The following is a 288,358-nucleotide window of genomic DNA, read 5'->3' on the forward strand; positions in this document are numbered from 1 at the left end:
CAGAGATTCCATTAAAGAACTTGAAAGCGTTTCAGTAAATATCTAGGAACAAATATGATCTTGGTGTTGGTGTTATTAGATAAGATTAATATGAAAGACCAAAGTCCTGTGCTCTCTGCAATTCTGAATGTTAATGTGAGACAAATGGTTTCATAACGGAACAAACCTGCAGAAAACTATTCAGGGAAGACATTTACATCTTCAGCACAAGTAATTACAATCGGATTTAGACTTGAAGAAACATTCCCTTTTCTATTTATCAAGTTTGTAAATTTTTTTTAGATGCAAATCTAAAAAACACTGCCCTCTGGAGCACAGGGGGATTCAAAGCAACAACAGCAAAAAAACACAGTGTACCATTGATTTCATATTTATTGTGTCCTGGAACAGAAACATCTCTGCATTATAATTTCACCATATTTGTCCAAACACTCATTTCGACAGTGAAGCCATCGGTGCCTATTAAAAACCCTAGAAACGACTCCAGTCGAGGTACCATTTTTATGAGACACGGATAATGCATGACAAAGGGTCATGAAACAGACTGGACTGAAGCAGCGTTCCTGACATGACTAAACAGATAAAAAATATGGCCCTCCCTCTCCAGGAGGAATTATAAATACAAAAATAATCCATTGATTCTTACAATGCACCACTTTATATAGATATGTATGCTTACATATAAACACAGACCATTTACTTGTCCTAAAACTAGGCTTCTCCGAATGCAGGTGTATAAAGACATCTGCACCAAACTGAAATATGAGATATGAAGGAAAAAAAAACCCACCATAAAAGAATTAGTCTTTGTTGGCTGTGCAAAAGAAGCCAATTTGACCTTTTCAGCGAGGTATTTCAGAGATGGACAAATTGCTACCCAGGGCTCCTTGAAAATATTTTTTATTACATTTACATGCTGTTTTTTTTTTACATCAAGTTTTTTTTCTTTCATAGTGGCCATTAGCATTTTTTCCCCCTCCTTTTCCTCAACAACTAGTGATTTGGTCGGTTTGGAACAGTGAAGCAATGCTGCAACTACAGCGTGGTCTCGAATAGGTCTCGAATCCCACTACTTGCTACACTCATCTTGTAGCCAAACGTCGACCAATGATTTGTTGACCACGGGCAAAAATGTATTATCATGCCAGCTACCGAGTTTTAGCCCTTGACAATCAAGGCTCCAGCCAATTAAAACATATAACTGGTCGTCACATTAGAGCTTTGAGAAGGATTTGTCCACCACTGGATTCAGAAATGAAAGGCTTGTGCAAAAATATATCATATGACAAACTGTGACAAGAAATAATGCCATACTTCATTGACACTATGTTCAGCCACCCACTATGAGGATCTACTGCATTGCAGTAGGAGGCTGAAAAAAAAACCTGTATGCACAAAATAATAAGAAACGGTAATAAATTGCATTACTCAGGAGCTTTCTATTAGAATTCCGCAACGGACAGGACAAGTGCTAAAGTGCCCGTGTGATCGTCCATGTCTAGGACAGTTTGACCTTTATGAATTAAAGAGGAAATGGCTGAAGGTTATCTATTAGTGGCAGATCTGGCATTCATGGCATTTACATCTGGATGGCAAGACAATGATCATCGGAAAGATCAACTCATTCAGCTGCTAGTGATACCACCTATGTGCTTGTGTAGAAAAAATAAAAAAAAGAAATGCAGTGGTAAACATCTATATGGCATCATTTCAAAAGAAGCCATTCCAAACACACACAGAAGTCAGTCACAGCATTACCAAACAAACAAAACACACACACACACACACACACACACACACACACACACACACACACACACACACACACACACACACACACACACACACACACACACACACACACACACACACACACACACACACACAAGCAACAGTTTTTCCTTTTCTTCGTGTGGACGGATATTTGGTGGCGCGTGTCCGTTTCGTTCATCTCTATACGATTCGATAAAAGTGTGACACAATAAGCAGCACTTGAAAAGATCCTTAAATGGAGCCACAGATCTTTTGACTTCAGAAGCTCCACATCATCATCTGTCATTCAGACGTTTCTCTTACAGTAAAGTGCACTTAATCAATCGTTTTCTGAAGTTTAGATATCCGAAACATGAAATAAAGTTAAAATAATACAGGCTAAAACATTTTTTGCAGCCAGAGACCCCATTAAATGTAAAATATATTTCACAGAACACAGACAATTCTAAATCATTTGTGTGGTATTAATTGAAATGATTAAGCATTTATCTTCTTTGCCACCAGCATGACACGTTAGGTTTTCGCTAACATTATTCTACAGGCCTATTTGTTTGAGTAGTTCTTGAGAATGGAGTAAAACCTATCACACACTCCGCCATATTAGTGTGCTGCGATTTCCACCACAAAATAAAACCTTAACGGCCCCCCTGGCTTCGCTTTTCACAACTCACGTCACAGCCACTGGGCTGCAGGACTCAAATTACTGACCTTTCAACAGGTTGTAAAGCTTAAATTAAAAAATATATATACACAACAATTCGCTACCATTACTGTATACGCAGAAGAAAATGTGCACTTTTTTGATTTGTTCTCAAAATACAATGTAAAAAAACATGTTGAGGTTAAGGGTTGCATCATCTATCTCATCAAATCAAGACTGCATACGGACACAACCCCACCAAAACACAAACTTGTAACGTTATGAACTAAATTAGAAAATGTTCTCATGTGCAAATGTCAATATGTTGTTCTCTTAGATTGTCCCTGACACCAATCCTCAACACAAGGTGCCTCGCGCAGAAAACAGTGGGATGATCCGAGAGACCCATATCCCGTAAACATCGTTCCCAGGAGCTCCTTATCCTGTACCCTGGAGTTCATTTTAGTGTTCTCATCCTTGTTCGCTTCAAATGTTACGGGCTACCTGATGCGGCCGTTGCTTTTGACCGCACCGAGTTCGGATTTGGGATCTGAGGACAAAGAGCTCCAGCTAGTCTTGGTGCAGGGCTGTACGCTGGGACAAAGGGAGCTCTGAGTGGAACACATGTCTCCAGTTACCCAGAAGGCACCCACTAAGCTGTCCACCCAACCCTCCAGAGCCTTGCCCACTAGAGAGGCCTTCTTCTTAGACTCCTCCAGAGCAGGCTCCATGGGAGGCAGCTTCAGAACCTGAGCAAGTTGCTGGAAGCCCTGCTCCAGGTAAAAGTTGCCTGCAGGACCTGCGTGCAACCAGCTGTGCTCTTCTGAAACAGACAGAACAGGAGGTCATTTGAAGTTGTGGGGTGGAGAAACTAAATTAAAGCACAGAAATAAAAAGGAACACATCTTGAAATTACATAAAACAGCTATCAGTTTATACACCGATTAGGCATAACATTATGACCACCTGCCTAATATTGTGTTGGTCCCCTTTAGGTGCTAAAACAGTTCTGAGCATTAACTTCTTCAGCAATTTGAGCTATAGGAGCTCGTCTGTTGGATCGAAGCACACGGGCCAGCCTTCGATCCCCACGTGCATCAATTGAGCCTTTGGATGCACATGACTCTGTCGCTGGTTCACCACTGTCGCTTCATTGAAGCACTTTTGATAGATAATGACCACTGCAGACCAGGAACAGCCCACAAGAGCTGCAGTTTAGCCTTCACAACTTGGTCCTTGTCAAACTCGATCGGATTCTTACGCTTGCCCGTTTCTCCCGTTTTTAACACGTCAACTTTAAGGAAAAAATGTTTTACTTGCTGTCTAATTTATCCCACCCTCTAACAGGTGCAATGATGACGAGATAATCAGTCATAATGTTATAAGGTTGTTAAGCTTTGCCTGATCGGTGTATGCGGTGACCCAAGAAACACTGAATGAATCTGAAAACTTCAATGCATTTCAAACACAAGCAAAATCTATTTAAAGGATAGGATTTAGGCCAAAAATTTAATGGGGATATAATTTTTTAATAATAATATAAATGGGAAATTCACTTTCACTGCAATCTACTTGCTAAAAAACAACAAAAATTGGAAAGAATTCCATTTTAACAAATGGGAAATAAATAAATCATTTGCATCATCATTATGTCTCTCACACAACCCTCAAGCCTCCGTCTTTGTTTATACATGATTATAATCAAAATTTATTATGGCGTAGATCTGTTCAACAACTGGGACTAATTAGACATTGACTGGCAGAGAAGAGCGCACAGAGCCAGCAAGATTTTAGAACTCTTTGTGCCTGAAGTGGCTGCTTGGTAAACGTAGCCAACATCTTTGCGGGCAGGCAGTCAAGGATTCAAAGTAGACTAAAGTCTAAAATTAGCCACGCCGTCTTGTCTTAAAGTAGAGATGTCAAAGTATATTAGGCTACGTTCGCATAACGGCTTCGTTACACAAATCTGATTTTGTGCTCTGATCAGATCTGCCTTCCTTGACAACACACTTGTAACTGTCCATTCGCAGCACACACAACAAAACAAAACGTTTCAGATAATCCTTGTAAGTAATATCAAAGCAACGATGCATGCGATACGAGCCCAAGTCCAGCTCAAGTTTGCGTTGCAAGTTGCTTTGGAATTGAGCAAACGGCGAGCACTTGATCAGGTCAAGAAGGCGAAAAAAGGCCCAGATGGCTAGCTTTTGCTGTTTTTGCACTGCCGCACCGAGTGTTGTGTGGGTTCAGGACAGCAGAATTTCAATAGCATTAAAACTGCATTTGGCAACACATTTGGCCATTTGCTTTAACCAGTATGGATTTTCTGTAGCAAACAATTCTTTTCACAACTCATTTTAAATTCATATAGTGGCTGATTTTGCTGTATCTTGCCTTTATTGTCAGTTTGTCATCGTTCAGTGTCAGAAGCACAGCTGAGGTGACATGCGTATTATGCTGTATTTAACTGAAGGTAGAAACTCTGCATTTTCGACAAGATAGAAAAAGTAGTAGTAGAAGAAAAAAAAATCCTCTCCAACTCAGAACTACTCGAAACCTAGACGGTCTCCTCAACCCCGAGATCAGCAAGTGATGCTGGATTGATATGGCTGCTCAAAGCATGAACAGCAGTACCACTTCCAAACCACTTAAACAGCACAGTTTACTAATATTATCTTTAGATCAATCAACATACATTCATTCCTGCTTATCAAATATGTATATCCACATGCAGAAGATGCTGTTTGAGGAGATAAGGCCTTAGGTTCCACATAGTCATGAAAGAAAAATCAGTTTTATGCCACATTAAGGCAGATGTTCAGATCTAGGTTATTTTGATCTGCATTATTGCCTCATTGGAGTTAAAAAAGCTGATTTCCCAGACCACCATACATGCACTATATGGCAAATTTTTATTGACATTTTATGAAGGGGCCCAACAGTGTCAACAGTGTTCTTGTTGGGTGTGAGTGCTGCCATCACCAAAGACAATGTGGGCTAGAATTGTGGCACACCAAATGGAAATATATACTGGTATGCAAGTTACATGACTAACCTGATAAGTAGTATGATCAGCTCTCACCTTTATGAAATGGCTCCTTTCCTTTAAAAACTAGAGGTATGACCAGAAAGCGAGCTTCGGCCACACGCTCCCACAGCCTCAGCACACGGACCGTCCACACTCCGGGCCTGAGAGGACGCTGAAGCGGTGGCTTGTACTGTGTAAACTCCGCCTCTACATCCACGCTGATGTCATAAGATGCCGCTACCACCTGGGCCGGATCGATCCACACTATGGTGGCTGTGAGGTTGGGGCCACGTGCCCATTTCTGCACCGCTACGGGCTCGTCCAATGGGCCCATCACTCCACCAAAGTTCCGGAAGATTCTCTCCTTGGGGTCCCACTCTGTTCCCACCTGAGAGAACACAAGATACACAGCGGAGTTAATTTTTCCACCTGCAAAAAAAATTCCTAAATAGGAATAGCATGTTTTATTGAACATTTAAATGTAATGGCTCGGTACGTATTCGTCTTATTCGTATTATGTATTCCATTAAAGCATGCAGTCAGATGACATGAGGACCCAACATTGCTCATCAGATTTTTACCCAGTTTATAATCACCAAATACTATGGAATTCTGAAACTCGTGTAAAGATTTCTCTTCTTTTCACGCACACTGTGGAAAACATTTGTTTTACATTGAAAATGAATGACGAACAGAAGCATTTGCACTAGTTCTCTTTTGTACAGCCTTTTGCAAAGCATTTATTTTTTTTCTTTCAGGTCATGCACAATAAAAAAGATTTGTCAAGTCAAGGAAACTTTCCCATTCAGCAAACAAAATTATGGGATTGCTCTGGTTCTGGAGCAGGATCTAATTTGATCCTACCTTTCCAAAATAACATTTAGAAACTGCAGTGTTCTAAACAGAGCAGCCTGTTTCTCAGAAAATTATGTCAAACAGCTGACCACCAAATGCAATAGTAACGATATTTCGAAAATACCACAGTAACAATGTTTATGTGCCAATTTAAGTCAGACTGGCCCTGTAGTTGACACCCACAGATGTTTCTGGTCTGTACACGTGCAGTGGGAATACAAATGTACCTCATATATTTGGCTCTGAACTTGGATCGAATAATAATAATACAAAAATATATATATACAGTGAGGAAAATAAGTATTTGAACACCCTGCTATTTTGCAAGTTCTCCCACTTAGAAATCATGGAGGGGTCTAAAATTTTCATTGTAGGTACATGTCCACTGTGAGAGACATAATCTTGAGATATCATGTGGTCAGATGAGACCAAAATAGAACTTTTGGGTCAGAATTCCACTAAACGTGTTTGGAGGAAGAAGAATAATGAGTACCATCCCAAGACCACCATCCCTACTGTGAAGCATGGGGGTGGTAGCATCATGCTTTGGGGGTGTTTTTTTGCACATGGGACAGGGCGACTACACTGTATTAAGGAGAGGATGACCGGGGGGACGTATTGCGAGATTTTGGGGAACAACCTCCTTCCCTCAGTTAGAGCATTGAAGATGGGTCGAGGCTGGGTCTTCCAACATGACAATGACCCGAAGCACACAGCCAGGATAACCAAGGAGTGGCTCTGTAAGAAGCATATCAAGGTTCTGGCGTGGCCTAGCCAGTCTCCAGACCTAAACCCAATAGAGAATCTTTGGGGGGAGCTCAAACTCCGTGTTTCTCAGCGACAGGCCTGAAACCTGACTGATCTAGAGAAGATCTATGTGAAGGAGTGGGCCAAAATCCCTCCTGCAGTGTGTGCAAACCTGGTGAAAAACTACAGGAAACGTTTGACCTCTGTAATTGTAAACAAAGGCTAGTGTACCAAATATTAACATTGACTTTCTCAGGTGTTCAAATACTTATTTGCAGCTGTATCATATAATAAACTATAAATAAATAGTTTAAAAATCATATATTGTGATTTCGGGATTTATTTTTTTAGATTATGTCTCTCACAGTGGACATGCACCTACGATGACAATTTCAGACCCCTCCATGATTTCTAAGTGGGAGAACTTGCAAAATAGCAGGGTGTTCAAATACTTATTTTCCTCACTGTATATATATATATATATATATATATATATATATATATATATATATATATATATATATATATATATATATATATATATGTATATATATTCCTTCAACCACAGCACTGTAGAATTTCCCAAATCTGATTGGCCAAAAGTTTCTATAATAGCATTACTAAATGCCAATGTCATCATTTCACATGGGCTTGTATAGCAAACACTACATATAAAATGGATTTAATCAATGTCCAATTGTTAATTTAGGCAAAATCTTTAGTTTACTAAGTTAAAGCTGTTCTATCTGTACAGGAATGTCTAAGGATCGGAATATGTTGATATCAAGGGTACTGCTAAGTAACCGATAGTTCGGCATTTGGAAAAGTAACCATAGCACAATATTATAAAAATAAAATAAAAAAGTGCTATAAAAGTTTGTTTACTCCCATGCATGAAGAATCACTGGTTTGCTCTCACCTCAAGGTTCTTCAACCTCTCAAACTCGTTCAGGTTGCTCTCTAACTGAAGAGTGGCCTGAGGAACAACCCAAACCTCCAGCATTTCATTCTTCCCAGGTGCCATGCTCTTCACCTCCTGGCGCACCAGGTAGCCCTGGAAACGGTCGTCGTAGAAATAGAGATGGACAGATATAGGGTAGGCAACAGGCGCAAACCTTTGTGAAGGGAAAAAAAATAAAGGAGCCTACTAGGTCATCTTGGGAATAGAAATGAATGTCAAATCAATAAATAAGGCTGATTTCAAAAAGCTGCACCCACTTCGCCACTGTAGGAGAGGTGCAAGTTCAGCCCACTAAACCACACCGCAGACTTTGAAACATGCAAAATAATGTTGTCATTGAGTCAGCAGTAGCAACCCATGATGCGTCAGAGAATGCAGTATGTCTTGGTCAGAGACCGGAGGCTTCAATATTGCATTCTCTGACTCATACTGACATTACAGACTCAACCACAAGGAAACACTGGCATTAAGATTTTATTAGCAAATACTTATACAGTAATCCCCGTTTATAAACGAAAAATAACAAAAAACAAAAACATGATAAATACAAATCAAAACCAAAAAAATATATATTAGCAGTGAAATGCATGATGTTTTGCTAAGGCTCAGTGTTATAAATGCCTCAGGTGGCACCAATGCCAGTACATGCTAAGTCTCATACATCAGTATTACCTAGAATTTGTTCTACATTGATTCAATAAGATCTCAAGTTTTAGACAAAAACTATGTCGACATAGTTACTTCTGAAACCGGGTGCCAGAATGGCCTTGCTTTGAACCGCTTGTCTGACTTTTATAGCAACCTGTCAGTTCTTTAGAAACCTGCCTACAAGGCCAGAGGTGGGATGTAAAAACTTCGTTACTGTACAAATTTTTCTAGTATCGCTATTTTAACTTTTTACTTTCACTTAGTACATTTTTCACACAAATATCTGTACTTTATACTTCTTAGATTTTCAAACCAGGCTTGTTACTTTAGTTTGAATCTAATTGGTGCAACGTCAATATTTTTCTTCTCACTGAGTGCCAGCCAACCGATTTTACTATCATTGCACAGATTTTTTTATCTACCACTGGCGTATCATTTCCTGGCTATCACGCAACACGCAGGCTAGTTTACGAAGTTAACAACACGCAAGGCAGAAGGCAACAAGTATTCTGTTTGACCATTTTTATAAAAATTATATATAAATATAAAAGAGGCAAAATTAAAGCCTTCAACGCAACATATGTTTATTCACGATGTCCTTTATTTACTCGGATATATAAAAATAATAATATTAAACTCCACCGAAAATTCAATTTTAATCAGCAACATTTGGTTGTTATTGATGTGCTAAGTCTGATCAGCCATAATGCACACAATTACCAAACGTTAATTGTATCGACAAACGTGCCGGTGCGTTTTGTGGCATTTTTTCCTCATAACGGCATAATAAACTTAAATTACTCTGACTTTTTTGATCGTACACAAGAGAAATACATCATTCCGATCTGTTAAGGGTCTACTTTTATTTGTATACACTCATAATAACAACAAAACGCTCTACCGCCTCTGTCATCTCTCTTCACAAACAAAAATAAAACAACCTGAATCTCAGAAAATATTTGCCTCACAGACATATTACATATATGTATAGAAAGCTTGAAATGTATTTAGCTTTAAATAAATTTACATCGAAAACAAATATTCTCTGATAATGTAATCCGTGTAAATGTTATAAAAAGGTACAGTTTCCGGTATCACCTCAATAACGGTCCGTGTGGAAACATAGCAAAGGTTCCGTTTGGTGTCCTGATGATTTACGTAATTTAAAACACCATCATTACTTTAAAACCTTTACAAGAATATTGTCTTTATGCTCTATGTTGAGCATAATTTCACTAATAATAAACATACATTTGCATAAAGCATCCATATTTGTCCATGCTTATGTTGATTAAAGTATTAAAAACTTAAACTAATACTTTAAGTAAAAGGTACATTCAGAACAGATGAAAATGTGCGATTAAGTTGTGATTAGCTGTGAGTTAACTCACGGCAATCGTGCGACTCGATATTTTAATTGATTGACAGCCCAAATATTAATATGATGTGAGGTCCAGTTACCAGCGCGACACTAAAACAGGTAGTGGTAATGGCAAATTTTAACTTAAATACACATCAGAGCCCAAACTTCTTTACTTTAACTTGAGTGAAAAAGTGTAGTCAGTACTTTAACTTTTACCAGAGTCATTTAAAACATAAAAACTTTGCCAGCTCTGCCAAGAAGTAATAAAAAAATGACCATGAAATAGCAAAAAGGTCACTGTCTGGAGACTTACCTGCAAGCCTCATGCATGGTTTTCTGACTAGAGAGACCAAGTCTGAAGAAGGACATGTAGGCTGTAAGTGCCACATCGGTGAGAGTCCCCACTCCATCCTCCCGCTCAAACAGACTTTCCCAGTAGGCCTTGAGCGCCACAGTGCCTGGTGGGTATTGCCCGTATAGGTGGGTATCAAGAATATAAATGGCCTCCTGATTGACAGTGGATTCGAACTTTCGGGCGAAGAATGTGGGCCGTGTCAGCTGCTGTTGGGGGGAAATAACAGAAGGATTAACAACATCTCAGTATAAATGGAATCTGAGGAGATAAACATAACAGGAGTTAAGCAATTCAATTCATGATTCTGACTTCAAAGTTCAATTCGGATTCTTAGAATACTTTGAACAGAATGTGAATCAAGAAAAATGATTAAAATGCACGTCCCTGGTAATTAATCACTGATCATCAAAAACATAATGTACTACAGCTCCACCATGTCTTAAAAATAACTCAAATTCAAAACTCATTTGAAAGTCACTGAGGAGGATCTGTTTTTTTTACATTTGGAATGTGGATGTCTAACCATATAATGTATAATGCCTGTTTTATTGCCGTGATTCGGAACTATTAGTGTCCAATGTATGTATTTGGAAACTGTTGTTTTTGCATACTGGAATCTCTGGGACTTTTGCATTAGTTGCATAAATAATAGAATGCTGATTCCCACAACACGAATCACATCACATTTTTACATTTGCAACTCAACCCTATTAAATAATATGCATAGCTAAGAAACAGTTATGCATACCCAAAATCATACTTGCACTTCAACTTCTGCTTGTTATGCCCTTTTCCATAATGTTAAATGCGATGCCGTGATTGAAGATCGCGATCGCTTTAGAATCATTGTGATTGAAGTGCAAAGACGGTACTTTTAATATTGATCATCGGTTTCCACCTTTCTTCAAATGGCATTTACATTTTGCACACTTACACATTAAACTTCAAATGGCTCTCGATTTACACTTTCTACATTGCTCTCGATAAGGACATCTGCTAAATGCTATACATGTAAATGCTTTCACCACAAGGTATAACATAACAGAACTTAACCACAAAAATAAATAGGCACAACTATTTTGTTTTGGTTTAATGTCATCCGACAAAGTTTGCAGACATTCGATTTAAAAAAAAAAAAAAGATCAAATTATTGGCACGCCTGGTTTCCTTTGGGCCGCTTGCTGCCAGTAAAACTGTCACATCATCAATAGTGCATGCTGTGAGAGAGACACATGGTGATTATAGGAGGCTTGAGTGGAGGGAGGAAATAGGAGTACTAGAGTGTGATGGAGAGATTTGCTGGCTGGTGTAACGATTATCACGTCCAGCGAAATGTCCGTTAGACGAAAGAACTTAAAAAAAAAAAAAAAGGCATCACCAGCACCAACTGTTTCTATCTGGAGAAGAGATGTGAAGTGCATGTACATGACATAATTCAGCTAGAGTGCCGTCAAGATGAAATAATATGGCGAGACTAAACGTCCACTCACTGGAGATGCTAATGGACTAAAGGACGATGGACGGGACCTAATTCTTGCTAACGTCACTCTACTAAACATTTCGCTAGAGCAGCTCAGGAGCACTTTCCAGCCAACAGTTTATCAGTCCAACTGTGAACATTTTTCGAAAGCTTTATCTTTTTTTTTTTTTTTTACAGGTCAGCTATTTTTTTTTATTTATATTATTGCTTATAAGCCCAATATTTTATATTTCAATTTTTAACAGCAGCATGTTATTTTACCTGTCATACTACCACATTTTTGTATTCGTTTTATTTATTCAAAAAGCAGCAAAGAAGCAACTTTGGTACTTTTCAGTGCATTGACCTGAATTCGGATGAGATCAGCAGGTTTGAAGTCATTGGGAGAGCATCCGCACCAGTCCACTATGTGCTTGTACTGGCACTTGCAGCCCAGCTTGCGATTCCAGTTAGTAACTCGCAGGTTGTTGTCCACTAGCGTGTCACACATGTGGCTGTTGCCCAGGACTGTGTGAAAGAAAGACTGGAAAAACCGAAGCGGTAAGTTAGTTTTGGGGAGTTTCCCCCTGCATCTATCCTTTAAAATAAAAATCCAGACATTTGAGAACTAAAAACATGGATTGCATAATATGCTATAAGGATGAATACATATTTTCTAAATATAAGCACATGAAGCAACTTATCGAATCTGTGTCGAATCAGATTTCTCTTTCTTTAAAACCAACCGAAAAGCAGGTTTAATCTATTGCTTGCTGTCACATTACTGCATGTAAATGCTACACCTTGAAGCTGCACCTTATTGAATTACTAAACAATAAATACTGATGCATTTAAAGACTATACTGAAGAGCCATGCTGCTGCAGCTTGTACAAAAATAGCTGTGGTGCAACAGGAATGACATGTACTACTTTAACAACAACAAAAAAAAGTCTAACCACTGCATGTAAAATCCAAACTAAAATGAAAAACGTTGCACTGCATTTCTCATCTAGTTCTACAGACGGTACATTTAAACCAAAACCAGAGTTCATTTTTTTAACTAGCTAAAAGTGGCTGATGGAATAAAGCACCTCAGCAGGGAGCAGGGCATAGGTGTAGAACTGCTTCAGTCCGGTCACCAGCTCATCCTTAGTGCTGACTACGTACTCCACAAAGCGGCGCGTGAGTGAAAACCAGTCAGAGCCTCCGGACACGTCCAGGCCCCCGGGGATGGTGCGCTCACCCAGCCGCCACATGTGGTTATCACACTCATGGAAGAGTCTGTCCAAACCTTGTTTCTTAATGAACCTGGTTAAGAGCAGAGGTGATGAATATGATGATATGGCTTCATCAAAACCATAAGCAGAATAATAATTCCAAACAAAGACTGATGGATCTGTTCACTGTTATCTGGGTGCTTTACCTGAACATATTTCTGTGTTCTGAGATAAGAACTTCGAACTCGCAATAAATAACAGAAGTTTAAAAACTGTTATTGAACTCAACAACTGGTTAAAATAAGGCAACAGGAATTCTAAAACAATACAACTGTTATACACCCATTCACTCAATCACATGGCAGCAGTGCACAGAAGCAAGCAGACCATGATGCTTTCTAATCTTTAACAATGAGGTTTTATTGAGTCAGTCTCCAATGTAGTCTCAAATTCCTCAAAGAAAGCTGGTGTGCTCTTCTGCTGTTGTAGCTCTGCCTCAGTGTTTGATGTGCATTTAGAGATGCTTTTCTGCTTACCACAGATATAAAGAGTACCGTAATTTCTGGACTATTAAGCGCACCCAAATATAAGCCTGAATTTAACAACGATTTTTATTTTGAACATAAATACGCCGCACCTGTCTATAATGCCTACATTAATACTAATGAACTTTACACAGGCTTTAATGAAAGACAGTGCCTGTTACACGACTTGTATCTAAACAGTAGCCTACCAAGAAAGTCATTGTTCACTGTCTTCCTTCTTCCTTTCACAACAAGTTTTTCTTTTGGCATTGTTGTGTGTTTAAAAATAACCATCAGTGGAATCTTTTCTCCCTAAGCCGTGCAGCTCAGAACACAGGTGAAGTTTGTTTTTTCATGCCCGGTTGTTTTCAGCGTGACGAATGATTCGCATTTCCTGTAGACAGTCCGAGTGAGTGGCAGGTCAAACGTCAGAGGAACCTTATCCATATTTATGATGTGGTGCGGCCCGATTCAGTGGGAGCGCATCTGATTTAATATAAAGAATTTTACTGGTTCACCTGAACCCGTTCCGCAATTTCATTGGTCTAATGTTATGGGGCCCAGTTTTATTTGGCATGAAGCTTGTAAAAACAGGAAAAACCCCGGAAAAATCCATAAATTAGCCGCTTCATTGTTTAAGTCGCAAGGTTCAAAGAGTGGGGAAAAAATAGCGGCTTATAGTCCGGAAAATACAGTAGTTATTTAAGTGATTTAAGAGGCTTTTTTATTTTTTAAGCAAAAGACTCAACATTGTAGAGAAAAGTGGAACAATACAGAATAAGGTAATTGGATTATTTACGCAGTATGAGAGGTTTTCTGGTGTTAACACACTAACACTTTAGTATCACATAACAATTAAAACATTTCTAAAAGAAATGCCTATAGACCATTGGACCATCAACTTCCCTTAGAGACTCCTTTCCTTTCAATTTCAAGTACATTGGTTCTCCTTTGGTTGTTTTTTAATTCCTGTTTTTCTGACAGGAGAATTTTTTCAGAAATGCTGATTCTTGACTATGGTCATTGAGAATATTATAGGCACGGATTAGGTCATAAAATACAGATGTTTAAAAACAGTATTTGGCAATCATGAATCATGAAATATTTTTTTATTTTCTGATGATATATATGCTATCGCTGTGATGCAAAAAAAAATAAATTAGAAATCATGGAGGCGTCTGAAATTGTCATCGTAGGTGCATGTCCACTGTGAGAGACATAATCTAAAAGAAAATCCAGAAATCACAATGTATGATTTTTAAACTATTTATTTGTATGATACAGCTGCAAATAAGTATTTGAACACCTGAGAAAGTCAATATATATATATATATATATATATATATATATATATATATATATATATATATATATATATATATATATATATATATATATATTGACTATCTCAGGTGTTCAAATACTTATTTGCAGCTGTATCATACAAATAAATAGTTTAATGTATATATATATATATATATATATATATATATATATATATATATATAATATATATATAGTTTAATATATGTATATATATATATTTATTTTATAAGAATTATTTAGGTGTACTGATTAGATCAAGTAAATAAATAATAAATTGTAGCCATATCGAAGGCAATCAGCTCAAACGTTCCTAACGCTAATATAATGAAAAGGCTGTTTGTTGTATTATTGCAAGTCTAACCTTGATTTGCATTTGTGAGCCAAAACAGCAAAATGGCAATGCTGTCAAGGAGGGAGGTTGCGTCTTTCTCTCTCCCCAACAATTACAGTGACACTTGCCAATTGTGGGCATCTGTGTGCTCATGCATGCAGAAATGTGCCTCATCCAGATGTTGCATGCGCAAGAAGATGCAACCAAGAAAGCAATTCTATCTTCTAACAGAATGCAGGTTTATAACGAATCTGCATTTCAGTAAATTCAGTAGGAAGGAAATAAATACAAATAAATAAACAGCAGCTACCTGGCATTCTCTCTGCCATGAGACTTCAGGAAGTTCTTGTCACGGTTCTGTGAGAGGAAAGCCACCAGCTCATCGTTGGTCCTGTTTCAGAGAAATATGGGAATATAAAAAGAGATGGAATGTAAGAGAGCTGACTAGAAGGTGGTATAGTTTAACACAAGGACTTTCACTAACTAAAACTTTTGCTGACTAGATTTGGTGGTCATCATTCTCTCTCTGAATCGAGCTAGAAATGTCTATATTTTTTTTTTAAACACCATTCAACTGCAGGGATTAAGCCATGCTCCGGAAAGCTTCTGATGTTACTCCGTAACTGAAAGAAATAGTGAGAAATCTGCCAGCTTCACTGCACAACAGCACAAAGAGAGCTTTCACACCAATGCGTCTCAGAGCCAAGAGCTTCAGCCATAAACCGCCCCTGTGCTTCCTGTTCAGAAATATGTCTCACCTGTCCACAGATAATGTCCACTCAATTTCCCAGGAGTCAGTAAGGACTGTCTACACTATTTTAAGTCCTACTATATTATCTTCTATATATATAAAGCTCAAATACCACTGACTGACTCACTCACTCATCACGAAATCTCAAAAACCACTGAACGGATTGCAATGAAATTTGGAACATACCTTCCTCTTGGGTCTTAGGTGCTCACTAAGAAAGGGTTTTGAAAAATTCACCCTGGATCGCGGCTAACTCGCGAAAAACGCGATTTCTCACGCATTGTAAATTCTTCGAAATAACATTACGGATCCTAATGAAACTTAGTACATAGTTAACCGCAAATAAATCCTATTGAACTGCTCTGAGTGAACCGGATTACGCGGTCAGAAAGAAATCTCCGACCTTTGAACCGCCAAAGTTGTACAAGAGGCATTCCAAAGTATATTAGTTGAATGTTTGGATAAATTAACAGCTTTTATTTATAGCTTTTTATTTATTGATTTATTTAAAGGAGATTTTTTTTTTTTATGAAAAGTCTATAGTATCTGTACATCTGTTTGGTCAAAGTAAATTATCAGACCGTTACATTTCAGTAAGTGTTCCTCATGGATGTGGAGTTCCAAAAACCCTGCGCAAGTCATTCATACAGACCTCACCTATAAGATATAAGATGCTTTTTTTGGGATATTTTTAGCTTGTATACTAAATATTGAAAGGAATGTTTGGTCACAAAGTAAAGCATGTTAACTTTAAACATTTCTGCAAAATGTTTGGCTAAAATTGAAGAAGAAAAAAAAAAAAGAAACAGCAAAAACAGCTCGTTATATAAAGTAAAATAACAAATCAGACACTAGCAAGCAGCTTAACAAAAAGCTCGTGATAACTCTAATGTTGATGATTACCTTCTTGAAGCAATAATTTGTATTACCTGTGTTAAAGATTTAACCAAAGACTGTGTATATCACATGGATTTGAATGTAGGGAAGGTGGACTTCACACTGAGAAGTCATGTTGAGTAATTGAAGACTCTGAAAATGCTAGATGTGTAAACTGACCCAAGTGGATGAGTTGAAAGTTCTCTGGTTTTTTTATTTTTTATAAACCTGGTTATATGGGGGGAGGCTGCAACTTTCTGCACATCTTACAAACATCTGCTTCATTACATTTGTTCTGTATGTGAGAAAAACTATTTTTCTGATTGGGAAAATCTGCTTATAAAGCTGCCAACCCCTGAGGTGGAAGTAAAAGTCAAGGTTCTGAGAGCTCTCCAATGGCCATAAATTCTCTGAATATTTGTATGAATAGAAACATTTCAGTTTATAATGTATTAAAAAAAAGAAATTATAGTACCTGCTTCAATTGAGAAATTAAAGATGTGTTAATGTTACAAAAAACTGTTTACTAGTGCAAGATAATAATGTAAAAAAAAAAAAAAAAAATTCATTTGGAAGATTTCTGGTAATAGAAGATGCTAATTCATGACCTTGGCGAGTGTTTTCTTTTCCTGACTGACTGGATGAAAACCAAAGTTTTATCTCTGAGCCTCTCCAACAGATTGATAGATGGAGTGAGGATTACAAATTTGTTCAGGTTGGGGGGAAAAAAACAAAAACAAAACAGATTATACCTTTTAAAAATCTAAACCTCAAAACCATTGTGCAGTGTGTGCTTGGTGACTGACCTAGTGGGGAAATCTGTGGCACTCAGGTTAATAAAGAAATCCCATTTCCAGTCGAGCATAGAGAGCAGGTCCTGCATGCAGTGCAGGTAGGCTTTCAGCAGACTGGCCCCACCCCAGATAGTGACCATGCGCCAGGGTGTGGCCCTCACATTCGGGTACAGATCAGCCAGGTGCAGGACTTCACGATGCAGGTAGTTGGAGCGCTACAGGAGACACAAGGCTCAGACATGTTTGCATAATGGACACCTGTGACTACTTTTCTACTCTTTTTAGATGGCTGTCTAAGAGGAGATGTACTTGGATTAAATACTGTATAGCTAAAGCTCTATAGTAATAAACCCAAATTTACACTATAAAATACAGCTCTTAAATAGAGTCGTCACACTGTTAAAAGTGTAGGAACAGTAGACCTCATTTACCGAGTGTGATACAAACTGAATTATGCTTGATTTACTCATAAAAGCATTTACACATGAAAGAAGGTATCCATGAAAATCCAGTAAATCTGAAAAAAAAAAAAAATAAAAACCATATCCTGCATACACTATACAGACAAAAGTTTGTGACATCTGACCTGAAGATTCGTGTGCTTTTCGAACATGCCACTCCATATTTAGTTCCCATTTGCTGTTATCAAAACGTTTACTCTTCTGAGAAGAGGGTGGTTGTGGAGATTTGTGCTCATTCAGTAAACAAGCGCGTTAGTAAAGTCAGGTAGTGATGCATTGGGAGGAGAACTGGGGTGCAGTCATCCTTCCAATTCAGTGTTCAGTAGGGTTGAGGTCAGAGCTCTATAGCAGGCCATTTAAGCTCTTCCACTTCAATGCATGTAAACCATATCTTTATGGAGTTTGCTATGCTTGTCATGCTGGAACCGGTTTGGATCTCCTAGTTTTAATATTGGGGACATTTTATGCTACAGCATCCAAAGACATTCTATACAATTGTCTCCAAATCGGCAGAAACGATTTGGGAAAGAACCACATATGGTTGAAAAAGTCAGGTGCCATATAGTGTAATATAGAATATATACATAGAAACAAGCAGAATACTTCAAAAACACATCCTATACCATAAAGAATGACTGAAGATTTAGCAATTATTTTAGTTTTGTTAATAATACATATGCTTATTATTATTATTATTATTATTGGCATAAATGAGAGTCAAAATAGCTCTCACAAAATAGTTTTTATTTTAGACTTTTTTCAAATTGATTGTTTTAGAGCTTCCTCAAACCAAGACAAATGATATATCAAAATGCAAAAAAAATAAAAATAAAAATGAGGCAAGAACTCCTATAGCTAAACATCCTGCACATCTGTTTCTCTAGATCAGCAGTCCCTAACCTTTTTTGCGCCACTGACGGGTTTAATTTTAGACAATATTTTCACGGCCAGCCTTTAAGGTGTGTCGGATAAATACAACAAAATAAAATGATACGATCGGCATAAAAACTGGTATTTTCTAAATATAATAATAAACGTAAATCCACTGTGTTGCTTTTGATTCACTTTGCTAGCTTGGGGGTTTGAATTTAGCGGTAATGTATTATGTGTTACCGGCCGGAGCAGCCCCTTTAAGAAGGTAGCGGATGAAGGTAAGACATGTGACCGAGAGAGGCATCTTGACTTGCATCAAGAGTGAGTCATAGACAGATGTGGCAGAGAGAATCCGGTCATTTTCCAAAGTAAAACATTGTTCAGAATCAGATAATAAATAGAACGCAAATAATGTAGGTTATGTATTTTTTCTATACGGCCCGGGACCAACTGCTCTAGATGACAACCGCTGAATTTCTCTGACTCCACCTTCTCAACTAAAAAGTGCTCTAAAAGCCCCTTATAGCCACTCAGGGACATATAAACAGTCTTTAATCTCTAATTCACTAGTTTATTGCCTTGACTTATACAGAAGGATCTCAGCAGCTAAAGATCTCCATTTGTATTATGCTAAAGCTAAAACTAAAACTAAATTAATTAATTAATTAATTAAAATAGAGACTAAAATCTGAGACCTTACCTTATCCACATGAATGTAGTAGAAATGGTCTTTGTGATAAATGGCTTTGAGGAGCCGTTTCAGCTGCCTCACGGCTCGACCGTGAACCATCAGCACGAACGCCACCCTGACTGGGTTCTCCACTTTGGACAAGTCGTTGTCTATAATGTCAGCTTGCTGTCCAGCACTGGACAAAACTACAGGAGACAAAACAAAACAGAGATCCACAACAAGGACAATGTTACTGATGTACCATGTGCTTGTCTATTTTAAAAACAGTCAATAACTTTTTTTCTTATTATTATTATTCTTACTAAGCCACAACTACCATGCTGAGTGCAGTACTGAGGTAAAGACTGTGGCATCAGCTCTCCAGCCTGGTGTTTGCACACGATGTTAGCGATTTCCTGCCGGCACTGACGTGATCCGGCACGGTGCAGGGCAGACAGAGCGTCCTTCCCAACAATCTCACAGCTGGGCACAAAGTCGTTGCTCGGGACCTGAGCAGCGCCATCGACGCTCCCTGGTTCTCCCTGAACACCTGGTGGAAATTTTCCTCCGTCTTGCCCTTTTGTATCGGTGAAGTTACGGCTGCTGGATGGATCGTACGGGGCAATAACATCTCCAGCTCCCGGCACCACTCCGACTTCTTCTATCATAGAGGGCTTCATTCTTCGCTTCCCCCCTTTCCTGAGGGGACGAGTGACAACAGGCCGTTCCATGTCGTGATTCCCCCGGCCATAGTAGCCCCCGGACAGGGCATTCTGCCCCCTGGCTTCTGAGGCTTTCCTCACATCCTGGTTGTTGTGATCAGGCAGCTTAGACCGCCGCTCCCTACGCTGGAGGCAAAGAGAGAACAAAAGCGAATTAATCTATTTATCTAGAACCGTGACGGAAACTAGATTGCCACCCGCATCCTTCATATCCAGAGACCTTTTTTGAACAGAGTGAAATGATTCACCAAAAAAAAATTGTGGGCAGCCATAAGGCACAGCATGTTTACTTTAAAAATTTGTTGGGTTTTTTTGTTTTCTTTTTTAGTGCTCTGAACTAAAATAATTTTAGACACATCAAACTTTTTTTTTCTTTGTGGGAAACAACATGGATAAATTCCTTACCAGAGAAACAAACAAGAACTAAAAATGTAGTTTCACAGATTGACAAGTATTCTCCAGGACCTACACTGACATACACAGCCTTACAATGACAGAGGCTCAAGGCAATGTTCATATGAATGTAAAATGGGGAGGAGAAAAAAAAAAAACAAAAAAAAAACAACCAGCGAGAGAGAGAGCTTAATAAAAGTGGCTGAGATTTTAAAAAGAGGAAAATTAGATGAGCTGGAAGGTTGCCAGACTCAAACTGCCCAAAAGGATCACAGTCAGTGAAGGCCAAGTGGCCTTATCGGCACCTTTCCAGCGGTACCAGTAACATTAGATCTGGGACTCTCTCGGGCTAGATCTGGCCAGTCATTTACAAAATCACTGGTGCAATAAGTCCTGAATGTAGTACTTAAATGTGGGTAGTGGTACAGACAGGAATGTCACAGGTCAAATCCAAGAACCACCGAAACGTCCTCACTGGATTCTAGAGCAACACTCTCAACTACAAACCTGGAGAAGAAGCATCAGTCACATAAACAAAATGTATTATGGAAATAGAAATGGATACACTATATGGACAAATGTATTGGGTGGCCTGACTTTTCTTTACTTAAACTAGGAGGCCCAGAACTGTTCCTGCATTACAGTGCCCCCGCACACAAAGACAGATCTGTAAACATGGTATAAATGGTTTGGAGTGGGTGACCTGCTACAGAGCTCTGATATCAACCTTAATGAACACCTTTGGAATGAACTGAAATGCAGGCTGCACCCCAGGTCTCTTCACTCTACATCAGCGTTTGACTTTACAAACACCCTTGTATCTAAACGAACACAAATCTCCCCAAAAACACTTCAAAACCTAGTGGAATATCTTTCCAGAAGAGTGGAGGTTGGTTTAACAGCAAATGGGGACTAGATGTGGAATGGGATGTTTAAAATGTACAAAGGGATCTTACGGTTCGGTGTCCACAAACTTTTGTCTGTACAGTGTTTGCAAATACAGTTAAAGCTATACAGCACTTTTTGTAACACTGAAGGCCAATAGCAAGAACCAAGTCAGGACAAAGTACCTTTTACCTTTCGGGACCAAGTCACACACTTGCATTTCCTGTCTTTATGCTTATTAGGCGTTACACCTATACAAATAAACAGACAAGCAAAATAAATGTTAGCTCATGTCCCTGAATGCTGCACTTTTTTCCAACTCGCTCTTTCAGTGTTTATAATTGAAGGAGGAATATATATATTTTTTTTGTTGGAAGAAACGTTTTAAAAGTTTCAAACAGCTTTTAAACCGAGAGAATTAAAAGATTGGAATGAGTTACTAACGTAGATTCACAAAAAAAAAAAAAAAAAACAGAACATTGGAAATGGGTCAGAAAGCTCAGAGAACAACATTTTCAAGGCCCTTATAAATTCCCTTGTATCTCTTCCCCCCCCCCCCCCCCAACTACTGCTGAAAGACTTTTTAATGTTCTTTAATATTAACTAGCTGCTGTCAGGTGGGCCAATGATTATATGTTGCCTAAATGAGCAGAAAGATACATTTTGACAGCATGGGAATAACTCCTTCACTCAAAGCATGCAGACAACACAGCCCTCGACTCGGAACTAAGCCTTTGCCGGAGACGAGCTGATCTTATTAGGTTAACCATGTGGAAAATAACCACTGTAAACACTCCTTCCCTCCAGAACAGCTGCATTTCTAGAAAAAAATTTAACTGCATGGTACAATCAATGTATATTTAGCAGTTCAATTCTTTTCATATGTAAATACTTGTGTACTGATGTGATTTGCCTGAAACAATTCGATAAAATTTTTCTTTAAAACACAGTTAAACGTTTACCCATCAATGGGCGCTGATACACCACTAAACATTAGTCCTACTAGCGTCTAACGTCAGCCACCTTTAAATAAACCCGGTTGTCAGAAATATGAGACAGTACGTTTCCAGAAGATTCGCTTGATGTTTAACAAAAGACCCAAACCTTCAGTCTGGATTGTGTTCTGTAGTAACTGGACAAAAGCACTTTTGAAATAATAAGCCAACCAGCATGAACACTGCAACTGCATCAGCCTCCAGCATGAGAAACAGTGACTCATACGTCCATGTGGAGAACGAAAGTGTTACACCCGAACCTTCGAGGAACAAATAACAAATCCTAACTAGCAGCAAAAGTTTGTGCTTGTTTGATCAAAAGGCACTGAACTCCAGGTCAGTTGCAGAAACTGGTGCTCAAAAGCACTGCTGAAAGCATCACACAAGATGATTTTCACTGGCTTGTATTCTCCAGAGGGTTTATAGCCCTCCTATTGGTACATCATCTGCGTGGGCAGAGCAGCGCCCCTGGCCCGGCACACAGACTGCTCAGAATGTAAAAAAAAAAAAAAAACAGAATCTTGTATTTTTATTCAAGTTTTTCGAAAGAACACCTTCATAAAGAAGTCTTCCCACAAAAGGATTGTTGGCAGGCAGGAATGCACAGAGAGAGGGTAGAATAACACAGTCACAGCCCACCACTTACTGCCACAAGGCAAATTTAAGTCTAGATCACTGGCACACACAAGACAATTCAATGCGACGGTCACACGCTCCAAATCAGCATTAGAGCACGAGTGCCTGGACGTTCATCAGCGAAAAAATAGCCACAAATGCCACAAATTTAAAATGGGAAACTGCATGACATCTAGGTGCAATAGTCAAGAATATATTCAGAAATAATTTATAGTTGGCACCCAATAATGGTAAAAAAAAAAAAAACACCCCCCAGAGTCTATTGTGACCTGGGGTTCAGATATACAGTATTGCCATGACCATCACATTCATACGTGCTCGCTGATCAAGCGTCCAATTTATAATTTAGTCCCCCTTTTGCTGTTGTAATAACATCCACTCTTCTATGAAATCTTTCCTTTAGATTTTGAAACAGGCCACTCAAGCTCTTTCCCTCCGATGTCTCCATAAACCTCACTTTGTGCAAAGGTGGAGAAGCTTCAACCATCTAGTTCTAGTTCCACTGACGGAAAATTGTTACAACATTCACTACATACAATTGTGCGTTTTGTGGAAACCCGTTTTTTCCCGTTTTATTCTAACCTGCCTGATTTATCTGAACATAAATGCCTCCTTGGTCCAATTTTTATTTATTTATTTCATTTAACACCGCATCCCCATCTATTAAAGCTAGTTTCTTGCATGGCACACTATATGACAACAAATGTAATTACTGTACTATGTAAAGCAGCCCATTCAACTCAATTTCTCTTTAAAGATTTAATCAGTCGTCAAAATGTTCACTGACCTAAAAATGTGATGACTGGTACTTGAAAGGGACGAGTTTTCTTTCCCCTAACTATAATACGAAAAGCTGATAGTGTTAGTAGGCAAGAACTATTTCGATACAGTAAATACGTTTGCGATTTGAGATGTTTGTTTACACAGTTTTTGGACAGAAGGTCATAAAGCTCTATATGTGATTTAAGTTCATTTCTGAGGACATCCACAACCGACACGCCAGGATCTGCATGAAAGCCATTGTGTATACGTGTAACAGCAAGTATTTCAGCCTTTACTGGATTCCACCAAGTTTTCCGTTCCCAGCGCACTGCAATGTGAAAGGGTTTTAGGGAGTGTCGATAAAAGGCTGATGAAAAAGTGTAAACAAAGTTTCTCAGCTACATAATACATCTGCCCCTGTTGCCATTGCATAAGCAATTTTTTTTCCCCACACTCTCTATATTTTATATGTTTGTCAAAACTGTAAAATTGACTAGTGCACCTTTAAACAAGTGACACATTCATTTATGCTCCTGCATGCATCTTCCAGCACATAGGTAACAAGTGTCACCATGGCGATGTGCAGTATTTCATCCCTTCTGTGTTCTCAAGCTGCGAATCAATGGCCTCTTTCATCACCTCGCCATCACGCTGGGTGTATTTGCCCAGCGAGAGACCGAGTCGTAACCTGCACACTGGTGGGAAACCGTCGCCAGTGCCTCTTGCACAAGCAGAGAAAATGACAGTATATGAAAAACAGCTTTCACCCCCTCATAGGGTGCAACTCCTGTCAGGACGATTACATTCCGCAGCATCCTACTAGCTTGGTCGAGGACAACAGCTTACAGCTGTCACACGGTCCCCCCCTCCTGCAGCTATTCCTCATCGCGGATGACACATCACGTTTCACCGCACGTTCCACCGAGCCACTGCCTTGGCTCAGACTTGCTTAAAACAGCACAATTATTGCCATTAGGGACAGGGCTGTGTCTTGAACTGTGGCTTCACCCTTACATTTGAAATACATCAGAACAGCTTGCGTAAGAGCGCATAAGCAAGATGTGCACGCGCATTTTCCTCGGGGTGTCCAATACGATCGAGCCCCGTACCTTGAGCCACTGCTGCTTTTTGATGAAAGGGATGTGCGACAAGCTTGTGCACCCATGAGAGGTAATTACAAGGAAAGCTGTCGAAAAAGTTTTTTTTTTGGGGGGGGGGGGAATGCAAGCTGCAGACTTTTGGGCTGAATTCTGCTGCCGTAAACAAAACCTGCACGTCATAAAATGATTGTTACTGCTTGTTATTGCTACTGCTTTTATTAAACGACAGTTCTGATAGCCGCCAGAAACAAAAGCCAACAATAGGCGGCCACCGTAGGAGGAAACGGAACAAACAGGCAGGCTACTAATTTTGTAGTTGCACTTGCGAAACATAACAGAAACAGAAAAACCTCACTTTTACCTCAAACTCAAATTTGGGGGCACTGCTGCTGACGTGACCACGGTGCTTTTGCACAAGCCTGGGCTCCTGCTGATTGGCTTGATAAGTAGGTCTAACACTGAGAATACATTATTGCATAGAATCCAAGATTTGACTAAGATCTAAAAAGCTGCACGGTGTAAACCTGCTCTTTTTTGCTTTTGCTTTTTTTTAAGTCTTAATGAAGATCTTTATCTCAATCCAGTTTTTTTTTTATTTTTTTTTTTTAACAAAGCTCACCTGACCACCCACCAGCTCTCATGCAAATATTAGCAATGTCAGCGTTATCTTGGCACCTGGCACTTCGTATAATGCATCAGGCTTCAGCGTACACGCTTTTGGCTTCTCGCTTTTAGCTACACATTCCAGTGTCATCTCAGCAGATCTGTACATGCAAATGTAAACGAGGGTAGTAGAGAAACAGGTTCAGGCATAACTGACGTGAGCTTTCACATTTCCCTCTGCTGTTCGTCAACGTTTTCGAATTCTGTAACCCGCCATGTAATGCATTCGGTATAAAACAGATATGTTTTTAAGTTATGCTGTAAGTGGTGACATGATGGCTCATTCTTTACACTCAGCAATCAACAGCATTATGGGAAAATATTCAGCTTTCATGCCATGGATTTTATATACGTTTCGATTATGGTGAGCCGCACAGATGACAAAGCAGAAGTAAACCCCTTTCACAATCCTACACACAAACACCACATTTTCGCAGTCAAAATACATTTCCGCCACGTTTGGTTCAGACTGGAAGTTCCCCAAAATAAAACATTACTTCAAAAACACAGACATCTTCTCTAGTCTAGTCACTTAGGAATGCTTAAACACAAGAACCACGAAAATGGATCTAGACTGTAATTTTATCATTATTTTGTTACAGTGGCATCAACAGCTTTACATTTAAATCGCCATCACTTGATAAGTATAACAATGATAAAACAATAATAAATAGACCTTCGCCATCACCCAAATGAGGCTGGGTTTCCTTTAGTGATTCCTCTTAAGCTTTCTTTCTCATACCATCTCAGGGAGCTCTCACCATTTGCTCTCTCTTTAGGGATAAACATATAAGGACAATTTTACGACACAAATATATATATATATATATTCGTAATCTATTTCTAGATTCCTGGAAAGCTGCTTTGAGACAATATCCATTGTTAAAGACAAATAAAATGGCATTGAAAGTACAATAATGCAGTCTTTTTCCTTTTGGAATATAAAATTTACTTTTGTACAAAAATGTTGATTTATTTTCCTTTTCACCACCAGCTTGTGTGTCCCATGCATGATGCATACCGATAAAGTAAAATCGTGATATTTATAAACCGGGTTATCATACCGGGAAATTTTCAAATCGTATGACTCAAACCGTATTATGGTGCTGTACATAGTATCTGGTTATATATAAGAATAAACGTGATAGGAACTACAAACAGGGCATACATTTGACAAATAATGGTTAGTATGATTTATAAATTGTTATAATGAAGAGCCAGGTCTCAACCACTTGGCATTTAAAAGCCCGTCTCCATTTCCATACATTCAGTTACATAGACAAATAGGTGTGCAGACCGTTAGCCACCTAGCATAGAAGCTCCTCGGCACGCCTTGTTATTAACAAGCTGTCAATACAATTCACGGTAACAGCACAATAAAACGACCCGCAAAAAGGAGCAAGTTTAATTTTGAGGCTTTTTTTGGCTGCTAAGTTAAGCTAGCTAGCTAACTACAGGATCCGAGTCTCAGTCCGTCCGCTAGCATCGTTTCTGCTTGAGCTAATAATAATAACAATACTAATGCCACTTCTCACCTCAGCCTCTCCTTCCTCTAGACTCCGGAGACTCCATACGACCAAACCCTGGATCAGGAGGATCGTTAAAGCAGCAGCAATTGCAAGTTTATAGCGACGTAGCAGCTTCTGGACCCGAGTGCTCGCCACCATTTTCCTCCCCGTGCTTTACATCCAGCACTGAATCATGTTGTCCGAACGACTCGGATCGCGAAGTGAGCCGAGCACAAACGAATCGGAATCAATTCACTCAGGGGTACAGTACTATGTTACTGCTCTGCCAGAGCACCGACTTCAGTCCAGTGTGGGATCTTTAACAGTGTGCTGCACTACTTAATTTAAAATATAACTTAATTACAAACTAAAACGTAAAATTTTAATACATTCTATTTGCCAACTATGATGAATTCACCAAAATCGCAAAGTACAGTAAATGGTGAAAGTCTAATGATTTCAATTCGAAATGTCCTCCGACCACCATCCATCTTTTTCTATTTATTGATATTGCATTTGCAGTATATGAATGTTTCCTCTAACTGTTTCAATAATGACAGACTTTATTTGAAACTACAGTGATCAAATAAAGCACATCATTTTTCAAAACAAAGGTTGTAGTGTACTGCTTCTTAAAGTAGAATGATATGCATTAGTTGTCAATGATATCCATTTTGTTGTTTTATTCTTTTATTCCTTCATTTCTTAATTGATTGATTGATTTATTGATTCATTCATTAGTTTTTTTTAATTAATTAATTAATTCATCATCAATAACCTCTTTATTCTGGTCAGGGCCATTGATGGATTCAGAGTGTAAGAAAACTGGGCACTAGGTTGGAGAATTCATTTACCAGTCCATTTCAAAACACCTTTGACTTAATGCACACATACAGTGAGGAAAATAAGTATTTGAACACCCTGCTATTTTGCAAGTTCTCCCACTTAGAAATCATGGAGGGGTCTGAAATTGTCATCGTAGGTGCATGTCCACTGTGAGAGACATAATCAAAAAAATAAATAATCCAGAAATCACAATGTATGATTTTTTAACTATTTATTTGTATGATACAGCTGCAAATAAGTATTTGAACACCTGAGAAAGTCAAGGTTAATATTTGGTACAGTAGCCTTTGTTTACAATTACAGAGGTCAAACGTTTCCTGTAGTTTTTCACCAGGTTTGCACACACTGCAGGAGGGATTTTGGCCCACTCCTCCACACAGATCTTCTCTAGATCAGTCAGGTTTCTGGCCTGTCGCTGAGAAACACAGCATTTGAGCTCCCTCCAAAGATTCTCTATTGGGTTTAGGTCTGGAGATTGGCTAGGCCATGCCAGAACCTTGATTTGCTTCTTACAGAGCCACTCCTTGGTTATCCTGGCTGTGTGCTTCGGGTCATTGTCATGTTGGAAGACCCAGCCTCGACCCATCTTCAATGCTCTAACTGAGGAAAGGAAATTGTTTCCCAAAATCTCACAATACATGGCTTTCTCCCATGACTCCTCTGGATCATCCAAATGGTCATTGGCAAACTAAAGACGTGCCTGGACATGTGCTGGTTTAAGCAGGGGAACCTTCCATGCCATGACGTCTTAGTGTATTACCAACAGTAACCTTGGAAACGGTGGTCCCAGCTCTTTTCAGGTCATTGACCAGCTCCTCCCGTGTAGTTCTGGGCTGATTTCTCAACTTCCTTGGGATCATTGATACCCCACGTGGTGATATCTTGCATGGAGCCCCAGTCAGAGGGAGATTGACAGTCATGTTTAGCTTCTTCCATTTTCTAATGATTGCTCCAACAGTAGACCTTTTTTCACCAAGTTGCTTGGCAATTTCCCCGTAGCCCTTTCCAGCCTTGTGGAGGTGTACAATTTTGTCTCTAGTGTCTTTGGACAGCTCTTTCGTCTTGGCCATGTTAGTAGTTGGATTCTTACTGATTGTATGGGGTGGACAGGTGTCTTTATGCAGCTAACGACCTCAAACAGGTGCATCTAATTTAGGATAATAAATGTAGTGGAGGTGGACATTTTAAAGGCAGACTAACAGGTCTTTGAGGGTCAGAATTCTAGGTTATAGACAGGTGTTCACATACTTATTTGCAGCTGTATCATACAAATAAATAGTTTAAAAATCATATATTGTGATTTCTGGATTTTTTTTTTAGATTATGTCTCTCACAGTGGACATGCACCTACGATGACAATTTCAGACCCCTCCACGATTTCTAAGTGGGAGAACTTGCAAAATAGCAGGGTGTTCAAATACTTATTTTCCTCACTGTACATACACACACACACACACACACACACACACACACACACACACACACACACACACACACACACACACACACACACACACACACACACTAACGCTTAGGGAAATTGTACATAGCCAGTATTTTTGGACATGAGTAGTTCATCCAGAATTTAATCCAGCTGTGAGCTGTTGTCCTGTTGTCCAGCAGATCTATTTAGCTGTTTAGTTTATTTATTCATTCATTCATTCATGTTCAATAACCTATTTATCCTGATCATGGTCATGGCAGATTCAGAGTGCAATTCTGGGAAAACTGGGCAAAACTGGGTACAGTAACCTCTCAATAGCAGGACATTTAATGTAATTCACATACATACAAACAAACACACACACACACATACACACACACACACACACACACACACACACACACACACACACACACACACACACACACACACACCAACACCTAGGGCAACTGTACAAAGACAATCCACTTACTTCCATGTTTTTTGCAGACATAGGTAGTTCATCCAAAACTCCACACAGACTGTAACCTGATTTCAGCATAAAACTGGGGACCCTGGAGCTATCAAGTGGTAACCTATTAATCTTGCACTTGTTTTTCCAAAAATAAATGTACAATCCCCAAATATCAGCCCAACAATGGAATACACTAATTAAAACACTGTTTAAATATAATAATATTTTCATGCATATTTTATTTTAATTTGAGTTAATTTAACAAATAAGTGATTACAGTGGTTAAAACCTTAAATTAAAATTGGAACGAATCTGTATTTAAATTTCAATTCCATTTAAAGTACTAAAACAAGCTATAATATAATAATAATATTATTATTATGATATAATTATTCATTAGAAATTACTATTTTTATTATTATTATTATTATTATTATATTAGTGTTTGTGTGTGTGTGTGTGTGTGTGTGTGTGTGTGGGGGGGGGGGGGTGTTGTGTCTAGTATTTATTTTTTAGCATTATTATTATTAAGCCTAATTGAATGGATTATTTCTTGGATTGTTTAAATCTAGGACTCAGTAAGTCATGTCAACAAAAATATAACTGCAGTTTTATTTGGATTAGTAATAATGCTGCTGCATAATGTACAGTATGTAACAGAACCTTACCAGAACTGATGTATTCTGTAGATTAAACAAAAATAAAATTAATAGTAATAAATGTAAATAAGCAAAAAATAAAGCTAACAAATACAGTATCTCCATATCATTTGAATTTCATGATTTTACTTTTACCTCTCCTTTAACCCAGCCATTAGGGGGGGCACAAGCCAGTGCACTCTTAGTGCCGGTCCCAAGCCCGGGTAAATGGGGAGGGTTGCGTTAGGAAGGGCATCCAGCGTAAAACATGTGCCAAATCAAATATGCGGATCACAAATGAGAATTTCATACCGGATCGGTCGAGGCCCGGGTTACCAACGACCGCCACAGGTATCGTTAGCCGACAGGGTACCGGTGGAAATTGGGCTACTGTTGGCCGAAGGAGGAGAAGGAGAGGAGGAAGATGTCTACAGAGACGGCAGGAAAAGGAGCAGTGTAGGAGAGTAGAGGTTCGGGTTGGTACTTTAAATGTTGGTACTATGACGGGTAAAGGGAGAGAGGTAGCTGATATGATGGAGAGGAGAAAGGTAGATATGCTGTGTGTTCAGGAGACCAAGTGGAAAGGGAGTAAGGCCAGGAACATTATAGGTGGGTTTAAACTGTTTTATCATGGTGTGGATGGGAAGAGAAATGGTGTAGGGGTGATTCTAAAGGAAGAGTACAGTAAGAGTGTAGTGGAGGTGAAGAGAGTTTCTGATAGGGTGATGATCGTGAAGGTGGAAGTTGAAGGGATGATGATAAATGTCATCAGTGCCTATGCTCCACAAGTTGGCTGTGAGATGGAGGAGAAGGAAAGATTCTGGAGTGAATTAGATGAAGTGGTAGATGGTGTACCTAGGAAAGAATGATTGGTGATTGGGGCAGACTTTAATGGGCATGTAGGTGAAGGGAACAGAGGTGATGAGGAGGTGATGGGTAGGTATGGTTTTAAGGAGAGGAATGTGGAAGGGCAGATGGTGGTAGATTTTGCTAAAAGGATGGAAATGGCAGTGGTGAACACGTATTTTAAGAAGAAGGAGGATCATAGGGTGACGTATAAGAGTGGAGGAAGGTGCACACAGGTGGATAATGTGGTGTGTGTAGGAGATGCAACCTGAAGGAGATTGGAGACTGTAAGGTGTTGGCGGGGGACAATGTAGCTAGACAGCATCGGATGGTGGTCTGTAGGATGGTTTTGGAGGCGAAGAAGAAGAGGAGGAAAGTAAGGATTGAAAGAAGAATAAGATGGTGGAAACTGAAGGAGGAAGAGTGTAGTGTGAGGTTCAGGGAAGAGGTCAGACAGGGGCTTGGTGGTGGTGAAGAGGTGCCGGATGATTGGGCAACTACTGCAGAAGTGATGAGGGAGGCAGCTAGAAAAGTACTTGGTGTGACATCTGGAAATAGAAAGCAAGACAAGGAGGCGTGGTGGTGGAATGAGGAAGTGCAGGAGAGCATTAGGGGAAAGAGGTTGGCAAAACAGAAGTGGGATCGACAGAGTGATGAGAAAAGTAGGCAGGAGTACAAGGAGATGTGGCAGCAGGTAAAAAGGGATGTGGCGAAAGCCAAGGAAAAGGCATATGAGGAGCTGTATGAGAGGTTGGACACTAAGGAAGGAGAAAAGGATTTATACCGATTGGCCAGGCAGAGGGACCGAGCTGGGAAGGATGTACTGCAAGTTAGAGCAATAAAGGATGGAGAGGGAAATGTGTTGACTAGTGAGGAGAGTGTGTTGAGAAGATGGAGGGAGTATTTTGAGCAGCTGATGAATGAGGAAAATCAGAGAGAGAGAAGGTTGGAGGATGTGGAGTTGGTGAAACAGGATGTAGATAGGATTAGTAAGGAGGAAGTGAGAGCAGCGATTAAGAGGATGAAGAATGTAAAGTCGGTTGGACCAGATGACATACCGGTAGAAGCGTGGAGATGTTTAGGAGAAATGGCAGTGGAGTTTTTAACAAGATTGTTTAACAGGATTCTGGAAGGGGAGAGGATGCCTGAGGAATGGAGAAGGAGTGTGCTGGTACCGATCTTTAAGCATAAGGGAGATGTGCAGACCTGCAGTAACTACAGGAGAATTAAGTTGATCAGTCACACCATGAAGTTATGGGAAAGAGTTGTGTAAGCCAGGCTAAAAGAAGAGGTGACCATCTGTGAGCAACAGTATGGTTTCATGCCGAGGAAGAGCACCACAGATGCCTTATTTGCTTTAAGGATGTTGATGGAGAAGTATAGAGAAGGACAGGAGGAGCTGCATTGTGTATTTGTGGATTTAGAGAAAGCGTTCGACAGGGTGCCGAGAGAGGAGTTGTGGTATTGTATGAGGAAGTCAGGTGTGTCAGAGAAGTATGTGAGGGTGGTGCAGGACATGTATGAGGACAGTGTGACGGCAGTGAAGTGTGCAGTAGGTACGACAGACTGGTTCAGGGTGAAGGTTGGACTGCATCAAGGATCGGCCCTGAGCCCTTTCCTGTTTGCAGTGGTGATGGACAGGTTGACGGACGAGGTCAGACAGGAGTCTCCCTGGACTATGATGTTTGCAGATGATATTGTGATTTGTGGTGAGAGTAGAGAGCAGGTTGAGAAGAGCCTGGAGAGGTGGAGATATGCGCTGGAGAGAAGGGGAATGAAAGTCAGTAGGAGTAAGACAGAGTACATGTGTGTAAATGAGAGGGAGGGCAGTAGAGTGATGCGGTTGCAGGGAGAAGAGGTGGAGAAGGTGGAGGAGTTCAGGTACCTGGGGTCAACAGTGCAAAGTAATGGAGAGTGTGTTAGAGAAGTAAAGAAAAGAGTGCAGGCAGGGTGGAGTGGGTGGAGAAGAGTGACAGGAGTGATTTGTGATAGTAGGGTATCTGCAAGAATGAAAGAGAATGTTTATAGGACTGTGGTGAGACCTGCGATGTTGTATGGATTAGAGACAGTGGCATTGAGTAAAAGACAGGAGGTGGAGCTGGAGGTAGCAGAGCTGAAGATGTTAAGGTTTTCGTTGGGAGTGACGAGGATGGACAAGATTAGAAATTAGTTTATTAGAGGGACAGCACATGTAGGATGTTTTGGTGACAAGGTGAGGGAGGTGAGATTGAGATGGTTTGGACATGTGCAGAGAAGGGACATGAATTATATTGGTAGAAAAAGGCTGAAGATGGAGCCACCAGGTAGGAGGAAAAGAGGAAGGGCAAGGAAGAGGTTCATGGATGTGGTGAGGGAAGACATGCAGGTAGTTGGTGTGAAAGAGGCAAATGTAGAGGACAGGGTGGTATGGAGACGGATGATCCGCTGTGGCGACCCCTAATGGGAGCAGCCGAAAGAAGAAGAAGAAGACTTTTACCTCTCTATATAACCTTTCTATTCTTATTATCTATTGCCCTCTTTTTGCCCTAGGAAACATTCTTAAAGAACTGGAAAATCTGCTCTAGGGTCTGTTCGCGATTCATGTCACCCCTCTCACACTTCTCAAATACTTCAACTTCTCAGATACTTCAACTTCAGCTGGCAATGCTCAAATTTAGACTGGAGTGGTATTTCACTCTCACTCTCCTGCTTGACATTAACTATTCATACCTCTTCCTCACTCACTGCAACCACTACTCATTCCTTCCTCCATACCTTCAATCCATCCAACTATGACTTTCCTGCTTGAATTAGCCAACTTCCACTTGTTACTTTACTCATCCATGGACCTCCTCTGCCCTCTATCTTCTAAACCTAGGAACTTCCTTGGCTGTCAGATGTGTTGCAAAGCAGTTAGAGAGAATTAAGACAAGCTACGTGTAGAAAATCACAATATGACGCTGATCCCTTTTCATACCACCCTCTCCTGTCCAAATTCTCATGCAGTGTAAAAGCTGCTAAGATCTCCTTCTATAAGAATCTAGAAGCTTTTGCCCATGATACTTGCATCTTAGGATCTTAAAATACCTCCTTCACCAACTTCTCTGACTGCTGATTTCAAAATGCATTACCTTCTTCTTAAGACTGTGGCCTTCTTCACAATTTCCTTGGTATTAACATCCATCTCGAGTCATTTTAACAAGTGCACAACCCACACACTACTTCAGACAGCACTGTCTGGTTGCAAAAAAAAGTTGAAGAAGCCTTGCACAGAGAAAAGGATTTCATTTGAGTTCTTTAAATGGTTAAGGATACTTCACTTCCTGAAATAGTGGTACTTTCAACCTTTTTTTAGGAGACGCTCTTAAAACATAGTTATAATCCTATGCTCAAATCCTGCATCGCTGAAACACTGCTAGATGCGTTTTAGATGCATCTACTAACCAAGACATTTATTGTGGTTTAGTGACTGAAATGTACACTAAAATATGTTGAGACCTAACATTCACAATCTCACATGCCTGCTGAGCATCTTCTGACCCCCATGACTGCTAGAATTGCATCTATTCTTCTGAGAGGGCTTTTCTCTAGATTTTGGAGCACAGCTGTTGGGTTAGGCACTAAGGTCGTGCGAGAAAGCGTAGTGCATAGTCAGCATTCTAATTCATTCAAAAAACACTTAGTGGGGTTGAGGTCAGGATTCATGCCAAAACAGGTTTGGTTATAACAGTTCCATTTAGGGGGTATCTAAAACCTAAACCAGACATCATTTCACCGTTTGTGGCACACTTGTGGATGCGATGGTCAGGTGACCACAAACGTTTGCTTACATAGTGGCCGTCCAGTGTAAAGACCTTCAGGGAAAGACAGTAGCATGAAAAGACGAGTGAGCAACAGATATGTATATTCTTGTCAGAGACAAGCTAAAGAAGAACATCAACGCTATAGATTTGTGCAAAATCAGCAAACTGCATATACATAATTATAGCATTTAATAAAATAAAATAAAAATAAAACAAAACAAAATAAAATAAAATAAATCTCGGCACTTAGTAAGGCATAGAATTTGTTTTTGTCTTTTTTTTTTTTTTTTACATACAATCTACTCTACGTATAGAGCCCAAGTTTGGGATAACAAATGAAAGAAGAGATACACTATCTAAAAAAAAAACCAATAGGTATAAAGTCCATGGCATTTCAAAAGCTCACAAAAGTGCTGATGTGTTCTGGAGAACAGAATTTGAGGTTTTGCCCCAGTTATCAAGGTAAAGACGTTAAACTGACTATAGATGACATGAAGCCATCTGAGATCCAGGGTGAACATAACCTGCTTTTTTGCAAACAATGTGGAGAAAAGTGATGTGTGTGCTATCACACCAGCAAAATACATAACAGACTAAGTGGTTAAAGTAATTTATAGACATAAATACATATAAAGTATTATATTGAGTATTTTTATACTGTATAAAGGACGCAGCTTTTTTGTCTTGTTTTGTTTTTTGCTGTTTTTATGTTCTCCCGAGCTTTTGGGTTTCTGACGCAGGAGGACGCGCGTCAGTTGTAAATCATCTTGTAAATCACCTTTACGCAGATGAAAACGTCCTCCCAGGGGAAAAACAGAGAGAGAGAGAGAGAGAGAGAGAGAGAGAGAGAGAGAGAGAGCTTGTGGATAGGTCGGAGGTGATCACCACACACACACACACTTTTTCTACCCCAGCCATAGTAGACTGTCGCCGCGCTTTATTTTGCTGCCTACAGGCGGCTCGAGGTTCCCCTTCATCTCCAGGACAACCAGTAAACGCTAAAGGAATTCATCTCGGCATATACACAGGCCTCCAGTGGATCCAGGCTTCCAGTGGCACCAGCACGCACCCTTGTTTACTGGATCACTGGTTCACTGATCCCTGAGAGAGCATTTTTCTTTCTCCATCCTTCCCAAAGGTTTACATGTTAAGCCATTTCCACTTAGGACTTCTCCCTGAACGCTTTCCTGCTTCCGTTCTCGGGACGTCACGAGTTTTAGGACACAGGAGGTAAATCGTGACTTGACGCGCTGAGGACCTGCTCCAGACTGCGTGCAGATGGATGGAGAGGGACAGAGGGGAGTCTATCAACTTCTCCGCTTTCTCGCAATGAGATCACTTTGAGATCTGAGTTGTAGGTGCTCGCGCTGATCAGAGATGTTCACCCCAGCGTCTCTAAACGACACTTTTATTTCCCCGACCTCTTCCCCGGCTAATACCCCGACAGATCAGCTCACAGCAGTCATGATTTCATGTAAGTAAAAGTTTAGACTGCAATCTATCTATATTTGCTCTAACAATTAGTGTGGATCCATGCAACTGTGTAGCCACATTTATTTTATTCCTTTTTAAATACCAACTCCAAAAAGTACTACTATTGATTTGTCACTGGTTCTCAAAGCATGGATCCTTAAAGAAGCTTATTGATTTGATTGATGTTTATACACTGATAACAACCCCATGTCCCACCATTATCAAGTAAGTATACAGTATTTATTACAGAGGTTTTGTATGAGCACGTGTGACAGCTTGATTAGAAAAGATTGACTAGAAAACTCAATATCTCCAAAACTACTTAAATTGTTAGATAAAAATTATATTTTAAAAACAGTTCAGTCGGTCTGTGGAAAGTTCACGAGTAAAAAAAACCTTATGGCAAATATAAGTCGCCAAAATATGGTTTTACTGGTTAAATAAATTTTGACTTAATAGTCATTTATTAAGTTGATCTCTATAGAATGTGTTTCACATGGAAATGGAAGTATACTGGAGTAAACGTTTTAATAATTGCACCTCAAAGAAAAATTGATGAAAATGTAATTCACGGTAAAAGGTAGACACTGACATAACCACCCAAAAGAGTGTACATATGAATTAAAATGCTGGAGATTGAATGATTATATTTACATTTAAATGCATTTGGCAGATGCCCTTCTCCAGGGCGGCTTGTATTTATCTCTTTAATACATCTGAGCCATTTAAGGTTAAGTGTCTTGTTCACTTGCAAACCCCTTTCACAATTACATATTTAGGACAATGACTTAGTGTAGAAATCTAATAGTTTTGTCCTATAAGTTTTGTTCAAATGAAATGTCTTGGTATTGAAGGATAGTGATTAGCCTCTCTGTGAGCAGATAGGGATAAGGGCCTTGCTAAAGGGCTCAACAGTGTCAGTTTGGTGGTGGTGGGGCCAAAACCTCCAACCTACTTATCAATATAATAATTGGACCTTAAAGACAGCTAAGCCCATTAAAGAAACACCACATTTGTAGGAAATACGTATGAAAAATAGCCTTGAATAAGGTACCTCCTTAAAAAGTATAGTTATGTACCTTTATTTCTGAGAAAGCACAGTCCTTTCAGCTGATTGGTAAAGCAGCTGATGAATGAAGCTTAACATGACTATCAACAGCACATTTAACACCCAAATTGATGATTCTCCTTTCTTTTCTCTTCTCAGTATCTTGTCTGGTGGTTGTTGTCCTGCTTGTTCTGCTGGGGTCTGTCATCTACTGCAAACTCCCGTTCTGCTGTAAATCACGGGCTTATCAAGACTCACATGCTGACTTGGTGAGACTCGTTACGTCCTACTCACACTTCTTAAACCACAGAAAAAAGGCACATCAGCCCAATTGCGTATTTTGGGTGTTTTTTTTTTTGTTTGTTTGTTTTTTTGACAGAAATATTCCACTGGCAGGTTTTTCTAAAGCTTCATTTGCTGCTCTGCTGGACCACATCTTTATTGTAGGTCAACTTCAGAGACATCTCCCTTTTCCGGAGATATCCCCGCTCTAACTTAGAGTTGTTCTTAGGAAGTATTTCCAATACCATCAGATAAGTTCCTCTGAATACTGTAGGTTACTATTATTGTTTAACGATTAATGCTATATAGTTTACAGTCTGTTTAAGTGTGTTAGCAGACTGGAAGCTTTCATTGCCTGGATTTAGTCACATTCTATCTGCAATTCAAATCCAGACTCATTCATTCAACTGCTTAGTAGATGTTTTGCTTCAGTAGATGTTTTTCATATATTTCCGATATTTGGATGGAATTTGTTTGTCCATCATGTGCTTGATCTTCAAGATATTTATTATTATATGTAAAGGAGCATCTTGCAAGCTACCAAATGCACACACAACAAAACTAGCATTTGTGTTCCAAGGGGTGTAAAATTAGTGCGGCAATGTTTATAAGTATGGCATTTTGTGCCAGTGCATTTTTAGTGCAAGCGAAAGTGATATGTGTCATGTGATATCTATACAGATAGAACTTCCACTAAAAAGGACAGAATGGCTTGATTGTTCCCGAAGGCATATTGACTCACAGTGTACTGTATCTTGGCAAACTTTGCACAGTAATCTGATACGTGAGCCTGTGGAGGAGGGAATCTCCCTTTATACTGCTGCTGGGTTCCAAGTTCTGCTCTCTGATATATCATCTGACCTCTCGCACTGTTTCTTTCACACATACTTTACCACAGGAGGACTTTCTGACCTGAAAGCAGCTCCTATCCAGTTCTTTACAACACTTTAATGAAAAATATCCAATGTACAGATATTAGCATTTTGTTCGAAAGAATTTAATAATATTTTTCTTTCTGACTTTTGCTCTTTTGCAATACTAAATATGTAATCTAGTAATGTGATGAGTGTGTTTCTGTATGTTTTCACTATACTTGTGTCTTCCGCATTTATTGATCAAAATCACACGTGTATTAGTGGGTTTACACTTTATTTTTGTAGGAAACAGGTCACAGATCATTTTGAGCTTTTCCCCATGCTATTGTTAGACAGGACACATGCCCCTCTTGCAGCCCATAGCTTAGCAATAACATCTTTAGTGTTTCCTCTTCCTGCTTCATGTTCATCTTGTGCAGGTTCAGGAACAACTTAAGGCTTATCTTAACAGAACAGAGTCTTTTCCCAATCTAACTCTAACCAGAAGGAAACACATGGCTACTTCCCTCTATATTTGGCTCAGGTTTGAGCAGGCAGATGCTAAAGTTACTTGTCAGGAAGAAGTAGAACTTTATCATTATATTATTACATGTTTAGGAAATGGCTCATAACACCTTTTATGACACCAGTATATAACATTTAATAATGCTGCAAGAAGAGCTAAAGATTTGTACCATTCCCTTATTTCTGGAACCATTTATTATACAGATTTTTTATTTTTTTAAAGACTTTCATCTTATTTATTAAGGTTTTTCATCAGGTAGCTGGACCTTCCTGTGGGTGATGGGGAGGATTGTGGAGACAAAAGCTTGGTTTTAGTTTAAGCTCTGAAAAAAGCGCACTGCTGAAGAGATTGTCCCCTGACTTCGCTCTTGATTTTACACGCTTGTGCTTTTTCACACTGCCTGAATCAGGGGTGCCAAACAAAAGGATGTCTCTCTTTTTTTCCCCTCAAAACAGCCAAGACTCTTGAAAGTGTGAACCAATGAGAAAAAGTAACCCCTGACCCTTCCTTTACCAAATGTGTCTCTCTTAGTTCTGGTTGGGGGAGCAGTGGGAAAGGTCAAAGCACGTCATAGCGAATGACGTCACTGTTGAAGGCGGCGATGTGATGCGCCTCATTACGCAGTTTGATGGGCTTGTACGGCAGCGATGGCCACCTCTGAAGCAACAGAGATGACTTTGTAGGCGATATAACTCCACTGCACAACCTCACATGCTCCAATGCTACAAATTGATGACTGTTACTTGAGCGACATACAGAGCTGTATAACAGAGCATGCTCGTTAAGTGGTACCTGCTGGAGAAACAAGCGAAGAACAGAGCTAAGCCTTTAAATGGCTAGTCTGCGGGGTTGGTTACTAAGGGCCCTGGATGACACAGTGTGGTGCTGCATTGTCTTTGGAAACAAAGGCTTCTATTTAGACTTTGGGTAATCACATAATGTCCGGCTGAGACAGAAGAGTCCCCCCCAGCATCATAGAGTGGTGGCCAGCCCTAATCACTTTTGGCATGGGGGCGGGTGGCTGTGAGGAAGTTACTTGGTGGTCCAGTCAATGGCGCTATAATTTATGGCCGACCAAAGGTCCCTAAATGGGGTCTAGGCTTAACTCTGTAGAAGTGAGAATAAGAGAAGACACAGTGACAACATGAAGAGGGAAAGGACATGAATTTATAGCCATGTTCTGTCATTCAGACACAAGATGAATTTAGTAACCTCTTAAACCCACTTACCCCAGGTTTATAATATATGATTTTTTATCTAAATTTGTAAATAATTATAGGTTATAAGTAAAGATTGTGGTTTTAGAGTGCATTATATGATATGTTCACCACTTGCAGTCATTACAACAAAAGATATCTGTGAAGACATCTGTCAGTGTGAGAATATATTTTGATATAAAAAAACGGTGTGACATGCTACGGCGCTCATCCAAAAGCCACCAGTATGATGAACTTTACACACGTGTCATGTGAATGCTATGGATACAGTAGTAACCAAGGCACAAAAATGTAATCAAAATAACAAACAAACAAACAAAACACTTTGCCTGAAGTCTTGCTAATGCTTACATATAAATGTTTTTTTCTTCTTCTTTCAGCCACAACGGATTATCCGTCTCCACACTATCCTGTCCTCTACATCTGCCTCTTTCAAACCAACTACCTGCATGTCTTCACTCACCACATCCATAAACCTTCTCCTTGGTCTTCCTCTTTTCCTCCTTCCTGATGGCTCCATCCTCAGCATTCTTCTACCGATATACCCCATGTCCCTCCTCTGCACATGTCCAAACCATCTCAATCTCGCCTCCCTCACCGTATCTCCAAAACGTCCTACATGTGCTGTCCCTCTGATAAACTCATTTCTAATCTTGTCCATCCTCGTTTCTCCCAACAAAACCTCAACATCTTCAGCTCTGCTACCTCCAGCTCCACCTCCTGTCTTTTACTCAATGCCACTGTCTCTAAACCATACAACATCACAGGTCTCACCACACTCCTATAAACCTTCCCTTTCACTCTTGCAGATACTCTTCTATCACAAATTAATGTTCAAATATAAATGTTTTTGTTTTTTTGTTGTTTCTACAGGAGCCTTCCTCTCAGCACTACAGCAGCAGGCAGACGTTAGTGGGCTCACCTTGTACTGATTTACCCCCTTCCCTTGAAACCCTTGATAACATCAACCCACGGGTAAATAACGTTTCTTGAACAGTGATGCATTCCCTCATTGAGCTAATATTAAAATATTTTATATATGCTATAATTCTGTTACAATCAGAAATCTTTACATGTATCAGTCAGGGCAGCTGTTTTATGTGGGCGTGTCTAACACATACTGCCTTCCACCTATGGACCTGTCTATACCTCATCTGCCCTCTTATGAGAGCGTGCGTAAGAAGGACAGACAGCGGCAGATCCACATGATGATCGCAGACCGCTTTGGTCTGAATGGACCCGCGGCATCAGCCGAGGTAAGAGATTTTCACCTGATGTGTTAACAAAAGTGCACTTCTGAGGTGAAATATTTAAATAGAATAGCTAAAGCTTGTGCCCCATATTGACCCAGAGTTACAGCTCCAGTCTGCTCTGTAATTGAACTAATTGATAATGGTATTTTGTTGTGGGAATTATCCTGAATCTTTTTTTGGTCTGCTCTGTTATGAGTGTGTCACAGTGACGCAGATGCAAACAGCTGCTCACCTGTTCTGTTGCTATGGAGTTCATTTCAGTAGGCTTTGATGTCAGGTTTGTGGAGCGCTCTATGACTTGGGAGTAACACATGAGTGCATGAACTAATGGAGGGGAAAAAAAGGCCTGTCAAACACAATGAATGCTGAAAAGTAAACAGCAGAATAGAATGTGGTTTATTGTCTATTCCTACACTCCTCCCTGTGACCCTGTCAATAGGTGGACCAGCCCCCTCATTTCGTCACTTACGGAATGTTACCCTCATTCACGGGGGGTATTAACTTGTTCCTAATTGTCAGATCTGAAACCGGAGGCTACTGCTATACTCCAGTCCTACATTAAAAGACAAAGAGAGGAGGAAGAAAGAATCAGCTGTGCAATGACCTTGCATCACCATGCAAATGTACTATGTAAATACGGCTTAGTGTTAATATTTTGCAGACAGGGTAAATCACTAACAGACATGGCAGCAACAATATTAAAAACCTTCCTAACACTGACTAATAATAAATAATCGTAGAAATAATTGATGAATATCTTCCCCAGAGACAGCTGGTCATTACTCATTAGTAACATAGTGTTTCTATTATAACACGTATGGTTGAGCTGTTAAACTGTTACCACGCAACTTTTGTATTGGATGTCTATGGATGCAGTAGAATTTAGTTTCTCCTTTACTTGAACTAGGAAAGGGAAATCTGTTCCAGCGTGACAATGCCCCTGTGCGCAAAACCAGCTCTATGAAGATATGGTACGCATGGGCTGAAATGGAAGATCTTGGGTGGCCTGCCGTAGAGCTCTGAGCTCAACCCTAATGAACACCTTTGGGATAAATTGAAACTTTGACTGCACTCAGGCCTCCTCACCTCACCTACACCAGTACCTAACTTTATTAAAACTTTACTCAACCTTGTGGCTGAATTAAAAAATCTTCCTATAAGAGTCTTCATATTAGAGTGGAGGTTATTAAAACAGAAAATAGGGACTAAATATGGAATAGGATGTTCAAAAATGATGTTCAAATCTTATGATCAGTTGATCACAAACTTTTGTTTATACGTTATATCCTGGCATGTCCTCAAGACTGCATGAATCTACTATTGTATATGGGCTCCAAAAAAGCTCCAGTCTAAATCTCATACCATTTATTGTATTTTATTCTTTTTTTGTTTTTACTGTAACCACTATTTATTGGTGGTGCTATTGTTCTTGATTGTGCAATTGTGCAATAAAAGAAAATCAAAGGCTACTGCAAGCCATTTTTTAACAACAAATCAAATGGTATAGATGGCAAATATTTTTTCTTGAAGGTGAGACAGGACTTAGCTTTGCTTTGCTGTTTATCCCAACTGTCTTCGATCATCTCAAATAACCAAATGCTTGGATGGTTAAATGACAGTTAATTTATATATATTTTTGTAAATTAACTTCTTGTCATTTTTTGTGTCTCACAGGAGCCGCCCACATACGAGGAGACCGTTCGTCAAACTCTTCAGTCTCTTCAGACCCAGGACGCCCCATTTAACCCCATACCACCACCATCGAGGCCACCATTGGTTCCCCCTCAGCCCATGAATGCATTGCCTCAGTATGAGGAACTAGCACACAGTACTACCTCACCAGATACTGATAATGAACCTCAGCCAAGGGATTCAGAGTAATGAAGGAGAATTAATCTGATATAGTCTCTCCAGTGATGCTGATGGACAAATGAAAAACTATTGTTGTTTTCAAACAATGTGGAATATGGCAATATCTGGTTAAACTGGTGCAGCAGCTCAAAGGCCAAAGAAGTGAGAAAGAAGAAGTTTTACACAAGCACAGTAACACAGATACAAAGCCATGAGGAAAATGCAACCAGTATTCAGGTAAATCCAAGACAGACAAATTCCAGCTATGGAAAAAAAGACAACCATCATTCAGCCTTATTAAATGTGACTAAACTTGCTCAGGTACCTTTAAAATCTCGAAAGAGATGATTGCTATTGGTTTTTTTGTATATTTTCTTTTTAGATATATTCTTGCTTTTCCTGATCCCTTGTATTCTGGTTGTTTTCTTTTTTCTTTTGTTTAATCACAACTCCTGCTGAATTAGTAATACGACACTACTATTGTTTCCTCATAAATATGAGTTACATGTGATCGGGTATCATGTCTCGGTTCAAGAAATTGTAAAATAATCCAAGATGTGCTGTTATTTTGATCTCTAGCCACATTTTTACAAAGCATGGCTGAAAGCATGTCAAACTATTATTAGGTCAGAGAAAGCATCAGAGGTGGAGCTTGGGTTGGGCTACCAAATGTATCTATTAAAGCTCTGAATGTTTTTATTACTTTGGATTGAATTCGTGAATGAGTTTTTACATGTAGTAAACAATAATATCCAACAAGAACCGCAGATTTGCTCTCTGCTTTGTGCATCAAACGATGTCTAACTATGTTGTCATTCACTCCTGAACGAAACCTCACACCAAGTCTAATATTGCTTCAGACGTTTTGTAGGTGTGTATGAAACTAATAGAAATATTTAAAATGGACATAAAATATCTTTAAAAGACAAATTAATTAAATTAGCCAGGAAAGATGCTACTCCCTTAGGTTTGACTATCCATCATGCAGTCTTCCCAAAACACACACACACACACACACACACACACACACACACACACACACACACACACACACACACACACACACACACACAGACACACTTTCTCTCTCTCCAGCTGTAGTTAAAGAATAAATTTAGTCCATGTCTGGGGTTAAAATCCTTAGTCAGCAAAGAATTGAGGCAATGATTAAATCAAGAGATTCGAACTTGTCGATCCTGCATCTGTAAATTATTATTTTAACTTTTCCTCTCTGTCAGGACAAAACAGAACACCACTGAACACACTTGTTCTTTTGTTTCTGGCTCCTTTTGCATTTAACAAATTCAGCCTTATTTGCAACTCTGTTCATTTGAATGTACTCGTGCAGCCAGTGGGTGGAGTGGTACAGCAGACAGCCATTTTTGTCAATTTGAGCAACTTTTGAAATTGTTGGATTTGCTACCAAGACTTTGTATTTAATAACGATTAAAGCAATCCATTTATGAATATGTGTAAAAATGTTATATCTATTATTCTGTCTATATCACTAAAGTTTGTGAGAGCTAATTGGGCAAAATATGGATGGTCATGGATGGATGTGTGGAATTAATAAGCATCTTTTAAAAAATCATTTTGCTCCATCACAGATTTTTCCAAATCCTGTGAAGCTCTTTTAAATCTCCAAGAGGTCTTTCTGGTAGACCTGAAGCTGCTAAGTGTCAAATGGCGACTCCTAGAGGGCAGATGCAGAAACACTGTGCCTTGCCATAGTGTGTAAAACGGGTCACCAGCCTTTTTGAAACTGAGAGCTACTTCTTGGGTACCGATTAATGTGTAGGGCTACCATTTTGATACACACAGTCGTCAGTTTGATCTGAAATAACAAATTTGCTCAATTTACCTTTTATTATATGTTATTATTAATAATTAATGATATTCATCTATGTGAAGACACTGATCATGTTAATGATTTTTCACAATAATTATCAACAATGATTTAACCAAGTTGGAAACAGCTATTTTTAGAAAAGGCCCGCAGGCTACTCATGTGGTCCTTGCGGGCGACCTGGTGCCCGCAATGTTGGTGACCCCTGGTGTAAAAGCTCAAACGAGCTTTTGAGAATTATAGAATTATAAATGCTCCTAAAGGTACTATTGTACTTAAGCTTTCTGATGAGAGACAAGGAGCAAAGTGATTTAAGACTTTACAGCTACTGCTGGCCCTCAGGGAGAAAGTCACTGCAGTGTCAACGACATGTCACTGTGGCCCAAGAAAAGATGCTGGGAATGCAACAGTTGGGTAATCTCTTTAACAATTGTCTTCAGTGTGACTTGACACTTCAGGTCATGGATGGTCTAGGACAAAGCCAATTAAAATGAGGAACCATGTGGAGGCTCTAGTCATCACTGACATTAGGTCAGTTTGAAAGTTTTTGTTAAATAGCATAAAAACAAAAAGAAAAGAGCTGGTAAAAGTCTTGAAAGTTCTAATATACTTATCAATTATATGTTTATTTCATTCAACATTGTGTTTTGTAGGAATGAGCACTACATCTGTGACCGAACATTAAAAAAAATACTATTCAAATATGTTTCAATTGATTGAATGGTAGTTTATATGAGGTGGTGCTTTGACATCTTGAGCTTTTTATTACGTCTAATAAATCGCGTGATTCTTTTAAAAACAAGAATAAATAAGACTTTTATGAAGGTCGTCAAACACAACAGGATATGCTGCGAACGGAAAATAATGAACACAGAGTAGATTATTCTTCAACAACAGCATGTCCCAAGTGTTCATCTACACTACCTTTAAAAGGCATGTAATATTTTAACCAACATTTCCTCTTACATGTAATGATGTGGAACGTTCCTGAGACATGGTAGTTTCTGTTATCACTTACCAGCAATTCCCTCACCTGTGGCTTCTTTTCTCTCTTGAAGTTAATAAAAATAATTAAATAAAAACACAGCTTGTCATGTGACAGAGGACCTAAAAAGCACAAACTCCCTTGTCCGCTATAGCGGCAGCAGACTGTGTGTTTCAAATTATGTGAAACCGTTTTACGACGGTCCGGCATGAGGGAATAGAATGGGGTGAAAAATAAAACAAAGAAAAGGAAGGCAGATAAATAAAGTATAAAAAACTATATAAAAGAATAAGAATATATAAATATATATATATATGAGAGAAAAAGATGTATATACAAAAAAATGCTTATAGCAGTAAGCAGTTAAACAGTAAACAACAGTAAAACAACAGTAAACAATTTAAGGGTGGTTTTTGATTGTCCAAAAAGTGTCCGTGTGCGGTATGGTGTGGTGTAAAGTGTCCATAAAGTGTCCGTGTGCGGTATTTTGTGGTGTAAAGTGTCCATAAAGTGTCCGTGTGCGGTATGGTGAGGTTTAAAGTGTCCGTGTGCGGCATGGTGTGGTATAAAATATAAAGTGCACTGTGCTGTGCGAGTCCAGAGTTTAAAGTGTCGTAGCGCGAAAAGTGAGATATGTGCAGTGAAAAAAAGTTTGATGATGGAGAGAGTGGGCCAGTTTTTAGATCCTGGGTGTTTCCTGGTTTAAACTCTGAATGGCCTGCGGGAAGAAGCTCCACCTCATTCTCTCTGTGTTTGCTTTCAGGGAGCAGAAGTGTTTCCCTGAACGCAACAAAGAAAAGAGTCCATTATTGGAATGGCTGAGGTCCTTCATAATATTCCTAGCTCAGGTCCGGCACCGCGTGCTGTAGATGTCCTGCAGGTTAGGGAGCTCAGTGTGGATGGTACGTTCAGCTGAACGCACCACCCTCTGGAGGGCTCGCCTGTCCTGCATACTTGAGAGGGTAGTTTAAAGTCCCAGATGGTACAAACGTTGCCAGGCCTTCTTCACCAGGGTATTGATGTGACAGGACCAAGACAGGTCCTGTGTGATGTGAACACCTAGGTACCGGAAACTGTCCACTCTCTCCACTGGGGTCCCGTTGATGTTTAGCAGTTGGTATGACCGCTCCTGCTACGTGCTGAAGTCCACGATTAACTCCTTAGTCTTGCTGATGTTCAGGAGAGGGTTGTTCTCCTGGCACCATCTCTCCAGGTTTTTAACCTCCTGTAGGTAGGCCGTCTCGTCGTTGTTGAAGATCAGACCCACCACAACAGTGTCATCAGCAAACTTGAAGATGGTTGTGGAGTTGGAAGTGGCCACACAGTCATATGTGTACAGTGAGTACAGCAGGGGGCTCAGAACACAACCCTGGGGATGTCCAACTTAGAGGTGAGTGTGGAGGGAATTATGGTGTTAAATGTTGAATTGTAGTCCACAAACAGCATCTTTGTATAATTCCCATTTCTTTGGTCCAGGTGGCTCATCGTAGTGTGGAGAAGATGAGCAATGGTGTCCTCAGTGGAACGGTTCTGACGGTACGCGAACTGTAGTGGGTCCAGTGTGTCTGGTAGTGATGCAGTGATAAAGTCTTTGACCAGTCTTTCAAAGCACTTGATCACTACTGAGGTCAAGGCTACAGGGCAATAATCATTAAGGCAGGCGGGCTGGGGTTTCTTCGGGACAGGAACAATGGTGGACTGTTTAAAACATGAGGGGACAACAGATTGTTCCAGTAAAAGGTTGAATCTCTCAGTGAACACTGGTGCTAGCTGGTCGGCGCAGGCTTTTTGAACCCAACCTGTGATGCCATCTGGTCCTGCTGCCTTTCTGGTATTCACTCTCTTGAATGCCCTTCTCACGTCATGCTCCGAGATGGTGAACGTGTTCACCTCTCCGGCTCTCTCAGCGTGCACGCTGTTTGTGCTGCTAGCGCCGCTAGCATGGTTAGCTGCAGCCTCGTAACGAGCGTAAAAGGTTTTTAGCTCGTCTGCCAGAGAAGCGCCCGCAATCAAGCGTCAAGCGTCCGCAATCAAGCGTTAAACTTGATGTTTTGTACATCAAGGTCTCAATATCTCCTCATAGATAACTTAACAATTTGTGGTAAAAAAGATGAAAGAGATGTTACTATGGAAAAAAGAAAGTAAAATAAAATGGACATGGTAAGTAATGTTTGTATTCGATTTACCTCAAACCTGACTGCTAAAGAACAAATGACACTTAAAAGGAACTGCTAAAATGAAATCAAAACAAGTAAAATTACAAATAAAAAAAATGATCTACTTTGATTTTTACTTTTCACAATATTAGGAACTCATGCACAACTACTCATTCATGAAGTTAACCAATACAGCAGCGCAGTACATAAAATCACGTAGTTACAAACAAAGAGCTATGATTAATACTGACATCAAACATTAGGAAGGGAAACATTGGGACATATAAACTGTGGAATAGTTGTTGGCTAGTTTGAGCATTTCAGGAACTGCTGATCTTCTGCTGATGTACTACATGCACAACAGTCCCTAGAGTTTTCACAGGGTCATGCATCTTGTTGAAGAAAGATCAGAAAAGAATTGTCAGACTGGTTTTAGCTGACAGGAAGGTTACAGTAACTCCAGTAACAACCCTGGTGAAGAGAAAGGAATCTCACAATGCATATATTATTGAATCTACAACAGCAGAAGACAGACTGTAACAGGGATCTGGATCTGCAGTGGCACACAAGGGAAGTGGTAGCTCTGTGATAAAGATGGACTGGAGAAGATTGTGAGTTCAGATCCCAGCACCACCGAACTCCTACTCCTGAGCCCTTGAGCAAGGTAAGTTTAAATGAGATTTTTTAGGTTGCTCTAGATAAGGGCATCTGTAAATGCACACTGAAATATTAAAAATTAAAACCAATGATGTAATAAACTTCATAAATTGATGTGGAAAACACATTAAACTAATGTGTATTTCTATTTACCGCAAATTTGCCAGTACCACCCACTAGTTAGCTCTCTGTCATTCTAACCAAGATAGTGAATGCTGTGTACCATATTATCTCTGAAACATGCAAAGCCAACCAAGAACATCTTTTTGAGCTGCTGCTCAGGCTGCATCTCAGGGTAGTTTCTGCATACACACTTTCACAGACACTCATGATTAACTAGTGTTAATGGATTGAATCATGGCATATCATTCCCATTAGAATGAAAAGTCCCTTTGTCATTGTTCACAAACAAGATCTTCAGAATGTTTAGGCAAGTTGTCATTATGATGGTGCACAGTTTTAATATTTCCTGATATAAACTACGGTTTGGATTACAATAATTGAAAATGCACAAAATCTAAATTTCTTCTGTATCTATGGATTTCAGCAGCACAAATGTTTTTATTTGATTGCATATTTGATTCATATTGAGTGCAAGAGACCGAACAGGATTCACACTTTTTCTGTACTGTATTAGTGTCCGTTCATTTCTTAGTTGTTCATCCATTTTCAGATATTGTAAATCTTTGTTTTGCGTTGTTGCCAAATGAAGGTTCACAAGATTCACTTTTGACCTTTTTCAGAGAACCAGTTGATCATTGGTCGATCTGATTTCGTTCACTCGCCTTCGTTATTGACATTCAAGATTCATATATATATATATATATATATATATATATATATATATATATATATATATATATATATATATATATATATATATATGTGTGTGTTTTGCATTCAATGACTTATACAATAAACTGATGCCGAGATGTTCAATTACATGAATGTACAAAAGCATTCACAACTTGATTAAAGCAACAAGAAATGCTTTTATGGTGTGCACAAATGATTGAAAGAGGTGGAGGTTGAACAAATCCTTTTGAGAATTTCATTTCTGATCTGAGAAACGCTTCAAATCAGCTGAGAAAAATGGTAAGAATCTTTTCTTAAAAACAAACAAACAAACAAACAAACAGATAAATAAATATATAATACAGCATATTCAAACAGAGGACTTTCACAACTAAGAAAAGTCAGAATAGTAGTTTTTAATTTATTTAGGGAGAGTGGTGGCTCCAGCGGTTAAGGCGCTGGGTTGCCGGTCGGGGGTTCGAGCCCCGGTATCGCCAAGCTGCCATTCTTGGGCCCTTGAGCAAGGCCCTTAACCCTCTATGCTCCAGGGGTCCCTTACGAGGGAAATATCAAGGTCCGTGACGTTGGGCCGCCTTCCAGTGGGCTCACCACCTGCAGGAGGGACCGTAAGGGACGGTGCTGTGAGGATTGGGCAGCAGTCGAAGGCGGGGGCCTGCTTAGACTGCTGCCCCCGCGACCCGAATTACGGATAAGCGGGAGAAAATGAATGAATGAATGAAAAGAAGTTTAGATAAAGCATTGCATGTAGATACAATTTGGGGCGTGGATGGATGTATGGATGGATAGATAGATAAACAAATTTTACAAAAAATAATAAATTTTGAAAAGCAAAATGTGACAATTAAAACGTAACATGTGCGCATGGCTTAAGGTTGTATTTATTTGTTTGTTAAAGTGTTATTAGTAAGGATTATTATTAATACGTTATTTATTAATTGATTATTAATAAGTATTGAATATTAATAAGTAAATTATATACAGTATAAGTATATTCATAAGCAGAGCAGTGCATGCAGGTGAGATTTTGTGCACGAAACGATGTTGTTTTATAAACAAATAAACAAACAACAACAAAAAATATATAAAAATTATATATATATATATATATATATATATATATATATATATATATATATATATATATATATATATATATATATATATATATAGTTTTATTAGTATATTATTATTATTTTAAATTTTTAATTTTAATTATATAATATATTATAATTTTATAATATTATAAAAAAAAAAAAAAAAAAAAGCAAAATGTGAAAATTAAAAACATTATCGTTGCGTAAAATAAACCCGCTTTGTCGTCATCGCTGCATCCGGAAGTTCGTGAATCAATCCCTTGATCCCAAATGCCCCTTCACACCCTACCTCACTGCGCAGCTCTCGTGCACTACCTAGTGCACTACGTGTTCAGCAGATACTTTTATGGAACACGGCCGCTGTGATCTAGAGGAGGTCCGGAGATGTAAACAAGGTCAGTGTGTATGCTGCAGCGTGCGCGAGCTCGGGTGCAGCTTCTGCTCGTGCATCGCCTCTGCACTGAACCCAGAATATTACAGCTGAACATCTTCACAGGTACGTCTGTGAGCACCAGGTATGGCAAGAAATGATGGCCAAGCAGTGCAGAAATGACTTTGGACGGTTTTAAGAGAGTTGTAATAATTAATTAATTATTATATTTATTAATCAGTATATTACATTAAAAAGGGTAGCAGTGCACGCGGATGACATTTTGCGCAGAAAATAAAGTGCTTAGGTGCAAAACGGTGTTGCAATGTCAGTTCAAGGTTATCATCAATATACATGTAGTTAGTGAGTGCCGCAGTGTCTGCGTCCTTCACTTGCTTTCTGTCTGCAAAACTCAGCCTAGACTTGGTTAATAAATACAAATAAATACATAACAATGACAAAAGAAAGGCTTGTGTTGGCTGGCAGTCAGACAATTTACTCTTATTATCTTTGCATATATATATATATATGTGTGTGTGTATATATTATATGTATTGTGTATATATATATAAGTGTTAATCTGATTTAATGATGCAAAAGTGTATAAATAAAGCAAGTGTTCTTACTGATCCGGATCACACCAGCCATTTAATGCATGTCTGAACTGTGCTTTCGTATGAGAAATCAATTCTTCCCTTCATCCCTCTCTATATTAACTCAATTACTTCACAATGTTCCGTCTCTTTGGCTTATCATTAAGGGCTGATAAAAATCTAGCTCTAACGTTCATTTGATACATCAGTGACATGCCGTCCCCATTCGTCTAAATTTCTGGGATAGGCTCTCGGATCCATTGAGACAGGAGTAGAAATCTGATCTTCTCAAAGAACGGAATATGTAGTAACACTGTGATTCGTTACTGCTCCAGGGATAATATAACCCAGGATTTCGTGCTGCTTATATAAATATGACAATTAAACATAATGCTACCGGCTAAATATACAGGTTTAAGAAATGCCTTTCCCAGCTTTGAGAGAGATTGTGCTGAGTTCATTTTCTGCAGAGTGCTGTGCTGGCTCAGCTCGTGCAATGACAGCATGGCTTGCAGCCCCGTCTCTGCATTATGTCTATCCACAGCTTTAAACTGGTTAAGATTGAAACAAAAAGGATTTTTAGATATACGTTTGTGGGTCTGTACCGCTTTACATAAAGGACTTGACCAAATAGTGTGCAATAGTCAGTGTTTTCATTTCACCGAAACATTTTGTAACGTGAAGAATCTACATTTTGCCAGTCGGCTTGTTAAGGCAAAGCAGACGGTGACGGAGGGTGTAACGACTTATTTTGTTTAAAGCGATGTTAGTAAATGATAACATTGCATTATTTCGAGTATGATGTGGTTTAAAGAGACAAGATTTTGCGGTCCTACTCCCAAGAGAATCCTGGCCTGCTCCAATGATTAAATGAGTTTAAATCACAGCAAATTTGTCATTTCAACTACAGCAATGCCAACCAGGCCAAATGAATGCGATGAATTTTTAATAAAAAATGCTACAAATGAGTCTCACAGCACAAGGTGAGCACCCCCCCTCCCCCCAACCACACACACACACACACACACACACACACACACAAGCTTCATGTCTGACTCACTTTTACAGTCATGAAAGTAAAACCCACATTTATGGTCTGCATGTTTCATACAGCGAGATCCAGTTTCAGTGCACACCTTTACTCTGGTGCTTTCACTTATCAAGCATGTGACAACTATTTAACATAAAGGATTTACAGATTAAAAAGTCTCAATAACTAATTGGCTCCATCCACTTACTATTTTATTGCTAATTTGCATAAATCATTTTTTTTTTAAAGGAAATTATTCTCAGGTCTTAAACAGTTTTGGGTGTGGTTTAACATAGGGGGTGCAGCCAGGGTCAGATATCTGTTTCTCAGGCACCATGAGGGTTGTTATGCTGAAATTTGGAATGGTGATTTACATCTAAATGTAAATCAGTTTTCTGTCATCGTCAAAAGCTACATTAACTACACACGGAGCACTGTGTTTCCCCGGGGACCCTTATTACTGACGCACCACCCGCTTAACTCTGGAGCGCACTGGACAGGTAACACAGGAGGCACTGCAGGATGAAAAATGGAGGAACTGGGAGAAAACAGAGGGGGAATCATTGGATCATTTCAAATTAAAATATAAAGAAAACTTCGTACAGTGCGTTTTATTCAATTAATTTGAAATTGCTATTTTATATTTTATATATGCATAGATATTTATATATATATATTTGTATTTGCATTTTGATGTAATATGGCAGTTAAAGGCACAAAATGGGTTTCACAGATTGCAATTTCAGCAATTTCAGTTCCTGTCCCATCTTATTTCCTCTCGTATATGTTGTATTGCTGTTTAATAAAGAACAACTGCTTCTTTTCCGATTAATCGATTGAACAATCGTTAAAATACTCGATTAGTAAAATAATCGATAGCTGCAGCCCACGTAATAAATATAAAGAACGTAAGGGTTACACGTAATAAATATAAAGAAATCACTTTTAAGCTCCTTTTTGATTTGGAGCTAATTTACATCATATGTTAAACAGTTTTTCTCTGCTGGTGCCTAATCAGATTACTTCAGACTTTTTGGTCTAAAAACAGGAATATATCTGCTTTATATATCAATAAAACAAAATTTTTTATACTGAGTCTCATCTCTGTCCAAACTTTTTTAATTGTTTATCACCACTATATAGATAAATAGCTAATTAGCATAATATTTCATTAAACATCTTCAAGCATGGTTTTTATTTATTTTAATAATCAGTCACACCCACCTAAATAGTTTTGTCTAACGTGCAATCATGAATTGCGAGTCGGTTTTGTTTTACGTTTAACAATTGAGCCAAATCTCTAAAAGTCCATGAGCTAAAAGATTGAAAGTCTTAATTCGTTAATGACCTATTTTCTATTAGCCTCTGTCTGAGTGGAAAACTGGCAAGTCATTATGAAATCAAAACAACACAGAGAAAAGTCCCTATAGATTACTACCTCTTACCCGAAATACCTAATGAACAAAACTGTATTTCAGTCTTACAGGGTTGACATAGAAACAGTATCAACTGGTAGTAGTGATGCTTTTTTTTTTTTAAATGCAGTACTAATATGAACCTATGATAATTATTCAATCATTTTTAGGTGATTTCAGTGCTAATCAGCCAAGATGATACACTGTCTCCAGTTCCTCGTCGAACCGGCCAAGAACTTCACCGTCAAGCTTAAGGTGAAACGCACATATTTCTGCATTGGGTAACATTTAACTCTGCATCATAAGACTGACATACCTGCATCATGACTGTTCTGGCAGGCTCTGTATGCTGTGGTAAAATTTTCTGTCGTGTTCCCATTTTTGATATTGCCACGTTAGCCGCTTTAATGTGTGATGAAAGGACAGTACAGTCAACCCCCGAAAATTCGCGGTTCCGAAGTCGCGTCTCGGAAAATTCACGGGTTCTCATTTGAAACCTAACTAACAGCGAGTTGTGCGTACCGAACGTTCAGGAACATTAGGAATAACATTTTAAACTATGCTTTTACTAACAAATTTCATAAAACTTTTAAAAACGCATTATTGTATTCAAGTGACATAATGTTTAGATGAATTTACTAAGGTACCATAGGGGTTGCGGGGGTGCGTCCATAATTCGTGGGAGACCACTGTATACACTGCTTACTATTTTTTATTGTTAATTTTAATAAACTGCTTACTGTTATGATTCGTATTTCATACTTTTTATCAAACTCTGGTAGAATCAGGAAGGGCTTGATTTGATATTAGAAAGTTAATATAAAATAGAATTAAACATAGTCAGAATATAAATACAAGTCATGACAGGAGAGGTTCAACAAGAAGGTTACTTACAATTTGACTTATGTGCCAATGAAATTCAGTTGGTAAAGTTAGAATTTTCTAATTCACCTTTTTCTGTATTGTTAGTTGATGGATCCATTGTTCTTCTGGCTGGTCATGGCTATTTAGTTCTATAGCTGCAAATTAAGCAGGATCGATAATAGGAAAGGCTGATGGAGCTGCATTACAAAAAAGCTGAAGTTTGCCCTTGTTTTATTTTATTTTTTTCTTCTCTAAATACCCTTAACTGTCAGCTGCTCACGTTCTCTGAATACATATTTCTGTAATACGTCTACACTGCTGTAGACAAGTTAGACAAGTTAGACAGACTGGATATTCCACAGTCACTGTAACTTAATATTCTGTGTGTCCAGGAGTCTCGCAACAAGGCAAAAGATGAGAAGAAAGAGTCTCTGGATGAGAGCCAAGAATTTATCGTGAACTTGGCCAAGGACCTGAGCAGAGTCTGCCAGGTAGGATAATAACATCTGTGCACTGCTTCAAGGCTCTAATGTAGATTGAGAATAAAGATGATCCTGCAGATACACAAGTTTATTAAAGTCTATTATACATATTTTTCTTTCCTGTTTCTGGTTGGATGAAGATGTCTGAGGTGCTGGAGCACATCACCAACTGTGAGGACGTCTGGCCCACTTTGAACTGTAGAGCTTTTATTCTGGAGTGGGCATCTTTGCTGGAGAGCAAGGTAGAAGCATGTGCACGTTATAAATGATGTGTGTGTATGTTTCTCTCCTTTGATGTGTAGGTGTGTATTCAAGTCACTATATGGTTGTCAATACGTGACCATCAAACACCTTGTGCAGATTTAGTCTCTGCTTATTGTTATAATAACCTCTACTGTTCTAGATTTTTGGAGTCTCTCTGTGGAGATTTGTGGTGCAGTCATCTTACTGTTCATGCCTATATGTGTGTATGTTGTGTGTGTACATCTGTGCAAAAAAAAAAGAAGTGTTTTTTGTGGTAAGAGGTAATAATCATCCCTAACAGTGTTGTCACGTTATAACCGACCATTACTCAAATTTAGCTATTATTATGTTACTTGTACTGTATTCAAGTCAAGTCAGTTGTCATTGTAACACTATATATCTGACGCAGTACACAGCAAAATGAGTAAGTAACGTTTCTCCAGAACCCTGGTGCTCCATTTAACAACATAAAGCTACATAACAGAAAACACTGAGCTAAGGACTAGTTAGTGTCCTCGCCACATAAAGTGTGCAACCTGGTGCAAACAGTGCAAAGACAACACAAGACAGTGTAGGACAAATACACAAAACACAATATAGTAAACCTACTGTATATTACACAGTGCAGTGTGTAAGAGAGAACTGAATACAGGAGTGAACCTTGTAATTAACCAAATGGAAACAAAAAGGATTGTGCAAAACAGCAATAGCAATTAACTGTATGTCAAAATGTTTTGACTACTGACTTATTCATTACCATGGAGCTTAAGGACTTTTTTTTCTTTGATGACATGCAAACAGACATGAACTATCACAAATGTGTTCTTGCAGAAAAGGCCACTGCAGACTGATGGCTGGCCAGAGAAGAATGACTGGATGGAGCTGGCTCTGAGCAGCGAGCAGGATATAGAGAATGCAAAAAGGCTCATTATGACCTGGATCAAGGACCTGAGGGCTCAGCCAGAGGTAAACCCAAATAAATAGTAGGGATACAACATTACATTTTCCCACTGCATGCTTGTAATTCCTTTCTTTGTGAAAACCAAACAAAAAAAAAAATGCTTTACTTATTCTTGTGGGTGATTTATTTATTTAAAACATTTTTTTAAATAAGCTGTCTAGATGCTGTACTGCATGGGCGTTACTGCAGGCTCTCCAGTTTCCAAAAAAAAAAAAAAAAAACAACCCAAAATTTGAACTGGTGTTTGACTGGGTGTGTACATCCTGATTGAATTTCCACCTCACATCCAGTATTTCCCGGATAGGCAATGGAAACACAGTGGCCCTTTTTAACTCCCCCATCTGTTAATGGATGTTAAAAAATTGCATAATACCGTTGTTTTTAGGAAATCTAAAGATCATGTCACAGTGTTTTTGTTTTTTGTTTTCAGCCAAGCTTCTAAACTCCACCCATTTCCAGTCATGCACAAGAACCCTGCCATTCTTTCAAACGTCTTCAGATATTATAATGGCTTTGGTTTTCCTGCACTAGTTGCAGATCCTGGGACACACTTTGTCTCTTTTGCACTCTGTAGCAGAGCGTGTGGCCCGGCGAGCAGGTGGTGATGGTGCTGGAGGATCTGCAGAAGCAGTGGCGACGAGGTCGTGTTCTGACTCTCCAGACTGCCGTGGAGCTGATCTTCTGGACTCTATTGTCAAAAGAGCTGGACAAGGTGGGGGAACTTGCACTTAAAGAATAGATCCAGAGGTCTCGGATGAGCCCCAGAAATCAAACAAAAATTGAATGGGATGGATGTTTTTCCGTGTTTCAGGAGACTATTCCACAGCAGTGGCTCATATGGAAGCAAAAGAGTCAGAAAATCGGTAAGATATTCTTAGTGCTTATTCTTATGTAGATCGAAAGTTACTGATCAAAAGGCAGAGGGTTCAAACCCCAGTATCGCCAAGTTGCCACTCTTGTGCCCTTAATCCCCTGTACTCCAGGGGCACTGTGTCGTGGCTGCCCTTATGCTCTGATCCCAGCATCCTAACATTGAAGGGATATGTGAAGAAAGAATTTTACTGTGCTGTAAAGTACATACAACAAGTAAAAAAAAAAAAAAAAAAAAAAAAAGCCCTTGTAGTAGGCAAACTAGACTAAAAATTATTGTTCAGTTGCTTATGGATTTAAATCATTTACATTTTTTCAGGTGCTACTCCTTACATTCCTCAGACTGGTAAGTAAAACAATACCAGTTATATTTTCACTATTTCTATGTATAATAATGTTTGATTTTAGCTGTGAGTTAACAGAGAAGTATTTCCTTTCCCCAATTATCAGTATGGGACTGGATCTGCGATGCTGCAGGTTTGTTCTCAACATGTCCATACTATATATACATATATATATAAATGGATATGTATGACAAATATGATCGACTTACCCAAGCATATCGCTTGTACCCCAGTGGAGGTGACTCTCGACTTGGACACGGCGAACCCGGACCTGCTGATTTCGGCCGACGAGAAGCGCATGCGCTGTGGCTTCGATCGCCGAGACATTCCCAACTACCACCAGCGCTTTGATGGCTGGTGGTGCGCCGTGGGCACCGAGGGCTTCGGCTTGGGTCGCCGCTATTGGGAAGTCGACGTCGGGGAGATGGACTGGAGGCTGGGCGTAGCTAAAGAGTCTGCATTGCGCAAAGGCTTCAAGTCGCTCAACACCAACACGGGTTACCTGACCCTGAGGCTGGAGCGAGGCGTCGAGCTGAAGGCGCTCACCGTGCCCTTCACGGCGCTCCCGGAGTCTCTCATCCCGCGCAGGGTTGGCGTTTACCTGGATTACGAGCGAGGCCAGCTGTCCTTCTACGACGCCGAGCGCCACTCGCACATCTACACGTACAACGAGCGCTTCGACGAAAAGCTATTTCCCCTCTTCGGTACGGTCGAGATTGTCAGTGACCTGGTGATCAGATCCCCTGGGGACAGGGGTAACTGCTTCTGTTTGTGGGGCTGAGGGGCCTCAGTCCAAACCTGCTCTAGTGTTTTCAAAAGAATTAGCAATATTAATTGAATGGGTAACAAGTCATCAGTAGAGAATGACGGCAATCCTTAGCTCTATTAAGCTCTATATAGCTCTGACCCCCTCAGCAAACAAGTCTGTTATTGCTATTCCTGCTGCTGCTTCTGTTGTACTTGCTATGGTACTACTCGCACCTTATTAGAAAGCAACCTGCGCACTTTCATGTACTTGACAAATGATAATGTACCAGTGATTTGTGATATAGTATTCCAGTCAATAAAAATGCACTTTCTGTGAATAAGAAGTCTTAATAAATGTAACTTCTGCTCAAGTCATTTTCCGTTGTCCTGATTTGAACGGTCCTCGGTTTCACGTGATACAAACACATACACTTTAATGCCCTCGAAGTATTTTTTTTTCCAACCTCATGCAAACATTTCAGATGTAAAGGAGTCTGTGTGGTGTCTGTTCTTTATCAGGTACTGGTAGTTTTTCGTTTTCGGTTCTTTCTCCACAACGTTTCAAGAAAAACGTGTTTCTTGCTACATTGTATTGAACACTATACAAAAATTTGCTTAAGTGAGAACCTTCGAGACCACAACTGTCATCCTGCAGTTACCATGAGAGTAGGTGTGAAGTATGAGTACTAGGTGTGTGTGTGTGCCTGTCACAATAGAAATCTCTCTTCTTACAAATGAATGATCGCTCATGAGAAAACAGCATTTATTTAACATAAATTGTCCCAGATCCGTTTTTTTTTTTATATATATATCTTTGACTCAAGTACATTTAAAAGCAAATCCTTCGGCACTTCTAATCAAATGTTAATGTAAATGGAGTACTTTTTACTGGAGACATATTTAACTCAGGTATTTTAAATTATTATAGTCCGTATTTTCCGGACTATAAGCCGCTACTTTTTCCCCACGCTTTGAACCCCTGCGGCTTAAACAATGAAGCGGCTAATATATGGATTTTTCCTGTTTTTTTCCCGGTTTCACAAACATTAGACCAATGAAATTGCCGGACGGGTTCAGGTGAACAAATGAAATTCTTTATATTAAATCAGATGCGCTCCCACTGAATCGGGCCGCACCACATCATAAATATAGATGATGTTCCTCTGGCGTTTGACCTGCCGCTCACTCCGACTGTCAACACGAAATGCGAATCATTCGTCACGCTGAAAACAACCGGGCATGAAAAAACGCACTTCACCTGTGTTCTGAGCTGCACGGCATCGGGAGAAAAGATTCACCGGTGGTGATTTTTAAACGCACGACGATGCCAAAAGAAAAACTCTCGAGTTCACAGTGAACAGTGAATTTCTTGGTAGACTACTGTTTAGATACATGCAGTGTTACAGTCACTGTCTTTCGTTAAAGCCTGTGTAAAGTTCATTAGTTTCAGTGTAGACACCTGCGGCTTATAGACAGGTGCAGCGTATTTATGTTCAAAATAAAAATCTTTGTCAAATTCAGTGGGTGTGGCTTATATTTGGGTGCGCTTAATATTCTGTAAATTACGGTACACATATTTACAATTTGAATTGATCAAATTGAATTTTTTATGGATTATTATTTGTGAAAATCCTGTAGTGTTGAAAGATCCATCCATAGCCATTTATTCAGAACTGCTCTCGGATTCAGAAAACCTTTATATTTAGCAGGATTTCCAATGAAATCTATATTCATTGCTGACTGATGAACTGCAAAAACAGACTCAAGTATTACACATTCCAGCAGTTTATTAAACTTTAAAGCTCTTTTCCAATAAACATTCTGAAAGTGTGCAAGCCGAAGAAGACGGATCATGATCTTGTCTGACTAAAAATAATTTAAGTCTCAGCTTTGCTTCAATGGATAATAATAATAACACTCTCACTGACTGCTTTAATAATCGTAAAGACTGTCCTGGGCTCGATCCAAGACCTTTGGCACACTTACAACTATTTCCACAATTATATCATTTATAATCTCAATATAGGACGTCTCACAGGAGAGCATGAACTCCCCCTTTAAAGGTTTCAACGTCAATTCATTTCAATGAGGGTTTTCTTGGCATCTGGCTTACTCATTATGGAGCTCAATCTACATTTGATATTTATAAAGCTGCTTTGTAATGATTTCTATTATACAAATAGATATCCAATTCCAATATCCAAATTCCAATGAACACTGTGAAGTTGAGGGGGTTTTGTTATCATGAATGGGTGTTTTCTATTTACTAATAATAAAAAAATGGATTTCTCCTGGGTTTTTCCTGGTTTTACAAACTTCAAGCCAAAAAACTGAGCGACATAACATTAGACCAATGAAATTGCTGAACAGGTTAAAGTGAACCAATGAAACTTTATATTAAATCAGATGCACTTCCACTGAATCGGGCCGCACCACATCATAAATATGGATGAGGTTCCTCTGACGTTTGACCTGCCACTCACTCGGACTGTCTACAGGAATTGCGAATCATTCGTCACGCTGAAAACAACCGGGCATGAAAAAACACGTCACCTGTGTTCTGAGCTGCACGGCATCGGGATTTTTAAACCCACAACGTTGCCAAAAGGAAAAACTCTCGGGAGAAATTGTTGTGAAAGGAAGGAGAAAGACAGTGAACAATGACTTTCTTGGTAGTCAACTGTTTAGATACATGCAGTGTAACAGACACTGTCTTTCATTAAAGCCTGTGTAAATTTCATTAGTTTCAATGTAGACGGCTTATTTGTGGCGGCTTATTTATGTTCAAAATAAAAATCTGTGTAAAATTCAGTGGGTGCGGCTTATATTTGGGTGCGCAACAGGAATGTTGTACTTCCTCCATTGCTGGTTTTCTGCAATGGGCTGATGTACAATCCATCCTGGACTCTGACCAGAATAAAGGGCAAATGATGATGAATAAATGTTTAAAGTCCTAGGATTATGTTCAGATTAAGCTGCACATTAGTGCATCCATCAGCCAGTTAAATAGTACCAAGTATATGCTTTAATAACTGCTGTACGTGTCAGACTGAGGCTACAGTGAGTTCAACCAAACATTAGAATACCACTTGGTCTATTTCCATTGTTCAACTGGGCTTCAGTGAAATTATATATCCTGTGATAACTGTTTGTTTTGTTGACAGGAGTTGGTCTTCTGCTGTGATAACCCGTCCGCTTTAAGGTTTAGAATGAGATGCTTTTCTGTTCGTCTGTTTTTTTTTCTCTTTTATTTTCCTTACATTCTGTGTAATTTCTAGTTACGTGTAAAAATCCCAGTATGGCACCAACAGTCAACAACAGAGATTTCTGGTCTTGGATGAATTTTTTGCAACCGGCTGCTTAGAAAACTGCATTAAAGGGGCCGGTGTTGATAAAGTGGACCGTGAATGTACATTTTCACATCAAGTAATAATGAAAAGTTAATTAAAGATAAATATATGTATTGACTTGACACTGATTTCGGAAAGATAGTTCACACTTTGCTGTGAGAAGGAACAATATTTATTTTTATTTTGCCTGGAGGTCGGTCATATCCATAACTTTTATAATGAGTGACCACAGAAAAAACAAGAAAGAAAGAAAAAGCATAGAAGAGCAAACAATAAATTAGAAGTTCCCTAAAACACTTTTTTTTTTTGGTATTCCCCCCCCCCCCCCTCTCTGTAAAATGTCCACAAATCCCCTTATACATAGCAGCATTTAACGTAGCAGCTACGACCGAATGCTACATCACAGTAAAGAATCGATGCCCTTGTCGGCACTGGAGTAAAAAAAAAAAAAAATCAATCTCAGCATGTGCCATCAATAAAGTGCACTAGTAAGAGCAAATGTGGGTCAGTTTCTGAAATATGTTGCCTTCGTATAAGCAGCAGCCTCTGAAATGCACACAGTTCCTGAGAGAGGGGTAACTTTGCCCAGAAGCATTTGAGGCAGGAGGTAAAGGGTACAGCTGAGAGCTCTATCTGTCCTTTTGAACTGCAGTTCTGCTTGCTGCATTGGGTTTGGCTGCGTCTTGCAGGTATTTCCAGTCCGTCTCGTTTTCGCAGCGCTGGATGCTGCTGAAGAGACGCTTGATAAAGCTCTTTGCCTCCATTTTCACTGAAACAGATTAACAAAAAAAAACATCACACATTCATCTTCATCTCGACATACAGGAAATCCCCAAGCCCAACCACCCATGCCTTAAAAACTGAGGTAAAACAATATTCAAAATGTTGCCACATTCATAGAGTTGTATTCAGTCACACTGAAAATATTAGCTGAGGGAATTATTTACAAATAACTTTTTTAAAAATGAGGCAAAATGTATATTGTGAATGTTATTTAAGTAAAAAGAAAAAATTGTAGCTTTGACTTGATCCTTTTAACAGCGGGTGGGCCACCGTTTCTTACATTCAAACAATATTGTTTTGAATATTTAAAATGCTCCTAATTGGCATACATTTATTGTACAATTTTGCTACAAGTATTGGGTGAGGATTTCTCTGTAGGGAACAGCAGCACCGAGGTGCTTCCCATAATGTCCGACAAAGATGGAGACACTCGCAGAGAAATGTTTCATTTCCGTATTTTCCGGACTATAAGCCGCTACTTTTTCCCCACGCTTTGAACCCCTGCGGCTTAAACAATGAAGCGGCTAATATATGGATTTTTCCTGTTTTTTTCCCGGTTTCACAAACATTAGACCAATGAAATTGCCGGACGGGTTCAGGTGAACAAATGAAATTCTTTATATTAAATCAGATGCGCTCCCACTGAATCGGGCCGCACCACATCATAAATATAGATGATGTTCCTCTGGCGTTTGACCTGCCGCTCACTCCGACTGTCAACACGAAATGCGAATCATTCGTCACGCTGAAAACAACCGGGCATGAAAAAACGCACTTCACCTGTGTTCTGAGCTGCACGGCTTAGGGAGAAAAGATTCACCGGTGGTGATTTTTAAACGCACGACGATGCCAAAAGAAAAACTCTCGAGTTCATAGTGAACAGTGAATTTCTTGGTAGACTACTGTTTAGATACATGCAGTGTTACAGTCACTGTCTTTCGTTAAAGCCTGTGTAAAGTTCATTAGTTTCAGTGTAGACACCTGCGGCTTATAGACAGGTGCAGCGTATTTATGTTCAAAATAAAAATCTTTGTCAAATTCAGTGGGTGTGGCTTATATTTGGGTGCGCTTAATATTCTGTAAATTACGGTACACATATTTACAATTTGAATTGATCAAATTGAATTTTTTATGGATTATTACGTGTGAAAATCCTGTAGTGTTGAAAGATCCATCCATAGCCATTTATTCAGAACTGCTCTCGGATTCAGAAAACCTTTATATTTAGCAGGATTTCCAATGAAATCTATATTCATTGCTGACTGATGAACTGCAAAAACAGACTCAAGTATTACACATTCCAGCAGTTTATTAAACTTTAAAGCTCTTTTCCAATAAACATTCTGAAAGTGTGCAAGCCGAAGAAGACGGATCATGATCTTGTCTGACTAAAAATAATTTAAGTCTCAGCTTTGCTTTAATGGATAATAATAATAACACTCTCACTGACTGCTTTAATAATCGTAAAGACTGTCCTGGGCTCGATCCAAGACCTTTGGCACACTTACAACTATTTCCACAATTATATCATTTATAATCTCAATATAGGACGTCTCACAGGAGAGCATGAACTCCCCCTTTAAAGGTTTCAACGTCAATTCATTTCAATGAGGGTTTTCTTGGCATCTGGCTTACTCATTATGGAGCTTATTTTTTTTTTTTATATATGAAAGAATCCATGTTCTTCCGCTCAGTGTTAAAGGCTTCAACAAGTTAAAAAGGAGTTGCAAAAAAAAAAAAAAAAAAGTTGAATTGGTTTCATTCTTGCTTATTTTCGTAAACATTATTTGTTGTTCTGACCATTAAAAACTAAAAAAAAAAAAAAAAAATATATATATATATATATATATATATATATATATATATATATATATATATATATATATATATATATATACACACACATGTTGAAGAAAAAAAAAAACCCGAATTTACCCATGGGTAAATGAGCTTAAGCTGGAAAATGGAAGAAAAAAAACAAAAAAAGATTTTTTTTTGACACACACACACACACACACACACACACACACACACACACACACACACACACACACACACACACACACACACACATATATATATGTTTTTTTTTCATTTACCAGCTGAAGCTCATTTACCTATCTTACAAATATAGTTTAATAAACAGTTTTTGTTCCTTCTGTTGCCGGCTCTGCATTGTGAAATCTCACCTTTGACACGATCCTTTGCTTTTCCTTCTACCAGCAGATGAGAGAGGAAGCGAGCGAACGACTTGAACAGGTCCTACAGACAAAATTAGAAATCCCAAGTCTTTACTTTGGTGTCCTTTTTTTGGCCTATAAAACAGGAATGTGTATATATATATATTTTACTTTACCTTTGTAGCAAATTTGCCCTTCTTGTAGAAAGGATCCAAAATTCTCACAACAATATCAGCTGCTTCTTTCAGAGTCACAGGCTGGAGTGACACGTGATTGGCATCACCGTCTGCCTCCATCTTTCTCTCGTGCACCACAGGGTCAAAGGTCACTCTCCGCTTGGTGTCGGGAAGACGGCTACATTTGGTGGGGGGATGAGAACGTGATTCTCCATCCTTACACGGCTAGAAGACAAGTATCCAGTATGTGAGACAGATTGAGCCCTTTGTTTTGCATTAGTCATGAATTTTGTTTAATTTTCTCACAAATTTGCATTAAAAAAAGTCAAAAACTCAAAAAAACTAAAAGCATCGTAAAAGGGCCACAAATTTCAGCTGCAATAAAACTTCATACGAATCTCTAAACTAATTTTAAATCAGATTTTAAAAATTTTTTTTTTGTCATGGTCGAAGTTGTTATGAGACCTGCGGCTAGTCACAGATTCTTCTTGACTTACAGTCATTACAACTTCTCGCAACTCAGCCAGTTGAGTATTTCTGCTTAGTAAAATTCTCCTGAATTGACCTACGATGGTTATATTTCTATTCATAAGTGAGTTCAATTTGACTGTGGTAGAGTAGGTGCGGTCAAGCAGAGAGATGAATGAATACTTCATTACTGTACTTAAGTAGATTTTTCTGAAATCAGTACTTTACTTCATTATTTCTCTGACATTTAACTTTTACTCATTACATTTTTGACACAAATATCTGTACTTTCCTGTGCTGAGTTTTACAAACCGGTGTTCCCTGCTTCGGTGAGCAGCAAAGTGATAAAAGGGAAGAGATAGGAGCAAAAGAAAGATAACTGGATACACAAAACTGTGTGTGACATCAGTGTCTGTATAGATGCTTTACAGAAAACATGGCAAAATAAAGAAAAAGTTGTCCTGAAGTGCTTATGTAGGTGTAGCTGTAGGTGAACATTAAAAACTTTTCCGTTTTCATTTTTCATCGTTTTATGACTCCGAGATGCTAAAAGGACAATAAGATACGAAGTACGTTGTTCTGATGTACTCCACTATATTATGTCAACAAATACAGTCTCTTAGGTTGTGATGAATCTCTATCCTAGCTAAATACTGTTGGAATAAGCCTTCATGGGTCTTTCTGTCAGGTTAAGCGAGTTATCGTGAAAACTTTATGTAGGTTTTATGTATCCTTATGAACACCATTTCCTTCCAGTCCAATGCTAAAGAGCTATTTTTACCTTTTCTGGGTGTATGTTGGCTTCACACTGGGACTTCTTCCTATGGTGAGAGTGTTGAGGAGAGCAGAGAACATATTGAGAACATTCCAGATTTCAAGTCCTATGTAAGCAAAAATACTATAAAGAAATAGGAAATCATTTCGGAAAGAACGAGGAAAGGTAACGGGATCGTACCCTTCAGCCTCTGGCACTGTTTTCTTCTCAAAGCCCTGTGTGGCCTCTTCAGGCCTGCATGTCTCTACCTCAGTGTCGCTTATATCCATGGGAACATCATCCATAGTCTGGTTCTCCACAGGTGCTGTATACTTTTCAAGGTTTTCCATATCCATGGAACGTTCAGGTTGGGTCTGTGTGTTGTTAGTATTCAAGAAAGCACCGCAGTTGTGTGGAGTTTCCACAAAGTCACCTGTGTCACCTTCAGTTTTTAAGATTGTAGCGTCTCCATTTTTTTGTGTACCATCCATAATTTTTTTCCCAAAGTACTGAGAGATAGAGTGCGTGTTTTTAGCGGCATCAGCTAATTTCTGCTGTTTCTTGCTCAGGGTTTTGCCTGAACTCTTACCCAGGCTACAAGAGGATAAGGAGTCAGATAGAGATATTTTGCTTCTTTTTGCCTCAGGCTTTCTTTCCTGTTCCTCTTCGTTCGGAGCAGCTTCTGAAGTCATGGGCTCTGCTGTTAGGTTGTCATTCTTGGAAGTCTTCAGAAATTCTGATGCAGTTTGGAAGAGGGTGGAGGAGCCACGGAATCCCGCCCCCACGCGCTTTCGCTTCAGCTACGAGAAGGGATACAAAAAGAGCAGCTCGTACTAAATCACTTCGGCAATTTTGAGTTCTTTACCAATTCCATTATTTGCAAACACTGATGTACGTTATGGAATGGTATAGAATTGGGTGTAATGTGTACTTTGTCAGAAAAGATAGAGAAAGTTAAATGTAGTACTTCCCCTATATTCCTTACCTTTTGTCTTAATCAACTATTAAACACCTAATAAGAGTTTTGACCAGTTTCCCAAACTGTACACTCACTTTACATTCATGACACAGAAAAAAAAAAAAGATTATTTCAAAACATCACATCATAAGAGTGATTAAAATGGTTATACATGATCATATATAATACTTAGTGGATGCTTAGTTGTGAAGTTGTAGATCCCAATGTAAATACAATGGTTTTCATTAACACACCCCTTTCAGTATATCATCTCTATAGTAAAAAGCCCATTTGCATTATGGCTCACTCAAAACATAAAACACAGAAAAAGAAAGTGTATTATCAATTATATGAGAACATTAACAGAAAGAAGTCAGTTCTTTGCAATGTATGTTTTTTTTCCTGCTTTCTTTCATTCACTGATGACTGAATGGCAGCTGGGGTAACATAAGCGATAAGAGGAACTCACTTGACTAATGAACGTTCCACTACATTAAATGCATCAATAAATCGTTTTAAAAAGCATGACGGGTAGTTCCTAAATAAAATAAAAATTGTATTGTCATATTAATAAAGTCTCTCACTGTATGCAACTGTAACTGCATGTTGCTATGGATGTAATTGTGTTAATTTGGAATGGCGATTACCAGCCACTGAGAATCGAGCATTCAGTCAGACCATTTTACAAGAGAGATAAAACACCTGACGATGTGCTGTTATAGGAACATAATTACCCTGATATTGGGGCGCGTCACTTCACACGGTCTTGAATCATTTTCCTAGAAGCGCATGTGCCTTCATGTTTTACTAAAATCATACACTCAACAACCAGATTCTTCAAGTCTTCCACCTTCCACTGGGGCCATTCTTTTCCATTGGTGTGCATGTTGCTCCAATTTTGTTCGAATCCAGAACTAACATATATTATAGTAAATAAACCAAACGTCTTTCCAACCGATCCCACTGGAACAGACTAATCTTTCAAAACAGAGCCATTAACTTTGTTATTTACAACCCAGCTATTTCTTACTGAATACATCTGAGAAGCTGATGTAAAGCCTAGCTGGTCTTCAAGGATAGATGAGGAAGAAGAGGAAGCTGCTTCTTCTTTCATCATCTTCCTTTCCTCTTCATTGACGCTGGAGCTGCTTGTTTCTCCATCCTCCTCCACAGGCGATGCCACGGCATTACCAGCGTCTGTCTTAAGCTCCGCTACCTGGAAAACAAGTTAGATGTTGAGGTCTAAAGAAAAATATGCATCTGCATCAGAAAACCATCATCAGTCCTTAAATTATTCTCTCCCTCTCTTCAGATTTCTCTCCTTCATTTTGTCTCAAAACGTCTCGAGCAAATCTCTTCAACGCCATGAGTCCACTCAGTGCATATCTTTCTTTCTATCCATTTGTGTTCATTCGTTCTCCATTAAACAACTGATGCCATATAGCAAGCGGGAAAATCTGTAGAAGGATGTAATGTTATGGCTGAATGAAGTATTAGCTACAGTTAAAGAATAAATGTATACAGTGTTGTCTTATTTTAATACTCCTTTTGCAGTAAACAAACGCTCTCACTCACAAACACACCCCCATGCAAATATTCCTAAGAAAACAACAGCATTCACAATGCTATTTTTTTTTTTATTTCTGTTACGTTATAGTGTACTGTATACTCTTTAGCCACATTCATGCACTTTCTCAAAATGTCATCTCAGAACAGTGATCCTTTAGAACAGGGGTGGGCAATTAATTTTTACAAGGGGCCATATGAGAAACCTGAATTGTGTCAGAGGGCCACACGAACGATTATATTTTAGGGATGCACCGAAATGAAAATTGTTGGCTGAAACCAAAAACCAAAAATGAGGAAACCAAGGCCAAAACCGAAACACCAAAAGAAAAGATTGTCAATTTTTTGAACCATTGCATTTATGGCTATAAATGAGTACTAAAACCTCACTAAAATCAATGCATTGCAATTCAAAGAATAAATCAATTACAAAAGTTTTTTATTTATTATAAATTATTGTTATTTATTTGTTACCATTCATAGTATTGACAGACAGGCAGCGGTCAATTATTATTAGCAACAGGTCGACGAAAATAATTGACCGCTGAACGTTTGGAAGCCCATTCAAGTGAATGGAAGGTTCTAATCTACAGCATTAAGAAAAACCGTGTAATAAATAATATTATATTATAATTATTATTATTTTCGGGATCCACGGGGAATGTTTCAAAGATCAACCCGTCGATCCACTGGAGACCACTGATCTAAGGCAATGAATTGCATAATTTTTTGTGTTATGCCTTTTGCTTTGGCACCATCACTGGAAAACTTTCCTGCCTTTTCAAAAACGTCCTCTACAGACGGAGTGCGCATGCTCGGATTTACTTTACTTTTCTTCGCCGCGTTCTTCTCATATTTAGAATGGCAATCGGGATGTTTGGATTTCAGGTGATAAATTAAACCCGACTTGGAGAAACTCTTTGCAGATACACCCCCTCTTGAAAATTTTAGCATTGCATGTTTTGCAAATCGCTATCCGCACACCGCAGACATGTTGCTCTTATCCAGATAACCGTGTGCTGCTGCGCTTTTTTATTGCGTCTTTACAATTGTGTTTCTGCCGTGTTGTTTTGGTGATTTAGGAATTTCGGCCGAAAATTTTCGGTGCATCCCTGTAATTTATGATTGGCCTCACACGGGCCGGACAGGGACGTACAAAGGGCCGGATGTGGCCCGCGGGCCGTAGTTTGCCCAGGTCTGCTTTAGAAGAACAGGCCACAACAGCAAAAGACAACATCGAATCCAAGTACATCAACTCCACAGGTTGCATGCTGCTTGCATGATGTCACCTGCTTTGTGAGCCTCAGCTTTTTCTGCGCATCTATTCAGGATTATGAACCGGTTCATAAATCATATGTAAAGAGCCTATGTGTAATTCATTCATTCATTTTTTTCACGCTGATCCGTAATTCGGGTCGCGGGGCAGCAGTCTAAGCCTTCGACTGCTGCCCAATCCTCACAGCACCGTCCCTTACGGTCCCTCCTGCAGGTGGTGAGCCCATGGGAAGCCTTTTTGTAATTGATATGAAAAATTAAAATGAAATCACACTCACTCTCTTGAGAACTGCAGCCTTGTACAGGTTGGCGGACTTGCAAGATTTGAACACTTTATGCTCTATTTCAACTGCCACGGAAAGTGGGTCACAGCTGTAGAGGCGGTAAAGCAAAGAATGTGGAATTGGAAATAAAGACTTTAATAAAAATCCTCAGACAAGTGTCCTAAAATGAAATTTTATGCTAAAATTTATATGAAATAATGAATATAAAAAAAATAAAATATAATATATAACTTGGTATATAAAAAAGCTGTGGTACTATATATATAATATATATATATATATATATATATATATATATATATATATATATATATATATATATATACATACACACACACACAGTACAGACCAAAAGTTTGGACACACCTTCTCATTCAAAGAGTTTTCTTTATTTTCATGACTATGAAAGTTGTAGATTCACACTGAAGGCATCAAAACTATGAATTAACACGTGGAATTATATATGGAATTATATACATAATAAAAAAGTGTGAAACAACTGAAAATATGTCATATTGTAGGTTCTTCAAAGTAGCCACCTTTTGCTTTGATTACTGCTTTGCACACTCTTGGCATTCTCTTGATGAGCTTCAAGAGGTAGTCACCTGAAATGGTTTTCACTTCACAGGTGTGCACTGTCAGGTTTAATAAGTGTGATTTCTTGCCTTATAAATGGGGTTGGGACCATCAGTTGTGTTGTGCAGAAGTCAGGTGGATACACAGCTGATAGTCCTACTGAATAGACTGTTAGAATTTGTATTATGGCAAGAAAAAAGCAGCTAAGTACAGAAAAACGAGTGGCCATCATTACTTTAAGAAATGAAGGTCAGTCAGCCCGAATAATTGGGAAAACTTTGAAAGTGTCCTTAAGTGCAGTCACAAAAACCATCAAGCACTACAAAGAACCTGGCTCACATGCGGCCCGCCCCAGGAAAGGAAGACCAAGAGTCACCTCTGCTGCGGAGGATAAATTCATCCGAGTCACCAGCCTCAGAAATCGCAGGTTAACAGCAGCTCAGATTAGAGACCAGGACAATGGCACACAGAGTTCTAGCAGCAGACACATCTCTACAACTGTTAAGAGGAGACTGTGTGAATCAGGCCTTCATGGTAGAATATCTGCTAGGAAACCACTGCTAAAGAAAGGCAACAAGCAGAAGAGACTTGTTTGGGCTAAAGAACACAAGAAATGGACATTAAACCAGTGGAAATCTGTGCTTTGGTCTGATGAGTCCAAATTTGAGATCTTTGGTTCCAACCACCGTGTCCTTGTGCGACGCAGAAAAGGTGAACGGATGGACTCTACATGCCTGGTTCCCACCGTGAAGCATGGAGGAGGAGGTGTGATGGTGTGGGGGTGCTTGCTGGTGACACTTTTTTCTGACACTGGGATTTATTTAAAATTGAAGGCATACTGAACCAGCATGGCTACCACAGCATCTTGCAGCGGCATGCTATTCCATCCGGTTTGAGCTGGACCGCAGAGTGAAGGCAAAAGGGCCAACAAGTGCTAAGCATCTCTGGGAACTCCTTCAAGACTGTTGGAAGACCATTTCAGGTGACTACCTCTTGAAGCTCATCAAGAGAATGCCAAGAGTGTGCAAAGCAGTAATCAAAGCAAAAGGTGGCTACTTTGAAGAACATAGAATATGACATTTTTAGTTGTTTTACACTTTTTTGTTATGTATATAATTCCATATATAATTCCACGTGTGTTAATTCATAGTTTTGATGCCTTCAGTGTGAATCTACAATTTTCATAGTCATGAAAATAAAGAAAACTTTTTGAATGAGGTGTGTCCAAACTTTTGGTCTGTACTGTATGTGTGTGTATATATATATATATATATATATATATATATATATATATATATATATATATATATATATACATATATACATATATATATATATATATATATATATATATATATATACATATATACATATATATATACATATATATATATATATATATATATATATATATATATATATATATACATATATACATATATATATACATATATATATATATATATATATATATATACACACACACACACACACACACACACACACACACACACACACACACACACACTCACACACAGGTGCATCTCAATAAATTAGAATATTATTTAAAAGTTGATCTATTTCAATAAATCAATAGAAAAAGTGAAACTCATTATATAGATTCATCACACACAGACTGATATATTTCAAGTGTTTATTTCTTTTCATTTTGATGATATGGCTTACAGCTAATGAAAACCCAAAATTCAGTATCTCAGAAAATGTGAATATTTTGAAAAAGTTCAATATTGGAGACTTGTAGTGTCACACTCTAATCAGCTCATTAAATCCAAACACCTGCAAAGGTTTCCTGAGCCTTTAAATTGTGTCTCAGTCTGGTTCAGGCTGCACAATCATGGGGGAAGACTGTTGACGACAGTTGTCCAGAAGACGATCACATGGAGGGTAGGACACATAAAGGTCATCGCTAAAGAAGCTGCTGTTTTACAGAGTGCTGTAGAAAAAGGTGAGACGAAGCCCATTCAGGAATTTGGTGGAGATTCAAAAAGAGTGGACTGCAGCTGAAGTTAGTGCTTCAAGAGCCACCACGCACAGACGTATCCATGGGCTACAACTGATCCTTGTGTCAAGCCACTCCTGAACCAGAGATAACATCAGAGGTGTCTCACCTGGGCAAAGGACAAAAAGGATTGGACTGTTGCTCAGTGGGCCAAAGTCGCCTTTTCAGATGAAAGAAAAGAAAATTTTGCATTTAATTTAGAAATCAAGGTCCCAGAGTCTGGAAGAAGTTGCTTGAGGTCCAGTGTAAAGTTTGCACAGACAGTGGTGGTCTGGGAAATCATGTCATCTGCTGGTGTTGATCCACTGTGTTTTATGAAGTCCAAGGTCAGCACAACCGTCTACCAGGTAGCTTTAGAGCACTTCATGCTTCCCTCTGCTGACCAGCTTTATGGAATGCTGATTTCATTTTCCAGCAGGATTTGGCACCTGCCCACAATTCCAAAAGTACTAATAGCTTGTTAAAGGACCGTGGTATCCATGTGCTTGATTGGCCAGCAAACTCGCCCAACCTAAACCCAATGCAGAATCTATGGAGTATTGTAAAGAGGAAGATATGAGACACCAGACCCAACAACGTAAAAGAGCTGAAGGCCGCTATCAGAGAAACCTGGGTTTCCATAACACGTCAGCAGCGTCACAGACCGATCGCTTTGCATGCCACTGCAGTAATTCATGCAAAAGGAGCCCTGACCGAGATGTTCGTACTTTTCAGTAGTTCAACATTTCTGTGTTGAAAATCTGTTTTTATATTCTTAAGTAATATTCAAATTTCTTTGATACTGAATTTTGGGTTATTTATTAGCTGTAAGCCATAATCATCAAATTGAAAAGAAATAAACACTTGAAATATATCAGTCTGTGTGTGATGAATCTATATAATATACGAGTTTCCCTTTTTTTTATGGAATTACAAAAATAAATCTACTTTTTAATTGTCATTTCATATATATATACATATATATATATATATATATATATATATATATATATATAAATAAATATGTGTGTATATATATATATATATATATATATATATATATATATATATATATAAGCTGCAATATATATATATATATATATATATATATATATGATATATAAGAAGCTATGGTGATAGATAGATAGATAGATAGATAGATAGATAGATAGATAGATAGATAGATAGATAGATAGATAGATAGATAGATAGATAGATATGCTAGTGCATTTATCCTTTTTTGACAGCTTATGCCGTCATTGTGATTAGCGGAACTGTTCGCTATATAAGAAGAAATCATGATTAATACCTGTATGGCTGATCCGATGTTCCTCTGTGTTTAGTCAGAGATGGAGACAGAGAAGCCTGGAGAAGAGACAGACAGTGCTCTCGTGCCTATCAGACACACAAGCACATTGACATGGATGAAATAATACCTTTCAGAGCAACTCAATTCAGAACATTTTGCTAAGCTTCATCTTATTTAGGGTTAGGGGTAGTAGATATGTCTTGTACATATAATAAAAGACAGCACTGAACACACAGAGTTCTGCCACTAGGAGGCAGTTTTCTCCCAGCTCTTACACTATTCCTGACGAATCATGATTTAAAGACCCTTTTTTTTTTTTTTTTTTTTTTAACATTACCCATATACTTGTGTAAATGTGCTTCTGTAAACCAGTATTAATGATCCTGAATTTAACAAACCCTCACAGAATTAACAAATACATAGATGAATATTGCTGCATATATTTGAAAGAAATGCTCTAGAACATTTTTGCCTAATTACACTCATATCAGTTTTCCTTTTTTTAACGCAGCATTCCACAGAAAAACACTTTCCGGGGTTGTGGCTAAATCTGTATTGTTTATACCAGAGGAGGCAAAAGTACACATGTCCTTCACTCAAGTAGAAGCACAGATACTCATGTTTTAAAAGACTCTACAACTAAAAGTTGAAGTACTGACTGCACTTAAGTTAAAGTAAAGACTTTTGGGCTCTGACATGTACATAAGTAAAATTAGCCCTTACGACTGCCTGTTTTGTTTGTTTTCTAATAAGCATATTCAGGCTGAACCACCACCATATAGAACACAAGCAGAGAAAAGATGATGTTGATCATGTGTTTAGGAACACCTCTGTTCTCAGTCATGTTTTACATCGCTGACTCCCTCTGTCTCATCCACGTCAGCTACACTTCTTGTTGCCTTTTGTCTTGCTCAAAGGCTACACCTGTGGTGTGTGAAAGCCAGGAAATGATACACCAGTGGTAGATTGAAAAAGCTACGCAATGACAGGAAATAGGTTGATGGGCTGAGAACGGCACAAAAAATATTGATCATGCCACCAAATAGACTAAAACTAAAGTAACGAGCCTGGGTAGAAAATGTAAGAAGTAGAAAGCAGAGATATTTGTGTAAAAAAAATTAAATCAGTGAAAGTAAAGAATTGTCTGAGAAATAAATAGTGAAGTAAAATATTGATACCAGTATTTGTACTTCATTACTTCCCATCTTTGGTTTACACTATAGTGCTGCTAAATTCTCTGTAATGTACTGACTAAGTATCTGTACCTTTACATCTATTTATGATTTTAAATTTCATGATTATATGATTCTCCTGGTGTCAGGAGGTTTTTATTTGAAATTTTTGGGAGGAGTCTTTGTATGGCAGTGTTTCCTTAAAAAAAAAAAAAAAAAAAAAAAAAAAAAAGAATTCAGGAAGTTATCCCAGAACAGAAAGGCCTCCAGGACATTGGAATTTCTTTGAAAAATTACAAGCTGCATTTTTGTAATATTACCTGGTTGGTGACACTAGCTAACAGACACTTATAATTAACTTCAGGATCAACATCCAGGATTATTTCCCTATTACAAGATCTACATTGTGTTTTACTACTACATTCCAGGAAAGGCTCTGTTCAGGATATTTCTTAGTGTTTTGCAACATTACCGCTGGTCTCCATGTTTCCAGACTGAGGCAGGGTGTCTGTGGGATAATATGTATATTAAAGTGGAGTGTGACAGTTGCCACAGAAGCATCACCTTCACTGTGAGTCTGGGGATTCTCTGACTGCTCGCCTCCTTTAATGGACAGTCAGCATCTGGAAAGGGAAAATAAACAAATACTCAAGGATAAATATTCAACACAGCAGTATCCTTGAAATATGCCACAAAATTACCATTTTTATTTCATATACTTTTTGAGATAAAGTTTCACAAAGTCACGACCCTCCACCAAGCCTTCACCCTCCTAGATAATAAGGACACATACGTACAAATGCTGTTCATAGACTTCAGTTTAGCATTCAACACCATCATCCCTAAGCACCTGATTGAAATGCTGAGCCTATTGGGTCTGTTCATCTCCCTCTGCATCTGGATCCTGGACATCCTGACTGGGAGACCTCAGTCAGTCTGGATAGGGAACAGCATCTCCAGCACCACCACAGTGAGCACTGGGGTAACCTCAGGACTGTGTGCTCAGCCCACTGCAGTTTACTCTGCTGCCTCACGACTGTGTAGCAATGCACAGCTCGAACCATATCATCAAGGGCTCATCAGCAAAAATGGCGAGTCAGAATACAGAGAGGAGGTGCAACCAACAAATAACGGCTTGTTGAAGAACCAACAACCTGTCTCTGAATGCTGACAAAATTAAAGAGATGGTGTTGACTTCAGGAGAGCACAGAGTGGCCATTTTCCACTATCCATCAATGGATCCTTCGTGGAAATTGTCACGAGCACCAAATTACTTGGTGTTTATCTGGTGGAGAACTTCACCTGGCCACTCAGCACCAGCTCCATCACCAAGAAAGCCCAGCAGCATCTCTACTTCCTGAAAAGGCTGAGGAAAGCCCATCTCCCGCCCCCATCCTGACCACGTTCCACAGAGCGACAATTGAGAGCATCCTGAGCAGCTGCATCACTGCCTGGTTTGGGAACTGAACCATCTCAGATAGCAAGACCCTACAGAGGATAGTGAGGACAGCAGAGAAGGTCATCTATCATGGACGTTTACACCACACGCTGCATCCGCAAAGCCAAAAGCATTGTGGACGACCCCACACACCCCGCACACACGTTCTTCACCCGTCTACCATCAGGAAAGAGGTTCAGAATCATTCGGGGCCGTCAAATCCTGACAGTGTAATGGTTTTTCTCCCTTAAGCAGTCAGGCTCCTCAACATACAGAACTGAAACTCACACACTTACTGATCTTTGCGTTACTTCTACAATCTGAACTCAAACACACTCGTGCACACACTCATTTCAATTCACACACATCCGTGTTTTCAGCACCACCCATTTTTTTTATATTTTTGTTTACATGCTGGTTTGAACATCTACTTGACTGCTGCTGTTTTGCAACCTTTTGTGTTTACATTTTGTTTTTATTTAAAAGTACACTCTTGTTTACAGTTCTCTTTGCACATTGAACTGTATAAAATATTTTACAGTAGGTTAGGTGCTATTGACATTAAATTTTTACCAGATGTTGATAACAACCCATGTAATCCACAATTACAAAGAATCAAAACATATATATACATAAATTATGTGTAATAATGTGAAATGACAGGGGAAAAGTATTGAACAGTATTTGATATTCGTACAAAAGCCTTTATTGGTAATGACCTCTTCAAGACGCCTCCTGTATACGGAAACTAGTTGCATGCATTGTTCAGTCGTCAAATCTTGAAGGTTCTGTGGCCTCTTCTATGAACTCTGATCTTTAGTTCTTTCTATAGATTTTGTATGGGATTCAAGTCAGGTGATTGGCTGGCCCATTCTAGCAGCTTTATTTTCTTTCTCTAAGACCAATTGCGAGTTTCCTCGGCTGTGTGTTTTCATTGTCTTGCTGACATGTTCACACTCGTTTCATCTTTACCATCCTGGCAGATGGCACATTTCTCGGTACATTTTTCCATTCATACTTCTTACAATTATAAGAAGTTTGCCAGTACTGCATGCTAAAAAAACAACCCCACACCATGAGGTTCCCACCTCCAAACTTCACTGTTAGTATAGTGTTTTTGGGGTGACGTGCTGCGCCATTTGTCCTCCAAACATGGTGTGTATTATGCCCTCCAAAGAGCTCAATTTTGGTCTCATCTGACCAGACTGTATTCTCCCAGTATTTCACAGGCATGTCCAAATGTTGTGCAACAAACTTTAATGCTTTTTCTTTAGAAATGGAGTGTGGTGAGCGTGCACACAGGCCATGGCGGTTCAGTGCATTACTTGTGTTTTCTTTGAAACAATTGTACCTGCTAATTCCAGGTCTTTCTGAAGCTCTCCACAAGTGGTCCTTGGCTCTTTGACAACTCTTCTGATATTCTTTTCACTCCTCTGTCAGAAATCTTGCGAGGAGCACCTGGTCATGGCCAGTTTATGGTGAAATGTCTTTCCACTGCTGGATTATTGCCCCACCAGTGTTTACTGAAGCATTCAGAAGTTTAGAAATCTTCTGTACGGTTTCGAAGGTCTTAAGAGCGCTCTTTGCATTTTCTCATCATGAGATGTTTCTTGTGTGACACCTTGGTAATGGGACACCTTTATATAGGCCATTAGATAGGATTTAACCAACTGATATTAATTTGCACTGACAAGGGCAGGATTGCTTTCTAATTACTGATTGATTTCAGCTGGTGTTTTGGCGTTTCCCCTTTCTTTCTTCATGTGTGCAATACTTTTTCACAGTGTCATTTCACATTATTACACATAAACATTAATGGACATGTATGGTTACAAACATCGAACATGTATGTTGTTACTCTCAATCTAGATAGATGCTGAAGATTGTAGCTATTTTATCTATCCATTGGTCTATTTTAGGGTCAAGTCCTTGTGCAAGCTGTTACTACTGAAAACCAAAACATTAATATTAACCTTCTAAGTAAACCAACTGTCAGACCTGCTGTTCAGGAAATCCAATCAACACCTTCTGGCTAATCCAGATCAAGAATTACATACAGGAAAAAAAAATGCTTTTCTGGCAAAAATCTGCTTTATGTTTCACAATGATTTTAGAATGTTCCTCAAACTACATTTCAATTTAAGAAAAACACATAATAGAGAAAAAAACCTGTTGTGATACCGCTAGTAATATATACTACATGGACGAAAGTTTGTGGACACCTGACCATAAGATTCGTTGGTGTTTTTTTGAATATCCCATTTCACATTTAGTCTCCATTTGCTGTTATAATAGCTTCCACTCTGCTGGGGAGATTTTGGAATGTGGTTTTTGTACTCATTCAGCCACAAGGGCTTTAGTAAAGTCAGGTGTAGGATGAGGAGGCCTGGGGTGCAGTCAGCATTCCAATTCATCCCAAAGATGTTCAGTAGGGTTGAGGTCAAAGCTCTATAGCTGGGCACTCAAGATTTTCCACTTCCAACCATGTAAACCATATCTTCATGGAGCTTGTTTTGTGCGCAAAGACATTGTCATGTTGGAACAGGTTTTGCTCTCGTAGTTCAAGTGAAAGAAAATTTGAATGGTTCCGCATCCAAGGACTATACAATTGTATATAAAATTGTGTGCCTCCAACTTAGTGGTAACAGAGAAAGGACCACAGATGGCTGGAAATGTCTGGGGTCCCAGTCCTTTTGTCCATAAATTTATATATTTGTTTATATAAAATAATATTATATGGAAAATATGGCTAAAGTTTCTAAAACAAAAAAATCCAAAATAAATAATTATTTTTGTTCTACAGCCAAAGTGAAATGCAAACAAAAAATTAATAAAAAAAAAAAAATCAGGTTTTTTTTTCCAGGTTCACATGAAGTCCTTCAACAGTTAGAAAACAGCAGGATTTTAAACCATTGAAATGAATCAGGCATTACTGAAAAAGTTGGACACTAACCTGGTTGAGCAAATGCTTCTTTTGGGCTGCTTGATCCCTGCAATTAAAAATGATATTTATGAACACTGTAAGTTATAGATATTTCTTTACCGCTACAAATTCACAGTTATCGCTACTATGCATGAATGCCTGAGTGCCTGAGTGATATCACTGTACATCCTTTGAATCCTGTGGTTATTTCACTAAGACTCTGGAGGGCCCAGATAATCTTAATATTTCAGCTTTTTCACACCCCTCCATTCATTATTAGTTTGGCTTTATGTCATTTGGAAAAGGTTTCAAAATGCCCCCTTTGGTGCAGAAAACAGTTTCTAATTTTCTCTCTCACATGGAAAAGACATGAGGCCTGAATTTCTTATTCTGAGGGAACTGTGGCAAACAGCTGTGAAACAGATGTGAGTAAAAAATGAAAGAGAAAAAAAGGAGGACGAGGGAAAATGAGCCACAGAGGAAAGAATGTACTCAGAACAAGTCAGACGAAGAGTGTTGGCACTTATTTGGGTTGTGTGAGATTTTTTAAATTGTGTTGGGAGAACTCAACACAAGCAAAGCAAACGTGTGGACGTTATTTGAACCGGCGTGTGTTGTTTGCGTGCTTTATTTGTGGGATAGAAACAGCACACGGCTTAATGTACCTTGCGTAAACCCATCTGTTTCCTGAACAGATCCTTGAAATCTTTTTTCCGATTCTCAGATTCGTCCTCGGCACCGCCCTCCCACTCCTCATCATACCTGGAAAAAAATACACACCAGATCAGCTGCTGGGGTCATTTATATTTGACCAGACTAAACAGACACACAATAAAAAAATGCACATATACACACATACACTTGTCTCGACTCACACACTCATCCAATCCCTCAAGTCAACAACGCTCTAAATGGAACACTGGTTCTAATGTTTCTATAGTAACACTGCACTCACAAGAACTTGACCGGACAATCCTCGTAACATAAGCCAAATAACTGATGATTTAAAAAATAAAATAAAATAAAATAAATGAATGGAAACGTACATTCACTGATACGATTCATCTTTTTGTAAAGTGTCTCCAGTCAGTGCTTTCGCCAAACACAGTAGGTTTTCCATAATGAGAAAGTCTTTAGGACAAAGGACATGTTTTGTTTTCAACAAAAGTTTTTTTTTGTCCTATTAGCATCAGTGATTCAGTCAAATTGCTGTGAGATCATGTCTCAATCTGATGACTCAAGGATCTTCTTATAATGTGTCAGCTAACCTCTCAAAGCCGTAGCCTTTCCTCCCTCCTGCGTAGAGTTCACGGTCAAAACCGAACGGCCCCCTGCTCTCAGAGCTCTGCCCAGGCCCGGTCTTAGTGCTGAGCGCAGCAGCTCTCTCTAGCTGAGCACGGACAAGTTTAGGGTTGTGACAGAAGTCACAGGCGCCGGCACAGTTCGGCGACTGGTCACCAAAGAACTTAGATATAGTGGCATGCCTGCATCTGGAGAAAGAGAAAAAAAAGATTTATGTAGGTTAGTCAGTGTGAAATGAGCAGTGTTATATTTTGTATGTCCATGTAGATGTCTAAAAGAAGAGTTATTATTATTGAATAGCAAATAACCAGAGAAAAGTAATAACTAATAAATAGCCAAGAGACATGTAATAACAATAAATAAATGTTCATGTACTGGTGCTTAGACTGTTAAATCCTTTTTGTACACATACAGACAAAAGTACTAGGACACATGACTTTTGTCGTTCTTTACCAAACTGTTACCACAAAGTTGGAGGCACACTATTTTAAAGGATGTCTTTAGATACAGTAGCCTTAAATTTCCCCTTCACTTGAACTAGGAGACGCAAAGCTTTTCCAGCATGACAATGCCCCTGCGCACAAAACGAGCTCCATAAAGACGTTTTACATGTGAGGAAGTGAAAGATCTTGAGTGGCCTCCTATAGAGCTCTGAGCTCAACCCGACTGGACACCTTTGAGATGAACTGGAATGCTGACTGCACCCCAGACCTCCTCACAATACATCATTACCCGAGTTTACTAATGCCTTCATGACCGAATGAGCAGAAATCTCCAACAAGCACACTCCAGAATCTAGTGGAACATCTTCCCAGAAAAGTGGAGGTTATTATAACAGCAAACGATGGATAAATGGATGGATAGAACTGAACTAATTACTGGTTTATAGTTTGAAAATATTAATTTCCTGGGATTTGACATTATTTCCACTGCTAAGAGGGCACATCAAGACTTTTTGGTTTCCTGAAATGACTGTCAAAGAACTCTGTTTTGCCAACCTCTTTCTCATTATGCTTTCCTGCACTTCCTCATTCCACAATCACGTCTCTTTGTCTTCCTTTCTATTTCCAGATGTCAAACCAAGTACCTTTCTATCTGTCTTTCTTATCACTTTTGCAGTAGTTGCCCAATCATCCAGCACCTCTTCACCACCACCGAGCCCCTGTCTGACCTCTTCCCTGAATTTCACTAGTCTTCCTCCTTCAGTTTCCACCATCCTATTCTTCTTTTAGTCCTCACTCTCCTCCTCTTCTTCTTCACCTCAAATCTCCTACATAGAACATAATCCACCTGTGTGCACCTTCCGCCACTCTTATACGTCACCCTATTCTGCTCTTTCTTCTTAAAATAAGTGTTCACCACTGCCATTTCCATATCTTTAGCAAAATCTACCACCATCTGCCCTTCCACATTCCTCTCCTTAAGGCCATACCTACCATCACCTCCTCATCACCTCTGTTCCCTTAACCTACATGCCCATTAAAGTCTGCCCCAATCACTAATCGTTCATTCTTAGGTACACCTTCTACCACTTCATCTAACTCACTTCAGAATTTTTTTTCCTTTTCCTCCATTTCACAACCCACTTGTGGAGCATAGGCACTGATGACATTTATCATCACCCCTTCAACTTCCAGCTTCACGTTCATCACCCTATCAGACACTCTCTTCACCTCCACTACACTCTTACTGTCCTGAAACACTTAAACGAACACTTTTCCAATTTGCTTTGTTTAAAAAAAAAAAAAAAAAATGTTGTAGCTTGATTTATCTTAAGTTTGTAATCCAGTGTACCAGTGTGGATTTATTCATTGCTAGAGACTCGAAGCATTTTTGTACGTTGCTCTGGACAAGGGTGTCTGCTAAATGCCACAAATGTAACGTACTCTTCCTTCAGAATCACCCCTACACCATTTCTCTTTCCATTCACACTATGATAGAACAGTTTAAACCCACATCCAATGTTCCTGCCTTATGTCCCTTTCCACTTGGTCTCCTAAACACAACCTTTCTCCTCTCCATCATATCAGCTACCTCTCTTCCTTTACCTGTATTAGTACAAACATTTAAATTACCCACCCTAATCTCCACTTCTCCTTTCCCTGCTGTATCTGTAGACGTCTTCCTCCTCTCCTTCGGCCAACAGTAGCCCAATTCCCACCTGTACCTGTTGGCTAACAATACCTGGGGCGGTGGTTGGTAAACAGGGCCTCGACCGATCCGGTATGAAATTCAGGTTTGTGATCTGCATATTTGATTTGGCACATAGATGCCCTTCCTAACGCAACCCTTTTATCCACCTTTTTAACCCCCCATTTATCCGAGCTTCGGACCGGCACTAGGAGTGCACTGGCTTGTGCAACCCTAATGGCTGGGTTTGGTGTCCAGCGCGTGGTGTTGTACGCTAGCTTTTTACCTCGCGCGGGTTCGTGGATTCTTGGCTTTGTTCTGCAGATCAGTTTATCCAAAACTGTTTACTGAACATCGGGAGGTGAAACTCGTACATTAGCTACAGCGGACTCGATCGATCTCCGGTTACCATATCAACGAACCAAATAGAAGGTGTTTTTAACAGCATGTGACGCTCCAACACATGATAAACATCATCCATATTGTATGATCAAATGTTTCCGACTTTCCCTATAAGTAATTGTGTAGACGCACTCGGTCTCAACTTAATAGAAATCAACAATAATACAAGTCTGAATACGACGCTTCAGGTAAGCGTTTAATGTTCTTCGTGAAAAGTTGTCACCTTAATGTCTGATTTAAAGGGTCTGCTATTTCCACGTTAGCATATATTTTTAGCTTTTATAAATATTTAAAAAAGTGTGTTACTCATTTTGTTTAGACAGCTGGACCACATCACACAGTCCTTGTTGTTAAATACATTTACAGGTAGTCGTCAACTTACGACCATTCGACTTTACGACCACAATCGCTAGCCGCGGCTTCCGGCATAATTTCACAGAACTGTACATATAGCCTACTCTACTTATGACCAAATCGTGTTACGACCGGTCTGTCGGTCCCAATCGTGGTCGTAAGTCGACAACTACCTGTATAGTCCAGCACAATTCTTTTCAATTCCATGAATAGTGAATGCCACACAAATTATGTGTTATTATTAGATCTTGCACCCAAGTACAATTTTGATCTGCCTGCACACAGAGAAAATTCATCTGGTGTTTGAGGCCTTATTTTAGACCTATACATGAAGAAAAATTAATAATGGAAAGTGAACAAAACGTAGCTAAGGAAGTTGGAAAAGACTTCATAAAATTAGTTTGTTTACTATTCCCTGTTCCATTATTACTATTTTCAATTGTTTTTTTTACTATGGTTTGCTAGTAGGATGGGCTAGCCATTTATATATATCGCAAACATTACATCCACAAATAGTATTAAGTTTTACGGATACTGGGTCTGCCTAAGAATAAGATTATCCTACCCAGTGATGGAAAAAAAACGTTTTCCACATTGATGGCAATGATTAGAAGTTAGAAATGTATACACTGTCTATTATGTTAACTTAATTTACCAAATAGAATGTGTGTGGTGGCTTTGTGTGCATTTTTTTTTCTATTTTTCCCACCATTTCTTTTTTGACTGGTGTCAGCAGTTTTTAAACCAGCCCTTCTGGTACCAGCAACCACGCCAGGAGCGAAAGTCACAGAGAATCCCTCTTTTATTTTAACGTGACATGTCTCTGCATGGTTATAAAACTTTTGTTGCTGCTTTTCTCATTCACTGGCACATTTTTCTAATCTACACAAAAGAGATCCTGCAAGTCATCCTGTCTTGATATCCTACTGCCTGCCCATTAAATCCAGTCCGTTTCTCAATGCTCAAGAAGACCTCCTCCCTTCATCACTACTATCAATAATGGCAATAATTTTGCATCCCTAAGAAACCCATTCTGACCCATCAGACCTCAACAAAGACATCACTTCCTACTTTTCCTTAAAAAAAAAAAAAAATCCTCAAACACACTGTGTCTATAAGCAACTGCCTCTCTATCACTGACCAAACAAACTCAAGTCCCACAGTTGCACAGAAACTCATTTTTCCATCCTTAAAATTTTAATATTCGTTGCATTGCAATGGTTCGTTTCTTACCTGGAGAGTCAGTTATATCATGTGACGTAGAGGTTTTCCCAATTTGTTCCACACAGACATCCCACTAGTGTCCCAACCAGGCACTTTATTCTGTTCTAGATCCCTTGGTGATGCCCAAATCCTTACATGGAACTTCATACCAATGCTATATGGAAGACACTCAGCTCATCCTCCCCATCCAGCCCTCAAAGATTCTTGTTTTCTGTCCAAATCTCAGGATGTCTGACAGACATCACATCATCCCAGCAAAACTGAACTACTGATCATGATTCGTGCCCAAAGTAAGATCTTGTGATCTCCATGAACAGCTTACTGATCTCACTGCCATTCGACCATTGAAACTGATCTAGGATGCAGCTGCATGGCTTGTTTTTAAACTTCCCAAGTACTCCCACACCACCCTGTTGATCCAGTGCTCCGTGTTCCCTCGAGCGGCTTCCTGTAGCTGCCCGAATCAGATTTAAAACATTGACACTTACAAAGCCAAAAGCAGGGCAGCGCCCACCATCCTCAAAGGACCTACCTCACCCATGATGGCACCACACTCTAGCTCTGATACTCTAGCACTGATTGACTGGTTCCACCAGAGGAAGGTATGCCTCAAAACTCTTGTTGTTGTTGTTGTTCTGACACCTAGCTATGGAATGAACCACCCCTAGTCCCTACAGCTGATTCACTAACTGATATTTTTTGCAACTGGAAGACAATGTTATGCGAAAAGTTTCCACCAATTGTGACACGTGCTTTCTTCTACTCAAACCTGAGTAGCTTCAACAGAGGACATGCCAACCATGTGAATGTTAGACAAGCAATGTGTAAAAGGATGGTATTAAATACATAAGTACTAATAAGTCATTACTGTTGAATCACATGACTGCAGCAGGAGGTGTGGAGCTGAGCTTTTGGTTGTAAACTGTACTGATATTATTGCTCCCCTTGAACATGATAAAAAAAAAAAAATGCTCTTGTCATATCTTTTTTTTTATGCTGTGGGTTTTGGCATTTTTTTGTTTTGTTTTGTATCTGTACAGTCAATTAGGAAAAGGGAAAACTCAATAAATAAATAGTAGTGAATGGTTTCACCAGGCTATATACACATCTACACACACTCTGACAGAACCTTCGTTCCATACCCCAACCAGAAGGTTTCAGGTTACACCAGTGTCTGAGATAGTTTGCTGAGGGGTTTGAACTCGGCCCTCAATGAAAACAGCATGTGTACAGTAAACCTTGCTGCGATCTCACAAAAGGGCTTCTGTGCGCCACGTCTCTACGAAACAGCGACATCTTAAAGAACAGAGCCACTATTAACTAGTCCAGTTAAATAGTTACGCACATTTCTGTCATAGTTTTGTTCACTTGCTGATTTCACAATTGAATTTTCCACACGGTGCGCAAGAGAAATAGATCATTTCAGCGCCGAGCCTCTTAAATAAGCAGGGCACGCTAAAAATGAGTGACATGGAGGAGAAATTCTTTATTTGTATATATTTTATTCGAGGTGCTACGTGTGACAAGCTGTGAGGAATCCTTCATTTCACTGCATTTACACATTCAAGGCCTTTCTTTTGTCCAAATTCAATTCCTTAATGCCGAGCAATGTAGCAAACACATATTTTCCCCTGCTGTAATACATAACACCCCAAACCCAGTAAAGAAAGCAACAAACCAAAAAACCCACACTCTTACACTGCCAGAATTTGAGGACAAGAGGGGAAAAAAAAAAAAAAAAGGAAAAAGGGAGAGTTTCCAGGGTGATCGGAGGGGAGGAGAAGTAGGCGGTCCTGCTGAGACAAAAGGGGTGTGTGGGGGAGAGAGAGGTAAACAGAGAAAGAGAGGGAGGACAAAACAGAGAGACAAAACGACAGAGAGAGAGAGAGAGAGAGAGAGAGAGAGAGAGAGAGAGAGAGAGAGAGAGAGAGAGAGAGAGAGAGGGGGCAGTCTTTTGTGGAGAGAATGTAAAGAAGACCTAAAGCTGAAGTCTGGCTATGGAAGGGGGTGAAAAAAAACAGACTAAAAAATATATCTTGCATGCATTTTAAGTAGTGATTCAACAGAACAGCAACAGCACTTGAAGAACTGCCTGCATTGAACAAGCTCACAAGTGAAGGTAATAAACCCAGGAAGAAAAAAAAAAAAAAACTTGGAATGAAACAAGGACAACAAGCGAAGCAAAAAAAAAACTGGACAGCAGTCAAAAGGCAGTAAGTACACAACTCTGGAGTAGTTCAACAGTTAGCCGTACTGCTTGTGGAATTCCCAAATCAACTGCTGGAACTGGAGCAAGGGAAAAAAGGGCAGCACATTCTTTCCCCCTCAGGTAAGAGATGATCTCTTGCTTGGCTAAAACAAACTGGTTGAGCTTGTTAATTCAAAGCTGCAACTGCAAAAAGTCAGTCACGCCTAATTCTTATATTAGAAAGCTTAAAGTCTGCATGTGCTGGAAGACTGTTTAAACAGAAAACACCACTACATTCCTTTTACAAGCCTGACAACATGCAAACACCTGCTGCATGCTTTTCAGACCAGGAATGAGCAGGGAAGCCACTATATTATTTCAACAGCTAGTCTTGTTCAACTGTGTTGCTGCATTGCCTTCTAAAGTCCACTGGCTATGAATCGCTATTCAAACAGGAAAAAAAAACTTTAAACCACCAAGGGTGTGGGAACAGAAACACCAAAACAATGTGGCCGAATTAGTTGACAGGAACATGTTCACAACCACACCTCTATTAATGAACAAATATAACCTATGTGCATAGGTACTTACATGGTATTCTTTATATACTACATTTTCTTAAAATTAAATTTTATACATAAACATTTAATTATACACTAAGCCTTTACATATTATTTTTACTCACTAAAAAAACCTTAACTTTTTTTTACTTACTGATAAAACCTTTATATAATTTTTACTTACTGACTAAACCTTTACAAATTATTTTTACTTACTGACTAAACCTTTACATATTACATTTCTTTACAAACTAAACCTTTACATATTTTTACTTACTGACTAAACCTTTACATATTATTTCTACTTACTGACTAAACCTTTACAAATTATTTCTATTTACTGACTAAACCTTAACATGTTTTTTTACTTACTGACTAAACCTTTATATAATTTTTACTTACTGACTAAAGCTTTACATATTACATTCAATTACAAACTAAACCTTTACATATTATTTTTACTCACTGAAACAAAATTGTAGATGTTTTATAATTACTGATAAAAAGTTTATATAATTTTTCCTCACTGACTAAACCGTGACATATTATTTGTAGTTCCCAACAAACCCTTTACATGTGTCTTTTTCTTTTTTCATGCTAACAACCTAAACGTCCATACTATTAAACAATATGTAAAGGTTTACTTATGCAAAACTTTTATACACATTGTTTACATTCAAATGGACCTACATACAACATGTTTACTAACTAGCCTGTATTCTTAAATACTATTACATTCAAACAGTCACACAACAAACATTTTTTACAAACTAAACTAATCTTACATACTTCCCTAGTATATTTGTATAACTTGTTTACTAAATTACTTTCAACTACGTTTACAGAGTTATGTACTAAGCCTCTTTATACTATAGATTCATGTTGTTGAACCAGTACAAACACAGCTCTTATCCCTTTATCCCAACATTTAGGGTTGAACCACGATGGCATCCAGTCTATCCAAACAGTTGTATAGACACTTTTGATTATGGAGTCGGATTAAGGTCCTGAGCACCTACATCCTGGTTCATAAGCAGCAACTAGATTCTTTGTGATCTTTTAAATTAAAGACGTTTCCCAATATAGACTCTTATTTCTCCACACTGTGGTAACCCCGCCCTGTGATATACACCCTTGCAGAACACACCCAAACACCACCGTGTCCCAAGTCCCAAAAAAAGAAAGCAAGATGATAGGTCAACATTGTTTTAACTATCGGGTTCTCATCTATTTGGCTGAAGTACCACACGTCTGCAGTCACACGGAAAAGCCACATACGTAGGAAGTGGGCTCAGTCTGATGCACTGCAAAAGTATATTTTGTAACTAAAGCTGATCGTTTGGAGTAAGGAACACACTTAGTTGTGGTATGCAGTGAGAGAGAGATCTAAGTTAAGCCTGAATATCCACTGGGGTCATGTTAGACTATAAATGACACTGTCTGTAAACTCTTGGCAGGAGTCCATCCAGATTAGGAACGGGGCCAGCTCACTGATCCGAATACGGTCTACTTGTTACTAACAGCTGCAAGGAGCAGAAAGAATGGATGCTCAACAGGAAGCACTTGATATCCTTCAAAACATCTGGACCAAGCTAAAGGCTCTCCCTGAAGCAAGCCCCATCGAGCTAGGAGGATTCCTCATCCTCCTCCTCTTCATTTGTAAGTGCAACAGTTTCTACCAAATATATTAAATATAATTATATTTAAGTTTATATATTAAATATAATATATTTAAGCTTTAAGCTTAAACTGATGGGCTCCAGATTTCTGCTACGGTGGCTGGGAGGTTTTCTCCCACACACATATGACGATCACTAACAGATGTAGATAAAACGACAAACAATGCACAATCAAAACAGAATTGCTGTCAAGAGGAAAATAAATAAATAAATAAAATTTAGTGCCTTTGGTAGATTTGGAAAGTCTCGTATTTTATTTTTATTACATTTATTTTGCTAAGAACATTACAGACTGAGATGTGCCAATCTGACAGCCGGGGGGGGGATTTTATTTTCAAAAAATCAAATTTTTTGAAACTGCCAGAGGCATGGCACAGTAATGTTTTCTCACCGTTTCTGCCATAACACTTTAGGTGAGAAATTACAGGCACTGTGTGTGTCTTGTCATTTCTCACCCTAAGTGCTGGAGCACGGGTTGTCCAAGGATGTATGAAATCAAATACACTGTGGTGTTAGATATGACCTCAAAGACCCAAAGAAAAGTTTAAGCTCCTCACTTCCGGAAAATATATAAATAAATAAAAAGTCTAATGTTAAATGTCTAATAATGTGATGTTGCTTTCTTTCAGTGACAGTCCTGAGCTTGGTGGTGTTTGCTTGTGTGCAGTGCTGCTGTAGCTGTGGACGAGGCAAAAGAAACAGGGACTCTGTCCTCTGAAATACAGCTTTTCTATCTATTGTCTCTACATTTCAGTCGACCATGGAGAGATACCAGACAATGCATCAGCGACAGAGAAAAGAAGGGACAAACAGAAATCACTTCAAAATCTTTGGGGGAATTAGTTTTTGCACTAAGCCTCTTCACACCTGCCTCAATGACACAGTACCAAAGTCAAGAGGAAAACATGTCAGAGGAGTGAAAATATTTCACTCAACCTGCTGGTGTTAACTACAGGAACAGTATACAGAGACTGCAGATGCGGCTTTTTACTCTTTTACGAAGTTGTGATGCCAGTGAATAATCTCAATGTAATCTGTACTATTACCTATTAGGTATATATGAGAGGAATGGATAAAAAAAAAAAAAGGCATGTTAAAGCTATGCAAGCCAACCGGAACAGGAAGTGGAAGTTTAGAGCTGATGGCTGTGGGCTGTAGATTATGAGGTTGTGAGTTTTAAACCAGCTCAGTTGGATCTTGTGTCAATTGTCACTTTAAATAAAAGCATCAACCAAATGGGCAAATGTAAATGAAAGAAACTTGCAGATGAGGGAAAATTACAGCGGAGCTGATGCAATTCTGTATTTATTCATATAAAAAAACCTATTTTTTATTATTTGGACTGGTATACCAAGGTATCAGCTACAGTTACCAGAATACAGTTATAACAGAATGCCAAGCTCCTAGTTTTTACAACTTATCCATTTTCCGAACATCAAACGATCTCTAAACATTTACATATAAACTATATGACAATTATTAAATCATACTACATTTCATATTTCTCAAAATACAACCGATATTGTTAAATATTCCTTCTTCATAATGATTAAAAAACACAAACACGTAGCACCTTAAAGCACTATTTAAACAATTTATAATAAAAACATGTTCTTTTATCAATCTATCTAAAACCTAAAAGACCTTCAATAAATCCAACTCTGTTAACTGCCAAAGTGTGTGTATTATATGAAATCTTACCCTTCTTGTTCACAGAAAGCAACCATGGCCTCAAAGTCCTGCAGAGGTGCTTTGTCCTGTTCTTTCTCTGAACCTCGTTTCTCCTGTGGGAAAAAAAAAAAAAAAGGGGGGGGGGGGGGCTCTAATGAAACATTTTATAAAACACACAATAGCAAAATGGACATCCAAACAAAAGTCTAAATTATAAAGAAATATTTGGAAACTTATATTTTCAAGCTTATCAGGCATTAAAATGACAGACATGAAAAAGCCTGTTAGTTTCCATTTTTGGTAGAAACTGTGTTTTGCTTTAAAAAACACCGAGTCTGAAAATGCATGTGGAGGACCATATGGATTTGATTAACTTACATTCAACACAGAGAAAATAAACACAGTACCAGTCTCTACACTCCCATACACAAGGCTTGGTTTAGACATAAACAGGATATATACTACTACTTATGTGTACTACTGTGTGTGTGTGTGTGTGTGTGTGTGTGTGTGTGTGTGTGTGTGTCTTTTATAGACATGGAAAAGATATATTAGGCAGCAAGTGAAAGGTCAGTTGATGTGATGAAAGCAGGAAAAATGGGGCCAGATTTAATTTGACAAGGCTTTTGTTTTGCAAGAAATTTTTAAAGGCTAGAACAGGTCTGGTGAGATGTTCCTATTGTGCAATGGTTAATACCTACTAAAACTGGTGAACCGGCAACAGGGCACATTGATGTGCATCAGTGGGGCCAATCTGTTTTTTCCCGATCCCACAGAAGAGCTACTGTAGCCTAAATAGCTCAAAAGTTCATACTTGCCCATTTTTCCAGCTTCAAATCCATCGAGAACTGACTCTTCCCCTGCTGCATAATATTTCCCACCCCTTGATAATCAATGTTATTCACTTTACCAGTCAGTGGTTTAAAGTTATGGCTGAAATATACGCAAAAACAATACGCGCACTATGGTCAAATGTTTGTGGACAGCTATGATCATCGTGCCCGTAAGTAAGCTTTCATTGAACTGTTGCCGCAAAGTTGGAATCTCACAATTGTCTAGACTTTATATGGTCTTTATATGGTGAAGCATTAGGATTTTCCTTTTACTATAACACATCTTTTATCCAAAAATCAGTGCCAGTGGTGTCCGCAAACTTTAGGCCATGAAGTGTATGTATGATTTTGAAATCTATTCTGGAAGAGAGCATCAGGATTGAGAGACCACATGATTCAACTAAATAAAATATGTTAGGGCAGTTTTAACTTTTATAAGCTTCATTGACAATGAAGGCCACATGCATAATGACAGGAATGTACTGGATGCAATACAGTCATATCTATTCATTTTGCTCGGCTGTTCCTCGGTCTAAGACGGCAAATGCCCTTAAGGTTTAATCGTGTGTACGGAACAACCAACAGCTCCGCTATTAGCTAAAAGCTAATACAAAATAATATAAAGATCCTGACCATAATGACCTTTTTTTTTTAAAAACTAAGAACACTAAGTCTTAAATACACAAAAGGATTTAGACGTGAGATGTGAGAGCACATGGGATTAGTCAGACAGATTTAGTTCTTAAATACATTCAAAGCACTAGGATAGGCCAGCGAAATCCAAGAGACACTAAAGCCTGCCTGTGGCACAGAGAAACACAATATATGTTTGAATTTTCATTGAATATACCTTCATAAGCAATGTTTTCAATCATTTCCCCCTGATTTTCCCCAGTTTAGGTTGTCAAGTCTCATCATCACATGACAGGAATGTAATCAGGGAACAATTCATTTAAAGAATAGATAAGTTTTAAACTATAATGAGGCTCATACTGAACTTCCTTAAACCATAATTAGGACTTCTGGTTAAATAGTTACAGAAGGGCAATTATTTGTAATTGGTGTTTTTTGAGTTTGATACTTCTTAAGGTTTCTTCGAGTTGTCTCAGGGAGTTTTTTTTGTTCTACAGTCTCCTATCGCTTGTTCATCAAATTTATATTCAAAACATTTACAAATCTTCTTTCCAAAAATGTCTACTAACATTGAACTGAATCAACACTTCTTTCCTTTGAGACAGCAGAAGCAAGCACTTACACCAAATACACTCATTCACAGACTGAACAATGCCTTGTTCAGCCTCTCATCAGATCAAGACTGGACTATGCAACTTACTACCTCGCAGGTTTGCTTCTGACATATATCTGACCTCAGAACTGATACAAATGCAGCTGCAAGACTTGTTTTCAACTTTCCTGAGGTCTCGCACACCACCCAATTGCTACATTCCATTCGATGGCTGCCTGTAGCTGTCCCAGTTCAGATTAAAAACCTTGATGCTTACACACTGTACAAAACCAAAAAGCAGCCCTCTACCTTACAGCTCTACTCCTACCAGCACCCCTCTACTCCTCTCCCACATTCCCTCTCATCCATAATCTGTGCCCACCATCTCTTAGGGTAGAAGGAAGACATGCTTCAAAACTCTTCTCTGATCTGGCACCTATGTGGTGGAGCGAACTTCCTCATGATGTCCAAACGCTTCAAAGTCTTCTTCAAAGGAAGTCTAAAGAACTACAGCTTTTCTATCTATTTTCTCTCTTTCTGTCAGTTTTCAGACTGGTGGACTGTATTCTTAATCTGTTTCCTAATGAACCAGCATCTGAATGAATTTAGTCGCCGACAGTTGAAAGCCGCTCCGGATAATAGAGTCTGCCGAATGCCATAACTGTAAATATAAATGTAGTTACTTTTGGAACAGTAGTGAACCTGGTACACAGAGAACAGTACAACTTTATCCCTCCCACTCACAGAGAAGGCCAAATGTGTTCTCTCAGACCTCTGGCTTCACCAGGAGGTGTGTCTCGTCAATTTATTGCACGAGAGTGAGTGCTTTCACAGAGGCATCAACCAGGAGCTTGAATTTCATTCAACATCAGACATGCAGTGAATTCGTTGCTGAAATAACTGGGAAAATGATCAGGTAAAAGAGCATTACAAATAAACCCTTTCACCATGTAATCTAATAGGTAGCCTAATGTTTACGCTGTAATGTTTTCACTATTACGTGCCTTTTTGCGATTGATCTCTTTACAGATGAGAAAGCGGAGCTGGTCTCTGTCTCTGGGAGAGTAGTATATACGGCAAGAGGAGGGCAGGCCGTCACGCCCGGCTCGTCCCGATTCCTGATAATAGCTGGCCAAGGACTTAGCCAAGTTCCAGTGAGCTACAAACCTGAAAGATACAAAGATAAATCACATTATAGCTATAAGCATGCTCACACAGACACATGTATATAAACATGAATTTAAAGTGTAGCACGCTTGCTGCTACACTGTATATCAGATTATCTGTTTCTGATGAAAACAAATCATCACTGACCTCACATTGGCTTTGTCAACACCCATCCCGAAGCTGATAGTGGCTACAATGACGGGTACCTTCCCTTCCATCCAGTCAGTCTGAGATTCAGTGCGATCACTTGTCTTCAGGCCTGCTCACACCACATTCAAACAATAAAAAACAACACATTTTAGAGGAACCTAAGATAAAAGAGAAGTGGTGCATTCCTAAACTATAAATTATACCACTATATACCATTATCAGTTCAAATCTTCTACATGAGATAATAATAAGAAATACAGTACATCATTACTCGTATTACTAACACTATTACTTCAAAAGAATCGACAGTAAAACGTTGATGTATTAGTCTTTAATCAAAGTCCGGACTGTTACATAACTAGGGATGTGCAAAGAATTACTAAGAATTTCATTATAATTTATTAAACAGTTTATTTAAACTGTTAAACTAAGTGGTCAGCATGAAATAATGACTAATAACTATGTCGTGTCAAGTGACTGTCGTTTATACTATTAATATATAATTGTGCTGTTTTGGAGTAAATAAAAATTACTTGAATTAAGTGAATGGGTTTATATTCATATGTTTGCGCTTTGCTTTGGGAGGGACTGCTTTACCAGAGTTATGAGTTAATGAGTTATTTACGTTTTTAACTCTATATAAAGTATCCTTTAATGCACTTTAGTAGCTATTCATTACATTTTTAGTAACTTTTCAGTAACTAATCTTTTGGATAAATTCAGTAACTCTTTTGTGTAGTAACTCTTCAGTAACTTCTCTGTTTAATGACTCTTTAGTAATTGTACAGTGACTCTTCGGTGACTCCTAGATTTTGGCCAAGAGCTTTATCTAGCTAATGATTAAAGAACAGCTAACTAACCAATAAGTGTTCAGTTACATTGCTACAAGCAGTGTGTAGTTTACAGCCTGTTTTAAAAGCAAACTTTTCTTTAAACTGTAACGAATTACCTGCATGGTAGGGCTTAGCCATAATCCCCAGCTTAGTCAGTCTGTGTGCAACATCCTCACAACTCTCTCTTGTGCGACAGTATACAATCCCACACCCCTTTAACACACACACACACACACACAAAAATTACAATTGAAAATAAACAACTGTATACACAAACTGCCCAGTGAGGCTAGTAGGGTTAGTGTTACACTTACTTATACAATTACCAAATCATGACAAGGAAAAAACGAATCTTCTACTGCAAGCCATTATAGTAGCATCAGCTTCATAGTCTTGGATGACAGGAGTAGAGGTCTACTGCTGTTGTAGACTTTTTACCTCAAGCTTCAGTATATTTTTTATTCAGAGATGTTTTTCTGCTCACCAGAGATTTTAAAGGGTGTTATTACAGTGACTGTCACCACAATCTGAACATTCTCCACCTCTTTTTGTATCAAGAAGACATTTTGAAAGCAGAACTGCTGCTTCAAAACACATGTAAACACTTTAGTACACACAAAAAGCCTAGTAAGTCAGCAGTAATTGAATTTCCAAGTTTCTGAGCTCAATTTCTTCCCACCATGCTGATATATGAGGTAAACATGAACTGAAGCTCTTGATCTGCACCTGCATGATTTTATGCATTGTACTGCATTGATTGGCTGATTAGATAATTACATGAACAAGCAGGTGCAAAGAAGTTCCTATTCAAGTATTCGATAAACAGTCTTTTTACTAGAAACTTTCAATAGGTTTAAACACTTTAATAAAATGTTACACTTATTTTAGCAAACGAGTGAATTTTCCTAAAACAGCGATTTATTAAAACTTTGTCCACGTTTATATAATATTTCATTACTGTTGAACATACCTTCCTCAATGTTTGAAAAGTAAAAGGATCAAGCCGAAGCCAATGATGTTTATTTCATTGATTATTGGTTTTTCAGAGTTTTCAGGGATCCTCTGAAGTATTCATATGTCTAGCGCCAGTTCAAAATTATATCTAGATGTCTTCACATATCTGCTTACAATTATAATACATTCACAAATCATAATATACAAAATAGCTTATTAAAAATTGCAAACCACTTCAGAAACTGTGGTACAATTGGAAATACAATCTTTGGAGGACATGAAACTTTAATGCTGATACATAAGTGTTAAAGTTAACAAAAAAAGAGAAATTTAAAAAGAAATTACACTATGTGGACAAAAGTTTGTGGACACCTGACCTGAAGATTTGTATTTGCTTTTTGAACATTGAATTGCACTTTTAGTTGCCGTTTGCTGTTATAATAATCTCCACTCTTGTTGAGATGTTGTTCCACTAGATTTTAGAGTGTGCTTGTGGAAAATGTGATGCCATCACATCCAAAGACATGTTATCCATGTAACTTTGTAGTAACAGTTTGGAGAAAAAAGCACATATGGCTGGAAAAGGGTTCATCCCAGTACTTTTCATATAATGTATGTGCATACACAATAAATAACAAAGTAAAAAAAACCCTAATAAATAAATATTGAATTGAGGTAAACATTTGGAATTGAGACACACCCCATTAAATTGATGAATTCATTCGAAGAAATCGCCAGGCGCTGACGGGTTTCCTTCCGAATTTGTTAAGAAATTAAATGTTAAATTAGCCGACTCACTGTCAACATCGAGACAAGCAAATACTCTCTGGGAGGAAAGGAACCAACATCATGGAATTCGTATAGACCTATTAGCCTCCTATTAGCCTTCTCAACGCAGATGTTAAGATTCTAGCCAAACTTCTGGCCTCTCGTTTGGAGAGGATTCTCCCTAGAATTATCTCAGAAAAGCAAACTGGATTAATAAAAAGGCTACATTCCTTTTTAAACATTCATACTCTTTTCAATATTATATATTCGAAGCAAAGTAGTTCTCCACATTGGTGGTCATTTTTTTCCGATCGAATGGGAATATCTTTTTACATTGTTAAGGGAGTTTAGCTGTGAGGATCGATCAACATCTTGGATTCGCTTATTATATGTCGAACCTCGAGGTTCTATATACAGTACAGACCAGAAGTTTGGACACACCTTCTCATTCAAAGAGTTTTCTTTATTTTCTTGACTATGAAAATTGTAGAGTCACACTGAAGGCATCAAGGGCTATTTGACCAAGAAGGAGAGTGATGGGGTGCTGCGCCAGATGACCTGGCCTCCACAGTCACCGGACCTGAACCCAATCGAGATGGTTTAGGGGTGAGCTGGACCGCAGAGTGAAGGCAAAAGGGCCAACAAGTGCCAAGCATCTCTCGGGGAACTCCTTCAAGACTGTTGGAAGACCATTTCAGGTGACTACCTCTTGAAGCTCATCAAGAGAATGCCAAGAGTGTGCAAAGCAGTAATCAAAGCAAAAGGTGGCTACTTTGAAGAACCTAGAATATGACATTTTCAGTTGTTTCACACTTTTTTGTTATGTATATAATTCCATATATAATTCCACGTGTTAATTCATAGTTTTGATGCCTTCAGTGTGAATTTACAATTTTCATAGTCATGAAAATAAAGAAAACTCTTTGAATGAGAAGGTGTGTCCAAACTTTTGGTCTGTACTGTATATAGCAACAATGTTAAATCCGATTATTTTACCTTGTCGCACGGTACTCACCAGGGATGTCCTCTCTCTCCCTTACTTTTTGCACTTCCTGTATTTTAGGGCATACTCCGTGAAGGAAATGAGTAGAAACTAGCCCTATATGCTAATGATTTGTTACTTTATGTTACTGTCCCGGTTACATCTATCCCCGTAATAACGCGTCTGCTCGAGGATTTTAATGAAATTTTCTGGATATAAATTGAACCTAAAAAAAAAAAAAGAAAAAAAAAAAAAGAGTGAATGCCTACACATAAATCAATCTGTTCAAAAGATAAAACAAACTGACTTTCTTTTTCATTTTGAGGATTCTAAATTGAAATATCTTGGAGCAAATGTTACTCGTTCCTACTCCGGATTAATGGCGGCTAATTTTACGGCCTTAATTGCATACATGAATTCAGCTTTTGGAAAAAATGGGCTGCTTTACCATTGTCTCCACTTGGTAGAATAAATACAGTTAAAATGAACATTCTTCCAAAATTTCTGTAGCAGTCTATTCCTTTGTTTTTAACCTAAATCATTCTTCAAAAATATTGACCAGCTAATCTTGTCTTGTCTTTTGTATGGGCAAAAAAAAATCCCCCATGGTTTCCAAATTTTTACTTTGAAAATGCAAACTAAGTGGGGGCCTGCGTTACCTAAGCTCATGCCTTTATTATTGGGCAGCTAATATTCGTAAGCTGGCATTCTGGGTGCGGGCCCCCAATCTGCAATGGCGCTATGGTGTTTTCCTCCCCTTTCTACCTCAGCTGCACGCTATACAGATAATCCAGTAGTGTGTACCTCTCTCAACATATTTGATCAATTTCTGCGTTATTTTAAATTGACCTCAGCCTCTACCATGGCTCCTATATGCAATAATCACTTCTTCCAGCCCGACCCTTTACAGATTCTACATTCACTTTCTGGGAGAAGAAGGATCAAAAATGCTTTAAACACTTTCATTAATAACGTTTTTACCACCTTCTCCACCATCTGCACGAGAAGAGATGTTTAGATTTAGTGGTTTTATCTCTCAAATATACACTTTGACTCGGTCAAAGGAAAATTGCTATAATTTAAAAAACCCTAGCGTTTGGTAAGAGAAATTAGACCTAAAGTTTCACGATGGTTATTGGGACAATATACGCACTTCCACGTCGTGTGCTAGACTCAGTATTATACAATTTAACACGGCCCATAGAGCTCATCTTTCTAAGACTAAATCGATCAAAGGTATATCCCAACGTTCCCGACATACAGGTGCATCTCAATTAATAAGACTGGATTATGAATTCAATTCAAATTAATTATAAAGATTCATCACACACACAGAGTGATATATTTTAAGTGTTTATTTCTTCTCATTTGAATGATTATGGCTTACAGCTAATGAAAACCCAAAATTCATCTCAGAAAATTCACAGATTGTGAAATATGAATATGAATCTATATAATATACGAGTTTCACTTTTTGTATTGAATTACTAAAATAAAAAAAATATTTTTAATGACATTCTAATTTACTGAGATGCACCTGCATGTGAAAAAATTTGAACTTACACCCTGTAACCACATATGTTTGCACTCTGTCCCAAACTGCAAAAGGTTTGGAACTCCTTCTTTAAAACTGTCTCTGAAATTCTTAAAATCAAATTCGACATCTGCCCTTTAATTGCCATTTTTGGTGTTTCATCTCCAGTTTTAACCTCTAACCCATTAGCGAGGTAGTGTTGTCTCATTTGCGTCTTTGTTTGCTCGGCGCAGAATATTATGTTGGACCTCCCTACAACTTCCTTCGGTATCAGTATGGCTTAAAGATTTTATCTTCTTTTTAAAACTAAAAAAAAAAAAAAATCAAGTATAGTTTCAGAGGCAGGAAAAAAAGGGACTTTAATGATGTATGTATCCTGGAGGTAGATTGAGGGAAGATATAATAATTTTTTACCACCTTTACTACTTTGTGAAGTAGTTTTTGTTATTTGTTTTTGTATTATTATTTGTTTAATTTATATATTTCCCTTTGTTTTGTTTTTTTCATCCCTCATTTAATTTTGTAGACCTTCTTTATATGTCCCTTTGTTCTGGTTTGGTATTAAAATATGTAAAAGTGTAATTTTGCAATAAAATTAATTAAATTCCTGGCCCAAAAAAGAAAAAAAAATTGAGACACACCCTTTGTGAACGGAGAGAAAAACTCAGTCCACCAATTAGAAGCCAGAACAGGACATGTCCAATGTTAGCAAGCAAGTGAGAAGTTCTAAACTGAGGTGTAGACTGATGCTTTTAACTGCTTATTGCAGACACAAAGCCATTTGCAAAAAAAATAATCCAGGAAGTTAAAAATCGAGCATCAATCTGACTGTAACAAACATCTGAGTTTGAATGTTTGTGGGAATCTAATCAAGAGACAACGTGGATAGAGAAAAAAAAAAGTTAGTAGTAGAAAGAAAAAAAAAAAAAAAAGAACATTCATTTAATGTCATCACTTAGATAAGTGTGAGCACTAAGGTCTATTCGATTACTTTATTTAATACATTATTTTAAAAATTATCCAATAAGCATCCAGGCTGCCATTTTAAAGGCCATCATCGTGCACCATGAGGCACAAATTCTTCCAAAAGAGATGTCAGAACAACAGCCTGACCTCAAAAATGACAGCTGCATGAACACGTTTGGTGTAGAGCAAAGCGAAAGCAATGTGCACTAGAAACGCATGCTTTATGAGCCAATTTTAGCAAAAGCAAACTACATCTAAGCAGTGTAGGTTGAGCATCGCAGGTTATTTACGTTACACTATTTTTTAATGGATTACCGCTTTGACTAGACTGAAAATGTATATGCAACATCTTTCTATTTCTTAAACGAAGCCCAGGTTAGCTACAAAAAACATAAAAAAAATCAGGAAATGGGAAAACATCTGTGCAATACTTTACACTCCTATGCAAGAGATTTCTAGATTATTTAAAATAACAGTGGTGCATAAATATAGTGGTTCACTGTAATTAGATCAGTAATTAGTCAGTCGTAATAATTGTGAGGAATATTATATGTGTTTCTAAAGCAAAAATTCTAACTAATAGGTACAGTTAAATAAGTCCAGATGTAAACACTTGAAAAGTTTACATCACACTGTATTAGTTCCCATGTCAGGGAATGCAAAAATATTATATATTTTAATGTTTAATTTCAGCTAAATCTGTGGATGATATACATCCTCTATACTGTATTTAAAGAAAAACTCTTCTGCCTGCTATGACTTAATAATCAGACAGCTATTGCAACTATTATGTAAAGTTCTGAGAGAATCTGATGTACCCACTATATTACAACCAAACCCCCCACTCAAAAAAAACCCCAAAAACCAACTGACCTTCTCAGCTGAGCATCCCCCAAGCGCTTCCTTAGCAAACGCATGTAGATGAACGTACGGGTCAGGCAGCAGATCTCGAAATATCACATCGTACTTCAGGTTTTTGCGAAACACCGGAGTGGAAAAAATGAGTGGTGATTTTAGCTTAAGCGAGTGAGCAATGTCCTCCTGCACGCGCTTCGGCGCGGTCGCTGTCAAGGCCACGCAGGGGACTCCAGGAAGACGGGTGCGCAGGTCCCCCAGCTTCAGGTAGTCAGGTCTGAAATCGTGACCCCACTGAGAGACACAGTGAGCTTCATCAACCGCCAGGCAGGTTAGCAACCCGCGGGAGCACAGCGAGCTCAGGCAAGGCTGGAAGGATGGAGAAGCAACCATCTCAGGAGTGATATACAACAGCTTGAGACGAGGAGTTTTACTATGCAAGTCGTCCAGGATCTGCTTTCTCTCGCCGGATGGGAGTTTTGAGTTTATGGAGCATGCTGGTATGTTTAGTGCCTTAAGGTGCTCTACCTGATCCTAGGAAGACAAAGTGAAGACAGAGAACATTTAAATATGACACACACAGTCAATCAAAGTCAAGTCGAATAGGCTTTATTGTCATACCACATACAGTGCAGTACACATTGAAATTAAACATTTCCCCCAGGACCAAAGTGCTACAGCAAACAACATAAATTAACAAAAGGAACACAAAAGTACACATAACTCTAAACTAACGACACAAAGTGCACATGTGCAACATTGTGCAACAAATGCAGTGACCTACACATTCTAAACAAAAGCAATACACAACAACCCTGTCTTTAAGCGTAATTCTTTCTATGGATCATACAGCATTATTACACCCAGTAAGAAACAATCATATGTGAACTAGCAATGAACTAATTAGTTATGAACAAAAACAAATGAATTCAAAGCGTATAGATTTTGCCTCCTCGCAGCTCCAGAAATCATCAGAACGACCCTGAGCTCAGGATACTGCTTGTTTGGGTTTCCTCCTGGTTCTCAGGCTTCCTCCCAGAAATTCAGCTGGAGTCAAAGAGCTCATAGGTGCGAATGAGTGCGTGTGCACCGTGTCCAACAACAGCCTGGAATTCCATACAGGACATATTGTATTCCGGCCTGTTTGCCTGTTTTTCTAGAATAGGTTGACTGAAAATGAAAGAATGAATCCTGCATTGCATAGAAGAGTGCAGGAATAACCTGTCAGTCCACACTTTGACAATCTAAACGATATAGAGTTTTACTTTAAGCATGTCAAAATTAACAATCAGGTAAAATCACAATTTCTTATTCTTTAAATTAATCACACACTCAAATACGTTAAACAATTCATACACATCTGTATATATGTATATCCACGATGCACTTTAACTTATTTAGTCCTTAGCGCTGTGTTCTGTTATGTAGCTCTGAGTTTTGTTATGTAGCTCTATGTTGTTTTATGTAGCTCTGGGTTCTGTTATGAAGCTCAAGGTTCTGTTAAGTAGCTCTGTATTGTTTTATGTAGCTCTGTGTTGTTTTATGTAGCTCTGGGTTCTGTTATGTAGCTCTATGTTGTTTTATGTAGCTCTAGGTTCTGTTATATAGCTCTGTGTTGTTTTATGTAGCTCTGGGTTCTGTTATGTAGCTCTTCATTCTGTTATGTAGCTCTGCGTTCTGTTATTTGGCTCTGTGTCCTGTTATGTAGCTCTGTGTTGTTTCATGTAACCCTGCGTTCTGTTATGTAGCTCTGCGTTCTGTTATGGGGCTCTATGTTGTTTTATGTAGCTCTGGGTTCTGTTATGTAGCTCTATGTTGTTTTATGTAGCTCTGGGTTCTGTTATGTAGCTCTATGTTGTTTTATGTAGCTCTGGGTTCTGTTATGTAGCTCTATGTTGTTTTATGTAGCTCTATGTTGTTTTATGTAGCTTTGTATTGTTTTATGTAGCTCTGGGTTCTGTTATGTAGCTCTATGTTGTTTTATGTAGCTCTGGGTTCTGTTATGTAGCTCTGGGTTCTGTTATGTAGATCGATGTTGTTTTATGTAGCTCTATTTTGTTTTATGTAGCTCTATTTTGTTTTATGTAGCTCTATTTTGTTTTATGTAGCTCTGGATTCTGTTATGTAGCTCTGTGTCCTGTTATGTAGCTCTATGTCGTTTTATGTAGCTCTGGGTTCTGTTATGTGGCTCTGGGTTCTGTTATGTGGCTCTGGGTTCTGTTTTGTGGCTCTGGGTTCTGTTATGTGGCTCTGCGTTCTGTTATGTGGCTCTGGGTTCTGTTTTGTGGCTCTGCGTTCTGTTATGTGGCTCTGCGTTCTGTTATGTGGCTCTATGTTCTGTTATGATGCTTATTTGTTCTTTTATGAAGCTATGTGTTCTGTTCTGTTCTGTAGTTCGATGTTTTATGTAGCAGAAGGGTTCTGGAAAAACATCTCATTTTATAAAATAGAATCTCATTTAAAAATGTACTGCAGCAGCTATATAGGCTTGGAATGACAATGAAAGCTTTTGACTTAACTTCATTCCTAAAATCTAAGGGAAAGCAAAACCTTTTTTTTTTTTTCTTTAGTAACCAGACAATTTGAGGTTATGCCAGGATTGGGTATGTTTCATCAGGAAGAACGTGCCATAAGACAGTAAGCAATGAATGATTTGGCAGTGTTTTCATGAATAGTTAATACCAGACAAAAGTGCAAATGCAGAATCACACAGCAAAACATAAAAAAAGAAGAATGATTTACCTGTATGAGTGCAATCAGAGGAGATATGACCAGTGTGATGCCAGAGGCCAGCATTGCAGGAAGCTGGTAGCACAGTGACTTCCCTGCGCCGGTTGGCATACATACAAACACATCCCTGTCACCTGCGTTTAAAGGGACAAGGACAGCAGATTAGCATTTTTAGACTACTGTCACGTCAAAACAGGATTATACTATTTTTAACAAAATTTTTTAAATCAATAAAGAAAACTATAAACGCCCTTAAAATTCATTAGACTTGACCAGATGCACAAGACAAATGCTGAGCTGCGACAATTCAGTAACATCCAACACTAAAGTAATCTCCAAACAAACCCGACTGTTTCAATATTACCTTTAATCACCGCTTTAACCACATTCTCCTGCTGCTGTGATCGGAACTTCTCAAAACCGAAATGGGTTTTCAAAGCTCGCTCAACAGCAGTCATTTCTTTTTCCTGAAAGACTCACACACACATATACACATACACACACAGTCAGCCAACTTCAGTCAGCTCCGAGCCAACCTAGGAGTCGCACAAAAATGACGTCACATGCTGAACCGAGTTTTCACATATACAATCAACATACAAAAAAATAATAATAGTTATATATATATATATATATATATATATATATATATATATATATATATATATATATATATATATATATATATATATATATATATACAATGAACATACTCATTAACAAAACTTGAATATCTTTTAACCCACATGTCTAGAATTTTGAGACGGTTTTGTTTAAAAATACTAATTATTAGTCTTAATTGTTACTATTACTAATTATTACTTAGTAGTCAATTACTAAGACATTCATTTTCCCACAAATGTATTTTTGTTATTAATATATTTAATTCAATGCTCAATATTCAAAAAAAATTTTGTTGATAAATATCACAATGCTTGGATTTATAATTTCCACACACACACACACACACACACACACACATACACACACACACACACACACACACACACACACACACAGAGAGAGAGAGAGAGAGAGAGAGAGAGAGGAAGAAGAAGAAGAAGAAGAAGAAGAAGAAGAAGGTCCCATAGCATTTTTGGCCTGTAATAATTCTAAATATGATTCAGAGGCAGAGGTGGGAAGTAACGGAGTACAAATACTTCGTTACTGTACTTATATAGATTTTTCTGGTATCAGTACTTTACTCCACTATTTATTTTTCAGACAACTTTTTACTTTTACTCATTACATTTTTACACAAATATCTGTACTTTTTATTTTTTACATTTTCAAAACAGACTCGTTACTTTAGTTTTAATCCATTGATTTGGTGAAATATATTCAGCCGAACAACCGATTTCCTGTTACTGCGCGTCTTTTTCAATCCGCTGGTGTATAAAGTCCTGCTCTCACTCTTTACGGAGATAAGAATCAGCAGGCAGATCGCAGTAAGAAGTTTGGGGTTAATGTGGATGAGACAGAGAGAGTCAGTGATGAGAACATGACTGAGATCAGACACATTCATGATCATCATCATCTTTTCTCTGCTTGTGTTTTTTATGTGGATCTTCAGCCTGGATACATTCATTAGGTAACAACATTTTTATTAGTTTTGTATTAATATATATATATATTTGGCTGTCAAAATTCAAATTATTTTAAACGGCACTAAATGTTATTAACGCTATCAATTCAGCGCGCATTTCTGTTTTTACCATTTTTATTGAAAAAAAAATGTAAATACATAAATAAATAACTAAATATAAAATAGGCGAAATTAAAACCTCCAGCGAAACACACTTATTCACGACGTCCCTTCTTTACTTAAATATAAAATAAATAAATAAACTCCAGATAAAATATTTTTAATCAGTAAATTTTTGTTTTATTTATGCGCCAAGTCTCAAATCAAACACCAAATCCGCCATGTTTTACACAATTTACCCTCTGGGTGGCGTTTTGTGGGTTTTTCCCTCATAATGGCGACACGAACTTAAATTACTGTCTTTATTGATCGTACAGATAAAAACAATACATCATTTAAATCTGTAAAATGTCTATGATTATATATAAAAGCTTCTTGACTTGAAGAGGTGCACTTTCTCCGGTATCACCTCATTAACTCTCCGTGTGGAAACATAGCAAAGGCTCTTAATGATGTCCACACATCTCTGCACTGTTATAGCCTTTATATTTAATCACTGTACATATGCTTACATACATAATCACATGCAGTAAATATGATACATATTTATCTGCACTATTTGCACGATTGCTACTTTTTGCACTTCTGGTAGATGCCAAACTGCATTTTGTTGCTGTGTACCTGTACTATGCAATGACAATAAAGTTCTATCTATCTATCTATCTATCTATCTATCTATCTATCTATCTATCTATCTATCTATCTATCTATCTATCTATCTATCTATCAAATCAAATCAAATCAAATCAAATCAAACATTAATATGATGTGAGGTCCAGTTAACAGCTAAAACAGGTAGAAGTAATAATTACTTTTTACTTAAGTACATGTCAGAGCCAAGACTTCTTTACTTTCACTTAAGTAAAAAGGTATAATCGGTACTTCTACTTAAGTAATGGATGTGCGTACTTTTGCCACCTCTGTTCAGGTGTCAGTTTTGTGTTATGTGCTGTTATTATATGTAATTTGATGTGATATTGAAATGAATAAATGCAGTATGTTGCCACCTAGTGGAATATTCTGTACTTGTTTAGATATGGTAAAAGTCTATAACATACCTGTTCCACTCACTCGAATATAATCTGAATATCTGAATATTACCATGTTCATTTCCATTTAGTGTAATTGCGTCTGAGTCTTTATTCTGGGTCCTACGTTTACCTCAGAAACTCACCTTCAGATGACTGAAATATTTCTCTATAAATGAAGTCTCCATTTACCACTTTTACAGAAGGTCAAATGAATATGCATGAGTTTTCCACACAAATGTTATTTTACTCTTTTGTTTCTACAAAAGAATAAATTTGTAACATATTTTCACGTAACTTTAGACATGTACTCTGTTTGTTTAAACTTTTCAGACGGTTTTGTTTGAAAATACTAACTTTAAACGCAATCTATATAAAGCAATTTCTTAATTACTTTCTCATAGTATTTCAATTTGGAGTATCATGGTTTTATCAGGCAATTAAAATTTCCATTAGAGTGTCAGAGAGTAAGGGCATACTGAAATGCACCAGATTTTACCAGAAAAATCTGATGCATTTCAGTATGCTCTGCATTTCAGGTAAGTTTATTACATATAATACTCAGATACATCATATGATTTTTAGATCATTTTTTAGATCATTAATTGTTTTTTTTTCCAGGCACATGTATCACAAATGAGCTCAAATTACTCACCACAGATATCCAAGTTATTACAATAAATAAACTTAATTATGTGTCTTCTTCCGTGTTGTTTAATTATTAACACTTCTTTGTGAACGCACGAAGATAAAGTCCAAAATCTGTTTAAGTTTACATGTTCATATGTTGTGAGGATTTGTTGTTAATGCTCATAAATAAGATTTTAATAGAAAGCACATCCTTCTTGAATCTATAAACTTGTATTGTTGTTGGTCAAAAGAAGACCCCCAACACCCTTTTGCACAGCCAAGAACTGAAATTGCAGATTCCATAAAAATAAAAAAAATTGGTTGAACTGTAAACTGCTGACTGAAACTCCCCCTGATTCATATCCTGTAGGATCTTTTTCATCATGCTATAGAAAGTAGCAGAATAAATCCTTCCTGTTTGGAGTCACAGGGCAAGCTGGTGGTTAGACTGTGAGGAATGCTTTCCTGGCACATGATAGCTACTCACAGCAAAACTGAGCATATGACTGAGAACTGGACAAGGAAAAAGGCACTGTAAGCAGTAAGACAGTCAGAAGTCCAGAGTGTCCCAAAAGCCTCTACACTTGAAAATGAACACTGGGAAAAGTAATTAAATTACAATCCTCTACATGATTGCCTTTTATATATTATATTTTTTGAAAACGTATGTCACATACCCGGCTGTCAAAGACCTTGGTGTGATTATTGACCCGAGTCTTTCCTTTGAGTCATACGTGAATAATATCACCAGGATCTCCTTCTTTCACCTTAGAAATATTGCTAAAATTAGAAATATGATGTCGTTACAGGATGCATAAAAACTAGTTCATGCTTTTGTTACTTCTAGATTAGACTACTGTAATGCTTTACTGTCTGGGTGTGCAAGTAAGCGCATAAATAAGCTTCAGTTAGTTCAGAATGCAGCAGCAAGAGTCCTCACTAGATCTAGGAAATATGACCACATCACCCCTGTTTTAATCAGTCTACACTGCTCCCAATCAAATCTCGCATTGATTATAAAATACTACTACTGACGTATAAAGCACTTAACGGTCTCGCACCACAGTATCTGAGTGAACTTCTGTACCAGTATGATCCTCCACGCCTACTTAGATCAAAAGGTGCTGGCTATCTGTTTGTTCCTCAAATAATGAAGACTACAGCAGGGGGCAGATCTTTCTCTTATAAAGCCCCACAGTTATGGAACAGCCTTCGAACCAGTGTTCGGGACTCAGACACAGTCTCAGTGTTCAAGTCGAGGTTGAAAACTTATTTATTTAGTCAAGCCTTTTATCAGTAGATTTTTCTTAGGTAAAGGCTCAGATCTGGAGGGAGCATGGATATAGAGTGTTTGGTGAACTGGTATATTTGTATGCTGTCGTCCCCTCACATTCACACGTTCACTCGGGTTTGTTGACGGTGGTGTGGTGGGCCGTCTCTTATCCCAGAGATCCCTCATGTCTGTGTTGCCTTCTGGTTCTCCCTTTTAGTTATGCTGCTATAGCGAGTCTTGCCAGAGTCCAAACTGCACAGTGACATTAACTTTCATACACCAATAAGGACACTTAATAATCCATATCCTTCTCTTCCCGTCACCCTCTTCTCTCTCTCTCTCTCTCTCTCTCTCTCTCTCTCTCTCTCTCTCTCTCTCTCTCTTTCTCTCTCTCTCTCTCGGTCGAGTTAAACATGCTCCTGAGGCTCCAGTGACCACTGTTCCTGCCCCTCTCCCCTCCGTGGATCTTCACACTTCTGTGCAGCTTGGGACGGTCTCTCATCAACACCGTGGGTGGTTCCATGTAATTCCGGAGTAGAACGGGTGCTTTGAGGATGGATTGGATTGTAGTTAATATCAACAGTCTGCTACACTGACTCAGGAATACAGTTTGCTTCTGATCATCATCACTGTACCCCGCAACATGGTATATCTGCTTCAAATGGACATTTGGTGCAACCCAGATGAGGATGGGTGCCCTCTTGAGTCTGGTTCCTCTCATTTGCTCCTCTTTATACGCTTCTTTCTGTAGAGACCCTTGCTGGTGCACTTTGAGCATAAAGAATCAAGTCTATATTTTATTTCATTTTTTAAAGCTACTCATGAAGGTCTTGGGAACACATAGTTTTGTTCCTAATAATCAGACAAAGATACTATATTCAGAAGAGTCATTATTGACCTATGCATTTATTTATTAAAAGACACAATAGTGATCAATATACACGGATATTCAAAGATCACTCTAGATCACTCTCAAAGATTTTACATTGTTTTTCTTCTCGTCTGCGTGGCTGATGCTGACTTTAAAAAATCAAGTATAACTATTACCTGGGCTCAACAGATGCACTGTTAAAGATAAGATATAAATAACTGAATTAAAATAAGCAAAACAAGGTCACATTGTATTGTGCCCATTGTGTGGTCTGAACCATGGGAAAGCCTGGAAAGTCAAGGTCTTTAGCATTTTATCTCTGAATTATTTGCCCATGAAAATGGAAGTAAAGAAAGGCTTGAAATAGAGCTGTTTTATCTGAAAGCACACAAATGGCATACAACTAGGAATAAATAATTCTAATTGTTACTTTGTACCTTGGACAAAATGGCTGCTTAATGCATGAGGTAAGCATGAATATTAGTTATGTGATGTGAAAATTAGCATGCAGAAATACTATCAATATACATCCAAAAATAAAAATATTTCGGCATCCCCGTACCTTTAATTCTTGCTGAAACATACTCTGGACAGAAGCACAGGCTAGTATATTACTGTAACCCATTCCTGTCAAATTTTATGATGCTTTTCTTGGTGCTTAATGGTACCGTTCATGTATTTTTAAAACCATTATCGGCCCTCATGCAGTATGTAGTGTTACTTCCTCATAGCTTCAGGTCTCTGGTTTGATCTTGAGCTTAGGTTACTGTCTGTATGGAGTTTCTGGGTATGCTCTCTGTGTTCCCAGGAGAGGCTCCAGATCCACTCAGCTCTGACCAGTGATTAGGGATTACTGCAGATAATAAACTACATCTTCTGTATTGAAATTTTTTTTTTACTTTTCCCACAAAAGATTGAATGGCAAAAGAATTTAAACAACTGATCATATATTTATAGCTTGAGGGAACAGGAAATGGTCAAAGGCAACAATGGAGCTCTGGGAGACAATTTTAAAATACTAAAGGGTGTAGGCTGTGGCAGTTGAATATATCCAATTTCCAATTCATATGTTTAAAGAGAAAAAATGGATGATTTGGTTTAGAGTAAACATTTTGCACATACTTAAAAAAAAAAAAAAAAAAAAAAAAAAAAAAATTCTGGTGCCGACTGTAAATACTGCAGTTAATTATTCATGTAATTCTCACTGGATATACACCCTCCTGTTTTCTCAGTGTTGTGTTTGTACAGTAAAATGGAAGCCATGGAAGCTTATATCGGAGCTTAAAACCAGGTCGACTATTATCTGCTACAGAAAATAAAAAAGAAGCTATTCTAGAATTTTAAATACACGTAAAATTGATTAAATAAATCAATAACACCTAATTAGTGGAGGTAAAGTTACATCATAACCTAATGTTGAGTTCTGGTTTCAGTTATAGTGAAGGCAAAGACCATGAACCAGACAAAGAAAAATGTCCTGCTATGACATTTTCCTTATTTAAATGGTTTTACAGGCAAAGTTATTCTCTCATTTCTGGAATTTAGCAGATGCCCTTATCCAGGGGCTGAGCAGGTTGAGGGTTAAGGGCCTTGCTCAAGGGCCCAGCAATGTCTGCTTGGTTGTGCTGGGATTATGAATTTAATACATTTTGTTCAGAAATCCAAAATCTTAACCACCCAGATACCACCTACCCACCTCCTGTTTTTAAAACTGCAACCTGCATATCACAGTTTGTAAAGGTAATGTGCGTCTCAGCACAGCATTCATTCCTTGAAAAAGTAAAAAGAAAAAATTTTTTATATATATATATATATATATATATATATATATATATATATATATATATATATATATATATATATATATATATATATATACAGTGAGGAAAATAAGTATTTGAACACCCTGCTATTTTGCAAGTTCTCCCACTTAGAAATCATGGAGGGGTCTGAAATTTTCATCGTAGGTGCATGTCCACTGTGAGAGACATAATCTAAAAAATAAAATCCAGAAATCACAATGTATGATTTTTTAACTATTTATTTGTATGATACAGCTGCAAATAAGTATTTGAACACCTGTCTATCAGCTAGAATTCTGACCCTCAAAGACCTGTTAGTCTGCCTTTAAAATGTCCACCTCCACTACATTTATTATCCTAAATTAGATGCACCTGTTTGAGGTCGTTAGCTGCATAAAGACACCTGTCCACTCCATACAATCAGTAAGAATCCAACTACTAACATGGCCAAGACCAAAGAGCTGTCCAAAGACACTAGAGACAAATTTGTACACCTCCACAAGGCTGGAAAGGGCTACGGGGAAATTGCCAAGCAGCTTGGTGAAAAAAGGTCCACTGTTGGAGCAATCATTAGAAAATGGAAGAAGCTAAACATGACTGTCAATCTCCCTCTGACTGGGGCTCCATGCAAGATCTCACCTCGTAGGGTCTTAATGATCCTAAGGAAGGTGAGAAATCAACCCAGAACTACACGGGAGGAGCTGGTCAAAGATCTGAAAAGAGCTGGGACCACCGTTTCAAAGGTTACTGTTGGTAATACACTAAGACGTCATGGTTTGAAATCATGCATGGCACGGAAGGTTCCCCTGCTTAAACCAGCACATGTCCAGGCACGTCTTAAGTTTGCCAATGACCATTTGGATGATCCAGAGGAGTCATGGGAGAAAGTCATGTGGTCAGATGAGACCAAAATAAAACTTTTGGGTCATAATTTCACTAAACGTGTTTGGAGGAAGAAGAATGATGAGTACCATCCCAAGAACACCATCCCTACTGTGAAGCATGGGGGTGGTAGCATCATGCTTTCGGGGTGTTTTTCTGCACATGGGACAGGGCGACTGCACTGTATTAAGGAGAGGATGACCAGGGCCATGTATTGCGAGATTTTGGGGAACAACCTCCTTCCCTCAGTTAGAGCATTGAAGATGGGTCGAGGCTGGGTCTTCCAACATGACAATGACCCGAAGTACACAGCCAGGATAACCAAGGAGTGGCTCTGTAAGAAGCATATCAAGGTTCTGGCGTGGCTTAGCCAGTCTTCAGACCTAAACCCAATAGAGAATCTTGGAGGGAGCTCAACCTCCGTGTTTCTCAGCGACAGGCCAGAAACCTGACTGATCTAAAGAAGATCTGTGTGGAGGAGTGGGCCAAAATCCCTCCTGCAGTGTGTGTAAACCTGGTGAAAAACTACAGGAAATGTTTGACCTCAAACAAATGCTACTGTACCAAATATTAACATTGACTTTCTCAGGTGTTCAAATACTTATTTGCAGCTGTATCATACAAATAAATAGTTAAAAAATCATACATTGTGATTTCTGGATTATTTTTTTTAGATTATGTCTCTCACAGTGGACATGCACCTACGATGACAATTTCAGACCCTCCATGATTTCTAAGTGGGAGAACTTGCAAAATAGCAGGGTGTTCAAATACTTATTTTCCTCACTGTATATATATATATATATATATATATATATATATATATATATATATATATATATATATATATATATATATATCCTTAAAGCAGGTATTGGTTTGGCAGGTTTGCTATTTATTTCCTGTATGCACTTCTATGTTTTTCACGTTTTTTGGTTTTACAGTTAATTTTGTATTGTTCATTGAACACAAATAGCTAGAAAACGTGATTTTCTATTTGCTTAGGTGCAATATTGTTGCCCTTAATGTAAAATTGGATCTTGCATGTTGATCCTCCTGTTGATGAACCAAGTCTAAACAATACAGATTTCATGGTCCCTTGAACACAAAGAAAATCCTTTAAGGCCTTAAGTTCTCCACTGTCTTATTTCTAGCCACTATTGTACCTCTTGAATGAGTGGCTAGTGCAAAAGTCCTGCTGGAGAAAAAGGAGAAGAAGGAGAATAAGAAGGAAAATAAGAAGGAGGGGTTAAAGGAAGAGTTAGAGGAAAAGGGGGAGGAGATGAAGGAAGAGGTGGAGGAAAAGTAGGTGGTTGAAGAAAGACGTGGAGGGAAAGGAGGAAGGTCATTCACAACTGCCAGGGTTGCCAGATTGGATTAACTACTTTCCTGCCAATCATAGATTTACAAAACCAAACAGCACCTACAACCAAGACTCTGTCATGGCAGATTATTATTAAAAGTAGCAAATTAAATAACTTTGAAATAAATTAATTTTAAATGTAAAGCAAAAGAAACTAATTTCAGTATCCAGGGTTGCGTTGTCAAATAAAAACTTTAGATCCATGAAAGCACTCAAACCCACAGTCAATGTACAATATTTATATACTTTCTTTTGCAACCTGTGTAGCACCCATATTTTTTTTATTTTTCAAACTTTTACCTCATCTGCCTTCATTGTCTTCGAATAACTAGGTTCTTTCCAATTTAATAAAACAATAGTGGCAGGACTATTAATCTCTACTTTTTAAAATGCATACATGGTCCAAGCTTTGGCCTTAAACCCTGATCATCTAATTTTCTTATTATACAATTATTATATTTGACAAATCACCCATTCAGAAATTAAAAGAAAAAGAAACAACACACATTAATCATTTGCTTTTAATACACTGATTTGCTTGAGTACCCCAAACTTACATTATAGAAGCATACGATAATGCACAAACGTTAGTAATTAATGTTAAATAAATAACTGCACAAATTTAAAAACAAGTACACGTTTTATTAAACACATTTTATTACAAAAATATATTTTGTTATGTCAAATATTAAGTGGAGAATCCACAATATACAGTATCTAACAAAAGTAAGTAAAACCCTCACATTTCAGCAACCACTTTAGTTTAATCTTCTCAAGGGACAATACTATAGAAATGAAACTTGGATATATTTTGTTTATATTGGATATAAACTAATATATATATATATATATATATATATATATATATATATATATATATATATATATATATATATATATATATATATATATATATAGTATAGATTTACTGTCCTCTAAAAATAATTCAACATACAGCCATTATTGTCTAAATAACTGGCAACAATGTGAGTACACCCTAAGTAAACAAGTGTTCAATAGGGTTCAGGTCTAGAGACATAGTTGGCCATTTCATCACCTTCACCTTCAGCAAAGCCGTTGTCATCTTGGCGGTGTGTTTGGAGTCATTTTCATGTTTCTGAAGAAAGGCCATCATGTTCTGCTTCAGAATGACACAGTACATGTTGGACTCCATGTTTACCTCAATAAACCGCAGCTCCACAGTACCAGCAGGACTCATGCAGCCCCAGACCATGATGCTACCACCACCATGCTTGACTGTAGGCAGGACACAATTTTCTTGGTTCTCCTCACCAGGGCGATGCCACAAATGCTGGACACCATCTGAGTCAAACAAGTTTATTTTAGTCTCATTAAACCAAAGGACATGGTTCCAGTAATTCATGCTCTTGGACTGGCTGTCTTCAGCAAACTGTTTGCGGAGTTTCCTGTGAGACAGCTTCAGAAGAGGCTTCCTTCTGGGTCAACAGAAATGCAGACAGACTTGATGCAGCATGCAGCGTATGATCCGAGCACTGACAAGCCGACCTTTCGCCTTTGCGAGCTCTAAAGCCATGCTCGCAACACTCATTTGTCTGTTTTTGAAGCTGGCTTTGCACCTGACGTGCAGCATGAGGACTCAACTTCTTTTAACAATAATGGATGTGAGTTAAATTATTTTTTCGGACAGTTAATTTTTACTGCTCTACAAGCTTTACATTGACTGCTCTAAAATAAATCCAGGTTTCATTTCTATAGTATTATCCCTTGAGAAGATATTCTAAAATGGTTGCTGAAATGTGAGGGGTGTACTCATTTTCCTGAGATACTGTAGATCTCAAAAATCAATAGCGCATTAATACTAAACGCATTATTTACGCGCCAGCTCTTTTTTGAGCTGTTATATAAAATGCAATTTTTCTAACCAATAATTTTCGTGCATTCAGCCAAAACTGATGGTGTGGTATAAATCCTAATTATCATTTATAAGTAATGTTTAACTTCTGCTGCTTTAGGACATTGTTAAAAATGTTATACAAATAAATCTGACTTGAAATAGATAAGATTCATTCCTAATGGTGGACACAAATAAAATATAATAAAGTATCAACAATGTAAACAATATATATATATATATGAATAAATATGTTATAAATATGAAGGTATTGCACAGTCAAAGTCTTTGCATGGCTTGTGGTTCGGAATAAATGAATACGAGGTAGAAATCTGTTAAATGTATAAAGCTAGTGCAAATGTCTAGTGCAAATAGTCCTGAGCATTCACTGATGGTGTTTCTTAATGGCTCTTGCGACTTAAGCTTGGAGAATACAACAAATCAATGAATGTTTTTTATTGAAGAAAAAAAAACGTTCAGGTGAGAAAAAAAATCATTTTCTTAGAGACAAAACCCGATTTGGATACCTTCCCAAATGCTCGATTGAGGTCAATCTGGCAACCCGTACGGCACCAGCAGCAGGGACTGGGAGCTGCAAGCCACCTCACCATCTGCACGAAGCGAACGGGATGTCGGGAAAGAGGACTGGGAGGTGATGTCGGAGATTAGCACTGGAGTGGGAGGGACTGTTTTTTTTTTTTTGTTTTTTTTTACAAAACTGTGTGCTATCTGCCATACACAGAGCCCTTGCAGAGGAAAAAATCCTGCAGCGATCTGTGCACTTTATTGAGCAGCAACTCAGACGGTTTGCTTATGCATTATTTATTTAATCTTTTTTTTTTTTATTATTATTGCTGCACAACAACATGCAGCGGTGTGAACCCATCAGTGTGATGTCAGTGTGCTTAGCTGTCAGCTGAGGATCATTCCGCTGCTTTTCTCATTTATCTCTCCCTCTTTCTCCCGGACGCTCGTGCACAGCAGATCTGCCACTTTTTGTTGTGACATCACAAAATTTGCACGGTATCCGAGCAGAAACCTCAAGTCTGCTATATAGCAGTCACCTTCCTCCAGCTGCAGAAGAAGAAGAGCCATCATTTCTTGTGGGAGAAGTGCCTAATGCTCCGTGCTAGCAGGATGGAGGAGTTTGTGACCGAAGAAGACGAGCCATGGTACGACCAGAGAGACCTGGAGCAGGGTGAGTCCATGATGCAATATGAAAACATCTGGCTGATGACAAAACAGCTTCATAAGCAAATTAGGAGAAAAAAAAAAAAAAAGCCATCCTTTCAATGATAAGATCATACAAAGGCTTTCCTAATGCTCTGCTCTGCTGATGTCATCAGATGTGAATCTGTGGAGCTGGAGTGAAGGTTGAAGATCGAGCCCATGGTTTGGTTCATGGTATAATAAATCCAGTGTATAATGTGATTTTTTTTACAATCTGGTGTCATTTTCTCAAGCAGTCAGCCACTCACAGGGTTACAGCTTAGTGTTGGGATGAGGTGCTGTGTAGGCCGTGTCGAGTGAAGGTAGTGATACTGGGGTTAATCCTGACCCTAAAGGATTTCTTCACAAAACATTTCAAACCAAAATGATGTGCTCGCTATATGGCTTATTTTCTTTGGTTGAATCCTAGAATCTGGTTGCACACTGCCATGGCTTTGTAACAGTCAGTTTTCCAGAATGGCAAAGTCTTTAGGACTGAACAGTTATTTATATAACACTTATTCTCTTCTCCCTGGTTTTATTTTCTGTATTTTTATTATTTTTTAATTATCTTCATTTCAAAATAAAAATGAGAGACTAGTTATAAGGGAACATATGTTCATCATTGCTATAATGTAAGTGATAACTTGCCTCATGCTCATTTTACAACATTGGATACAACTATAAATGGTTAAAAAGTACGCCATGTCAGTCATGAATCAAATAAAATGACGCCTGGGCCTGCCGTTATAATTATCCACTCCAGGGTGACAATGACATCACAACAATTTGTCATTACTTTTTTTATTCCTCCTCCATAACAGCATGCATTGTTATGAGCTCTATTTCATTCATTCACACTATCAGTTGTGTTCATTTTTATCCGAATGGTTGTGTTTACGGCTGAGAATGATATTTTTGTCCTTTTCTGACCTTTGAGCAAGTATTTTTTGGCAATCTTTCTATTGTTGAATAAAGGTACGAGACATTTGCAGGCATTTTCCATGGTCTACTTTACCATTATTTAATGACATGGTTCATCAGTTTAGTTAAATGAACCGTGGGTTACTGTGATTTAGGAATTTGAAACATGAAACTGATCTGTGGGAAGTGGGAAAGAATGTGCAGGGAGGGAATTCTCACCATTTGTTGCGACGTGGTACTTGGATTAGTACAGAGAGTTCCTTGGCTCCGATTGCAAGTAAAGGAACTAAGAGAGGACTCGAGTTGCTTCCAACAATGACAATAAGTTAAGAACAATCAAACAGACCTTTATTGCTTTTGTTTGTTTTATCTACATTTGTTTTGACAAATGTGACAGCAGAGACAAATACGTTTTCTTTTTTTTTTCTTTTTCATTGATTGTATTGATGGAACTGCAGTGAGATTCCTCAGGTCAGGAAAAAAGATGCTACAGCGCTTACAATTCTGGGGTCTGGCACATGGGGAAAAAAAAGCTAGTGTGCAGCTTTGCAACTTGATGAGACTGCACATTTTAGACGTTGGGTTGAGCCAGATTGTATGAGTGCCTCACACTACATAAGAGCAAATGGCTATTACGAGAATTTCATATCGATCTGCCTCTGTAAAGTCAACAAAGAGAGGATTGGTGGTTCTGGTGCTTACAAAGAAAAGCCATTAATTTATAGAACAAACCCCAGTGGTGTCGGCGATTTTTCTCGTTATGTTTAGTACTGTAGTTCACATAAACTATTATTATTTATTATTAAATTTTTTACCTGATCCAAAAATTCAAGAGTTGACATAAGCATCTTACACTACATGTTCAAAACGTTGAGAGCAGGAGTACCCCAGGGTTGCTAGACTGAATGGGGACCAGTGCAAGGACTTATACTGGTGTGACATTTATGCTGCATTCATTGTTTTTTGGAACTTTGCTTCGTCTTTACCTTTATTTTTAATTATGTTAAGTGTTATGTTAAGTTTTAATGAGGTCACAAAGTATGCAATAAATTAATAATGCTTACACAATCTTCTTCATTCGGTTTCTCCCATTAGGGGTCACCACAGCGGATCATCCGTCTCCATACCCCCCCTGTCCTCTACATCTGTCTTTTTTAAACCCAACTACCTGCATGTCTTCCCTCATCACATCCATAAACCTTCTCCTTGATCTTTCTCTTTTCCTCCTTCCTGGTGGCTCCATCCTCAGCATTCTCCTACCGATATACCCTATGTCTCTCCTCTGCACATGTCCAAACCATCTTAATCTCACCTCCCTCACCTTGTCCCCAAAACGTCCTACATGCGCTGTCCCTCTAATAAACTCATTTCTAATCCTGTCCATCGTCGTCACTCCCAACGAAAACCTCATCTTCAGCTCTGCTACCTCCAGCTCCACCTCCTGTCTTTTACTCAATGCCACTGTCTCTAAACATCGCAGGTCTCACCACAGTCCTATTAACTTTCTCTTTCACTCTTGCAGATACTCTACTATCACAAATCACTCTTGTCACTCTTCTCCACCCACTCAATCCTGCCTGCACTCTTTTCTTCACTTCTCTAACACACTCTACATTACTTTGCACATACTCCACAATACGAGGTGCAAATTGTGATCCATTTGACATTCCAACAAATACAGATAATTCCCAGACTTTAATATAAATGTGTCTTATATCAACAGCAAGAAAGAGGCCTTCCCCAAACCGCATTTGGGATTTTTTTTATTGAAAATAAAGTACACAAGGGCTGCTCAAAAACAAAACAACCCCCAGTTTACAAGCGTTCATCCTCCCATCAGTTTGAGTAATATTCCATTATAAATGTCCAATCACAAGCTTTTTCACGTACAGTATTATTCCATGGAGTTTGACAAGTGTGCATGTGTGTAAGGGTTCAACAATTACGGCATACGCAAAAGCCATTTTTACAGGAAGTTTACCATGACCTTCAGGTTCAAGTTTTAATGTTGTTTAAATGTTCTTAAGCATGTTTTCTGTAATGTGTCACAGATTGTGCTACTGTATTGTAGCCTCCATCTTCTCCCACTTCCTCTCTGGCTGCACTATATTTGATTAACTGGTATTAAGCCTGGGATGATGAGGGGGGAGTGTTATAGCTCTGGGTGTAACCAGCAGACACTCCAATAGCTCTCTCACTAAGAGAAATAAAAACAGGATATTGTATACAGATATAATGGTTGTAGAAAAAGACTAAGTGCACAGTAGATACAGGACATTTCCTTCTATATATTTTACAATGGAGGCTTTAATTTCGTTTAATAATTTAGACTGCATAAGACATTGTGTATATATCCCATCCATTCTTAATCCAGACAGACCCTTAGATGTCTGTTGGGCTATAGCTACATTTTAGATTGAGCTATTTTAGATTATTTTAGATTTGTTGTTAAAATCCTGCCTAGATGTAGTATCGGGTATGTGGAGATAAATAAAAAAAATGTGGAAGGATGCTTTTTAAAAAAAATTTAAATAATCATACTTTCACATATTTTAACATGTACAAAAAACAACCACTGTATGCTAAGCAGAGTAAATCACTCTAAACACAGTACAGCTGCACAAAGAATGACATTCCACTCGTTTTCAGAATGTCCTTGTGAGGCGGTGATTCAACTTGCGGCATATTTAACAAACCAGCTGTCTGCAGTCCAAACAGCCACAAAGCATCGTTTCTGTATTATCACTCTGTATTATAGTCTTTACAGCTGTAATATATATATATATATCACACACAGTACAGACCAAAAGTTTGGACACACCTTCTCATTCAAAGAGTTTTCTTTATTTTCATGACTATGAAAATTGTAGAGTCACACTGAAGGCATCAAGGGCTATTTGACCAAAAAGGAGAGTGATGGGGTGCTGCGCCAGATGACCTGTCCTCCACAGTCACCGGACCTGAACCCAATCGAGATGGTTTAGAGGTGAGCTGGACCGCAGAGTGAAGGCAAAAGGGCCAACAAGTGCCAAGCATCTCTCGGGGAACTCCTTCAAGACTGTTGGAAGACCATTTCAGGTGACTACCTCTTGAAGCTCACCAAGAGAATGCCAAGAGTGTGCAAAGCAGTAATCAAAGCAAAAGGTGGCTACTTTGAAGAACATAGAATATATAATTCCACATGTGTTAATTCATAGTTTTGATGCCTTCAGTGTGAATCTACAATTTTCATAGTCATGAAAATAAAGAAAACTCTTTGAATGAGGTGTGTCCAAACTTTTGGTCTGTACTGTGTGTGTGTATATATATATATATATATATATATATAATGCACATTTGAACACATGTACTAATCATCAGTGTTGTCATTCATTGGAATACTTATGTGAAATTTCTTTTCCCCATAAAACTTCCATATCATTCTTGGTCGTGTGCAACCATTCCAGGCTTACTGCGTTCAGCAGCTATCCTAATCTCATTTAAAAGCTAATTTATATGCAGACTCATTTAGATCTGCTTCTTCACATGGTCACTTTAATGAATGTTCTTTGAAAGCCTATATCCTGAGGGCAGTGATGTGTTGCTGGTGCTGTCAGATATTCGCTAAAATACGGATATGTAAATTCTCGAATGTGTCCAAGTCAAATTTAGTTTTTAAATATTTATATATAGTCTTGGGTGGCACAGTAGTACTGGTGTCTTCAGCTCCAGGGTGCTGAGTTAATACAGGATCTGGTTTCTGAGTCTGAGGAGACCAAAAGCTATAATAAATCCATAATTCATGGAGGTGGCAGCATCAACATTTTTGGTCATATTTTTCTCTTAAATTGTAAAAATTTTTCCTCTCACATAATTTTTGTACATGTTCATCTTGTTCTAATTTCTTTAACATTATAAAAACCTGTCATTTTACAGGTTTGTGTAGACTTTGTGTAGATACAAGAAAATATGACTTGGAAGTTGGCTATTCTAAACAATGCCTACATGTGAATAAATGTGAGCGTAAATGTGCGTGGTGACCTTTGACAGATCCTGGGTGTATTCCTGACCCGTGCCGCCCAGTCTTTCTAGGATAGGCTCCAAATTCACTGCAATTTTTTAACAGGATAATGTGTTTACTGAAGAGAAACAAAAGAATAAACAGTGTATACACTGAGTGCTTTTTGTCCTCAGATAACTGTTTGGAACAACTTTATTTACTATCTTCTAACTGTGTGTGTTGTGATATTGATGGTTTAGCAGAGTTGAAGGTAATTTCTCTCAATGCCATCTCTTCTAGCCCTCTCACTCTCAGCAGTTTGCCAGGCTCTTCATGCCTTTGTGCGGAATTAAAAAAAATTGACAGAACAAAAGAGCTGTGTATTCATTGAAAAGATGGGGGAAGGGAGGGAGCCTTTTTTTTTTCCTTGTGTGCGATGAATTGTCTCTTCGGGCGACCTACACTGCTGTTACTAGCCTGGAGACCTCAGGGAACTGTTCACAAACAACACTTATGTTGCTGATGGTGCCATGCTACCACATGTTTGCAGTGCTGCCACCAATGGGTTTATGATTCATTGCTGCCTTTATACCTATGCAATGGAGGTCAATGGTTCTAACCCCAATACAGCATATATTTATCTCCTTCACGTTCCCTGTGGTTGCTAACAAGCAGAGGTGTATTCTAAGCAGTCTAGGTAGTGAAAGCAGGAACTGTGGTAGCTTTGTTAGATGGTTTGCAGTGAATGAGGGAGAGCGCAGCAGATAATGTTATAAACACAACGGAATTGATGTACACTGCCCGTCCCAAAAAAAAGTCACTAACTGGATTTAACATAGCAAATAGATAAGAGCCTCCCACTGGATAATTACTGCATGGATGATTATGTTTCAGCTGGCAACAAGCTATTTAACCCTAACTGATGCAGTGAGGAGCTTCTCATTTCTTAAACAACCATGTCGGAAGACACATAAAGTCAAGTCAAGTCAAGTTTATTTCTATAGCACTTTTCACAACAGCCATTTTAAGAGTTGGTGTGAATGGTGTGCATTAATCCCTGATGAGCAGCCATGACGACTGTGGCAAGGAAAAACTCCCTTAGATGTTATGAGGAAGAAACCTTGAGAGGAACCAGACTCAAAAGAGGAACCAATCCTCATTTGGGTGACATTGAGTGTGATTATAAATCTTTAAACAATACAGAACAGAACATCCTAAGGAAAAACATCTAAGGAGATTGCTAAAACGAGTACTGTCCAACGCATTATTAAATACTGGTAGGATAGTGGGAAACCATCATCTTCGAGGAAGAAATGTGGTCGGAAAAACATCTTGAATGATCGTGATCTGCGTTCACTTAAACTTGTGGTGAAATCAAAACGTAAAAAAAAACAACTCGAGGCTATGTTTAATATTAAATTTAAGAGCATTTCCACATGAACAATGCGAAGGGACCTCAGGGGATTGGAACTAAACAGCTGTGTAGCCTTAATAAAACCAATTATCAGTGAAGCTAATCAGAAAAAAAGGCTTCAATTCGCTAGAGAGTATAAAGATTGGACTCTGGAGCAATGGAAGAAGGCCATGTCGTCTGATCAGTCCATAGTTACCTTGTTCCAGAGTGATGGGCGCCTCATGGTAAGAAGAGCGGCGGATAAACTGATGCACCCATCATGCCTAGTGCCTACCGTGCAAGCCTGTGGGGGCAGTGCTATGATCTGGGGTTGCTGCAGTTGGTCAGGTCTAGGTTCAGCAATGTTATGTGCCCAAAGAATGAGGTCAGTTGACTACCTGAATATTCTGAATGACCAGGTTATTCCATCAATGGATCTTTTCTTCCCTGATGGCAGAGGTATAGTCCAAGATGACGATGCCAGGATTCATTTGGCTCAAATTGTGAAAGAGTGGTTCAGGGAGCATGAGACATCATTTTCACACATGAATCGGCCACCACAGAGTCCAGACCTTAACCCCATTTAGAATCTTTGGAATGTGCTGAAGAAGACTTTGCGCAGCGGTCTGACTCTTCCATTGTCAACACAAGATATTGGTGAAAAATAGCTGCAACATGAATAAATGTTGTGACATTGCAGAACCTTGTCAAAACTAAATACCACCAAGGATATTGTTTAATCACTGATGGTTTTGGTATGGTTTGGTTCCAAATAAAACATCATATTTGTCTTTGGAATTCATTAATTCATTTTCTACCGCTTATCCGTAATTCGGGTCGCGGGGGCAGCAGTCTAAGCAGGCCCCCGCCTTCGGGGGCCCCTGCTGCCCAATCCTCACAGCACCGTCCCTTACGGTCCCTCCTGCAGGTGGTGAGCCCACGGGAAGTGTCTTTGGAATCCAATTTTCTTCCCCAGATTTAATAGACATTATAAATGTTGACAAATCAAAATGAAACTTGTGGTCTGTTTAGTGAACTACACCAAAACTAAACAAATAATTCTACCCATTTTATGAATTGATATATCACTTTTTATTAATTTTTCCACACATGCCTTTAATGGTGACAGAGGGCAGGTCAACACAGTTATTAGTTTTATTGATGTATTTTTTTTTTGTCAATTTCTTTTAGTTACATACATAAAATTCATTCTATGAACCCAGATTTCTATTTTACATTCACAGATTTAGTCATGATCTCTGGCACCACATCCCTTGAATAACTTTGTGTCCTCACTCTTCTGATATGATACCATGACCAAAATATTTGCTATACACATTACGATCGATGTATCGGATCGATTATCATTTTGGCAACTTTTTTTTTTAACCTGAGCATATATACGTTACCGAATAGGCCACTTCAGACTCGTTTCTTTTTAAATCGGTGGAGATCTTCCTTTATGTCAGTTTTTATTAAAGTCCAGTATCTCTGAGGCACAGGTTGATTCATATGAGTGAAATAAAACCTCATTTATTTTCAGATAAAAACCAAAGCAAAAATATGCATTAAAAAAACTACTTTTGTAACTTTATTATATTATGCTGCATTTGAACCTGTTACTTGCTATGACTATACCCATGGTAATACAAATATAAAAAAAAATACTTACCTATGTAGTACATTTCACACATTCGTCTACAAATTATCTTACGGTGACAACAATTAAGTGCAACCTCACAGCATTCAGTGTGACTTACAAGTAGAAATCTTTAGAGAGATCATTTAAATTCTCAAGAGCTTCACATTTGATGGTTTCCTGCTGCCCCTTCCTTTATGTTCAAGGTCCCCTCATGTCGCCTGTCTTTGTTTGTCCTCTCTCAGATCTTCACTTGGCAGCAGAGCTCGGGAAGACCCTTCTGGAACGCAACAAGGAGCTGGAGGACTCGCTGCAGCAGATGTACATCACCAATGAGGAGCAGGTGCAGGAGATCGAGGTACAGCCCCCATCAATTTGATGTGAAGATACGTGTGTATAAGACATACATGGTCTTGGCCACAAAACATCCACAGACTTTAAGAGAATTTCTTCTAAAAGTGACAATTGTTGGGTCTTGGCATGATTTCAGCTGAAAGTAGATTAAGCTTTGCTGAGAAATAGGAGTATTTTGGGAGCGTGTGGGTGTTGGGGGTGGGCGCCTGCTGCTTGCCTGTCACGGTGCCAGATTTGCCAGTCTCTGCTGTACAAAGACGATTTACAGAGAAGAAAAACAATAGCGTGTAGTGTTTTAATGGTGAATTTAGTCACTTGTTCACACTTTATATTGTATTTTACAGCGATTTCTCCCTCTGCATATGTGTACTCTACTCCCTCTCTCAGTCATGCAGCAGAATTGCAGATCTCCCAAACATTGTAGTAAATCTTGTATAAGACATGTAAGAAAATACATGCATTTTATCATTGTCATATGTTTTTAAGGGTCTAGTAAAATATGGTAAAAGAGCAGATTAACCAATTGGCATTCTATAATCTATACAAATTTGGAATAATCGAGAAATTGTAAATTTTTTATTCTCATTTTAATTACTAAGGCTCCTGGAAGCTGTGTCCACTTCCCCACCCAGAGCGGATTAGTAATGCTATGGCCTATCCAATCTACTTAACTTTCCTCAATTTTCCTGCTTGAAAAATGTCAATTTTGTGTTCATATAAATATACATTTGACGTTCCTAACACTAAACGACATTTAACTACGAACCCATTTCAAAAGTATTGGAACGCCAAAGCCAACTATTGTTTTTTTTGCTACTCTACCATTACACTATTCTGGTCCTGTTCTACTGTAGGACAGAAAATATTGCTTTTTTTATTTTTCATAATTTAATATTAATTCAAAATATATTGTATAGACTTTATTTAATTAACTATATAATTAAAAGTACATTTCAACAGAAAAAGAAAGGATTTCAGTTTTTTTGTCACATATCTCGTATCTGTTTTTCCTCTCAGTACTTGTCCAAGCAAGTGGAGATGCTACGGGAGATGAACGAGCAGCATGCAAAAGTCTACGAGCAGTTGGACGTGACGGCTCGAGAGCTTGAGATTACTAATGAGAAGCTGGTGTTGGAAAGCAAAGCTTCACATCAGAAAATAGACAGGTGAGGAACAGGTGAAAGTGATCAGGATGCTCAGAACAACTTACAAATTCAGCACCACATATGATCGTAGAACCCTATCCTGACCCTTGTATAATTACCTTGCTAGAGGCTTACCATGTTACTTTGACTTTCAGAGAACTACTCCAAGCGGCTACAGTTGCTAGTATGCAGTTTGAGTTGTAGCCTTTCAGTCGTCAGATCGTAATGTAATTTTTAATGGATTTTGTCGAGCAATGAAATTGCGTCTCTACTGCAGGTACTATAATTCAAAGTGTGCCATTCGTACCAAAGCCATTTAATATACTTTTTAGGAGTTACCCCTAGAGCACACACAGCTGGCACCCTATGGCCTTCTTGTGTACCTATTATCTGGAACCAGGATCAAACTCCAGGCATCCTTTTATCATCTACGGAACATAATGGATTATTTAGCTTGCAGGCAACATCCAACAGAGCCCACTGCCGAAACTGGCTTGCGGTTTCTATAAAAATTGAGAGAGCAAAAAAATATATTTTAAATGAACATAAAATGGTTGTCATTTAAATTTTACTAAATCTTACCTGGTTGTTGACTGCTTTTGCTCCCTAGCCATTCTTTCGATTCTAGAGTGTAGGATTTTTTTTTTTTTAAGGATTATTCTGTTAGTCTCCCTTAATAATAAAAGTCAGACTTGTGTATATACAGTATGTCCAAACATGACTCACAAAGTGAGTTGCTTTATGTAGATAAATTCACCCTGGTACTGGTTTACAGCAAGGTTCTATATGCACCGTCCAGGCATACAATTATGACCGGTGAGTAAATTACACTGATTCTCTCTTCAGCAAGGCACCTGTTAATGAGTGGGATATAATAGGCAGCTAGTAAACATTTCATCTTCAAAAGTTGATGTGTTCGAAGCAGGAAAAATGGGCAAGCGTAAGGATTTGAGCGAGTTTTACAAGGACCAAATTTTGGTGGCTAGACGACTGGGTCAGGACATCTCCAAAACTGCAGCTCTTGTGGGGTGTCCCTGGTCTGCAGTGGTCAGTATCTACCAAAAGCGATCTAATGAAGGAACAATGGTGAGGCGGCGACAGGGTCATGGGTGGCCGAGGCTCCCTGAAGGCTGGTCCGTGTGGTCTGATCCAACAGGCGAGCTCCTGTAGCTCAAACTGCTAAAGAAGTTAATGCTGTTAATGATCGACGGGTCGGAACTGTTTTGGCAGCAAAAAGGGGGACCAACACATTAGGCAGGTGGTTGTAATGGTATGCCTGATCAGTGTATATATAAAATCTACTGCTTTAACCCACAGCACATTCATCCCTGAATTAAGAATTAGAAATTAGCAGTTATTAGGTGGTAAACAGAGATCGAATATGGGCACACAGGTTGACGAGCACCATGGAGATGCTGCAGGGCCAGGTGGACACGCTGACTGCTCGTGTGGAGGAACTGCGCACACTCGAAGAGCTCAGGGTCCGCAGGGAGAAGAAAGAAAGGCGGAAAACTGTACACTCGTTCCCTTGCCTCAAGGAGCTCTGCACCGCCCCCAGGTATTACGATCGTCTCTGATTAGATTAAAAAGATCGGATTTTATTTCCTAGACACCTGGTGGTCAAGACAAGGCAACGGCAGACAACCGTAAAAAACTAAAACCATATTAGTCATTTTAGAAAACCGGTATCCTTGTGGTCTTAAGTAAATGGCGGCTTGAAGGAGGGGAGGGTATAAAGGTTAAAGCATTGGATCTTGGCCTGGAAGGTCATGATTTCTAATCCCTGCCAAGCTACCACTGCTGGGTCTTTGAGCAAGGCCCTTAACCCTCAAATGCTCAGTTCTAAGTTTGGATGTCTGCCACATGCCATGAATGTAAATGTTCCTTGTCAATACAGAGCTTTATTTTAAATGCCCTCTGGGGAACTCTTAATAGTAAGGGGGATGTTTTGTGTTTCTGAAAAGTAGAACCTATTTGGAAAGTTCCCATCTACTCACATGTTGGGCTTTAATGCAGCATCATTTATACCAAATTTTTTTAAACTGCTCTATAATATGGTCTTGCATGGTTTTTGGTTATTGCTCCCTTTTTTTTTTTTAGGTATGAGGATGGATTCAGGGTATCTGACCCAGGTAGTGGTGACTTGCAGGAGCGGCCACTAGCAGATGAAGAAAATGAGCACCTGCGTGCACTGGTCGCATCTCTCCGTGCAGCTGTGTCAGCTGAACGCGGCCGGCGGGAGAACGCGGAGCGCGAGTGCACCGCCGTGCTGCAGGAGTTCGAGCGCTTGGAGCAGCGACTTATAGGTGCGGAAAGCTGCCAACAGCGTGTCCATGAGCTAGAGGCGGAGCTGCAGGAGTTGCAGCAGCTACGCAAGTCGCGTGCTTGCTTACTGGCTGCCGAGGACGGCCTGGAGCAGACGCTGCTCAACAGTGCCCCAGAAACGGATACGGCGGAGGACGTTGCAGGTGCAACCCAGGAAAGCTCTGGTGAACCGCCAGTGCGTAAGAGCTGTAGTGACACAGCACTGGACGTCATCTCCGCCGTAGATGCCTCTGGAAGACGCAAGGGCAGCTACGCACTTCACGCCAACGGCGTGCGCAAGCGTGGCATGTCCATCTTGCGTGAAGTGGACGAGCAATACCATGCGTTGCTCGAGAGGTATGAGGAGCTGCTGGGCAAATGCCGGCGCCACGAAGAGAGTCTGCGTCACGCCGAGGTGCAAACATCGCGGCCCGTCTCCAGAGACCCGTCCATGAAGGAGTGCCGTGTGGTAGAGGCTGTAGCGCAGCCAAGCACGACACCTCAAACACCCTCTACACCTGAGGCCATGGAGGGCATCAGCCGGCAGGTGGAAGCTGTGGACAAGCGTCTGAGCCAGAACACGCCAGAGTACAAGGCTCTATTCAAAGAGATCTTCTCGCGTCTGCAGAAGACCAAGACTGACATCAACTCGACCAAAGGGAGGAAAAGTGGGAAATAGCGCTTGGCCTTTTTGCTCACAGAAATGCACGGTAGGATCTATTGTCCTACCTCAATTAAGACCACAGTCTTAATTGTTTAATCGGGCAGCTTCAGTGAGCTGGCATCCGAAAAGGCTTCATGCTAGTGCAGAGCTCATGGGTAGAGTAGAATATTGGGGCTTGCCATGTCGGTGCGCCTCGGATGAGGATGAGCATCGACGAAGCAAGACATGTCTGATGGATCTTTCTTTGGTTGTCTGTGTTTTAAGGAAGATTTAAGATTGTTTCTCACTGTGGGTTTTCCTAGAAATGTAACTGAAATGCAGGGTCCCTGCATTAAAAAAAAATAATACATAAAACAAAAAGGCACACCACTGCTTAATCCTTCCTATTTCCATAACTATGTAACAGCCTCTATTCTGTACTCATCTCTTTCCAATATTAAAGACGCTTTGCCTATAAAGTGGTTTACACATTTATTACTTTGAGAATGGATGAATGAGTGAGTTGATAACAGGATGGTCCTTATGACTTGAACCAAATATAAATTATAAAAATGGTATGTCCACATCAATAAATGAAAGAAAAAGCAAAAAAAAAAAAAAGCAAAAAAAAACAAATTCTATTTTGAACACTTTTAATGTTGACACAGATGGAACAGTAATCTCCTTCCACAGTGATAGAATGACAAGTACATAGAGACCAAATGAAAAGAAGAAGCAAGTGCTAAAAATCTTCACGCAACATTACAGGCAACCTCGTCGATGAAAACCGTGCGCGATAACCAGACACGTTCACTATTCTGAGATTCAACCTTGAGGTGAAAAACAGCTACACTGGAGGACTGAAGAGAGAAAGACGGCTAGACTACAATCCGGATTGAAAGAACACACCCCTAGACCAGTATTGTCCATCTTGATTACGGATACCTCACTTAGAGTTTTGTGTTTGTGTCAGAGGTCATCATAAAGCAGCTTGTGATGGTAAATAGTGGAGGCACAGCCAGTGTGATTTTTTTTTTTGCTGAATCATTTAATAATTGAGGTCTGAAAACGAAAACAGCCCTTTCTGCTTTCGAGAAATCTCTTTAGCACTCGGTGACGACTTGTGTCGACACATTTAGGGAGAGAAAATTTCACTGGACAGAATCTTGCAACAAATCAAGCAAGAGAAGTTACACTCCGGGAGGTGGGGTTGAAATCGAGTTGACTTTCAGCATTGTCGAACTGGCCTTTGTGTTTTGGTTTTGTTCGGAATTAAACCTAGCGGCACCAAATGAAACCATCCTTCCCGTGTGGAAAACAGCAGTAAGCAGAGTGAGCACCTTTGGCTCCAGTCATGGGGGAATGATTCGATAATATTTAAAATTGTTGCACTTCAAAAGGCAACACGTTCCTCAAAATCGTGCTACAGGAATAATTTCTTAAGGCCACATGTTTAAAACAAAAACAAAAACAACAAAACAAAAACAAAGAAGACACATAGGCCACTACCAGGAAGGCTGATCAGCAGAGCTCCTCTAGTAGATCTGAGGTCACATTTGAAAAGACAGCTACATATTCGAAACACTACATTACCCACATGCAAACACGTCCCTAGGAACAGATTTTCAAATGCCAGCTATAACCAGCCACACTAAACATTGGACTCATTGGACATTGGAGTATCTCAAAAAGGTACACACATCACTTTCCCACATGTATTGGGTCAAGAAATGCCATGAGCTCTACCAGTGGCAAAACATAAGTATGCGGCACCACATTACTTAAATCAAGGCAGATTATGGTAATAAAAAAAGAAAGAAAAGGAATGTAAGGATATCTGCACGCTGGACACAAACGGGTAGGGTAAAGGACACAAAAGGAGAAGCATGGGGGACATGAAGATTACCAACAACAGCCATGTCAAAAGCATTCGTGTTTTTGAACATTTTTTCCTCAAATTTTTTTTTGTTTACTTTTATATACAAACAAAACAAAAACACAAAATTTGGATTGTGCACATTTTTGTTTGCTTTCACATATATATTTTTTATGAAAATCCTCAATACTCATTCATTGGAAGGGAGTGAAGAGGGGGGGGGGGGGTGATTGCAAAGAATGAGAAGTGGTAGGAAGATGGACGGAGTGAGAAACGTTTTGTTTGCTGATTAACCAGTTATTCCTGATGAAATGGGGAGGAAAGAGGGGGGGGGGAAGAGGAAAAGCAGCTGAGGTTCAGGAGCATCTTAGTCTTTCCAGTCCTTCTTGATGTTGAGGTTCCACTCCCAGGACAGGTGGTTGTGCTTGTCGTCGTCAGTAAACTTGGACTTTATGCTGTAGGTGCCGCGAGCCAGCAGGCCCTTCGGCGCCTCCTCCAGAGGGGTGAGAAACTCGTACTCGTTTGGCCGAGGCCCATAACTACCTACCATGTAGTCAGACTTGTCAACTGTATACAGAGAAAAATAATTAAAAAATAAACCCCTCTACCTCATTTATCAGTAAAAACCGAACCGAACACAGAGTAATATTTAAATCAATGTGTGTGTATAATCAACTGCACAATACTTGTTTAGGGGCATTTCAGTTTAAAATGTAATGTTTGATACCATACATAATGTACACTATATGGACACATGAGCAGAAGATTCATGAGCTTTTTGAACATATGGAATGTCAACCTGAGACAGGAAACAGCTCATTTCCTTCCCCGTTTGGGGAAGAACACAGTCCCAATACTTTTGTCCATATAGTGTATAATAGTTTCACATTGTTTTTAATGGTTGCTGGGGAAATTATTACAAAGTATTAAAACAAGCTATAGTAGCCATGTATGATTAAAGTTACGACCATGATAGCGTGTCATTTTTATTAGAAATGGTAGAAGGTAACAGGCAGTTTCCTTTAAGGAGATACAAATTTGACCTGAGAATTTATGGAGAAGAGACAGAAATCATAGACAGAAATAATTTAAGATGCCTATATGTTTACAAGGATGTTCAAAATAGTATTTTTATCAATTGACAAAGTAAATGTAATTTCCTACATACACACAAAGCACAGCTACAGAGTAGTATTATGTATGTATCTTAACTATTGGCCAAAGTTTTTTAAAAACAAACACACAAACAAAAAAACCCACACACTTACTCTTCACCCCTTTCCTATAGGTCTGTTGTTCATACTTCAGTCCTGAGACGATCTCCTTGTTTACCTGGAAAAAGTTCAATAGAAAACTGCATCAGTTTCCTACACAGCAGTGTTATGCTTTAACAGTGCAAGTCCAGTTTTCCTCAACAGTGTGGATCGACATTAAAAGTGGCACGTCACATTAAACATGATGTGATACACCAGACAAAGCTTCAGGATCCTCTTCCTTGGCAAATGCATTAAGACAGGTAGGAACTAAATGTCTTGGCCACAAAATTCAAATCGACTGTGTCTTCGGGTCAGATTTATAAAGATTTATATGCCTATTGATTTACTATAGAAAGCAAGATGTGGTGTTATGCTGCAAATTAAATTAAAGCTACTGATCGCTACTGACTTTTGCTTTCTTAGCAATCATTGTACATTTTTTTTACGATTTTCATGAAAAACCCTGTTTATTGGCAAAGAAAATTTTTTTTTAAGAAATTAAAAGGAAGATCAACTATCACACGATGATGTCACTAGCAGCTGACACCAAAAGCTATTGCAATAAACATTATCAAATTTCTTTCCTTTTTATACTAATAATACGGTTTATATTGTACGATAAATTACACTATAAAAAAAAAAGTATGTTAACACACTATGAACCCAAAGTAAAATATAGGGAAAAAATTTTTTTAAACAAAAAATGCAAATGACTGGCTCACCTTGAAATTGATCTTTATCCTGTACTCCACTGCTTCTTTAAGTATAAACGACTGCTTTTTGAAGCTCTCCAGATCTCCTGAGAACACAAGCCCAGACAAAGACAGTAAGCACACATACCAAAGTTCATACAAGGGTGTCCTTAATTTCAGTCCTTCAGACTGCTGTTTGTAGCCATGAAATACCGACTGAAGTCGCTGAAAACTAATAAATAGACTTAGGAGCTGAGAAATAACTTCTAAATTGCATAAAAACAGAACGGTGCTTTTCTTTTGTAAATATTTGGGAAAGACAGTGCTGGGCAATTATTAGCCTTTGTAATGGGTGGATAATAACAGACACCATTTAGAAAGAAGCTTTAAAAAAATAATAATAATAAGGAACATCTAAGGGATTGAAAAGAGGCTGCAGTGCATGTCTTTAACCAGCAGGTGGCTTTGTGCAATCAGTTATTCTGTCATTTCTCCTCTACCTCAAACCCAAATCCTTGCATCGTCTCGTAGCCACATTTACTTGGTGGTTAAATCCATGTTTGAAGGCTGTATTACCCAATAAGTCTGAGATTTACCCAATAAGGCAGAGGTTGTGAGCATGGTAGTATAATTCTGAAATTTCATCACCAATGAATATAGTTAATAGCTATAAGTAGAGTTAAACAAATTGATACGTTTAATTTAATGTTAAAGAAAGCAAAACAATCTTGATTTACCTTGAGCAAGAGCGCTGCATCAGTGCATATTTTAAGCAAGGAAAAAAAAAAACACTGAGATGAGAGCACAGGCCAAATAAATAATGATTTTAGATAAGGGGAAGGGGACAGGGCTTTCAAGAGGGGTTCAGTTAATACTGGAGACACATTGAAACATCTGCGCAACAGTCGGTCACTCCTTTCATCACTAGTTTTTATTGAAAACAAAAAAGTAGGCGATTGTACAACAAACGGCACATTTGCAAATATTTAGTCTCTCAAGCGTCTTGGTGGGTTTAGGACAGATGTGTTAGCAAATATGGCTAATGTCGTCACTGCACATCCAATGAAACACACTATTATTTCATACACAGTGTTTGATGAACTCACTGCCGGCAAAAAATTTAAATGGAATTTCTAATGGCATTATTCAACATAAATATCACATGGAAACAGGTTGCTAGCACACAGAATTGTACCAGTTTAGACATTGGCAACATTGAAATGGAAAGTCCACTGCATATTGCACAAAAATACAAACATTTGCAATTGAATTTTATTACCAAGAAAGAGTCATTTACATTTTACATAGTTTGCAAAATGCTGCTATATGGTCCGGAAGTTTCATTGACTCCCCATTCGGCTGCTTTTAGTTTGTTCGGTAAACTAGACAACTCTCTTTAGTTTATTGGGTTTTAAAAAATCCAAGTCAGCAATTTATACATAATAGATTTGACATAAGAACAGTTTTTTGTATAAAATGCATTATGTATAAAGTACCTTATTAATCAATAACCATTATCCATTATCCATACTGCTTAATGAGAATGGACGTGCTCAAGTACGCAGTCTCTCTAAATCGAGCAGGTCTCAAATTCATTAGACATGCTGTCTGTCCACTTACAGATAACTGTGTGCTTGTCTGGTTGGCGTCACTCACCTTGCAGGTCAAGGGTCAGAGGAGCAGGGGCCGTGTCGCAAACTAAAGTAAGCCGTGTTACTTGGACATTGGGAGCGTTGGGATCTGAGCAAGAGAAAATAAAAATAAAAACAAAAGTCATGACAAAGTAACACGAAGGACACGGTGTAGCAAAAACGCTGGATGTAACGCCCCGACCGGCTGTGTTTTGATCAGTGCAGTCATGTGTGAACTGAAGCTATTCCAGGAACTTTTTTATGCCGATGCGGAGAATGAATTGATTAAATGCCACATGACAAAAATAAAAGCTAGAAAATGGAACGAAACAGTCTGGAGCTTATTTGGGTGCTCTTTTAGGACAACAGAAAGCGGGGCCTCTTGGGATGCGACCTCGTTTCCGCCCATCTACAAGTCACATGCTCGGATGGCCAGAACACTTACAGGAGTAACAATTTTTCCGAAATCAGGTCAGGTAATGAGCACTGCAGCCGTCCCGCTCCCTCAGGCACACGGCATCCCACAACACACACCGTTTGTTTTTGCAACATAACATATATATTTGTTAGTTTTTCTATTGTGTATTGTTGTTCTTACATTTTGTTGCATTTAAGTGTCAGTAAACAACTGGAGCTATAACTTTAATAACTCCTAAAATGTATTTTCCTTGTTATAGGATTATATTATATAATCATCTACAGCCCTCACCCCGATAGCTGGCAGAATAGCGTTGTTGCATAACACGAGTGCGTCGTTAGAAAAGCAAACATGTTTATTTAAAATGTCGTTTTTATACTTCTCCATGCAAAACTGGCTGGCAGTCCAGTAAAAATCGCATGATAACGAATAAAAAAAAAAATGCTTACAAAATGACCAACATAGTTATCTTTGACAAAGACCTGCACTTTGATATAATACAGATCGTGTTCACGCAGGAGAATTGAAATCAAAATATTTTCTCAGCACTCTAACCTTCTTCCTGTCAGCCTCTATTTTCCACACTCAACATAAACAAATCTTCCTGAGAGGGGAAAAACATCATGAACATTGTTTCCTTTTTTTTTTTTTTTTTTTATTCTTTTGTTTTCACTTTGTTTGAAGGCAACATAGTGTAGTGTTTGATTTCATTTTGATCTTATTCGAATAAAAAAATGTTTTCATAGTATCAGTTTAAGTAATGGATAAAAACCCTGGGCCACACACACCTACGGCTACGCTGACTTGGCCGAGCAGAGCCTCTTTGTACTTGCGTAGGCTCTCGTCGTCCTTGTCCAGTTCCTGGATCTCCTGCAGGCTCTTCTGCGCTGGGGGCTTGTAGTTCACAGACTCGCTCTCCTCGTTCTCGGCAGCGATGGCTGCTAGTTGCTCCGGGGTGGGTTCGTGCTCGGCCATGATTTACTTCTGGAGACATGAACGAAAGCACATATATTGAGTTTATTTTATGCTTCGCGAGACTTGCAAGTGATACAATTCATGACCTTTTGATCAGTAGCCTTTGCTCTCCTACTTGTATCTCCAATTACGCACCGTTGTAAAGACTCCCCAGACGGGAGGATACACAGGACGGTGTGGAGGGAAATTTTTTTTGAATTCATATAAAAATAAATAAATAAATAAATTAAATCCAATGAGCAGCAGTTCTATAGGGGTAAACACTTTAATGATAAGCAGTCAGAGTAGAAAAGGTCAGAATGTTTCAAGCTCGTGTAATTCAAATAAGCACTCTTTATAACTGCGACGAGCAGAAAAGCATCTCAGAATTCACTTCGAACATTGAAGCGAAGTTACGCCGCAATGAAAATACCAAACTCGGTCCTTTCACTAAAGAAAAGGAGGCTTTTAATGTGCTTAGAAAAGGTGCTTACAATTGGAACGCATTTCGTTAACTCTGTATAAAAGATGACATCCTTTACAACAAGATCACCCAAAAAAACAGCCAAAGTTGCAGTTCCCATTTTCTAAAAGTGATTTAATGGTGCACTTTGACCCTGGCCAACTAGTGGCATGTATGAACCGTTCTAAGCCGGAATGTGTGACTTGGACACAAAGGCTTGGCAGCAGCCCAATGAGGAAGACGTAATCAGGGCTGTTATGGTAAACAAGAGGAAAAGGGAGGAGGCCGGCCCTTAGGAGAACAGGCTCTCGGTGAAAGGCTGCAACTGAGAGGCCAGATTCAAGGGGAAGAGAGAAAAAGGAGTAGTGCATTGCAGGTCAGTGCTGATTACTGCTGAAGATCGGGGATAGTTCACAACACAGATGGCATATATTAAAATATCTCACATCTAACAGGCTGTACAGATTCTTTAGTCTGGTGTGATGCTTCCTTCTCCCCAACAGGAAAAACCAACATGAATGCACACCACTGGAACACGTTTTTCTCTGCTGCAATGCAGTGGCGCCGGAACAGATTCTTCTCTGGATGCTAAGAGAAGTGAACATGTGCCAAAGACTGGTGATGAAAGTGTCTCTGCTCAGCATTTGCAGCACCTCTCAGGCTTAACTGCAGCTTCCTGTTCCTGTAAGAGCTACAAGCACTCAAGCTTGGAGGTGCTTTGCCTTACATGGTATGCATGTTTGGTTTGCAAGAAAGCACGCTTAGAACAAAACGAAATAACTTTCAAGTGGGGCTTTGCTCACAATGTGCTGAGGCAGCAGTTTGCTGTAGTATAAAATAAAGTAGACTAGTGTTAATTACTTATGCAATTCTGCTATAGGCCAGTAATACAGAAAACCTCATTGATCAAGTTGAATACTTACGGATTTATCCACAAATCGTTTTATATGGCTGTTTATGCAAGAAAATTCGATACTCAGTAAAAAAACAAAAAAAAGAAACAAATTCTTTTTTTTTTTTTTTTTTTTTTTTTTTACCTTTTTATGCTTTAGAAAGTGTGCAATTTCTTTGCACAAGAAGATAAACAAACGTAAATCATGATTGCTTAAATATATCCATTTTAAAAGCATGTGCACTTTTAATTAAACATAAGCTAAACAATAAGCTATATTTTTTTATTGATAATCATTTAAATCTATTAACTAAAGAACAAATATTGAATATAAAAACACACATATATTTTGTACTTTTTTATATACTTTTGTAATATATTACATAAATTTAATTTTTTATATATACAGTATATACACAGACATATATACATACATACATAGACACACATATATACACATACATACATACACACACAGACACACACAGACACACACAGACACACACAGACACACACAGACACACACAGACACATTCTGAACATGGTACTAAGAAATATGCTCGTGTGTTTTGGTGAACAGATAAAGACACGTTGCTTTGAATTGTTTGGTGTCAAACTTCTCCTTCTATCTCTTGGAAAACCCTTTTTGTCATTTACTTTTGAAATTTGCCTTAAATGGAGTTTTGTGGGAGTCACCAAATGCAAATTTGATTTTAGTTTGGCAAACAATTTATACACGATTAAAAGATTTTTTACTGCAAACACAAATGCATGTTCTGATGGAGCAACTTCTCCGTTCTGACGCGTTACTTAACGTTACAAACCCGCCTTGTAAACCTTGAGCTACAAGTTTTTTTACACAGCGTTTTCAAAGCAAATCAATTTCACAAATATGGTAGCAAAACGCAACACTAAATCAATCACATCAAACAACACTCAGCCATGCAGACACGTGCTACAAACAGATGTGAAGACTGCTGCAGAAGAACTTTCTGGAAGAAGGCAGGTGCGAGGGAATGAACCCAAATTGTTACACAACATCGCCAACATCCAATACAGATGTTTGTCTTAAACACAGAACTTAGTCTGACTGCAAACATAATCTTAGTATTGTCATAATACTGTTTCACCCATATATACTAGAACTTGGCAGAGCCCTGACTGAAAATTTATTAGCAGATTGCTCCATTTTTCCGTTCGGGGCCTCCGCATTCCTATAAAAGCAGAATCTCCAGTTCTGCCAACAGCGTATTTTGGCAGGTCAGCCCTTGGGGTGCGCTTTCAGAGCAGAGCAGCTGGGAAGTTTGGGGGTGGAAGTTGAGAAACTAGGGCAAAAACATAAGACGTGGGAAAGACGTGTACTTCATAATGGTATGAGAAGGTGGAATTTGCTAAATGTTTTTTGCCCTTATACTAGAGCTCCATCATCTATGGATTATGAATCAGTGTGCAATGTAACAGCTTGCAGACTGGCACCACTAAAAGGACAAACAGGAGCAGCCAGAAGACAGGAAACATGCCCAGAATAAAAATAATCTATATGCACTTTTTCTAATAAAAGACCTCCTGAAGAACATGGCCTGAAATGTCATTACACAACCACAAGCAAAGTGGGCGCAATTATGTGAACTCCAGTCGATGCACTGAATTTACAAATTCACCTTGAAGTAACAGAAGTCTGGGAAAGACATTTGGGTTTGTACTTTTAGCTGTGGCTCATGAGACAAACTGAATTTAAAATTTGTATGGCTTCTTCCAAGGCACTGAGGATGTACCAACCGATAATGTGCACCAAATTCAATTACAGTTTAGAAATATTGACCTAGGACACACTATTGTTTTAAGGTAAATTGTCAGAAAGGTTTACTTGGCATTGCAGTTGGTGTGCAAGATTAATGTGAAAGATTTGCAAGCTGGTACAGATCAAAATAATTATCTGGGGGAAGAGTCTAATGCACATATCTAGGTGAGACTAATTATAAACTAATGATGTTGCTATGGTGGAAGAATTGACTGGTCTCAGACTATTCTGACTGTGTTGTCTTTTTCATCTGAGTTTTCCCTGCTGCCTTGTTTTTATTTAATTTTTATTTATTTTAACAATAGGTTCAGTGGTGGGGTTCTTGTTTATTTCTAGCAAATAAAATCGGTATAAGGGTGCAGCCACCACACAGATAAAACTATACGGATGGTTGAGCACAACACTGAATAAACAGGCTATATTTTCCTCACATCAAATGTAGGGGGTGGCTGGAGGGGGTCAGTGCAAGCGAAACACCCAGTCTGTTTGAGCCAATCTGACAGAGCTGTCACACACAGGTCACACTTGCCAAATTGAACTTGACGTTAGGGCCTCCACCCTCACTGTACCTGTAGTCGGACCACATTACCATCAAACAGCCACTGTACAAGTCCAGTGCCTGGGCAAAACTCCTGCACTACAGACTAATCTGTCAAGATAATCTCTTAAAAACCTGCCAAATTCCAGTCTCATTTTAAGATCATAAGGAGGGAGTGTGATGATCCTTAAGCATGATCCAGGTATTACGCAGATAATCACCTTTAATGAATACAAATCCAACCCGATCTCAGGTGACGCAGCCTGCAGGCTGTTTCTAAGCAACAATAGGATTGCTGCATTTGGGATTGCTGCTAATGAGACTTCATGAGAGGACAAAGTGACTTACAGAAAGATTCCCCAATGAGCTTAATCAGTGTCCTCGAGAGATACAATTATCCTCACAGAGCAAGATGGGAGGACTCACCTCACCGGTCTCTGAATACAGGTTGTCAGTTTTGCAGCAGCACCTTCACCACTTGCTCATCTCACATCGAGTAACAACAAAGAACAATGCTACCTAAACTAAACTGAGGTGAGGAGTGATGTTAGAACTGGACCAATCAAAATTCTCTAGTCCCAACACCAACTGCATGAAGCATGGGGACAAAAAAGCGAACCGATCATAGCTGATTGATTCCGATTGGAAGACTTCAAAACTGGTTTCAAACAGTTTTATGCTCACATTGTTAATCTCTGATAGCAGATCTCTCTACTGATCTAGTCAAGCCTAACCAGGAGGGGTGACCTCCGTACATCACACTCAAAAGAAAATGAGCTGTGGAAGAGCTCAGAAAGAGCGAGATCAAGAAAGTATTTCAGTGAAGCGCCAAGAAGAAAGTTCACCCTTTAAAGAAGAGTTATACTCATGACGGCTCTCTCTTATGCAATAAATGCCTTCACTATGCTTGGGATTCTTTTAAACCTCAGACCAGAATTGTGAAATGGGCACTGGCTCGCTTTTGTAGTTGGCGTTGCATGCTCTCTCTTTGTGTGTGTGTATGCGCGTGCGTGCGTGCGCGTGTGCTAGTTCTGCTTTTGATGTTTTCTACCACAAATGTTTCAGATTTACTGCTGTTAAAAAAACAAAGCATCAGCAATTCTGCTTTTCTGTCAAATTTAGCTATATATAAATAAATATATATAAAGCTATATATAAAACTGGCTTGAACCAATGCTGATATATCCGTAGTTCAGTTTTGAGGACTTTGTGCAGACTAAGGTTATGGAGACCTAGATAATGTTACTGCCACACATACTGTAACAGACTGCTTGCAAATAACTTTTAAACCCACTTTCCTCTAGCTCCCTGCAATGCACATGACACAGCGTATAATACATTTGGGGACTACCAGGATCCCGCTCTGAGCTGACAACACCAGCATAATTAGAATATTTTTAGAGTCGATATGCTGCAAGTCTGTTATTTAGCGGTGCAACAAACAATTCCAAATTGAATGGGACATGACTGATTTTACACGCATTTTGCATAGGTCACAACCTGTTCAACCTTTTCACTATGATATATCTCAGCGCTTCACTGATACCAACACCTTCAACCAAATTACAAACATGTTGTGTGTTTTATGAACAGGCTTCATAAACACACGATGGATGGAATCATGCATTGTTTAACTTGCACCATTATTCAGAAGAAATATCTCTGAACGGCATGGCGGTGTAATATTGGAAAGGACATCCTGATTTACGATGATAAGCAAACAAGCCAAGGCATTTTATTTGGTTTAAAAGTTTCTTCTATTCTGCTGCAATGCTCATTCTCCATTAGCTCTGGCTCAAACCCATAACAGCTCCACACCTGTAAATGTATGTATAACAATTCTTGTTTGTTTATTATTATTTTATTTTTTTTTACAATGCATTAAGGGTGCAATCCAATATGAATGCATAAATTTATATATGAATATGAATACATGAACAGATGATGCGGTTTTAAAAAATGCAAATATTAAACAAAACCAAGCACGCGGTTCAACCGCATGTGCGTGTTGTCAATGACACTGTGAAATGAAAAGAGATGTACATGTGTGTAAAAGAAAGAAAATTTGCATCCTTGTTTTAAACCCTCACACATGCATGATAACTAGAGTGCATGACATGAGGAGAAATGTGTGTGCACAAGCCAAATAAGGGAAAAAAATTTCAAATAAATACAGTCTCCACAGTCAGGAGCTTCTGCATGAAAGCCTTTACTTTTCCCCCGCAGAAGGTCGACCAAACTAGCCTGATTGTAACCACTGTAACCGCATGTGTCACTGGCTATCCAATTCTTCAGAAACTTGTTCTGACTGCTTGCTTGAACATTGTTTGGAGACTAATATTAAGATCTGGCTATTAAAAGCACTGAAATTGGTAAACATTCAAAATCAGTGGCATCTGATGGACCAGTTTTCGATCCAGAGACAGGAAGTTTGATACAGAGGGCAATCCAGGGTTTATTTATACAAGAATCACAAAGCGAGGGATGTTTTATGACTGCCAATATCCCAATCCACAGTAAAAGAAGAAGCAACTTTTTATAGCTGTGTGCTTCCTGTTTCTTTGCAGCACACATTCCCAGGGCTTCATTTCAGTTCTCAGACTTTGACCAAATCAAAAGCTTTCTTCAACCAAAACATGGTGTTTATGCCAAAAACAAAAATTCAGTGTCTGTGTCGTTACACTGACCTTTAATGCCAACACCTCCCTGTGTGTCACCTTTTAAAAAATTAATCATAGTAGAGTTCAAAAGAGCACCACAACTCACAAAGGCAGATCACACAAGATGGAAGACAGAGGACAGGGTGTGAATGTGCATCGAGGGATTCGGGTGAGAATGTGCAGAGACCAAATGAAATAAATAAATTAAACACATTTCTGGCTGCAATATCTAATAGTTTTGGTATGCAAGTTGTTTAAGCATAGCAAATTTGTAGTGTGAATAAATTTTTCTGCATTAGAAAAAAAAAATAATTTGCAACTTTAGAGAATGAAGCATCTGGGAAAAAACTGAATGAGAAGCTTTGTCAGCTGATTCATTTTAAAACAGTTCAATGTATTTCCATGGGACGTTGAATTGAAATACTTTACAGATCAATGTGAACTTCTCGGTTTTTCTTTAAAAGTATTACTGGCCTTTCATTGGCATGGTTTCTTTTTTGTTTCACCTTTATTGCTTCCTTGTCTACAAGTTTTCCATTTGTCCTTTTGGACCTGCCCACTACAGACATGCTCAAACTCCTAGGCGTTGTGTTCCTCTTTGCTCCTGGTATGAAAAGCAGCAGAGACACAGCTCATGACTCATCACTGTAGAGAACAAACAGCTTGGACAGGCTTACTTGTGTGCACCCTTTAGCACCATCAGCTACACGCCAACTGCCGCTACCTCTGACTCAAACATCGTTGCACAAAGCTAAATTTTTCTTTCCGATTTAGGCACATGCTGGTTCCTACCCACCGGCCAGCTTGCCCCTGTGTACCGCAGTTAGCAACCAGAGAAAGAGCACACTCCCATGCACTTTAACTAGACAAGAAATCAACCTGCTGTGACACGGAATGGCAGAACAAGTTCAGAGGAAAGTGCCATCAACTTCCTTCTGCATACATCATCATCATTAGATTTAATTATTTCCTCAAAAGAGCGTAATCTTTCATGGCTCCAGGCAACAAATTTCTATTGCACCTTCAAACACTTACGTTGCACCACTCAGGAGTCCCAAACCTAGAAATCAAATCCTGCAGGAAAGTTGCTGTGAGTTTTGCAGGTACATGCTGATTTTCAATCTTCACGGTTAAGTAACTCTTGTTGAATCCAGAAACAATAAGCAATCCTCAAAACAAGTATCCAAGAAACAAGTCTGGAAAGTCTTTATACCCTGAATGAAAATCACTGCTTTATGTAACTTGATAAATTATTTAAACTTGGGACATGAGCTTTTATAAACAGGCCCACTTTCCTTTGTTTGAGAACTTTGAGACAATTTCTAACTCCATTACTCAATATTCATGAAAATCTTGAAAATTCCAGACACCAAACATGCTTACATGATGCCCTAGACAGAGCTGATTTTCCTCTACTCTTAGATTTAGAGCTGACAAAAGCAGTCTGCAATGCTGTGAAGAAAACAAAACTTAAAACAAGTTCATCATGGTCACTACCTAGTCAACAGCACTTGTGCCATGCTGTAACCAGCATCAGCAAGTGTTAAAACTAAATGCACATTACCAGGCAGATGACGACTGCATAGAACAGCAAGTGATGTAAGAATACAGCGTGGCCAAAGAACACGCTGAAAGACACTCAGCCTGGGAAGATGGGAGCTGCTCTTTTGTTCAGATTGAGGCTCAGAGCCCCTGGGACCGGCTGAGTTCTCAAACCGCTAGATGTGCTCAGATTCTAAATCTGAGCCATGGTGCTTTAATGTTAAGAAGTCATACACCCTTTATAACCACCACAGGCTGTGAGAATCATCTAGATGTCTTCTTGGGTGTGTATGCATACATGCCAAAACATTCAACAAAAGGTCAAAGTATTTTACATGAGTTTTTAATAAGGCCACTCTCCTCTTTTTACTCCTCTCTCTTTGTACATGTTGCACCTCATATGCACTTTGGAGCTTTCTGTGTAACAGGGTGTAATTAAAATTATAGCTGGAGGTAACGGACTGAACACCTGGCATCAGATTCTCAGCATCTGCCTTCACCTCTATGCAGCTGTGGTTAGAGATTGTGCATTTTACACTACATTTGACGCGTCGGGGTTAAATAGGATTACCTTTGTAGCTTGCGCACCGTGTTATTCATTCAATCCTAAAGTTTATTTCTTCTTGGACTAAGACGAGTTCAAAGTCCTGTTGATTTAGAACAAGGGGTTTTAATCGAACACAGATAGATTATTGTTTTCATTTTACAATTTCATTTTTCCATTAAGTTGAAATGATTCCTGAAAACTCTGCTAAGCCCAAAGGAATGATATTCATGCAGTGGCGTCAAAAAGCTGGTTCATGTGATGCATGTTTTACAATTACAGTTATCTGGTGTACACAGAACCATGGCAACATGAATAACTGTCCTTTTCCTAGCTCTGGCTTTAAAAAAAAAAAAAGGGAACTGCGACAGCATCAGTAAAAAATAAAAAAATCTTATAATCTAATCTAATGAGAGCCACAAAAAACCCATCTTACAGCCTGTGCATGATATCAATGATAGGAAATGCACTTGAGGTGACGCAGGGCTACATTCTTTCTGGTTCCTGTTTCTTACAGCTTCTTTTGCTAGACCTCTTCCGCTCGGAGCACATTTGCAAGAAAAAAAAGGCAGAGAGACAATCACCAAGGCCATGCTTGAACACTAACAGTCACTGGGGAAATAATGTTTACTCTGAACAATTAATAACCTTCGAAAAGTCTTCACAAAGGGTTTCAAAATTTTTTGATTATACCACTATAAAAGGTTCAAAGGAAATACCTCACTTTATTAAATAACACTATCACAAGTCCATTGTAGGGCTGCTGCTATCGATTATTTTAGTAATCGAGTATTCTAGCGAAAATAAGAGGAACAGAATAAGACTCTTTGAAAATTAACAAGTAATTTGTTTTCTTTTTTAGAAAAAATTTTTATTGCTGAAATTATTGCATACAAGAATATATGAAAACTAGACCCATTTGGTGCATTTAATTGCCATATAACATCATAATACAAATACAAGTGTGGTCCTAAAGTCCATCTGCAGTGGCCGCATAGAGTTGAAAATAATCGTTTAATGAAACTATTATTCTCATACATGTATCTATTTATTAAATCTCGCACAGCAGGTTCTATTGTCTCCGGAAAAGATGCTCAAAATTTTCCACGCACTAAATCCGTGTAATTATCGGCAGCTTTAAAAGCCCACTCGACTACCTGCTCTGACTATTTTAACGCGCTGTATAGAAGAAGAAAAAAAAACTATTTCAAATGACTTTAAAAACTGTACTCGCACTGTTCAGTGTTTGTGTTTTAGTTTGAAATTATCCAAAACTTTCTGGCGTTTTCTTCGGCCTGAATCATCTCCTTGTCCCTCCATTTCTCATCCCGCAGCATCTTGTGTGTTACCTGTCCAGAGTGCTCCAGTGTTTAGAAAATGAGCTCAGACACTACCTTTCAATGATGAAATCCAAACTCCCCAGGTGGCCTCGTGGCAACCACGACCTTCTAACCAGGACTGCTATTTCCCTCACACACACACACACACACACACACACACACACACACACACACACACACACACACACAGGATTCATAAAAGAACTCGATTAATTAACTGACATAAAACAAATACAGAGGCACGTTCAAGTTGTGCATTAACATTTTCATTAGCACTGGTGTGTGAATTAAAAAAAAATTTTAAGCACTTGGGGCTCACTTTATGTCAAGAAGAAAATTAAATTATGACTCATACTACTGAGAAAGTAACCAAGCATGCCATGGAGAAGGGGGGAGATGTAGTCTAATGTAAGGGAGAAAAAAAAAATTCATAAAAATGCTGCCTGGTCACTTTTCATGTCACTAGCTAAATGATGCTATAAACAGTGGTATGAGGTTATGGTGCCTTTATACGGCACAAAGCTGATGCTTTTATTAATTTACCTGTATTTCACTTTTATGCTTCCATTCCAGTATATTCATCAGACTGCAGAGTTTATTTTGGACATTAATTCAAAACAACAGACCAAACAAGCCAACTTTCACACTTTCCATCAAACTGCTGGAGAAAGTAAGATGATTAAGATGTTGTTCAAACACATCCGAGTTTAAGGTACATTTAAAAGAGACATTTGCAATGCATTCAGACACTGATTTATCAGTCATTCATCCGTTTGTTTTATTTTACTGGAAAAACGTGAATCAACCAATAATCTTTCGTTTTCATTCCTATTCTAAGAAAAGAGAAAAAGAGAGGGGAAAAAAAAGAAAGTATTATTACTTCATTAGCAGTTAATCTTCACACAATATATAAATCATACTTAATAAAAATATATCAAATTAACATTTTACTCTTGTAATTCATGAGGGTACCAAAGCCAATCAGTTGAATTTACAACACGGTTGGTGTAAATGCACTTCTGCATCAACCCTTATTTACATATGGAGAAAAGTTGGAGCACTTGGGTGGTTTTGCTTTAATCTGGATTCTGGTTGCCTTTCAAAAATTCTAATTTGCCACACAGTAGGACATGGTATAAATAAAACCTGAGCTGAACTTTACACCCCATGCACAACAATGTCTACAATTGAGATTACATGGTGAAAATCCTCCAGCGATAGACCTTTGGTGCGGGATATTACATACATACATACATATATATAATAAATCACAAAAGTTCTGTGCAAATGCAAAGCATGGTTACACCAAATGAAGAAAGGAGGAGAGATATTCACATTCACACAAGGTATTTTTTATATCCGTTATGGGGGGAAAAATCTGAATCGAGTGTTTAATCAGTGACTGTCTTGTCCTATGTAGTGGGTTAGTTCAGATCAGTACAACCCCATACAATCCGATTTCATTTAAAACGATTAGTCATAAGATTAGACTACATAAAGGTTGTTTTTCCCCCCAATCTGAATGGACAACCAATTAAATTATATATTTTCTTTAATAAAATATATTTATTTTATTTAAAAAGTAAATTAAATACACTTGTCAGCCGTCTTGATATGCAAAGGCACTAATATCAGACAAAAAGAAAAAAAGCCACCAAGCACAACTGCTGAACAATTTATATATACTGCGAGTTTCCTTCTGTTTTTTTTTTTTTTTTTCTTTAAACCGACGAATTTTACAAATCCGGTTCAGAGTAGTGCAGTTTAAACCCGGTCTGTCCTAAATGTGAACTTTTCACATGACCTAGCCTGCCTTTCACCCAAAGATCAACCGGTCTGTCGAGCAACAGAACACTTTGGCATTAGAGATCACACTTAGATGAATGGAAAGATGGCGTGAAGGCGTTAAGAGTCGCATCAGATTTGGCCGGAGAGAAGTTGCAGCAGTGACGCGGGGGCAGACACCGCCCTGCTTTTACTGCACCCAGAACAGACTAGAAACTCAGGCAGGACGAGGAAGAGGAAGCAGATCAGACAAAGCGGTGTGGCTGCTTTTAGTATTCCTCTTTTAAGGTTTCGACTCATAGTATAGACACTTCCACCACCACCCCGATCCCCTCCTCTCCTCTCCTCCACCAAGGCGCCTGCCTTTTCTCTCTTTCATTTTAGAACATCAACAAATATCCAAGTCTCCTTCTCGGGCAAATCAGAGCCACAATCTCCGCATTTACACTCACCATAACCCCGATCTAAATCAGATCAAGAATAAACCACTCCTGTATGCAACCCAGGAGCTGATTCTCAAACTCAAAAGCACACAATACAATCCCTAATCACAAACTACAAGGAAATCAGAGATGAATAAAAAATAATTATTTGACCGCATTTTTAACCACCTTTGACCTATCAATTCTTGATTATCGAAAGACAGGAAGTTACACCCTTATTCTCCCACCCGTATTTATTGCTGCTGCCGAACCACACACACATCTAACCCGAGGATTGGTCAATTCTCCAGTCCCGAGTTCTGATTGGAGAATTACGTCCGCGCAATCTCGACACAGGGGCGGGGCTTACCCGAAATACGGGTACAAAAAAATTACACTTGCTCGCTAGCCTAGCAAGACGGCCATTAAACACCCAGAGAAGATAAAAAAAAAAAAAAGTTAGCACTGTATAAACAGCAGCACAGTAATTTAATACACGCGGAAAGTGGGATGAAAGCACACTCCGGTGTATACTCATGTAGAACAGTGTAGCATTACCGACTTATTCAATTGTCTCGAAGATTCTGGAAGCTCATGTCACTCCGTTTAGCAACACATATATGAAGCCTTTAATTACTTAAGACATGCGTTTCAGCAGATGCTGCACTGTTTGTGTATTTCCGGGAGCTTTATTTTTGGCTTTTGTTTAATCCCTCTGAGGGAAAAGTAATTCAACTTTCCCACAGCCGCGGACTCCGAAACAAAAAAAAGGAAATGTCAAAAGCGTGGATCCGTTTTACAACTTTTAAACCTTCACATAATGGCGGCAATCGTGTATTTTTCTCCTCCAAAGATTAAAAAAAAGCACGTGTGCAGATTGTTCTAACAAATCCACGTTAGGTTACAAACTACATTCGGGGTTTCATCCTGCCACAGACAATAAGTGATCATTATTCAGCCCCGGTTCTGAGCAGCACGTGAGACAAGCAGACCAGACCAGACTGCTAACACAACGGCTATGGCTGGATATTGAAAAAAATACACACAAACAAAAAGAAATGCAAATAATTCCCCCAAAATTAAATTATTTATTTATTATGGAAATATCTGAGGAGCAACTTCAGCTTTTTTTCCCCCTTCCCTTTAGCGAGTTCCCGACTCGAGAGCGTTAGCACGGGAGCTCATGAGACGTCCAGACTCTATTCATAAACTAACAACCCAAACCGCTTTCAGATTTTTTTTTCCCCTGCAGAACAACGCACAATCACGTATATTTATTTAATTCATCGAGATATCTGGTGTTAAAAAGCGCTTACCGAAGAGCTGCGAGCTTCCGTGTGGGAGTCTAGAAGGCTAACGCTGAGCGTCAACTGACTTCTCAATGGCGCGAGGAGGGAGCGGCGATGTCTGACAGCCACGAGCTTCCGGGAATACCGGCGCGGGCGCGCGTGCTCGCGAGCGACCCTTCTGCGCACATGCGCAGACCAAACGACACCGTCCGCCAACCAAAAACGAGTCAAAAATTAGGGCGTCGTGAGGAGGAAAAAAAAATCTGTTGATGCGGTTTTTTCTTTTTTCAATGTCGTTTTCTTTACGTTTAGCATTGAAGTGCAGCAAGCGTTTCTTTCATATGCTGGCTGATTCAGAATGATTTCTCAAAACATGTGAGGGCCAAAAATTTTTTTGGGGGATAAATGCACTGCTTGAGTAAAGCATTTATCTTAAGGCCAAAATACAGTAATGCAAAAGCAAAATTTGCAACCAATCAAAGCAAATCACAACAGCTGTAAGTTTTCTTATTATACTTAATTTCTGGCATGCAGCCACATTGAACCCATCATGTCTCATACCAATCCAAATACAAACATTAATAAACATGACTTTAGTTTGTATTCAACTTTAGATACTTGTAGTTTATCTTAAAATGTTTGCAGAAAAAAAAAATCCTACAGATCTCCCAGTCTTCCATTGAACAGCTAGAATCAGACAAAAAAATAATAATTCCGTAACAGCTTTTCGTCACACAGGGCTAATTTAGTTTTCCCACTTGACTTATCAGTTACATGGGCTTTAATTCTTGAGTAATGTGCAACACCTGAGATCTGGTGAACAATGCAAGGCAGAAAATTGACTAGACCCAAGATTACAAAACATACTTTGCTACACACAACTGGAATACAACATTTAGTTAAGGGAATTAACAAACTGACCCGTGGGAGGGGGAGACTATAAATACCAAGTTCTCTTTTAGGGCAAGGCTTAAATAAAAAAACCTTGTTTAATAACATGCTTTCCAAATTAGTCCTTGTTCCAAACAATTCCACAAAGAATGTAGTTTCCTGCCAGCTGGAATCATTCAGTGAAAACTTAAACAGAAGACTCTGGAAGGTGTTTTCATTTAATCATAAGACTTACACAATCACTGCCATTATGTACAAATATTTAATGTGATTAACAAACAGCATTTATGGAGCGCTATAAAAAGGATTAAAAATCCAAATGAAGTGCAAACTAACCTGCCATGTGTGTTCTAAATGCTAGACATCAGCAGTATTAACAGCAGAGGAACAATATCATAGTTGCTAATGGCATTACAATCAAACATCTGTACAGTTTTTTACACTAATTACTTGTATACAAAAGGAAGCAGAGTCACTTCTTGGATACTATGTACTGCAGGTTTTATTACAATGAACTAAGAGGAAAGTAAAGACAAGCACCTTCCTTGCTCAAGTCCTACAGTCAGACTAAGTTTCAAAAAAAAAAAAAAAAAGGAAATAAAACAATAAATGGTAGGTAAAAAAATGTCATTGCATTTAAAAGGAGAAAACTGGTGCACAAATTTAAATCACTTTTGAAGACATGTAAATGTAAAACGTCCGGCATGTTGAAGCTAAACCGCAATCCCATGTCGCTGCCAAAAAACCAAGACTGCATAGCCAAGACTGCTTAGCTGGTGTCCATCTGTAAAAACAAATGGAAAGTTACACACTGAAGAGTCCAGATTTCTTACCCCCCCCACCAAAAAAAGATGGCAAACATACTCTGGCATTGTAGGCATCTAACTGGGCATCCAACTCTTCTGCTGAGAGCTGCTGTTTGTTATTGCCTCTGCCCCCTCTTCCACGGCCTCTGAGGCCACCACCTCCCCGACCTCCTCGTCCTCTCTGCATGCCGCCAAAGCTCCCCATCTTGTTTCTGTTCATGCCTCCACCACCGCCACCACCACGAATCAGGCTGGAAGGTATCAAAAATAAAAAAAAGTTAAATATTTTACCATTTTATTTAGTCCAACTCAAAAACTGACCCTAGCTACAAGAAAATTGCTTACCCCTGCACTGGACCTCGTCTCTGTGCATCAATCTGTGATGTAACTAGCTGAATGTTCATTGGACGACCTGCAACAGAGCCAACGACAGTTGAATCATCTGGAACCTTAACAGAGATTACATCAGAGGGGGATAAAAAACAAAAAAAAAACAAAAGCAGGCTATGTCCGTAACTCACCATCAAGAGGAACACCATTGTATTGCTTCATTGCTTTCAAAGCATCAGCTTTCCTCTCAAAGTGGACATCTGCAGTGCCGAGACTCCGGCCGGACCGGTCATAATGGACCGCAGCCTTCTTCAAGGTGCCAAATTCTGCGAAAAGCTCCTGCATAGAAGGAACAGATTCATGAACAACTGATTAAGACAACATATTGATTAAACCATAACAGTATTAGCTAGACTTATGCAGTACCTGAATGTCTGCATCGGAGACACCAAAGTCAAGATTGGACACAAGCAGCTTTCCACCGGTTTCAACTCCTGCTCCTCCACCACCGCCGCCGCCGCCTCCAGCATTGGTGCTATAGCCGTTGTCAAACAGGTCATGCTGCCACTTGTCGGGGAGCTGCTTGGGCTGCAACAAACGAGAGAGAACGCACCTGCTGACTTCGGATCCCGTCTCTCACTGACAGTCCACTCGGGCTGGGTGCTGGGGCAAGCAGGGGGGCTCCACCTCAACAAGGCCGACGGCACCCAGCTAACAGTGTTCAGTGCGATCCAGCAATCCCTGCCCACCCCATCACTACAAACAAGTAAACAATGCAGAGAAAGGACCGACATGTGCAGCACTGTTCACCAAGTGTAGGAATCCAGATTGGGGAAGGCTATAAAAAAGATTTATTTAACCCAAAAAAAAAAAAAAAAAGGTAAAAGCATACAATGTGAATTCCTAAATTTCTCAATCCATTTCTTGGGGGTCCACCAGATTCCTAGTCTGCCATAAACCATCATTTAAATATAGATTTGTCTGTCCCGTAAACCAGGGGTGAAAACAGACTGGACCTATGGATTGTGCAAATTTCTGAACGCCTACACCTGGTGAGGTACTGCTATTCTTCTATTGAAATTCTTGCAACTGGGAAGTAACTATACCAAGCCAGGAAAACAACCCCCAAAAGTCTCTTGCCGTTCATGTTAAAATGAATCCTAGCCCTCCAGATGTGAGGTTCCACTGGAAATGGTGCTGGGATGAATCTCTGAAGTCCATAAAATGCCGATGAAAAAATAAAAAGTCCATTACTGGCTGCCTTGCGACCAACGAGCGTCCATTTTGAATCATACATGTTTGGCACAGCTTGTAATGTTAAACATGGGAAAGGTTTAGCCTCTTTTAACCCAATATTAAAAAAAATAAAAATAAAAAAGCTTAGGTGTGGTCAACTAAAAGCTGAAGTCCATTTCCTGATGTATTTATCTTTAAAATACTACAGTACCACTAATGACTGAACCCGGGCCCCTCCCAGACAAAGAACTCCAGCAAGAAAACAGGCCTCCGTCAGACCAGGCCTTAAAAAACAAAGGTGGGGAAAAAACTGACGAAATCTTCAAGATGTGCCGCTGGTCATCTCGGATGCTTTCGGGAGATGGACGTCGGCCGTCGAAGTAAGCACTAATGGAAAAGCCACCATTTTCACCGACAGAGAAGATGTTGGATCCAAAATGGCGCCGTTCGCTGAAGGTTAGCCGCTAAACCACTTTAGCCACGATGTAGCCATGTTAGCTCATGGACTCCATATTCTTCATTTTATTTTCTCTTTTTTTGCTCTCTCTCAAAACGACGAAAAGACAAAATAGGGTGTGGGGAGAGGAGAGATTATTATGCACAACTTTAAGAGCCAAATTTAAAGAGCTTCTCCACATTCTATCACATTTCCAGAGAAACTCCGGAGAGGCATGTAGCACGGCGGACTAGCGAGCTAGCCATCGCGTATGCTAGCACGCCTAGAAAGGAAACACGGGGACTTCACCCAGGCATTTTTGGATGTGCGCAAGGTTCGGTCCGCTTTTCTCAGCCAATTTGTTTTGTTTTCTTTAGCTTTCTCCTACCCTGCTGTACGGTGTGGGTCTGCTGCTTCTGCCACGGCCCAGGTTCTGTCGATTCCTCATTAGGCCCAAGCCTCCGCCGCGACCTCCATAGCTTCCACCGGGGCTGCCTCCCAGCCGACCGGCGCTTCCTACGCCGCGTCCGCCGCCAGCGCCTCCTCGGCCCCGGCCACCTCTCCCACCGCGGCCGCCCGCGCCTCCCCGCTGCTTACTCTGCTTGATGATGTCGTCCAACGACATATCCATCTTGTCTACCATTGTTTAATGCTAACGCGCCTATTGACTGAAAAAAGAAAAACACTACTAGCAGCTAAAGCTACTCCGACCCTAACCAGAACCTGTAACAGAGGAAAACCCGCACTTACGCTTTATATACTGCAGACGCGATGACGTAACAGGCGCCGCGACTTCACAGGCGTGATGACGAAGGGTGAGCGCTTCTACGGTAGCTGAGCCAATCAGGTTGATCGGTGAAACTCGCTACGTTTCATACACGTCCATTTAGACCAGAGTTGCCCAAACATTTTTTTTTTACTAAGGGCTACAAATCAAACTTGGGCCTAGAATAAATGTTGCATTATTACCAAACAATATATAAGAATAACAGCTGTCATGGGTACTCTTATTTATAGTTGCCGTTTTATTTTCAAAGTTTTAGTTCAGTGAAACTCAGGGCCGGTGCTAGCTATAGATTCGAGTCTTTTCAAGTCAAGTCAAGAAGCTTTATTGACATTTCTACCATATATAGCTGACATATTACACAGTGAAATTAGATAACGTTCCTCCAGAACCCTGGTGCTACATTAAACAACATAGAGCTACAAAACAGAACAGAGTTTAGGACCAAGGTAAATGTCTTCGCCACATAAAGTGCATCGTGTGCAACTGAGGGCAAACAGTGCAGACAAAAAACAGTGCAAACAGTTTGGTGTGGGACAGATACACAAAACACAAAATAGCACCGACTTGTAAACTTATTGTATATGTTATACAGTAATGTGTAAAAGAGAACTGTAAACAAACGTTTATTTGTAAACATGAACACGATGTTGTGCAAAAGCAGCAATAGCAGCTGTCGAGAGGTGCGAAACAGCATGTAAACAGTAAAATATGATTAAATATAATATGGGTGGTGGAAAGGAGTGAGATGAGTAATGAGTGTGTGTTGAGTTCAGGTTGTACAGTTCAGTACACACAGTTGAGTGAGTGTGTGTGTTTTGTACACTTTAGTTCTGTTTGTTGAGGAGCCCAATGGCTTAAAGGAAAAAACTGTTGCACAGTCTGGAAGTGAGGGTCCGAATGCGTCAGAATCTCTTTGTCCATTGGATATAAAATCTGACCCACCTGACTCACCTGAAGTGGAACCAGTTCATATCACTGTTTATGCATGAAGAGACTGTGTACAGTGATGAACAAAATCCAAACTTTTTTGCATACTGACCTGGTGGCACCAGACGAACACATCCCTCGGGGTCTGCTAAGCGAAAAGCTAAACAGGCACAGAAAGAAAGCTCAGCTCGTGATGCAGCTATGTAAGCTGTCATGTATTTTTTATTATAATGTATTATTAAAATAAACATTATTCTGCCAGTTCACTTCAGCGCCATTTAAAGATGGATTATCATTTGCAGCCGGTTTATTGAGTTGACGACCGGTTTATCGTGAACGCCGTGACGACTTTAAGACTTTAAATTCGCTTTGACCTTTGAGCCTTGAATGACGCTTTGCTTCCTCGCTGAACGACTGTACGATGACACTGTGTCAGGAGATAACTTTCAAAATAGTAAAGAAAAAGTTTGTAAATAAAAACTGCAATAGGAGCTAGGCTAAAGCATTGTTTATTATTTCAAAAACAGAACCTTAACTGTATATCTAATAGATTCCGTTGATGTTTACGCTATCATAATAGCCTAGTTCTTAATTACTCTTTTTAGATTTTAGATAAATGATGCTGTTGTATTTACTGAATAAATACAATTTAAGCTTACAAGCACAATTGAAAAGGTGAATTATTCTTTTTGGTTAGTAGTTTGTCTCTTTTACTTCCGCTGTTGATTTGATTATAGAGTGCATATTTAGGGTTTTTAGATGCAACAGATAATATGACAATCTATAGTCTATATTGTTTCAGTGGGAAGAGGAAATGATGTCCATATCCAGTAGAGTAAAGTATGCCATAATGTTTATTAACCCAAATATTGTATCAGTGTGCTAGTGGTTTTCTGGTGGTTAGGATGCGGCGCCTTCACCGCCTACTGTAAATAAACATAAAACTTACTAAAGTTACCATTTAAGTAATAAAAAACATGATAAAAACAAATTATTTTACTCTGTAGTTACTTGTTTTATACAAGGAATAAAAAAGAAGAAACAGAGCTTGTTCGGATGCACTTTTATTTATATATATATATATATATATATATATATATATATATATATATATATATATATATATATATATATATTCTTTATTTTTTTAGTTTTGGTCTTGTATATGTTTTAAGTGCTCTTTTATTTATTCTGAAAGGTGGTGGGAAGGAGCCCAGGGGGCCTCCAAATGTTGAACCGGCCCTGGTGAACCTTAAATTATAATTGAAAACAATGCAATTTAATGTACAATAAAGTTCAATGCCTAATATTAAAGCTATTCAGTGGCCTCTTATAAGAAACTTATTAAAAATAAATAAATAAACACACACACACACACACACACACACACACACACACACATACATTATATATATATATATATATATATATATATATATATATATATATATGGCATGGCCCATGCTGTGTTTGGGCATCCTTGTATTATAGGCAATAAGGTTTTTATTCATGAACTTTCCACACACAGAGCACAACAGGTTCAAAAGAACATTATTCACAATCCCACTTGTGTTTAAGAAGTTCAGTGTTGTATTCCATCTGTTTAATTTAAAGTCAAGCTGACTAAGAATACCATAAATACATTAACTTTTATGAATGTGTTTTGTATACATATTATAAATAGCATTTATAATTGTACATTAACAAAGAAAAACAAAACTAGATGAATAAAAATAAACCACATAACCCATTTAAGAAACACTGCGTTTTTTTTTTTTTTTTTTTTGTCTGTCTAATAAATAATTTTAAATTTCAGGTTATTAGTTAAACCCAGCATTGGTAATATTAAACAATATTCAAATCTGAAATTAAACCAGAATTCTCTCAATCAGTAGATTAAGTTTTGATGGTTGTAGAAAGCAGAGAGCACATATATTAACGGCAGTGCAATTTGTGGGCAATTTGTACATCACATCACACCAGCTTTTAGGCATAAAAGAAGCCCCGTAACTTGGTGACTGGCAGTAGACCCAGCCAATTGGGAGTGAAAGAGAGTGAGGACCCGTTGACGCCTGCGTTAGCATGCATCCTGAGTGATTTGATCACAAGTGGATAATGCCAAGCCCAGGTGTGAATGTGTCTCAAAGACACATTGTGATTGCAATCACTCAGATCACTTTCAGAGCAGGTCAGGATGCGCATGACTACTTCACATTGACGGTGTGAATGTGAAGGCGTCTCAATGTACCCTGGAATGCAACAAAAGACCTAATGCACTTCTTTTTGTAGCATTCTGATAGGCCTTATGGTTAAAATCTGCAGAAATAAAAGCAACTGCTTTTGTGGCTTTTTCCTCCCCTATTCATTTATAAATTTTATTAGCAATTCATGAATCATGATGATAATTTCTGGCTTAAACATGATTGCGGCGAAGGCTGCTGTAATAAATGTATGAGGCCGATAGATGATAGCGATCAGAGGTTTACTTAGATCATTGGAGACATTTAGGTGTTTTTTTTATTTAAATGTTTTTTTTTTCCTGTATGATTATATTTCAAACTCAGTTATATTCAGTAGGGAGTAATTTTAGCCTACTCAACTGGTGAACTGTTGTCTACTCTACAGTAGAAAACAAGCAGAAATGCCTTTCTTTACATTGTAGAGTGTTCAGCTCCATTCTTATGTCCTTTGTAGGACAAAAAAAAACAAAACAGTGAGATTTGCCTCAAGTAGATGATTTCATTTGGATAATGGGAAAGAAATGATATGAGGAAATGGCTATGTGGTTAAATAAGTAGAAATTAAAAGGAAACACTGCATTTAAAACTCCCTGAACTGCTTTACTAAAACTGGGCATGACTTTTGGAAAGGGTTACAAACTTTAGTAAGACACTACATTAGTTTATTAGTCTTGTGCTAGTAGAGAAGCAAGTGCAGTCAGAAATATTAATCAGGAAGTCTGTGTGCAGAGTTTAATCAAATAGTGTGATTGGGTCTGCACTATTTGTACCTACTTATCAATGTTTTGGATCAACAAATAAGATTTCTTAATAAGACAGACCTTCTAAGTATATCCTGTTTCCCTGGCTGTGAAAATAGTGAAAGCGTAGAGAAATCTATGAAATTTGTTACACAGTACATTAGAAAAATATCAGTTATATCCAGGACCTATACTTCTTCAAGCACAGGTCTGGTTATATAATGGAAAAAGCAACATTTGGCCTGTATATTGCTACCTAAATTCTCAACAAAACAAGTAGGACTATGAATAATATCAAATTTGGACATTCAAAAACAACTCATCCGAATCATAGATTTAAATATTATTAAATGGATTATGTTTGCAAAATATTTATTCTACATCTGTTATTGCTCCAGCTTGGTCCAGGCTGCAGTCTGAGTTCCAATTCATCCCAAAAGCTCTATAGCAGGCCACTGTAGATCTTCCACGCCAATCCATGTAAACCATATGTTCCTGGAGCACGCTTTGTACACAGGGGCATAGTCATGCTGGAACAGGGTTGTGTTTTCTTATTTGAGCGAAGGGAAATTGTAATGCTTCCACACTCAGACATTTTATTCAGTTGTGTGCCTCCAACTTTGGGGTAACAGTTTTTCTAAAGAACCACACATGGCTGGAACAGTCAGGTGTTCCAATCGAGTTGTCCATATACTGTATGAGGGGTCAACAATACCATGACACTACCAACCCTTGCAAAATAAAATGATTAAACAGGCATTTACACTTTGCTATGAGTGATCATTGCTGACATATTCACTTCCCAGATATTTGTTTAGACTTCAAACTGTTCAGCACCAGCATGTAATGAACTGTTTTTTTTTTTTTTATATGATTAAATCAAACAAAAGCACGTTTTACAGTAAGACTATCAGTTAGTGAGAGAAAACATGGAATGGAAGGAAATGAGAACAAAGCAAATGTGAGCTGTTGGTTGAGATAGCATAAAAGATCATTTTATTTAAATTTCAAGGCTTAAAAGACAGAAAAATGTAATGTGTATGTTTTTTGTTATTTTTTTTTTTTAAAAGAAGAAGAATGTGGTATCTTGGTTAAAAAATATTTGGCCTGCCTTTACTATTTCAATATTTTATTCTACCAAATTAAAAAAAAACAAACAAACAAAAAAAAAAGCCTTTGGGCACTTTCCTTCCAAAGAAAGTGCCCTTCATGTTTTTTCAGAGGGGGCAACTCCTTCCCTGTCACCGTATGCCAAGTTCCTCCTGCCTTCTCCTTCTGCCGGTTTATAATCTTTATAATACACAACGCATACGAAAATGAATCCAGAATACAAAAGAAAAGTTGACAACAAATTCCCTGAAATCGGCTAATAAGAGTTGCGCAGTATCGGCATGAGAATCAGGGATGTGACGGGCCTTGAACATACATCAGCAAGTTTTTCCAGACCACAGTTCGATGAGGCAGCGAAGGAAGAGGATTTCTGGACTTACGTGGCTGACAGAAGGCTGCTGGCATAAAAAAAGGTCCCAAAGAGAATGAGTGGGGAGGAAAAAAAGCTGCTGGACCAAGATTAGAAAGGAAATTCACTAAGACTTTTTGCAGTCCTGTGTGCTTGGCCTCCTGAGTTCATTCAGGTCCACCGGGGTGAAGGCTGAAACAAAACACATGCTTGATCAGGATTTTATTTTATTTTTTTAATCGTGGACTCAAAAAATAGGATTTGCTACAATAAACCTGGGTGTGAATTGCTGAGGCGATATAGAGCAATATTACTTATTTGCTCTTGATTTCCCACTCTCTGATCAATAATATTCAAGTCAAGTGGCTTTTATTGTCATTTTTACTATACACAGTGGTACACAGTAAAAACGAGACAACATTCCTCCAGAACCCTGGTGCTACACTAAACAACATAAGCTACAACACAACACAAAGCTACATAAAGTGCAAAATAAAAAAGGACAAAGTGCAGCTACATAAAGTTCAATCCTGTTTCCTCATTGTTAAATTATTACAATGAATGCATTCCCCCCACCTAACAGTAGATGGTGCAATTTAGTTACAGTAGCCACTGATATGTTAAAATGTTATGCATCATCTCAGGTAGAACAAAATCAGTGGCATGTGCAATTACGATGTGGTGACTGACTCAGGCTTATTGCCAACCATTAACCATTTTTAAGGATTAAACAAGGCAAATTTAAAGTAGTAAACATTCATGTGGACTAGCTAAGGAATGTTGAGTGATTATATAAATATTTTATTATATACAAGTGGCCAGTTATCTGGCAATTCTATTCTCCAAACAAATCGCACTGCAATAGCTTACCATACATAAAATTACATAAAAAAAACCAAACATCATAAATAAAACAATATCACACAAATATGATGCTTTTTGGAAACTCACAAAGCAGGTTAGGGTTTGGGGTTTTCTCCACATATTCTTGTGGTCCTCGTTCACTGTTTTGCGGTGATTTAATATCTCTAAGAACACACAGCCATGCTGGAAGGAGGGCATAAGAAACATTATAAACATTTTTAAGGGTTTCGGTCAATAAGCGCATTTTTAGTACATCTAGTTCTAAGTCTATGCATATGGATGCTGTCATTTTAAATGATTCAAGATTACACTGGATACTGGCTTTAATTTTCCTCATTTCAAATGAAATGAAGAAAAAAAAAAAGCACATAAAATGCATGCATAGTGGAAGAGACTTACTGTCATGGATAAAGCGCACGTTTTCTTCATGTGCCGGGGTGTAGAGATCGCCAGTATTAGTCGGAGACCGAGGACTAGCCGTCCTTTTGTATGTATGCATTCTTGGAGTAGACGAGCTGGAGAAAATAAACAGCCTGTAAACTAAACGGTTTGAGTCCCATTTTTCAGAGACCATCCAGTTTAATTTCCTTAAAACACCGAAAACATTAAGTCGAAGCCAAAGTTTTTCGAGTACCTCAAAAACCCGCTAAACCAATTTGTTTCTCTGTGATTTGATTTTGTGTGTTCCGCACTCTTCTTGCAAACTAGCTATTGGGCATCTCTTTTTTTGGTTGTCATCCATATTATTTCTGTCTACGTTTGTGGCCTGGCTTTGTTATTACTCTTGCCCTGCAGTTTTGAGCTACAACATTACACCACACAAGGGCATATTTTTACACATATCCACCCATTTGCTGAATCGATTGCCTTTGTTTGTGTTCACACAGCAAACATACACAAAAAACACACCACTGCATTGAAAAAAAAAAATAAACGAATAAACAAAAGTGTATATAAAAATTAGAGAAAATAATTGAGCACAGAGAACAAAAATCGACATTAAATATATGATGAAATAATAGCCACTTTGTTATGTGGTTACTTGCGCTAGATAAACACATCAGCTGTCAGTCAAGGTGTGTTTAGTTTATGTCTTGCTGTTGGGCAAATTCCCAGGAGATCAAAAACATATGCCATTGCGCTCAAAATGTTTTATTTGTTCAACATTACTTCATTGACTTGAATCAGCACAAGGAAAGGAGGAGGATTAACATTTTTCCAATAGGAATGTGCTGTTCTGTGAGCAACAAATGCTTTCCTTCAATTTCTTCCTTATAATGTGAGAGTCATACAAACCTCCTTAAAGTGGTTATAAAGTTATACAACTTAATTTGTTTCAGCGGTTCTCAAACTTGCGGCCACCAGATGTCGCTAGGGGGCTGCATAGAGATTTTAGAATCTACATAAAAAATGATTTCACTTGTATATCAGCATTGTCAATGTAAAAAAAAAAAGAAAAAAGCGCAGCACACTGAATCACTAAAACCTTTGTTAATGTACTAGTGTATTTTATGAAATGTAGATTTAAAAATAAATAAAAAGTATATTCAACATCAGAGAAATAAGACTACAAACAAAAAAGTTACGTTTCCACCATTGTATAATATTTTTGTTTTTGGTACAATCAAAAATGTTCAAGTAAAATTGTAAGTTTGAGGATATTTTGCACTGGGAGTTTTCTTCTGGGGTCCACAAAAGGATTCACCCTACACAAGAGCGCCTCCTGCTGAAAATGTTTGAGAACCAGTGATTTAAATTGACAAGTAAGGCTTCACCCCCAACAAAATAAATTAATGCTGATGAAGCACTGTGTCTATGCACAATACTCCAAGACTGTATGGTAGAAACTAGAGGTCACCGGTTTTGCAGATTAATTATTTAATAAAGCCAGAATGGCAAGAACAAATCAGAATTGCGAAAAAAAAAAAAAGGTGAATTTAAACCGAAACAAAGAAAACACCATAAAGTGAGTTTAATTATTATTATTTTTTTAAATTAGCCTCAAAATGATGTTTAAATTTTTTTTAATACATTTGTATTTTGATATAATATTGATGTTAAATGCACTGAATGGTTTTAGTTTTCACATATATTATTGTATGCAATTTTAGCAATAAAAAATTTTTCTAAAAAGGAAACAAATGACTTTTCATCTTTAGAGACCCGTCTTATTTTCTCTTGTATATTTAGTTTTGCTCTTAATAATAAAAAAAAAAATTCCTTCTTAACTGATTACTTGAATTAATCACTGGAATAATTGGTAGAATACTCGATAGCTACAGCCCTGGTAGAGACATCCTTGATGAAAACCTGCTCCAGAGCGCTCTGGACCTCAGACTGGGGTGACGGTTTAACTTCCAACAGGACAACGACCCTAAGCATACAGATAACAAAGGAGTGGCTACAGGACAACTCTGTGAATGTTCGGCATCCAACCTTATGACCCTTCAGTGGTTCTGCAAAGAACAATGGGAGAAACTGCCCAAGAAAATGGTGTGCCACACTTGGAGCATCAAAGTCAAAAAGACTTGAAGCTGTAATTGGTGCCAAAGATGCTTCAACAAAGTATTAAGCAAAGACTGAATACTTATGTACATGCAATTTCTTTTTCATATTTTTTTTTATTTTCAATAAATTTTGAGGGAAGTAATTAAATTAATGCATTTGGGAATCAAATTTTAACAAATTGTGGAAAAAGTAAACGTTGAACACTTTCCTGATGCGCTGTATGTGTTCTCAAGTTACCAGGGTTGCTAATTCTGTGAAAAATTTGATGCTAACCAAAACGCAAATGGAGCGCCGAACTGAACAGCCAGCTCAGTGTGGGAACTATTCTGCTTTGTTAGGACATTGTTATCAGGAAAAAAGAGAGAGAGAGAAAAAAAGAGAGAATAAATTAAGTTGAAATAAATGTGTGAATGTAGCGCAAAGCTGAAGTCTGTTGAAAGACATTACGAATAAAAATAAATTTCCATCTTTACCTGGTCATTGTGGGATAACTATTCTTACGTCTCCTCTTCTCGATCCTGGACGGTCCTTCGCCTTGCTCAATACCTACAAACAGATACAACATATATTATTACTACTGGAACTACTGCGGAAAAACAAACAAAAACGGGAGAACTAAAAGGAAGATTAAAATGCAGATTGTAGTTCATAAATGTAACTAGTATATTGGTGACATTATTATCGTTTGCACATTCCTGAAAAAAAACATGTTTGCAACAGGGCACAATCTTAAAACTGCTGTGTAATCGGTAATGTTAGGGGAAATTCCAGCCATATGGAGGACATCTGAACTCATGTTGACTTTCAAAGTGTCTTATTGCCTGCATAATTGCTGGAGGTTTGACATCACATATGGGCTTTGAATGAAATATTCATTACATTATGACATTATAAATGGTAAGCTAATAACACTCTCTCTTCAACACCTGTTAGTGAGTGGGATATATTTGGCAGCAAATTAATTTTGTCCTCAAAGTTGATGTGTTAAAACCAGGAAAAATGGGCAAGCGTGATGATTTGAGTGAGTTTGACAATGGCCAAATTGTGATGTCTAGACGAGTGGGTCAGAGCATCTCCAAAACTGTAGGTCTTGTGAGATGTTCCTGGTCTGCAGTGGTCAGTATCTATCAAAAGTGGCCCAAAGAAAGAACAGTGGTGAACCGGTGACAGGGTCATGGACGGCCATGGCTCACTGATGCACATGGGTTGCGAAGGCTGGTCTGTGTGGTCCGAAAAGTGGTGGCTGATATTGAAATCTTTTTTTTTTAAAAATGCAACAATTCACAGTTTTTTGGTCCATTTATTCCATTCGATGAAGTCAGGCTTTTGATGCAAAACATGAATGAATCTGTGTGTGTATAGACGATGGACTCTGTTTTAAAATGCAATTTGTAAATACTTGACAGGATGGATTAACCAGAAAAACAACAGGCCAGAGTAAACAAAACAACAAGATAAATTAAACAACAATATGGGCTAAATTAAAAAGGTTGGGTGTGGCACTCAGGCCATAGTTTGCTCACCACTGTATTAGATCGTAATTACAGCCAATATGAATAATTAATTAACCAATCAGCATCGAGAATTGAACAGACACGCCCCCTAGAGGACTGGGAGCCGTGTGTGTTTGTGTTTTTGTGTGTGTCTTCCTGAAAACAGGAAACTTTGTCACTTAAATTTGAATAAAATTATAAAAATATCACTTACATGAAAACAAAAATAACAAAAACCGTGGCATTTTAGGCAGTTTGCGAAAAATAGTGTTTGTTATTGTTTGTAGCTCACGAGCTAATTCTGCTAAAACAAACAGTAGTTCCTATGACCATTTCGTATTTTAAATATTCAGCTCCTCAATATGACCACGTCGTATATGTTTTAAAAATGCACTATTCCCCCGACTGAAGATTAATTTAAGAATTTTAGTGAATGAATCTCCGTCATCCTGCACAAACTGAGCAGTTATGGAGCAGCACTCGTTTCCTGTCGACGCCAACACGCTGCAAGCATCTTACACACAGCGCATACAGCTAGAAAAAAGAAAGAATGCTCCTCCGTGGAATAATACACTTTAGAGAAAGGTTGAACAAACCTGTGCGGTTCTTTCTTTTCACTTTCCTTTGGATAAGAGAAAGAGGATGTGGCCAGCCGCAGTGCTGCTAGCACTCTGCCCAAGTAGCTCCGGGTCGGCAAAACAAAAGCGGCACGTCTGCGCATGCGTACTACAGAACTCGGTAAGACGCAACCTGCTCCCTTCTAAATTTCAGTCCATCACCCGGCATAAATTTCAAACCAGCAGACGAAGCAAAGCGAAAAAAAGAGTCTAATCCAAGAACAAATATATTATATATTATAAATCCACAAAATATTATTTTAGATCTTTTTATTCTTTCTAGAGTTTCTAAAGATGAATAGCATCAAGTAAACTCATTCAGCTCTACTATAAATCAGGGGTCCTCAAGATGTTCTGTAGACTTTTTTTTTTTAACTAGAAAATAGGTTTGGCAGCTTCATTAAGAACTAAATTGTTTTATGAACAAAATTTAAGGCTCATAATTCAAATGTACAAAAAATAAAAAAAACTAGAAGTGGAGCTTAAATGAAAAAAAAAAAAAAAACAGAGTGCTCCCTGACTGTTCCACAAAAGTCCTTAACTTATTTCATGCCTGTTTTTTATTTATTTATTAAGGTAGATAGATAGATAGATAGATAGATAGATAGATAGATAGATAGATAGATAGATAGATAGATAGATAGATAGAGCAGGTAAAATAAGTATTGAACACATCACGATTTTCTTTGATCCCCTTCATCTCATAGAATCTAATAGTTAGAAATTGCTTCAATTTTCTGCATCGTCTTATTTATTAACATCTGGTTATCTGCATTTAGTAATGAACACTCGGGGCAGAATCATAGACAGCAAATGTCCTGTAGGTGGTGCTGTAGACTAAATGGCTGTTTCTGCTGCCACCAAGTTTCAGGATCCTTTAGAAATTCACATAAAACCCCCATAAAACAAATGTCTTGACTCTCAAAGAAAAAACTCTCCTATTGATTACTAAACATATTCAAAAATCCAAAGGTTAAGTAAATTAATTTTAAATATTTTTCATGTTCAGTGCATTGTACAGGGTGTGCCGCGGAAAAGTAGCCCACAAGTGTGGCACCGGTATTGGAGGCGGGTTTCTTTTCCATTGCCCACCCTGTATTTTGCTGTGAAACATTTATTTCGGAGTATTTTGTATATAAACGTGACAGTATATGGATACACAAACTGTATAATGGATAACAGGAATACACAAATTATACAATTAGTGTTAAAATTTGTATACTAATTTGTGGTAAGGTTTTAACAGCCTGTTTATTTTAGCTGAAAAGTTGTCTTATATTACAAATATTAACTGTAAAGTATAAAAGAATTAAAACTAGTTAAAAAAAAATATTGCTGCTTATCTGTGCCAGACATGCTACAAGCCAGCACACTGTTATGGCTCAGCTGGCATAAAGAAACTGGAAAATGTATTGTGTGTTGTGTTTAGGGGGAAAATATAGTTAAAAAGACTGCTACTTTTTTTGTATGGGTTGGAAAAGTGGGTTATAAATCATTTGTGTTTACCACATCTTCTTCTTTTCATGCTTTGCAGCTATTTTGAGCCAGCACTGATATGACCAATAACCAATCACTTGACTCTGTTTGTGCAGGTATTTGTTTTTCTTGTTACTGGCACATTTCAGGGTGGGATCAGAGACCAATCTGGAATGTCTCAACCTTCAGTGACCCATATATTGTGTACTGCATGTCATCATCGGGTTTGTTCTGCTCACCTGTTTTTTTTTTTTTTTTTTACATTGAGGAAATACTGGTGCCCTGAGAGACTGAAAGGTGTATCAGTGTTCTGGCAGGACTTCTGGCTGATAGTCCCAGGGCCACTTAAAAAAGATCAGTTTCTCTGTGTGATGTGCTTGGTTTCCATAATTGCTTGGGATTTTCTTTTATAATTTTTTTTTTTAATCTAACCCTTTTTTCTTATCTCATTTCCTCTTCCATTTCACATCGGTGTAGTTCTTATTCAAAATAACTTTTGACTATTAATAAAATGTATGACAAAATCAATTTTGACTTATATAAATGTCATCCTTCCCACTGTCAGCTCCTTGTGATCTTAGCCTTCTATCAAGTTTTTTGAGTGTCACTAAATGCAGTTTAGCTCCAGCATAATTGTTCTTTGCATTTTACAAAAAAAGAAGTATTACCAAAACATCTTGTATGAATGATTAAGTGTAAATGATATTATACACTATTATTATTATATTATATTACTTTTATTGTTATTATATTAAATTATATATATATATATATATATATATATATATATATATATATATATATATATATATATATATATATATATATATTTATATATATATTTTAGCTGTTAATCGGTTTAAATATTTAATAATGATTAATCGCAACTTAATCACACATTTTTATCTGTTCTAAATGTACCTTAAATTTTAGTTTTTTTGTTTTTAATACTCCAATCAACATGGGAATGGACAAATATGGATGATTTATGTAAATGCATGATTATTATTAGCGAAACCATCATCAACATAAAGCATGAAGACAAAATCTTCTTGTAAATGTTTAAAAGTAATTATGGTGTTTTAAATTACATAAATCATCAGGACAACAAATGGAACTTTTGCCATTTTTCCACATGGACGGTTTTAATTGCTGGGTGTGTGCACCATGGCGGCTTTGGTCTGGGCTACAACTCTCTGATTCATTATCACAGTAGATGGTGGAAATGCTTTACCGAATGCGAACCGCCAATAAAAAAGAAGAAGATTCATTTCAGCAGATTTTGGTACTTGATTTGAGACTTGGCACATAAGTAAAACAAATGTTTAGTGATTAAAATAAATTTTTTGTAATTTATTATTATTTTATTTTGGGATGTCGTAAATAAATGTGTTGAAGGTTTTAATTTCGCCTCTTTTTTATTTATTTATTTATATTTTTGTTAAAAATGGTCAAACAGAAATGCACCCTGCTTACAGTATACTTTCTAAATACTACATATCCATTGAAGATGTAATTATTAATAGATGTTCCATAATCAAACAGAAAACCAAGTTAAGCATGAAAAGCACCTTTATTTATGAAACAGTAGAAAAGAGATAAGCATAAGACTTTACACGAGAAATTCTGTAAGAAATAGTGCACTCATTATAGCAGTACAGAAAGTGGAGTATTTCGCTCATATACAAATCCTATCATTGAAACCGTACACGTTTTCAGTGTTGTCTCAAGCTGCCCAGCAGGCCAGAGATACACTGCTGTCCTAAACAGTGTACGGATTAAACACGTCAGTACATATACTGTGTGTTAAACCAGGGAAGGCACTTTAAAATAGAATTGTGTTTTAAGTTACATTTTAGATACTATGCACAGATCCATGAACATAACACAAAAATTCCTTGCATGACTGTATATAAGAGTTGCCCTGCTCTAAATTTAAGGCAATAACTGGATGACATACTTGCATTGATGAAATGATACGGCTGGGATGGCCGTCAGGGTGCAGTGTAATCTGATCTTCAGAGAGGAGATAGTATGTGTGCAGCAACTGCATAGTGGGGAAGGGGGGATTAAAAGGACCAAGGTTTTGAAGTACAGATGTATAGTAGTACAAAGCAGTATATGGTATATAGAAAGAAGATTGGCAAACACTATTCCTTAATCTCGTTGCAACAAATAAAAACAAAAAAGAGAGAAAAAAGTGAGTTCTCTTTTACAAAAGAAATGATCTGTCCTTGTTCCAATCTGTGGTCATTAATAATAAACAGAAGCTACATCCTCTTATAAAGCCTTGAGTCCTTGAAGTCTTTTTGGGTTTCTAATGCTGTCACTTACACACAGCCTACTTCAAACATTTTGACCAGCTCTTTGCAGTCGGGGTCAATAAGATCTGCTGGCTTCTCCCCATTTGCATTCTTAGCTTCTGAACTTGCACCTAGAGAAAGTAGATACCTGTGGAGAAGAGCAGATTCATTCACTAAAGACGCAACAGAAAGTCATATATTATTTGTATTTTTTAACATCTGCTACTGTTATTTCTCGACATTCCGCTGCATTTACACGTAAACAAGTATATACTATACCGTGCAATCTCAGGGTAGCTATCACTGCAGGCCATATGCAGAGGTGTCCAGCCATCCTCATCTCTTTGATGAACGTCAGCTCCATATTTGATCAGAAGCTTCACACACTCCAGGTTCCCTGAGAGAACAGCCTCATGGAGAGCTGCCATGCCTATTTGGAAGAAAGACAGAGATGAGAAGATAAATGGGCTTGTTTTGCACATTTTAACTCACAGATGTTTCTTATTTACCTTTTTGTCCATTGATTAATCAGTTATCAATAGTGGCAAAAAAAACCCCATTAAAAATACAAAACTTGTTTACCAGAATGGAAGATCTTGTCCACTCGCACTTTCCTCGCTCTCATAAAGCGCCCAATCATTTCCAGATCTCCTTGCCGGACATAATCCTGAAAGATGACATCGTTGGTAAAGCGGACGGTCCGATTAGGCTTGCTTGTTACAATGGGAGTCTGCGGCGCAGGTGTACTGGGATTTCTGACATGTCGTGAGGGCTTGCTGTAGACGGACGTGTAGGAGGAAGAAGCGGTTTTGTAAACAGGGGTGTATGCAGGCGGAGTGTAGTAGGTTGGTGTGTATTTTGCTGAGCTGTAGTGGCTTGTGGAGTAGGAGCTCGTGGAGTACTCGTGCTTTGGAGTGTAATGCCTAGGAGTGTAGTTTGTTGGTGTGTATGTGCTCGGACGTGTGTACTGAGACACAAGGTTCTGGCAGCTGTACTTCATTACTGCAATCACTACGCTACGGCCTCCACTGCTGCTCCGAGCATAGGACTAGGTGCAAGAGAAATGCAGAAAAATAAAAAAAGTTTTTCAAAACAAGCAAGATCCGTAATGTGAGCGCCCTCCTTTCTGTGTTACTTTCTTCAGTTGCCTTCCAGTACAAAAGCTGAAATCCTTTACAGTCCTTCTTTTGTACCTTATCCTCTTCTGTTACTCTTCTCAGTAGACTTTCAACAACCTCTCAAATGTTTTTCCAAACAAATTTTTTAGTTTCCGTCTGTCACTCAGCTTTATCGTTCCTCCTTAGTATACCTCTGCTTGTGTCTTGTGCTTTCTCATTTTGGGTTCCCGTCTGACTGTACAGGCTGAAGTAGAACCCTTTATAGCTTTTGTCAAGTTATTTTAGGGATGTCGTTCCTTGTATCAAGTGACTTCCCCACACAGTGGCGAGTGGCTGCCCATTGCCACTCCTCGAATGGTGTCACATGTGCCATGACCTTTGACTCTGCTCCCCATGAAAAACTTTTAAAAATTCAACCAATACGTGCATTTTGACATGAAGGACCTAGACCTGTATTTGGAAGCAGTAGTACTAACAAACTTGGTTCACTTGGCTGTCGACTGCAGGCAGCAAATGCCCAGAAATTTTATCGGAGACGCATGCTTCCTTAGCACCTGCAGGAGCCCCATGTGATCTTTAATGTGATGTGTGTTGTATTATTAATCATCACACTTCATGCCGGTCAACAGCAGTTACGTAATGTTATGTGCCTTGAAACTGGGGCGTAGCATTCAGTATATGGTCTCCCAAAGGTTAGAATTGAGTCTCTCTGGTAAACCACTTATTTATCTCAAACAAAAAAAAAAAATACCACATCACATTACTGTATGCTGCTCTAGTGGAAGCATTTGGAATATGAGCTATAATAACACATTTTTCTATGTACCGGAGTTCATTTCAAATCTGCACAAAGTTCATGCATTTTTTCTTAATTGTCTACATTTACAATGAAATAAAACCATTCATTTAGAGTTATGGTGAAAAATATTATAAAGATAGATATATAGATAATGTAGAAAAAAACACACAAAGACAACACTGTATGAGTCCTTTTAGACAAACAAGTTTCAACTCTAGTTTGTTTAACTGCTGCCAAATGTGAGGTCAGAGATAACATATAAATCAAACTCACTTTAACACTTTTAGACATGGGATGAGGACAGTCACACGGTGTGACTCGAGAAATGTATTTCATTTCACTTTGTTTGCATGGGGGTCAGTGGTGTCATATGAGTGTGGGTCTGAAGTGATCTAATTTTCATATGGCACAGCTATCCATCTAGGGGCACGTAAGTAAAAGATTAAAGGTTTCAGGTTCAGTAAAATCACTTTCCCTTCATATTTATTAGGTTAGAAGTGATGTCACAGATATAAAAGGAATTTCATATTAACCATCCTTCACTATCCACTATTGCTTGCTTTCAGATACACAAATGCAGGCAGAAAGTGCTAATGTTATACCTATAATTCAAGCCAAGATAAAAAAAATTGGTGTGAAACAAGAATGTTCTTCTTCTCATGTAATGCTGTGCTGTGTGACCAGGCTCTGGTCCAGACCATTATAGACACAGTGCCCTGTAGGAAAACCGAGTCTTCTGAGAGTGACAGAGCTAGTTCAGTCTGGATTTTTAATGGTCTTGGGCTCTGCACTAAGCATTTCAATGGATGTGATTCCTAGCCAAGAGGAATAGCAAGGACATGCACTAATCTTCTGGTCTCTTCCTCATTGCACGAATAAACTCCCAGGCAGTGACCTGGCCAGCAGACATCGATTGCATAATTAATACCCATTTTGATGATATTTTATTGCTTATTAATTTTTATTTCCCTATACTTTCAGTTACTTGGTATTAGATCTGTCATCTTGCTGCTTCCCCACTGGTCTAAATGAAATGAAATACTAAGCAAGGCATAATAAAAAAATATTTTTAAAAACAACCTCTCATGTAAAAGAAATGAGTGAGTAACTGCAGTTATCCTTGGTTAAACCCCCTTGGAAACAACATTCTGTTATGGTCAAGAGCATAGTGATGCTTGATAAAGTGCTCAGGTCTAGACAAATTGATTTAGCAGCAACTGAAAGTTTGTGACTGCAGACTGCCTCTTTGACACTTTGCTATCATATTTCACACTGACTTATACAGCAGTGCTTATAGAAGGTTACTAAGCTCCACCTACCGATCAAGCAACAAGAGTTGTGATTGGCTGGGAAAGGGTTGTTTATATGAGCAGCTTGCGTCATCCTTTGGATACGGTCCAGGATGCTGTGACCTCTCAAACAGTGGGGACACCGCCACACAACAGGAATATTAAGCTCCTCTAATACAACCACACAATTTATATAGTACCCTTGAAAAAATTACAAACAGACTGTAAGCAATAGATCCTTGCAGCATTTTGAAAAAAAAAAAAAGATTACAAGCCAACATAATCCATGAAATAAAAAAGGTCAGAGTGCATACTGTTATGTAATGTTAAAAAAAAGAGTTTTCAAATAAAACATTTGAATGCTTGGCTATTAAAACTCAACTAACAAACAAACAAATCAAGTTAATTCTGCTGCACAAAATGTAAACAAATCCCAGCATGATTCTGACCAGGTGATGCAGTTACTGAAAATGAATGAATGAAAAAATGAAAAAAACAAATAAATAAAATAATATAATAAAGAATCACAAGAGCAACCTGTTTATTCTGTTTGTACAAAATAAGTCAAGCTGAATCATATTTATGCACAGCTTATGCACATTTTTTCACTGCCATAGTCTTTAGATTTATTTGCTGTACATATATTAAATGACAATCTATCTATCTATCTATCTATCTATCTATCTATCTATCTATCTATCTATCTATCTATCTATCTATCTATCTATCTATCTATCTATCTATCTATCCATCCATCCATCCATCCATCCATCCATCCATCCATCCATCCATCCATCCATCCATCCATCCATCCATCCATCCATCCATCCATCCATCCATGAAAACTGGTATTGTCATAAATTTATTGGCTCTATTCAATTCAATTCAATTCAATTCAATTCAATTCAATTCAAAGTAGATTAAAGCTGAAGTCATTTCCACATGCAGCCAAACACTAGCTTGTGATCTCACACTAGCCATAAATAAATAAAAAAAATGTTCTGAACAAGGGATATGCATAAAGTCATATTTAAATGCAACATTGAAATTTGAAGATTGTTTTAAAGTTGAGTTGTTGAGTAGTGGTTGAATTATAAATATATAATACTTGGCCAAAGTCTGTCTAGAAATGACTGGCATTGAGTAGGTGGGTGTGTGAAATCTTTGCTTACTAACTGGTGCAGCGGTTGTTATGTACAGCATAGCAAACATGAGCGTGCCTCTGAGAAATTGACAGTCTACCATGAAATAGAGTTTTGTGAGGGGGTGAAATTACCAACACTCAAGCCAAAGGCACTAAGTCCATTTAATGCCAAATCTGCATTCTCAGAATATGATCCAAGCACAAAAAAGCACAGCATACAGGACAGATTTGTGGAATGAGACAGTGAGAAGCTTCTGGTCACAACATTACATCCATCATTGAGTACATCGGGTAAAATTGTCTATGGCTTCCACAATTGCACGCTACACTTTTAATCAAATTGTTGATCTCCTGTGGAAGCCTGGACTGAAATAGAGTCCTTGGCTAAATTGTTCCAAAGGCTGAATGGAGGAGGCTAATATTTTTTTACATAGCTTCCACTTTGTATACTGCGCTAGCATGCAGACATTCAATCAAAGCAGCAAATGTAATTCTTTTACACCTGCTGTGTAATGCTATGATGTACCTGAATCAAAACCTCATATTACCTTTAGGCTAATTACCACATACAGTGAATTTAGCACTATGGAAAATAACATAATCCACTTGAAACTTAAATTAAAATGCCTGTTCTATCTTGAACGGCAAAGCCCTGTCTATATTATTTAGAGGTATTATTTATGACCAGCTATCAGGTCTAAACGTCGAGTCACTGAGTGCAGCACTGTGTGACAGTGTAGAGTATATCTGGTGCCTAAATTGAGCCTGACCAAACTGGTTTGCTGCACACCTGGCCCTGGCACTGAGGAATAACATGATGCCAGGTTCTAGTTTGTAAGCCCCTAGTCATGTTCATATTTTCCATTGAGATTTTAATTACCATGAAAAAAAAGTTCCTGGAATTGAGACTTCTTGGTCAGATTTCTTAGAAATACACATGCATACATACATACATACATACATACATACATACATACATACATACATACATACATACATATATATCTACTGTATGAGCATATGGCAACTGTGAAGCTCTATAAACTTACATAACCAAGAGGCAACATTTAGGCAACAACCTATTTAGTAATAAATATAGTCATGAATCTGTCTACCATGACAAAAAATGTAAGCCATGACTGTCTTCAATGAGTGACTAATAGTGTTAAGTAGCAAGTAGGAATGTCCCTATATGTCGCTGTAAAGTGTGTGATTATTGTGGTATTTTAAGATTATTACAGTGCTTGTTATACTGTATGTGATAGTTTTGGGCAAATTCCATAGTCGTCTGTGGGTTACATGCTGACACATTATACAATAAAGATTCTCTAATGAAAATTAAATGACCCTATTCTGCTTAGGACATCAATCAGCATAAACTTGGTCTTGAGCAGAAAAATGGGCTTGCATAAACCGGAAGTCCCTGGAGAGAACAATTAACCGTTCTTGTGCAAAAGGGGGCAAGATGGAATGTCTGTTCTTTAAACCCGAGCTTGAGGCAATAAATATATTTTTTCTGTTCATTAGGGTGGTAATGAGTGGTGGCTTTGCAACTTACCAGGCATCTAACTGTAACTGTAATGTAATGATCAAAATAAAGATTTCTTGCTAAAAAAATATACATTTGTAACTGTCCAATTCTCCCAGACTGTATGACATCGGAGGACTTTTTTTTTGGTATTGTTGGGTTCAGTGATTAGGAGGTCACAATATGTTCCCTATGTGCACTGATCTCCACATTCAACCAATAATTATTTTATGATGTCAGCAAAATCAGGGTAAAGGTTTTACAATTTTGAATGTGGAGTAAAATGAATGAATACACATTTCCCCCAACACAGCTACGGTTCTTGTTTCCTGAACTATTTTCTAATATACAAAACAGACTAAGACTGAGGACATCCTGAAAACTTATGACATCCTGGATTGATGACTTACATATATATATGTCATATATGTTATCATCTATTGTATTGCTGCTGTTACTGCTGTAGAATTTGAGTTTGTCTTTCATCACTGCTGATGGATTGTGCACACAGTAAGTGTCCAGAGGGGCAAAGACATGTGGTATTGGCTGCAAACTTTTGGTTGTATGTCCTGTTAACATGGCAGCCAATAAAATGATGTAAGTGTGACTTCAGGCTTCAGGGGAAGGTTTAAAACAGAAAAACTTGAATTTATATCTCATGTGCATTTATAGGTATTTTACATTTAATCAACATGTTGTGCCTGGTCTAAACATCTCAATTTAAATAACACTTAAAGTTTCACAATACTAAAATGATTATCAACCACACGTTTCCACTAATAGAAAAGTCAGGTGACCCAAAACGTTCGTCCATATATTGTATTTCTATTTGAGTAAAATAACAGCAATCATACCAGAATGCCACTCTTGGACTCTCGAGCAAGGTCAGCACCATATATAATGCCCATGGGTGCTTAGTTGTGTGAAAGGGATAAAGTACTCTGCCATAGATGATCCCAAGCCTGGCTGCGAAAGGAGGAGGGTGCAACCCGGGAGCTTGCAACCCGACCCTGTAACAAAACTGCTATGGAATTGGCAAGTAAGCCATCAGGCCTTTGCTGCCCAAGGAGGACTAAAAAAAAAAAAAAAAAAAAAAATGAACAGCAGACCTTGCTACTACTGATCTATGAGAACTATATTTTGCTCATTTATACAATTCAATGTTCCATTCTCCTGAGCATCATATTTCTTTAAGAAGAGAGTTTTTCATTGTTACAGAGTCAGAGAATAATTACTCCATGTAAACTTTAATGAGTGTTTTGGGGATACGGTTGTCTCAACGAAAGGTTATTGCACAACGCAGTTAATGGATTTTCTTCAAAATAGAAAGGAACAACATGTTTTTCTGAAATGTAGTGGAGTAAAAGCCACAATGGCATAAAAAGACAATACTCTGAAAGCTTTCAGATACTTGAAAATGTCAATAAGTACGGTAGCTAAGAAAAAATACTTCTTAAATGTCTACTACTGAAAGTAATGGCCAGAACACACATTTACATTGAGACCCAATTTAACAATGACATTATGTTATTAAGTTTATCAAATATAATTAAGATTTAGATAATAAAAAACCGTTGATTCGTATCATGATAAAACCAGAACTACAACAGTGTAGTTGAAAAAAGTTGACGTATGCTATTTTTTTATATTATATTTTATATCATATTACTTCATATTATATAGGTTTCTAATTATAGCAAGGCACAAAGTGGCATGTAGAAGATATACAAATAGAATGGGTTAGTGATTTATTATGTTTTATTTAAAAAATAAAACCATTTTAATAAAAAGATGAATATCATGTTACAAGGTATTTAAATCTATAATGACATAAAACTCTTCGCAAGTATGACTAGGATTTATAATTATGTGATTACTTTGATCTTCCTTCTTGATGAAACAGAAGAACAGTGTAAAACAGATGCGTGTTCAAAAGTGCTCCCGTTTACTATCCCAATGGGAGCATTTCAAGGAAAGCAGAGTAGTTATATGGACAGTGACAAAAGAGAAGGAGCGATACCATATGGTGCTGACAGGATATCCTGCTGGTATCAGTCTCATTAAGAAGACTAGAATGCACTCTGAGTTCCTGTTGTTGTGGCAAGTCCACTCACCAGCTACTGCAACAGGGGCAGCATGAAATATGAAGAATCTTATAAACAAGTCGCAATATCGTCAATATTGCCAAATTTAAGTGGCATTTCCTATTATAAGATACCAAATTTGAGATTAAACATATTAAAAGACATCTCTACTTATGAAAATTATCTAATAGAACAAGACATCTGAGTAATACTGTCTATAAGTAAGAAATAGGTATAATGTAATCATATTATTAAGGAATACTAGACACGTTTACCTCTAACTAAGATATTTTAATTTACTGATATAATTCTTTTTTTTTTGCATTTAGATCTGCTTTAATATTTCAAGGAATACCATTAAGTGGCATTGCTTTGGAATTCACATTGCTTACTACGACAGCGTTTTCCCGCAAGCCATCAGGCTCCTCAATACACAGAACTGAAATGGAACACACACACACACACACACACACACACACACACACACACACACACACACACACACACACACACACACACACACACACACACACTTATTACTCATCTCAATCCATTCCACCATCATTTATTTATTATTTATACATGACTGCATTACACTGTTTACCTGCGTTTTTTTGCACCTCTTGACTGTATTAAACTGTTTACCTGCTGTTTTTTGCACCTCTTGACTGCTGCTGCTGCTGCTGTTTTTTTTCACTGCATTGTGTCTGTTTATATATACTTTCAGTTATAGTTTTTACAGTTCTCTTTGCACAGTACTGAATAATCAGAGTATGCACTAGGTTTACTGGTTGGCGCTATCTTGGGTTATGTGTTTTGTCTTGTGTTGTCTTGTGTTGTCTGTCTGCAATGTCTTTCTGTACTGTTTTTTGTCTGCACTGTTTGCACTAGGTTGCACTCGATGCACTTTATGTAGCTTTGTGTTGTGTTGTAGCTCTATGTTGTTTAGTGTAGCACCAGGTTTTTTTTTTTACTGTGCACTGTGTACCACTGTGTATAATAGAAATGACAATTAAAGCCTCTTGACTTGACTTGACTATTAGACTTAATGGCATTTTGCCAAGTATTTTTATACTAACAGTAAATGTGATTATGGTCCTTTTCAAACGCATGTCTGTTATAAAGCATAACACTGCAGACATCTTTCATAAATGGTAAAAAAAAAAAATTCTATTAAAGTAGCCAGAGAGTGCACATTCACCAGAATTAAGCAGTCAAGTCAATTCAACTTTATTTCTATAGCGCTTTTCACAATGGACATTGTCTCAAAGCAGCTTTACAGAATGTAAGAGTGAGTGAGCGAGGTGTATTTAACCCCTTAATAAGCAAGCAATGGTGACTATGGCTATGAAAAACTCCCTTAGATGTTATGAGGAAAAAACCTTGAGAGGAACCAGTCAAAGTGGTGGTTAATACATTTTTGCAGGCAAATAGTCAGCATTTTCAGGGGCCAAGCACTCAGAAAAAGTGAATCATACATTTACAGGTAGTCGTCGACCTACGACCTATGCAACTTACGACCATTCCACTTTACGATCACAATCGCTAGCCGCGGCGTACGACAGTGCGTACCAGCTTCCGGCATCATTTCACAGTACTGTACATATAGCCTACTCTACTTATGACCGGTCTGTTGGTCCCAATCGTGGTCGTAAGTCGGCGACTACCTGTACAGATGTTCTGCAACTGTAGCCTAAGCAATAACTAAACCTTTGTGAGGCATGTGATGCTGTAAGCTAAATTGAATGATGATTAGACAAAATGTATAGGTGGAGTAATGAAAAAACAAATCCAAGATGGTGGAAAATCAAAGTTTTGGGCACACAGTTTAAAGGTTAACAGATTACTTCTAGCTACATGTGGTCCTAGAAAAAGTACTTCCATCTTGTCAAAATTAACTAGAAGGAATGTTGATAAGTACATCCTCCCTACTTAGTGTGATGAACTTTGCCACTTTGAAACTCTACTCAGAAGACAAATAGCAAGAAGAAAAAAATAAGTATAATAGGCATGGCCTTCTAGTAAAAAAAACACAACAAAACAAAACAAAACAAACAAAAAAATAAAGTATAATAAAAAAATCAGACAGTCTTAAGAATTCCAAGTAACCTTTATTTTTTTATTTAAAAAAAAACAAAAAACCAACAACACTAAACCTAGAGTTCCAGGCATTTAACAAATACACACAAGATTGCATAACATAGTTACATAACACTGAACACCCGGGCAGAATATATCTTTGGCAGTGAATTCAAGCAAGTAACAGTATTCCTGAAAATTAGCAGTTACCATGAAAGATATGCAGTGAAGTAAGTGTGAAGAACACGTCAGAGAAAGTGGAGCTTGTTGTCACAAATCCGAGAACTCATAATGCAAGACAGTCACACACAAACTAGCCCCATAAGGTAAAGTAGAGGGCAACATATTCCCAGAATGCATTTCACAGGGGTCAGCATGCCAATTTTAGCAGCACAGCCAATAGGAGGATAGGAATCCTGCTTCACATGTATGAGGACCAGGTTCGAGTTACAGTGAGGGAGATCACTCAAAAGCAGCAGTAAAATAGGAAGTACGTGATGTCCCACCTGCCTAAAATAAGTACATGCAGTATATGAAAGTGATAGAAAAGCTCACTGTAATATCACTCTCATAACACCAGATGGCAAATATATATACATATATATTTATATAATTATTTTTTTTCCTATGTTATACAAATGAAGCCATAACACTGCTTTAAGTTATCACTTTTTATACAAATTGAGACATTTTTAAATACCTTCAATAGTACTAATAACTAAGGAAGTAGTATGAATATTAGGATGTCATGAATCTAACCAGTATAAAATAAAATTTGATATCTAGCTCTGTGTCAAAATATTGCTATTTTGCTATTCTGTTGCTATTGCTATCTGCTATATGTAGATAGAAAGTATGGATGGAATGGCTTTTAACTCTTACATACTGTTCTGGTCAGATTTGACCCGTTTTAACATTTTACAGCTGTAATTTTTGAACGCTAGAAACGCTATATTTGTTGACTTTAATGGGCAAAAATATTATAAAAACATGATTATACATTTGCAAAAAAAAATAAAAATTGCAGGTATCTTGTAAATATTTATTCTGCATGAAAATAGGAAACTAATTAAAATGATTTTTAATTGAATTAAAACTAACTCATTAATTAAATGTGTGCTTACAGTTTTCTCTTTCCAATAAAAACTGATTAAGGTCATGAGCACTGTCTCATATTTAAAAAAACACACCACTTGTATATTATAATAATATATAATTAACAGGCAGTAATGTTTTATTGTACAAATGGGTTTTCTATAAAAAAAAAAAAAAGTTTATTTACCAGAAGCAACTTGACTTTCCGATCACAAGTCCAAAGACTTAACCACCGAACTTCACATCCCCCTGAAATATATTCTTGTCCAGTTTTGGATACTAATTAATAGAAATTTAGTACTAAGAACTAAATTTAATACTAAAATTATTACTAAGTACAGTGATTTGTTGCTTTCTGGTGGTAATCCCCCCCCCAAAAAAAAAAAAAAAAAAAATTAAATAAAAATGTATAAATTAACAAAGGTTGTGCATGCCAGTAAATATTACTTTTGTAATGACAAAATAAGAACAGTGTATGACAATGATACATAAAAATAAAACAATAGTTAAAAATGGGACAACAATACTTACGTTACAGTTACAATTATGGTTTGTATTAGTGATTAGAAAGAATGAAAGACCTGTTGTGATCACTTGATTTATATACATAAATTCTCATCTGTAATGTTTAGTTTACACGTTTTACAGTAAACTTTCTTTGGATGGTAGGTGTTTAAAAAAGATTTAAGTCTCGTTTGAAGCACAGCCTTTATTCTCAGCAATACAACAGTCATATTACAACACAGTGAGTGAATTAGTGCAGCCTCACTAATTCACCTCAAATACAAAAATAGCCCAGACTGATGAAAATGGCATAGAAATGTATACAACAATTGTAGGGTCTCTTCACTGGCAGGCAGGTAGAGCAGGAGTGGAAGCCTGAATAAATTACATGTGCATTACATGTGCCATATCTAGCGCAGAGGGACTCTACTCAGGGGCCGTCTCACAGTTATTAAGATGAACATACTCCACATCATTCTGCGGCAGAGAAACATCTGAAGTCACTTACTATCTGAAGTAGTTTAATTAGTAAATAAACATTATTATTATACGGTCACCACTTTATACTCAGACACATGCAGGACTATACACAGTGCATCTGGAAAGTATTCAAAGCACTTCACTTTTTTCACATTGTTATGTTACAGCCTTATTAATGAAAGCCTAGATTTAATTAATTATTTTCCTAAAATTTCTAGAAAGAAGTTTTCTAGAAATCTTAGCAAATCAATTAATTATAAAAAATAAAAATAAAAAAAATTACATGTACATAAGTATTCACAGCATTTACACAATATTCACACCTTTGCTCAAAACTGAGCTCTGGTGCATCCTGTTTTCACTGATCATGCTTGAGATGTTTTTACAACTTGATTGGAATCTATCTGTTGTAAATTCAGTTGATTGGGCAGATCTGGAAAGGCACACACCTGTTTATATAACCTATCACAGTTAACAGTGTATGTCAGATCACAAACCAAGCCATAAAGCCAAAAGAATTGTCTGTAGACCTCAGAGACAGGATTGTATCGAAGCACAGATGTGGGGAAGGATACAGAAAAATGTAATTGATGAATGGCTACAGGACTTTGTAAATGTCCTTGAGTGGCCCAGCCAGAGCCCAGTCTTGAACCTGATTGAACATCTCTGGAGTGATCTGAAACTGTCCGTGCACTATCAGTCCCCATCCAACCTGGTGGAGCTTGAAAGGTTTTGCAAAGAAGAATGGGAGAAACTGCACAAAAAGGCGCTTGTGGCACCACACTCAAAAAGACTTAAGGCTGTAATTGGTGCAAAAGGTGCTTCAACAAAGTATTGAGCAAAGACTGTGAATACTTATGTACATGTGATTTAGTTATTTTTTTTATTTTTATAAATTAGCAAAGATTTCAAACAAACTTCTTTCACGTTGTCATTATGGGGTATTGTTTGTAGAATATTGAGGAAAATAATGAATTTAATCATTCATCCTCAGTAGTAACTGGTCCATTTGGTCCATAAATGATAGGAGGACCAAAGCCTTATCATTAACAAACCCAAATTCCAAAAAAAGATGGGACACTGTGTAAAAAACAGAATGCAAAGATTTGCAAATCTTATAAACCCATATTTTATTCAGAATAGAACATAGAAAACATATCAAATGTTTAAACTAAGGAAACATACCATTTAATAGAAAAAACAAGGTAATTTTGAATTAGTTGGCTGCAAAAACAAAAACAGGGCAGTAAAAGTCGGGGCATAGTAAGTGTTATTAAAATGAAATGGTTGGAGAAACATTTTGCAACTAATTATGTAAATTGGCAACAGGTCATTAAGATGATTGGGTATAAATAGTGTATCATAGAGAGGCAGAGACTCTGTGAAACACTTTCTACAAATTGTGGAACAATTTTAGAATAATGTCCCCTTTCAGGAACTTGAGCTGCGTCAAAATGCTATGGGAACGAGTGTTCACGCTCTGAAATAATGTGTGTAATCAGTCAAAAATTGGAAGCTGGTTGTCAGGTGTCAGGGCTGCGCTTTGTGATACTGAAGTCGAGGAGCTTATGGAGGTTGTGACACGTGCCGTTGCCAAGTTCGATATAAATTGGCCGGCACGTGAGCAGAAAGTGCTTTCTTCTAGTAAATTAGATGAGAGTTTTCTGACAATCATGTCACAACCTCCGTGTTGGGGTCTTCGTTTCTTTCCCGACCTGCACACTGAGGTGTCCAGGTTATGGGTTAAGCCTTCTTTTCGGCCTGCCCCTTTACCCTCAGTTCCACTGTGTATTCCCACATTATGGGGCGCAAAGAACATGGGTATGAGGCGATGCCGCAGGTTAAAGAGACGCTTGCCAGCTATTTTTCTCCCAGGATCGCCTCCTCCCTTAAGACCCCAACACTTCCCACGAAGCCCCTACGCAATATATCAGTGCTTTTGGGTAAACCCTATGCTAAGGCAGGTCAAGCCGCTGCGTCCCTGCACACCATGGCAGTGTTGCAGGCATATCAGGCTGACCTGCTGCATGAGTTGGATGTGGGAGGTGCCCCGGGCAGCCATTTTTATGAGCTTCACTGTACAGTGGATATGGCTCTCAGAGCCACTAAAGAGACTGCTAGGGCCATTGGCCAGTCTATGACTGCCCTGGTGTCCACAGAAAGGCACTTTTGTCTCATTTTGTCAGAGATGTCTGATAGAGACAGGGCCTTACTGATGGACGCGCTGCTAACCTGTTCTGGCCTCTTCGGCGACTCCATAAGCTCAGTGGTGGAAAGGCTTCAGGAGAATAAGAAACAGGCGGCGGCGTTACGCCTCATGAGGTGACAGATCTAAGGACTGTCATCTTCAATGGGAAGGCACTGCTGTATCTGCTGCCCACCCTGTCCAAGGTGCTGAGCCTTAAGCTGGTTGTGTTTCAAATAAGATCCAATGACTGGTTTGTCAGGGTAGATCTAAAGGATGCATACTTTCATGTATCCATCCTACCTTCTCACAGGAAGTTCCTGAGGTTCGCTTTCGGGGCCAAAGCTTACCAATATTGGGTTCTTCCATTTTGTCAGTGGGCCCTGGTGTGAGAGGAAATGCAAAAATAAATGGTCGCTCTGCCCGAGGTCTGTGGGAAGGGCCTCCTCTACGTTGGCACACCAACTGCCTAGAAATGCTGGCCATGTTTTTAGCACTGAAGAATTTCCTCTTACACCTCAGAGGTCACCACATGTTGGTTGCCCTGAGGTCTCAGGGCATCAGCATCCTCAACTACATTGACGATTGGTTGATCTTAGCTTAATCAGAGCAGCTGGTGGTCCGGCATTGAGATGTCATTCTCACTCACATGAAGGTGTTGGGGATTCAACTGAATGCCAGGACGAGTGTGCTTTCTCCATTACAGAGAACCACCTATCTCGGTGTCATATGGGATTTGACTACTTTGCGTGCGCAGTTCTTCCCTGCCCGCATTGTGGCCTCCTTAAGGCCGTCAGGAAGGTCAGAGAAGGGCAGCTGCTCACTGTCAAGCAGTTCCACAAACTGCTAGGGCTCATGGCAGCTGCGTCCAGTGTTATTCCACTTGGCCACTTGTTGGGGGAATTAGGAATGGTCGCTCCACCTAAGGTCTGTGGGAAGGGCCCCATCTATTCACATCAACTGCCTAGAGATGCTGGCCCTGCTTTTCCTCTCACACCTCAGAGGTCACCACGACCATCAAGGAGGTCTGCGTTTGTGCTCCCTCTGTAGGCTGGCGCACCAGATCCTCCTTTGGGCCCAGGGGAAACATCTCTCATTGTGAGCAGTTCACATCCTGAGTCAGTTGAATGAGGCAGCAGACACCCTGTCTAGGCAGGGGTTGAGACCCTGGGAATGGCGACCCCACCCCGATGTGGTGGACCACGTTTGGAAGATATTTGAAAAAGCCCAGGTGGATCTGTTCATGTCTCGAGAGACATCGCACTGTCCCTTCTGGTTCTCCCTTACTTCTCCAGCTCCACTGGGGTTGGACGCCATGGCTCAGGCATGGCCGAGACTGCATCTGTACGCCTTTCCCCCTATTGTGCTGCTTCCGGGAGTTCTGGAGCGAGTTTGCCGGGACGGAGTCCGTCTCCTCCTGATAGCTCCAAGATGGCCGAGCACACCATGGTTCGCGGACCTGGTAGCTCTCCTCGAGCACCCTCCATGGTCTGAGGATTCCTCTGGTCTCTCCACCGAGGTGGTAGAGAAAATTGTCCACTCCAGAGCTCCCTCCACGAGGAGGTTGTATGCTGCCAGGTGGCATCTGTTCTGCATCTTGGAGGCACCTTTTCCATCAAGACCACATTCTTGTTGGCCATCTGCTTTATCCAGAGAGTAGGGAACTTGCAGGCCCTTTCTGTGGCCCCCTCCTTCTTGGAGTTTACCCCAGGTATGGCTAGTGCCTTCCTGTACCCCCATACAAGTTACATCACCAAAGTGCCCTTGGTTGTCCCACAACCCGTAATATTACTGGCATTCTATCCTCCTCTGTTTCCTGGCCCCAGACCAGGAAAAAATGAACCAGCTCTGTCCGGTGCGTGCACTAAGCAGGTGGATTGTTGATTCCATCACATCATCTTATGAGTCCTCTGGTCTCCCTGCTCCTTTCAGGGTCAGAGCTCACTCCACCCATAATGTGGCTGCCTCAAAAGCTTCGTCCTCTGGAGTTCCCTTTCAAAACATATGTAACGCTGCAGTTTGGTCCACCCCACTGATCTTTTTGCGTTTCTATAACCTGGACCGCAGTGCCACTCCTGGCCCCTTTGTCTTCCTCTAGCTGTGTTTGAGGCAGGGACTGGTCAGTCTGGAGTAGTTGGACACTCGTTTCCAAAGCGTTTCAACTCAGCTCGAGTTCCTGAAAGGGAACGTCTCTAGGTTATGCATGTAACCCTAGTTCCCTCAGGGAACGAAATGCTGAATCTCTATGCCACACCTCCAGCTTCCCTGCAGCACTTCCTAATCCCTTACAGAAGCTGGTGCTGCTTCACTCCATATGCGTTTTATACTTCCTGGTCGTGACGTCACCCCAGCGGTGACAGCCAGCGTCCAATTTTTGACCAATAACACACATCATTTCAGAGCGTGAACACTCGGGCATGTTCCCAAAGCATTTTGACGCAGGTTATTGTTCCCTCAGGGAACTTGGGTTACATACATAACCTAGAGACGTTCCTCAACATAAAATTGCTAAACAGTTAAATATCTCATTATTTACAGTACATAATATCATCAAAAGTTTCAAAGAATCTGGATTAATCTCTGGATTAAACTAGAATCCTTTAGCAGACACATGGGAGAACAATCCTCTTCCAAAACCTCAGCAACTAGTCTCCTTAGTTCCCAGATGTATATGGACAGAAGATATGATGCTAAACATAGCCCTGTCCCAACAATTTTTGAGACCTGTTGCAGCCATCAAATTAAAAAAAGATCTTATTTTTTCCTTAATAGGGTATTTATTCTGATTTTAAACATGTTATTTATTATTATTTTTGTTTAATTATGAATAGAATATGGATTTATTAATCATTGTGTTCTGTTTTATTTACATTTTACACAGTGTCCCACCTTTTTTGGTATTGGGGTTGTATCCAATCATGGAACAAAGAAAGTACACCTCCTTCAGTATTTTTTATTTATCAGAGCCCAAATATTAATTGGGAGGTCCCCAGTAACATCTATATACAAACAAATGACAAAGCAGAATTCAATATGCAGTCCCTTGCTGGCACCCCACCAAAATAAACCCACAATCAGGTAGAAAACAGGTAAGAGAAAATAAGTATACCCTTCCTGCTTCATTGCTAAAAAAAGAAAAACTGAATGAGGTTGTACCTATTGAAGGAAGTTGATTGTATTAACTGTTAAAAAACAAATATTCACCTATTCATTGACTAATATTTTAAAATAATTTTTGCTATTTGACAGGTATAAACAAATAAATTCCTATTAATTAAAAAAGGGGAATGACAAGTGCTGATACAGGGTCACTGGAGGAGCAGAGAACAGGACAGTTGTCAGGGTTACACTTTGGAAATTATTTCCCTTCACAGAATTTTTTGTGTTTAAATATTTTACAGAAGACCCAATGGGCATGTTTATACAATCTAGAGTCATGGCACTACAGATTTTTTTTTTTTTTTTACATATCCACATTTTAGCTGCAGTATTCATGTGCTCAGGTTGAGGCTTTCAGGCTCTGCTTAAAATCCTCTCTGAGGCATTCTAGTATATTAACAGCAAACTTAAATAATGATATTGCAACTATATGCATGGACTAACTAAGATAAACTTAACTAGGGTTAACTTACAATCTACTGAATTAATATGGATATATAGTAAGTATGGTAATCTATTGGAGACAGAGCTTTAGGTACATGGGCTTTTATGTATGTAAACAAAAAAGAACAGGGGAGTAAATGAATTAGTGGATTTTTTTAAGTTGGTCTTGTAACCTTTAATGCACGTTATTCTTTTGCCTTTATGTGAGCTAAAAAATATTATACATAAGGATGCTCATGTTGTGTGCTGGTTGGTTTATGTGTGTTGGTTGGTTTATGTATAGTGTTTTACTTACACTGACTTGAGCCTTTTCATCTACAAAAAAAAAGTGAAAGAGTAAGAGGAAAAGAAAGGTTGAGAGTGAAAATATTGCACGATTAATAGTACAATCCCACCTACTTTGCTGTTTTCAATCAGCTCCTAAGGAAATGGGTGTGGGGCATTTGCTTTGGCGTTGTTTTGCATTAGTTCCACAGTAATGAGTGTGTGTGTACCTAATCTATTTCCTTTCAGATGAAGCCATTGCTGGATAATAAATCGCCATTCCCTAAACCATTATTGTGCTAACACTGTTGTGTTTCATGCACACACCAAAAGAATTAGTAAGTACACAACCTATTAATCACTGAAGGAAAAGACCCTTGAGGGTTTATTTTTGCAAGGGAAACAATGGCAAAGTGTTCTGTCGCAAAAAGACAGGAGGCTCAATGGACAATTGTTAAAACAGGAAGTAGTCCTACTAACAGGATAGGAAATGACACCTGGTGCCTCCTGCATGCTTGAAAAAATACACTCAAGTCCTACTTCTAAAACCATCCACAATGCTGTTTTAGTTTAAACTGATTAGTCACCTTACAGATGGATAAATGTGTATAATCTAGACATTCAAACTCACCTTGGGTGATGTCCTGGATATCACCTTTCGCCATGTCTGCATCATCCGTAACAAGCTCTAATGTGACACAGATGCAAGAGTCAAAAAAAGGACGCAGAGAACATACACATTCAAATGCTATCCTATCACATACACACGTACAGCCCAGCCTCATATGAGCATGTTTTAACAGCTTTATTTATAAACCAGTCAACTTTATTATAATTCCTCCTTAACAAATTGCAGCAGCTCACCTCCACCAGGGTTCAGATTCTGTAGAGGCGGCTTGTCAGCGTCTTGAGACATCTCTGACTCTTCCTTCTCACTCTCTTCATCGGAATCTACAGGATACAGAGCTTTCATCTTTACCTAAGCACTTAACCAGTGGCACCAGAAGATGCGACTGTAAATTATTTCTGAGAAATATTGTGCAGTACTAAACTCTGTTCATGTTGCTATTGACCATAGCTATAAGTGAAAGTTTACTGTTATTGCACTTATTTGTGGCACATCATGCTATTAAGAAAAATAAACATTTACATACAGTATTCTCTTACAGTCTAGATTATATACCTGAGTGTGATACATGATCACTCCACACATTCCGGCCCATGATACCAGGAGTGGCTGTGAGGGAAAAAAAACATTGGTTAGTGGTTACTTTACCCATAATACCACTTAATAATAAACTAAAACATGCATTTATGTTATGGTAAAATAAGTGTGTTGAAAATGATGCAAAGCTAGCTAGAAGAAAGAAATACAATCATTCACTGAAGGACACTATGCTTAAAAAGTACAGTATGTTGTCTTTGAACATATTTTCTTTTTGGACACGGATAGAGGTACTTGAGTAAAAGTATCTATTAAAATTATCATGAGAACAAAACATTCTTTTCAACGACTTAAAAAAAAAAGCAAATAAGGACATGTTTTCAGAGCAGTCCACAAATTTGGATACATTTCTGAGAGCTCCATTACATATAGAAATATAACCCTAAATGCATTTATTCCACAATTAAATACACGTCATTGTGAACATTTTATCAAACTCTCAGAACCAAGAACCAAACAGCTCCTTGGTTAATTGTAGCCATAAGATACATGTAACATATATATCCTTATAATATGTGTATTTTAAACTAGCCTTTTAAGCTTTTAAGGAGATTCCCCCTATTCAGTACAATAAAACCTTCATGACATCACCTCAATTGAAGGTAACCAAATCAATAAGTGCCAGTTTAACCACAGTTATTGTTTTGTTGCTACACACATTATGATAAAATTCACTCTATAAATAATAATGTTATGCAAACTATAATAAATATTCTTGCTCTATGCGTAAAAGGTGTGTGGATGCCCTGTGCTGCCCACCCCGGCAAGATGCCTAAATACACCACTTTCAAGGGGCAATCGACATTTCTACTTTGTGAAGTTAAGTAAAAAGTAAGATATTTGATTTTGAAATATAGGGAAGTTAAAGTAAAAGTCTCTCCAAATAGAAATACTTCAGTAAAGTACAGATACATAAAAAAACTAATTAAGTACAGTAACGAATTACATTTACTTCGTTACTGTCCACCTAAAGATTTGTTTCCATTTATTCACAAGAGCATTAAACACAGGTTGAGGCCTTTCCACTCCAACCTTGGCAAAATTGTCATGGAGATTTGTGCACCAACTATCTATTTGGAACAGGTTTCCACTGATGCTAAGGCATACCAACACCTTCTGGGCAACTGAAGCTTTAAACTTTGTTTAAACTGTTTGATGAAGGCTGACCTGGTGTTATGTTCAGGACTCCACATATTTTTGGTCATAAAGTGAAGATACGAACACATTTATTTGTTCATCATTCACAAAAGCATTTGCAAATGTGATATTTATTGATTAAGTATATGGAGATTCATATAAACCTATTTCAAATAGCAAAATTGTGAGTTAAAATATATACAATAACTGTAGTCAAATAAAAATTAGTCTGTTCAATTGAAGTACAACAGAACTGGCTACCATAACTTATGCACTGCAATCGCTGAGCTGCATTATCTACACTCTTTTTTTCTTGTAGTTATTATTTTGAATTCAGCTTACTGAAACAAAAACTCTGCCTTTTAATGGAATTATGTGTGGTAATTTGTGGGTGATTGGTTTGTATCAATTATCATGAAAGTTCAAAGAATACCAACAAAACCTGCAAATTTGGTATGAAACTCTGGTGCGGGTTGGCTGATAAAAACATTTAAATACAGTGTTTCCAACACAATGAAAATGGAGGTTCATTTGGAGTGAAACAACTACTTCAACAACTATCAACAAAGTCTATTAGACTCCTAATGCATTAATGTAAAATAAAGAGCCTACCATTGCCTACAGTATTATCCTCGATGTCGAGCGTAAGGCTCACCCTCATGGGATCGGTGGATTTTGCACGTGCAGGCTTTCTGAAAGAGCACAGAGTAAGTGAGGATTCACAAATTCAATAAGAACAGTTTTAAATAAATGAATGGAGATAAGATAAACAACAGAAAAACAAACAATCGCCCACATGGAAACACCTACACAGACAACTCGACTGCTTTTTTTCTTTTTTGAGGCGTATGTGCTTTCTTGAGGAAAACAAGAAGAATGATGACAATGAGCACCAAAATTAAAATACAGGACACACCAATGAGAGCCTTCTTCCATCCTGCTAACTTCACTGTAAGAGAAATATAAAACATACAGAAATTAAACAGGTCTATTATCATATTAATGTATTCCAAGTAGTCAGTAAAAAAGCCTATCCCTGTTGTGGGGCATCTGCATGTAAAATACAATTTATATATAGCAGTCAGCCTACAGTGCATGTCTTTGGATTGGGGTGGAAACTGAAGTTCTCTGATAAAACTTTCAAAGCATAAAGTAAACATGCAAATGCTGTGAACTGGGAAATATTATAATATTATTATATGAATTCTGGTCTCATGATATTCCTCATATAGTCTCTGGGTCTATAGTGACCCTGACAAGAATAGTGCAGTTACAGAAGAGGAATGAATGAATAAGTGAATGAATGAATGAATTAATATAAACTTTTGGTGTGTAATCAAATTTCTGTTTTAAATATAATTCCTGCATAAAAACATTAAATTATAGATTATACACTAGAATATATCATATGAAGATTTAATTACACTGTTCAGATTCTCATAACAGCTGCTCAACTGCACATCTGCATTAATGAATGTGCCTTAAACAGTATTTAAAATATTTTTGTTGTTTTTACACTAAAAACACTAAGGATTTTATAAAAATAATATAATGATGAAAATCCTAAAAATTTGGAACTTAAATTAAGACTAAAATTTATATTAATATTACAGTGTTGTTCAACGCACTATTCTGTTTGGCCAAAAAGTTTGATCTGACAGAAGTTCTAGGTGTATGATTTGTACCAATATATCTGTTCTAAATAATTATTGCTTATATTATATCAAGCTACACAGGGATTTGTATAACAGACTACACATATTAATTAAGGCTTTTTTGGAGAAGTCTCCAAGGTCAGTATTTTGCAACAATCAGAGTTAATTGTTTATTTTGCATTTTACAACATGTGATTGTTTAGAATAAACAATAAAATGTTTTTGTCTTATTGCTGTGGTGTAACAGAATTAAAAAGTCACTTGAAAACAGCCCATTATATGGGGCTATATCATACCATCCTGTCCTGTTAAGTTTCATAAATAGTGTATTAATAGTGTAATAAATGTAGGTGAAGTCTGACCTTCGATGGGGACAGAATGACTTCTCATTTTCTTATTAGCATCATTAGAGGCCTCGCAGAAGTAGCGTCCTTCATAATCACGGGTTATAGACTTGATGATGTGTGATCCTTTTGTGTTGTTTATATGTGTAGTGTTTAGAGGCTTCACAACTTCAGTACGGTACCAGGTAAAGGTGATTGGGACTGTTCCTTTATCCACGCTACAGACGAGAATGAGATCTTCACCTTCAGAGACCTTGTTGTTCTTAGTTTTAAGAGTCAAGTGTGGTTTGGACACAGTTTCTAGTGGGTATGGGAAAAGAAATATTGTTATTACTTATTCCTTCTTTTTGATTTAAATATATACATTTGTGTATGTAATTATGAATGTATGTAACCATATTCCTTTTAAGTTGCTTAAATATTGTTTTTATTACTCACATTCTAAATAAATTTGTGGTCAGAAAGCAAAGTCATGGAGATTCATAGAGGGCTAAGATTATTATTTCTGGATCTTTATATTCTATATTCTTATACTGTACAAGTCAGCATTCATTTGAGAAGTGTAATACAAAAAAACAGTTTTGTTCAGATTAAAAAAACACAACAAAAATCTTTCTTTTATTATTAAGAAAATTGGTATCTTTATTTATACCATAGTGGCCCTGAGCAGAAGTAACTAAGGCATTTATTAAAATGGTCTTATAAGTCTGTAGTCTTCCTTTGTCCAGACTCATTACCACAATAAGCAAAAGTCTTCTGATTTTTGATGCTATTAAACTCTAGATGCCCTTTTGCTTTCTATATGAAATTGAATCCTTTTATAACACTTTGTTTTATTAAGTACAAAATAGATTTGTTATTGTATCAGTTCATCATTAAATCTCTTACCTATAACTGGTACATTAAGAGGCAAACTAGATTTCCTGATAGTTGCCCCCTGATTTTCAGCCTGGCAGGTGAAATCATGGATCTCATTTTTGTCACTAATGGTGGAGGAGATGTTGAATAAAGCACTACGTTGAGGACCAGTCACTGTCTTGTATTCCATTTGCTGACCAGACTTCAGTAAGGTATAGGTGATTGGAAGTGTTCCTTGTTCACTCTCACACTGAAGCTGAAAAGGCTGCCCTATGATTATCTTTCCAACTGTGTGAATAGCTGGAACTGAAACAGGTACTAAGAGAAAACAGGAAAAAAAAATGTATATAGAGAAAAAAGAAAAACACTCCAAATACACCCTTCTTACTTCCACAATAATTAAAAGAGTAATTAGCAGCCAGGTGTTACTATAGAAATGCACAAGATTAGTTCATCATAAAGAAGTGTGACTACCTAAGTAGATATTTTTGGTAATTTGTTTTTTTTTAGACTACTTAGGTGTGTGTTTACATTATGCAAAGAAGAAATGGCACCAACAAGGACCTCAAACCTAAGAGCCAATTACTGCTGATGGGATGGGTTATAAGGCCATCTCCATCCAATCTGAAATTAATAATTCTACTCTGAGTATAATAAATTTAATTTAAACTGGAGATGTTTAATCATTTTTGGAGATAATTTAATAAGTTTAATTTAAGCAGGAGATGTTTAATCATTTTTGGCAAAAACAAACTCAGCATACTATTACTAACACCCCAAAACAAATAGCAAGCATGGTGGTGGAGGGGATTGGGTTAGTTTTGAAGCCACAGTAAATCATTAACACAAAGATGTAATCTTTATTTCAAAATATTCTTGAAAATTGTAAGTTCCCTTTCAGGAACTTGAGCTGCATCTACAATGCTTTGGGAACGCTTCCACCATTGCCCTCTAAAAAAATTACTTAACAAGCAGCCATTATTGTCAAAATACCATTTGGGGTTGTTATTATGTTTGTAAACTGCTATTCAGTTGCCACATGTTGGAATCAATGTATCCCCTTAATGAACAGCAGCAGCACTCATGCAGCTCCAGACTGTTATGCTACCACCACAATGCTTGACTATAGACACAATTTTCTTGATACTCCTCACCAGAGCGTTGCCACACATGCTGGACACCATCTGAGCCAAACAATTTTATCTGAACTTGATCTCTGTTGTAAAGGAAGTGGCTTCCTTCTGGGACGACATGCAAACCAACTGCAATCTCTAAAGCAATCCTGGCAGCACTCTTGGTCTTTTGTTTGAAACTAGCTTCCGCACCTGACGCATAGCTTGATGACTCAATTTATTTGATCAACCCTTGCAAGTCCTGAGTGGAACCCATCTTGGAAAGCCTCTGTATGACCCTGGCTACTGTTCTGTAACTCAGTTTTAAGGTATTACCGATCTTCTTATAGCCTAGGCAATCTTTGTGGAGAGTAACAATTCTAATTCTCAAATCCTCAGAGAATTATTTGCCATGAGGCAACATGTTGAGCATCCAGTGGACAGTATTAGAGAGTTCTACTTAAAGCACAAACTTTTAACTGCTCTATTACATAACACACAAATTTGTATGATCCTGTCAAGCAGATAAAAACATGAACATGTTGAATAGGACTTGTGGCTTTGCATGGTTAAATTACATACAGCTGTCATCACTCAGGGTGTACTCATGTTTGTTGCCAACTATTTTTACAATTATGGCTGTGTACTGAGTTATTCTCAGAGGACAGTAAATACTGTTGAATAAACTGCACAGCACTACTCTAAAATATATCCAAGTTTTATTTCTATAGTATTGTCCCTTGAAAAGATATTCTTTTCAATTTAATATATAAATAGTTGCTGAAATGTGAGGTGTGTACTCACCTTTGTGAGATACTGTATATATTTATAAATTGTAGAGGGTATACTTTTATTTTCCATTTACTGTAGGTATAGTACCTATTGTATATTCAAATAACACAGACTGACAAACAATAGTTCAATAATGTGCAATAACATAGTTATAAACTTTTTATATTACCAAATTTTGTGAAAACATATTTATAGAAGAATGGCATAATCATTCATAAGTTGAGCCTATTATCAATGTTGATATCATATACTGGAAAGCTTTACTGTTTGCTTACCTTTAACATTAACAACTAATGTTTTGCTGGCTTTGGTGATGTTATTAGCTTCAGCCTCACAGTAGTAAGTCCCACTGCTGTCTTTGTTTGCCAAGGTGCTGGAGCTGCTTAGTTTTTTCTTGTCTTTATACAGAGTGTACTTCACATTAATTTGGGGTTCTGAGATAGCTAAACTCTTACATTTTAGGGTGAATTTTTGTCCCTCAAACACATAATCTGGAGTCATACTTAGCACAGGCCTGGAAAACAACTCTAAGTGGTAAACAAGACAGTTTTATTAGTGCAGTAGATACCATCAGTAACCTTATCCAAACTGCATTATTTTGTAAGATGAACTTTACGGTTTTTGTGGATAGTTACCTTTTACCTTCAGCTGGGCCTTGGAGCTCTTCTGGACATTGCGCCATTCAGCTTTACATACATATTCTCCAGAATTATTTTCTTTTGCAACAAAGCTGTATTCAAATGACCGATGGGATTTGTGCAACACAGTGTCACTGGTCAGAAAGACTTCAAGATCAGTTCGGAAATAATCTGAAACATTACAAAAAATGCCCACCCGGTCGCCCTCCACAACATCGGCTTTAGGAATAATTCTTATTGATGGTGTGATCTCAAGTGCTGAAAAGAAAATAAACAAAATTAAAATACACAATGAAATATAGCAACAATAACTGCCGTTAAATGTTGAGGAAGATTAGTATTTAAAGCTCTTTTGCTTGATTGTTAATCAGGAATGACCAACATGTCTTAAAGCAAAGCCAAATAGCTGAAATGTGTTTGTCAGTCTTTACCTCTCACAAAGATTTTCACATTTTTGCTGTTGTTGGAAAAGCCTGCAGTGGGGTGCAGCATTAGCATGTAATTACAATGAAAGACATTGATTCCAGTTTCCTGAACTTTAACTTTAAAAGTTGCTGAATTTTTATTGGTATGGTCATGTTTAATTTCTATATTGTTCTTGTAGAAGTAGATATTCAGACCACCGGTTTCATCTGGTGCACTGCATGTGACCACAACTTCATCCCCCTCATTCACAATGCTGGGCTGTACATTCATCAATGGAGTCTGAAGGCCTGCATGGATACAGAATTATTAATACAATTATCATTTTTTTTTTTTTACTAAATTGGAAAAAAGTTAGTCAATTTCCTATCATGATGCTTAATGCACTTGCCACCATTTTTCCAATGAACTTGGACCGAGCAAGTTTGGTTTGGGGTTTGGGTAAAAAAAAAAAAGGAACCCTCCAAAGAAATCTGGCAACCTAATTTGTGTGCATTAGGGGTGTCAAATAATCACTCTATCTACATCTTTTTAGGACAAAAACAAGTTATTAATTAATACCTACCCATAGTCTTTTTTAAAATAAATTGTTGTTTTTTTTATATTAATTTTAAATAACAAAAGTTCTACAGTCCTGACCATATACTTAATATGTAAATGCATATTACTACTTTACATAGGCACTGATCACTTATGACATTATTGTTGTAGTCAAACAGGAAGACATTTAACACAAAACTTGTAACATTTTGGGGAATGATACTGCTTTACTATATGCTTGTATATGCCTATAATGCCAATAATGTTTTATATTTAACCATGCATTATCTTTAGACTTGTTTCTACAATGACAATAAAGTTCTCATCCACATCATCTTTTAACATTTTCATTTGCTTCACCTATCATTTGTCCTACACACTGTACCTTGTACAGTGATTCTCTCTGGCTTGCTCTTCATCTCCTTTTTGTCGATTTGGACTTGGCATATGTAAAGGCCTGAGTGGGAAGCCCTGGCTGGGACTAGGCTGTAGTCCACCACAGCATCAGTTGTGTTTTTGGAGTAGACCACTCTTTCATCCCTCAGGAACTTTAGAGTGTGCATGAGTTGTGAGGAACTGTGGCTGACTTTGACTTCACAGCGGAGTGTCAGGTTGCTGCCTCTGTCCACCATTGTTGCTGGAAGGATGGTCAGCTTTACCGAGTCAATAATGAACACTAAACATGAAGGTAGAATTAGAATGAAGAAAGTGGGTTATCGAAATGTAGGGGAAATTCTTACTCTGAAGAATTCAATACTATTTACAATGTATTACAGTATTTTCTGTGTTTGGAAATACATTTATCTAGTGCAGCTGTAATTATGCTTGTTATTGACAAAGTTTGATGCCAAGTTTCCATGTTATTTTCATACGCAATGCATTTATTCTTGTGCTGCAATAACAGTGAGAGGCTGTTGACAATGTAGGGAGTCCACAGGAAGGCCACTCCAAGACTGAAGGAATTATGGCTTTTAAACAGAGAAAATGGAAGGAGGAAAGCAGGCAAATATAAGGTATTAGACTAATCGAAGTTCAGGGCAAAGACACCATATGCAGCATACTTATTTCATGCTTAAAAAGCAGGCCAACAGATCCCAAACTACAAAGTTTTGTTCTAATATAAAAACTATTGACACACAATACAGACCCCACAACATTAGGGAGTTTAAATAAAACTGGGGGCAAGCAGTGTTTCTATAAACTTCTAACGCAAACACTAGTAAGGTACAAAGTACATAACTTACCTTTCTGTGCCTCACCATCATGCCCTGCAGATCCAATAGTAAAGAGCAGATATGGAAAAAGGTTACAATAAAGATTTGATAGACATATAGCTAAGTTGTAAAAGTTAAGCACTTACACAATGTAAAAGTGAAGATGAGGATCAGAATGGGCCAGAATGGCCAGCGCACCATCATCCCAGGTGTTCTGTGATTTTGAGACTAAGAGAATGTATAAAGTTCTGTTTTGAAACCTGTCTTCTCTCTCTCTCTCTCTCTCTCTCTCTCTCTCTCTCTCTCTCTCTCTCTCTCTCTCTCTCTCCAATCTTAATAAGGAAGTGTGCAATGCTTCCTCAGGATGTGCGCAATTTGATTGTTTGAAGTGGACCACGTTTCTTACAATGCTTGCCCATGTCCTGCTTCAGTGCAGTTCTGTGCTAAAAATAAGCAATTTAGCTGGTTGAAGGTGCTCATGATTAGGTCAGTATGGTGATCAGAGTTTCATACAAGATTTAATATGCATAGTACATTAGAAAATTAGGGCTGTGGATAAAAATTTTGTCCAGCTTAATTGTCACATCTGACTGAATTGGTTGGAAAAGTACTGTAAGGCTTGTTTGTTATGAAGCATCAAATGCACAGGATAGGTCTGGTTATTCTAAGATAAAAAAAAATGTTAATGAGGTAATTTTACTGTTAATAACATTACACACACACACACACACACGCACGCACGCACGCACACAAGCACGCACGCACGCACGCACGCGCACACACACACACTCACTTACTGACCCATATCAAATGCTTAAAACAAAAAACATATAGCTAAAAACCTGCTTTAGCTGAAATAAAAAGCCACATGTTTGTATGATTCTGCAGGGTGGTGGCAACAACAAATACGCATTTTATTCATTGGGCAAAAGCTGCTGCAGTATTCTAGGATAATCACTAGGTGCCGCTCGAGGTTCATGCTAACACATCTCCTACATGCAACCTTGCAACAGACCAACAGTGAAAATTTTCATTTTGGTTGTTTGAATTAACCCTTGTGTTCTCTTTGCTACTTAGCATTCATATTGACTTTGGGGAGCTAAAAGCTTTGGGGAGCACCAGAATACAACATTATGGACAGTTAAAACACACCAAACCTCTGAATATGCCTGGGGATGCAGCTTCCTGTATGGGTCTGCAGTCAAAACATGAGTGTGCATAAGACATAAGAATAGTTCAGTGTAGACAAATTTGACCTTTTTGACGTATTTTAATATTTAAAAAAGCACATTCTTAAATCTGTTTTGCTTGGAATTACACAAATATCATAACCTGTACCATAAATGTATATATACACATACACATACACAGATCTTTTTTTTTTTTTTTTAAGAAAATTAGCTATGTTTCATGCTGAAAGAAAATAAAAAAGCTTCATGGTTCCATGTTCATCAGATTTTTGTGCTACAGAAGCTAAAGTAACAAAAAGATGTGCAAAATCAATAACTAATGGAAACCAAGCCCTTAAGCTGTTTTTCATCTTGTATTCCATATTTACTATTGTAACAACCTTCACTCTTCTAAGATGGCTTTCCACTAGATTTTGATGTAAATTCACCTATTCAGCCACAAGAGTGGGTTTGCAGTCAGGGAACTTTCTTTACAGCCAATTTAGCAAACCATGTCATAGACAAGGCTTTGTGTTTCATGCTGAAACTAGTTTTAGCACTCTTGATATCAATGGGGAAAAAAAGCATACTAAACAACTGTGTGCTTCCAATTTTATAGTTCGGGGAAGACCCTCATGTGGGTGGGATTATCAGTTGTCCACTTACTTTTGCCCATATAGTGTCTTTGTATGTGCAAATATTTATACTCTTGATAATAACTTAACCAAACCTATGCCTTGTTAGTGACAAAAAGATATTTTCTTCATCAAACTTTCCTCATGCATTATATACGGCAACAAATCAGTGAACATGAACTACACATTCATATAAGATGTACTTAACATCAGTAAGCTTAATCAGACTTAATGCATCTGCTTCAAAAAACCTTATGGTTGCTAACTACATTCTACTACAAGTGATAGCTTGGTTTAATAGTATCAGCATTTGACTTATAATTGAAAGAGTATGAATTTAAATCTAAGCACCACCAAGCCACTGCTCCTGGACCTCTGAGCAAGGTCCTTAACCCTCAACTCTGCAGTTCTGTATATATTATAAGTAGTTACTAATCTTACACCAAGAGGCTTCACAGTAGGATAAGCAGTGTACATGTCCGTCCCGTCCTCTAGGTCACTGACTGATAAGAGGTTGGCTGAAAAAATATAATTTCTCTTTCACACAATGCCTTATTTATGCAAAACGGGCAATTTATTTGCATGCGGTGAGAACTTGAAATGTAAAGGTCTCAGAAGAGGTCACAGTGACATTTCACCGCACTCTGCAAATATTATTCTATATAAATGTTAGTATTTAAACAATTATTGAATTGTACAGTTATTATATTGTATTGTGGAAATAAAAATGGAAACAGTTACAAGGTTGTTATTTATGGTAAACTAAAGCTGTACATTGTATGCATGAACCCACTAAATTGTATTAAAGTGATAATGTTTTCAGCTAAAAGAATATACATGGCACCATTATACAGTACTAAACTGCTACTTTTACTAATAAAGATAGTATAAAGATAGAATAAAGACATTTGGCTTGCTTATGATAACTTGTTACAAGGTATATGATACAAATAAATGATGATCCAAAAGCCAAATCACATTAGATGCACCACATGAATGTGTCTAACCTGAAGTAACATAAAGACCTCATTCAATACTATTTTAAAAAAGTGTTTAAAAGTGTCCACACTGGTCATGTCAGAGGTGAAACTTGCACTTTGTTTTCTGCATCGTGTGCAGAATGAGTAAAGTGGAAAGTCAACAGAAATCTATTAAACTCACAAATTCAGACTGTATTTAAAATCACAATCTACAATGATGTGAAAAATTGTGCAACCTCTAGTTGCTTAAGGTTATGAATTCATTTGATGCCAACAAATCGCAACAGATTAAATAGGCTTAAAAATTAAGGTTTAAAAGCAAATATAATCTTAAAGTCTTGTGCAATGCTGAGGTTTGCATTAAAATGTGAAGTAAAACCCTAACGAGAAACTACTGTATACACTTAATAACGCAGACAATTTACTGGTGTGGTTGAGAAGAGGCATGGATGTCAGGTGGGTACTTATAATTGATAATTGAATGCTGGACATTTTGCGATTCTGATCTCTTTCCAGTAACTTGGAAAGAGTGTAATAATGAAAATGCATCTGAGACTTGCCCAGTGTGGATTATTGGAGGTCCTGATGCAACGTGCTTGATAACGTGTATGTACAGTAAGTCACGTGTGAATTCGAGTCAAGAAATCTCATCTTGGAATAAAATAATGCCATCCTGTAAGAATGCAAACTACAGCTAAACTACCATGAACAACATTCATTTAACCAGAAGTGGCCAGAACTTGTAGCTATCCAATACACATGTATAGTTTTCTTTAATTTGCACTGCATTGAGCCATGGCCTTAACCCCACTAAACTTTGGAACAAACTGGAATGCTAAATGTGCACATCTTCTCTGACATCAGTACCTGACTTTGCTAATACTCATTTGGCTGAATGGGCAAAGCTACTATACATACCTAAGGATTCTCAAAAGAGTGGAGGCTTTTTTATAACAGCATATGATATGATCTTCAATAAGCAAACAATAAGTTTTTGGTGGTTAGATGTCTATATGCTTTGTATTTCTCACAGATGTTCCGGCATTGAAAAACACTGCAAAATACCATCATGGGTGTCCTTTTGCTAAATAAAAAATAAGAAAAGTACCTTTAGGGTAGAGCAACAGTAGAAAAAAAACAATGAAATGCCACCTAGGGTAGCCTTCCAGTGATGCAGGGTCCTATAAGGTCCCCTTATTTGTAAACATGATGAAATGGCTTAACATTTGTTTTTCCATTATAGATAATCAGATGCAGTGTTCTATACGGTCTCTTACATTCAAGAAAGCATTATGCAATGCCCTCTAGATGCCCCTATAAGTGATGAGATGTGCCCTCTAGGGTGCCTATCAGTAGAGAAATATTGAGCTAATATTACCTGTTTTCTTCTTCCACATTCTGTAGGAGGTGGTGTTTTTATATATTTTTCACCCCTGCCTTTGCAACGGCTTATGACCACCCCTGACTAGGTCTGCTGATCACAGAAAGTCGACCAGTTTGGAAGTGTAAGGGCACAGGCAGTGCCCCCATATCTGTTTCAGCAGATAGGAAAATCAACCCTTTCAAGGAGTCTTTGGAATAGAATCTCTCATTGTATTTTTGCTTCATTCCCAAATGCTTTAACTAACAAATATATTAGTAGTAAAATGTAGAAAGCCTGTGGTATTTATAAAGGAAATTTGTAAAGGAACATTTGGTTTCTTTATCATTAATGTAATTCCCACTAAATTTCTTGACACATTTTTATGATTCACATTGCATAACCCATGTCACAAAATATTCTCTCTGCGATGGTTTATGGCATTTGTACTACTGCGTTTACCTCTAATACACGCTACTGAATATGCATGATGACACTCAGACATTTAATCACTCTGAATAAAGACCTGGGGGCCTAACAACACATTGCATTAACTATTAGTCAGGTCCACCATAAATTAATACACACTGCAGTGCAGTGGGTTGGTTTGATCGATTTGAACCCTGAAGTGTTTGCGGTGGTGGTAGTGCTGTGTTTGGAAGAGCAGACCTAGAGTTCTAGTAAAGGCTTAGATTGACGTCTTTTTTTCCCCAAATCACAGTGCCAAGAGAACAATGCTCCTTGACTACTGCACTATAGCTTTTGCCATAAATATATTCCTCACTGCTATAATACTGGCTGTCAGAATGCTGAAAAAACGAATAGAATTTTGGATGTATGAGTCAGTGTGAGCAGAGCAGAGGTTATCTAGAATTAAAATCTTTTTAGCTTTATCAGTATTATTTGTTTGTTATATTAGATGTTATATGACTGAATTACACTTTTATTTCTGTACCACATGCTATAGGCAGAGCAGAATTATACTGTCACTTAGTCTTTGTGATTAGCCTGGGAAACTCAAAATGACAACCTCGTACGAAGCCAGTGACAACCCTGATATGTAATATTCGCTTCAAATAAATGAATGTGCATGGCACATTTTATTTTTTTTCAACACAAGGGAATTGAGAATATTAGATGGAGGCCAGGCAATGCTTGTAAGAGAGGCTTCAAATTGCAAGAGATATTCACCAAATTGTAATTGTTATTTGTACTGTTTTAGTGTAAATAAAAGACAGATGTTTAAGATGATTGTTATAAATAAAATAAAAGAGAGACGATTAAATGATTGCCTGACTGTGCAGCTGTATGTGTTACAAATAAAATGAAAAGATTATTTATAGTTTTAGACAAAAAGTTTGGGAGTGAGAATGCACTTTTTGAACAAATATGCATTTATTTGTTTCTTAAGATTTTTTTTATTATTTGGAGCAAGATCTGGATGCTGTATTCACAGAATATTCCCTCTGTTCTCCCCAGTGGTACTTTATTTCTTCTTAGTGACTGTCAGTATCTTAGCAATGTTGTGATGTATGCTACCTTCAAAGTCTGTCTCAGACTGTTCCCTTACAGGTACATTGTATTATAACAACTGACAACTGACTTATAAGACAGCAGAGGCTTCAATGCCTGTTTCAGACACTTCTTAGTTATGAAAATGTAGGCAAATATAAATGCATTATTTTTTAATATCCAGAACAAGAAAAAAACATTGGGATTCTGTGATTGGATAGTTGTCCAAGCCCCTTAACAGCAATGCCAATCATCTAAGAGTTTTTTGCATTCTCTCTTTTTAGACTTGGAGTACATGTTTCCCTATTTTGTTCCCTGTCCAGAGTTACAACCACAATTAACTGCACTTCCACAGCACACCCTTTTATAACCTTCGCCTCCCAATTTGTCCTGCTGTTCTAAAATCTTGAGTCACGAATAGATGATGTGAAATAGCAAGTACTTTATTCTTATTTCTGCTGGCTGCCTGAGAGAACATGGCCAGGATATGATTCCAGGCAGACCCAGTGCTGAAATGTTCTTAACCCTCACCTGTTAAATTGCTCTGGATAAGGGTGTCTGCCAAATGCTGTAAGAATGATACACTAATGCAAATAACTCTTAGGATATAAAATATCTTTTTGGGAGGTACCATATAAGCAGCAGTGGCTTGTTTAAATGGACTAGCAGAAATACATCTTGCAAAAAATACATTTATTTTGGTTTCATTGTTGGATTATTCACTGTTATACTAAAAGCTGATTTTTTTAAACTGATTCATTTGATGGTATTGATTTTTTATATTTTTTATTTATTTTTTGTAACCGCATTGCTATGAGAGAAGTTTTTATATCAAGCAGTCATTATAAACAGCAACAACATGCTTGCATATGTTTTTCCTGATTTCATTTGACCATTTATGCGGTATACCAGACTTTTGAGAAGTGAGGTAGGACAAGTTTACACAGCCTAATTAGAAATTAGAAAAAGAATGCAGATATCATAAAAAAGAAAAACACTCAAATGGGCAATTACGGTTTTGAAAGATTGGCTTCCTCTACAGAGGCTGCAGTTATTTGTGCAGACAAATGAAAGCTCAGTGTAATCTTTATCTAGTTTAAATAAAAATATCTTTGAAAGTGGATGACGAGAGGGTGCAGTATGTTTTCTCCGCATAATGCTTTCATGTTTGCCAAACACAGGAATTCTAACTGTGTGAAACTGAGTGAAACCTTCTCAAGAATATCTTTTAAAATGCCCCCAGAATTTCTACTGTTGTCATTTTTATAAACCTCGGCATAAACTGGACAGGATGTCCACTTGGTCAATGGGTGTGAAGTACCTGGGAACCATGCTTAGCCAAATTAGTGAGAAAAAACCCTTTGAAAAAAGTAATACAGCAGCCACTACTGGAAGCACTGCTGTGAACCTGTTATCACATCAGGAACTGGAGGGCTGATAATATCAGTTATAGGCCACAGGTGTGAAAATAGCTACTAGGCACCTTCTGTACAAAAGAGAAAGTGCTAGATTTGGATGCTTTCCTGAAACTAATTTGTAGCTGAAGAACCAAAACCACCTATGCAGAACGATGCTCTGCACAGACTAAAAAGATTTGGAATGCTTTTCTCAATGTCCAATTTTACCAAAAATAGAAATGTGCAGTTTAAATTAACAAGTACAATCAGGGACAGAGCAAGAGAGAGAGAGTAAGAAAGAGAGAGAGAAAGAGAGAGAGAGAGAGAGAGAGAGAGAGAGAGAGAGATGTTGGTGAGGGAGTTATAAGATGTCTTTGGTAATAAATTGGATAGAAGGCATAATTTAGTTTCTAAATCATCCACAACATTATATGCAATTTTAAACGTTCAAACATGACCAGTTTATTGTCAAATTTCTGTGATATTAGCTGTCTGAGATATTAGTGTAATAACATGCTTATGGCTATGCAGACCCCCTGGATTTATATGGAAAATATATATTATACCAGGCAATGTCACTGACACATTAACAAAAATATAATCGGTAGTATTTGCAGGGATGAATGCAAATAGCCTATTAGTTACCTATAGGTTATTAGTTTTTGTTTATTTGATCAAAGAATGTAAAACTGTTCTGTTTACCATGATAGGTACCAATAAAGTTTATAATACACTAGTTTATAAAAACAAATGATCAAAAAGAAAAATCTTATTGGCTCACATTTCAGACTTGTAATATATAGCACTGTTTAACCAGAACAGCTTTCTTGCAAAACTATTGGAAATATTTGTATGCCATTCCTTCTTATACCACAGTCAGACTTCACTTAACTGCCTGAATTACATTTTATTTATTTTTATCTCTTAATCCATGACATCATTTATACTAATACAATACCATAGCTTTATTTAGTCAAAAAAAAAAAAAGATACACAATGCTACACAACACTAGTCCTTCAGTATTCTTGGTCAACAAATTGGGCCCCAAAGTCTTGGTCTGTGCCATCAGTCACAGGTTGTGGAGACAAAAGATTTAGTGAAAATGCAAAGTATCTGATTTAATATACAATATGCCTTGGTTTGTATATGATGCAGTGTATTCCAGTGTATTACACTGTATTGGAAAAAGTACTTTCCATAAGAGTATTATATCTGTTCATACGTGCTAAAATTTCAGATTTTAATGGAAGGCAAATATCGTAAAATAGTTCAATTAAATGAACAAAACAGTTACTATTTTTTTTCTTCCTTCTCTTCCCACACAGAAATGTGATGCACAGCACTAAAATAACTTGAATAACCAGGTCACAGGAGTCTGTTTTATTTGACTGCATCAACAATACCTAATGAAATGTAACTGTTACGACAGTTTCTCTGCAGTGTTTGCTTACGGATCGTGCTCTTCGTCTTCTTTTTATCTTGTCCATTAAAGCTAATTTTCCCCCTCGTAAGCCAGCAAGGAGTCGGTAAAGGCTTATGTTCAAATCGATATCAGAGTTGCCTCTGAGATGGCAGTGCTCTTGCATAAAGCATCTCTGGGTGACTGGGAAATGGCCTGCTCAGTGCAAGCAAATGTAAGAAGGTCATAGTTAAAGTGATTCTTGAAAGGATAATCATATCCTCAGAGCAGAAACACCTGTTTACACAAAATCTTGAATTCTGGAGATGTTGCATATCTAGGCTGGAAGCTAAATTATGAATTTGTAATGACAGGAGGGAAATAGAACTCTAGTGTAGGTTTTTTAGTTAAAGTATGTAGTCAGTGCATTGCAATCACTATTCAAACCAATAATCAAGGCATTGATTCGATGTAATAGTAATAAATAATTATATCCAGACTGCTTGGAAGAAAATAAGACTTTGTAAGGTGCACTTTCTTTAGTATATAAATTGTTATTTTAGTATGTCTGCCATTTTCTAGACCGTCAAGGTTTCTAAAATAGAATAAAAATAAAATAGAAAAAAATCAGTGACATGCACAAGCAGGATTGCTGTTGTAGTGAATATAAGCCTGACTGTGATTCAGCTAGAAGCACAAGGCTGCAGGCCAAGTACTGCATCTAATCACAGTCATGATGATATTTACTACAACAGCAAGATTGCAAGTGTGATGGTGAAGAAATTTATACTGATTATCTGACAATCAAGATAAGGCAAAATATTAGGTTTATTTTTGCCAAAGAAGCCACAGTGAGATAAAGCTTTATCTGTTGCCATACCTGATTTACAGTCACAGGGTAGAAACAGTTTGTAATAAATTATTTCTAGAATTGGGAATTAATTGCATGAGGAACACATGAAGCAGAGTGGTACAAATAGTAAAATGCTGTTTTACAGGATTGTACTGTGAATGATTTTTGCAGTCAGAGCAGAACACTGACTAACAAATAAATAGCAGAAAATGAGATGTCCAACAAACTAACAATTTATGCAGGAATAAGAAAAAAAGTTTGGAAAAACATGGTTTTTACTATGTTGAGTGAAACTGTTCTTGATTGAGAAATTTTTGAATGTAAACATCTTGTAGTAGTAAAGCAACTACAACAAAATGATCAAAAAGTGCATGGTATTTGTATAGCCAGTTGTGGAAGTGGTGACTTAGTGGGGCGATTTGCAAGGCTACAGTTTTGAAGGTTTAATGCTTGGGTCCCTGAGCAAGAGTCTTTATAACTGCCTGAGGATCCAGAAAATATAACACACACTTAACACATGCTCACAAACAGAAAATTTCAGTGCATGTTCATGCACATTTACTATATTGCCAAAAATATTGAATCACCTGACTTTTCTTGCTATATGTGGTTCTTTTCCAAACTGTTACCACAAAGCTGGAGGCACTCAATTGTATATGACATCTTTAGATGCTCTATAATCAAATTTTGCATTCACTTGAACTTAAAAACCCAAAACCTGTTCCAGCATGGCAATGCCCCTGTGCACAAAGTGAGCTCCTTGAAGATTTGGTTTACATGCTTTGGAGAGAAGATCTTGAGTGGTCTCTTATAGAGCTCTGATCTCATCCATACTAAACACTTTTGGGATAAATTGGAATGCTGACTGCAGCCTAGGCCTTCTTACCTACATCAGCACCTGCCTTTCATAATTACCTCACAAGGTTTTGATGAACAAAACGTTTTCACAAGCACACTTGAAAATCTAGAGGAACAGCTTCCCTGAAGAGTGGAGGGAATTCTAAGAGAAAATTGGGACTAAATGGGAAACGCAATGCTCAAAATCACATACTTTACTTATGAGTAGGTGACCCAATACTTTTGGCAATATCGTGTCTATCTCTGTGAATAACAAATAAATAATCAGCCTCAGGTGTAACTTTTGCAAACATGTCTTGTAGTATTAACTGAGAATCTTGAAGAATCTACTTCTGGAGAATGTTGTAGTCATTTGCATGATGACCACAACACTGTAGGGACAAGGGTTTGTGGGGAGGTGGTAGTTTAGTGGTTAAGGAATTGACCTTTGTATCTGAAGGTCATGAGTTCAAATCCTAGCCACACGAAGCAGTTACTCCTGAGCCCTTGAGCATGGCTCTTAACACCATAGCTGCTAGGTTGTTTGATTAAGATAAAGATAAAATAAGATAAGTTGCTCTGGATAATTTCATCTGCCAGTTGCTTTAAAATGTAAATGTAAAGGTTTGTGGACAGTACTCAAATCCTCAAGTTACACAAGATCTTACTCAACTTACAACTGTTATCATACTCATGCTATATTGCTTACAAATACAGATGTATGAACTCATGTACCTCCTTACCAGCACCACATTGTATGTTCTATGTTTAATTATGTACAATAATTTGCACACATATATTCTTTTTGGCAACCACATTGTCCAGACCAAATTTTCTGATTGAGTATCAAAGACCTTATTCCTCATTAAATAATTTAACAATTAACTATTAATAAATGTGATGTGCAAGGACTGTTTCTCGCTATAAACAGTATAAGAGATTACATAGGCTCCTGTTCCACCATGTGAAAAGTAGTACAGTTTACTCTCATTTATCAAAATATATATGTATCCACCAGGCAGTCCATGTGGCTATTAATTGGTATAAAAAGCATAGAAACTGCAATAAATGTACAAGCACATGCAAAAATGCTAATTGGTCCAGTTTTGCCAGTTAGTCGGCTTTCTTGATCCCACTTATTGATGTAACTAGTATGGAAAACATTAGGCTGCCCTTGCAGTGTCCCCCTTTAAAGTGCTCTGGATAAATTGTGCATTATCACAGAGCCAGAGTTTGTGTAAGGATTGAACCTGAAGTTTAATAATCACAGCCAGACTAGAACTCTTGTAACTGAGACATCTGGTGGTCTTTCAGGTGACTGCAGTATGCTATTATTCTTATACATAGATATTCTATTTGATAATATTACACCACCTGATACAGCGAGACAGAGTATTAGAAGCTTAGACCATAAAATTGGGTTGAGAACAATAATCAGATTATATAGAGATCATCGGTGTAATAGCAGGATATTAAAAATGTGATGTAGTGGTGTAATATGTAGTTACGTGCACGTGTATATATCTCACTCTTTCCAGAACAATGAAAAATTATCAATTGGAAAAATTAGTGTAGTTTTACCACTGAAATTGTATAAACGATTGGTTTCTGTTCATCAGAGACTTCGAGACATGTTTTCCACCATGAAATGGACTTCTGAAAGCTTACCCCAAATCCCTCAATCCTCGCTCACGGAGTTGGAACGACATAAAGTTGACCAGATAACAAAAACAGGGCCATCATGGGGGCAGTTAGTCTACACCCTCCCTTTTGCTTTCTCTCTCTCTCTCTCTCTCTCTCTCTCTCTCTCTCTCTCTCTCTCTCTCTCTCTCTCTCTCTCCCTCTCTCTTTCTCCAAACAGCAACCAATTAAAAATGAGGAGCACTCTGCCAAGAAAAGCAAGAAAAACATAAAGCAGCAAAGCAGGAAATATTTTTCATTCCTTTCTAACTTTATTTCAGGAAGTGAAGACTCAAGAGAGAGAGAGAGAGAGCATTAGAAGTGTAAAATCTCCTATGCTATGATTCTTCTATCAGGAAAGTGCAAATTAGTATAGCTCTCTGATCTGCAGTTGAAAGAGAGAGAGGGAGAGAGAGAGAGAGAGAGAGAGAGAGAGAGAAAGAGAGAGAACCTGCAATCCATTTTTTTTTTTTTATATAAGTGACTAGTAACAAGTAAAACAGCCCTTATAAAAGGCCATCATTAGAGAGAATTGTGAACAGTGTGGATGAGCAAAGGTGTGAGGGTTGAAGAGCCACTTTCCTTTTACATTACCCTTTTTGGAGAGACGCACATGTTGAAGAGTGTCACGTGTGTATATGTGAAGAGACCTCACAGGGCTAAACTAATCACTAGCCCAGGCAGGGTGTTGTAGCCTCGAGCACATGTTGATTCACAAGGCTATTAAAAAAATAGCTGTTGCCAGTGTCAGCAGCATTTATTTTTTCCACCAAAGAAATCTTTTCAACAATTTTTTTAATGTACATGCTTACTCCAGTCTGTCTTACTCAAGCGTATTTATGCGTATTTAATTGTGGCTAAGGGCATTATAATGCTGTAACTGTAGCTTGCTACTCATTTCCAAATGTCACAGTCTGCTGCACTACACCCAGCCGAGGACACAGCAAGAGGAGATCAGGAATATAGAATGATCTAGAAGCAAAAATTGATGCATTCTATCCCTTTCCTGATAATTAGATTAATAATTTATCTTTATCTGTCCTTGCATTTCATGCGATGGCACACAATACAGTATAATTGAATAGTCATCACTATTATGAGAACCGCAGTGGGGAAAGACTTGCATCAACTATACTGTGTTTGAGCTTCATTAATAAGATTGATTTTCAACTACACTGAAAATGGACTTCCCTACATTCGACTACATATATCTTTAACACGCAGTAGAACAGCTATAGCTAGCTGCATTACAGGAAATCCAGAAATGTATTTCAGCAGCAAGTATTGCTAACAGTATCAAATATTAGTAATATGATAGTTGATAACGACTTACACTGTCTATAATGACTGAAGTTTTCCTCCTCCTGATAAAGGACCCTGGAAATTAATCTAATTCAGTCTAAAATGTCACAGTTTTAATTAGAACATGATGCACTTGAATCACATTTACATTTACATTTGCGGCATTTGGCAGACGCCCTTATCCAGAGCGACGTACAAAAATGCTTTGAGTCTCTAGCAATGAATAAATCTACACTGGTAGGCAAGATTACAAACTTAATATAAATATAACTCTTGAATTCTACAAAGCAAACTTGGAAAGTAATTTAAGTGTTTCAGGAAGTGGTAGATCTTTAATCGTCGCTTGAAGATAGTCAGGGACTTCTAAAAGAGAAGGTGGTACCAGTCGGGCAGTGCTGGAGGATCTCAGACAGCGTGGTGCAGTGCGAGATGTGATTAAGTCTCTGAGGTAAGATAATGCTGGTCCATTTTTAGCCTTGTAGGCAAGCATCAGTGTTTTGAATCTGATACGTGCCGTATAAGATGATGGTGATATTTTGCATTTCAGATAAACACAGCTCATGGTAAAATTATCACATCTGGAAATAATTAGTTTCGTTTTGTTAAATAAACTGTATTAGTTTGGCAGGTTTAAGTCCCGACAGTGGGGGAGGGTGACGGGAATCTTTTGTTTTTCTGTTCTCTGTATGTCCTGTTTTGTTTATAATGTATTTTATTTAGTTTTGTTTTGATGTGTTTACTCCTTGCATATAATGAAGAATGATAAAGAGTGAAATGATTGTTGGATTTTTCTAATAAAATGATCCAAAATAAAATAAAAAGACCCTGAGATGAAGAGCTTCTGTGCTCTTAAATGGTTTGGGGAACTTTCGAGAGAAAGGAGAGTGTCCATGTGTGAGAGAAATATACATGTAAAATACACATTTGGTCATAATGATTTTGTCAGTTTAATTAAATCCAATTAATGAGTCTATTTTATTGACTTTGAGTTTGTATTTTATGCAATTTTGCAATCTTTTATGTCTGGTGAAGTTTATGTTGTAGATATTAATCATCATGAGCTTGTAATACATTTGAGTTATGTCAGTCCTAGTTATTTCAGGCTTTGGGGTAAACCTTGGACTGGAGAAACACTTGGGAGTTTCAACTTGTCAGCTAAAGAATTTTTAATTTGTCCGCCTTTACCTCTAATCCTTTAGGACTGCTAATAGAGGGATGCTAAAAGACAATCAATAGGTTTTCAGAAAAAGTAATGTCAAAGGTATACAAGCAAGAATTGATCCACATGCAGTCTCTATTTGTTTTATTCATCCTAAACTAATAGTGGTGTACCAGGCTGTCTGAAGTATTTAGTGCTTAGTAACTGTGGCTGCAGATATCAGGTACACTGAAGGAGGTTTGTGCATCTTATTGGAGATTACCGAAAGCCTGCAAAATAGGAAAACACTCAAGAAAGAGAGAAAGAGAGAAGGATTCAATTGTTTTGGTCCTATTCCTTTATGATCACTTCACATGAGTGCACATCTCTGTGGAATAAGTATGAGTGCAGAGGTGTGTGCACGTATGGTAATAGGTCTTTCCAGAATCTCATCTGCTTTCCTTTTTATTCTCCTGCTTGATTCTGTTTTTATGCTCTCAATCTCTTCTTGTCTCTCCAGCCACGCTTGAATTGGCAGTCTAGGAGAAATGAGAAGCAAGACTGAGGACATATTCAGTTGCTGTCAGCTCCTGAGCTTGCAGCATGCATTACTTAACTTGGAGCTCAAAATGAAATTTTCTTCATGCTGTTTCCATGCTTCGAATGCTCGAAAGCAGGGCTGAAAATTCCTGCTCTCCTAAGATACTGTCAAAAAGCAACAAGCCTGACCTTGGTCATGTGTACAGCGGTCAGAAGCTGACACAATGCTCACTTTTTTCTGCTGAACTTCGATGTTACGGTGGAATTTTAATTAGTAGCTAGCTGGGGGATAGTTGTCATGGCAACCCACTTGAATGTTGTTAAATTTTGTCAGTAAGGACAAAAGATTAAAAACAGCTGCAAGTTTTGGCATAAGAGGAAGGGTGAATTGTCAATGTATGGTTTTATGTGTGTGAGACAGACATCCACAGAGACATCCACACTCAGAGAGACAGAGAGAGAGAGAGAGAGAGATCCTTCTTACCCAACCAATTATTTAACACCCCCTGCCATTTTTCTCTAATGCACACACCTTTAACTTAATTTCCTGTGAGTGAATTAAAAATAAAAGAAGTATTATAGTAGAGGTATGTTATAGGATAAGCATATTGTTCATGTAAAAAAAATAATTTTTGTGTAAGTGGAGACTAGGGGTAGACATGCACCTCATGGCTGAATACACAAAACTAATTCATCAGAATGAGTGCATTTATTATCTTGTGACAACACAGTTAGTTTCAGATTTGTTTCTATAGTAACAGGTCTTAGACAAGGATTTGTATGGCGGAAGCTTTCCATAGTGTAATGCTGCTAATAACTAATAGACAGATTTCGAAATAAGTTGTTTAACAAGTAATTCTTATTTTAATTAATGTTGTAAAATGTGTAAGTTAGAAGTATGTTTTAACATGTATACAGTAAAGGTATCAGTGTTTTAAGCAGTCTTTGTCTTGGCATTGTTTTATTTCTGCCTCCAACTTTGTGGTAAAAGTATACTATATATATATATATATACTTTGTCAGAATTGTAATAAAATAATTGCTTTTTAAGGATGTTATGCTCCTGTAATTTGTATTTGGACACACCTGTGGCAAGTAACAGGTGTGGGCAATATAGTAATTTCACTTGCAAACCATTACAATTGAGCAAAATTGACTTGTGTCACAAGTGTCACACTGAGCATGGAGAAAATAAGGAAGTATAAAGAGTTGTCTGTGGATTTCAGAGAAATAAAAAAAAAAATTGCTTGAGTTACAAACAGTTCCACTTGTGCTCTGTAAAATTAAAACACTTGCAGGTAGGGCCTTTATTCCCCGGGCATCGGCCCTTGCATTGAAAGGACGTCTGCTTCTTGATTTAACTTTCTCGGGATGTATAGTGCTCTCAGTTAGAGCAGCTTCCCTTGGGCCCACAGGAGGATCTGTTGTGGCAGCTTGTAAAGGAGGTGATTGCGCAGACCAGAGAGGTGGTTGATGTAGAAAACTATATATAAATTCTTGCCATGTGACCTTGATTGGGTGGAGTGGGTTGCCTTTTCGGGAGAACCCTCTGTCCCTGAGCCACCACTGTAGGGGTTGCATGTATAAGAGGCCAAGTGGCACCACATTGGATGCAGCTGCCATCAGACCCAGCAGTCTTTGAAACTGCTTCACAGTAAGTAGCTGGCTTTTGTTCACTCTTTTGACGGCCGTAAGGATAGACTCGTCTCCTGCAGTAGACAGCTGTGTCCACATAATGGTTGAATCCCACACTACACTTAGACAGATGGTTCTCTGTACCGGAGAAAGTAAACTTTTTTTGCTGGTCAGTATTAACCCCAATTCCTTCATATGGTCATATATTAGCTCGATGTTGGGTTGCCAGTTGCTCTGATGTTTCAAGACAGCTCCTCGGAGGAAGAGAGGTAAAACACAGCACTCTCTGCACAAAAGGAAGAAAGGTGTGCTTCCGAACCCTGGAAGAAAACCCCTGCCAGATCCAATTGTGAGCCACAAGACATGAAATGCCGCTTTGCCTCAGCTAATGTGGGGCCAGAACTGCGAGGAGCATCCGCATGGACATACACGCGCAATGCGAGCTGACCAAGCATGCTCCGCCCCTAAGCAAGCTACACCTAGCCTGAAGGACTGCTTGCCTTTATTTATATATATATATATATATATATATATATATATATATATATATATATATATATATATATATATATATATATATATATATGTATGTAAAATGTATGTATTTTTTATTTATTTATTTTTTTGTTTTTACCATTACCAAGACATATACACACAAACAGAGCTTCCTGAACAAACAGAAGCTTGCGCCTTCTCCACTGCATGTGCTTTTATAGCTTCCTGGTCATGATGCCATGTTGACCTCTGGCATTTCCGTTAGATCGATTTCACACGTGATTCAGAGTGCGAAAATGCAAAAGCCTTTCCAAAGTGTTGTTGACACAGCTCGAATTCCTGAAAGAGAACTAGTACCCCCTTCTCCCTCAACAGATGATTACCTTTTCAGACCCTTAATATTGATGGCATAATATCTTTCCATCATTAGCTATGAAGAGCTTTCTGAGTTCATTAATAAAAGAAAGGAATCAAGGCCACTGGGTTCATGGATTGTGATGGATTTTATGGCTTACATTTCCTCGATGAACCTCCTGTAGCATATTTGGCTCTTTTAAACTGACAGACATCAGAATGAACTTTGTGCAAACTACATGTGTGCAAAGACCAACTTTTTTATTGCACACACCTGAGTTCTTGTACTGAGAGGAGAAAAACAGAGAGATTAAAATGCAAAAGAGAAGAACAATTCTCAGCATGAAACTTGACAGAGCCAGTCGAACAGATACATAGATATAAACACATACACAGAGTTTATTGAAATGGCCCGTGTGTGACCCTCTGCACAGAGCCGTGGCTGACTCCAGAGACAAGCTCACAGCATGGAGTGTTAGATGATTTTAGGTTTAGGGGGAAAAAAAGGCTTTTCGACAACAAAAAAACATCATCTCTTCACACATACATAAACTCACACTCTGTCTTTTTCTCACTCCACTTTGATGTATGATTATAATCTCTGGGCTGAGGCGGTTTCACTGCAGCAGTTCTGGCCCGTAGCCAACGCCAAGCCCAAACAGCCTGATGATTTGTGATGCTGCAGTGTTCCACTGCCTTTTTTCTCGCCTCCATTTGGCAGGAGGAGCTACTGGAGCTGCAGAGACAGGGGCTGACCCACATCACTATGAAATGGAGATGGATATGAAAAGCTGCAACAAATAATTTTGCCAAAGCACTGTTAGTAAGATCAATAAGCGAATAATCAATCTATCATGCTAATATTATAGCTAGTGTCGTGATTTCTATTATTACATGAGTAAACTGTTTTAAAAAATTTACTAAAAAAGATAGCAAAATCTAAAAAGACCATCTGAGTGTCCAATTAGAATGATGTCAAATTAGTTCACACTGTAGACTGTTTTTGTGAGCTGAGTTGCTTATGCATTAATCTGAATAATTAATAGCATGTGCTAAATTACTATGTTATAAGCAAATTAGCTTTGGATTTGCTGTAAACATCCATGCGCTGAAAAAAAGCACACCCATAAAACATCCATTTTAGAAGGTAATAGTCAGTAAAACAAATTAACATGGTTACAGACGAATGACTGAGATGACTTCGGAAGACTAATGGCTGTCACACCTAAACTCATACACAATGGCAAAAAGACCAGTACACACAAATCATGCAGTAGTTTCGCCTATTGCAGGAGAACATGGATTAACACACAGGCATCTCATATCTGCTGATTTACAGGCTAAATCATTACAGCAAATGATTCTCTGAGTATGACTGTTTGGTGCTATTTGTAATATGATATTGGATAAGGCAAAGGAAGCATGTACAGTAAGAACAAAGAGTAACATGTAATGTAATCATAAAGTCGCACGCATGCACGCACGCACACACCGAACACACATTGATGCACACAAATTACAGACGCACACACAATGAGACACACAATGCATAAGTAATATTTACAACAGTAAATATTTTCATATTTATATATTTGATATGTTTTTTTAGATCTGTAATGTGTACCCATATGTGTCTGCTGTTTGTGTGCCATTTCATATATATATATATATTCTTCTCCTTCGTCAACTGCTTTTTTTTAGGGGTCACCACAACGGATCATCCATCTACATACTACCCTGTTCTTTACATTTGCTTCTTTAAAATTAACCACCTGCATGTCTTCCTTCACCACATCTATAAACCTCCTCCTTGACCTTCTTCTTTTCCTCCTGCCAGTCGGCTCCATCCTCAGCATTCTCCTACCAATAAACCCCATGTCCCATCCTCTGCACATATCCAAACCATCTCAATCTCACCTCCCTCACCTTGTCTCAAAAACATCCTACATGTGTGGTGCCTCTAATAAAGTTGTTTCTAATCCTGTCCATCCTCGTCACTCCCAATGAAAATCTCTGTCTCTAAACCGTACAACATAGCAGGTCTCACCACGGTCTTATAGACTTTTTCCTTATATTCTTGCAAGTATCCTTTTATCAACCCAGCCATTAGAGTTGCACAAGCCAGTGCACTCTTAGTGCTGGTTCGAAGTCCAGACAAATGGAGAGACTGTGTGTTAGGAAGGGCATCCAGTGTAAAACGTGCCAAATCAAACATGCGGATCAGGAATCAGAATTTCATACCAGATCGGCCGAGGCCCTGGTTACCAACGACCGCCACAGGTATTGTTAGCCAACAGGGTACCAGTGGAAATTGGGCTACTGTTGGCCGAAAGAGGAGAAGGAGAGGAGGAAGACATCTACAGAGACAGCACGGAAAGGAGAAGTGGAGGAGAGTGTAGGTTAGGGTTAGTACTTTAATTGGTACTATGACTGGTAAAGGGAGAAAGGTAGCTGATATAATGGAGAGGAAAAAGGTAGATTATGTGTGTGTTCAGGAGACCAAGTCGAAAGAGGTTTTTTTTTACTGGTGTAGGGGTGATTCTAAAAGAAGAGAATAGTAAGAGTGTAGTGGAGGTGAAGACAGTTTCTGATTAGTTTATGAACTAATTAGTTTATAGGTTCTGATTCAGTTTATGAACGTGAAGCTGGAAGTTGAAGGGGTGATGATGAATGTCATCAGAGCCTATGCTCCACAAGTGGGTTGCGAGATAGAGGAGAATTATGGATCGAGTTAGATGAAGTGCTGAAGAGTGTACCTCACTTTTATGTGTTATATTACTGTATGAACAGTTGGTGATTGGGGCAGACATAAACGGGCATGTGGGTGAAGGGAACAGAGGTGATGAGAAGGTGATGGTTAGGTATGGCCTTGGTGAGAAGAATGTGGAAGGGCAGATGGTGGTAGAATGGTGCTAAAATGATGGAAATGGCAGTGGTGAATACTTATTTTAAGAAGAAGGAGGAGTATAGGGTGACGTATAAGAGTGGAGGAAGGTGCACACAGGTGGACTATATTTTATGTAGGAGATGCAATCTAAAGGAGATTGTAGACTGTAAAGTGTTGGCAGGGGACAGTGTAGCCAGACAGCATCAGTGTAGCCAGACAGCACCAGACAGCATTGGTGGTCTGTAGGATGGTTTTAAGGGTAAAGAAGAAGAAGAGAGTGAGGAGTGAAAGAAGAAGAAGATGGTGGAAACTGAAGGAGGAAAACTTCAGGGAAGTGGTCAGATAGGGGCTTGGTGGTGGTAAAGAGGTGCTGGATGATTGGGCAACTGCTGCAGAAGTGATAAGGAAGACAGCTAGGAACGTACTTGGTGTGACATCTGTAAATAGAAAGTAAGACAAAGAGACGGTGGTGGAATGAGGAAGTGCAGGAAAGCATCAGGAAAAAGAGGTTGGTGAAACAGGATTGGGATCGACAGAGAGATAAGAAAAGTAGGCAGGAGTACAAGGAGATGCACCAGCAGGTAAAGAGGGGTGTGGTTAAAGCAAAGCAAAAGGCATATGAGGAGCTGTATGAGAAGTTGGACAATAAGGAAAGAGAAAAGGATCTATACCAATTGGCCAGGCAGAGGGACCAGGCTGGGAAGGATGTGCTGCAAGTTAGAGCAATAAAGGATGGAGATCCTATGTGGAGTTGCATTGTGTGTTTGTGGATTTAGAGAAAGCGTACGACAAGGTACCAAGACAGTAGTTGTGGTATTGTATGAGGAAGTCAGGTGTGCCAGAGAAGTATGTGATGGTGGCATACATGTATGGGAACAGTGTGACAGCAGTGAAGTGTGCAGTAGGACTGACAGACTGGTTCAAGGTGGAGGTTGGACTGCATCATGGATCGGCTCTGAGCTCTTTCCTGTTTGCAGTAGTGATGGACAGCTTGACGGACAAGGTCAGACAGGAGTCTCCATGGAGTATGATGTTTGCAGATAATATTGTGATTTGTGGTGAGAGTAGCGAGCAGGTTGAGAAGAGCCTGGAGAGGTGAAGGTACATGCTGGAGAGAAGGGGAATGAAAGTCAGTAGGAGTACCTCAGAGACCTCATCACAACTCGCACTGCACCACGCTGTCTGAGATCCTCCACCACTGTTTGACTGGTACCACTTTTTCTCAGAATGAGAGGTATGTATACTTCAAGGCTCTTCTCTGCTCTGGCACCAAGGTGGAGGAATGAACTTCCACTAGATGTCAGTGGAGTCCCAAACTGAACGGAGTGAAAAAAGCAGTTTTTTCCTGGGATATTGGAGTCAAGGGGATCTGCCAATATCCCTTGGTTAAATCCAGTGTTAAATAAAAGCATGCCGCCCCTAACCCATCAAGCAGCTCATTGATGCAAGGCATTGGATATGCATCAAATTTAGACATCGTGTTGACTTTTCAATAGTCTACACAGAACAGGAATGACCTGTCACTCTTCAGCACTAAGACCACCGGGCTGCTCCAATAACTGTGAGATTCCTCGACTACCCCAATGTCAAGCACAGCCTTGAGTTTGTCCCGAACCATGTTTTTTTTTTTTGTGTTCGGGTAGCCGGTATGTGCGATTACGCACCACTATCAATATGGTGTTCTTTGAAGTTTGTTCGACTGGGTAGGGGGAAAAACACATCCGCAAACTCTTGTTGCAACCTCTCTACCTGTGCTCTCCGCAATGGCAAGAGGTGGTCTCCACATGGATTTTGGCCTTACCTCCAGTCCCAGCTCCTCCCTCTCAGGAACTACCATTGCTAGAGACACAGGCTCCCTCCATGGTTTCAGGAGGTTGAGGTGGTACACCTGGAGTGTATTGCCTCTATCTGTGCGCCGCACGTCATTTTCGACATCTCCCACCTGCCGTGTAACCTCAAAAGGTCCTCGCCACTTTGCGAGTAGTTTAGAACTTGGTGTGGGTAGCAGATTGAGGACTTTATCTCCCGGTGAAAATTGTTGCAGCTGCGCACGCCTATTATACAGCTGGGATTGCCGTTCTTGAGCCTGTAGAAAACTCCCCAGGGTTAGTTGTCCTAATGTGTGGAGTTTTGCTCTCAGGTCAAGAACGTACTGAATTTTGTTTTTACTGGTCGAAGGTCTGTCCTCCCAATTTTTATGGATGACATCAAACACTCTGCGCGGCTTGTGGCCGTATAATAATAATTCAAAGAGGGAAACCCTGTGGAGGCTTGCAGGACCTCTCGTAGTGCGAATAACAGGGGCTTGAGCCACATACCCCAGTTCCATGCATCTCAATGTATAAAATTCCGGGTCATGGTTTTGAGAGTCCGATTAAATCGCTCCACTAAGCCAGAAGTTTGAGGATGGTATACGCTAGTGCAGATCGATTTAATCCCCAATAACCCGTACAGTTCGCGTGGTATTTGTGACATAAAGGCCGTACCCTGATCAATCAGGATCTCTTTTGGAATCCCTACTCGGAAGATAACACAAATGAGTTCCTCCACAAAACTCTGTGCGGAGATGCTGCAACTCTTTGGGACCAACAACTGGGTTGTTTCCTCTCTGGTTTGAACTTATCCTTAATAACCACGAAGTAGGGATAGTAAAGCACAATGTTTGGCTGGACTTGCTGACCATGAATTACTCTCACCTAGTCGAGGGCATGGTCGAAATGCCCCGGTTCCCGGCAGCGCCAACAGACTGGCCCAGGCTTTCGCTCTGCAACTGCGTGGTCCGAATCACCCACTTGTGGGACATAAGACACAGACCTCAAAAGATAAAAAGTATGAGCAATAGGAGAGGGAGAGGGAGAGGAAGGAGAAGGGGCTCGCAGTCGAGCCATCAGCTTTGAGGGGATTAGCCCCCATCTCCGTGGTAGAGGAATGGGAGGAGAGCGGGAAGAGACAGGAGAAACGAGAGAGGTTGAGCTAGGAGTAGTCGCAGGGGAATCGCCAGCCCCTAGGTATGCAGCCAAGTGGTCTTCCGCCAGCTGGACCGCCTTATCCACTGCTGCCGGAGGCCAGCATTGGACCCTTTCCGCTGTCTACGGCAGAAGCCATGCGACGAATTGGAGGCGGCTGACTTCGCGAAATTTGTTAGTGAGGGGAACCGCTGTCTGTGCTGCCCCGGGGTCCTCTCCACTTGCATGGAGGATCACACGTTTCAGGACATCATACCCCAGCATGTGATCGGCTGGCAGTTGCTGAGCAGTAAGCTGGGCTTCCCCGGAAAGGTGAGGCAGAATATGGAGGGCTTGCTCTGAGCTCGAACATTTCCTGGCAATGGCCACATGCTCCTGCCTATTTTTCTCATCTCTCTGCTGATCCCAATCCTGTTTTGCCAACCTCTTTCTCCTTATGCTTTCATGCACTTTCTCATTTCACAACCGTGTCTCTGTGTCTTCCTTTCTCTTTGCAGATGTCATGCCCAGTACCTTTCTAGCAGTCTCCTCTATCACGTCTGCAGTAGTTGCCCAATCATCCATCACCTCTTCACCACCACCGAGCCCCTGTCTGATCTCTTCCCTGAATCTCACACTTCAATCGTCCTTCTTCAGTTTCCACCATGTTGTTCTTTTTTTTAATCTTCACTCTCCTCCTATTATTTTTCCCCTCCAAAGTCATTTTATTGCCCACCACCCAATGTTGCCTTGCTACACTGTCCCCTGCCATCACCTTATAGTCTTTAATTTCTTTCAGGTTGCATCTCCTGCATAGAATTTAGTACACCTGTGTGCACCTTCCTCAGCTCTTATACATCACCCTATGCTCATCCTTCTCACCCTATGCTCATCCTTCAGTGGTAAATATGTATTTACCACTGCCATTTTCATCCTTTTAGCTAAATCTACCACCATCTGCCCTTCCACATTCTTCTCCTTGAAACCATACCTACCCATCACCTCATCGTCACCTCGGTTCCATTAATCAATATGACCACTGAAATCTACACAAATCACCTATCTTTTTTCCTAGGTACACTCTTCACCACTTCATCTAACTAGTTGTGCTTAAAGAATTTGTAAGGCAAATAAACACTGGACAGTGTTTTGTTGTGACACTTTGTTGTGTGTTTAAAGGGTCCATACATACTTCAAGAATGCAAGGTTATGTTTGTTTGAAGGTTTCACTGAAAGAAACAGATTTAATAGTCATTATGACAAAATCTGTGATTTTTTTAAATAAAAAAGCATCAATCGATCAATCGATTGACCAATCACTAAATCAATCAATCAATCAATCAATCAATCAATCAATCAATCAATCAATCAATCAATCAATCAATCAATCAAAAGAAGTAATTAATACAAATAAAACATTTACGAACATGTTTCAGTGAAGAAAAGAAAATAACAGCATCACTAAGCTGACACTACTGGGTCATTGAGGCCCTTAACCCTCTTCTGCTCTTTTGTATAAAGGAGATAACTGTAAGTCTCTCTGGATACTTGCTTATCGGCTTTTGCACATTTTTCACTGCTATAGCCTTTATATTTATTTATTTGCTGTAAATATACTTATATATTTATCTGCACTTGTATAATTTGTACAATTGCTACTATGCAATGACAAAATTATGTCTGTCTGTCTGTCTGTCTGTCTGTCTGTCTGTCTGTCTGTCTGTCTGTCTGTCTGTCTGTCTATCTATCTATCTATCTATCTATCTATCTATCTATCTATCTATCTATCTATCTATCTATCAGGTTTTTTTCCAAATAAAATGTATACAGACTGAACTACATATGAAGGCATATGTTTTTTTCATGCTTTGCAGCACATGTCGGGTTCTGAATGCCGCTTTTAATGCATGTGCTCATTGTAGCTCTATTTCTGATGGAAGCCATTTCATTTGTTATTCACCATTAAGTATTAATGATAATAGACGTTTTGCAATACCATATATTTCGAAACAGAAAAAAGAAGTGTTTCAATAAATTTGTTACATAGCCAGGATTTATGTAATGAATTTAAGCTCTCAAATATAAAATAAAAAATGTTTGATTCACTTGTTTAATTTGTGCAGTATTTATTTCCTTATATAAAGCATATATTGTAATGACCATTACATTTTAAATTTGCTTAAAAAAACAAATTAATCATAAATTATTTTTACGTATTTGTAAATGTTTTTTTTTTTTTTTTTTTACGTGAAGAGCTATACAAGAGCTATTACAGCTAAAGCACACCTACTCATCCCTAAATACCTAAACTTTTTTTTTTTTTTTTTTTATCAAAAATGAATGTTATAGCTGTCTATCATGTGATTAACAGTACTTTGTACAAAACAAAAAGAAAGAGAAAGTTGCAAAGGAAATAGATGGAGGATGAATCATGTAGTCTCAATCCCTCTGTGACCAGTCTATGAGTAGCTGAGAAAAAATCCGCTGCAGATCCCTGAATGCATTTGATCATCCATATATTTGGCAAGGTTGGTACAAAGGGAAAATCATGATAATGATTAAAATGTTTAATGTAAAATTCAACACATATCTAGTTTCACAAAATCCCATCAACATTGAATGGAACAATATTAACTTTTTTTTCTGTAAAAAGCTGTCCAAAAGTTTATCCATCAGGTTTAAACATTTAAAGAAATAAAAGAAAGGGCTACTATCCAATAAGTTACTTTATCTGTTTGTTTGACTTTTGCTTGACCATAAAACGTTAATATTTTACCTTTTTTTTTTTTTGTCTGTCAAGAAGTGGGCAAAAAATGGTCATGTAGATATTCCCATTGAGATCAATTATGTACATCAATTATGGACATAATCAGTACAGACTTTGGAGGGAACATTACTTACACTATCCCTTTCAAAATTTTTGACTAAACTGAATTTTAGGTATAAATGAAACGTCTTCAAGGATTTAGAAAATGCTACAAGGATGTGATTTAGGATACTGAAAATAAACATGTTTAAAGTTAGATCTTTGCAATGGTTTATCTTTATGACTTTATAACCTCTGGTCAATAGACGGTTCACTTTTTTAAATCCCCCAAAACATGCTTTTATTAGAGGTACTATTCCTCCACTTAATTCAAACACCTGTCCTACAAAGTATATAGGATTTACAGTGCACTAAGAGTTTAACAGCACAAGTTCAAGGCATTTACATTCTCATGCCTTGAACTTATACAGTTGCTAAGTAATGAAACCTCCAAAGTGTTTTATGGGCACAGACACAAAACCCACAACCACTGAAGTCTTACAGCAGGCAGATGTAATTTTCAGCTGTCATCACCTATAGCATCACTCAGACCTAAAAGCCTTAATTTTGCTTTAATCTTTCACCAGCTCATTTTTCCACACTCTGCAAGTTTTTTCTATAAAGTACATTGGCTGGCGTGGGCTGGTTGGATGTAAAAAATTTCTCAATATTTATTTATATTATAAAAAAAAATAACAGAGCCCACAAATGTATGACGAACACTACATAAACAGCCAGTAACTTTTCTAGACTTTTGATCCCATAAAATTGATGTTTGCCCATGTCTTATCTGGAAAGCATCCCCCTCCACTGGCACACATTGTGCAAGAGACAGACAAAACTATAAAAAAAAAGCAAAAAAAAAAAAAAAAAAAAAAAAAGCATGACATGCTATGAAAAATAAACTCCACCCTGATGCTCTCAGGTCTCAGGTGTGACTTCAAAGAGAACATCTCACACACTTTCATGTTCCTTTCTTGTTCTCTCTTTCTCTCTAGCTCTCTCTCTCTATTTTCCCCACTTGACAAGTGCTCCTGTCTGTCCTCCGTGTACAGACTGCAACTGGGGGGATTTCAAAAGAGGAACTGTTTTCAGTCTCTTTGACTTTTTCTGGCTGTTGGTCATTTTAAGAAAAAGAAAATATTCGGCACAAACTATATTGAGGACAGAATACTCAAATAAATGCATTTATTAACTCAAAAAAGTGTTAGCTGAGAAATTACCCCTTCAAAATCCTAAGTATTTATTTTATTCCATATTTCCCAGTAACTACACTGTAACAAATAAAAATCAGTATGTAGTTATAAGGTTGATGAAAGTGTCCTGTGAGACTAATTGCTTAAAATCATGATATATGCTTCCAAGGGATTTGATCTCATGACTTATGCGTGGTAAAATCTTAAGCATAATAATATGATCATGCTATCTTTTAGATTTGTCCAGTAATAAAATCAACATCTTATTGTAAAACATGGATATTATTTCTACTGCTGTTCAACCAACGCCAACCAGCTTGGAAATTCATTGACATCATAGACATTATTTGCTTTGAGAATCTATACCTTCATTTTGAGTCATCTCTTCCCTAGAGAAGGAACCTAGAACACAGAGCATGAGGAGGCAGAGACAAGGCTAATCTATGGCCCGGATTAAGGTGTTTATTCAAAATCATTAACTTCACAATACAAACAAAATTAAAACAACCCAACCCACTTCCGGAAAGAGAAAAACTAATAACCTTAATATAATTATCCAAGCAAAAAGTTACATGGTGCCTAGAATGTAATTGAAAGTGTTCTGTTTAAAAGAAGCCCTTCAGCTCTCCTCATTATGATTGTTTAATGATCATCCTGTGTCATTATCATTAAGTCTGTTGCTCAAGCTTGTGTTGTCTGTAATTGTGCTGTGGCTTACCTCATGCATTATCTGAGTGTTTTAAAGACCGAGTGTCCTAAAGACCTGTGCATTGATTAAATAATCTGAGATTTACATAGGCCAGAAGCAAAGCTGTTACAGGAAACTGCACAAAAGGCACAAAATGTGTTTTAATTATGTTTACTACTGCCATCATGGTGGTTCTGTTCCACCCTTACAGTAACCTTTTGGCTGAAACAAACATGGTTTAAAAAGATAATTTCTTGTTATTAGTTAATAAGATTTTAAATGGCAATTGCTGTAGTTTATTATTTTAATATGATGACAATAGCACAAGGAAATAACAGTATGAAGAGGACAACATAATAACAAAAAAAAAGAAAAAACAAAACATGAACATGAATATCCTTATATACTTATATGCTTATATATACTTATATGCTCAGATAACGGTTGATTAAAAACTTTGTGATAAGGATGATTACTTTTCAACAGTCTATTATATCTTGTTAAACAGCTATCAGTGGCATTTTTAATTTCTATTGAAACTGTGTTGAAGAAAATTGGGAAGATTTTGCCTCATCTTATTCCAAATTTTATCTGCTTGGTTTCTGCAAACCTGTGTCCTGTGTAGGCAGATTTGTGTTCTTGGCTGACGGGAGTGGAACCTGTGGAGTTCTGCTCGGCCTCAAGGTTTGACATGTTCTCTACTGGTTCTCCTCACCAGTTATTAAAATTTTTGTAGCTGCCCTGTCAGCTTAAACCAGTAGGTTCATTTTACTCCAATCTCTTACATCAACAAAGCATTTTCATCTAGCATTTTTCATTAATCTTTCAAAGGAGAATTTGCTAATCTGGTACCAACAAACAAGCCATTTTTAATGCCACAGAGATGACTTATTTATTTTCTAAATGTTTATGTTTAAAGTAAATATTACTTGAAGCTTCAGCCCATATATGTATAATTCATATTATTATGTATTGTGCTGCTGCCAATTGATTGGGTATTTGGATAATTACATGGAATAGCAGGTACATAGGTGTTCCTAACAAAATGGCTAGTGAGTGTATGTTTATCTGCATTTTATTTAGTATGCACATTTGATGAAAATGTCCTTAGCTGTAGGAAAAATGTTAGAAAATACTGGCATGTAATTTACCCATGCCCAGGAAGCCTGTGCTTAGTGCTGACAGATGGAACCCAAAAAAAACATGCCTTTTCCCTTTCTGTTATTTGAACCAGCATTCCCTTTCAGTTTCTTCTCACATATGGGACCCCCTTGAGATTATTTTCAATTGCAGCCTCTTACTTGGTAGTAAGGCCTAGGTATTGCTAAACCCAAGTGGGGTGAGCACACTTTGATTCTCTAAGAAGGATTACAAGGGATCATATCCAGTGATTTAGGAAGACCTGACACTTCTACCAAGTGCCTGCAGAATTTACCAATTCTCATTCAAGTCAAGCAGCAAGAGTTGAGGAAGAGACATCGACATGTGAGGCAAGGATAAAGGAACCAGAGCCAGGAATGTATATGCCAGCTTTTCTTATGTTATGAATGATCAATAAAAAAAGATTCCCTAGATCTCTCAGTGCAGAGTTTTGGCTTGCAGCAAACATCATCTGACCAGTGCACTGAGAAGATTTGTCATAACAAATTAAAGACACTGAAGTTGTTCCAAGATCACAAAAAAAAAAAACCTTTAGAGAAGTAGTCAGGGAAGGAGACAGTTTTACTTGAACTCTTTTTAGTCATGAATGAGATTGGTGTCCTTAGTGTAGGTCATTCCTTATCCTGTCTTCTAGGTTTTCATGAGATCAAATTGAAATTAACAAAAGAAAATGTGCAGAGGGATACATTATTACAGAACTATTGAAAATTACTTAACATTTTATATAAGCAATTGTGTTAGAATATTGTAAATGATTATCGTATGTATCATCAACAAGAAAGAAAAAGCATTGATGTTCATAAAAGACAGAATGAAAGTAAATAGTACTGGTTGAGACACAGCTACTCGTATAATGCACAGCATACACTCGGGTGAACCGCAGTGAGAATGCAGAGGGAGTGAATGATGGTTTGTCAGTGGGAGTAAGTCATTAGGCTAATGGTAATAGTAAGTGGCGGTAATAGAGGAGTAATGCCTGCAGACCATTTTGTACTGCATGGCCCTCAAGCATGAGTTATTGACCTATGGAGTAAGGCTGCAAAACTCATAGCCAAGGTTAGCTTTATGACGAATGTAACAAGGAGTTGGTCATTGCGGTTGCTATGCTGTAATGTTCTTCCTCATGCATAATGCAAAGTCCAGAGTGCATACTAAAGCTAGCAGGAATGCTGTGAAAAGTAAAGAACAGCACTAGCTGCAGTTTGAGAGCTGATATATTATTGCAGGTCTAACCAATTTATAGCAAAGCTGTATAGGCACATTTCCAACGACACACACACACCACATTAAGTATTAAGAAGACTTCCCTTTGCCAACCAGATAAAACATAGTCTAAAGGGACCAAACTTTCCCTTTGTACTAAACATCATTTTTGCAGTGAATAAGACAAGTATCAGTTCTGATATCTTTTAGATAAGAGTGCAATTTTAATATGACACTATGGTTGCATCTGAGGACTTGCTCATAATGAGGACATTCTCACCAATGAGAGAAACTGTGTTTTAGAGAAAAAAGTCCCTGGATTTAGCAGGACATCATTTAAATAATACAAAAGTTATCTTTTTAATATCTTAGAAGGTGAGACTTGTTTTACCAATAGTTGATTGAACACGAAAACAAATATAGCTACTTGTTGCTTTGGAACATTAAAAACTATTAGGAAGAAGAACGTGTCACAATGTGGGGGCAGTTGAGATGTCCTAATTATCCCTAAGCATAAATCAGGTGCAGAATGTTATGTGACTTATTTAGTGTTGGGATCAGGTAATGTGCAGTGGCTAATGGGTTTTGCAGTTTTAAGCCGTAATCCAGACACTTGCACACAGCCTTACAACTAATTTATGATGCTAAGTAACACACTTAGAGATATCTATGATAAAGAAACAGCAGCTTCTGGTAATCAAAATATCCTCAGCTACACTACCCTTATTTCTTAAACTAATCTTGCATATTTTGTGCAGCACAGGACTCTCAGAATATCTCAGACTATTTTCCTGCAGTTATGTGAGCAGTGAAATGTTTAATCACAGCCACTTACATCGGTGCCCTCTTCTTAGGGTTTTAAGTCCCTGTTGAAATACTGTATAATCCTGGGACACTGCTGAAAAAAACAAACAAACATTAGCCTTTAAAGCTAGACCTCTTTCTATAGTGAAAATAGGGCTCTGAAAAACTTAGTGTATCAGAGTTTGTTTTCCCATTTGAACAGTGCATGGATATGTGTACACCTGGGAAGCATGAATAGACAATTAGATTGCAACGATCAAAACTGAAACTTTGAAATATAATACTAATTGCATATACATGGGCCAGAGAATATGTGGCAGAGACTAAAAATATATTTAAAAAAACCAACTAACTAAATCATTATGGGTTGATTATACTTTAAATTGATAAAATAATTATAGATGCATAAAAACTTTATTGCATAAAATAACCACAATTCCAAATCCATTGGGATGTTGTGTAAAATTCAAACAAAGTAGTAAAATAATAAACCCATATTTTATTCACAACAGAACATAGAAAACATATCAATGTTAAAACTGAGAAAATGTGATATTTTAAGGAAAATATAAGGTACATATTAAATTTGATTGAAATATTATATTTGATTGCCATAACACAAAAGTTGGGACAGGGCAATGTTTACCACAGTGTAGCATTTTCTCTTTTTTTCAACAACAGTCCATATACATCTGGGAACTGAGAAGACAGACAAGACTTTTGAGAATTTTGGGAAAGTAATATTGCCCCATTTGTGCCTGCAACAACATTATTGCTGAACAACAGTCCAGGGTCTTCTTTGTTGTATGTATTGTTTCATACTGTGCCAAAAGTTTTCAGTTGGTGAAAGGTCTGGACTGCAGAGGGGGCAATACTCGATTGGGGTTGCATGATTCTGTGCATTGTGCTGATGCCATATGATTTGTTCTGACTTGTAACTCTTTTACTATAAAGCTATGTTGTTGTAATAGATGAAACGTGAGGTTTTGCATTATCGTGGTCAAATATGCAAGTCTTTCCCTGAAAAAGACATAGTCTGGATGGAAACATATGTTACTCTAAAACCTGTAAATACCTTCCAGGATTGATGGGGCCTTTCCAGCTCCAGAAAGCTGCCCATTCTATAGGCACTAATGCACCCCAATACTATTAGAGATGCAGGTATTTGAACTGAGCATTGATAACAAGCCAGATGGTTTATCTGCTCTTTAGTCTAGAGGATTTCTCCAGATTCTCAGAATCTTTTGATGATATTATTTACTGTACATTCTAAGTCTTTGCAACTTCATGTTGAGATACATTATTCTAAATTTGTTTCACAATTTGTAGACACAGTATTATTTAGCATATTGGTGAACCTCTGGCTATCATTACTTTTGACAGCATCCCAACTTTTGGTAAAAATCTATATCAGTTGTCATGTTAACATTTCAATAAGGCTTCATTATGACTAAAAAAAATTGCCCAAATCAAAATTTGGGCCTATCCAATCAGTTAAAAATAAGGGATCTGAAGCTACAGGTTTGGTCTAGTCTAACCGCAGATTCCTGAACTAGTTGACAGAAATGGTACTTGTATATTTTCTTTTACCAACTTTAGAGCCCTCAAGGAAGCAACAGTTTTTAAAATCCTCAAACCAGCGCTTCTGGCATTAACAGCGCTTTAACATTTAAGATCACCTATAGATGACATTCCCCCCCAGAAGCTTATATTCTGTACATGCATAATTATCTGCATTGCACTGATGTCACATGATTGGCTGATAAGGCAATTGCATGAATGAGCAGGCATTGATAATAAAGTTGCAAGTAAATGTATATGGAGAGAGACAAAAACCCCTCAAGCTATATCTGCATAATTTTGTGCATTGTTCTAATGCAATATGATTGGTTTTGATTCGTTAAGCAAATCTATAAAGTGGCTTACTTAAGCATCCACATTCTCATTCTTAGTCTCGTTTAACTTCCATTGATTCCATTTGAGTTCATCTTAATATCCGAGGCAAAACTGATTTCTATCTTGGTTTCACTTGTATTTTAGAGTTACCTGATGTGCATCAAAACAGTAGCTCTTAAATTCAACATAATAATAAAACACACAAGGGTCACATGAAATTTACACATTTCTTTAGCATTTACATCATTTACATTAACATTTCCAGCATTTAGCAGACGCCCTTATCCAGAGCAATGTAAAAAACTTCAATAAGATTCTAAGATGTTCTAGATTTTGAGTATAACACTGAGTTGCATAAAACTACAGGCAGTTCTAGCTTTAGTAATAACTTTGGCAGTGGGATCTGGAAGTTGGCATCCTAAAACTCACATTTCTTATATTTACCAAGCAAAAGTGTCAGTGCATCCACTGTATTTGATGCAAGACCTAACCTTAATGCAAAATAGGGCTAAGCTTTGAAATCTTGATATTCAACGTGACCTCTGAAAGCGACTTACAGTTTTATCATTTGACTCACAGGTTAGTCATGATGCAAAAATATTTCTGGCATGAAAATAATGACAAAAGGGGGCTAATTAATTAAAGAAAAATTAGCTCTAAATTCAATTCTACATTGTAACATGTTTTATGCTTTCCCAGCAGTGACAATGATGCAAATAAAAAGTACAAACAACACTGTATGCACAGCTGATATGCTCGTATGTACCCCACAGACCATCATGACTCAGTGTGCTGCACTGAAATCAAACCACTATACAAATCATATCTACTCAGTGGGGATCTGATGATGCTCCCTTTCCACTGATGGATGAGATAGGAGGGGGCAATGCATTGTGCAGAGTAACAGATGGACTACAGTCAGTAACAGTACATACTGCATTTTGAATGCACACTAAAAATAAACGTACCTAATAATAAACTGGGTGGTGTTCATGCTGTAGCTAAACAAAATCGGGCCAGGTTTGATTAACTACAGATCTACGGTAACTAATACATTTCTACAGAGTCATTTCAATGTCTAGTAGACTGCTATATAAATGTATGTGCCATTTATAGTCCTGGCCAGTGGTGGACAAAGTACACAAAACATGTAGTTGAGTAAAAGTAGAGCTAACATAAGTAAAATATTACTCCAATAAAATTGCTCGCTTTAAACTTTCATTTGAGTAAAAGTACAAAAAAGAAGTACGAATTACATTTACTTTGTTACTGTCCACCACTGCTCCTGGGCAAAAAAAGGAATATGGCACAAAGTTAAGCATAGTATCACTTCTTAGTTTAAATGAACATACATACATTATACAGCTAGATTTCCCTGTCAAATCCATAATAGTGATTATACAGACTGTGTAAAACTTCACTCATCATAGTTAGTTGGCTATCGTGGTGCTATTAAAAGACAAAAATGCAGGCATCCTTTCTGTTTGTGAAAGATTGCATTATTTCATCCAGAAAATTATTACTTTACTTTAGATACTTTAAGGTCACATGGCTGCACTATTACTTTAATACCACTCAGGGCTTATCAGAGTCATTGTCAGAGTTCTAGAGCCTGCTTTGTAAACATTAGGGATGAGGTGGGAGAATCTAAAACCCCATACAAACAGAAACCCAAGCAGATGATAGGTAAATTATAGGTATAAAAATATAGGTAACTAAATATAATGAGTATGCAAAATCTTATTAAGTCTTTTAAATGCTTCATAAGAGGCTTTTTTCTCTTCATAAATTGTATCCTATTATTACTTTACTATGAGAATTAGTTACCCAGACTCAAAAAGATAATGTTCTCACTGTTTTGAAAGTGCTTTTACCATTGCTTCTCATGCATTCATGTGTTTCCTGCTTTAACTAGTGTTAACTTCTTGTATTCATGTCATATCAGAAATAAACAAAAACATAATCTATGGCAGAGCTTAGAAGAGAAAAGAGATCATAAGGTACTTGAAATGAAATAAAAAGTAAAGAACAGAAATTTGCCTGTGAGCAAACATAAGGGAGCAGAGGCATAGTTATAATTGCTTAACACTGTATATAACAGAACAGCACTTTAATTGTCACTGTCCTTTGCTTTCAATATATTATAAAATATATACCGTAATTTCCGGACTATAAAGTGCACCCTTATATACACTGAATTTGACACATATTTTTTTTAACATAAATAAGTCGCACCTGTCTATAAGCCGCTACACTAATGTACTTTACACAGGCTTTAATGAAAGACACGGTGTAACGGGTAAAATATGTTGCGCTTCTATTAGGAGCATAGCGGTATTTTGGGAAAAGACCGGCACTGCATACTTCCGGTATTACTGCGTGTGTGGAGATGAAGGATTATGTCCTTTTTATTTTCTGATGCTCAATTCTAAATTTCTTTGACTAACCCATAACGCTGTTGCAAAGAAAAATAAAAAAGCACAAGTTTTGGAAACCTGTCTGTGCTTATATGATTTCTGTTGCAACTGGAGTTTTAGCGAGCTCTCCCTTCACCCAGACTCAACGCGTTACAACGGCTTGTATTTAAACAGTAGCCGACCAAGTAAGTCATTGTTTACTGTCTTCCTCCTTCCTTTCACAACTACAGTGGTACCTTGACCTACGAGTGCATTAATGTACGAGTTTTCCGAGGTACGAGCGGTCACTCTGTCTATTTTTTGTGCTTTGTTACGCGAGCAAAAAACTTGAGGTACAAGCTTGAGACGCCGCTGCTAGATTGCGAAGTGAAGCCAGAAAGCGAAGATTGTGACGAAAATTAAGATAAGCAAAGAAGAAAAAATAAAATTGTAAAGTTTAGGGATACGTAGTGTACAGGAGTGATAGTAAAAAACGAGTTTTCCCTCCGCCTCCGCTTATCGCCTCTACCCCCCCTCCACACACACACACACACACACACACACCACCGGCGTTTTCGTTAGCTCAAGTAGTATAATCTCCAAGGAAAATACACTGAATAAAACCTTATTATATCATTACATACTCTTTCTATTATGTTTTTATACAAGATTTGATATTTAGAAATGTATTTTCCAATTTAATAACAAGAAACATAAAAACGGGGTGTCATTTTGAGGGTTTGGAACGGATTAATGCCCTTTTAAGTATTTTTTATATGGAAAACTGATTTGATGTGCGAGCAAATAGAGATATGAGCTCGTCCACGGAACGAATTAAACTCGTAGGTCAAGGTACCACTGTATTTCTCTGGGGAGTTTATCACACAGGTGAAGTTCGTTTTTTCGTTTCCGTTCGGAAATTTCATTGGCCTAATGTTATGGGGTTCAGTTTTTTGGCTTGAAGTTTGTGAAACCGGGAAAAACCCAGGGAAAAGCCATAAATTAGCCGCTTCGTTGTTTAAGCCGCGGGGTTCAAAACGTGGGAAAAAAGTAGCGGCTTATAGTCCAAAAAATACGGTAATAAAAATGTACATACAAACCCGATTAAAAAAAAGTTGGGACACTGCACAAATTGTGAACAAAAACAGAATGCAATGATTTCAAAGTTTCAAATTTCATTATTTTATTTAGAATACAACATAGATGACATAACAAATGTTTGAACTGAGAAAATTTATAATTTTAAGGGAAAAATAAGTTGATATTTAATTTCATGACATCATCTCATCTTAAAATAGTTACGACAAGGCCATCTTTACCACTGTGTGTCATCCCCTCTTCTTTTTATAACAGTCTGCAAACGTCTGGGGACTGAGGAGACAAGTTGCTCAAGTTTAGGAATAGGGATGTTGTCCTATTCTTGTCTAATACATGCTTCTAGTTGTTGAACTGTCTTAGGTCTTCTTTTTCGCATCTTCCTCTTTATGATGTGCCAAATGTTTTCTATGGGTGAAGGATCTGGACTTGCAGGCTGGCCATTTCAGTACCCGGATCCTTCTTCTACGCAGCCATGATGTTGAAATTTATGCAGTATGTGGTCTGGCATTGTCATGTTGGAAAATGCAAGGTCTTCCCTGAAAGAGACAACGTCTGGATGGGAGCATATGTTGTTCTAGAACTTGGATATACCTTTCAGCATTGATGGTGCCTTTCCAGTTGTGTAAGCTGCCCATGCCACACGCACTCATGCAACCCCATACCATCAAGATGCAGGCTTCTGAACTGAGCGCTAATAACAACTTGGGTTGTCATGGTCCTCTTTAGTCCGGATGACATGGCTTCCCAGTATTCCAAAAAGAACTTAAAATTTGTATTCGTCTGACCACAGAACAGTTTTCCACTTTGCCACAGTCCATTTCCTTCTGGATCATGTTTAGATATGACCAGAGGTGGCAAAAGTACACACATCCTTTACTTAAGTAGAAGTACAGATACTCATGTTTTAAAATACTCAGGTAAAAGTTGAAGTACTAATTAAACTTTTTTACTTAAGTGAAAGTAAAGAAGTTTTGGCTCTGACATGTACTTAAGTAAAAAGTAGTTATTACCTTTACCTGTTTTAGCTGTTAACTGGACCTCACATTATAGATAGATAGATAGATAGATAGATAGATAGATAGATAGATAGATAGATAGATAGATAGATAGATAGATAGATAGATAGATAGATAGATAGATAGATAGATAGATGGATGGATGGATGGATGGATGTGATAGCCTAGTGGGTTAATGTCAGTATCCCCACAAGGATGAGTTTGAAAGTTTGATTCCTGGTTGCTGTGTTGGTAAATAAAACTTCTGGACCATGTCCCTCTGAAAACATTTCAATTCTGTCCTTTCTGTGTTGGATTAATTTATTGATTTCCTGGTCTTTGATGAAAGATAACTCCACCAAAGAAAAAGGCACTTCTGTGGTAGCTCAGTGGGTTAAGGCTTGTGCCTGAACATGGTCCTTAATATAGTCCACGCTGGTGATAAGGTTTCAAAGCCAGTCCTACATGCCTTCTTTCTTACTGCGCTGGCATGAAACAAAGTATGAACCCTCCAAAAAGCACACATGCATTTCAGCAGTGGTCGCTCAGGGGTTTAAGGCTTGTGCCTCATCTAAACATGCATCCCAGTCTGATCTCTTTCATGGTTGACTGGGTTAAGGCTGGTGCCTTGCTGATGGTGAGGATCAGGGTTTAAATCCTGCTTTCTGCCTGCTAGTTGCGATGTAGGTTATGTTCCTGCTTCCTAAATCTTTCTTTAGCTTTTTATTCTTGTGTTGACGGTTTAAAGGTAGATAGACCTGCTCTAAACAACCTTCCATTCCTGGCCTGTATTCCCTGATGGTTCAGTGGGTTAAATCAGGTTTCTTGCTTTTGGTGGGGTTCAGGGTTCGAATCCTGCTTTCTGTCTGCCAGTCACGATCAGGATTCACTTCCTACATATTTCTTTAGCGATATATTTTTGTTTTTAATGGGTTGAAAAGAAAGATAAACCTGCTCTAAATAAGCTTCCTAGCCTCTCCTCACCCATGGTTCAATGGGTTAAGGGTTCAAATCCTGCTTTCTTCCTGTTATTTACAATGTGGGTTCAACTTGTGCTACTTACATCTGTATTCGCTTCCTACATCTTTCTTTACCGTTAAATTCTTGTGTTGATGGTTTAAAAAGAATGATAGACCTGCTCTAATCAAGCTTCCCATCCTGTTTTTTTCTGATGGCTTAGTGGGTTAAGGCTGGTACTTTAATGTTGGTGGTCAGGGTTCAAACCTGGCTTTCTGTCTGCTAGTCATGAGGTAGGCTAAATTCCTGATTAATACATCTTCATATTTTTGTTTTGAAGGGTTAAAAAGAAAGATAGACCTGCTCTAAACAAGCTTCCCAGCTTGTCCTTCCTGATGGTTCAGTGGGTTTATGCTGGTGCCTTGCTAATGGTGTGAATCAGGGTCTGAATCCTGCTTTGTCCCTGCTAGTCACATCATGGGTTTGCTTCCTATGTCTGTCTTTAGCATGATATTCTTGGGTTGATGGTTTGAAAGAAAAGATAGACCTGCTCTAAACAATTGTCACAGCCGGTCCTTCCCGATGGTTCAGTGGGTTAAGACTGGTATTTTGCTGTTGGTGGGGTTCAGGGTTCGAATCTTGCTCTCTGTGTTTCTGTATGGTCTGAATTGCTCTGAAGCATGAAACACCCCCCAAAAAAGGAAGGTGTGTTGTGGGACTTGATGGCTTTGTGATAAAAGCCTTGCCTCTGAGTTTAGAGGTTGTTGGTTCGAATCCGGCTTGTCCCCACACTGGGTAAACTGTGTGGAAAGTAGTGTCTAGTGAGCAATGAGGTAGTCGACCCTAAACAAAGGCTGTGAATACTTGCTGCTTCACAGCCTCAGAAAAAGTTAGGGTGATAGGTTTTTGGCAGAATTTTTCCCTATATATGCAAAACTAAGTCGATACTTTTTTGAACATTTTTGCTTCATAACCCCTGTTTTCAGCTACTCAGTCACCAGGGGGCAGATGCCCAGATATTGCCCCCCTGCTTCAGGATACGCCCTCCGAAACCACATCCAACCTTCCACACAGCCATTTCTGACACCTTCCTTCCTACAGCCACCGGAACCTTCCACACTCTTAATTTTGAGCCCTGGCCAGGGTTTGAACCGGCAACCTCTCAACCCAGAGGTAAAGCTCTTCCAATTGAGCCACAGGATCTCCTGCAAGAACCTGATTTGTAGGACCTTTTTTGGTTCTTTTTAAAAACTTTTTAAACAATTTAAATGAAAGCTAAGGGGTAGGAATCAAACCGGGTGAGTCAGATAGCAGCGACCACTTCACTGACCATTACACCAACACAGGAGAAGCAAACAAGCCTTTGCTTATTGGACTCTTGGCTTTTCTATCGTTAGGAGACCAGTGTTTTCTCTTAGATTATGATGGTAGAGGGTCAAAACTTTTCTCAGTAACTCGAAGTCTATGAGAAGTGACTCAGGTACAAGAACCACATCTCCAACACCTGCACCACTGATATACCATGATTTGCCAGGAACCAATTTTAATGATCTTTCATTGTTTTGTTTTTAAAAACTTCTTATAATGTTCAATATGAAACTAGAGGTAAGAATCGAACCAGGGAGGTCTTTCATCATAGATCACTAATGGCATTACTTCAAAACTCAAAACTTTGTTAGACATGTAAATAAGCAGGAACGACAGAAACAAAGACAAAGAGACACAGACACAGCTTTAGAAAGAGTGAGAAACAAATAGAGAGACAGCAAGAGAGAGACATATACAGTGAGACAGAGACATTTACTAAAAGAGACACAGAGACAATTAGATAGAGAAAATAGAGAGACAAAGATAGCAAGATATAGCCACTTCCTGTTGGAAGTGTTTATATTGAGCAACTCCTAATGATCTAATTTACTAAATGAGCAGTAGTGAGTTAAGGGCTTGCTCAGGTGCCCAAAACTGGCAGCTTGGAGGTGTTAAACATGTATCATATGTACAGCATGTGATTATGTATGTAAGCATGTGTACAGTGAATAAATATAAAGGCTATATCAGTGCAGAGATGTGTGGACATCATTTAGAGCCTTTGCTATGTTTCCACACGGACAGTAATGAGGTGATACCGGAGAAAGTGCACCTCTTCAAGTCAAGTCAGGAAGCTTTTCTATATATAAAATTATAGACATTTTACAGATTTAAATGATATATTGTTTTTATCTGTACGATCAATAAAGACAGTAATTTAAGTTTGTGTCGCCATTATGAGGGAAAAACCCACAAAACGCCACCTAGAGGGTAAATTGTGAGAATCATGGTGGATTTTGGTGTTTGATTTAAGACTCACTTCCCGTGGGCTCACCACCTGCAGGAGGGACCGTAAGGGACGGTGCTGTGAGGATTGGGCAGCAGTCGAAGGCGGGGGTCTGCTTAGACTGCTGCCCCCGCGACCCGAATTACGGATAAGCGGGAGGAAATGAATGAATGAATGAATGAATGAATGATTTAAGACTCAGAAATAAAACAAAAGTTTACTGATTAAAAAGATTTTTATTTGAAGTTAATTTATTTATTTTATATCTAAGTAAAGAAAATTTCGTGCCGTTTAAAATAATTTAAATTTTGACAGCTATATATATATATATATATATATATATATATATATATATATATATATATATATATATAAATACAAAACAAATTAAAGATGTTGTTACCTTATGAATGTATCCAGGCTGAAGATCCACATATAGAACACAAGTAGAGAAAAGATGATGATGATCAGGAATGTGTCTGTTCTCAGTCATGTTTACATCACTGACTCCCTCTGTCTCATCCACATTCACCCCAAACTTCTTACTGCCTTCTGTGGTGAGTGAGAGTCAGGACTTTATACACCAGCGGAGTGAAAAAGACGTCTGAAAAAGTTGTCTGAAAAATAAATAGTGGAGTAAAGTACTGATACCAGAAAAATCTACTTAAGTACAGTAACGAAGTATTTGTACTCCGTTACTTCCCACCTCTGGATATGACTTTATTTTTGACCTATAGAGTTTTAGCTGGCAACAGCAAATGGCACGGTATTCCTCAGTATTCCTGAGCCCATGTTGTGATTTCCATTACAGTAGCATTCCTGTATGTGATGCAGTGCTGTCTAAGAGCCCGAAGATCACGGGCATTCAGTATGGTTTTCCGGCCTTGACCCTTATGTACAGAGATTGTTCCAGATTCTCTGAATCTTTGATATTATGCACTGTAGATGATGATAACTTCAAACTCTTTGCAATTAAAAAAAAAAAAAAAACCCTTTCTGATATTGCTCCTCTATTTTTCGCCGCATCATTGGGGGAATTGGTGATTCTCTGCCCACTGCCACTCTGAGAGGCTCTTTTTATACCCAATCATGTTGCCAATTGATCTAATAAGTTGAAAATTGGTCCTCCAGCTGTTCCTTATATGTACATTTATAAGCCAAAATAAGCCAATATTTGGCATGATATATATATATGAGCTGCAGGTTTGGAGATGTTCTGACCCATTCGTCTAGCCATCACAATTTGGCCCTTGTCAAACTCACCCAGATCCTAATGCTTGGCCATTTTTCCTTCTTCTAACACATCAACTTGGAGGACAAAATGTTCACCTGCTGCCTAATAAATCCCACCCACTAACAGGTGCCTAATGTGTTTGTAACGTCAAAATGTTATGCCTGGTCAGTGTGAACCATGAATAAGACATGATGAATTATATATAAATCTTAATAATAATGCTAGCGACCATTTAATGTAGTCAGCTAACTTGCCTATCATGGCAAGCTTAGCTGTTGCAGCCAGCTAGTACTTAACATGTGCACTTAACTACTCGTTTGCTTATATTTGGCCACAAATATCCATTAGAGACTAATATTTACACCAGAGTGTCTAGTGGAAAAAGTGAGAATGCTATAGCTATTAATGACTGCTGTTTACCCTAGCATTTCCTACATACACAATAATCGTGTTAGCAATCGCCCTATAATTCACTACATATAGATTCTATGCTGGGTCATGGCTGATGACAGCCATGTTTGTTGCTGGCATCTTCCATTTTCAGTGCCCCATAGAGTCTTGTGTGTTAGTTTCAGCTTACTTACACCTAAAAATAGCACTCTCTTAAAAAGTTGACTCTTTTTATTTTTAAACTTGACTCTATTTTTAAAGTAGACCATATTATTTTCAAAATGTAACTTTTTTGTATTGACTTCAAATACAAAAACTTTTTCGTGTTTAAAGTGGATCTTTTAAATTAAATTAAAGTTGCACACACACACACATACACACACACACACACACACACACACACACACACACACACACACACACACACACACAGATCATAACAGGCTTAACCAAATTAGCTTGTAATTAAAAACCCACCATACATCTGCACTCACATTATTAGCAGAACAGAAAAGATTTCTGTACTGATGACAGCAAAAAAAAGCTTTAAAATGGTTAACCTAATAAATAAGTATTACAAAGCATAACTGACTGAATTAATCAGCAATTCATTTTCCAACAATTTTAGTGTAAACAGAGATCAATTGAGCGAAGAGAAAATGACGAATAGCAAATGCCAGACTTTAGGTGATGAGACAGATACTAATAATCACTGATGATGCTGATAATCACTGCTAATTAATTTTCTACTAAACATTCAGAAATGCTTTAAATTTTTGTCAGCAATGAGGTAGAAAGTTGTATAAATAAGCAATTAGGAATTGTATTTTAATTCAGGACAGCATGTTTTCAGACCGACATATAAAAGTGTACCTATCTATCTGTTAGAATTGCAGCTTGTAGATTTGCTACCTTTAGTGTAGACCAGCAAAAAGATTGAGGTACAAAACAAATAAAAATGTTAGTAGGGGAAAAAAGTTCAATATCTATAAACATAAATAGGGCATATAATTGTAATCAGCAGGAACCAATCACAAATACAGCAAACTCATGTTCATAATCTGTCACCAAATACATGATACTGATTAATCCATTTAAAGATCAACGATTAAAGTATGTAAAAAAGAACCACTTTCCAGAGAAATAATTACACAACAAATTTAGGACAATAACTGTTAACAAGTAATGGATATAGTCAGATCCCAAATTTAAACCAGTTACATTTATATTTACAGCATTTGACATATCCTCTTATCCAGAGCAATTTACGATCTCACTTACACATCTGAGGAGTTGAGGGCTAAGTGCTTTTCTCAAAGGCACGACAGTGGCAGCTTGGTGGTGATAGTATTTACTCTCAAATCCTTCTGATCAGAACTTTATCTACTGCTTGTAATTCAGTTTACAACTTAAAGATTTATGTCCACTGTATTGTAGTAAGTGTCAAAATTTGATCAGGTTAAGGGTTTTTCTAGACCTCATCATATATATAAGAGCCATGTGTCCTCAAACACTTGTGTTTATCCACAATCATAAGCTGTTGGCATTTGTACTGAATGTAACAGAAACGAAAAACTACAAATTTAGCCAAAGAGTAAGAAGAATAAAAGAAAAGAGCAGAAATGCTGTCATTATCCTGACCTCTGTGGAGGAGAAGTGCTCCTAACAACAAACAAATGAGCATTATTTCTCTTGTAACAAGTGTAACTGCTCTTGTTGAAGTTTTTTTAGGCTGTTATAACAAAAAGTATTATGTCTCCACTCAGTGACCTCCATCAGGCACATGCCCACCATCTCCCACTGTGTGCACTACTCATGGAGTTCTGATGACAAATGGATTTTTTTTTTATCTTCTATTTTTGACATTTATGCAGTGTTTAAAAAATTGGATAGAGGATAGAAAAAATGGATGATTGATTAGCTGCACTATATTGTATAAAGCAAAAAGAAATAAATGTAGGATGTGTCTTATGGAGAGTCATACTTAATTGCACTGAAGTAAGAAAATGTTAGTGAATGCATGAAAATGCACAAAATGTCATAACTAAATTCCAATTTAGAGAAACTTGAATTGCTATATATCCTTTGTTTGGTTTGTTAGGTATCAGTGTTTTGCACTCAAACCCAACCATCTACTTGATTTAGTAATATGCAATATCAACAGCTGCGACTTTTGCACAGATACCCTTTGTGGGAGAGCGAGTGGGAGAGAGGAAAAAGGACAGCCACAACAGGTCGGTTCACAGGCTTCACCGCCGTTCTTTATTGAATGTCTTTAACTATATCACACTGGTGTCTGGTTGCTCAGTGCTCGCACGGCACTACTGGCACACACATACACACGCTTCCGCTCCCTCGGCTTTTATACGCCTCCTGATCACTGAAACGAAAGCACAGACATCAGGTTTTATTAGTTGCAGGTGAGGCAAATCCCCGCTTACCTGCGTCCTGCCTCGCCCCCCCATTCACAAACCGATGCTTGGCCACGCCCCTGCTGCCACACCCTTCTATTCACTTGAACCAAATCATCAAATGAATTGCATACGTGTTCCTTGAAAGAGAAATCACTTGAACAATGGAAAAAGTTAAGGACAAAAACCTTATGTTGATGATTTGGTGCTGTTCAGAGGTTCCGGAAATTCCTGCATTTCTTCAATATTTGAGGGAAGAAATAACATTGAGGTTTTGACTGCACCAACTATTCACATATTAACCATGACTGCTTGACCATTAATAAAGATAAACCCACACTCACTTAGAATATATATAAGCCAGTGAAGAATAAACTTGTCACTTATGAATGTAAATGCTGAAAGAACCTGCAGAAGAAAGTTGAACATACGTCTGCTAGATTGTATATACTTTATATACATCACTATATGGAAAAAAGTTAACTTGAACTAGGAGACCCAAACCTGTTCCAGTATGACAATGGTCCTCTGCATAAAATAAGGTCCATTAAAATATGGCTCACATGGGATGGAGTGGGAGATCTGTAGTGGCCTGCTATAGATCTCTGACCTCAATCCTACAAAAATGAATTGGAATGCTGACTGCATTCTAGACCTCCTCACCCTACATCAGTACCTGACTTTAAGAAAGCTCTGTGACTGAATGAGCACAATTTTCCACAAACACACTCTAAAATCTAGTGGCTCATCTTTCTAGAAGAGAGGAAGAATATTATAACAGGAAATGGGGATTAACTGTTGAATGAGATGCTAAAAAAAAAAAAAAATATATATATATTTTTTTAACATATAGTGTATATATGTGTGTATATATAAGCACATGATGTATACACCCACCCGCACGTGTGTATATGTGTGTGTGTATATATATATATATATATATATATATATATATATATATATATATATATATATATATATATATATATATATATATATATATAATGTGTGTGTGTGTGTGTGTATTACAGGTTATTTTTAAATCTTTAAGCACAGCTGGCCTGTGATAGATGAACAACTGTTTACCTGAACTGTTTACCTGACCTGCTTTTTTGTTGCCAGTGCGTATGGATTGACTTGTGGATGAGAGATGGATGACAGACACGTCAGGCAGCAGAAGTGGAGAGTGGTGAAATTAGTGGACAGATGGTGATGAGGAGAAAAAGCTTAAGGCTGATCTATGTATGCAGATGAATAAGTCCCTGTGCTACTAATCCCAGCACAGCAGATTGCAATCTACCAATTCTTTTCTCAGTCTCACCAGCATGCATTACTCCCATAAAGACTATTAGAAAACCTAGCTGGACATTCCTCTTATTAAGCCATCCATCCAGACAGACAGTACGATGGCACAGTAATAAAAGAGTCATGAGGTACTTTTGCCCCGCTGTTGCAATACCTCTGCATGATACACTTTGAAGTTCTGGGACAACTCTAAATGAAATTGCTTTTAACAACCAGTGAGGATATCAAGTTTGTTCAAACAAATGTTCAAAAAGTGGCATAGCACATCCTGGAGCATATAAAAAAAAAGGAAGTCCCCTACACAGTGTGAATCTTTCAATATGATGGGCAGCTTTAGTTAATGAGAAGATTTCCAAATTTAAATGAATACTATGTTGTCCCCCTGCTAGATGCTCCAACAGGGAAACAAACAAAAATCACAGAAATGAAAGAAATACTTTATGTAATTAGAAATAAAAATGTGCCTACATCCTAGTGGATGTAGGCACATTTTTATTTCTAATTACATAACGTATTTCTTATTCAAAAGCAGCATTATTACATTAGTCATCAACAAATCATATAAATCTATGACAGGCATTAAAAACTAGGTCAGTATGAGCTACATGGCAGATCCTAATCAGGTGAATAGTCAGGTATGAAATGAATTTAAAACAAAAAATCTAACCATATAGCTAGATAACTCACCCATACATGTACAACTTCTGCTCGCAATTTCTTTTTCATTCTTAGCAAACAACTGCATTATGCTTACATTTTAGACAGTTGTTGATTGCTCTGTCTTCTCCAGCCACAATACAGATGCCATCTGCATAGTAATAGTAAATATGATAAAGCAATTCGAAACTGTCACGTAAGTGGCAAGTGGATGCAAAAAGAGAATTTAATGTGTGCACAAAGAAAATACAAACACAAAACCAACGAATGAGAAAAGCATAACCTGAACACAAGTGAAGACAAACATGAAAGACAAACTATAGACAAAATGTTAGGTGAGTTGTGGGTCTTTACACAAGTGCTAATTATTGTGAACGTGAATCAGGTGCACAAACTGCATATGACAGAGTTCACTGAGGTGCCATGGTTGATGTGAAACCTAGTTTATCTTGCTCAACTTGTAATGCATATTTTATGTACTTTGCTCAGCTAAGCATACATGCTAGCATATTATTTTAAAGAATTTACCAAATACAAGGCGGATCTTTTAACTATAATATTCACTATTTGTAATAATTCCCAGATTTCGGATTTTTCAGTTTATAAGGTGTTTAATGTTGCACTGTTATTTCAGGGGAATTTGTGAGAGTGCATGCTCTATTGGAAAAAACTCTCTATGTAATATACTTTGGTCATAGCCATTGTTTCCACTATTCACTGTACACAAGTGGAACAATGACTATATTATCAACCTTATATGAGCTTAGATTTATATATCAAGATAATCTATTACTATGTATATATATATATATATATATATATATATATATATATATATATATATATATATATATATATATATATATATATATATATATATATATATGTGTACTGTATATATAGCCATTAGGTTTACACAATCTTGTGGAGTCTTGAAATCACACTGTCATCAGAATACTAAGCAATGCTGATCTGAAGTTCTGAAGTTGTTGCTGATAGTGCCATTTCTGTAAAAAAACAAAAAAACAAACAACAACAACAAAAATAGATGCATTTTTTACTAGTGGACTTTTGGACCCCCAACAATTTCTTATTCATGCCTTCATACATACTATTTTCCTAATTGACCTTTCAAATATATTTCCTTTCCAAGTCAAACCTGATTATTGCTGATGGTACTTATTCATTAACCTCTGTGGCAGGCACAATTAACTTTACAGCCAGGTGCAGACACTCATTAATTTTTCACAGCACTCTTATAGCTTTTTTACTGCATTTCTGCTGTTAATTCTACTAAACTGCTAAAGAAATAGGAAATTAATTTTCAAATATTTATTTTTCAAATATCATTAGAAGGATGTACAAACAGCAAAACTCTTTGAATTAACTGGGGACAGGGATGATTGGGCCTGAATCAGGTTGTGTTTAAACTTTCTATAAATGAATAACAAAGGAAGTGTTTGAGAAGCAGCAAAAGATGTAACAAATGCATAAAAAAATGAATACAGAAATCTAATGCTTTACAGTGTTTCGAATCTCGTGCCCCCAGTTTATTGCGGAATTGCATTTGCCACATAACTAATTTGTTTCGCTGATTTTTCCGGTCTCTTGAGGATAGACCAAAAAAGTTTTATGTTGAAATAATAAAATATATTAATAAAAATATAATTATTAATTATAAAATGTAAATGTAAAATGTTAACAGTATCATGGATTTAGTTTATCGTAGGCGGTTTTGGAATGATAAATGGGGGATTACTGTACATTTAGTAAACATTCCTGTTCATATTTTTAATATTGACAAATATTGCAAAAAAGCAATACATACTGAACATTTAGCAGATGCCAAGAATACAACATTATGGCAACAGTACTACATTTCCTGTCTTTACAATTAATACAAGTTTAGAGTTTCATTCAATTCCAGATGTTGAGCTTGGTAGTAAAGGTCAATGGAAGCCTTTTTTAACAGCAATAGAAAAGTTACTAGGGTGCAATTTCTTGATCACTGAGAAATGTCTATTGCACCAATTCATTACCTAACTCCGGAACGATGGTTTAAATTGCTAACATGACTCTGTCATGCATATTTCTACTTTACAACATCAGGAGAATTTGGAGAATTAACAGATTAGGGCACTCAGGTGATTGATCAGTAGCATGGCATCTCAGTTACATCTCATTTCAGCTCTTTTCAAGGTTGGAGCATGGCTGAAGTGGATCCACTAATGCTTTTCTGCTGTAGCACCCATATTTAATGAATGACTGATGGCTCCTAGCTAAACAACTGGCTGTTTTCCAATAAAGACTAAAGATCTCTCTCTTTACCAAGCATTTGTATTAGCAATTGTATAATTAATAACTGGCCCATAAAAGGATTGTAGCTTAATTATTATTCTTAAGGTACATACAATTGCTCTTTACTGTTTTTACATTATAAGTTTTACAATGTTTTTATTATAACTATAAGTAATATTATTAGTAGTAAAAGTCGTATCAGCAGTCATACTAGTAGTGGTAAACAAGCCTGATGAGAATCAAACTTTCCATATTCTCCGACATACTTCTATATATTTATGTGCACAACCTACCAGCTTGAGCCTAAAATATGCTCGATATTTACAGGAACATTCATGGTGTTTAAAATAAATCAATAAATTAAATAAAAATAGAGACATTGTTTTTTGAGTGCATCATAATTGCTTGTGTAAGTGTGTATGTCGACTATGAACAATTTTAATGAGTGTGAGCAATTTTGAAGAATTTCTTTTTAAGAAGGTTGCAAGAATATCTATGGCTGCTATTACTTATTTGTTTGTGAATATGAATTGATACTGAATTTCTGTCAGCAGACATAGAAGTGTGTATACACACACACACACACACACACACACACACACACACACACACACACACACACACACACACACAAACAATAAATAAAATAGGTAGCAATTTAAAAAGAAATGCAACAGAAATCCAAATACTATTTCTTCCCACGTATTTAATTGTGCTGTGGAGAATAGACATGCAGCTTTTAAATACTATGTGAATTCTATGCAATATATTTACAAGAATGGATAAGACAATATTATATTTCAATGTATATTTGTCCAAATTCAAGAATTAATCATAACATTTTTATGGCCATAACACAACCTGAATTCAAATAATGAATTGCTAAGTGGTAAGGCAATTTACTGAAGGGGGGGAAAAAAGGCACAGAACGTGAAAAATGCACTTGTTCCTGGCAGTGCTAACTTTAACTGTGCAGTCTTGTTAGCCAGTCTTGTTAGCTAACATAAAAGAAACTGCTAATTATTCATTAGAGGTCACACTGGACTTTGGGCTTGTTATTTTTGTACTGTTTTTTTTTTTAAACACACATCTAGGGGAAAAATAATAATAGACATGCAGCTTTTAAATACTATGTGAATTCTATGCAATATATTTACAAGAATGGATAAGACAATATTATATTTCAATGTATATTTGTCCAAATTCAAGAATTAATCATAACATTTTTATGGCCATAACACAACCTGAATTCAAATAATGAATTGCTAAGTGGTAAGGCAATTTACTGAAGGGGGGGGGGGAAAGGCACAGAACGTGAAAAATGCACTTGTTCCTGGCAGTGCTAACTTTAACTGTGCAGTCTTGTTAGCCAGTCTTGTTAGCTAACATAAAAGAAACTGCTAATTATTCATTAGAGGTCACACTGGACTTTGGGCTTGTTATTTTTGTACTGTTTTTTTTTTTAAACACACATCTAGGGGAAAAATAATGTTTACCAGCTAAAATTAAAACTACAGTCTCTCCAAGATCTTCAAAGATCAGAATTAATATATTTTACTCAACACTTATAAACTTTTATACTTTACTAATGTTCTGATCCACAATTACTGTTAATCAGTAAATTTGTCCTTACAGGTTTAGACAGGCTGCAGACAGGTTTTTAAATAATAGAAATTTGCTTATACACTCACTTGGTTGCTTATAGCATCCAAACCTTTAAGGTAAATATCATTTCAGCCATTTGCAGCAATCATATCAACCTGTTTGGGAGTACATGTGTGCATGGTGTGCATCATATAGACAAGGTTTATATGAAAATTACAATAACGTTGCTGAACGTGGATGTTTATCCTTGTATTTTTAATAAATGGTCATATTTCATTTTCAAACATTTATTGTTGGTTTACACTTGCTTCTGGGATAATAATAATAATAAAAAAAGCAAGCAGCAGGTCATAATGGACTTAAATTAAAGCAATTGATAAAAGCTGTGTGCCAACAAGTAACATGGATCAACAAGGAACCAAATCTAATATAAAACATTAGCCATCTTCCACTCATCGCCCTTGTGGATGCGCACTTGGTTGTAGGCTTTGTGGAGGTCCAGTTTGGTGAAAAACTGCACCCATCGTAGATCCTCAAGGGCGGCTGGGACAAGAGGGAGCGGGTACGGGAGTGGGGTGATTTTTGCGTTAAGGTTCCAATAGTCGATGCAGGGCCGGAGTCCCTCTTCTCCATAAAAAAAGAAGCTAGAGGCTGCGGGGGAGGAGGATGGCATGATGCACTTTCCGGAACCAACAACAGGTATACCCAACCCTTAGGCATCTTAGCACCTGGCACCAGGTCAATGACGCAATCCCAAGGGTGATGAGGGTGTAGGCGAGTCGCTGCCTGCTTACTGAACACATACCCAAATGAACAGTACCCAGAATGGGCCTCCACCTCCTTGTGATTGACTGGGCTTTCCACTAGTGTGGCTTCTTGGGGGATCGGGGCCGTGCGTGGTTGGGGCAGGTGGTGTAGGCAGTATGTCCTGCACTGGTGGCTCCACTTAAGGGCGTCACACGGGTTACAGGATAATTTAGGTGAGTGTTGTGCCAGCCAGGGACATCCCAGTATGATGCTCTCTGTGGAGTTCTTGAGAACCAAGAACTTGATCTACTCACAATGTAACAAGCCTGGCACGTGTCTATATTAGTACCATGTGATTAGAACACATTCAGTGGTCGATGATGAAAAGATTTTTGGCTTTATAGTATAGATCTATATTGCATTAAATATATCAAGAGCAGCAGTGGTCCTGGAATTTGAGCCTGTTTTACATGTTGGATTGTTCACTGATTATATGTATTATAAATTTACCTAACCTGCTTCATCTATCAACTGTTTGAGACTCAATTACATGACATAAAGAGTATTCATCTGTTATTTTAAAGGCAATTCAGTTCATACATGTTCATATTTGCATGTATGGGTGCATAAAATAAAAAAACTGTTTTAAAAAAAAAAAAATCAAGAAAATAAATAATGAAATGTAAAAAATAAGACCAATAAAACCATTTGTAATTCAGGAGCTTCAGGGAGTGTTAATAAAAGAGATTGAACAAAACGAACTAAAGGTCAATTTATTATAACTTTGTGCCAATCTACACCAATTACTCCATAGATTCCCTCTAACCATGCCAGTTCGTTAGGGCTAGAGTCATTAATAGAGAACAAATTGGCAATTTAAGATCATCTTACTTCAACTGTGAAAATCTGTTCTAACATGACTTAATAAGATCATGTGCTGGTGCACTTTTGGTTCATGTTGTTCAGCAATCATGCCAGGACTGACGGCAGTCAGGAATAAAATGGCTTTTGCATTTCACTGGTGCAAATCACTGAAGCACTGCAGTTTAAGTAGGTTATCCAATGATGTCTTGATGGATGCAAATCAGTCTCATGAGAGGTACGCAGACTTGTAATTTCCATGTTTTTGGCTTGGACCACTGTATTAAATACCCTGCATAAATGGACCTGCATATGTGAGTGTTATTTAAGCCAGATTGTTGACTGCCAATATTGTAATGAAGCTGCCCTGGTATTTATCTCAACATTATATATCTTTTCCTGAGACAATGCATTTCACACACATGCACACACGTGAACACACAAACACATTGCATTGTTATTAGATTAATTTGATATTAGATGTACTTTCCACCCACATTATACTCATCTGTTTCTCCTCAGCTGGCTGGTAGAATAACTTACATTGTATTAATATAACATAGAATGATTAAAGAAAAAGATCACAAATGATCACCTATTACTCCAGAGGAAAATAATCAAATAAAAAAAGATGGAATGTAAACCAAGAATGCCTGATAATGAATAGAATGCATACTCAAATAAGAAAATGGGCTACTTAAAATGTTCTGCTCCTTTGTTTGGGATGAAAATCCATTCATATTGGTAAATGACTTTGTGAAACAATTACATTATTGGGATCCCAACCAGAAAACTCTTTTTAAGCAATTTTTAAATTTCATTGGGAAAATAGCTGCAAAAAAAGTGTCCAGGGTACAGGCAATAAAAGAAGCAATTAGGATGAGAGAGAGCTATGTTAGTAATTATATGCAAATGCAAACATGAGGGGAAAGATAAAGAGAAAAGAAGTCACTGATTGTATTAGGATTGCTGGCACATAATAAACAGTGATTGTGTCAGGCACAGGGGCTACTAGCACATTAAAAGTAGAAAAAAACTCATATTGAATGAGAGTTCACACGATACACATACGGCAAAAGAAAATTAACATCACTATATCACCACATGCCACACTTCTTATTTCACTTTCAAAGGCACTCCACCTGAACTGTTGTTTGGGTTTACCTGTCCCTACTGTAGCCTCAGCTATTTGTTCTTGGCTGACAGAAGTTGACCCTTATGTGTTCTTGTTCTCCTGCTGTTGTAGCACATTTGCCTCAAGTTTTAATGTGTTGTGCATTAGAAGATGATATCCTGTTCAAGTTTTCTTTTACATTCTTTTACATACATCCACTCACAATCACTTTGGCAGTTCTTCAAAAACTGCTGGACCCTGGATGTTTTTTTTTTTGCAGCATTCTGATTAAACTTGAGAGACTCATATGTCTGAAATTCCCATGAGACTAGCAGCTTCTGAAATATCTAATTCAACCACCATGAGACATTCTAGAATTGAAAACAGTTTTAGCTGTTAGCAGTTTTAGATGTTTTAGCCCTATTTTTATTTTTTTTTTACCTTGACTCAACTTTCCTATCGCTATTAAGGCACCTGAAAACATCAAGAAATAAATGTCTTGTTTCATTTAAATTCAAAACCGTGGTATATATAAAAATCATATTTCCATAAAATAATCTATTAATATCTAATAAAAGTCATCTGGTTACAGCACCCATGGTTCTAATGTGTCAAAATGATTGAGTACACATATCATTCTGATGTTTTATTGTTCTATTTTTTTTTTTTTTTATTAAAGTAAAAAGTGGGTGTATTTACCAATACATGTTAGGTTTCTTTTCCAAGAAGTCTATAATGTTCTATAATTTATTTTTAGAAACATTTTATTATACTGCATGACTTTCTAGCATTACTCAATCAACAAACACTTTCACCTGTTATGTTTGTTTTAAGTCTCGAATTAAACTTTTGTACTGTGTGAATATTGCCTTGTAAACTATTGAGTGAATATTCCAAGCACAACATTAATACATTTCCTGTTGCAAAAACCAAATGGGAAAAATTATTGGTGTAACAGCTTAGTAAGATCGTACAATCAATGCTTATCTTCTTGGTATTATGCAATGGCTGTACAAAATAGCACATAAAAAAATCATATTAAAATAAGCCTGGGCAGTGAAGTGCTATCTAACCCTTTTTTACCCTTGTGACATATTCACCAAATAGCTTTTCAGATGGATTATATCTCTTAATAAGAAGGCTAATATGTTTTTCATTACCTATTGTAAGTAATTACTGCAGTGTTTAGTTATAAATCCCTGAATTATACAAAAACCAATTGATGTGAAACAAACTGTAGTATATAGATTGTATGAATAATTGAGAAAAGAAAAAGGTTGAAAATATTTTGAGCATAAAAGGTTACAGCTAAAACAAAAAAGAAGATAAAATGATAATAAAAAGACTAAAACTAATGGTTGTCACTCTGTGGACGGTGGATGCAATAAAGCAATAAACTTTCTTAAATTATTGTGTTGTAAATTAGTGAGTCTAATTTAGAGTGAGAAACCAAAACACTTCTGAAACTTGTCAATCCTTCATCAAATTCATTCAGAAATGAAAACAACAACAACAACAACAACAACAACAACAACAACAACAACATCCTGGTTCAAATCATAACACATTACAGGCAAACCCGGTTGCTTGAGCTGGACATGGAAATTATTTATTACTGTTGTTATCTTACAATTTCACTTTGCGAGTGCAGCCATGAAGTGTAAATAACTGTGAAATGCCGTGAACAATGTGGTACAGGGCTAGAAAAGTGTGCAGAAGGATTTAATCATGAAGAAAATGGTGTGACAGGAATGATAAGTTATCACAGAACAATGAAATTTCATCACAGTAATGTCACCTGTGTTCAATCTGCACACACGCAGCACTTACACTTTGAACTATATTTTTTTTATATTTTTATATTTAATTTCTAAATCCCAGCTATTTCCCTGTCAATTTGAATGCAGGAATTGGAAATATGATCGAAATTTCTGCATGATGATAAGACCTGGGATTTATCACAGGGGCAGGACAGATCCCTGTATTATAGGTCATGCTGATTAATGTACTTATACATGTATACATGTTTCCAAGAGCTGTATAATGATGTTGTGTTAATTGGAAAAGACTAATAGTAGGTATATAATATAATATAATATAATATAATATAATATAATATAATATAATATAATATAATATAATATAATATAATATAATATATGTTACTGTTTTATTCTATTCTAGAAGTGTGGCATAACATGTTCTAATTAAACCCAAATACAGGTACAAATAGGAGGCACATAATTAAATTTGTTAGAATGGAGATTAGATAAGTAGAGGGAAATAAAAATCGGAATATTGGTGTTATCTGAAAATGTGCAATTTTCATTGGTATTTGAACATATCTGTTTTACATTATACATTTAAATAGCTTATAAACATTCAGGCTAGTAACATGTTGGGCAAAATAAAGCTAGCAAGAGAGAAAGCATGAAAGAAAGCAAGAAAGTAAAAAAGAAAGTTATAAAGAAAACAAGAAAGAAAGAAAATTCTTTAATGTGTCATTAATGGAAAAGAAATAAATGACTTACAAGTCAGATGCAGTGAGAATTTACCGTATTTGTGATAAAGAAATGTTTTATTTCAAATCTGTATTCTCTAAAACATGGAAACTTAAACAAAGTACGGGGGGGTGATGAGGCTACAAATTGTCAGCAAAAACGTCTGTAAGCATTATAACCACATCCACAGTTTATTCTGATTGTGTCAATTTATACGGCACTAATAATTATTTTAGCATTTGAAAGAATGTAGTTTGGATTCATCATGCAGAGCATGGATGTGTCTCCAGAGATAGGGGCTGCTGTAGGTGTGCAGGACTACAGCTCTGGCAGAATGAGACGAGAAAGTGGGTGTTGATGTCCTAAGTCATATGGTAACCAGAAAAAACAGTGGCATAGGATTCCTTTTTTTATTTGTATTTTTAGTGGTTAATACATACTAGTGAGTACTTCTTATGATAGCCTCAATAAATGCCTGCCTTGGGCAGAAAAGGGTTCTTACTTGTTTGATAAGGCATTCTATTTTGTATTCTAATGTTTAACCATGTGTGATGCCTTGTTTATGTGTTTGTGTATATATATATATATATATATATATATATATATATATATATATATATATATATATATATATATATATATATATATATATATATATATATATATATATATACAGTGAGGGAAATAAGTATTTGAACACCCTGCTATTTTGCAAGTTCTCCCACTTAGAAATCATGAAGGGGTCTGAAATTGTCATCGTAGGTACACGTCCACTGTGAGAGACATAATCTAAAAAAAAAAAATCCAGAAATCACAATATATGATTTTTAAACTATTTATTTGTATAATACAGCTGCAAATAAGTATTTGAACACCTGTCTATCAGCTAGAATTCTGACCCTCAAAGACCTGTTAGTCTGCCTTTAAAATGTCCACCTCCACTACATTTATTATCCTAAATTAAATGCACCTGTTTGAGGTCGTTAGCTGCATAAAGACACCTGTCCACCCCATACAATCAGTAAGAATCCAACTACTAACATTGCCAAGACCAAAGAGCTGTCCAAAGACACTAGAGACAAAATTGTACACCTCCACAAGGCTGGAAAGGGCTACGGGGAAATTGCCAAGCAGCTTGGTGAATAAAGGTCCACTGTTGGGGCAATCATTAGAAAATGGAAGAAGCTAAACATGACTGTCAATCTCCCTCGGACTGGGGCTCCATGCAAGATCTCACCTCGTGGGGTCTCAATGATCCTAAGGAAGGTGAGAAATCAGCCCAGAACTACACAGGAGGAGCTGGTCAATGACCTGAAAAGAGCTGGGACCACCGTTTCCAGGTTACTGTTGGTAATACACTAAGACAACATGGTTTGAAATCATGCCTGGCACGGAAGGTTCCCCTGCTTAAACCAGCATATGTCCAGGCATGTTTTAAGTTTGCTAATGACCATTTGGATGATCCAGAGGAGTCATGGGAGAAAGTCATGTGGTCAGATGAGACCAAAATAGAACTTATGGGTCATAATTCCACTAAACTTGTTTGCAGGAAGAAGAATGATGAGTACCATCCCAAGAACACCATCCCTACTGTGAAGCATGGGGGTGGTAGAATCATGCTTTGGGGGTGTTTTTCTGCACATGGGACAGGGCGACTGCACTGTATTAAGGAGAGGATGACCGGGGCCATGTATTGCAAGATTTTGGGGAACAACCTCCTTCCCTCAGTTAAAGCATTGAAGATGGGTCGAGGCTGGGTCTTCCAACATGACAATGACCCGAAGCACACAGCCAGGATAACCAAGGAGTGGCTCTGTAAGAAGCATATCAAGGTTCTGGCGTGGCCTAGCCAGTCTCCAGACCTAAGCCCAATAGAGAATCTTTGGAGGGAGCTCAAACTCCGTGTTTGTCAGTGACAGGCCAGAAACCTGACTGAGCTAGAGAAGATCTGTGTGGAAGAGTGTATTGTTTCTCCAGTTTTTCGCCGAACATAATGTTTTCCATTGGACCCAAATAAATTAAACTTGCTTTCATCACTGAAGTGAACTTTGGACCAGTTCTCCTCTGTCCACACAACATGCTTAGTCTAGCCTTTTGATTCTTTCTGCTAATGAGAGGTTTGGTCACTGCAGAGTGGGCTTTCAGTCCAAATGCTCTTAAACGTCGAGACACTGTATGACGAGACAGATCCTTACCCTGTTCAGCGCTGAACTGGTGAGCAATTCCATCATCTCTTTGGCCTTCATCTGGACAACCTGCTGCCGGAGGCTTTCAGTCACTTTAGAACGGCCCACCATCTTGCAGAGTCAGTGAAACTGGAAGTTAGGCTGCCAGTTAAATAGGGGTTGACAGATAATCAAGGAAATTAGCACCAGGTGCCAGATTAACACCAATAACTGGGAGGTATCTGAAAGTGTTATTCTAATTTTAATCAGTGTTTTCTGCAAAATATATATATTTTTTTTAAATGCCTTGGTTATATATATATATAACCGAGCCATTAGGGAGGCACAAGCCAGTGCACTCTTAGTGCCGGTCCCAAGCCCGGATAAATGGGGAGGGTTGTGTTAGGAAGGGCATCCAGCGTAAAACATGTGCCAAATCAAATATGCGGATCACAAATGAGAATTTCATACCGGATCGGTCGAGGCCCGGGTTAACAACGACCGCCACATTTATCGTTAGCCGACAGGGTACCGGTGGAAATTGGGCTACTGTTGGCTGAAGGAGGAGAAGGAGAGGAGGAAGGCGTCTACAGAGATGGCAGGAAAAAGTGCAGTGTAGGAGAGTGGAGGTTCGGGTTGGTACTTTAAATGTTGGTACTATGATGGGTAAAGGGAGAGAGATAGCTGATATGATGGAGAGGAGAAAGGTAGATATGTTGTGTGTTCAGTAGATCAAGTGGAAAGTGAGTAAGGCCAGGAACATTGGAGGTGGGTTCAAACTGTTCTATCATGGTGTGGATGGAAAGAGAAATGGTGTAGGGGTGATTCTGAAGGAAGAGTACAGTAAGAGTGTAGTGGAGGTGAAGAGAGTTTCTGATAGGGTGATGAACGTGAAGCTGGAAGTTAAAGGGGTGATGATAAATGTCATCAGTGCCTATGCTCCACAAGTTGGCTGTGAGATGGAGGAGAAGGAAAGATTCTGGAGTGAATTAGATGAAGTGGTAGATGGTGTACATAGGAAAGAACGATTGGTGATTGGGGCAGACTTTAATGGGCATGTTGGTGAAGGGAACAGAGGTGATGAGGAGGTGATGGGTAGGTATGGCCTTAAGGAGAGGAATGTGGAAGGGCAGATGGTGGTAGATTTTGCTAAATGGATGGAAATGGCAGTGGTGAACACTTATTTTAAGAAGAAGGGTGACGTATAAGGTGGAGGAAGGTGCACACAGGTGGACTATGTTCTATGCAGGAGATGCAACCTGAAAAAGATTGGAGACTGTAAGGTGTTGGCAGGGGACAGTGTAGCTAGACAGCATTGGATGGTGGTCTGTATGATGGTTTTAGAGGTGAAGAAGAAGAGAAGGAGAGTGAGGACTGAAAGAAGAATAAGATGGTGGACACTAAAGGAGGAAGAGTGTAGTGTGAGGTTCAGGGAAGAGGTCAAACAGGGGCTCGGTGGTGGTGAAGAGGTGTTGGGTAATTGGGAATCTACTGCAGGAGTCATGAGGGAGGCAGCTAGAAAAGTACTTGGTGTGACATCTGGAAATAGAAAGGAAGACAAGGAGACGTGGTGGTGGAATGAGGAAGTGCAGGAGAGCATAAGGAGAAAGAGGTTGGCAAAACAGAAGTGGGATAGACAGAGTGATGAGAAAAGTAGGCAGGAGTACAAGGAGATGCGGCAGCAGATAAAGAAGGATGTGGCGAAAGCCAAGGAAAAGGCATATGAGGAGGTGTATGAGAGGTTGGACACTAAGGTAGGAGAAAAGGATTTATACCGATTGGCCAGGCAGAGGGCCGAGCTGGGAAGGATGTGCTGCAAGTTAGAGCAATAAAGGATGGAGAGGGAAATATGTTGACTAGTGAGGAGAGTGTGTTGAGAAGGTGGAGGAAGTATTTTGAGCAGCTGATGAATGAGGAAAATGAGAGAGAGAGAAGGTTGGATGATGTGGAGTTGTTGAAGCAGGATGTAGATCGGATTAGTAATGAGGAAGTGAGAGCAGTGATTAAGAGGAGTTTTTAACCAGATTGTTCCACAAGATTCTGAAGGATGCCTGAGGAATGGAGAAGGAGTGTGCTGGTACCGATCTTTAAGCATAAGAGAGATGTGCAGACCTGCAGTAACTACAGGGGAATTAAGTTGATCAGTCACACCATGAAGTTATGGGAAAGAGTAGTGGAAGCCAGGCTGGGAGAAGAGGTGAGCATCTGTGAGCAACAGTATGGTTTCATGCCGAGGAAGAGCACCGCAGATGCCTTGTTTGCTTTGTGGATGTTGATGGAGAAGTATAGAGAAGGACAGAAGGAATTGCATTGTGTATTTGTGGATTTCGAGAAAGCGTATGACAGGGTGCTGAGAGAGGAGCTGTGTTACTGTATGAGGAAGTCAGGTGTGTCAGAGAAGTATGTGAGGGTGGTGCAGGACATGTATGAGGACAGTGTGACAGCAGAGAAGTGTGCAGTAGGAACGACAGACTGGTTCAGGGTGAGGGTTAGACTACATCAAGGATCGGCCCTGAGCCCTTTCCTGTTTGCAGTGGTGATGGACAGGTTGATGGACGAGGCCAGACAGGAGTCTCCCTGGACTATGATTTTTGCGGATGATATTGTGATTTGTGGTGAGAGTAGTGAGCAGGTTGAGAAGAGCCTGGAGAGGTGGAGAAATGCGCTGGAGAGAAGAGGAATGAAAGTCAGTAGGAGTAAGACAGAGTACATGGGTGTGAATGAGAGGGAGGGTAGTGGAGTGGTGCGGTTGCAGGGAGAAGAGGTGGAGAAGGTGGAGTTCAGGTACCTGGGGTCAACAGTGCAAAGTAATGGAGAGTGTGTTAGAGAAGTAATGAAAAGGGTGCAGGCAGGGTGGAGTGGGTGGAGAAGAGTGACAGGAGTGATTTGTGATAGAAGGGTATCTGCAAGAATGAAAGGGAAAGTTTATAGGACTGTGGTGAGACCTGCGATGTTGTATGAATTAGAGACAGTGGCATTGAGTAGAAGACAGGAGGTGGAGCTGGAGGTAGCAGAGCTGAAGATGTTAAGGTTTTCGTTGGGAGTGACGAGGTTGGACAAGAATAGAAATGAGTTTATTAGAGGGACAGCGCATGTAGGATGTTTTGGTGACAAGGTGAGGGAGGCGAGATTGAGATGGTTTGGACATGTGCAGAGGAGGGACATAAATTATATTGGTAGAAGAATGCTGAGGATGAAGCCACCAGGTAGGAGGAAAAGAGGAAGGCCAAGGAGGAGGTTCATGGATGTGGTGAGGGAAGACATGCAGGTAGTTGGTGTTAAAGAGGAAGATGTAGAGGACAGAGTGTTATGGAGACGGATGATCCGCTGTGGCGACCCCTAATGGGAGCAGCCGAAAGAAGAAGAAGAGAGAGAGAGAGACATTGTCAGGACAGTTTCAATAGTTTTCTTTTAAATAATAGTTTTTCTAATGCGTCTTATGCTGGTGTGTGCATTGCTAAAACTGTAAGATTGGAACCTTGTTTGCTGGTATTTCTCCACAATGACATGCAGTGCATTTAAAAAGTCCTGTTCTTCACTATTTCAGCCCTAAAATATTATAATGAAAATCTAGCTAGGGCCAACCATTTTGTGAATCTGAATGCAGTAAAGACACTGATTGTGCAATCCATCCTTTTGTATGTAAAAGCAAACGTGGTACAATAAGTCTCTTCTTTAAAACAAGCATACTGTAGGTGGTTTCATGTGAAAGTGTAAAAATATTCTAAGGGAATTCAAATACAGTGAAATTACACCTGGTGTAATTTTAACCATGTATTTCTCAGTTACAATGCAGGAAGGAGACCCCTCTAGCACACGTCTCTTTACAACACAGGTTTATCTCCCAATTCAGTCTCTGCTTGTGCATACAGTCTTACACTAAAATATGTTGATAAAGAAGCTCATGCATGAATTTTCTTAAAAACCCCCAAAAAGTCTTAAGGTGTATCAAGGAGGAGAAAAAGCTTCTTTACTCTAGTTCAAAATGCCACTGATTCTTTCTGTATGACTTGCACATAGCCAGACACATAATCTTTTGTTAATCGTCTTGACTATTCTCCCAGCTCTGGATCCACCACAACCCTGATCAGGATAAAGTAGCTACTAAAGATGAATGATGAATTCTCTTCCAATAATTTTAAAACTCTTGACTCTAAGCAAGGCAATCGTATTAGGACAAAAATATGTACTGTATTCACTTTGGATTTGTGGCAGTCTAAATTCTATTTTTTGTATCTGTCCCAAAACATTTACAAACGGCCCGTATTACAAATGTAGAAAATTGGAACAGTTTTCAAATTAATAACATCACAGTCAGAATGTAATAGTTCGAACCAAAATACTGTCAGAATGTGTTATATACAGAATTTATTATATAAGAACAATTAGCGGTCTCTTCCATTTTTCATGCTATTCCTGTCTTAAGCATACATGAAATCAAAAACACTTGTGATTGGCCAGTGTTCAATTGGCCACACCATTTTACTATAGGTATTTATACTACTGTAGCTTATAATATAATAATATCTTAATCTTTCTCTAAATATACAATACAGTTTAGTACAAGTCTGCACTGTGGATGTACTTACTGGGAATATTTCATGCCTCCTGTGAGCATCCTGCCCAAACATGCCTGCTGTCAGGGATCCTGTTTTATCTGTAGTCATACCTCTGTACATACAGATAGTGAAAACATAACATTGCATCATGCTATATTCTCAGTTTAAATTCTGTCAGTTAAATTGGCCTTTACCTAAAATACCAGGAGAAGCTTGTGTTTTATATATCTCGAGACCTAGAGTCTCTCTGGAAAGTTTTTGAACATAAAAATCTATATCTATAAGTAGATAAACAAAATATTCCCTGACTTTTGACTTTTCGTGTTTCAAATTAAATACAAGTTTATTCACTTGGCCTTTATACGATTGCATTGTTTCTTTTATTCTTCAGCATTTAAAGCCTACTGATGCTTAACTGTCTCAGTGCCTTCACTGAATACAGAAAATTAAATATTAAAACCTCTGCTTGTAATGCAGACCTGTTACTGAGGGACAGCATGATCTGTTTGCTCTTAGTATAAGTACCATTGCCACATCACCTTCAAAAAATATTTTGGACATTTAATGAGGCAAAAAACAAAATACTCTATTTGGACTTAAAGGTTTATGGACACCCAGTCTTAAGATTCGTACTGTATGTACTTTTTAAACAACCTATTGCACATTTAGTCCCCATTTGCTATTATAATACCCTTTACACTTCTGGGAAGACTTTCCACTAGATTTTAGAGTGTGCTTGTGAAGATTTCTGATCATTCAACCACAAGGCCAAAAAAAAAAAAAAACAAGTTCTGATGTAGTGCGAGGAGGCCTAAAGTGCAATCAGCATACCAAATTATCCCAAAGGTGTTCAATAGGGATGAGGTCACAGCTTTATAACAGTCTATATGGGATCCGCCACTCCAACCATCGTAAACCATATTTTCAAGAATCTGGCTTTGTGCATAAGGTAATTAAAACTTTCTTTCGGCTTCTCCCGTTAGGGGTCGCCACAGCGGATCCTCCGCACAATTTGATTTGGCACATGTTTTATGCTGGATGCCCTTCCTAACGCAACCCTCCCCAAATTTATCCGGGCTTGGGACCGGCACTGAGAGTGGCTGGGGATGGTTCCCTGACCGGGGATCGAACCCGGGTCACAACAGTGAGAGCGCTGCATCTTAACCACTAGACCACCAGGGGACCTTGTGCATAAGGTAATTGCCATGCTGAAACAGATTTGGATCTGTGAAGGTAAAAATTAAATGCAACCGCAGTCAGGGGCATCATAATTTTGTGTCCTAATTGTGTGTCCACAATTTGTGATAACTGTTTGGAGAAGAACCACATATGGCTGGAACAGTCAGGTGTCCCAATACTTTTGCCCATATAGTGTATTTTCCACTAAGAGTTTTGTTCTGAAAGGAGAAATAGACAGTTGGTCTAGATTTATGGTACTGTTAAGTAATTTATTTGATTCCACCTACCCAAATATTTAACAGCAATAGAGAATACAAATCTTGTGCAACCCTTTTCAAATGTGAAAATAATTTCTTTTTTATTTATCTGTCTCCTAGTAGCTTATAAATTTTCACCTTCCAGGAGAAACACCAACACAGTAGTCAATACATTAGAAGGGGTTGCAATGACGCAGGAATGATACACCACATCCAACCCACTCACATGATTTTTTAGAATTAAGCCAAGAGAGTCAATACCTATATGGTCTCTTTTTTTACTGAACTGTTTCTTGCTGATGATATTCAGAACAATAGGCCTGAGGGAAAAACTGTGACAACACATAAATAATAGTTAAAAACAAAATGTTTTGATGGCTATGGCTTGGAATACATATTTGTAGTTACCATTATCTAGCTGAGTGGAGCCTGGTACATAAAATTTGTTTCTGTACATGCATATTCTAATTAGACTATTCATTCTAAATACCCTTTAAGCTAGCACCAATTTAAAGCACTAATAATCCCCTATAAAGCTATTTGGGCCTAGGCAGTATGCAAGTCAAATGCCATATTACCTACAATGGGCAGCATTTGCCTGATAAATATGCAGTGTTAAGGGAAACCTTTGCATATGACACTTTGGAATGTTCAAATCAAATGGCATACACAATAACAGTAATAATGATTAGGATTCAGGGTGAAGGGGTGTTTACAGGAACTAGAATATTTTAAGAAACAGGGATTAAAGCACAGTAGCTATTTGAGAATTCATAGACTTAAAACCCATACGCAAAAAATATCCAGTCCATGACAGTGCCCCTGTTCATAACAAGCGGTCCTTTGAGATTTTGCCAAAGTTGGTGTGGAAGAACTTACCTGGCACACAGCCCTGACCTCATTTGGATTGCCTACATGCCCCAACATTTGCACCCGACTAACTAAAATCCAGAATGCACTGTTAAAAATGTACAAGTGTAAATGTCAGGTGTCCACAAAACATTAGTCATATAGTGTACACTTTTATTGACATATTTGTGCTTTTTCTATCAAAGCTTCTTTGAATATTGCATTCTACAGTACAAAAAAATCTGAATATTTACACAGTAAACTTTGACTAATTATTATCTGTTAAATACTGTAGTATAATGCAAAAAGCTATGCATTATGTAAGACATATAAATACAAAAAGAAAAATGTTTGCATATGTAAAAATAGGGCTTGCTTACCAGAGATTCTTGGGTGGAGGACTGTCTTTGGAAATAAATATTTGAAACTGCATGTGAGATTGCATGTGCACTCACTGTAGCTGGTGAGCAGCTTTTTAGTGTGGGCAGGAAATATCAACACCAGAGGTCTGAACATACTGTATTTTGTCTGGAATTTTAATAGACAGACTAACCAAAAGGGGGAATGCAATAATGAATACTGGATGTCAAGAAGGCATGAATAAGGGTTTTAATGTCATAAAGGCTGAGAGTGAGATGGATATGGATGACTGCAGGTATACAAAATTTTTGTTATAGAGTCTATACGAGGCAGAAAAGAAAGTGGGGTCAAAAATAACTTCTATATTTGACAGGGAGAAATTGGAAAGACTGATACCAGCAAATGCAAGACACAGAGACTTGCTTAAATGCAGTTTTTAATCATGAGTATTTGTCTTGCCTCTAAACTAAACATTTGGAAGAGGAAAGTAAGGATTGATGCTAAAAGGGTACTATATTTAGTGACTAAAGTTAAATGACAATAAAAGAACAATAGGAGCATATAAATGATAATGTGGATTATCAATTATCATATTTATATGCTCAAACAATAATAGATCTATGTGGAACACCACATGTATCTGGATATATTAGTGCATGATATTTTTTAAAACCTTGCACAATGACAAAAAAATGTCTAACAGCACAAATTGAAGTATTGCAATAAAAAGCTGATAGAAATCACAATTCAGCAGTTTCATTAACAATTAACAATAATTAACAACTAAAAAAACCAAAACACAAACAAAAAAAAATAACAGGAGCATAAACTGTCATAGCCTAAACGAACAGAAACAGTAAGTTACCAGAACAAACCAGATAAAATCCAGCAACAGAAATAAAAATAAAAAGCTGAGCAAAACACTCCATCTGAAAATAAGAACTGACACAGGCAAAAGCATATATATGTGGCTCTTGTGTATTTGTGGCTGTTGTGATACCAAATCTTTCCCTGGATATCAATAAACTACTCTTTACTCAACTGTACTGTGAAGAAAACATAATGAAGAGAGACCACATAAGTAAGTCCAGTACTGCACAGGGAAATGATGTAATGGTGAGTCATTTATAAATCATGTAATGAGCAGGAAAGATGTTCAAGTTTTAATACTCTGGTGAGGCTGCCAAAAGTGTGGCATTTTTAGCTGGGTAAAGTTTGGCTTGCTGGCTGGGCTAAGCATGTTACGCACATTCATACTTATATTACATTAAATAACAAAATACTATTTTGGATTCCCAGATATTTATTTACTTCCAATAATATAAAAAAAAACCCTGTCAGGTAAGTCAGCAGAACCGGGATAATACAACTGCTTAATGAAAGGGATCTCATATTTGCTAAATTTAAACATTTGGTCACATTTTGTAGAATCTTTTCTATTTTAAATGTCCTATTTCAGGAAAAAATAGTACATGGTGAAAGGCATTCTCCTAGTAGAATTCATCTACAGTATAGACTATTTAGACTATATGAAAAAAAACCCAGCCATTTAGGGTTGCACAAGCCAGTGCACTCTTAAAGCCGTCTCAAGCCCGGATAAATGGGGAGGGTTGTGTAAGAAAGGGCATCCAGCGTAAAGCATTTGCCGAATCAAATATGCGTATCAGGAATTAGAATTTCATAGTGGATCGGTCGAGGCTCGGGTTACCAACGATTGCCACAGATATTGTTAGCCAACAGGGTACTGTGGAAATTGGGCTACTGTTGGCCGAAGGAGGAGAAAGAGAGGAGGAAGACATTTACAGAGACAGCAGGAAACGGCAACGTATAAGAGATGGAGCCACCAGGAGGGAGGAAAAGAGGAAGGTAAAGAGGAGGTTTATGGATGTGGTGAGGGAAGACATGAGGGTGGTTGGGGTGAAAGAGGCAGATGTAGAGGACATAGGTATGGAGTAGGTGACTCCCAATAGGAGAGGCCGAAAGAAGAAGAAGAGACTATATATAAAAACAAAACAAAAAAAATAGTTTAGCATAGTAAGAAAAAAAAATACTTCAGGTTGTGTTTGAGGAAAATCATTTGTTTAAGAACAGTATCTGAGTTTTTCAATCAACTTCCATTTATGTTGCGACTTCTTCAGCTGCTCTTGCAGCTAAATGGCTATTACACTGACTGTATGATTAAACCTAAAACAAAAGCAAAACATTGCACATTGTCAGTATGAGCCTCCTGCCACGCCTCCCTCCGAGGCTCTTTCTCAGCCTCTCTCAGTGCAAATCGCCTGTTCCACATTACCTGGCCCCTTTATAAGTCCTCATTCCTACCTCAGTCGCTGTCGGATCTACTTTGTCATGTTAGTGACCTAACGGTAATGTCACGGTCCCAGGTCTCACCAAAGGCGCCATCATGCTTCAAGATTCCTCCGAAGGCGCCGTCGTGCTCCAAAGTCTTACTAAAGGCTACGTCGCAGCCCCAAATCCCTCTATAGGCAACGCAGTGCTTCAAAGTCTCTCAGCAGGCGCCGTCGCGCTTTACAGTACCTCTGGAAGCGACATAGGGGGCATCGTTGCGCCTTGGACACCCATAGAGGGCGCCGTCATGCCCCAGAGTCCCGCCAAAGACGTCACTGCGCTCCTGTGTCCTACCGAGGGCACTGTCGCACCGCAGAGTCAGCTCCAAACCTCCTCAGGGGGTGTCTTCAGCCTCAGATCTTTGCCGAAGGGTGTCGCTCTGCCTCTGATCTCTGCCGAGGGCATCGCTCAGCCTCTGTTCTCCACCGAGGGCAGGGATCCTTCTGCCACGCCTCTCTCCGAGGCTCTCTTTCAGCGCTAATCGCCGACACATGTTCCACATTACCTGGCCCCTTTATAAGTCCCCATACGGACCTTACTTGCGGTCGGATCTACTTTGTCATGTTAGTGATCTACCGGATTCCAGACCGACAGCATTCGTGGCTGGTTTATGCTCTTTGTTCCAAGTCTAAGGATTACATTTGCTGTACTCGCTGTACAGAGTGTACTCGCTTTACAGATCATATCCGCCTTCCGGATTATACTAGCTATACAGATTATATCTGCATTCAGCATTATCCCCCTATTACGGTTAGTACTCTCCCGGACTCTGGTTTTGTTTCTGATAATTGAGTTCCTTCTGTTTCCTACGCGTGGTCACTGCCCTGACACCAATAACCTTTATTTTATTGCATCTAATAAGCCACAAATCTCCACACATGTCTCCAATATTTTTATATTTTTCTTAAGCAAGTCTATAATAGTTCTCTCCCAGACTCTATAGCTTGTATTTGCTTAATACATTTGGGATAAATCTTATTTGCAGTGCAGCAAAGATCTATTACACCTCACATACATAAAAAAGGCAATTTCTTTTTTTCAAATCTTTGCTCAGGCTCATCCCTTGTTCTCTGCACACTCTCTTCAAGTGCCTATGGAGTCAACATTTATGACATTGTGATTATATTCAGGTAAGTTACAGCCTATATTACAGTATATATATATATATATATATATATATATATATATATATATATATATATATATATATATATATATATATATATATATATATAAAATATCTAATTTTTTTAGCTTCTTCTTATACTTCTTTCTTTTTTTTTTTTTTTTATGTATTACAGTATCAATGACATTCCAATGGGCATTAATGCTCAATTATCAACACATTGATAAATATGTCAAAAAGTAAAGCTTAATGTAATTGTGTAGGCTAAATGCAGACAACTTTTAATTACTACAGCTACTGACAGAAATGCCACCTGCACACTCTAGACCCTGAGGTCCCCACAGTCTTCACTTTTTTACTGACATATTGTATATCTGTAGAACTTGAAGGGCTGTAAATATTAGATGTTTTTAGTAGTATTTTGCAACTGTGGAGACTGAAGAGTAAATTAAGTAAAAAACTAGTCTTATTGTTATCCAGCTAATACAGAAGAGCATATAACATGAGGGTAAATCACTCAAACATGCTAGCAACCACAAACCAACTGGTCATAGTATACATGAGAGAGAATTTCATAAGCAACACAAACAAAAACAACCATTAGAGTGGGATATGGAAAAGCACATTCCTGAAATTCTCTCAATGTCTAGTTTGCATCTAGTGGCAGCGATACTCTCTGTGATAAAACAGTGATTTTTAGTTTATATGATAGTTTTTAGATAATGAATGTATCCTTAATAATATTACATGAATATAATTATTTATAGGTGAAAATAAATTCATAATTTTTTCACACAATATTTTTCATAATATTTTACACAATTAAGTTTCATACAATTACAATAATAAAAAAAAATTATATTTAACAAAATCAATTATTCTCAAATAATGGAATAATTTTATTAAAATTTCACAGCCCACTAAAACCTTGGCATGCTTTGCAAATTTGGTATGCCTACTTTTTTTCTTTAAGAAATATGCAGGTTTTCTAAATAAGGTCTGGAAATAATTTGGAAATATTTGTCTACTAAAACAACATCGTGTCAACAACGCATTTTACGTGATGCACACTGGGTATACTAATGGGCAAACTTTAATGAATGGTAATCAACAACAGCATTGTTTGCTGGATTTCTACAACAATAACTTTAGACAATGAAGCATCCACATATTTGCTTGCAGAATCTTTACTCTCTTCACAAATCCTCTTTGCAATCTATGCAAGAAGTTCCCTTTAGCCTTGTATTTTGTATACAAGATACTTTTCTCCACCGTAAAAAGACAACCAATGATGTGATGACTAATGCAACAATAAGTGGGCATATCGAGAAAGACAGATATGTAGGTGTTGGGAGTTAAAAAAAAAAATCACTCTATTGGCTTTCTGTAACTGCTGGAAACAGATTCAAAACACCGATGCTCATCTAGAAAGCCAAAAACAGACAATTCTGCACCTACCTGAAGGTACTTATGACACCTTGGACTTCAACACATTTCCTTCAAGCTTTGAGCATGGCACGACTCAACCCACAATCCTAAGGTACAAGGAAGATATTCTTCAAGATTCTTCTCTTTCCTGGCAACTAGCTGGTGTAATAAACTTCCTCCTACTGTCCAAATGGCTGAGTCACTGGGTATCTTATACCAAAGTTCACAAAACTCTATTACTAATTAGCACTTGTTTATTTAAAAAAAAAAAATTCCTGTACTAATTTCAACCTGTTTTAGCTTCATGGCATTATCAGATGCTGAAACTATGAACTAGCATCAGGATATTCATAATGTTCCTAATGTAAATGAGTTACCAATATTAATACCAGAATCTGTAATTCTATTAAATTATCAATTATATACAGTAAGGCAAATAAGTATTTGAACACCCTGCTATTTTGCAAGTTCTCCCACTTAGAAATCATGGAGGGGTCTGAAATTGTCATCGTAGGTGCCACTGATGTCCACTGTGAGAGACTGTGATGTCCACTGTGAGAGACATAATCTAAAAAAAAAAATCCAGAAATCACAATATATGATTTTTAAACTATTTATTTGTATGATACAGCTGCAAATAAGTATTTGAACACCTGTCTATCAGCTAGAATTCTAACCTCTTAAAGACCTTTTAGTCTGCCTTTAAAATGTCCACCTCCACTACATTTATTATCCTAAATTAGATGCACCTGTTGTCATTGGAGAAAGTCATGTGGTCAGATGAGACCAAAATAGAACTTTTGGGTCATAATTCCACTAAACGTGTTTGGAGGAAGAAGAATGATGAGTACCATCCCAAGAACACCATCCCTACTGTGAAGCATGGGGGTGGTAGCATCATGCTTTGGGGGTGTTTTTCTGCACATGGGACAGGGCGACTGCACTGTATGAAGGAGAGGATGACCATTTTCTAAATATTGCTCCAACAGTGGACCTTTTTTCACCAAGCTGCTTGGCAATTTCCCCGTAGCCCTTTCCAGCCTTGTGGAGGTGTACAATTTTGTCTCTAGTGTCTTTGGACAGCTCTTTGGTCTTGGCCATGTTAGTAGTTGGATTCTTACTGATTGTATGGGGTGGACAGGTGTCTTTATGCAGGTAACAACCTCAAACAGGTGCATCTAATTTAGGATAATAAATGTAGTGGAGGTGGACATTTTAAAGGCAGACTAACAGGTCTTTGAGGGTCAGAATTCTAGCTGATAGACAGGTGTTCAAATACTTATTTGCAGCTGTATTATACAAATCATATATTGTGATTTCTGGATTTTTTTTTTAGATTATGTCTCTCTCAGTGGACATGCACCTACGATTACAATTTCAGACCCCTCCATGATTTCTAAGTGGGAGAACTTGCAAAATAGCAGGGTGTTAAAATACTTATTTTCCTCACTGTATATATATATATATATATATATATATATATATATATATATATATATATATATATATATATATATATGGACGAACTACACAAACCATGTACTTAAGTTAAAATAGAGATACCCTTAATAAAATATTATTTCAGTAAAAGTGCTTTATTTTAACTTTAAAAAGTATTTGCCTTCAAATCTATACCCTAAATCTAACCCTGATTTATTAGGGCTATTATGTTGCTATTATAATTTTCTTGTTAAATTAACTGTGAATTTATGTGAAAAGATGATTATGTTACTCTTAGCACACGGATCTATTAATGAAATTATGTTAATTAGTCAAACACTGATTGATATCTATTAAAAATGATCTTTTCAACTACTTTAAAAAATCGTGCAAATAAGTCCACAGGTGTTGTGGCAAATCAGAGTCAGGATTTTCTTTCATCATTTATTTCTCTCAAAATGTTCTGCTTGCTGTTGAACTGATTCTGAATTGTATGTTCGTGTTAAGTAGATACCACCAAGCGGCTATCAAAACAAAACTACCCTTATTGGTTGCTTGCTGTGTGCTTGACCAGTTAAGTTTTTATTCACTCATAAATAAAAATAATTTCAGAAAATGTGTTTGAATAAAAAGTAAGATATTTGACTTTAAAATGTAGTGAAAATAAAGTAAAAGTCTCATAAATGGAAATTTTTCATTAAAGTACAGATACTCAAAAAAGCTACTTAAGTACATTAAGAATTACATTTACTTCATTCCACTGTTTGTATCTATAATTTTATTCCTACTGATCAAGCTAGAGGTGACAAAATATAACTTTTCAGGGAAATGATAAGAGGAAGAAACCTTGAGAGCAACCAGAAACAAATGGGGAACACATCTTCATATTGAAAATTACATTATCCTTATTATTATACTTCGTAATAATGCTTCTATTTGTTTAAATATAAAAGTAGATTTATGGTAATTAGCTATGCAATAAATAAATACAAGAAGCTGCGTTATTGCTGTAAATCATGCTTACACTTCTTTATTAAGGAAAAGGACTTTCTTTTTTAAACATTCTGTAGGGCATCATTAATCATAAAACAGAAATCAATGACGGTACAAACATTTTTGTTGTTTATCCTAGGTTTAAATATGTTGATTTTTTTTATTCATTTGTAAATAAAGATAAAAACAGGTTTATGATTAATCATATTTTCTTTAATAGACAATCAGAGTTCATTGTTTAGGTATTAGCGATAGTGTATTATGTTGTCTTTGATATGTCACCTGATACACCTTTGTGCTTTGCTGAACATTAGTTTTTCTAGAATGGATACTGTGTCCACTATTCGCCAGCTTGTGCTGCTGACCTTACAACCTCTACAGAATGTACTCCTTTTCACCATTACCTCACTTCCTCCATCCACATGAGGCCCTTGGATTAGAAGCAATACACAGCAGCCAGTCATTCTGACCACACCTACCTGTCGTGAGTGGTACTAATGAGGGTAGTCATGCAAAAGTACACAGAATAATTAAGAGAAATGAATAGAGGAGGGACTGTTGTCTCTCTTGTGTATTATAACACAGTTTGTGATTTATTAGCTGTACCCAAACACATCCATTAAAGAAAAAAGGACCACCATAATACCAACACTGATTATTTAAATTCAGGTACATACATAAAATTGATAGGGGTTTAGTGATATTACACAGCCATGTATCCTCTTTTATATCTAGCTAACAGCAGTCTAGGTTTGAGGTTCAGAGTTACCCATAGTACAACATAATTTTAACAATCAATCTATTTCCTAATTATGGTATGTAAAAAAACAAGTAAAAACATCACAAAAATTGTATTGGTTTTCTCTACAAATACAAAAAATGTATAAAACTTTACATAATGGTTTCTAGTACATAACATGCTTGTAAACATCATTTAATTATGATTGTTAAAGTATAGGAACCAGTGTAGAAACCAGTAGATACCAGCAGGTGATATACTGTAAAAGATGCCAAATGTGTTCTGTTTGGTCCTTAATGGTATTCATTAAATGACATAACAGCACAAATAGCAATATCATGCTACCAGAATTATAATTACCTACTGTAGAGGAGCTCCCAGTGAGTTACACTACAAAATACACTTTTTTCTTTCTTTCTTTCTTTCTTTCTTTCTTTCTTTCTTTCTTTCTTTCTTTCTTTCTTTCTTTCTTTCTTTCTTTCTTTCTTTCTTTCTTTCTTTCTTCAAAGATTAATATACATTGCATTATAGAATGCCACCGACTGCAGCAAAAAAAACTTGACAGAGATAAAAAGAGGCACTGATACACAAATTTGGAAGTGATTATTTGTATAGAAAAAATGCAGTCTTGTTTAATAGCTCTAGTAAGAAGTAAGTCTGATTTTTTTCCAGGGCTGTAGTGCCTGCTCCCTCTTCTCTTTTCTGACAGAATGATGAATTGTACGTATATTTGAGCTGTTTTCTCCAAGGCTATGCAAAATATGTTTATTGCTTAACTGTTACCTAGTCTCTGCATGCCTACGCCTCTGCAACTGTGTAAACTACTTATTACATTTTTTGCAGGCTACAAGCTGTCAACATGAGTAAAATATTTAGAATTTATTACCCATGAATTAATCATGTGCCGGTTTATCTGACCTAAATATTCGGTTACATATTACATATTACTGTACATATATGACAGTATTTGCCTTAAATGTTATAGATACGCTGTTGCTTTTCCACTTCTTGCCAATGTGTTTGGTATTAATTTAGTATGAACTATTTACATAGCAGATTGTGACTACAGTAAGAAGAACGGTGTTCTATCCTTCATAGCTGGACATAGTCTCTTTTTATTCCATTTGATCATTTGAATGTGTTTCTATTTTATATTGAACATATTATTTATGAAAATCTGCTTTTACTCACATTTGTCAGGAGTCAGTTTTTCATTGTAAGCATAACGTCCTTGCACATAACTAGTCTTTTGACTATGTGGACTTTTCTCTAGTATTGAAAGTAGGTACTATTTTCCCACATCATGTCCGGTACACATTGTGCCACTCTAATAAGTACACTACATTACTGTTGGAAGATGGACATTGTTTTGCTTACTGCATTTTGAATTAAATTTTTAATAAAAAAAAAAAAAACTGTGTCTGACTGACATTCTCTGGCTGAAGGTACCAATTTTCTGCACCACACACCTGGCAAATTTGCCTCAGAGCCAAGTCTAACCAAACCCCATCATATTATTGAGAGCATGAGCCAGGGAGCTCGGGTGACTGAGCTGTAGCTTGTCCCAATCATCCATGAAATATTTACACTTTAGGCATAGAAAACCTGTAGGGGTTATGTCATCAAAGCACAGACATCATTATGTACTTCAAAGTATATACAGCAACAATCACAGAAACTACCCACAGATACACTCCAAAAACTTGTTTATGTTTACAGCTGTGTCCAAAAAGATCTTTGAGGTTATTAAATACCTACCATTTGATCCTCCACTTTCAACTCCAGACACAGCAGCATATGGGTAGAGCTGTGTTCCTGCCAGCTTCCATGTGCCTATGGCAAGCCGTTAAGTCATCCCACACTAGTTCTTTCCTACTGATTTGCACCACCCTTGGATACAGGGTACAAAACTTTTGAGAAGCAATTCTCATAAACAACTCACAACTCTTGAATCAACTGACAACTAAAGAATCTTGCAGAGCATGCCCTTAAAAGCAAGAGTTCATAATCAGACATGGTAAAAACGTTGCTCATTGTTTCATCAGTCAAACCAGTAGGTCATCATGACAGTGGTGTTACAGTTCTTTTGATGTCCAGAAGCATTTTAATGGCTCGAAATCTGATCAAGTTGTTGCCCTGTTCATTTAAGTTTGTTTCTGTCTTTTAAAATATTTTTACTGTTATGACACATGATATTGCAATTGACAACAATTTTCATGTTCACTATGATCTAATTATTAGATCCACAGTTATTATTATCTTTTTTATTTTTGTATAGTTTATGGGCAGTTGTTCCATTAATATTACTTAGAAACAGTTAAAAGTGTGTCTCAGAAAATCTGTAAGATTTAAACATTTCCCAAGAAAGAGGGAAAGAGGTCATTTAAAATATAAATGGAGGCAAACTAAAAAGTTTGGCTCTGTAAAACTTTTAATATAAATAAACCTTTTACATATATATATATATATATATATATATATATATATATATATATATATATATATATATATATATATATATATATATATATATTGTCTTGAACAAATATATATGAATATATATTTTCCTTCTGGACAGAGAAATTACACCAACATTGTTCAAATTAAGTGATGTCAACAAATATTTTACTACAGCTACTATCCAGTGCATTTCCAAGAAATTGTAAAGGCTTTTTCAAGGTAGAGGCTTATGACACAATGGAAGAACAAAAATGCAATTTACACTACTCAGAGGTCACCTGTACCATCTTATCCATGATTGTGTTGTCCTGGATAACATAGTAAGTGTGTAGGATTTAAGAAGCTTTAAAGAGCCAGGTGAGGTCGTGGTGTCTAAACAGCCTAAAAACAGACCGTAGAATCCAAATGACTTTTGCTATTTTGAGACAGACTCAAAGCCTGGCCTAATGGAAATATGCACAGGCTTTCTTGAGGGGTTTTGTGATGAAATGGCTAAATCATATGAAAAATTAGAATGCTGGACTGAAAGCAGGTTGTTCACCCACCTGCACACACTCTTAAACACTGCCAAGTCCCCATTGAGCCTGGCACAAATCTGGCTATGGATAGAAAGAACCTTCTGTTGTCTCATTACTTAAATCTATTTGAGAATGCTGTACTTAGAGACCAAACATTAAAAGCAAAATCTAAAATGTTATACAGACAGAACAGTAACCCAGCGTTCTCAACTCCTTTCTAAAACAAAAAAGGTCAACTAATGGTCAACTAATAAAGATATTTTAATAGAAATATTTACTCAGCTCCTGCTTCATATACCAATGTACTGTAAAAATTATTATTCCAAAGGGCATTTTATTTTTGATACTCATATGGCATAATCTTTTGACTTATGCCAAAAGCTTGAGAGATTTTAGGAAGATTTGACTTTGTTTGTTGGGTGTCTAATGCGCTTCATCCGTAACGGAAGGACTGGTCACATGCCTCTCAGCCAATGTTAATTACTCCACAGTTAATCGGCTTCCGGAGATCATTGTTCTGTTTAGAAGGATGTCTTTAATACTGACCGCTGTTTTACTATTATTTTGCCCTCTGCCCTATAGGTTAGAAGCTTTACAAGGAAGACGCCACCAGGGATGGAAAAGATGGTGGGTATGTACTGGACATGTGAAAGTATGAAAACTTATATTGAAGTGAATTGGTGTTGACTTGCCTTTTGACACAAAACAAGATGTCAAAGGGAAATATTTCCCTTTGACAAAAAAAATATATAGTTTTAGAACTGAAATGTTTATTGTACTGTATCAGATAAAGTCAGGCACACAGCTCACTAAAACAAGATGTGTAAATAGACATCATCTACAAGCCCCCTTTGTCCAGTCTACCTTGTTTTTTGTAACCGCATGTGTATATGAGCTGGCTCAGCCAAGGGCATAGTGTCTGTCATGTTTTTACTGCAAGCCATCTGCTCAGTCATCCTTTGGTGGTGCCAGCAATGAAAAACAAGAGAACAATCTGCCCTATACATGGCCACATGCATCCATCAATTTCTAGGCGAAAATGTGGTATCACTGTAATAATCGCCCAATAATATTAAAAGAGTTGTCTTGTCACCTACAATTATTAGCCAGCTACAGCCTAAGCAGCCACTTTTTATTTCAAATTCAGCACCATGTTATAGTTGATAAACTTTCCAAACTATGTAAAACATGCTGACTAAAAGCATTGTGCCAGATAAATAGTCTGCTAGCTGATCACTGTCAAGGTAAATGCAGCAAATGACTAAATATATTGTTATCTTCCTGCATCTAATATAGGGAAATAAATCAGGGTTATTTTTCATCCTTGTTTCCCATCTGATTCAGAACAAACCACAAGGCTTTACAAGCTTTCGGAGAAGATTGTGCATCACTTTCTTCAATTTTGGCTATAATAAGTTTCTTAAACTCAAACTTTTGGTTCTGATGACAGGATTAGCCCATGACCACATCCTGTTATTTAAAGAATGCCTATGTCATAATCATATCAGGAACACAACTGAACCATTGACATCAATATAACGTGTGTGTGATATGTTACATCCCACAAATGAATTCATTATAATTACTTTTACCGCAACGTTATATGAGCAGCAGTTCGAGAATAGGTAAACAACTTCTGAAGCATGGTGAATGATAAACAAAACTGTTAGAGGAAGAAAAACAGAGGGAATAAATCTGCCTCTGACATTTATGGTAAAATTCAGCGCTCGTCTGACATTTATGATGTTTACAAGTGTAGAAATGTTCAGTTTATGTCATACAGGCTTGTTAACATGTTGCTTGAAAATTTAAATCAACTGCCTAATATTGTGTAGGTTTCATACAAAACAACTGACAAATCAAGACATAGGCTCCATAAGACCCCTGAGGGAGTGCTGTGGTTTCCAGCTTGGCTTCTTTACTTGCATCCTGGTCTCTATACCAACAGTCAATTCTCTTTCATTCTCATTCTGATGCTTATGTGCCCATTGTAGGTGCTTTCAAGACAAGAGTCAGCAAGGGCACTCTGACAGGTCTGCTTTTATTAAACAAGCTGTGATGAACCGTGTGCACTGAAACCATTCTATCACAGCCAGCATTATCAGCAATTTGGACTATAGTACATTTTCTGTGGTATTGATCAAGACAGGCTAGCATTCATGCTGAATTACACTTCAGTCAGCATTGGGCACACATGATCCTGTCACTGGTTTGCTGTTTTTTCTCTGTTGTATTATTGTTATTATTTTTTTTTCAGGTACTAAATACTGCATACCAGAAACCCCCCCACAAGACTTCCGTCACTGTCAGTGCGTTGACCTAGTTGTCTAGCAATCACAATTTAAACCTTGGCAAAGTTGATTCAGATCCTTTTTCATACCCATTATTTTCTTACCCAAATCAACTTTGTGAATTGACTTAACTTTTTGCTTGATATATTCCACCGCTTTACAGGTGCCTCTGTCACAAGAATCAATGTTATTTACTTCACCTGCCAGTGGTATAAATTATATGGATAATAAGTAATCAAATCAGTGATGCATATGCACAATGGCATTTTGACTAAGACAATTTTACTAAATAAACAGTGGTAGTCGGTTCTGCAACAAAACAAATTTCTGAATGCCCTGAAAGTGGTGTCTGTCCAGGTGAGTGGTGTCTCAGATGGCTGAGAGGGATGGTAATGAGGTAAGGCTGACCACTTAACATTTAAAGAGATTGGTCTATTATTTGACACACACACTCGCACACACTCCTCAGATGTGTCTACGCCATTCATAGACACTAAAAGAGACTGTCACTCAAATGCATCCATGCTGGAACAAACAAATCAATTTCTGTTTGTTTGCAGAGACATTCATGTGGGATTGATAACAGCACAAAGTTGAGCCTTGTGCCTTTTTTAAGACAGACATAAATATTTTAAGCTCACTCTGTGGACACCCACATGAACAGGAGAACCACTGTCCCAGAAATCTGGATGCATAGACATTTATTTATCAATTCAAGCAGCAAAACATTCTGAGAATAATTTATATGTGAAAATATATAACATTGTTCTGTATCTGCTGGCCACATGCACTCGATCATCATCTCAAGGCTGTCATATCTGGATAACTAGGTCAATCATAGATATTTTTGCAGAAATATTGACACATAAAGGTTATTAAAGACAAAAATGGTAAAAGTTTCAAACACATTATTATAAGCATGTTAAATCCAGGGCCTTTAAAAAACCCTGCTTATGTATAATTTTTTTGCTGCAGTGCTGATGCTCATGAAAGTGTAAAAGAAGGGACTCATCAATCTTTTTACATCATAATTTATTACCAAAACACAACCTACTGTATATACAGAGTCTGCAGACACACTGAAACACTACAAAAAGATGAGCACAGCTTGCAGGCATGTCCTGAAAGAAAGCAGCTGGCACAGACTTTGGGTCAGTATGGAAATGGCTAAGCAGTTGAATTTTTTATGGATATTAGTACTTCCCCAAAGCAGGAATTACAGAATAATTAGAACAAGTTGAGGTGAATTTCATGGTGAAGGACACTGAGGAAGAAATAAGGAAAACATAAACTTTCTGAAGTTTCTGGTAAGATAATGGTTACATGAGTAAAGCTAAATCAAGGTAATGGGAGAAATATATTCTGTATTATTTCGAACATATTATGTATTCACAGTTCCCCTTCAGAAACTCTAGCTGCATAAGAAATGCTTTGGGAATGCCTCCAGTTGGCATTCCCTTTTGCCTCCCTAACCTGCCCAGTCCAGTGCCCAATCGCAAAGTTCGGAAGCATGCCTCTCAGCGGTTTCTTCCCTTTGCAAGGAGAGCGATCAGCTTTGCCTTTCTTCCTCTGAGGAGGGGGGAGATAAGGTCTTCAAACCCTCTTCGAGGAGCTTTTAGAGGTGGTGATCTGTGCTGTTGCCAAGCTTGAAATTGACTGGCCAGCCGATCAGCAGAAGGCTCGTCCATCTAGTAAGCTGGACAAGTGCTAAGGATCGCTAAGGATCACCCTCGTCTCCATAAGAGGCATAATTTTCTAGATGTCTCTAGATGGTTCGGGATGTTTGCGGGGTCGGCTCGAGGCGGAAGCCCTGTGAGATGATGGATCTGAGTACCGTCATCTTCAATCGGAGCACTTCGGGCCAAAAGTTCCTGACCTCTGGGTTTTACAGCTGCCATGAGTGGCCGCTCCGCTCAAGGTCTCTGGTGGAGGTCTCATCAAATGTGGCACATAAACTGCCTTGAGATGCTGGCAGTGTTTTAAGCTATGAGGCATTTTCTCCCAGACCTTAGAGGCCACCATGTGTCTGTCTGTACAGAGAACACTTTGTGGTTTCCTATATCAACTACAGGAGGGTCTGCAATCTCGCCTCCTGTACAAGCTGGCATGGCAGATCCTCCTGTGGGCCCAAGGTAAGCTGCTCTTCTTGAAAGCAGCGTGTATCCCAGACCGCTTAAATCAGGAAGCAGACGCCCTCTTGAGGAAAGGGCCGAAGTCAGGGGAATGGTGGCTCTGCCACAAGGTGGTGGAGCAAATCTGGGAACAATTTCACAGAGCTCAGGTGGACTTGTTTGCGACTCAAGAGACATCACACTGCCCCTTTGGTTTTCACTAACACTCCCAGCCCCTTTAGGGCTGGATGTCATGGTACAGGCATGGCCGAGGCCGAGCCTGTACGCCTTTCCCCCTGTTGTGCTGCTCTCAGAAGTTCTGTCAAAAGTCTGTCTCTTGGTGGCCCAGCAGTGGTTTGCAGGCCATGGAGGCCTCCCAGGAGGGATCTTCCATGTTGGGCAGGGGGTACAATAATACATCCCTGCCCAGAGCTGTGGAGGCTATGGTTGTGACCCCTGAGGGGGTGCAGCTCTTAGCTGCTGGTCTCTCCTCCGAGGTGGTAGAGACCATTCTTCAATCCAGAGCTCCCTCCAAGAGGATGTCGTATGCCACAAGGTGGCGCCTGTTCACTGCATGGTGTGATCAATTTGAAACATTTAACTGCCCAGTTGGTTTAGTGCTGGAATTCCTTCAAGAACAGTTTGACAAAAGGGTTTGTTTCTACCACCTTTCCAAGGTCTATGTTATGCTCCAGGCATTCTCTCCTCCTCCCTGTCAGGCCCCAGACCAGGAGAAGCTTAACTGACTGTGTCCAGTGCGAGCACTGGACATATATGTTTACAGAACAGATCTGTGGAGGAAATCGGAGCAGCTGATCGTCTGCTATGACCCTCCGAGGAGAGGTTTCCCTGCGAATAAGCAGACGCATTGTGGATGCTATTTTTCCTCTTAAGAGAACTCTGGTCTCCCTCGCTTCTTTCAGGGTCAGAGCACACTCCCCATGTGGCTGCCTCTAAAGCCTTGTCCTTTGGAGTTTTCTTCTTGGACATTTGCAATGCTGCCTGCTGGTCCATCCCACTGACCTTTTTCAGGTTCTATAGCCTCGACCTCGGTGCCACTCCTTACCCCTCTGTTCTTAGCCATAGCTGTACCCACCCACACCAGTCAAGGATTGGTCAGTCTGGTTATACTGGACTCTCGTTCCCAAAGCATCTCTGATGCAGCTCAAGTTCCTGAAGGAGAATGTATGTAAATGGTTAGATATCAAGCTTGCAAGACAAACTATGATCACAGTCATTATAATGGATGGGCTTCAGTTGTGGTCTTATGTTATCATTTAACACAATTTGACACATTGCTAACCCACCACTTCTACACTAAACAAAATTATAAACGCAACACTTTTGTTTTTGCCCCTTTTTTTGATGAGCTGAACTCAAAGATCTAAGACTTTTTCTATGTACACAAAAGGACTATTTCTCTCAAATATTGTTCACAAATTTGTCTAAATCTGTGTTAGTAAGCACTTCTCCTTTGCTGAGATAATCCATCCACATCACAGGTGTGGCATATCAAAATGCTGATTAGACAGCATGATTATTGCACAGGTGTGCCTTAGGTTGGCCACAATAAAAGGCCACTCTAAAATTTACAGTTTTACTGTATTGGGGTCCAGGGGGGTCAGAAAAACCAATCAGTATCTGGTGTGACCACCATTTGCCAATCGCAGTCTGACACATCTTATATAGGTAATCAGGTTGTTGATTGTGGCCTGTGGAATGTTGGTCCACTCCTCTTCAATGGCTGTGCGAAGCTGCTGAAAATTGGCAGAAACTGGAACACGCTGTCGTGTACGCCGATCCAGAGCATCCAAAATGTGCTCAATGGGTGACATGTCCGGTGAGTATGCTGGCCATGCAAGAACTGGGATGTTTTCAGCTTCCAGGAATTTTGTACAAATCCTTGCAACACGGGGCCATGCATATCATGCTGCAACATCAGCCGATGGTCGTGGATGAATGGCACAACAATGGGCCCTAGGATCTCATCACAGTTTCTCTGTGCATTCAAAATGTTATCAATAAAATGCACCTGTTTTCGTTGCCATAACATACGCCTGCCCATACCATAACCCCACCGCCATCATGGGCCACTTGATCCACATACACGCTGTCTTCCACCTAGCCTGTACAGTGAAAACAGGGATTCATCCATGAAGAGAACACCTCTCTAAAGTGCCAGACGGCATCAAATGTGAGCATTTGCCCACTCAAGTTGGTTACGATAATGAACTGCAGTCAGGTCGAGACCCAGATGAAAATGATGAGATGGTTCCCTGAGACTGATTGTGACAGTTTGAGCAGAAATTTTTTGCAGTAGCTGTCCGGGTGGATGGTCTCAGAAATCTTGGAGGTGAAAATGCTGAATGTGGAGGTCCTGGGCTGGTGTGGTTACACGTGGTCTGCGGTTGTGAGCCCAGTTGTATTTACTGCCAAATTCTCTGAAACGCCTTTGGAGATGGCTTATGGTAGAGAAATTAACATTCAATTCACAGGCAACAATTCAGGTGGACATTCCTGTAGTCAGCATGCCAATTGCACGCTCCCTCAATACTTGCAACATCTATGGCATTGTGCTGTGTGACAAAACTGCACATTTTAGAGTGGCCTTTTATTGTGGCCAACCTAAGGCACACCTGTGCAATAATCATGCTGCCTAATCAGCATCTTGATATGCCACACCTGTGAGGAGAAGCGCTCACTAACACAGATTTAGACAGATTTGTGAACAATACCTTTTGTGTACATAGAAAAAGTCTTAGATCTTTGAGTTCAGCTCATGAAAAAAGGAGGCAACAAGAAAAAGTGTTGTGTTTATAATTTTGTTCAGTGTATTTAGTGTCTGCACACGAAGGACCATACAATCTCATAAGCCTGTGCCCCATTAAAGCCTGTATTTTCCTTACTCCATGTCACTTCCTGCACTTGGGTCCTCACTCACCTAGCCCTGCACCCGTGATCCAGTCCCTCACTCACCTAGTCACTTGCAAGAGTTATGACATTTTCTCACAGTCTGCCTGAATTTCACCCTGCTATTGAATGCAAATTATCAACTGAAGGCTGTGGAGCCAGCAGAATCACCTTTCTCCCCCAGCCTGTTAGAAAAAGTCAATTTCTTCCTTTAATACCAATAACAAAAGTTGAAGTTATTTTATCTTTGTGTTCTGTTCACCCCCTCACCCTCTTAGATTTATATGGTGCTCTGCAGATAGCGAGGCTAGTGAGGAAAAACTGGATCTTGAAAAAAGAATTAAATATTTGAGCAACATTGCTGATTGATAATTCCACTGGGACCCTGACAGAAGAAAATGCAGGAGCTTCTGTAGGGTTGCTGAAAGGCAATATTAATCTGAATAGTGTCTCTCTAACATTCTGCCCTGCAATATGTAAACATAATTTAGAAAAAAAAGCCCATGCTCTTTAGCAATGCAAAAATGATGCATTCATTTGCTACAAATGTTTTCATTGCATTATTCAGTGAGGTTATTATAACACTATAGTGTGTTGTCTGAAACTTTGTACATGATAAAGGCCATGCAAGGCTGACACTGACATTGAAAAAACACTTACATGAACATGAAAAGCTTTTGTGTCCTGTCAAAAGCCCACAAGCCCAGAAATTAAAAAAATTAAACACATCAATTACAAATATTGTAGAAGAAAAGACTGCAAGCACCCTGTCATGGCAAAGACTTTGCAATAGCATGTTTCAAAATAAAAATATTAATTTCTTCCTATTCTTTTAATAATAATTATATACTGCATACATAACATGAACAGAATTTAGAAATGAAAAAAAAAAAATGTTTTTCTTTTAGTGAATGCATATTAGCACAATGTAATGATAAGCACTATGAGGAATATTATATTGATGGATGGGCTTACAGACCATCACAGGGCACTATGCACACACATGTGCACACTCCCATTTACAAAATCGATTTACTGCATGTAAGTCTTTTAATATAGCAGTGGTGAAAGGGATTATGTGCATAATAGAGTCCAGACATTCTAAACTAACCCACCTATAATAAAAAACAATAGTGTTATTTGCTTTTGAGTTTTGAAGCATGTTTAGTAATCAGGCATACACAGAAAATTAAAGTGTTACAATGCACAATGGGTAAGAAATTGAATTTCTGATCAAAAGAGTGTTCAAATTTTATCATTGCCAAACTACCACTGCTGGGCCCTTAAACAAAGCCTCTTATTGCTTCAATGAGATAATTGTAAACTGCTCTGGTTTAGGGTGTTTGAATATATGAATAGCCTCTTTGCCAAATGAATGAAATAAAATGTCAACGCTTCTGAAATGGCTACAGCAGTAGAAAACCATCAAAACAACAAAGCACGCATTAGCTCACTGAAAACAGGCAGGTAAGGATTAGAAAAAGACCAGATAAAGATTTTTTTTAATCTTCCAACACTCCAGGCTTTGTCTTGTAATTCTCTTCTGTTCTCTCTTTCTCTCTAGAACTGCCAACTGCAGAATGTTATTTGCTTTTCACAAAAAATCTGTGTAAACTCTAGAGACTACTGTGCATGAAGATCACTAATATCTGAAATACTCAACCAAGTCAAGTCAAGAAGTTTTTATTGTCATTTTAACCATATACTGTATAGTTAATGCAGTGCACAGTGAAATGAGACAACATTTCTCCAGAACCTTGGTGCTTCAATAAACAACATAGAGCTACATCACACAATATAGAGCTACATAACGTAACACAGAGCTAAGGACTAAAGTAACTTGTCCTAGCCACATAAAGTGCATCGTGTGCATCCAAGTGCAAACGGTGCAGACAAAAGACACATGACAGTGTGACAGATACACAAAACACAAAATAGTGCTGCCAGAAAACCTACTGTATAATGTGCAAAAGAGAATTGTAAACAAAAGTGTACTTGTAAATAAACACAAAATGTAAACACAAAAGTTGTGCAAAACCGCAAAAGCAGCAATCAATTAGATGTACAAAACAGCATGTAAGCAGTTAAAAGTTGTAATAAAATAATAATATAAACTGGGTGGTGCTGAAGACATGCATGTGTGTGAATTTAAATAATGTGTGTGTGTGTTTGAGTTCAGATTGTAGCATGAGTGTGCGCATGTGAGTTTTGTACAGTTCAGTTCTGTGTGTTGAGGAGCCTGATTGTTTGAGGGGAAATTTTCATTTTTATTTTTATTTTAGGATTTTAGGGGCTTGAATGCTTCGGAACCTCTTTCCTGATGGTAGAGGGGTGAAGAGCATGTGTGAGGGGTGTGGGGGTCGTCCACAATGCTGTTGGCTTTGCAGATGCAGCGTGTGGTGTAAATGTCCGTGATAGAGGGGAGAGAGATGCCAATGATCTTCTCTGCTGTCCTCACTATCCTCTGTAGAGTCTTGCATTCTGAGACAGTGCGGTTCCCAAACCAGGCAGTGATGCAGCTGCACAGGATGCTCTCGATTTTCCCTTGTGGTCAGGATGGGGGGAGGGAGATGGGCTTTCCTAAGTCTTCTCAGGAAGTTGCTGCTGAGCTTTCTTGGTGATAGAGCAGGTGCTGAGTGGCCAGGTGATGTTCTCTGCCAGATAAACACCAAGGAATTTTGTGCTTTTCACAATCTCCATGAAGAATCCATTGATGGAAAGTGCAGAATGGCTGCTCTGTGCTCTCCTGAAGCCAACAACCATCTCTTAAGTTTTGTCAACGTTCAATGACAGGTTGTTGGCTCTACACCAGGCTGGTAGTCGTTGCCCTTCTCTCTGTATGCTAACTAATTTTTCTTGCTGATGAGCCCCACCACAGTCATTTCATTGGCAAACTTAATGATGTGATTTGAGCTGTGCATTACTACACAGTCACGAACTGCAGTGGGCTGAGCAAACAGTCCTGAGGGAGCCCAGTGCTCAGTGTGGTGGTGCGGACTGACTAAGGTCTCCCAGTCAGGAAGTCCAGGATACAGTTGCAGAGGGAGATGTTCAGTCCCAGTAGGCTCAGCTTTTTAATCAGGTGCTAAAGGGATAATAGAGTTAAATGCTTAACTGAAGTCTATGAACAGCATTCATAAGTATGTGTCCTTATTGTCCACGTGGGTGAGGGCCAGATGGAGGGTCGTGGCAATGGTATTGTGTGGAAGATATGCAAACTGCATGGGGTCCAATGAGGGTGGTAGCTGGGTCTAAATGTGCCTCATGATAAACCTCTCGAAGCACTTCATTATAATGGGTGTGAGTGCGACGGGATGATAGTCATTGTGGCAGGAGACTGTAGACTTCTTTGGCACAGGGACAATGGTAATTGTCTTGAGGCAAGTAGGAACAACAGCACTGCTCAGGGAGATGTCAGTGAAGAACGGTGAAGAACATGGTATGGTCCAAGTTACTAACATCACATAAAATTTTTTGCTGTAAACATTAATTGAAGCAACTGATCTGGATTTCCAAGATTTCATACATTTGCATTAACACACAGGAGGAAGCGTGTTCCTATTAAAGTTGTTGACAAGTCTACCTTGTTCTGTGATTTGTCATGGACAAACATAACACCCTTACAAAATGACTGCAATATACCAATCATGTAACAATGGGCAATGTGAAAATAACACATACTGTATGTATGACAGTTATATCAAAACAAATAAATATTCCAAAATTAAATGCTGTGTTAATGATTTATATACAAAAAAATATTTTAATAGTTGAAAAAAAAAAATCAGTTTTTAAAGGCGACTAGAAAATGAGTCAGTGTTAAAGACATTTAAATCCAGACACACATGGAGGAGTGTTACAGTTACATGTCATTTGAGGAGAGAAAATAGCAGGCCGTTTAATCCGTAGAGGTCAGGCTAAATATGATTGTGATGCAAATCGGCAGTGCAGTGGGAGAGAGGATATTTCTGGAGATTATTCAAGTTTGCCTGGAGCAGTTTAAATCAGGCAAAAATCCATTAACCCAAAAATAAGGGACCTCATTCTATTCATACAGCATCGCGCTCTCTCTCTCTCTCTTTCTCTCTCTCTCTCCCTCTCTCTCTCTCTCTCTCTCTCTCTCTCTCTCTCTCTCTCTCTCTCTATATATATATATATATATATATATATATATATATATATATATATATATATATATATATATATATATATGGTTTTACATATCAGGACATAATAAAAATGTAATAAAAATCCAACCCTGAAGGAGTTGCAATGTGTGAAATATTACACCCTTATTGCTTCCATAGGAATTAAGCAGTAGCAGCCAGGTGCTGCTAATCAATGACCTTTGTTAATTGATAATCAACATGTGTAACCAACTATTTAAAAGCAGTTTGTTCTGGAGCTTTCAAATGTGTATTAGCACACTGATAAGCACAGTATTGGGGTGTGATGATTTGGGCTTGCAGTCATTAAGTTGACCATGAACTCCTCTGTGTACCAAAGTATTCTAGAATCAAATGTAAGTCCATCTATCTGACAGCTAAAGCTTGGCCAACGTTGGGTTCTGAAACAAGACTTGATCACAAGCACACCAGCAAATCTACAACAAAATGGCTAAGGAACAGAAACAAGTTACTGCAAAGTCCAGAACTCAACCCAACTGAAATGTTTTGGCAGCTCCTTAATAGAGCTGTGTATAAATAAACTTTAGTGCCTGCAAACCTTAATTATCTAAAGCAACATTGTAAAAGAACAGTGGGCTATAATGATGTGGGAGCCAAGTTATTGTTGTTAAAGGTGGTTCTACCAGCTATTAGTTGGTAACAGCTTTTGGGAAGCCAGTGCTGAGTTTTTTTGCGCATATGGTTTCCCAATTTTGGCTTTTTGTTGTCAAATAAATAATGACACGATGTAATAAATTATGTGTTGTTGTTTATCTGAGGTTGTATTTACCTAATTCTAAGACCTGACAAGAACAAGATGATTATTATTATATCCTGGTACATTTGTTGTTATAATAACCTCTGCTCTTCTGGGAAAATGTTCACTAGATTTTGACGTGTGCTTGTGAAGATTTGTGCTCTTTTAACCACAGTGGTGTTGGTAAAGTAAAATACTGATGTAGGGTAAAGAGCCCTTGGGCACTTGGTGTTCCAATGCATCCCAAATATGTTTAATAGTGTTGAGGTCAGAGCTCTATAGAAGGCCACTTACGACCATATAATAAGAAATAATATAAAACACTTTAACAAATATTTACTTTGCTAAAGTTAAGCTTTAAGTTAGCAAAACTTTCATGAACAATTTAATATTACATTTTAATTCTATATACAGTAAACCTGTTCTGTAATAATCTGGGCTGCGTATGACTATAGTGCAAATGTGTGTCTAGCATTGAGCAGTGTTTATTGCCCACAACCGATCGAATAATGCCTGAATAAGAGCCTGACCGCTCTTTCACACTCGCTTGAACACACACACACACACACACACACACACACACACACACACACACACACACACAACTGACATTATCCAGACCAGCCAGATCGATGATAAACACTTAAAAGTAAACAATTCGAATATTTAATTCCAAATGTTTCAATTTCTCTTTTTGGGTTTTATATGATGCCTAACTCAAATCACTCTGACCATCAGCAAAAGGGTAGAAATAAAAATCTTGGTAATACATTATTATAATTAGATCTCTTTGTGGTTGGAGCTCTTGCACTTTGCTGATGTGTGCAATATTACATTGTTTTGAAACCTGGCCAATGTTTTTCTGATCACTGTACGGGCATTTCAAAAAGAACATCTAGGATGTATTTAGAGTTTAAATATTGCGTACACTACATACAGTACTTAACTTTGTATTTCTTAAACTATAATTCAGCGACATGATAAAATATAAAAACTTCTGCCTAGTGAAGTTTTTAAGTTCAGCAAAGACAAACACTCGTTATTTTCAAATCAGTGACAATGTACACTGTTTAATGTACAATGAACAGCATCTGTTACACAAGTTACAATTGAATACCTTAGTGTGATTGGCTTATACAATACAAACAGGAACACATCCAAAGCCACATAAAATGCTCTTAGATGATGGGAAACTGAATACCCAATATAAGAAAAAAAAAAGAAATCTAAAATTCTTTAACAATTTGGCACATTTATGCCATTTATGTCATTTGTTCCCCAAACCCAAAACTGTACGCATCCTATGGGTAAAGTTCCTTTTCAGCAATAATTTTTTTATAATTAATTATTATGTTCACTGATATATTGACAAAAATATTGGGACACCTGACTTCTCCCCACCATATGTGGTTCTTACTTAAACTGTTGTAAACACAAAGTTAGGTTCAAAATTGTAAAGGATGTTTTTAATGCAGTAGCATTAAATTTTTCCTTCATTTGAACTAGGAGACTGTCTCTAGGTTACGTATGTAATCCTGGTTGCCTGAGGAAACAAGATGCTGCATCAACAATGCTTTGGGAACGCTTCTGCGTATCTACGCTCCAAATCATGTGTGTAATCTGTCCAATGGAAAGGCACAACGTCACTGGCAGGGTGACGTCATGACCAGGAAGCTATAAAAAGCACACGTGTTGTCTCGTTCCCTCAGGGAACCAGGGTTACATATGTAACCTAAAGGCGTTCCCTTTTGGGGCTTGAGCCAGACTGACCAGTCCCTGCCTAGTGTGAATGGGCACAGCTCAGTTGAAGGACAGAGGAGCCAGGAGTTGCCCAAAGGTCATGGATGTAGAACCTTACAAAGGTCAGCGGGGTGGACCAGCCTTCAGTGTTGCGAATGTCTTGGAGAGAAGCTTTAGAGGACAAGGCTTTAGAGGCCGAGGGAGCCGGTTAAGCGTCTTCTGGTCAGGGGCCTCAAATGGAGGAGGATAGGGAACCAAGGGCACCTTAGGAACATACCCCAGTCTAGGGTAGAGAAAGGCATTAGCCATGCCTGGGGTAAACTCCAGGAGAGACGGGGCCACAGAGAGGGCCTGAAGGTATTTAACCCTCTTTAGAGAGGAGATAGCCAGAAGTAAGTCTTAACTGTAAGAAATTATAATAGCAGACTCTGGTGTGGAGGTAGTGATGTAGATCACAAAAAGCGTTTTGTCTGGTCATGACATAACCCCACTGGTGATGTTGCGCCTTTCCGTTGAACAGATTACACACGCAATTCAGAACATGGACACAGAAGCATTCCCAAAGCGTTGTTGACGCAGCTCGAGCTCGTGAAAGGGAACTCAATCTGTTCAAGCATGACAATGCCCCTGTGCACAAAGTGATAGTACAGATACGGATACATCATTTGGTCATCTTTCTCCCCTATAATATCCAGGGCATAGGTTTAAGTGACTCTACCAAGCTGCCGGTAAGACACACTAGGCAGGGACTGGTCAATATGGTGTGATTGGACACTCGTTTCCATAGCGTTTTCGATGCAGCTTGAGTTCCTGAAAGGAAACGTCACTAGGTTATGTATG

The 288,358-nt window shown here is 38.1% G+C and overlaps 10 protein-coding genes and 1 long non-coding RNA gene across 17 annotated transcripts; 4 read left to right on the top strand and 7 right to left on the bottom strand.

The window, feature by feature from the left end:
• Window positions 1–1,895: 1,895 nt before the first annotated feature.
• xylt2 (xylosyltransferase II) lies at window positions 1,896–27,663 on the bottom strand. 4 transcript variants are annotated; one of them, XM_083565816.1, is made up of 11 exons: window positions 27,345–27,663; window positions 19,988–20,501; window positions 19,684–19,859; window positions 17,662–17,864; window positions 15,539–15,619; window positions 12,922–13,138; window positions 12,197–12,373; window positions 10,329–10,576; window positions 7,963–8,158; window positions 5,496–5,829; window positions 1,896–3,233 (listed from the first exon to the last, which is right to left on the bottom strand). In XM_083565816.1, exons 1-11 carry the CDS (start codon window positions 27,474–27,476, stop codon window positions 2,914–2,916), a joined length of 2,598 nt encoding a protein of 865 aa, XP_083421942.1. In that variant the 5' UTR covers window positions 27,477–27,663; the 3' UTR covers window positions 1,896–2,913. The 4 variants fall into 4 exon arrangements, with proteins under 4 accessions (XP_083421942.1, XP_083421940.1, XP_083421941.1 ...); XM_083565814.1 differs by having other exon boundaries at window positions 1,896–3,236; window positions 27,345–27,661; XM_083565815.1 differs by having other exon boundaries at window positions 1,896–3,236; window positions 19,991–20,501; window positions 27,345–27,657.
• A 7,926-nt stretch (window positions 27,664–35,589) lies between these two features.
• Window positions 35,590–44,533, top strand: LOC310739750 (uncharacterized protein). Its single transcript, XM_083565977.1, has 5 exons — window positions 35,590–36,801; window positions 38,008–38,117; window positions 41,601–41,702; window positions 41,810–41,983; window positions 43,655–44,533. Exons 1-5 carry the CDS (start codon window positions 36,705–36,707, stop codon window positions 43,859–43,861), a joined length of 690 nt encoding a protein of 229 aa, XP_083422103.1. The 5' UTR covers window positions 35,590–36,704; the 3' UTR covers window positions 43,862–44,533.
• Window positions 44,534–51,719: 7,186 nt separating this feature from the next.
• Window positions 51,720–59,675, top strand: LOC310739723 (butyrophilin subfamily 3 member A1). Its single transcript, XM_083565930.1, has 10 exons — window positions 51,720–51,881; window positions 54,964–55,048; window positions 56,050–56,148; window positions 56,280–56,381; window positions 57,214–57,348; window positions 57,918–58,055; window positions 58,155–58,206; window positions 58,533–58,559; window positions 58,664–58,690; window positions 58,791–59,675. Exons 2-10 carry the CDS (start codon window positions 54,989–54,991, stop codon window positions 59,336–59,338), a joined length of 1,188 nt encoding a protein of 395 aa, XP_083422056.1. The 5' UTR covers window positions 51,720–51,881; window positions 54,964–54,988; the 3' UTR covers window positions 59,339–59,675.
• Window positions 59,676–62,803: 3,128 nt separating this feature from the next.
• On the bottom strand, window positions 62,804–105,583 carry recql5 (RecQ helicase-like 5). Its single transcript, XM_083565797.1, has 19 exons — window positions 105,387–105,583; window positions 105,035–105,156; window positions 102,311–102,826; window positions 96,350–96,446; window positions 95,398–95,509; window positions 95,088–95,250; window positions 92,056–92,138; window positions 81,784–82,005; window positions 81,181–81,277; window positions 80,546–80,582; window positions 76,719–76,777; window positions 74,983–75,068; window positions 71,093–71,186; window positions 69,004–69,189; window positions 67,217–67,815; window positions 67,043–67,082; window positions 65,794–66,018; window positions 65,627–65,699; window positions 62,804–63,423 (listed from the first exon to the last, which is right to left on the bottom strand). Exons 1-19 carry the CDS (start codon window positions 105,478–105,480, stop codon window positions 63,284–63,286), a joined length of 3,045 nt encoding a protein of 1,014 aa, XP_083421923.1. The 5' UTR covers window positions 105,481–105,583; the 3' UTR covers window positions 62,804–63,283.
• On the top strand, window positions 87,752–94,291 carry LOC310739774. The gene is made up of 4 exons (XR_014537473.1): window positions 87,752–88,256; window positions 90,133–90,334; window positions 90,984–94,201; window positions 94,277–94,291. It is a non-coding gene; the product is annotated as an uncharacterized lncRNA (long non-coding RNA).
• Window positions 105,584–116,818: 11,235 nt separating the features above from the next.
• On the top strand, window positions 116,819–130,518 carry cdr2l (cerebellar degeneration-related protein 2-like). Its single transcript, XM_083565915.1, has 5 exons — window positions 116,819–117,647; window positions 125,839–125,951; window positions 126,965–127,113; window positions 128,486–128,650; window positions 129,193–130,518. Exons 1-5 carry the CDS (start codon window positions 117,569–117,571, stop codon window positions 130,073–130,075), a joined length of 1,389 nt encoding a protein of 462 aa, XP_083422041.1. The 5' UTR covers window positions 116,819–117,568; the 3' UTR covers window positions 130,076–130,518.
• A 548-nt stretch (window positions 130,519–131,066) lies between these two features.
• On the bottom strand, window positions 131,067–150,366 carry arhgdia (Rho GDP dissociation inhibitor (GDI) alpha). 2 transcript variants are annotated; one of them, XM_083565987.1, is made up of 6 exons: window positions 150,170–150,366; window positions 136,701–136,896; window positions 135,520–135,603; window positions 133,894–133,970; window positions 133,184–133,247; window positions 131,067–132,482 (listed from the first exon to the last, which is right to left on the bottom strand). In XM_083565987.1, the coding sequence occupies exons 2-6, from the start codon at window positions 136,885–136,887 to the stop codon at window positions 132,283–132,285; spliced, it is 612 nt and encodes a 203-aa protein (XP_083422113.1). In that variant the 5' UTR covers window positions 136,888–136,896; window positions 150,170–150,366; the 3' UTR covers window positions 131,067–132,282. The 2 variants fall into 2 exon arrangements, with proteins under 2 accessions (XP_083422113.1, XP_083422114.1); XM_083565988.1 differs by lacking the exon at window positions 150,170–150,366 and adding an exon at window positions 137,361–137,934 and having other exon boundaries at window positions 136,701–137,259.
• Window positions 150,367–151,232: 866 nt separating this feature from the next.
• Window positions 151,233–154,582, bottom strand: alyref (Aly/REF export factor). 2 transcript variants are annotated; one of them, XM_083565962.1, is made up of 6 exons: window positions 154,230–154,582; window positions 152,596–152,757; window positions 152,361–152,508; window positions 152,185–152,281; window positions 151,898–152,090; window positions 151,233–151,817 (listed from the first exon to the last, which is right to left on the bottom strand). In XM_083565962.1, the coding sequence occupies exons 1-6, from the start codon at window positions 154,482–154,484 to the stop codon at window positions 151,803–151,805; spliced, it is 870 nt and encodes a 289-aa protein (XP_083422088.1). In that variant the 5' UTR covers window positions 154,485–154,582; the 3' UTR covers window positions 151,233–151,802. The 2 variants fall into 2 exon arrangements, with proteins under 2 accessions (XP_083422088.1, XP_083422089.1); XM_083565963.1 differs by having other exon boundaries at window positions 152,185–152,251; window positions 154,230–154,581.
• A 4,915-nt stretch (window positions 154,583–159,497) lies between these two features.
• On the bottom strand, window positions 159,498–165,582 carry mcrip1 (MAPK regulated corepressor interacting protein 1). The gene is made up of 5 exons (XM_083567133.1): window positions 165,456–165,582; window positions 163,840–163,912; window positions 161,258–161,373; window positions 160,946–161,041; window positions 159,498–160,186 (listed from the first exon to the last, which is right to left on the bottom strand). The coding sequence occupies exons 2-5, from the start codon at window positions 163,845–163,847 to the stop codon at window positions 160,122–160,124; spliced, it is 285 nt and encodes a 94-aa protein (XP_083423259.1). The 5' UTR covers window positions 163,848–163,912; window positions 165,456–165,582; the 3' UTR covers window positions 159,498–160,121.
• A 2,924-nt stretch (window positions 165,583–168,506) lies between these two features.
• ppp1r27a (protein phosphatase 1, regulatory subunit 27a) lies at window positions 168,507–170,625 on the bottom strand. Its single transcript, XM_083565976.1, has 3 exons — window positions 169,838–170,625; window positions 169,535–169,685; window positions 168,507–169,403 (listed from the first exon to the last, which is right to left on the bottom strand). Exons 1-3 carry the CDS (start codon window positions 170,253–170,255, stop codon window positions 169,283–169,285), a joined length of 690 nt encoding a protein of 229 aa, XP_083422102.1. The 5' UTR covers window positions 170,256–170,625; the 3' UTR covers window positions 168,507–169,282.
• Window positions 170,626–179,308: 8,683 nt separating this feature from the next.
• On the bottom strand, window positions 179,309–197,694 carry pecam1a (platelet and endothelial cell adhesion molecule 1a). 2 transcript variants are annotated; one of them, XR_014537452.1, is made up of 15 exons: window positions 197,512–197,694; window positions 197,396–197,419; window positions 196,537–196,827; window positions 195,620–195,901; window positions 195,186–195,446; window positions 194,826–195,077; window positions 192,677–192,964; window positions 191,807–192,088; window positions 190,600–190,738; window positions 190,402–190,477; window positions 188,611–188,664; window positions 188,292–188,378; window positions 188,059–188,115; window positions 187,459–187,478; window positions 179,309–181,372 (listed from the first exon to the last, which is right to left on the bottom strand). XR_014537452.1 is itself a non-coding variant. In XM_083565827.1 (15 exons), the coding sequence occupies exons 1-15, from the start codon at window positions 197,567–197,569 to the stop codon at window positions 181,322–181,324; spliced, it is 2,226 nt and encodes a 741-aa protein (XP_083421953.1). In that variant the 5' UTR covers window positions 197,570–197,694; the 3' UTR covers window positions 179,309–181,321. The 2 variants fall into 2 exon arrangements, 1 of the variants encoding a protein (XP_083421953.1); XM_083565827.1 differs by having other exon boundaries at window positions 190,402–190,481.
• Window positions 197,695–288,358: the final 90,664 nt, after the last annotated feature.

Source organism: Silurus aristotelis, assembly GCF_946808225.1.
Source record: "Silurus aristotelis genome assembly, chromosome: 17".
Lineage (NCBI taxonomy): Eukaryota > Metazoa > Chordata > Actinopteri > Siluriformes > Siluridae > Silurus > Silurus aristotelis.

Bases quoted from the DNA above. Each gene is read 5' to 3' on its own strand.
- mcrip1 (XM_083567133.1), bottom strand. The intron at 161,042-161,257 runs GTAAGTCTCTTC...CCCTCCTTCCAG, and splicing joins CGTGCGCTTTATCCATGACA to CATGGCTGTGTGTTCTTAGA. The intron at 160,187-160,945 runs GTGAGTTTCCAA...GTTTTGTTTCAG, and splicing joins CCCAAACCCTAACCTGCTTT to CCTTCACCCCGGTGGACCTG.
- xylt2 (XM_083565814.1), bottom strand. From the start codon at position 27,476: ATGGTGGCGAGCACTCGGGTCCAGAAGCTGCTACGTCGCTATAAACTT. The intron at 15,620-17,661 runs GTCAGTCACCAA...TCTCTGAAACAG, and splicing joins GCCACAGATTTCCCCACTAG to GACCAACGATGAGCTGGTGG. The intron at 13,139-15,538 runs GTAGCTGCTGTT...GCTCTTAACCAG, and splicing joins CATGGCAGAGAGAATGCCAG to GTTCATTAAGAAACAAGGTT.
- LOC310739723 (XM_083565930.1), top strand. From the start codon at position 54,989: ATGATACACTGTCTCCAGTTCCTCGTCGAACCGGCCAAGAACTTCACC. The intron at 58,056-58,154 runs GTGGGGGAACTT...TCCGTGTTTCAG, and splicing joins TGTCAAAAGAGCTGGACAAG to GAGACTATTCCACAGCAGTG. The intron at 58,691-58,790 runs GTTTGTTCTCAA...CTTGTACCCCAG, and splicing joins CTGGATCTGCGATGCTGCAG to TGGAGGTGACTCTCGACTTG.
- pecam1a (XM_083565827.1), bottom strand. From the start codon at position 197,569: ATGATGGTGCGCTGGCCATTCTGGCCCATTCTGATCCTCATCTTCACT. The intron at 196,828-197,395 runs GTAAGTTATGTA...CTTCATGTTTAG, and splicing joins TGATGGTGAGGCACAGAAAG to TGTTCATTATTGACTCGGTA. The intron at 188,665-190,401 runs GTAGGCTCTTTA...TTTCCCTCACAG, and splicing joins GGATAATACTGTAGGCAATG to CCACTCCTGGTATCATGGGC.
- LOC310739750 (XM_083565977.1), top strand. From the start codon at position 36,705: ATGTTCACCCCAGCGTCTCTAAACGACACTTTTATTTCCCCGACCTCT. The intron at 36,802-38,007 runs GTAAGTAAAAGT...TTCTCTTCTCAG, and splicing joins CACAGCAGTCATGATTTCAT to TATCTTGTCTGGTGGTTGTT. The intron at 38,118-41,600 runs GTGAGACTCGTT...TTGTTTCTACAG, and splicing joins AAGACTCACATGCTGACTTG to GAGCCTTCCTCTCAGCACTA.
- recql5 (XM_083565797.1), bottom strand. From the start codon at position 105,480: ATGACTGCTGTTGAGCGAGCTTTGAAAACCCATTTCGGTTTTGAGAAG. The intron at 102,827-105,034 runs GTAAATCATTCT...TTGTCTTCCTAG, and splicing joins CTCTGATTGCACTCATACAG to GATCAGGTAGAGCACCTTAA. The intron at 82,006-92,055 runs GTAAGATTTCAT...CTCTTTCTCCAG, and splicing joins GCTTTCTGTGAACAAGAAGG to ATGCAGGCATGCCACTATAT.
- alyref (XM_083565962.1), bottom strand. From the start codon at position 154,484: ATGGTAGACAAGATGGATATGTCGTTGGACGACATCATCAAGCAGAGT. The intron at 152,758-154,229 runs GTAGGAGAAAGC...CGTTTGTTGCAG, and splicing joins GACCCACACCGTACAGCAGG to CCCAAGCAGCTCCCCGACAA. The intron at 152,091-152,184 runs GTAAGCAATTTT...GATACCTTCCAG, and splicing joins AGACGAGGTCCAGTGCAGGG to CCTGATTCGTGGTGGTGGCG.
- cdr2l (XM_083565915.1), top strand. From the start codon at position 117,569: ATGCTCCGTGCTAGCAGGATGGAGGAGTTTGTGACCGAAGAAGACGAG. The intron at 125,952-126,964 runs GTACAGCCCCCA...TTTTCCTCTCAG, and splicing joins AGCAGGTGCAGGAGATCGAG to TACTTGTCCAAGCAAGTGGA. The intron at 127,114-128,485 runs GTGAGGAACAGG...ATGGGCACACAG, and splicing joins TCACATCAGAAAATAGACAG to GTTGACGAGCACCATGGAGA.
- ppp1r27a (XM_083565976.1), bottom strand. From the start codon at position 170,255: ATGAAGTACAGCTGCCAGAACCTTGTGTCTCAGTACACACGTCCGAGC. The intron at 169,686-169,837 runs GTAAACAAGTTT...TCTTCCAAATAG, and splicing joins GGACAAGATCTTCCATTCTG to GCATGGCAGCTCTCCATGAG. The intron at 169,404-169,534 runs GTATAGTATATA...TCTTCTCCACAG, and splicing joins AGCTACCCTGAGATTGCACG to GTATCTACTTTCTCTAGGTG.
- arhgdia (XM_083565987.1), bottom strand. From the start codon at position 136,887: ATGGCCGAGCACGAACCCACCCCGGAGCAACTAGCAGCCATCGCTGCC. The intron at 135,604-136,700 runs GTGTGTGTGGCC...TCTCTTGCTCAG, and splicing joins CCAAGTCAGCGTAGCCGTAG to ATCCCAACGCTCCCAATGTC. The intron at 133,248-133,893 runs GTGAGCCAGTCA...AACTTTTTCCAG, and splicing joins GGATAAAGATCAATTTCAAG to GTAAACAAGGAGATCGTCTC.